Consider the following 231,098-nt stretch of genomic DNA (forward strand, 5'->3'; position numbering starts at 1 on the left):
GAGCTAACAAATTTTTTATATTTTTTGCTCTCCTGTAAATAAACCGTGGTTTGACGTCAAGATGTGATCCCAAAATGGGATCATTGCACAATACACCCCAGTATTTGTTAAAAACCTTTTCAATGTCTCTATGAACCGAATTAAAGTCTGTAATGAAAGCCACATTAAGAGTGTCCTTTTTTGTGTTTTGACCTTCTTTATTTTTAATCGTGGATCTATTTTGAACTAACATATCCTTACGATCCATATTACGTACCCTTATGATCTCTCTTTCTAGAAGTTCCTTAGGATATCCCCTCTCTCTAAATCTCCAAAATAATTTGTTAGCCTGTTGGTTGAAAACCTCTAAACTACTACAGTTACGTCTGAGTCTCACAAATTGCCCCCCTGGTATGTTGTTTATCCATGTCTTTTTGTGATTACTATTCGCCATCAGCACATTGCTGGTATCCACCTCCTTAAAGAAGGTCTCAGTCTCCACGGTGCCATCCATTTTGGAAGTTAATCTTAAATCCAAAAAATCTATCTGGGTGGCATCCACCTTGTGTGTGAACTCAAGGTTGTAGTCATTCCTATTAAGGTTGGCTACAAATGCACTGGCTGAATCGTAATCACCATCCCACACACACAGGATGTCGTCTATGTAGCGTCTCCACACAACGACATTCCTGTGGTATGGTTGATCGGGCATGATAAACTGAGACTCCCACCTTCCCACATACAGGTTTGCGAAGCTGGGGGCAAACCTAGTACCCATTGCAGTTCCGCAAACCTGTAGGTAGAAAGTGGAGAGAAACAGAAAATAATTATGTTTCAATATGAAACTGATAGACTCTAGAATAAATTCCCTATTTAATGGATGCAGATCAGAGTCTGATTCCAGAAAGGAATTAACAGCATCCAACCCTTTCTGGTGAGGTATATTAGTATACAGGGATTTTATGTCACATGTAATCCATACATATGAACTTTTCCATTCAAAATCTTTAAATAAGTTTAGAACTGTTGTTGAGTCCTTCAGATAAGAGGTTAATTTTCCAACATACGGTTGGAGAAAAAAATCCACATATTGACTAAGGTTGGCTGACATTGATTGTATACCTGACACAATTGGGCGTCCAGGTGGGTCAACCAGAGCCTTATGAATTTTCGGCAGGTGGTAGAATATGGGTATCCTAGGAAATTCAGAAAATAAAAAAGCAAAGTCTGTTGTGTTGATGACGGACAGGGCTACTGCGTTGTCTAATAGTGCTTTAAGCACCCTTAGATATTCAGCTGTAGGGTCCTTAGGTAATTTTACATAGGACGTTGTATCGTTGAGAAGCCTTAGAGCTTCTTTTTCGTAGTCACACCTATTTTGGACTACTACGCCCCCACCTTTATCTGCCTGTCTTATAATGAGGCTTTCGTCATCACGCAAAGTTTTAAGGGCTAAGGACTCACTTGCACTGAGGTTGTGTTTAATATCACCTGACTTAAAATTACTAGATAAAATGTTAAAATCATTGATGACCATATTAAAAAATGTATCAATATGATGACCCTTGGAATGTGCGGGATAAAACTTGGATTGGGTTTTAAAATCAGTATGTTTGATTTTAACTTCCGTATCTATATTAATCACAGAAACCATTGCAGCCTTGTCAGAAACAAGATCCCTATCGTGTTTCAGAAAATGTCTCTTTAGGGTAATATTGCGAGTGAACTTATGTAGATCTTTGAACAGCTGGAAGGAGCTGGGTCCACAAGTTTTGGAGAAACTCAAACCCCTTCCAAGTACGTTCAATTGATCCTTGTTCAAAGCTGTTGAGGAGAGATTAAAGACCCCTTGGTTTACTACGGTGTTCTTTCCCAAGAGTACTCTCTTCTTTTGTGCTCTGGTCCCTCCTCGTGTTCCTCGTCTGATGTAACCCTTTTCTTTCTTTTCTCTTGAGGGGTATTCTGTATATCTTTTACTGTGTTCACCTTCCTTTCTAGTCTGGTTCTTACCAAATCTAAAAAAGAAGGTGAATCTGTAGTGGGTTCCGGTCTAGCAGGGCGTTTAGGTGAATATCTAGGGGAGATCCTGGGTGAGTATTTAGTTGTTCTTGGATGAGGGTCTTTATGCTCATATTCAAAATTCCTATGTTGGCCCTGTGGCCTTGAGCTATATCTAAAGCCCTCAATGTAATTTTTCCCTTTATAGTTGGGATTACGATACCCATTACCATGATTAGAGCGTGAGCGATCTCTGTCTGATCGGTCATTTTTCCTGGTTCTGCTCTCTCTCCTTTGTTCATAGGTGTGGTAATTTTGTTGTCTGCTCTTTGAGTGTGCAGATCCCCCTCTTCCTTTTTTATGGGGGATATATTCATCACCTACTACTCTTCCTCTATCCTTTTTAGCCCAGTCCCTTTGTCTCCCTTGCTGATAATCTAGTTTGTCTCTTAAAAATTTATTGTGTTTCGTTTTTAAAAGTTCATCTTCCTCATACTCTAATTTGACTTTTAAATCATGCTCAATCTCTGAGCAATCAGTATCTATCACTATCGGTTCTAGTGCCTTAATCGCTTTCAAAATCTCCTTTTCTAGATCTTTGATCTCACGATTCCTTTCGTAAATTATTAGCCTGATGAGGTCATTAGAACACTCATCCTGTATTCTATTCCACTCCTGCATGAACTTGGGGTTATCCTCACCGAAGGTTGGGCTTTTTGAGAACCTAAGTCCTCTTGGTATTCTACCCACATCCAGATAACTCTGTAGGGTCTTAGTCTCAAGCCAATGTTTACCTTCTGTAAGCAATAACCGTTCTAATGTTTTAAAATGATCCTTAACTGTGAGCTCTGATGGTTCCTTATGCTGACCATGTAGCACTTCCTCAGTAAAGAGGAGTTTAAAACGTTCCTCCCTTTTCTCCCTACAGTTAATCAAGCTCCAAACCATATTGTAAAACTACTAATGTACGCAGACCAAATAAATATATAAATTAGAGTAACAGTGATTAGTGATAATTAGATGTGCAGCAGCAGTGAAGAGCAGAGACAGTAAACACAAAAAACAAAACTGTGCGCTACTACCTAACTACCTATAAAGTTTAAATGTATATATATGTAGCCATGTGTAAGATTGGTGTACATATCTCTTTCTCATGCTGGCAGTAAACCTGGTAAGTATGCAGGAATGCCAGTAGTTATCATGGAGGTTTGCCCTCACACCCTGGTGAGGTGTCATATGTACCCAAAGGAAGTGACAACATGCATTGTGCCCCCACTTAGTGGTACAGAGCAGGTTTGTTCTCTGGGGGGTGATATAAGACACAGCACTGCCTAAAGTTAGGAGTTCAGTTCCTGTTGTTGTGCTGCCTGTTAACTGAGAGGCACGTGAAGGTTGCAACAGTGTTGCAGTGTCTCCTGCTAGCTGTGAGCAGAGTAAGCAGACGCAGCAGTATTAGAGGAGCTGGCAGAGTTAGAGGAGCTGACAGACAGAGCAGCTCAAGAGAGAGACAAAGCAGCTCAGGAGAGGAGATTACAGCAGCCAGAGAAGCTGGGCAATCTCTCTCTGAGAGTAAAGGTGGAAAGCAGCTCTATTAGGGACAAGGGACCTTCCTAAGAGAGTGCTGCAAAGAGATGAGTGGCTGAGCTGTTATCTGTGAGGGGCAGCTTGCCCATACCACCATGCAAATAAAGATGCCCTTGTTAAAGATACCTCCACTGGGTGAGTGTGAAGTTACTCAGCAGTGGATGGCACCACCAAGAAGGAGTTCCTCACCAGGACCATCTCCCTGCGGAAGCACAGATCCTGATGAGGTGGAGGCGCTGCACATGAAGTAAGTTGGACTCGCACCCACTACCTCAGCTACCTGTCCTGATGACATCCCCTAATAACACCAAGCGGGAGACTCAAGAGTCCTGTTACTTGCAGGTGCACCACCACACACGCCTTGTAATGGGAGACTGGTTAGACTACACGGGCCAATATGAGATTGGGTGGGTCAGGCCAGAGGGAACACCCGTTACAATTGGAGGCGCTGCTGAGAGGCCTGTTAACAGGACAGGCTTTTGCTAGGCACACAATAGGAAACAGGGAAAGTGTCTGCTGCCACTTTGTGCTGCGTGGGACGGGGCCAGGGGTAGTCAGGGAGATGCTGGAGATGCATGCCGCAAAGACGCCTTTGGATCCGTTAGGGGTTAGTGAGTCTGGAGCCGGGGGCTATTGCTGTTCTAGTCGCCTTGAGGTAGCGCTAGCGGGGGACGCCTGAAGGGGTAAACTGGTAACTGAGAGCAGGAATTCTGGAAGGGTCCGCACTAGGCTAGCCAAAAGTAGGTCGACGCCCAAAGTACTGCATGGAAGAGCCAGAGTACTCTAGTCTCCATTCCAGATCACTTACCAAGGAGCACAGACTGGAGGAAAGCGTTACAGTAGACACAGAAAGAGTGAGCCTAGCCTGAGGTAGTGCAAACACGAGTCAGATCTACATTAGGTACACAAGGTGGTGCACAAGGCATTTTATTGCATCGGTGTGGCAGCTGCCCCGCAGAGAGGAGCTCCATGTGCGATAACAGAAATTATAACAGAGAAAAGAATGGCGACCGCAAGAATGGAGGCTCTCTCAAGCAGTGAGTCACACCAAAGATGGCGGCTCCCGCCAAGTCGGGAGAGCACCAGGACTGTGCAAGAAATTGTTGCAGAGTATTGTCCGGGTTGGGTGTGGGTGCGAAAACCAGAGCCCCGCCCCTGCACTGTGTGTAGTTCAGCACAGAGTCAGAACCACTCCTTGGTAGAAAGTGTCCCTTCTCGAGAGAGCCCCATCAGAATGGAGGATCTGCAGAGCGCAGAAGGTCCAGGATGGCAGGGGGCAGAGAGAACCGTCAGAATGGAGGATCTGCACAGAGTAGAAGGTCCAGGATGGCAGGGGGCAGAGAGAACCGTCAGAATGGAGGATCTGCAGAGCGCAGAAGGTCCAGGAAGGCGGGTAAACGAGGAACATGCATATGACCTGTGCGTGGAAGAAGAACAAGCTACAGAAGAGACTTCTGTGAGCCTGTTGGAGACTGGCGTGACAGCCGTGGCTGCGCCGGGTTTGTCCTGTCTATGCTCTCGGGAAAGTAACCTCGAGACTAGTGAGGATGACAGTGTTGCTAGTTGGGAGGAACGAAATGGACTTTGTTATCATTCAATATACAAACAGCCAAACGCTACCTCAAATGTGATGCAGAAAGATAATACAAACCAAAATGGCGGTTCCCGCGTTCCCGGGACACCGCGTGGGCCAGCTGCAGAAAGTCTTGCAACTTTGCAGCTTGCTAATCGTTGGCCAGGATTGGTGCCAACGAGAAAACTCCACCCCGTTGGGGAGTTTGGCGCGAAAGCTGGAGCCGCGCCCTCATGGACTATGACTGACTCCGCCCCTGTGCTGGGTCAGCCTACAAGTCTATGAGACCCTCCTCTAGAGTCCACCAGGGGGAGTGAGCACAGTGAACTGCCAGTAGCAACTTCTGTTCCCCCTAAGAAAGAAACAGAATGCAGCGAACCACATCCGCAGTTGTATGGTGTGTGGCCAGCAGAGGGACTGTATGTGACATTTCTTTTGTGCCCGTGCTTACAGAAAGACCTTAAACTCTCTGGTGGTATGAACTTTGATCCCTATCAGCGACCACGAGGGGTTCAGGTAGTGAAAGTCGAAGGAAAAAGGTACGTCCGGTGCCTATGCCCCAAGTGTGCTTTTCCTGATGGCGAATTGAGCTGGGGACCCAAGTGTGCCTGCTGCGAGGCACAGTTCCTAAAACCAGTGCTGCTGTGTGCTACGGAACCCGTAGCGGAAGATGCGGCTAACCAGCCTACCTCAACTACAGAGGGCCCGTGCGCCCTAACCGCGGCTCCAGATCCGGTTCCAATACCGGAACCCCAGATGATGGAACCATTCCTGACGGAATCAACGAAGGGTAAGGTGACTGCCCAGGGAGAAGGGGGATCGCTACCACTGGTATCGCCGGAGCAGGACCGCTTCAGGCCGATGGCCACCAGCGAATGCGAAGCGCCCCGACGCTGTTCCCCTGCGGAGATGTCCCTACCCCCATCCTGTACTACTGAAGACAGTAGTCAACCAGCTGTGGTGATGCGCCAGCCGGCGGACCACACAAGTGAAGCTGAAGATAAAGAGACATTTATCCCATCGGCTGTGGACCATGATGTAGGCCCGTGTGCTCTACAACAGCCAGTCCGGCCTACCACAGAGGAACACATCGCAAGCCAGCGGAGTGGTGAGGAACCTCCTAACCCCCCACAGGCGCCGGTGGTGGCAATGGCGGATGTCGTTCTGGAGGAAGAGGTTCCGGTTGGGAACCCAACGCAAGATGGCGGCGAGTCCAGCGAGATGGCCGTGTCCTCTCGGTCAAGCAGCTGTAACCGGTTGCCTGGGTCCGAGAAGAGCCAGCAGGCCCTGCGGAAGCCTGGGAGTAAGGAGGCGAGTGAACCGGAGTGCCAGTCCGATGGTACCGGGCAAGGTAGCGAGAAGTTGCGGGTCGTAGCCCCGCGTATGCCGGAGGTGTTTCCCTATGCCCAACCCCAGGCCATAGTTAAAACCCCTGCACCTGTCACGTTTTCCTACGGGTCCCAGTCTAGCCAAGGGTTGTCTGGGGAGTCCCGAGCCACTTTTGAAGAATGGACTGGGGAAAATCTGGACTGGGGTGACTGTTTTACCTCCGATGAGGGATCGGGGAGGAAGATGTCTATGCAACGAATGTTATACTGCACTAATGATGACAATCGTACTGTTATGGTGGGATGTGATTCTAAGAGCCTTGGGTCAAACTTTGGGTCCCCAGGAACATTGGGAGTTTCATCTGGGGATTTGGGTAATGTTGCTCATATGGTGCCTATTGCCCGGAGAGCCCCCTATGTGCCTTCACTGTCAGGAAGAGTTATTAGGGATCGCCAAAAGTTGGTACGTAATTTTCATCGTCCCTGGGAGAACGAACTTATGTTTGAAATGGGTTCCCTTGATTCAGAAAATTGGGATCCTGGCGGGTTAGATGAGACGTGGTGTAGTCAAGAGGGGGTAGTCTACATCTCCCAGAGATTCCTTAGGGAGGTGTATGGGCATGATCCTCTCAGTCCACTAGCATCCAAGCCAGAGTTATGGGCTGATGGTGGGTGTCCAGTATGTCCCCTAGAGTGTTACAGCATTGATGCTCTAAGCCCAGTGGACCATGCTGTGCGCAAGCCACCTTGAGAGGGTAGAGTAGTCCCAGTAATGGATACTCCAGCATGGGGTAATCCTAGTTGTTATACATCTAAAGTTAGGATGTATCTGTTATTGTATGATGAAAAGATATGTACTGTAATGTGTTGTTATGTTTTGCAGTGCTACCTGAAGGAAGGTTCCGCAAATTTAGATCCCAGCCGGGACGTTGGGGTTCCACCAGGGGGAGAATGTAGCCATGTGTAAGATTGGTGTACATATCTCTTTCTCATGCTGGCAGTAAACCTGGTAAGTATGCAGGAATGCCAGTAGTTATCATGGAGGTTTGCCCTCACACCCTGGTGAGGTGTCATATGTACCCAAAGGAAGTGACAACATGCATTGTGCCCCCACTTAGTGGTACAGAGCAGGTTTGTTCTCTGGGGGGTGATATAAGACACAGCACTGCCTAAAGTTAGGAGTTCAGTTCCTGTTGTTGTGCTGCCTGTTAACTGAGAGGCACGTGAAGGTTGCAACAGTGTTGCAGTGTCTCCTGCTAGCTGTGAGCAGAGTAAGCAGACGCAGCAGTATTAGAGGAGCTGGCAGAGTTAGAGGAGCTGACAGACAGAGCAGCTCAAGAGAGAGACAAAGCAGCTCAGGAGAGGAGATTACAGCAGCCAGAGAAGCTGGGCAATCTCTCTCTGAGAGTAAAGGTGGAAAGCAGCTCTATTAGGGACAAGGGACCTTCCTAAGAGAGTGCTGCAAAGAGATGAGTGGCTGAGCTGTTATCTGTGAGGGGCAGCTTGCCCATACCACCATGCAAATAAAGATGCCCTTGTTAAAGATACCTCCACTGGGTGAGTGTGAAGTTACTCAGCAGTGGATGGCACCACCAAGAAGGAGTTCCTCACCAGGACCATCTCCCTGCGGAAGCACAGATCCTGATGAGGTGGAGGCGCTGCACATGAAGTAAGTTGGACTCGCACCCACTACCTCAGCTACCTGTCCTGATGACATCCCCTAATAACACCAAGCGGGAGACTCAAGAGTCCTGTTACTTGCAGGTGCACCACCACACACGCCTTGTAATGGGAGACTGGTTAGACTACACGGGCCAATATGAGATTGGGTGGGTCAGGCCAGAGGGAACACCCGTTACATATATATACAGTGCAGTGACTATACCATCAATTTAGTGATAAAAAATTTATAAAAAATTAAACCACAACTCCCACAGTGAGATAATTATACATTAAATAATAAGTGCCACATAACCGTGTTGGGGATAATGGCGTCTGCAGCTGTAAACGCATGGGTGGCTCAGCACCCCACACACACTAAGAGAATGGAAACAAAAGAAAACAGCGCACAACGCCAAATAGTGAAGCAAATTCAACAATATATTATAGAATTAAAAAGGGGGTAATTTTTAATTCTATAATATATTGTTGAATTTGCTTCACTATTTGGCGTTGTGCGCTGTTTTCTTTTGTTTCCATTCTCTTAGTGTGTGTGGGGTGCTGAGCCACCCCTGCGTTTACAGCTGCAGACGCCATTATCCCCAACACGGTTATGTGGCACTTATTATTTAATGTATAATTATCTCACTGTGGGAGTTGTGGTTTAATTTTTTATACATTTTTTATCACTAAATTGATGGTATAGTCACTGCACTGTATATATATATACATTTAAACTTTATAGGTAGTTAGGTAGTAGCGCACAGTTCTGTTTTTTGTGAATACCAGGCTACGCCTGATGACATTTGCTGATTTTTAGCAAGCTTTGCAAATATACAAATTTACATTCACCAAACATTTAAAGTCAATGTGCATGTCACATGGTCCATTTACTGCCATTTCTGCTAAATTTGTAGCAAAAATCTAGTGACATTGGTGAACTTATGATACTTCTCACACACTTTCTTGAAATTGTTATAAAAATGTGATATTTGTGAAACAAAAGTAAAAGATGTTGCTAAGTTTTTTTTTTTAAGACATTGGCATGCCTCTACTAAAATCTTTCACCATATAAATAAATGAAAATAATCCAATTAAATATCATAAGTTTACTATGGAAAAAAAAATGTGCAATTACTGTACTTCATTGATGTTAGAAATATAATCATGCTAATATTTTAAGGGAAAAATAAATACAAATATATGAATTCTTCATATTTTCAAATGTTCCCTCAACTTTAAAACTAAAATAAAAATTCCCAGCCTTAAAAGCCCAATCAAATAGTAAACGCACAAAACGGTTGCATTGGATATGGTTTTATCAATCCAGGTGAATTTGCAAATACCTGAGCAGCTATTGCAGTTGTAATATGATGATGAATTCTGATCAGTGCCAAGTAGTAAAAAAAAAACCCACAGATAACAATAATTGTATCCAATTCCAGTGAAAGCAGAAAAACATCATTGTAGAGAGATGAAATCCTAATGAACATATCCAGGCTTTTAACCGATTCTTTGTGGCAGGAGCTGGAATGTCAGAAAAGGTTAATATGAGAATGAGGAAAATAACTAACCTGCACACATGATCAATGGCAGCATTAGCAGAAGTTTTGTTTCCCACATGTTGAATCTGGCAGATCTGAAAGAGATGTTGTCTGGATGTTGTACACCATTAACTAAAGAGATGTGCTTCTTAGGCTGCGCGTATAGTCCCCGTGACCGGCAACGCGACGGGACTGGTGACGTCACCCGTCGCTGATAGCGAAAGTTATATTTCGCTTTGCGGCGGCGGCGCAGGCGTACTGGCATTTGATTTGTTCAGGGGCTGTCACATTGAAAAATCAAATGTTGCCAGCTTCCAAAGTTGGCGACGCTCCGTCGCTCTGTTGCTCCATTGCTCCGTCGCTGTCGAGCTTATTATAAGCGCACGTGACGGCGGCAATGTATTTGTTTTTGGGCAACGTCGCTTCGCCGTCGCCCGTCGCGGGCACTATACACACGGCCTTAGCTGCTGCATTATGGTACTATGACTCCAATGAAATAGCTCCAATTGGATTGGTGGATGTACTACGTGTCTGTCAAATAGGATGTCACAGGGCTTATATAAGTATGCTTAAAAATGGCGGCAGCATGTCCCAGCAGCAACGTGGAGACAGTGAAAAACAAGAAAAACAAAAGCGCAAACGCACATAGTGAAGTAAATAAAATCAAATGATTATTTGTTTATAGGGTAATAAATCTGCGTACATCAGATTAGTAATAAGACAGCATTTCATATACATAGACATGTGTTACCAGGCATCACAGGGTAAGTACTGCATCGAGGGACATCCACCTCACTGCCAGGAACTTTTCCTCCACTTACTGAACGGACCGTCTGGGCACTTCAGGACGCAGCTTCTGCTTGGGGCTGTGTTGGTACAGTTTGAGTCTTACTTGTCAGTAAGCTCTCCCGATCACCTCTCCGTCCAGCTGGTTACCAGTATAAACGCTGGTAGGAATCAGAGAGGTTCCAGCCTCCAGTTAGCTTTGGAGATGTTAGTCCATGTGTCCCATAGAGTTTCACAACGGCCGCAAAGTGCGGATGGCCGTAAGTGAAGATTTTACGGCACTTAAAGGTAAACACCACACGATCGAAATATGCCACAGAAATACAAGTTTTGGGTATAAAATCACCAATTGGACTTATTAAAAGCAAATAATCTACTTCATCAGGGAGACAGTGAGATGGCTCTGGAGGGAGTAGTGTCTGCGGCAACTTGCATGGCGGCTGAGTGCCGGCGGTGATTTAATTGCGGCCAAACTTCAGATTCTGCTCCAGAGCCACTGGTTCCATCCAGATTGAGGCGTGGCAGGCCTCACACCAGGGGACCTAGTGAGCCTGGCAGTTCTGCCACAAAATAGAGGAGGAGATGATTTTCTGTATGTAACTGGTGGACCCCCTTGTCTGACCCCCCCAATCTCACATTGGCCCGTGTGGTCTAACCGGTCCCCATTACGTGTATGGTGGTGCACCTGCAAGTAACAGGACTCCTGAGTCTCCCACTTGATGGTATTAGGGGATGTCACCAGGACAGGTAGCTGAGGTAGTGGGTGCGAGTCCAACTTACATCATGTGCAGCGCCTCCACCTCATCAGGATCTATGCTTCTGCAGGGAGATGGTCCTGGTGAGGAACTCCTTCGTGGTGGTCTCAGCCTCTGTCGAGTAATCTTACACTCACACAGTGGGGGTATCTTTAACAAGGGCATCTTTATTGATGATCTGATTGTTGTAGACTGGCCCATGCAGCTCTCGGCTTTAGCCACACATTCCTCCGTGCTGTCCCTTTGCCAGGTACTGCCCTCCTAATCGGAGTGGGATCCCCTCTCCCCATAGGGAGATCACCCCTGCGCCAGGTCCCTGGACACAGTGTGGCCTTGACAGGCTTGATCGGTTCACTCTGGCCCTTAGTTATGGCACTAGGGTCACAAAGCTGTCCCACAATCCCTTTTACAGGAGCCAACTCTTTAGCAACAACAACTTTAACTGACAGTGTTGTGCCTTATATACCTCAGGGGGCAGACACATCTCTGATGTCACTATCCAGGGACTCAGAGAATGCAGCCACTCCCATCCATACATAGGGCACATCACCAGGGTGTGAGGGAAAACCTCCATAACTACTGCTGGCAAGCCTGTACTTACCAGGGCTTACTGCCAACAGGGAAGATGTCTGCAGTCCATTATTATGCATGGCTACATGTAAATAAATATTGTTCTTGTTATTTGACCTGCAAATTTTTCTCTCCCCAGTAAGTGTGTGGGAATAAATGTTTTGTTCACTACTTCTGTCTCTTGGTAATTATTGTTATAATATGTAAACACATTATTCTACACTCATATTAGGTCAGGCAAACATATTCTACATTCACTTTAATCACTCAAAAACCATAGTATAGTTTATTACATTAACTTTATCACACATTATCAGAGGCATCTCCTGATGTGTTTCAGACATTTATATTATCTGTAATATATATATTTGTATGGCACATGTACCTTTTTGTAATGAAAGGGTTAAGTCTTATACTCAGTACAATCATTTGGGTAGCACTTTAGACCTGCCCTTTTCCTTGTAGGCTATTCCCAGAAATCACGCTATGATAGTCATGGTCTGGATGTGACTAACGGCAGGTTTGGGTGTGACCTAGTTATCATAGCGTTATTTCCATGTGCTAACATGAACGGAGGTTTGTGGATATGCAATGTTAGGTTAGCGGCTCATTAGCATATGATTTGCATATGAATAAGCCACATCTGGTAAAAGTTAACGATCCGATATTTCTCTGTTAACGTGAGGGCATTGTAACGCTAATCACCTTTGTGGATATGTGTTATGACTATCGATACATTAGATGGGGGTAACAGCACGATAAAAGATTTAATGGAGCTTTGAGGACCTTCCCCTAAGAGTGTTTTCTCCCCCTTTATCTCAAGGAACCTTGCACCTTTCTGCCCTTCGTGCCTCAGCATCAAATCTGTGTTAAATGTATTATATATTCAATTATTTAAATGTTTGGTGAATCTATTTACTCCCTATATTTAATGCAGTTATAAGCAGAGATTTAAAAATGTAGTGTGCCAACTCTACAATTGGGCATTGATATTTAGACATCCTGTTCTTTGTTGTTGGTTGATGTAAGCATTTCATTTATTCTAAAATGCTGCAATTGATAAGTGGACGATGTGCTGAATCATAATCATATGAATATACTATTTGTAGTCTTTATCCTCAGGTTACAGATATCATTTTAGTACTATGGATACACACATACAGTAAGCTGCAGTACCAGTGATGCAGCCTTTAGGGGCTGCTGCTACTAAGCGAATATCCAAATCATCTATTACATGCAAATCCCTATAACAACTAACATTGTTTGTAACCTAGAAGCAACTTTAACCACTGCTGGGAAAAAAGAAATGATTCTTATGCTTGCAATAGGAAAGAAGAGGAGGAGCTATTTCATTGGAGTCATAGTACCATAAAGCAGCAGCTAAGAAGCACATCTCTTTAGTTAATGGTATACAACAGCCAGAGAACATCTCTTTCAGATCTGCCAGATTCAACATGTGGGCAACAAAACTTCTGCTAATGCTACCATTGATCATGTGTGCAGGTTAGTTATTTTCCTCATTTTCATATTAACCTTTTCTGACATTCCAGCTCCTGCCACAAAGAATCGGTTAAAAGCCTGGATATGTTCATTAGGATTTCATCTCTCTACAATGATGTTTTGCTGCTTTCACTGGAATTGGATACAATTATTGTTTTCTGTGGGGTTTTTTTTGTTACTACTTTGCACTGATCAGAATTCATCATCATATTACAACTGCAATAACTGCTCAGGTATTTGCAAATTCACCTGGATTGATAAAACCACATCCAATGCAACCGTTTGGTGCGTTTACTGTTTGATTGGGCTTTTAAGGCTGGGAATTTTTATTTTCGTTTTTAGGTTGAGGGAACATTTGAAAATATGAAGAATTCCTATATTTGTATTTATTATGCTGATGTTTTTCCCTTAAAATATTGGTATGCTTATATTTCTAGCATCAATGAAGTAATTGCACATTTTCTATATTTTTTTTTCATAGTAAACTTTTATGATATTTAATTGGATCCTTTCATTTATTTATATGCTGCTAGATTTTAGTAGAAATGTGTCAATGTCTAAAAAAAACCAAAAAAAAAACTTAGCAACATTTTTTACTTTTATTTCTCAAATATCTAATTTTTATAACAATTTCAAGAACGTGTGTGAGAAGTGTATCAGAAGTTCACCAATGTCACAAGATTTTTGCTACAAATTTAGCAGAAATGGCAGTAAATGGACCAAGTGACCTTGCACATTGACTTTAAATGTTTGGTGAATGTATTTTTGCAAAGCTTGCTAAAAATCAGCAAATTTCACCTGGTTCGTAAACTGTAATCACACTTTTGCATATATCTAGATTGTAAAAATTCAGAATTACTGTTACTATAAATAATTTTTAAAAAATCAGAAAAATACATATTGACATATCTCAAACTTTGTCGTCCCTAGTTAGCATAGATGTAAGGAACTCGTTGTGTGTACCTAGCAAGCCTCTGTAAGCCAGAAAGATGTATGTAGATATTTTTGATGCATACAATAGGGGTTATGTACTAAAGTTGCCCAGGTTGCAAAACCTGTGCAAAAGAATTGTACCAGATGTATTAAAGAAAAGACTCTCACTTATTTAAACAAAATGCCTTAACTTTGATTCATTGGTGCAGTTTTTTGCACTGGTTGTGCTCCTGTTTTCCAGACAGTAAATCTGCCTTCTACTGTAACTCTACTGCTATTTGCTAAATCCTCAAATTGCTCATTGATGGAAAGGGCAAAATAATTGGATACACTGATGCTAAGAGATGCGTGATTTCCCCCCCTAAAGCCTTATCTTGTGTTTTATGGACATTTAGTTATATTGTGTTACTACAGTTTGTTTAGTGCAACTACCACTGTTCTATCAAGTGTCAATGTAACCGCAAGATTGGCATTTTTGAGCTTGCTACTAATCACATTGTTTCAGAAGTGACAGGCATGGGTTATTTGTTTAAAATAGATATCCTAAATGATGATATTTGTATATTTATGTACATATCTGTTTCAAATGTGTGCAGTGTAGGGAGATGCAAATAGAAAGGGGAGATGCAAAACCTGTCGTTTTATTTCATTTGTAGAGTTTGCATTTTACAGTAGAATCTGAGGTTTTGTATTTTCATTTAACTACAAATTTGTATTACGGAAATGGAAGTACTTGCAGACTACACTCCCTATCATACATTTCTACCAGTGAATGTAATGCTGCAATAAAAGGAAGGTGCCATCTCAGCAAGCATTGCTCTCCTCTGGCTTAATTCAGCCACCCTATACATATGTAGCAAGACTTGGTGTCTCGGGAGCTGCACCCGAAAATGCAAAACCCCACAGTTTCTGGGTCGAGGTCCCACAGCGTTCATCCTCCGGTGCCGGGACATGGATTTCACCCGGTGCCAGAAACAATAAGCTTTGCTACATCTGTACTATTACTTCCATTTCTTCAAATTGAAGGCTGATTGTACCAGATACAATTATTATGAAATATTACAAACAAATGTTTATTTTGTTTCACACATTTACAATACAGGAATGAACAATATATATGTAATTCTTCACATTCTTGTTGTACTATACATTGCATAGGGTTAGCCAAAAAAAATAATTATTTGAGTAACACCCTAATTGAATGTGTTTGTAATCTAGATCTTGAGGTGAATTAGTAGGAATTTTATTTTGGATCACATAGACCTAATCATTATTTTTTTTATTATCAGTGCTGAAGGTAGATAGTTACAGTTAATGTACAATACTATTTAGCTTCAAATAATTGCACAATATAGATCATTCTGTTTGCATAAATCATATTGAATATTAACATCTTTGCTAAATTTACTTTTCGTTCATTACATAATTATACTTTGTAGACATGTGAAGAATTGAATGCAATTCGTTAGAGTTATTTGGCAGAAAGAGCAACATTTCATTCTCATTAAAATTATTTTTCTAACATAAGTATTCAGAAATTAGAACAAGAGACAGAACACATTAAGTAGTATAATTAGTACCAATCATGTGAACTCCAATTACTGCAGATGGCTTCCTTTTGATGATTTAAATAGTATTGCACGTAAACATATTAAAATAATACAAATTTGATAAATGGAATATAACACACAATGAAATAGCATTGTTTTAAAGTATAATATTACATTATTACATAGATATTATTAATATTACATTTAGTAACTTGGGTCTGTTCTTTGCAATGCATTTTGTTTAGTGGCAGTATGCAAAAAAAAAAAAACCCCATGTGGCAGCTTTTTATGCAGTGTCTGATTTGTATTGCTCTGAGATATGATGCAGCAACATCCAGCAGCAAAAGTGTTAAGTATCCCGTTCTTTCATCCGGTCTTTCTTCCGAGCTCCATGTAATCAGTACATAATGCCCAGCAGGCAGTGTGTAAGCTGACAGTTTGATCGTGGTGTGTTTCTAATTGGTGAGACTAAGTTAGGCATGATGCCAATGGCTAGGCTTTGGACTGTCTTGTGTTGTTATCTGTTGAACATTTGAACTGCAGTATTGCTATTTATATATTTTTTGAAGCAACAGAAATATAGCTCGGAGCATCGAAAACAGAAAAATTCCCATAAAATTAGATCACATTGCAATGAAATTAAAGAATGATAAAGTAAAGTGACGTATGGAAAGGCATAATGTCAAGAGATATCTGTTTAGAAATCATCACATATGTATTTGATATTGGAAAATTTTAATAGCGTAAAGTATATAAATATATATATAAAAAAATATATATATTTATATATATATTTTTTTTTTTAATCATGTCCGAATCCCATCTTATAAAAAAAATTTGGGTTTATTCAAAGATATAATCTGCAGAAACAAAATAAAACTACAAGTTGTGACATTATTGTAAAAGGTGTAATTAATTTCATACAATTTCCTAAACATTTACATGGTGTACTATATTATAAAAGTTTGTTACAGTCTGATGGATGGTTTACATCTCAAAACTTATTGAGAGAAGAAATGAAGAATAAGGGCGTACGATGGGCATTTTCAAATACATCAAGGTAACAAAGTAAAGGATGGTCACATTGTCTCACAGAAAGAGGAATCTTCGAATAGGAGTTTATGATCTGAAGCTAATGGGTGGCAGACTCGAAATCTCAGGATATTTTCTTTCCCTTGAGTGCCAGAGGTTCTGCGGTACAGCGCGCCAACATCCTCTCTGGAAACTTTTGATAGCTTCTTGACGTTAACTTATAGGGAGGGTCCTTCTTAGGAGTGCTGAACGTGATCTATAGTACCGTAGAAAATAGTAGAAAAGGTATCCCAGCAGAAAGTTAAGTGTATTACTATTTAAAAAGTCTCGGTTGCTGTTATTTCTAAAATAGAAAAACAAGTCAAATTATAAAGGAGGCCTGTATATATTTACAGTAGATGCTAATAAAGTCAATATTCAAGATGGGCCTAACAGGCCAGAAAATGAGAATATAAAAATTAAACTGGATTATTATCACACAGATAACCTGGTGATTTGAATATACTGTAAACCTTATCTGCTGACAATGTATGTCATTGTTTCTTTATTTCTATTAGCCCTTTAATTCCCATGTTGGAACAAATGTAATTCTTTTTACTTGCATGTTTACCTGATGGTACAGTCATTCAAATGTGGTTATTACTGTGGTTATTACTGTAGGTTTTCTTTTAAGTTTGCGCATCAGAAAACTAATAACCTACTGCAGATTTAAATATTCATGGTATAAAGATGGAAAATAATTCAATTTCACTAAACTTAATATCACAACAACTACCATCCAACACACTACTAGATACCATGGGTGTAGAATCCCTGTAGAGTAACATCCCCCACAACGATGGCACTGAGGCATGCTTACCATTCCTTGCAAAATCTCCCCTGGATCAGAAATACAGTGCTGCAGTAATTTCCAAACTGATAGAATACATCCTCACACAGAACAACTTCAGCTTCAGCAAGGAAATGCACCTAAAATTAATGGGGACAGCAATGGGCACCAGGATGATATCTCAATATGCCAATCTTTTTATGGCCAATCATGAAAACAGAGATGCACATGCCTGCACAAATCTTACTAATATTACAGATACTGTACATTGATGATCTGTTTATAATATAGACCGAGGGTGAAGACAATCTTAAACAATTTCACGAGTCCTTCAATTCATTCCACCATCAATGAAGCTCACAATTAAATTATTCTGCAAACTTGGTGAACTTTCTGGATAGAAAGGTAAAACTGAAGAACGGCAAACTTCTTTATACAAGAAACCCACAGACAGATGTTGCTACCTCCATAACTCCAGCTTCCATGCGACACATACAAAATGAGCCATCATACACAGCCAGACTATAAGATATCACTGCATATGCACTAAACATCCCACGATCACACCTGCTGCTCCAATACAAAAAAAGAAAGAAACAACTACAAACATACCACTATTGGCCACATACAACCCGGCGCTAGAGGGAATGCAAAAAATAATCAAAGATCTGCAATGCATGCTGACAGAGGATGACTCATTAAAAGACATTCCACAAACCTCCTATCCTTGCATTCCAACAACCACCAAACCTCAGACAGAAGCTAATCCACAGAAATCTTCATAACAAACTCTTGGGCGCTCAAAATGGCACAAGACCATCATTTGCTGAAAATTTTGAAAACATATACAGTATGCTACGATCACAGCCACTCACATAGAATATTCAATGTTAAAGGATCATACTGCTGTACATACTGCACCGACACACTTTATTCGAGCAAATACCCAGTTTGTACCTGGCAGATACCTGGAATGCGCCGCTCCTCACCTCTGACAAGCCCCGTTGCGTTTGCCTTCCCAGCCTGGGTTCATGCCTGGCTGACGGGCGGCTGATCTGTTAAATGATAATGATTAGGATTTAATAGGCTGCAATGCTTCGCGTGTCTACCAGATGGCATAAATTCATGAATTGTAATGCAGTATATATATATATATATATACTGTGCAGTATTGCAGCCAGCGGGAATAAAATGCTTCAATCCCTGCCTGGAAAATACCTCAATGCACTCGGGCAGAAAACAGTCACAAACCTCAATACACCCGGGTATACCCGAATTCGTGGGACTAGCCGAGCTCGAATAAAGTGTGTCGCCAGTGTACAGGAATGTGGTATACTGTATATGATTCAATGTAGAAATGGTGCCCAAGGATGCTACATTGGTGAAACTAGCCCAAAGAATCAAACCAGACCGAACCTACACGGACACAATAAAACATCATGAAGAATGTTTTATGCACTCCAGTGGGACACCACTTCTCACAGCCAGATCACTCCATAAATGAATTAAAAATCAAATTCCTCAAAGGAAGGGTTAAAAGCACTCAACTACAGAAAACATTTGAACTCAAAATGATAAAGCTGCTGGACAGTAAAAATAGAGGGCTTAATGCTGATATGGGGTTTCTTATACACAATCAGAGTTTTTTGTAATGGTGCTCCCTGCCTCTCTGTTCATTTTAAAATTCATCCCATTCTACCCCCCTGCACCCCCACCCTCCTTCACACTTCTCATGGATGTATGGTTACATGATTGTGTCATTTGTTTGATCGAGTTATCTTTATCTATTATTAGGACTTAGATTAAGATCTAATAACATTTTAGGTTTGAAATATATAAAAATCTGAAGCGTTTCATAAACCTTTTCTCGCCACTTTGTATATATGAATGTTTAGGATCATTGTCTGGCTGCCTAACCCACTTTTACTTCAGCTTCAGATCACGGACATATGGTCTGATCTTCTCCTCTAGTATCCTCTGATACAATGCAGAATTCAGAGAAAGAGTGGCTCAGTGAGTAAAGACACTGACTGGCACTGAGGGGCCTATGCAGAGAGCAGCGGTAAAGTGAATAGCGGCATTTTTTGGAGAGAAATGCCTTTAGAAAGGCAGGTACTGGCAAGTTTTAAAAAAAGCGCCAATTTTTTATTTTATTTGTGATTCTCGCCGCGCGACCGGCGAGAACCTAATTTTCCCCTGTTGTAAAAATGTCCCTATTCACAAAGGCGCGATCGCCATCTAGTGGCCGTTTGCGCCAATAACATGGAGAGAAATTATACAATTTTCTCCGCCAACTAAAGTTGGCAAGAAGCAGGAGGTTGCCGGCTATAGGGAAAAAAAAAAAAAAAATTGCGCGTTTTTTTTTCTTCCCTTTCAGCAGCGCGCATCTCCTTATTTAAAATTCTCCACATGCAGTAATGGTATAAATAGCTGATTTCGCCCATTTCTGCATATGGAGAATAAAACTCTCAATTAAACCAACCTTTTACTCCCCTCTCCAATTTTAAAAAGCGCTGCTCTCTGCATGAGGCCCTGAGTTTGAAGCAGGGGAACATGGTTAAATTCCCGGTGTTGGCTCCTTGTGATCTTGGGCTAGTCACTTTATCTCCCTGTGCCTCAGGCACCAAAACATAGATTGTAAGCTCCAAAGGGCAGGGACCTGGGCCTGCAAAATGTCTCTGTAAAGCATTATGTAAAACTAGCAGCGCTATACAAGAACATATTATTATTAATAATTCATGCATGCTGTCCAGGTCCTTAGGCAGGTAAGCAGCCCCAAAACCATCACCCAAAACTGCATAAGAAAATATCAGATGAGACAAAGCAGTCACTGTAGAAACAACAAGAAAGTAAGCAATTCAAGACACAAAACAAAAATGAAATATACAGAGCTGTGCAAGGCAATCCACAAGTGTATAACTGACAGTCTAAGAAATTGTTTACCACGATATGGTAAAGAAGATAAAAGAAGATGAAGCAGCTGCTTATGATTAAGAAGAAACAAATTATCTCACTCCAACAAGAGTGGATCAACAATAGAGGATTGTGCGTTGATCGTAAAGAGAATTCAGGACTTCTACAAGTAATGGTACAAGAACACAGATAACACAGGGCATAATCCATCAGAGAAAGTGTGAGAAAAAACAATTAATTAGGTACCATGCAGTCTTCCAGGAGAAGTGGCAAGGCCACTAATAAAAATGTGAATGCAACCTGGGAAGATGGAATTACAAGCTTGGAAACTGAAAAAAATCATTGTTTAACTCTTTAAAGGCTACTTGAAGAATAGGATAGTTAACCATAGTTATCCTCATCCAAAAAAGACCTCAAGAACTACATAAAATGATTTACAAGATTATTACAAAGATACTCACTAATAGGCTGCAACAGACCCTGCAATTTGCCAAGCATAGAGAACAAGCAAGATTTTGCCGTGGATCACATCTAAACACAACACAATGGATCACATCTAAATTGCAAAAGAAGGGATTTCTTGAAGTAATAAATATAATCTACCACTCAGTTTAGGGTGAATGGATTATGGAAAAGCATTTTATTATGTGTACACCTCAGCAATTTTAAATGCATTAAGAAGACAAAGTGTTGAAGATGCATACATTGATATTATAAGGAACCAAGAATTACAAGAATGCCACAATCAACAATTAGATTACATGAAGATAAAAGCAAGATTAGGATCAGCAAGGGAGTCTGACAGCAAAACACCGTACAGTATAACAAAAGCTTTTCATTGCAGCACTTGAAGAATTATTCAAGACATTAAATTGAGAAGAAAAAGGAATACAAATGAACAGTAAATACTTGTTACCTAAAATTTGAAGATGACTTTGTGTTTTTTGACACAAGTCCAGAAGACATCCAGAAAGAACTCAGCAAAGCAAGTAAGACGGTGGGCCTCCATATGAATTTTAGCAAGACTAAAGTGGTGTTTAATAAACATGTGAACTCTACATACAGTGGCGGCCGCCTTTAACCTAATGCGGCTGCCACCGCGGGAATTTTAAAACTGCGGTGGCGTGCGGCTTCTTTTCAGCCGGTTTCCCGCGCCTCGGGCGCTTTCAATGATAAGCGCCATTAGCGCTTATCTGTTGAAGCGGCCGCCGCGCAGGAAACTCCGTTCAAATCGGAAAAAAGCCCCGCATTTAACCCGGCAAGCTTTAGAATAAAGCTGGCCGGGACAGTATATCAAAATAAATGCAATAGAACTAGAAGAAGATAAGAAAGATGTCCACCTACCTTGGGACACAAGTCATGTATGGGATTGGAGCACAAATAGAAGAAACAAGACAATCGTTCAAGGGAACCTTCCATAGTGCCTCAAAGGAAAGTTTTCAACCACTGTATTCCGCTTGTGCTCACATATGGATATGAAACTTGGACACCAAACGTGAAGATCATTTAGAAGCTGCAGACAACTCAAAGAAGTATGAGGAGATGTATGCTAAGTTAGGCTGCTGCCACGCTGCTGCGACGGGCGCTCATGCTTGAGAGGTGACGTCACCAACTCTCTAAGCATGAACGTAACGCTGTCCTGCTGAATTTTGTGAGCGGGGGAGGGTGGGGGCATGCCGCATAGGGGAGGGGTGTGTCGTTGGCTGGATCGGGCTATGTCTGTGTGTGTGGCTGTGTGTGTGGGACAGGCTGTGTGCTATGTGAATTGACTGGTGCTGATTGGTTGCTGAAGGGTCATGTGACACTTCAGCACGCTTGAAAATCAATTTTCCCTGTCACCCCAAGTGCCTAGCTTTGCTAAGCGTACGTGCACGAGCGCGCGCGCACAGCGTCAGCGAGGCCATGATAATTTGTCAACATTAAATTGAGTTATGCCAAGCGCCAAGCACAAAGCGCGTGTTGCGGCAGCATGGCCGCAGCCTTAGGCAGTGGCGGACGCTGCACGGACGAGAGCCCTCCCCTCAATGGCGCTGGGCCCACTGCGAGTGGGGGCCGCAGCGCTGGGGCGAGAGTTGCTCCTGCTCTCAATAGAATTGAGAGCAGGACTTGCATCGAGCGATACGGCACGCCCCCTGGCGGTTCAGCCAATGAGGGCGAACTTGCCGGGTGATGTCATGGCCGCGTCCCCGTCACTCCCCTGCCACGCCCCCCCGGTCTCTCTTCCTGCAGTGAGCTGCAGACCAGGGAATCGGCTGCACGCGCCGCCAATCTCGCGGGCGCGCGTTGCAGCGGAGATACCGGGGCCTTAGCCTTATACCTGAAGAGACAGGAAAAATAATGAATGGGTTTGAAAGAAAACAAAAGTCAGGCATCACAAGGGGGAGCAAAATTAAAATGGCAGTGGGCCGGACGTATTCCTGGGATATCAAAAGACAAAGATGGCAACCAGAAGTAAACTGGGAGGATGAAATCAAACAATTGGTTGGAGAAACATGAAAGAGAGAGGCTTTAACAAGCAGTGCCTGGAAGATTATTGGGGACATTTTCATCCAGCAGTGGATCGACAAGGGCTGAAGATGAGATATACATATACTGTATGAGTTACAAATGAAATTGAAACAATAAGAGCAATCTGCCTATTACAGTATGAATATTAATTAGTAAGCCAAAACTACAAATAACAATGTTGCTTTGCAAACTAAACATTATTAAAATGATAGAATCATATACAGTTATGGTGAAGTTTCCAAAATACATGAACATTTTTGTGTATTTTTGCGATGGGAATTTAGAGTTATTAAGAAGCATATAATAATAATTATTACTATTAAAATGATACATATTCTTAAAAAAAGACTCATATCATTAAGATTAGAATTCCTAATGAATTTACCAACAACCAGATGGATTTTAAAAATGTATGATCCTAAGTATATCTGTGCTGCTAATTTTTTCACCATTTGTTTTTTTCGCCATTATATGAAAAAAAATTCAAACTTGGTCTTGATATATGCAAAAATAAAGAAAAAGAAGCACAAAATCCCATAGCGTGATCCAGGTTTTAATATAACAATTAGTTCAAGTGACAAACGGTCTCACGGAAATATAGATCGTGTGGTATAAAAAAAATATATAAATCAAACATATAACAAATAATATGAGAGGGGAAGAACACAGAAGTGGCCAAAAAATTGTCAAATTAACAAATAGAGACACAATGGTAGGTCAAGCAGTCGGAGCGAGATCGATGTAAAGTATGCAGGTGCCATTTCAGGATAAATATGAAATATCAGCTTTGGTACTCTGGCATTATAACCGATAATGTTGTCTCCTTCCCACCGCATGATGGTGTCAGTTAAACAACCAAGGGAAAGGGAGTTCTGACTCAGCTCTGCAGATAACCTCTATCCCAAACAGGCCATGCTTTCACAGCACACAGGTGTGCTGGCATGCTGGAGGCAAGAAGCAAACCGGAATTCCAAACGTGATGAAACAACGGTTCTCAGGCTGTGTAGTTAGGCTGCGTTTATAGTGCCGGCGAAAGCGACATCGCGTCAAAACAAATGTATTGACGTTGTTGCGTGCAACAACACGACGGCGCAACAGCTTAGTCACGATCGCCGGCACTATAAGCGTAGCCTTAGTTAGCTGACAAGCAGAGGTTTGACTCAATTTTTTTTTATTTATAGAATGATTGTGCCTTTCCTAGAGGAGCAGGGTAACTTGTGTACTGATGTCTGTGTAAAATGTCGTAAACATAGTGTTCAAAAAATTATTCTTTTTAGTTTTATAGGTAGGATTGAAATGTTCACTAAACTCCATCCTATAGCAAATAAGGCTTACAAAATTTCTAGATAACATTACAAAATGATTATATATAATATATATTATATATATATATATAAAATTAAAAATGAATAGACAATACTATTCTGTGGCTAACGAAATGCTTTTATTTGTACGAGCTTTCGAGATACACTGATCTCTTCTTCCGGCGGTGTTACAATAAATAAAGCAAAAGAGGTTTACTGTAACTTAAAAACAGTGCATCTTGGAATATTATCTGTGACTGAAACCTATCCCTCCCCCCTGTACTGTATGCAATTTATGACTTGAGGTGTTAAATGGTCCCTGAATATTAGTGATGTAAGAGTGTGTGTGTATATATGTATGTAAATATAAATATATAAAGCATCCACAGTGTATACAGCGCTTTGCAAAAGGTGTGTGGAGTGGGAGTGTATAACAATGGTGTGGGTAGGTGTAGAAATATAAGAGGGTGTTGCAATACTATAAGTGTGTGGATACTATCAGGTCCCTATTGGTATATAGGGATGGAATTACATTGTGTATTTGTATGTGCAGGAGACAGTTGTGTGTGCATTCATATAGTGCAATATGTATAGACATGGCCTTTAGCACTCATGGGAGGAGAGTTCTCTTGTGTCAGTAGTGACTTGTGAAACTTTGGCCAACGCTAAGTGTCCCGAACAGTTGCATATATTTTAATTCATGCAGCAGTCTCTCTTTCTGTGTTCTAAGATTACCTTTGAGTATGGCCACCTTCAGGTCGTTCATCTTATGGCCAGAGTCAGAGAAATGTTCGCCGACAGGACTGTCTTTTGCTCCCCGTGTGATGCTGTGGCGATCACATATATATTATATACTGTATAAATATATTATATGTAGCCCCTTTACTCCCACCCTAAGTGAGATCTGGTTTGCTACCAGATATGTTAGTTAGATACGTGCTACCAGTTAGGTATGTTGTCATAACCTTTTTTTAATCAAATTTGGACAGTATAATCTCACATTGATTTTCAAAAGCTGTTTCAGATGAACAATTTAGTCTAATGTGGGTAAATTGGCTCGCTGAAATATTTTTTAGCTTTCTGAGGTCATAGTTACTAGATGCATCAATATAATTATTGCATGCTACTGATATATGATGACCGTTTCGACCTTAGGCAGGTCGTTGTGTATGGCGCAATAAATTTGATACTTTTGCAAATCCGTGGAGCGCTGGATCTTTCCTTTTCACAGTTCAAGCTTGGATATTTGTGACAGGTATCCCTTTGAACCAGCAGCACCGGTAATACTGTTTTGTTTTTTGACTAATGGTGTGCAGCATATCACTGTTCATTTGACTGATATATGATAAACATCTATTTCTATATTGTTGATCTGATCTACCGACAGAATAATATCTAAAATAATATATGGAAGATGGATGATATTTATAATTGAAAATTAAACCTACTGAATTATTATTAAAATAATTAAACTGTTCTGTAAGGGGGCTCTCATTACCCCTTCAAATAACAATAATATCGTCAATGTAGCGGTCATAGAGGACCACATTTGCCCCATATGGGTTGTTATTTTAAACGGTGGTATGTTCCCAATAACCATAGAGATTGGCATAACTCTGGGTGAATCTGGTCCCCATGGCCATCCCATATATCTGTAAATAAAAGGATTTATCAAAAACAAAATAATTATGTGTAAGAATTACATTTTTTTTCTAGATAATAAAAATTCTTGTTGTATAGGTGCACACTTGGAGTCTGATTCTAAAAAATATGACTGCTTCCAAACCCTTTTTATGGTCTATACCAGTGCCAGATTAAGGGGCCGGGCATCTGCCAAAACAAGGGCCAGGACAGTGTGTTCCTTGCTGCGTAGTAGTGTCGGCGGCGTGCAGAACAGTCAGTACTGCACTACACACCAACACTACGATGAGGCAGGGGCGGGGCACCTCACATATGAGAGCATTCTGGCCAAGTAGGCCAGCCAGCCCACTATCATACATGAGGCGCCCCACCATGTAGTAGTGTTGGCGGTACTGCCAGTCCTGCATGCCGGCGACATTACTACGCAGTGTGGGCAGGGTGCCTCACATGATGAGTGTGCGCTGGCCTTGTAGGCTCACAAATGGTATGTCCAAGAAGCTGAGGTTAAAGCAGCTCGGAGAGGAAGCTGAGATGGAGGAGCACACCTTCAGTAACCTCTACTCACCACTGCCATTTGGGAGTCTACTGTCATGGGAGACCAGTTTATTTACACCTTTTTACCGGGATCATTCATTGAGCAAAACAGAGGTAGAGAAATAAATTGTAATTTATTCGGCATAAATTCACTTACAGCCAATGAAACACAAAATATAAACGAAAAGACACACTTAATTTGGGGCAGGGGTTGAAAACAAGACTTTCCTATGTGCAGAGAACTCTTTGGTAGAGTTTTACCCTGACCGGGACTTAGACCTGAATCTCCTGGAACTAAAATTGGCATAAAATCCCAGCCGTGATCGCTACGTTCGATTCTGAGAACTTGGGCACAAAATGCTGGACTTAGTCTCTGGCGGGCAGGCTTTTCAGGCTTCAAATCGAAGCCAGTTGCTTTGCTATTACAAACAAAGCATCTTTGAAAAGCCCGCCCACGCTCTTTCAGCTCAGACTCAAAGGGAATACACCATCTGATTGGCTCATGGTTTCTTATAGTATTCCCTGCTTCATTCATAAAATAGAAGCAAACCGGACAGCCAATCAGTGTGTGGGAACTTTCTCAAGCAGCCAATCAGAATCAAGCTGTGTAGAAAAGCCGGGTCAGTGGGAAATTTGAAATAACCAAGAGATATGTGCAAGCCTGCCATATCTCCACCATCCAACCCAATGCCACCCATGGGGCAGGCGCCCCTAGGTCCGGCAGAACAAGTGGCATCCCAGAGGACTGCCATTGATCTCCAGACCTAGTACTCCGCCTTTCACTGCTGACCAAATGCCGTTCACACCTCTGGGCATCCTCCTGTTGCTTTGAACTCCGATGTTCAGCAGACCTACCGGCGCCTATGGGTTTGCATGGGTTGCTTGTTTGGACATCGGTTCTGAATGTAAAATACACTGAAATACATTTTAATAAACACTGAGTCTCGGGGAACCCCATCAGTTATGTGGGACACTAGGTGAGGATCTGGGGGTTTGAAAACTAGGGTCTGGGAGACACTGTATGGCCCTAGTGCAACTCACTCCAGGTACACAAAAATAGTGCGAGTTAGCTGGGAGATTTATAGGGCAACCGGAAACTTTGTCCCCAAACCTCTGCAATCAAAATGACTTGCTTTTCACCCCAAAGGCCTACCTATGACTTAGACTCCCAAAGTTTGGAGTCTCTAGGGTACAGGGAATAGAAAAGGAAAAATGTTGTCTCTTTATTTCTGCCTGTCTTATTTCCCCACACACTTTCCCTGTGACTCGCAGAGCCCCTCCAACCTTATATACGGTTGGGCACCCACAAACCTTATACTGGTGGTGGGTCACCTTGGCACTAGCTGGGGTACCTCCCCATTAACCTAGGGATTCCCTCAGCTTTAGGAATACATATTTATCCCTGGGCCTCATTCTCCTTTCTGGGCTGTGCTGAAGCAGGGTACCCTAGTGGTGAGTCACGCTTGCGTTTTCAAGGAGAGGTATTGCTGGGACAATGTGCCTACATGTGTCCGAGAATCAGGCATGATTCCTGGGTACATTTGTTGGGGACCCGGTAACTCCGGACTCCAACTTCCTAGGCAGATTCTGTCAATGGTTCCTCCGCAACCCCCCCTTGAAACTCATACACTAGCACTCCCGGCTTGATGGCATGCCCGGAAAGGGAAAAACACAAAAAAATGGTTTTATTACACAAAGTACAATGTGATCATACAATGTTACTGGGTCAAAGAGCTAGCTCTCTGGGACCCTTATACATGGAGCAGGGGTAACCAGCCAGGCTTGACCATTTTTATATAGCCTGGTTACCCCCTCCCGTCACCTCTACATCATGTGAGGTACCCCGCCCTGCCGCATAGTAGTGTCGCCAAATTTTATGTCTGCCCAGGGCTCAATAAAGTTTTGGTCCGGCTCTGGTCTATACACGTATAGAGGATTGGACATCAAAAGTGGCCCAGATTAAGTCACGCTGCTAAAGTGAGAGTGTGATATTGAGAATCATTGTCAGACAGTAAGTAAATAAGGTGTCTCCTCAGAGTCTTGATAGTTTCTGAATGGTGAAAAGGGGTTCTTAGAGAGAACATCTCTATTAGATTAATGTCTCTCATTTTCTGTCCTATGTGGTTTACACTGTCTATTGTTTCCTTTAGTAGAGAAACTGATATGTTCCTTTAATTATAATGAATGATGTAATTATTTCTATTGCGGTGAGAACTATCATGATTGCTGATGTCATGATTATTTCTATTGGATTTAGGGCCTTTGCATTTTACAGACACCCAATCAGTGTCTTTTTGTTGGTATGTATCTTTTTTCCAATTTCTTGACCGATTGGTAACATAATCAGACTAATGTCTATTACATTTTGATTTCTTTCTTTAAATTAGTTCTCTTTTGAAGTTTACAACTTTCTTGTTAATAATTTGTCCTAATTCTGTAAATTGTTGTCTCATTCTTGTAGTTTTTCAATATCATCTTCAATGCTTTTAAGTTTATTGCTTCAAAATTATATTAAAAGTCTCATATGAGAGAAGGGGCATACTGTAGATGACTGCATTCCAGTTGGTCATGAATTCTTCATTATCATTGAATGTGGGCTGTTTAAGAATTCTTAATCCTCTTGGGATCCCACTTTTGTCTAGATAATGTTGAAGGGAAATCATATCCCACCACTGTGTCATTTCATTTATTCAAAAGGTTTTCCAGTTTGAAAAATTCCCACGTGATATCAAAATCATTGGTTTACAATAGTTCCAGTTAAAGTATTCTGGAATTGTGTCCTCCTGCGTAACCTCTCTGAACATCACTTTAAAGTAGCCATGCTTAAATAATCGAATGAATAAATGGGAATCTATACTATGCATTAATAGAGCCCTAAAATGTATGTGTATGTGAACACTCAAAAAATATAATTTAGTGTTATACTAGCTGTATAAATGAGAAGCTGCGATCTGACAGTCGAAATGTGCAAGAAGGACAGGAAAGAAAATGCCAAAGATCGCAGTAGCTCAGGTTCATGAGTGTGCTCACATTGCTAAAACAAATATATCATTTAAAAAATGAAACATTGTTAAATGCAAAGAATGTCAATCCCCATTTGAAAAAAAAGTCTTAAAACAGTCCATGCAATATCCTTCATGTGTGTTTTTTTTTATAAATAAATCAGTTCTGTACTATGAGAAAATACTTGTAGCATTTTTTTTAAAAACAACTCTGAATTACATTTTAAATGTATTATAACGTAACAAGCGGTTTTTGTTTCTATAGCAACCATTCACAAAGTCACATTCCTTTCCTCTTTTGAAACAGACTCTGGCACACCCATTTTGGAGCCCTGCCCTCTCTCTAGCAGTGCACCAATTGTATCTAGTGACTACCTGGTCACATGATTTCCCCACAAAACTTTGCATCTTTGGTCCTCTTCTGCTGCACTTACAACAATTTAGTGAACCCCCAAGCCGAATCTTTGCCGATCGATGACAGGAGAATAGATAGATCGATCGGCAACTTAGCTAATTACTCATCATTGTGTGGATTGTATTGTATCCCCTCAACAATCAATACTGGAAGACTTCCGGGCGGGCCCAAATTCAGACACTGACTATCGCTGTGGGGGGGAACTGGGGTGATGGCAGCAGATGAGGAAAGCTGGTGGCTGGCAGCCAACAGAAGCCTGGCAGCCAGACGTGGAAGTTGGATCTGACCTCTGTCCGGGCCTCCCGCATCCGGGACAGTTGTCCCACCTCTCCCACCTGTCTGCGGCCCTGTATGTGTACTGTATACAGTTGTGTGGGGAAAAAAAGTACACACTCTTTGAATTCTATGGTTTTATATATCAGGACATAATAACAATCATCTGTTCCTTAGCAGGTCTTAAAATTAGATAAATACAACCTGAGATGAACAACAACACGTGACATATTACACTGTGTCATGATTTATTTAACAAAAATAAAGCCAAAACGGAGACGCTATTTGTGAAAAACTAAGTACACCCTTACTGCTTCCATAGGAATTAAGTTGCTAAGTAGCAGACAGGTGCTGTTAAACAAATGCCCTTGATTAATTGATCATCAGCAAGTGTGACCACCTCTATAAAAGCCAAAGTTTTAACAGTTTGCTGGTCTGGAGCATTCAGGTGTGTGTTAACACAATGCCAAGGAGGAAAGACATCAGCAATGATCTCAGATAAGCAATTGTTGCTGCCCATCAATCTGGGAAGGGTTATAAGGCCATTTCCAAACAATTTAAAGTCCATCATTCTACAGTGAGAAAGATTATTCAAAAGTGGAAAACATTCAAGACAGTTGCCAATCTTCCCAGGAGTGGACGTCCCAGAAAATTTACCCCAAGGTGCAATGCTCAGAGAAATTGCAAAAAAAAAAAAAAAAGTTACATCTCAGACTCCACAGGCCTCAGTTAGCATGTTAAATGTTAAAGTTCATAACAGTACAATTAGAAAAAGACTGAGCAAGTATGGTTTGTTTGGAAGGGTTGCCAGGAGAAAGCCTCTATCCTCTTAAAAGAACATGGCAGCATGGCTTAGGTTTGCAAAGTTGCATCTCAACAAACCACAAGAGTTCTGGAACAATGTCCTTTGGACAGACGAGACCAAAGTGGAGATGTTTGGCCATAATAAACAGCGCCATGTTTGGCAAAAACCAAACACAGCATATCAGCACAAACACCTCATAACAACTGTCAAGCACGGTGGTGGAGGGGTGATGATTTGGGCTTATTTTGCAGCCACAGGGCCTGGGAACCTTGTAGTCATTGAGTCGACTATGAACTCCTCTGTATAGCAAAGTATTCTAGAGTCAAATGTGAGGCCATCTGTCTGACAGCTAAAGCTTGGCCGAAATTGGGTCATGCAACAGGACAATGATCCCAAGCACACCAGCACATCTATAATAGAATGGCTGAAAAAGAAAAGAATCAAGGTGTTGCAATGGACCAGTCAAAATCCAGACCTCAACCCGATTGAAATGCTGAGGCTGGACCTTAAGAGAGCTGTGCATAAACAAATGCCCACAGACTTCAATGAACTGAAACAACGTTGTAAAGAAGAGTGGGCCAAAATTCCTCCACAACGATGTGAGAGACTGAAAAAGTCATACAGAAAACAATTACTTCAAGTTATTGCTGCTAAAGGTAGTTCTACAAGCTATTGAATCATAAAGTATACTTAGTTTTTCACACATGGTGTAATATGTCATGTGTTGTTGTTCATCCGAGGTTGTAATTTTAAGAGCTGCTAAGGAACAGATGAATGTTATTATGTCCTGATATGTAAAACCATAGAATTCAAAGAGGGTGTACTTTCTTTTTCACACCACTATATATATATAGGTTCCTTACCGAGTAAATCCAGGATCCCAAGATCACAAGGCAAGAAGGAGACAGCACACTCAGGAGGTACAAAAAAAGCATGTATTCAGTAGAAAAACTGGCACATAACCCCGACGTTTCGGTCCTTGGCACAGGATATATATATCTTGGTTTCTGTTGCTACTCCTTCTGTGTCTCCTCACTTGTTAAGCTACTGCATGTATGTGATTTTGAAGTGCAGGGACAGAATGCACAATATAGTGTAGTAAATGTATTCAATATCCGGCATAAAGATGATAAAAAATGCACTTCCAAACAAGTGTCTTTACATTTTTGCTTATCTACTTCAAGAAGTTGTGTGGCAAGGTTATTATGGGAATTAGGGAGGGAACCAGTTTGAGGAATGGGTCATGAATGCCAACACTCCAAGGGAATAAAGGCATATATCAATGCAAATTGTAATACTAAATGGCTAATACTGACAACAGGGTGTAGCAGATTTAACTTTTTTTTTTTTTTTTATCACAGTAGCACTTTACAAAAGGGGAATTATAATACAGGGTATTAGAAAATAACACAAGGTTTAAGTGTACTAGATATAGATAATATAGAGGAGAAATTAGTGTACAGTACAGTATGCATCAATCAAGTTTGGAGGAGAATGAGGACAATTTATTTATTGTATTTATAAAATGTTTTACCAGGAAGTTTGCTCAAGGATGTCTTCTCTCTACCCCTTTTGTATCTACTGTAAATCCCTCTCTCACCTTAAACCCTTCTCACTGACTGCCCCACACCTCTGGAATGTCCTTCCCCTCAATACCCGACTGGCACCCTCTCTATCCACATTTAAGACCCACCTTAAAACATTGCTTAAGGAAGCATATGAGTAGCACCGTGGCTGATAATTAAAACCTCATACATAAACCTTGGCCCCCTGCAGATACACTTACCAGAACACCCTCCTACTGTCTCTGTACGATCTTCCAAACAACCAATTAGATTGTAAGCTCTTTGGAGCAGGGACTCCTTTTCCTAAATGTTACTTTTATGTCTGAAACACTTCTCCCATTTATGTATTATTTATATTATTTGTTATTTATATGATTGTTACGTATATTACTGCTGTGAAGCGCTATGCACATTAATGGCGCTATATAAATAAAGACATACATACAAGTAATACTTTGAGATTTACAGCTCGTTTTCAGGTATGTCCTAGGCACCGAGTCATGATGACAAGTGGTTATATGAAATGAACAGAGGCTATACATTCAATTTACAGACATTTCAGCACAGTTAGAGATAATAGATGATTATGGATGTATGTTAACTGTTACAGATGAGACGAAAATGTGAGACAGCAGAAGTCTTGAAATTACTTAAACTGGAGGCGGTTTGAGAGTCTCTGTATTCATCCTTCATTGATTTGCATAGGTGTGAGAGATCTTTTATGAAGACGAAAGTATAGAAATGAAACATGATTTAAACATTCTAATAGATAGCTTTGATTTCTCTATCATTTTTATCATGTAACATTTATAAATAACATTTAAACAGGGCTGACTATTTTTTTGCAGAGACTGATTAAACAATTGATATAGTAGTCAGCTAAGTTTAAAGATATGGAAAAGAGCAACCAGATGTATAGCAGAGCATCACAGCCGTTGCCTTGCCAGCGTATGCACCACATGCAAGAAATTAATTCAAGACGTATCATACACACAAGAAGAGAAAGTGCACACCCCATAGCGTAAAATCGTACAACCCTTTAATAAAAGAAGGGAGAGGGAAACAAGTGCACTCACAAGGGTCTGGGTATTAAAAGCAGTTTGTGATATAATCACCAGCCAGCAATCCTACAGATGTAGTCACAAGGTCCAATCAATCTTCTCATAGTCAATGCGGATAAAAGACAATCTCATAGTGGGTCGCCGAGAACTCAATCCAACAGAGTTCAAAGTAGAAGGAAACTTCTTCACATCAGGAGAGTTCCAATCCAGCAGCTGTTTCTCCCGTTTGCCTGTGTGTGTTTGTGAGTTTGACACACCTGGCTGCGAGATTGTGACATTTGACATAGTTCCATATGTTAGGGTTCATCCAGTTCTGCAAAGGAACCAGTTCAGAAAACATTTAGGAGTAGACGGGCCAAAAGCTTTTTATACTAGTTGCTTGGGGAGCTGAGAGTCCACGGGTCACATCAAGGCCCTCATGTGGGATGCATTTGTCCTGCATGCCTCCAGTTGAAGAGCCCTGGTTTATAATCTAGAAGAAACTCAAAGTATATTAATGGTTAAAGTTTGCTGGTTTTGAAGTTCAATGGCTCTCGTTATAAGTCTAATAACTAACAAGCTCTTGTTTATACATTGGATAATAGGTGCCATCATAGAAAAGGAGTGAAAATATCAAGAAGATGCTGAATGAAGTTTCTTAAAGCAATTTCTTTTTAGGGAAACTTTAAATGTGTGAATGATGGAGAAGAGTCTGTTAAAGGTCAGGGAATTCTATACTAACAATCTTACAGTAGTAGAACAGTGCAAATGTGTATTGCTCAACAATACTTTATAATTGAAAGTAGAACGTACCCAATCAACATTTATATAAAAATAGATAATCGTTATCAAATATCTTAGACACGTTTTGGTGACATATAATAAGAGACTTTTGTTTATCTATTTGTCTTAAGCTGTTGCCGGTCTTTAACTTGGGCCCAACACTTTTGCTGATGTTGTTCAAATCTATTTTGTGTTAATATTTTCACAGAGAGCAAGGGGAGAAAACGCAACACCCTCCATGACTACAAAAAGACACCAGACACTACTTTAATTAGAATTAACAAAGCATTGGAGGTGAAAACTAAATTTTTGAACAACACTGAAAACTGTGCCAAGAGATGCAGCCGGAATAAAGGACTTTCTTTTACTTGCAAGTAAGTCAGAAACTATTATTTGATGGTCCGATGTAAGTTAACATTTTCAGTGTGGACGGTGCCTTGACTGCATTCTTTTCTAAGTGCTATGTTGAAAGATGACAATTTAGTGTAAAAGTGCAAACGAATGTTTGCATTTACTAGTGGTACTTTCATCTTCTGTTGATGCCGATCTGCTGAACACATGTATAATTCTGCTTATAACGTATCCCATGTGTTTCAGTGCAACATCTTTAACAAAATGTCTTTCAGATAAAATGAGAAAAATAGTCTTAGATTTAAGCTGTTCCCCCCTGCCACGGAAGATCTGGCACTATATGGGTGATTCCCTGGTACTGTAGGGACCCTACTTGTTACAGGATGTCTGAGTTGCTCCACAGATGCTGTGTGGGAGCAGCAACAGGGCAGGTTTTCTCCTTCTCATGGTGCAGCACCTCCATCCGTGAGGATCCTGCTGAAAGCAAGATGGTCCCCACAGGCAATTCTCTTTCATAATGACCACACATTACATGCAACGACATCTTTATTATACAGGCAGCATGGCATCTTCTCCATTCCCCGGATTCCCTGGAGCAGACCCAAGGGCTTGAGGCCCCACGAGTCCCTCCTAAGCTCCTTTACCCTCTTGCAGGGGAAAGGCTATACTACCATACCACACAGCTTAATCATAGCACCCTAATTTGATGTAGTGTCAGCTTTTATAACCGGGGGGGGGGGAGGGCTTGTAACACCGCCCCATGACAGGGCAGGTCTAGGTACTCACAGGCATCACACCATATACATGTGACCCAGTCAGAACCCTCCCCAGGTATGATACTCCAACTGCCGGTTTAGGCTTGCCCCTGGATAAGGTAACATATTACCGATCCAGGCTACAACTGCAGGCTAGGCCCTGCGCAGGAGTTTAACCCCAACACTGCCTGTTCCTATCAGGACTTACAGTGTTGAGGCCAGTTGAAGGCTATAGCTAGGGACACTTGGTTACATAAGGGAATTGAGTAGTTGTAGGAGTGCAATACTGTATATCAGAGGTTCTTAACTCCAGTCCTCAAGACCCCCAAACAGGTCAGGTTTTAAGGATATCCCTGATTCAGCACAGTTGAAGACCGAGCCACCTGTGCTGAAGCAGGGATATCCTTAAAACCTGACCTGTTGGGGGGTCTTGAGTAACTGGTGTTGAAAACCCCTGATATACAGTATTGCACTCCTACAACTACTCAATTGCAGATTCGATTTACTGCACAGAAGAGTGCTACCGTACATGCTAGTAGCCATTTTAGTCACAGAAAAAGTAAGATACTTCATAGGCTCTAATCCCTTTTAATGGACCAACATATCAGTCATACAAGGTTTTTATGTGCATAAGCTTTCTAGACTGCAGACGTCTCCACCAGATGAGATCTCTAAACCGGAGATGGGATGCTTAAATATAGGCAAAATGGAGTAATCTGCTGCACAGCATAATAATGTCAAAAAATATACAGTTACCGGTGCTCCTGCAATGAGGGATAGCCTGTAGGTGATCCAAGGTACATGAAGTAGAGAAAGACAAAAAATGGGGGAGCACAGAATTAAAAAATGAATATAGTGAGTGCAGATAATCAATACACAATGGTGGGTTGGCTGCTATTTGTAACCGGCCCACCTCATTCACACATAAGTGCACAAGGGTTCACCACCACAGTCAATGCACTTACTTTATGTTCCAATGGGAGGAGGGTGGTGTAGGGAGTAAAATATATAACAACTTACACGGCCCTGTGTAAGTGATACACACATCTGAAGTTTCTTTACTCCTTCTCCTCCTGCTCAGTCCAGGCCTTCTGTGTAGTTTTCACTGGAATCCCCGATGGATATGAATAGTGGGGTGAGCCCCCACAATCAATTGCGATGCCAGAGAGGTGTGTTAGGTAAAAATGTAAAAGTTCTAGGCTGCGACCGTAACGTCTTTGCCCGCTGTGGCACCACAGTGTCCCTGCTCCCGCATCCGGTACACAGCTCTGGGGCACAGCTGATACGCAATCCGGATGGACTACTACTGTGGCCTCCTTCGGACAAGAAACAGAGAAACGCGTTTCATCGTTGGTTCAGCTTCATCAGGCTCAAATATTTATTAGCCAATTTTTAAAGCGACGTTTCGACCTGCAACGGTCTTTATCAAGTGAAAAAGTGCAACTGTCTCACTTAATAAAGACCATTGCAGGTCGAAACGTCGCTTTAAAAATTGGCTAATAAATAGCTATAAAAATCTGCAGTGCCCTGTGATGCTTTTTTACTTCATGCCTAAATACATGAGCATGAGGTTAATCAAAGCACAGATTTTCATCTGTGAATGAGGTGTTTAGAAGACTAGTACAGTATACTATAGTTGCTGTTTGACTCATCCATGGATGAGATGTTAAGAGGATGTGTACAGTATACAGAAGCTGGATATTGTCCTCAGGTATCAGTGTGGGGTGTGAACATATGGAGGCTGATTCTATATGTTCATAAGCGGCCGATTGGGTCGTTAGCTGCCAACATTTTCCATTTGCTTCAATGGAGAATTTTGTGCCTAAAATGGCCTGATTGGTTGCTTTGGAACATATACTGTAGAATCAGATCAATTTGAGTAGAGCTATATACACCTTCCTGTAGCATTTGCTGTAGGTGTTAAAAGTTTCTGTAGTGAGTCATGAATCCACAGTCCTCATTCAAGCCATTTTTTCTGGAGTCCAAAATACTGATGTACAGTAGTTCCATTCATGTCTTTCTTTCCTTACTATTGCTGAAATTACCTCTTAGAATGAATGCAGTACCAATAAATTATTAGTAGAATGTAGAATGAAGACCCTTGCATTGATTAACCTCCCGGGCTATGTATTTAAGCCTCCTGAAATCTCCAGTTTTGAGATCACAGCTGATCAAGAGACCACTGCAGTTTCAGAAGTAAAACATTGTAAGATTGATATATTGGTCCATTTAAACATATCCCAAATTACAATGTAATGTACTTCATACAATCATATTTTAGAAGAGACCTGACATTAATTTTACATTCTGCCTATTCCCTTATACCCAACTACTTACATGTGTCTGACAAATTCTTGAGATTCCCACAGTCTATCAAGTCTTACTTTATTTTTCCCACAAAAAGAGCAAACTATCTTTGTGTATTTTAGTAGGGTACTACTGAAAATTAGCTCAACTCTTCCATGTACCCATTTATTTACATAAACCAACCATATTTAGATATCCATTGATATCAATCTAATAAAAAAAGTGTGTGATTATTTTCCCTTTTACATTTACTATTACAATATATAATATGAATTAGACATGCAGTTTCTACGTAAATATAGAACATGCACTTCTAAGTTAGTGGTGGCAACTTGTGTCCACAGCATGCAGTGAGAAAGGAGGTACTGTTTTTATTCTCATGAATTAGTGAACTTCAATATAAAGGGTGTGCTTCTTGTGGTATTTTCAAGTTGAGAATAGCTAACGTCACTAATTGGGAAAAATGGTATTAATAGAATATTAATGATCTATATATGATATTTAGACTGTAATGGTAAAAGGCTCTTCAGTGATGTCAAAATGTAATGTTATATCTTTTATCTGTTTCATTATTATGGTTGTTTATGTTTCAATAGGAAATAGGAAAAACTTGCAAGTCTAGTTTTGATTATAACGGTTTCTTTGTTTTTTGTTTTACTTATTTTGATGTGACCACTTGAGCATTTTATTGTAACCACTTTGAAATCCACAAGCTTATAAAATAAGTCAAGGTAATTTTCTTTAGCTTTATGTTATAGTTACAGTAGCTCCAGCAACAAAAAGCAGTTGTTTTGATGAGTAATGTAACATTAGGATTCAGGTTTTCTTTGACAGGCAATGTATTTTTTGGCAAATTAATGTTTTCAATTGATTGTTATATTTTCTATTTCTGTTTATTGTTTGGATTAAATTGTTTGGAATTTGGATGGCTCTTTTTTAGTACATTTTAGGATTGGTTAGCGTTTTAAATTAATTCATTGTTTTGTTGGCTAGTGGTTTTATTTATTTAATTGATTTGTTGGCTAGTGGTTTTATTTCTTGAATTTGTTGGATAGGTGTTTATTTAATTTAATTGTTATATTTTTGAATAACATAATATTTATTATTTTGCTGTTTTGGTGATAGATAATTTCTATTCATGTTTTCTATTAGGCTTTTTAATTATTTTATTGTTAGGGTGTTTAGGTGCTTGTGTATTTATTTTATTCTTATGTATTTTGGGATTTAATGATTTGTATTAGAGTGACCATTGAGTGCTATAGTGGCTTATCATGACCATATTATATGGGTATGATGAACCACTGTGCCAATCAATGGGAAGAGGGTGGGTTTGGTGGGCCCGGGGTTGGTGGTTAGGCCTCCTGGGTGGGTAGCGGGGAAGGGTGGGTTAACCGCTTAATTACTATAGCAGTTATTAATCGCTAAAGTGATTTAAGGGGTTGGGGGCCATTAGATTGTATTTTTTCATGTACATACGAGACACCGAGTATTCTAAAGCTTGCCTTAAACTAGCCCGGTTACATTTTCAAGGCTACTAGAATTGCACGAGATTCAAAACCTGCCAATAAGGGGCTTATCGCTGCTCATTCGGCAATGTGTTTTGGACAGCAGAAAAAATTGGCGATTCCTCCTTTATTGCCCATTTATCGGTGCTTACTGAATAGTAGTGGCATTTTGGCCAAAAAGGCCTCGATAAGTAGCTTATCGAAGCTTATAGAACAGGCCCTGTAATATCTAAAATCCTTACACATTAAATCTATACATCACTATACAGGTATATATAACCAAACACACACATCTTTAATACATATTATAAAATCAGTCCAACACTCACTATACTCTTAAAATAAATGCATCAAAATATAAAAATATTTGATAAAACTATTATAACTTAGGAGTGTACCATATATCTTCACAGCTCTTAAAATGTAGATGTACTGTAAGAGTCTCTCCTTAATAAACTTTACAGACAACAACCTAGATCAATTTCAATATTCATGCCACAAGGGACCAGGGTTTTTTCTTCTATAGATCCTCTGGGATTCTTTTTGAGATAGATTAACTAGTCTATTTCCACCTCTCTAGTTAGGATCTACAGAATCAATGCCTACAACTATTAAACCATCAGGACTCTGTTTGTGTTTATCTTTAAAATATTTAGAAACACTATGTCACTCAAGTCCTTTATTTAATATTTCTCACATTTTCTTGAATTCTGACTTCCAGCATTCTACCAGTCCTCCATATATACTACAACCCGCAATTAATGAGAAAACTATGCTGAACAACCTATGTCATATGACGGACAAATGTCAGGTCGGTAGTATAAACAGTCCCTCTGGGTTATCTCGCATGGGACTGCGCACATAGTAAGTCGCCAAACTGTACCTTAGCATCGGTGATATAGCTGTCAATTACAACAGGAGCTCCCAAATTCACTCACCACAATGCTTTGCATCCACAGCGGCAAGGCATTGTGGGGCGTGACTTCGGAAGCTCCCGCTGTAATTGGCAGCTGTACCACCCATGCTGTTTGCACACACTAAGGTGCAATTTCGGGCCTTATTAAACATGTGTTTCTCCCACATGTTCAGAACACTATACTCACATGAAAGGAAGAGTACTTCCTATAGTAGAGCTCTGAAGGAGTGGAAAGCACCACAGCAGAAGGCAATAAAGTGTAGTATAATCAAGTCCACAACATAACAATCCAGAACAATGATCCTATGTTAACTCCTATGTCGGGTAAATATCCAATTATAATGGGGGATGTCGGGAATGACCATGTGATAGATCAACCTGACCCCCACTGGCAAAATAAGCAATACCCTGGAGTTGGATCCCACAATATATGAAGCAGAGTAATCGTAATACTCACTGAGACTTGATTGAAGAGACCTGGATGGGAGTGCAACGGCACAAAGGAAGGTATAAGCAACAAACGCTCCCAGCACTCTTTGACAAAGTGCTGGTAGCGCACGAAACGTGTCAGAGTGATCCTCCATGAGGAATTTGTGACTATTTTTTCTATGCCCAGATGATTTAATAGAGTTACTTTTTAGCGACCCAGCAGTTCCAGCTACGTTCTTGGCAGTTCCACGATAGTAGTGCATGACACCTGTCTCCCGGCAGGGAGCGTTTGTTGCTCAGAACACTATACAGGTACTGACTGGTATCAGATAAAGAGTTTTGTTCTCAATAGTCTAATGAGTAGGCAATAATATTTAATAATTAGGGATGCGTGGAACAAATATTTTTTTAGCGTGCGGTGCCCAATTTTCAAAAGTTTGGGGACCAATAGGCTAAGCTGTTTATATAGTTAGGGGGTATTGTTTTATGATGTTTCAATGCTTTAACTTTCTACATAAATTTCAATGTAACGTAAGAAAAAGAAAATCATAACAGTATCAAGTTTCAAATTGTTTGACAGGTTACCTGTTCAGCCTTCAGAGTTTTAGGTCAGTATTTAACAAATAATCTGTATAATATCCGAATACCATGACCTGGCCTACATTTGTATAAATTGTTACCTGCATAGCCATTATGTTTTTACAATGTAAAGAGTCACACTACATGCTCTCTCAGTTGATGTTCTTATGTGGTTGATACTGTACATAAAAGGCTAAAGTAGTATTGCACTGCTTAATGAGTATTACATAGAAATCAGTGTCTTATGTGACTGTTCTTTTTCGTTCCAGGACGTTTGCTTTTGATAAAAGCACAAAGAGATGCCACTGGCTTTCTTTCAATAGCATGTCAACAGGAGTAAAGAAGAAATCTGATGTTGCATTTGATCTTTACGAAAAGAAAGGTAACATTCATTATACAGATGACATCAGCAAATGAAAAGCCTTAACAACTACTGTATTATAATTTATATTGCCTTGTGTGACGTACAGACCCTCCAACATTTTACACATACAGTAAAAATAGGTACCACTGTAGTTCCTCTGCTAGCAGGGCCGGCTGGGAATATTGCGGGGCTCAGTGCAGACATGTGGTGCCGGGCCTCTTACCTTCTCCTTCGCCATCTCTTCCTGCAGGGTCCCTCATCATGGCACCACAACATCAAATGGCATCACGTTGCCATGACAACGGAACGTCATGTGACGTCTCGGCAACGCAGCGCCATGATGAGGGACCCTGCAGGAAGAGAAGGAGAAGTTAAGAGTTACAGAGGCCCCGTGCTCTCCGCCCCGGCAATCAGTTTAATTGTTATGCGGGAGAGCGTGGGGTTCTCTGTAACCCTGGGGCTCGGCGCAGTGGCACTGCATGCTCGGTGGAGGTACTTCAAAGCAATTCCTATGGCAATTCCTATGGCAATTCCCTAACCTATGCAGCTTACCACACCCAAAAAACATTCAATTTTATACTGTAGATAAAGATGGTCCTACAGTGCCCAAAACATTGACTTGTATAGCATCGTAAAGCATTTTATTTCTGTGTCCTTTAAATATATGTACATTAATGGTACTTTTATTTTGGTTTTGATTCTAAAAAAGAAAAAAAATTGTGTTTTGGTTTTTGAAATATTTTTGGTGTTTCAAAATATTTTCGTGTTTTGGTTCTGGGTTTTTTTTTCTTCAAAACTTGATTTGTGTGGTATTGGTTTTTGATTTTTAACCAATCGTGGAAAAATAAGCAGGACAATGCTAAAATAGCATACTAACATATGAAAAATAAGTATATAATCAAGAAAGCAGAGTTTTCTATTTGGTTTCGGAATATGCCGTAAGCTTCTGAAGGTTCTGATTTCAGACACCAAATGTTGCCAATATTTGGTATACATTATACTGTAAATAGATTAATAAGAGCCATTGAATTTAAGTAATGATGATTCTTTAATAATCATTTATGTTCATCATAACTTAGGGACTAAAATACATTTATTGAAAAAAACACTTTGTACTTTTAACTTTTGTTACCCTCAAAACATGCCTGTTTTTTTCTTTAATAATGGTGCATAATGTTACAAAGTTCTAAAAATAAAATTGAGGTGTTTTTTTTACATACAGTAGTATTTGTATTTAAAAAAAAACCAACAACTTACATCTTGATTTTTATCTATGCAAACATTACTGGTATAGAATAGAAAAACAGAAAATCAGACATTTCCTTCCAGTGACTAAGAAGATGTTGTATATTCTATACCACGTATCTTATATTAATCCTTAGGTGGGTAATAAATACTGTACAGTACAGTATGTAGTTCTGGCTGTAACTAACATATTTTAACAAACTGTGGCTGGTATGGGCATTTAATGGTTCACGCAATGGTAACTCAAACATCAAATACTATTTAATATAATTATAGCAACATCACAATATTTTCTTGTTTGCAGAAATCAGTTGTTTATGAATTCATTTTTCTTAACTACAGATTATATAAGAGATTGCATCCATGGAAAAGGGAGCAGTTACAAAGGAACAAGGAATGTTACCAAGCGAGGTCTTGCCTGCCAGCCCTGGAATTCAAGAATACCGCACGATCATAGGTAAGACGAGAATGTAAACATAATGTGGCTAATTATAAGAACACTGCAAACTAAGAGCATAAATAAGCCCTTGGCTCTGATCTGGTCAGATACTGTGTAACAGAGGAATTGGTACACGTATGTACTGTAGAATGTGGAAATCATTTGCAAATGAATTTGGCCAAGTTCAAACTGCAAAAGATGTACAGGCATACCCCACATTAACGTACGCAATGGGTCCAGAGCATGTATGTGAAGCGAAAATGTACTTAAAGTGAAGCACTATCTTTTTTCCACTTATCGATGCTTCGGTACAGGTAGGGAGCCGATATTGCTGTTCAGGACGTGCTGACAGGCGCATGCGCAAGCTGCCGTTTGCCTATTGGGCGAAGGGAATCAGCGAGTCACTACTACGGCGGTCTGTAGGGCAGAATAAGTGTCCGTACTCAAGAAGCGAACGTACAGACACAGAGGTATGGTGCTATTGAAAATGTGTCCTTACTCGCGAGTGTACTTAAAGTGAGTGTCCTTAAACCGGGGTATGCCTGTATGTGTAAATTTCAAGATTTCTGTAGGTATCCAACTGTTCAGGTAAAGCGTTATCCCCTCTACTGACCAAAAATACATATTTTCTTTCTATTTTCATTTTGATAAAAAATGTGACTAACTATCCAAAATGCAGTCTCATTATGTTTCTTCTTCCCCCTCCCCCGAAATTAAATTCCTCGCGAAATATTTCGATAAACGTGAAAAGGGTACAAATTTCTCAGAAATCACCCATTTTCTCCATCAATTCGCAATTTCATACAACATATTGCAGCTGTCACAATTCGCAAAGGGATTCACCATGCATTTCAATGTTGTTTCATACAGCATGCTACGTAGCTCCATCCAAACCCTGAAATAGTGATTTTGCTGGAGAGCAGAGTGAGACCGAGTCCTATTTTAGTACACATGAATTTAAGAAGTCCGAGGCAGGGATTTCCTTTCCTATTGTATAACTTTATTGTACTTATTGTATTATTATAATTCCCTGTACTTTGTCTTTTTGTAAAGCGCTGAGTTCTCTGTGTGTGCTATATAAGTAAAGATATACACACATATATACATTGATTTATATACCTCACCAAACACTCCTCTATGCAATATGTGTAGAGATACCTGGGAAATATATTAGTCTAGTCTAGTGTAGTCTAGTCTAGTCTAGTCTAGTCTAGTCTAGTCTAGTCTTCCTCTCTGACACTATGGCTCAGATCCACAAAGCTCCATTATCAACTTGAAGAGTCCCCTAAAACACACCTTTAAACAAGATGTGGAGAGAAACGTGAGACACAGGTGCACCTGGAGTATATGCTAACAGGGTACACATAGTACCGTATGCTAAATTATTCCTATTATCATATATCCCAGGTGTGCTCCTTTTTGTGCACAGATGTCTCTCCACATGTTGTTTGAAGGTTCTCCCCCTTCCGCCCCCCATTGTTTTTGCCTATAATTAGATTTGTGGATTGGCGTTAACCTCAGGGAACATAATGTAAAGGAGGGATTTTGATAACAGGACGTTATGAGCCTTGAGTTTACTGACCTTTGTGGTTCTGGGCCTATGTGTCTCTCTCTAGCAAAAGCGCTACTTCATGGTCGGGATTTGAGTTACCACATTTGAAAGAGAATTGAAATGTACATTCTTAGTGAATCGCTTGCCAACTTTGACTAATTTACAATATTGTTTTTGCTCTGAAAATACACATTTTGCCCATCTCTACTTTTTATGCTGTCTTTAGCAATGCCGTCCTGCTTACGTTTTGTACGGTACAGTAGTTGCATTCTGGAGATGTCCTTTACTGCTGCATCATAGGGAAATATAAATTAGTGCTACCATGCACACCATATAGAAACAACAGAGGTTACCATGGTAGCAAATGAATAATAAACAGGTGAAAACTCATCAAAAAAAATTCTTCAGGAAATTTTTGAAAAATGAAAATCAAGAAATAGGTTTAGCTGAATTGTGCGATTTATAGTTATGGGGACCAGGCTTATTTCCGAGATACTTATGGTTTTACTTGCTAGTTGTAAACTATTTACAGCCTAGATTTTCAAAGATGGTGCCTGCAGTTAACTAATAGGAAGCACAAGGTCATCTGTTGTGACTTTCTATTTTAATTTCCCAAATTGGTGCTGAAACACTGCCAACTCAATCAGTAAGAATCAGGGGAACAGGAAGGTCTGAGATGGACCATTTTATTTCTTGTTTACTTTTCTCTTCCCGTTTAAGTACCATATGTCTAATAATACATCAACATATTTTTAATTTATATTACATGAGTGTGCATAATATGAATCCAAGTTTCATAAATGTACAGATTGTGTATGTGTGTGTGTATACAGATGCAGTCCCCGGTTCTCGCTTGCCCTCCTCACGGCTCCCACACGACAGCCACCCCAGAGACCCCTTCTGTGTATATATGTATATATATAAAGAACATTTATGAGAATGACACATCAACTATCAGATTACATGCAGAGTTGATACGTTTGTTGAACACCACTTTGGTCTTGTTGAGATACATATGGAGGCCCACCTTCTCACTTACTTTGGCTAGTTCTCTGATTTGTTGCTTGAGGTTTCTGGATTTGTGGCAAAAATAACAATGTCATGCGCAAATCATTGATGACTCAATTATTCACCATTAAATGTTATTCCTTTTTCTTCCCAATTCAATGTTTTAAACAAGTTTTCAAGTATTGCTGGGAAAAGCTTTGGTGACATGGTATCTCCCTGCCACGCTCCCTTGCTCAACGTTATCTTGCTTGTATCTTCATGTAATCTAATGGTTGATGTGCCATTTGTTATATAAGATGAGGTGATAAGAAGTGCAGGGTGCAGACACTAGCCACTGGGCTACCAGACACTGGAGTAACTCAGTAGAACTGCTGACATGTGGTCACTAACAGGCAGACAGTACTTGAGGTTTTGGACAGTACCGCACAAGGAAGGATGTCCCATTCTTAGAAGATAAAGCAACATTAGGCTAGAATAATGTGACGTTAAGACTAAGCTAATGAGATGTAGAACAGCCATTGTTTTTACATACAATTAGCACTAAGGGTATGCGTTCACCTTAGGGAACACAACATCCGTTCCTGTTTTATGTAATGTCTCGGTATCCCTAAGTTGCAAAGCCACAAAAAAAACTTACATTATGTGCATCTCTCACACAAAGAAATAAATAATAATGGTATGCTGAGTAGTAACTACATTTATTGATGCCTAAGAAAGCATGTCCAGTTCACAGTAAGATGTCCAAAAGGCTTCAATAAATACAGCCACAGCTTGAAATCATAGCAAATTACATACCTATAATTTGTGTGCATACGACTGGGGTTGTTATTGTTTTTATTTCATGCTGTACAGTCAAAATGTAGAAAGGTCACATGACAAATGAAGTAGCTGCACGCTACTTTGTTTAGTAACCTCTGGAAAAAAGGATGATATCACCACCAAAGGCCGATGTGCAAATAAATTATAGGAAAGAATTAAACATATGAACATTTGCTGCTTGTTAACGAGTGGGCTTGAATTCATAGAACAACTTCGTCACAACATCTGTTTTTGTGAAGGTGGTTTCCACGTTTATTTAACGGAATGTCCTCTGCAAGAATTGTAACTTGGGTTATTTTCTTTCTTTACGAGATTGGTTTGTGGGGAGTGTAATGTTCTGGTTTATCTCTTACTCGTTTTTCATTTGAGTAGTATCTGTTTGTTATACAATGTAAATGTAGGAAATTAATCATGGTAATTCCCCTTTTCCTTGCTGCGGTAGGGGTACCACTCAATAAGTGATCCAGTTTTGTCCTATTTGTACATTTCTTCTCACCTTCCCTCCCTCACCTCACCATCACTACTAGAACATTTGGGGCCTTGCAGAAGAAGATTTATTTATGTATTAAATATTTAACCACGAGAAAATACATTGAAAGTGACACCTCATTTTCACGTACATCCTGGGAATAATGAAGAACATTGTTTTGCTATGTTCATTTTGAAACGAGCAGAGAGACAATGATGTCCAATCAGCTTTTAAATAGGAAATTGAACAAGCAAATGGAGTGCCCCATTTGTTTCTCTTTGCCTCCCCCCCATTACCTCACCGTCTCTAGTACTACATTTGGTGCAGAAATAGTTTGCAATAACAAAGCACATGTGTTTGCTTTGTTTACTTTTAAATGAGTGGAGAGGTTATGATGTCCAATGAGCTTAAAATAGGACATTGGACAAACAAATGGAGTGTGTTTATAAGGTAGGGTAAATAATACATCCTTAGCTTTGCTCTGAGGTGTATTTCTAAATAATTTTCTGCCTACTCTTTAAATTTAGTGTGTTGGTGCAGTTGTTCATTTGTTGGGGTGAAATATACACGCATCACAGTTTCTAAAAATATTTATTGTTGCAGCATAAAAATGTTCGTACATTTTGCATGTACAGGAGTTTGAGATTTCACTAATATCTTTTAGGATGTCATCTGTATTCTGGATTAACTTAACGTGATTTGTAACCGGCGCTAACCACACCCAATCAGTGAATAATAGTGCACAAAATTAATAACTGTGTGTAAAGGTGATCTCTAATAAATTTCTCAACCTTCTAGGAATGTGTACAGATTCCTTTCAATGATAACTTGTCCAGGGTGGGAAGGGAGCGAAGATAGCAGGGATACACCATAAAAAATAGAAAACATATAATAGTGCAGCAAATCAAAACAATCTGGATAGAGCAAACAAATCTTGGCTCTGTAGCAGTGCCTACTTACAGCAGGTCAGATAATAAACCGCATTGATCTACACAACTGGTAGAAAGGAGTCAGGATCTTCTATAACAGCAGTGTTTTTTCTATAACAGCAGTGGTTTTCAGCATGGAATACAGGCACATCAGCTCAACCGTCGGGAGATGTAGTGGGATCAATATCATGCAAAACAAGGGCAGACCATGGTGCAGATCGCAAATAAAATTTTATATTAAAAACAGCAATATAACTTTAAGAATCGTACTCACAATAAGTACATATTCTATGTTCACGTAAGGTTTTACTTGAGGCAAATAGAGTGCCCAGTGTGGAACAACTAGCAGCTGATCTTCTCCTTGACTCGCATCAGACCGGATGGTAGATGGCGTCTGACGTCACGTCCGCTGTGTGAGTGACGGTGTCCGGTCTTGGAGCTTTGGAGAGGAGCAGTGAGGGAACTCGGCAGCTCAGGAGCCTTCAGTTGAAAGGGCAGCTGCAGCAACTGTGAATGGCTCTACGCGTTTCGTTGTCAATGACAACTTCCTCAGGAGCACAGTTGCTGCAGCTGCCCTTGATGCGAGTCAAGAAGATCAGCTGCTAGTTGTTCCACACTGGGCCGGCACTCTATTTGCCTCAAGTAAAACCTTACGGGAACATAGAATATGTACTTATTGTGAGTACGATTCTTAAAGTTATATTGTTATTTTTAATATAAAATTTTATTTGCGATCTGCACCATGGTCTGCCCTTGTTTTGCATGATATTGATCCCACTACATCTCCCGACGGTTGAGCTGATCTGCCTGTATTCCATGCTGAAAACCACTGCTGTTATAGAAAAACCACTGCTGTTATAGAAGATCCTGACTCCTTTCTTCCAGTTGTGTAGATCAATGCGGTTTATTATCTGACCTGCTGTAAGTAGGCACTGCTACAGAGCCAAGATTTGTTTGCTCTATCCAGATTGTTTTGATTTGCTGCACTATTATATGTTTTCTATTTTTTTATGGTGTATCCCTGCTATCTTCGCTCCCTTCCCACCCTGGACAAGTTATCTGAATTCTGGAGACATGGGCCCCTGCTTAATATGCCGTGAAGCTGTCTTTTTTTTTTTTAAGCTTTAAGTTCCATTTACTTGAAGGGCATTTAAATCTTGTCTAGCGAAGGGAAGAAAGTCACACGGCATATTGAATAGGTGACATAGTCGTGTGAAGTCTTGAAACTTCTGTTCAGTCACATTTATCAGAAGCTCCTATTCGGGACCAATAAAAAGTATCACAACTTGCCAGGCATCCTATTTACTGAATAAAATGTAGTAAATAAATGTACTTAACATTTTTGTTGGCATGTTTCTTTCTGCTTGCAACAATACAGATACAGTATATAGTAATCAGTGTACACATTTCCTACTTTTACCATTATTTAGATCATTTGAGTACAAGCAATTAACATACCTTGCCTAATTATATACTTCAAGCTGTTGCAAAAAGAAGGCTGCTACTTAATTTTCTAATTGTGGCACATGTTAATTAATGTTATGTATTCTCACAGCACAAATGTGGCTAAAGTTACTATTGAGATACAGTATCGGACACACATGGTTTGCAGTAATACCAGCTTTTTAACGGTGTAAATTGAATTGAAGTTACATCATTAAAAGAATAAGGCCAACATGTGACCAACAGCAGATCTCACTGCACGCTTTGCAAACACTCTTATTCTGTAATGTCATTTTAAAACTAGCTTTTTACCTTCGAGCTATCGAGGTAAAGACCTGAAGGAGAACTATTGTCGGAATCCCAGAGGAGAAGAAGGAGGACCCTGGTGTTTCACAAAGAGTACGGCGGTTCGGCATGAAGTCTGCGACATCCCATTCTGTTCTGAAGGTACTCTACTGAATTCTTGACACAAAAAGTTTTCTGTAGTATGTGTACGCTTGTACTGTAATAGTAAGGGGTCATTCTATATCCACAAGTGGCTGCTTTGGTGGATATAGAATAGGGCAGGGGAGCGCAAACGTTTCCAGCTGCCCCTCTCTTCCTTGTCCCGCTCTCACGCCCCTCCCTTACCTGGTATCCGCGTCAAATTATGCTGTGGGGTCATGTAACGTTATGTCACATGACCCACAGCGTAATTTGACACGCGTGACGTCCTGTCACATGGCACCGCGGCGTCATTTGATGCCGCGTTGCCACGGCGATGCGTCACGGCCGGCTGAATCCTGGTAAGTGAAGTGTTGCAGGCGCCTCACACTATCCCACTGCATTTAGTTTAAATGCCGTGGGCAAGAGCATGGGGCCTCTGAAACCGCCTGCACCCCCCCCCCCCCCAGCAAAATCTCCCACCCCCCAGGGGCACGGCCCCCAAGTTTGCCCACCCCTGAAATAAGGCATCAAAGAGTTTGACAGTAAATTGAGCCTCTTAATGTGAATGAGAGTACAAAGTGCCATGTCATTGGAAAAGCCTCCTGTAGGTTTCTATGTTGAAGAAATATTTCTATACTCTGTGTAACAGCCCTTTTGCAGGGAGAATAGACATATTTTCTTTGTTTTTCTTTGTTTTTTTGTGTGTTCCTAATTAGCCGCTAATTAAATCATTATGTATAGTAACAAATATTTAACTTTTGGCCCAAATTTATAGATGTATTAACCCTCTGGATGCCGCACGACGTTGTGACCACGTCACAGGGTCTGGCACTCCTGGGGCCCCATGGGCTTTCTACCAATTCTCTAAGGGAGATTATGAATATTTCCTTCAAATGTGAAGCAAATATTGCAAAGGTTAAAGCTGCAGACTAAGCAATATCCTACATGTGTTTTTTATTTTTATTTAAATCAGTAAATCAGTTCTGTGCTATGAGAAGATACGTGTAGCATAATTTTTTTTTAAAAACACTGAACGACATTTTTAATGTATTATAATCTAACAAGCTTTTTTTATTTCTATAGCAATCATTTACTACGTCACATCCCCTTCCTCTTCTGAAACAGACTCTGGCACGTCCCTTTTTGAGCCCTGCCCTCTCTCTTGCAGTGCACCAATTGTATATAGTGGCTGCCTGGTCACATGATCTTCGCCACAGAACTTTGTCATATTAATATGCAGTGTTCGACAAACCTATACATTTGCTCGCCCCGGGCGAGTGGATTTAACCCCCGGGCGAGTAAATATTGGCCCAAGCAGCACACGTTTGGTACTAGGTGGCGAGTAGATTTTTTGGTGATTTGTCAACCACTGTTAATATGCATATACATTCCACAGACTGTAGGATACTTCTCTGCAGTCACATAGTGAAGCCATGAGCCGAATCTTCGCTGATCGATCACAGGAGAATGGATGGATCAGCAACTTTGCTAATTACTTATCATTGTGTGGATTGTATTGATGCATATATTAAAGGGAACATTTCTTTTTTTTTTAAATGGCAGCTTGGACTATTGCTTTAAATAAAGTATTTCCTAAACAGTTTACAATACTGTATGGTCAATTTAAGTTTCACCTGTACAGTCCGTGTAAAAGTCAGATTGGCCACTACCTTTGGTACAGTCAGATTGGCCACTACCTTTGGTACGTGGATTTCAGCGGATCAAACTCAAAAAGGGCGATTTGCGGTTTGCGGATTTTAAAATTATTATTACCAATACCGTCCATGGATGGATTAGCAGAATACAATCCGCGGATTCAGCAATCCGTTGGGGAAGTTTTAAGAATCTGCAATGCCCCCCGCGCCAGTCAGGTCACTATGTCCAGAGAGGTAATACTGGTATACACATACACACCCAGAGAGGTATTACCGGACACATACTGTACATGTCCAGTATTATCTCTAATCTTTTACTGGACAGTGTCCTAATACAGGTCAGTCCGGTACAATACTGGACACCTCGCTAACTTTGCTCCAGTTTTGCAACTTTGGGTGTTCACCAAGGATCTTGATAGAGTGGTATAAAACATGCAAGAACCTGGGCACTCTATATACAAAAATTAAAGCACAACCATTTCTTAGTTAGTCGTGATTGGTCATTTTGAGCCATATATGATGTGCTCAGCATTCTTCTGGTTTGATACTCCTCTTTTCAGTCGGCCGATGGCAGTGACACATGGCTGTATTAAATATTAAATAAGCCATATAAGCACATTGAAGTGAATAGCAAGAACACAAGCAAAACTGATTGTGCTACTTATTACTACAGTATTTCTCAAAAGGTATTTCATATACTGTTTGTTTCATCGTCCTTTAAAGCATCAATCTTCTCTGCTGTTTCAGTAGATTCCCCCCCCCCCAAAAAAAAATACAAACCAGGTGGTATTGCAAATATCACTAGTTCCAGACACATACATGTTCTTTTTTTTCTTACCAAAACTAGCCAGTCTTTAATAGTGACATCATTCAACAGCGGAGCAGGCACACAATCTAAAGACTAGTGCATTGCCGTGATGTCATCATTTTCATTCATTGACAAGGAATGTGTCAGTGGCCAAGAGAGGGGAAAATGTTAAAATGTAAGATTTGAAACTGTATAGTCGCGCAGCTCAGGACTTCCCTGTTTCACATTCAACAATAAAATGAATTTGAGACATTTTGGGGATTACAGTTCTAAATGAAATGTAATAACATCCATGGTCTGCAATCTGTTTGTTAATGTGCTCTGTCTTTGCTGATATGCAGATGTACTAGCAGGAGTAATAGCCCCATGGTCCCTGCCTCTTTCATGCACCCATAATGTCATTATAATGGGGTCTGCTCCCGCTGCAACACACCAGTGGGAGCAATAACGCCTGCTACACCTGTAACAAAATAAAGAATAAATATTCTGTATCGTGGCACCTGAAAAAGTGTAAAGATCAAACTGTTTTTCAATAATAATTTAGATTCTTTAATGAAGATACTACAAGACCTTTTTTTCCATAGGATTAAAAAAAGAAAGAATGACCAGAGGAAAGTTATTATAAAATTAAAAAGGGCTGAACCATAACATTGCACATTTTTTGTATTATTAAATCAAAGATTTTTCTATAACAATCTTATGGACAAATTACCCTTAATATATAAAAAGAAAAGTAAATCAACATAATATTATATGATACAGTACCAAATATCCTTTGTGATATGATTTGTAACGCTGGCCATCATCAAACGTTTGGTGCCCTATTTAACTTGTGCGTAAAAAGCAACTGCCATCAGCAAATCAGGTTTTTAATAAAATGCTATAATATAATGATCTGATGAAATTGCTTTTAAAGATCAAGATAGATTTCTAAATTATTTGACATGTAGAAAGCAATGTGTGTTCCTGTCTGTGTTTTGTGTAAATGTGTCCATTATGTTTTTCATTGTGTGTTAAGAGAAAGCATGTTTACATAGAAATGTTTCCTTTTTTTATAGTGGAATGTGTGGCCTGTAATGGAGAACATTACAGAGGTCCAATGGATTATACAGAGTCAGGAAAAGAATGTCAACGCTGGGATCTGCAAAGACCACATAAGCACAAGTTTCATCCGGAGAGGTAAAAATGATATGCAAACTTTCCCAGACCCTTAAAAGGAACCAATTGAATGAATGATTATTGTTTCTTAAGAAGTCCAGTGATTTTAGTTAAATTCATGCAAATTAAGTTGGTTTATCTGCATATAACAATAATAACATACTGAACCTCAGGACATTTCTTCTTCAGTTGTAATCATACAGAGAGCATGGTTTTCGTCTGGCTTGGCCGTGTATAGAGAACACAAGATCTCATATCCTATTCTTTTTCAACTGTAATTGGACCCAGACAATTGGGTTTTCACAGTCAAAGCAACTCATAGAAACAAAATCTGAGAAAGTAATACATAACGACTTGAAGCCATTACAAGTGTCACCTTCTCTTCAAAAATAATATTGAAATCTTAGTTGATGGTGGTTTGCATTTCGTGACAGTGCTGAATTTAATATGAACTTTCAAGTTGTCATGCAAGCTGACCAGGAAATGTAGTATTCGCATAAACATCAATAAAACGGCATCTGAAATTGTGACATCAAAATATGCTGTATTTACACTTTACAATTAATTTATTTTTCAAATGAGGGGTCAGCTGCAAAGATACTGTAGTAGCTTCAAAAGTTTATACAATTTATATTATCACTGGTAGTTGTGACGTTGCGTGCTATAAGCATATACAAATGTTTGTGCTTTTGTATTTGAACTTGTGTAACTGAAACATTGGAGAATACAATTTGTTCAGGATTCAGAGAAAGGCTAAGAATGCAGAGAATGAAAACAAACCATGGTTACCCAAATCTGACTTTGATCCTTCTCTGTATGTTAGCAATCACTTGATGCTCCTTACAAGGGATGCAGATGGCAACTCGTCATGTGTCCATATTGATCTCAGGGCTGTAATAATAATACTGGATCTATATTTTCTGAATGGGGGGTGGGGAATATTATTTTTCATTGATACAATGTTGGATATTATGTTACTTATCTGTCAGTGTAACTCTAGAATCTGAGATTTTGCTTGTAGGCGAGACGCATTTTTTTTTTTTGTTAACCAAAAGTTTTTATTAGGTGTTTGTTACAGGCATAAAATAATCTAACAACCCATTGACTTTCTGTACCGTAGACATAACACCATTTTTTTCCAAACAGATAGACTAACGTGACTCACAGGGGGAACAGACCGATGAACAAGACAACTTACATTACCAACACACAGACAAGGGGAGGGGAGAGGAGGAGAGAAACAAAAAAAGGGGGATGGGGAACTGCAGCCTACTGAGTCCTGCTTTGAAAAACCTCTTCGGGGCCCTGCATATGACGCTCTGAAGCCTGTGTCAAGTAAATGTGAAGTTATTGGAGCCAGTCAACCCTACCTGTCCCCCCCTAATTGTAGTCTGTGCCGACCCATCAAAGGAGAACGCATTTCCAACTATCAGAGCAATATGTTGGTAGCCTTCACCCTGGGGATGTCTGATTGGGCCAACCACGGTGCCCAGACTTTAAAAAAAAATTCGCCGGTGTCGTTGACCAGACTCGTCAACTACTCCATCCGGCAGACGTACCAGATTATATTTCTGATTTTTGGGATTATGGGTTGTTCGGGTTGCTTCCACAATGCTGCGATTTCGCATCTCAGGGCTGTTGCAAAATGTGCAACTAATTTGTGCTCAGATCTACTGAGCCCCCGGATGCGCCTACCTAATAGGAACAGCCAGGGGTCCAGAGGAACCGTGAGACCGAGAATGCTCTGTAGCCAATTTCTGACGGACTCCCAGATCAGGGCCACTTTGGTGCAACTCCACAGCATATGCAGTAAGTCTGCCTGTTCTCCACAATGTTTCGGGCACAGTGGGGATTAACCCTTGACAAACTTTGCCAATCTAGTTGGGGTGAGGTACCACCTCATCAGGACCTTATATCCATTCTCCTTTAATGTGACACACATCAAACTTTTTGCTGTGGCTGTTAAAATAGTATCCCATTCTTCGTCTTCTAGCGTCTCCCCTAAGTCAGCCTCCCATTTACTCCTGTAGCTAAGTTTATTGTCTCCGTCCACAGCAGGACATATCACCTCCCGGTAAATCCTAGAAGTAAGTCCCTTTGTTTCTGTTCCTCTGGAACATAGCTGCTCAAAATTTGTTCGCCTTGGGCGTTTTGGAATTTTAATATAGAACGCTCGTATCTGGAGGTATCTGAAGAATTCTGAGTTTGACAACTCTTTTTCAGATTTCAATTGCTCAAAGAATTTTATAGACTTTCTCCCCTCCAGATGCAAGAGCTTCGTGAGGCTCTTTTGTTTCCAGATTGTGAAATCTTTACTACGCTGGCCCGGAGCGAAATCAGGGATGCCCACAAACGGGGTCATAAAGGAGTGCCTCACTGTGAGGGCAAACCTATATTTAGTATTCTCCCAAATTGACAGGTCGCTGTTCATTTGCAGCGAGCGGTTCACCGACCAATTTAGAAACCTTTTTTGGAAGCCAAATTAGATCTTGTATCTCTATGGGGGTGCAGCACTCTTTTTGCAACTCGACCCAACATCTGAAGTGAGGGTGCGAGTGCCATTGAATAATTTGAGTTAGTTGGCCGCTCTGAAATATGACAACAAGCAAGGTACCGCTAATCCTCCTCTTATAACTGGTCGAATTAGTGTGCTAGATTTAATACGAGGCTTTTTGTTACCCCAGACAAATTTCATCATAGAGGACTGCAGCCGGAGGATGTCTTCCTTTATAACTTGTACCGGAAGGGTCTGGAACAAGTATAAAATTCTGGGTAATACTGTAGGTTCATTTTTTAGGCACTGGATCCTGCCGATCCACGAGATATTATAGTTCGCCCATCTTTTGAGATCCTCCTTCAGAGTCCTTATCAGTCTGGGGTAATTTGCCTTATATAAGGCACTATACTCTTTGGTGATGTTAATCCTTAGGTTTTTTATGTAGGAGGCTTGCCATTTGAAATTGAAAGTTACCTCAATTAGTTTTTCTGTGATCTTTGGCAGGTTTATATTTAGGGCTTCCGACTTTGCCTGATTCATTTTAAATCCCGAGATCTTATTAAATTTCCCTAACAAGCTAAACACATTCGGCAGAAAGGTGAGGGGTTTTGATAATGTTAGAATAACATCGTCTGCATACAGGGCCACTTTATGTGACTGCTTCTGGACTTTTATCCCTGTTATGTCTGGGTTAAGGCAGATGTGTGCTGCCAGCGGCTCAATGCATATTGCAAAGAGCAGGGGGGATAGAGGGCAGCCCTGCCTGGTGCCGCTCTTTATCTGGAAATCTTCCGATGGGAAGCCTTGATGTCTGACCTTCACCGTCGGACCCTGATATAGAGCTAGAATGGTGTTTATCAATCTTCCCCCCCATGCCAAATTCCTTCAGCGTCTCTCTCAGGTAGGGCCAATCAATCCGATCAAACGCTTTCTCGGCGTCCAGACTTAATGCCATCGACGGGATATTTTTTCTCTTTGCCAAATCGATTAGATCTATGATCCATCTGGTGTTGTCTGTCGCCTGCCTTCCGCATATAAAGCCCACTTGATCGGGATGGACCTGCTTTGGCATTGCCTGATTAAGGCGATTGGCCAATAATTTGGAGAAAATTTTGGTGTCTGAATTAATTAAAGAAATAGGTCTGTAGCTTTTGCAATCCGCTGGGTCCTTCCCCTGTTTATGTATCACTGAGATGGACGCTTGAAGCATTGGGCTTGGGATGGGGGCACCCGCCAGTAAAGAATTGAATAGTTTTAGTAAATGAGGAGCTAAAATGTTCCGAAATTTTTGTAGTTTAAATTTGAGAAGCCATCTGGGCCCGAGGCCTTATATGGTTTTAGTGCCTTCATTACCTCCATTAGTTCCTCTAATGTGAAGTCTCCCTGCAGCGCCTCCCTTTCCTGTCTGCTTAATTTGGACAAACTTGCCTCTGATAGGAATGCTCTTAGCTGTTTACGAGTGGTCTCGCAATGGGAGACCTTTGCCCAATCATATAGGGCCTCGTAGTAGGCTTTGAATTCTTCAACAATTAGTTTGGGGTCAGAAGTAAGGTTACCGTTCCTTGTCCGAATTGCCTGAATGTGGAAGTTTTTTTTTTTTTTTTTTCATTTATTGACAAGTAGGGTATCTGGCTTGTTTGCTTTTTCAAAAAATTTCCGCTTGGACCAAGACAACTCCTTTTAAGCTCGGGAGGCCAAAAGTAAATTTAGCTTTGTTTTAGTATCTAGCAAGGCTTCCAAAGTCGGAGCCTGCTTGTTTTTTTTGTGAAGGACAGAGAGAACCGCCAATTCTGATTGAAGCTTTTTAATTTTTGTGTCCCTCTCCCTTTTACGTCTACTTGCCATCCCAATGAGTTCTCCTCTCAGAGTTGCCTTATGGCCTTCCCATAGGGAGGCTTGTGATGTCACACTGCCTACATTTATCTGGAAATACTCCCTGATTTTATCCCCTATTTTTTGTTCAAATTCGGGGATTTTCAACAATAGCTCGTTGATTTTCCAGTTCGCTCCTGGTCTGTTCAACCTAAAGTCAGTGCGCCGCAGCTCGATAGGTGCATGATCTGACCATGAAATATCATGGATTCCCATATGGGAGATCTGAGAAGCCATTCTATTAGAAACAAAGAGGTAATCTATTCTGCTGTATCTGTCATGTGGGTGTGAGTAAAAGGTGTACCCTCTGTCCCCCTGGTGTTGTTCCCTCCATACGTCCACTAGGTTATTGATTTTCAGCCCTGAGGACCAAGCAAGCCGAGTTTTTGGTCGGAGGTTGACTCCTGGTGTACATCTGTCAAATGATGGGTTTAATGTCTGATTAAAGTCAACCGTACAATCACGCAGCCCTGAGCTACTCTGAGAATTGTGGAGAAAAATTTGGTCATGAAAGATTCCGCCTGCTCACCTGGAGCATAAACATTCGCTAACGTGATACTTTGACCTCTAATTTCTCCCACTATAATTAGGAACCGTCCATTTTTATCTCTCTTAGTAAAGGTACATTCAGCGGCACACGATTATGGACAAGGATTGCTACTCCTTTCTTTTTTTTTTTTGCTGAGGCTGAAAACCAGTTCCTAAATCTGCCATCAATGTATTTTGGGGAGCTCTTGTCGGAGAAGTGGGTCTCTTTTAAAAGAATGATGTCAGTGTCATATCTCTTATAATCAGACATAGCCATCTGCCGTTTCTGGGGGCTATTAAAACCTTTAACATTGTGGGATATAATTACAAAGTCCTTACCCATTTGGATATTTTATAGAGTGTGTTTTGACAAGGGCTACCTGTTCTTGTGTTGGATTCGGGTTCCAGGAGCTCTGCTTTGAGATGAACCCTTTCCGATTCATGTACTCTGGCTGCCGGGGAGAAAAAAAACAATGGGACAAACACGAGGAAAACATTGAGGAAGACACAAGGCAACATTTCAAAACAAATAATAAAAAACTTGTGGCAGCTTTGGAACGAGCCTCGGCTCCCACAGTAACTGCCTCTCCTGGATGTCCAGCTTGGCCAATTCCCTGGGAGTTCTTCTGTCCCGTGTTGGCCCTCTCATCCGCTGGTCCAGGCAGGAATTTTATGAGCCACCCTGGCTTAGGCCTGCTGCTGCTCATATGGAGACCCATACCGTTAGTGGGAATGGATTCAGCCACCCACCCCTCCCCCCCTTACATAAGCATGTATTGAATATCCACTCTTGTAACTCTATACTTTTCTATTCTCCCTCCCTCCCGGGGGGATAATCATTCAATCTGCAACCTGATTTTTGAACTATAACTATCAACTCTAACCCTCTACCTCACTCCCCTCCCTCCTTTCCTCTGACCACCTTGTGGGGATTCTGAATCATTATGCTCCGTAGGGCCCACCCCCTCCTGCCCCTCTCTGCCTCCTTTCCCCTATTAATCTACGGGCCGCTCCCCCTTAACCCTCTGCGGGCATTCGCTACCCCCTGGCATGGTTCCCCGGTACTCCTTTTCCCTCCGGAGCACTTTCCCCTACTCCCATTAATGCCGGTCTCCCTCTCATGAGATATCAGCAGTTCTGGCGCCTCATGATGACGTTCGCGGCTGGGGGTGCGTTTCAGCCCCAACCAAGATGGCCGCTGGGCTATATCCTATGACGTATATCCGGTGAGCGTCACTCCTCCAAAGCCCGCGCCAGAAGATGGTTGGTTTCCTGCGTCTTCTTCCCGCCACTGGAACTCCGCTGTTGTGCAGATCCCACGATGGCGTCCATGATCCTCCCAAGCGCTATCTTGGAGGGATGCATGTCACCGTTGGAAGCCGCCATCATCGCCTGGATTTTGCACCGGGCCTCGAGGTAAACTAAGTCTTGCAAATAAGTTTTTTATTTCTGAAGTATGCTTTTTACCTCCGTCGCCTCTTCTTATTACTGGCTGTCTCGGGACCCGCTTTCCTGATTTTTTTTGTGGGGGGTAATAGTTAAAGGAAGAGGAAGTTAACGAATCACTTGGTTTGCAAAGAACTTTAATATACCGGAACAGCAGGTATTTTGTGTAACTATCAACCGTTCATAACTTAGAAATTGCTTGGGTTTTTGTTTGTTTTGATGGCCCTCACTCCTCTTCGGGGGCGGTGGATCCCCGGTTTGGTTTGGCCTTCCCAGCTTTCTGCCACTCCTGTTCTGCTGAACCCTGGCGGGGCTTACTCTCAATTCCTCCATTAGCCCAATTTTGCGCAGGAATTCATCCCCTTCCTCAAGTTCTTTAATGTAAATGGCTTGACCGTTTTTGATTACAAGGAGGCCAAACGGGAAGGTCCACCTGTAGCGTATGGCCCTCTGACGCAGGACCCTTGTCACCGGCTGGAGCTTCCTCCTTCTGGCTAAGGCCACTGGGACCAGGTCTTGGAAAATTTGTAATGAGGCCTCTTCAAATTGGCTTGCTCCGTCCGCTTTTGATCTCTGGATCACTGCATCTCGGGTGCGATAGTAATGGTGCCTGGCGATAACATCCCTGTGTTGCTCCGTGGCTAGCGGTTTACTTCTTAAGGCACGGTGGCACTGATCCATCATTAGGGTATTAGCGGGCTGGTCTGGTAACAGCGCTTCCATCCACCTGGAGACAAAGCCTTCCCCATCCGTGACCGATTCGGGGACCCCGTGGATCCGGATGTTATTCCGGCGTTCCCGGTTTTCCGCGTCCTCCCTTCGGTCCACTATCTCCGCCACTTGTGCCTGAAGGAGAGAGGCTTTCTTGTCTGTTTTCTTCAACGATTTAGAGACGGTCGCCATTTTGTCCTCCAGGGCCCCGGTACGTTCTCCTACGTGTTGAACCTCTTTGCGGAGCTCTTGGATCTCCGCCTGCAGAAGGGTCTTTAGGTCCCGATACAGATGATCAAAGTCACAGTGGCGGACCGGTAACTGCTCCGGCCCTTCCGCTGTATCTTCCTCTCGCTCTGAATCTGAACCGCCATTTGAATTCGCCACCATTTCTGTCTTTGCCGCCCGCGAGTTTGACCTGCTAAGATATTTCCGCAGTTCTCTGGAATTTTTCTTCCAATTGTTTTGCGGTGCCATCACAATGTATTCCCCGATTGGAGGGGATTATTTTCAGGTGGTATAACGTGGGTATTTTATTGAACGCTGCTCGGTGGGGGACGGAGCTTACGGCTTATGCTGCCATCCATATCACCTTCGCGCATGCGCCTCAGGCGAGACACATTTTAAAAACATACTTAGGATATAAGAAATGACCTGCTCTAAACAGTATGGCCCGTAAAGAATCATGTAACATTAACATGTAGTATTTCTTACTTTTTTTGCCTCTGAATATCATCTGAATTTCAAGGTCTCCTTGAGGTTAGAGTGGCTATTTACTAAGCCAGGGGTGTGCAAACTGGGGGGCGCAAAGTTTCTGAGGGGGGTGGGAGGGGGGGCACGGTGCTTACAGAGACCCCTGCGCTCTTCCCGAAGGCATTTCAATTAAAGTCTCTTACCTTGGCTCAGGCTGGTTCTAGCGACGTGTTGCCATGGATTGGACACCACAGGGTCACGTGGCGTCGCGTTGCCATGGCAATGTGACAACAGAACTCCGGAGCCAAGTTAAGGAGGGGGTGCAAGTAGTGGGGAGGGGAGAGCCGACAGGGGGGCACAGGGGAGAAAGGTTGTGCACCCTTGAACTAAGCCATGCTAAGCCTTAAAACACCAGCAAGTAAATTGGCCATAAAGTGTCTTCCAATGTCGGAAGGACTCTTATTGAGTAGTACCGCTTTGTAATTCTGACCCCTGCTTTTTTCTTTGGTGGAGTATTGTATTTTGCTTTACATGCTCTTACTGTATCTAACAACTTACATTCATCAGTAACCCTAAGAAAATGAGTCAGCCTGAAGAAATGTTGTCAATAGATGTTATCAGAACATATTTTTCCTCATTTTGCGATCGCCTTACTACATGCCCCTCACCTGACTCCTAACAATATTGAACACATAACACAAACCATCCATATTTATTGTGAGAAACCCCTCTTGAAAACTTTGATCTTATACAATAATAATTATGACATCCCCTCTTCATTTCTACTATCCTAAAAGTAATTTGAAACCAAGTACAGTATGTTATGGAAATATTCTAATTACAATTGAATGGGATTACATTTTCTACAATGCAAATGTTTGTAAGACTCCTTGGCTGGAAGATCCAAAAAAGAGGTATCACTGCTCGATTCCACATTAACGGCAATTCAAGTCAATTGCTGTTAACGTGGAATGAACTGCGATATCTCTAATTGGAGCGAAGTGAATCTCCCTGTTTTTGTCTTGTCTATAAAGTAGTCTTAAAAAAAGTGTGTGTGCCGAGCAGGCGCATTTTAAGTAAAACTTCTTTGTCTTATGTCAATGTTTTGTCACCGAAATTGTATTTGTAATGGTGATGTTTTTTTTTTTTTTATAACTTAAATTTTATTGAATATTTCAAACAGGAAATACAATACACAATACACAATACAGGCAATTCTGAAAGTGTTCTCAGCCGTAAACAGTAATATAACTCATAAGATAATTCCTGACCTTTCGGGCCCTACTTAGCCAGGTTATTCCGGATGTAATAGAAATAATAATAATAACGGAAATAAAAAAAAATAAAAAAAAAAAAAAGGGGGGAGGAGGGAGAGAGCGGTAGGGTGGGGACTGGATATGGAGAGGACATCAATCCGGGCAGCAGATCGCCGCTTGTCTCGCATATTTCTGGACAGATCGCCTCTGTTGTATTCCTATCCGTGTATACGTATACTCAACCTACTTTGTGTTCCCGCTCCCAAAGGAGAACGCATCAATATCTATCATAGCCAGATTGTGTTACTCTCAACCCCGGGGATATCTGTCTGTGCTAACCCCAGGTGTCCAGACTTTTAGGAAATTGGTGCCAGTGTCGTTAACTAAACTCGTCAACTTTTCCATCTGGCAGATAAACCACATTCGATTCCAAATCTTTGGGATGCTTGGAATATCGGGGTGTTTCCATAATGCTGTGATCTCGCTCCGCGTTGCTATTGCAAAATGTGCTATTAATTTATTGTGTGCTTTGGACAGACCCGTTAATGATGATGTTTTTAATTAAAAATCAAAACACAATTTCAGTGCCAAAACGCAAGGAAGTTTGACTTAGAACGTGTGTTTTAGCTATTTGCACTTCTATATTTATAGTAACTGTGAATTCCTTGTGTTTTTTTATGTGCGTGTTAGTCAGTGTGTGTGCATGTGGGAGTCAGTGTGTGCGGGTGTCACTGTGTGTCAGTCAGTGTGTGTGTGTCAGTCAGTGTGTGTGTCGGCGCATCACTCTGTGGGGGAGGGGGGTGCTGGTGATGATGATGATGGGGGTGGTGGTTGTGGTGGTGGTGATGATGATCATGGTGGTGGTGGTGTTTAACAGTTGGATTTTTCTATTTTTTATTATTTATTATTATTATTATTATTTTCAACAAAATAGAGAAAAGAACATTGTCAATTTCACCTTCTGTGTCCTAATAACTCCACCAATTCTGAGTCTGAATCACTGTTATTATTTTGCTTGGCATGCCAGCATTTTAAAGAAAATCTACGTACAATATTTGAACACGTTTATAAATAAGTAGATGTCATTTTAAGACATTTTTCTGGATTAATGGTTATTCTTCATGGTTACGTTTTGACGTTTTGGTTGAAAACATATTTATTCTTCATACAAGTAGCTATATATGTACTGTATAGACTTAATAATTTTCTTACCCAAACTTGCTGTCATTAAAGAGTTACGTGAACAAGGAGACAAAGAACCTGGTAAATGAAAGCACTCTAGTACCCTAGTATATTGTGTATAGTTGAATGCTTTAAAAATAATTTTATTACCGTAAAATAAGGGGGTATCGATAGAAACATTACGAATGCTAAGTACCCTCATCAGTATTGCTAATACTTACTAAGTAAAGTAAATAATATTACACCTAAATTGTTGTCTTTAGGCAAGTATTAAATGTAATAAGCCATTGTCCTCTTGACTTTAAATGTCTTTATTTCTGTTCAGAGGACTACTGCGCTTACGCAATACAACTAGATGTTTATAATCCTTTATATTGTGGTGATGAAAGTGGCATATTCACAATCATAGTTCTGCCCATACATTGCTGCAATACAGCTAGGGCAGCTTACTCTTTGTAATGTATCATTGACCTTTGGACCTGTACTACATTTAATTTAAAGAGAGGTGGTGTGACTTCAGATAATATTCACTGTAGTCAGCTTGTAATGTTACCAAGAAGTTTAACAGAGTAAAATTAGTGGTGTCTCAGATCACATTAAACTCATTCTCAGTAAGGTATGCTAACTCCCTAGTGTCTGATTAGGACATTCAGGTGAAAGCCACTATATTGATGATATAGGCTGAAGTAGCTGGATGTTAGACTCTTAGGCTGCGCTTACAGTGCCGGTAATGGCGTCGCGACGTCGCTTCAAAACAATTGTATTGATGCCGTTGGGTGCGCTTATAGTGGACGCGATGGTGATGGAGCGACGGCGCTACCAAAATCCTTGAACTCACTAGAATTTAATTTTGCAGAGACAGTCTCCCCATGTGACTGCCTATAAGCCAATCACATAGCCCCTCTGCCTTCCCCGTTGCTGACGTCACTCCCCTTGTAGCCAGCGACATGTCCAAACCTGATTACAACTTTCGCAATGTTGACAGTGACAGGGGATGTCATCGGTTGCGTCGCCGTCTCCGGCACTATAAGCATGGCCTTAGGCAGAGTTTGCAATATACATAATTGCTATCGGAGGGTCTATAAGGTACTGCGTGGATGAAAGTTCTCCTGGTCTAGATCCTTATTCAGTCCCCATATTTGCTTCCTTTATAGGATTATAATGTGGTTGTTACCATTGCATTATATATTATTAAGCATCAGCAGCTGATACTGTAAGTAGCAATCTAACCTCCAAAGCGGAAGGTGTATATATGCCATGATATATTGGCATGCTGTTAGTAGCTTGATACAAAGTATACTTAAAGAGTTATGTAATATAATTTTAATATTGTAGCTATTCTTCTAATGTATTTTGTCTGCATAAAACTGAGTAATGTTCAACAGTGTCCATTCATCAAACAAGCTTATAATGTATACGTCACTGATTTTCACCTGACATGGCTTAACTGTGACCATTCCGTGTGGCACACTGATTGAAATGTATTGATTGGCTATGTATTGAAGTCAGAACTATTGCATGGAGAAGAGATGTGTGAAAAAGATGTGTGAAAAAGATGTGTGAAAAAATTGTGCTAAGAAGCTACCTGTATTTGTTTGCAAAACAGTAACAGAAATGCTCCAAAGTCATTAAAAACATATTTTGTTCCATTTTTACAGCTCAGAGCTTTTTAATAGCAAAATGCAATTTGTTAACAATGCTGCCATTTATTGATTGTAAGAAATATATTAAAAGTGTTTGGGAAAATAAGAGAATTGGCATATTGCACTTCATGGTTTATTTTAAAAGAACTATTAATACATTAAATACAACTCCACTACTTTGTATTACTGTACATTCATTCAATCTTTCCATTAGGTTTTGCAGATACAGTAATGTAAAGCATCTGTCCCTTCTGGGGGCTGTGCTTGACACACTTTCCAGTTTGCCTGCAGCTGCACCGTTTCCTGGTAAAGACTTCCTACATTTTCTTAAATCAGTAAAAAATTAGACTGTAAAATAATAAGTTGTCTGCTGTATCTCACAATAAGTGGCTTAATTCATTTTTAAAAGAAATTATGTACTGAAAAATCTAGCCTTCTACCAATTACATTTGTGCAGCTGTTTGCTCGCAGGTAAGTGTGTCAGTCACGCTCTGCAGGGCGTGTTACGAACATTCTGCTAGAACATTGTAAATATTCTTATGCTAGCATTTGGTATACTACACTACATTTTTATTAAGGGAATACATGTATACATGTCACTTAGCATCAATAGTGGCCCCTATATTGCATTAGATTGTAATTTGGAGAGAGTTTATCTGGAAGAATAGCAGGAGATAACGAAGGGTTCTAATACCGTGTACACATCTTCCAAGGGAATGCATTACTTTGTGTGTCTTGGACCATCATTTTTCCCCATTGTATTAGCATAAAACACTTCTCCAAATATAAACTTTGTCTGCCTAAGAGATTTGTGTCACATAAATGTAATGTAGTTACCAAGTGTGCTACATTTGACACATACATAAGGGGCATTTTTTAGTTTATGTGCATCTATATAGAGTAGAAAGTGTAGATGTGCTGTCCTGAAGTTTGATACATACTGTAGCCCCAAAATGTTACTTTACTTTGCAACTATCTTGCACCATGTGCATCAAATTATAATTGGGCTAATAGTTCATCGAAGGCGTGAGGGATTATAATTAACATACAGTCTAAAAGGGTTTACATTATATTCTGGATTTTGGGCTATTATTTACTCTCCTTTTATAGCAACTACACAAAGTAGGATTATGTGTAAACTTCTCTCACTTGTGGCCTCCATTCAGTGTAAGAAATGTGATTATCACAAATATTTTTGCTGTATACCTATGCACACTATTTGGGAGTTTGACACATAACGGCCAATGCATTTCTGCAGGAAAGGAATGAATGTGGCATACAGAAGTTATGTTCTTTATGGCTCCATTAAATCACTTTGAGTATTTGAGTCAAGGGATTTCAAAAAGATAAACGGTAGCCTTTGAACTCGTCTTACAACACTTTATGCTAAATCACAGGTGATAGCAATTAAAATGGAATGAGAACAACATGAGAAATCCCACATTTAAACTACACTCAGTTTTGAAATAGTCATGTTGTTTTTATTTTTCAAAACAGGGAGAAAGGGGAACCCTCGCTCAGCTTACAGTTGAAATCTAATGGGGGAAGGTGCTCCTCTGGTAGAAATTTGTAGGCTATACTGTGTAGAGGAAAGTAAACCCAGTTGTGGGCCCTCATTCCCATTAGTGGGTGTAATGTGACATTATTAAAAACGTATTTTAATACTGTTACATTACACCCACTAAGGCTGCATCCATAGACACAGCAGCCGTGTGGAGGAGTGCGGAGGCGCGCGAAGGCTGAGGGAAAGAGGGTGCTTTCCCTGGCCTTCGTTCGCGTGCCATCCGGGGGGGTGTCTATGGGCGGGCCAGTGACGTCACGGAGCCGGTTCGTCCTCATTGGGCGAACCACTCACGTGACCGACCGATCGCGCGAAAAATCAGTTTTGACTGATTTTACGCGCATCGCGCACACCCTCCCGCTTCCGCGTGCACGCGTCCGCATGCTGTATAGACGCGATCACTGCCTTTAGGCAGTATGAACGCGCAGCGTGCGAACGCGTCAGCGCGGTCTGCCCTTCTATTGACGCAGCCTAAGGGGAATGAGTGCCCACAACTGGGTTTACTTGTCTCTACACAGTATATCCGTTGGGGGTTTTTTTTCAAAGAAAATAGATTTTTTTCTGCTTTGGTTTTTATATTTTCAACATCTTCTTTCAGAAACTTTATGTGAGCTCAGTAAAGCAATTTTTAACACAGGAATTTTTCTAAATGTTCCAACACGTGTCACATTGTATCTGTTTTATTTTACAGTGAATTAAAATGGTTACCCCAAAAAAAAGGTTCAGTGCTGGAGGAACCTGCAACATAGCATAGAAATAGGCGATTTAATGTTGAACCCTCACGCAGTAAAAGTGTTATTGAGTTTGAGTGATTGTAGCTGTCTGAGCTTAATCCATTGTCTCTGACAAAAAAAACCTCCTGTATATATAAAAAGATAGAAGTGTAAAGGGGGAACATCTACAGTTAAGTACATTTTATTATAGAATAAAATAAATCATAGTCTCTAGTAATGCACTTGTAAAGGTAGGATACACATACAGTATGCTCCCAATGATGTTGCAACTCTCAAAAGAGGGGTCTCATATCCGCTCAGATAATGCATCCTTGCTCCCACCATGGAATTTAGCACTGTATACTCATTTTATTGTCATGAATTACTCCTGCTGTATCTGTCCATCTGTGTACGTGAGAAAAAGTCTTCACGTTTTCTTGCATTAACATGGACAATGAGTGGCTCAGTGAGTAAAGACACTGACTGACACTGAGTTTGAGTAAAGACACTGACTGACACTGAGTTTGAGTAAAGACACTGACACACTGAGTTTGAAGCCAGGAAACCTGGTTCTATTCCCGGTGTCGGCTCCTGTTGACCTTGGGCAAATCACTGTGCCTCAGGCATCAAAAACATAGATTGTAAGCTCTACAGGGCAGGGACTGTGTCTGCAAAATATCTCTGTAAAGTGCTACGTAAAACTAGCAGTGCTATATAAGAACAAATTATTAACATTATAAATATTCTTTAGAATAGAGTCTTTTAAAGCAGAAGTCCAAGCTGCTGTTTTTATTTGTTTTCCTTTAATACTGTATGTGCATCAATACAATCCACACAATGATAAGTAATTAGCTAAGTTGCCGATCGATCTGTTCCCTTGTGATCGATCGGTGAAGATTTGGCTTGGGGGTTCACTAAATGGCTGCAGAGTAATATTCTGTTTAAGATGAGGAAGGGGATGTGACTTTGTAAATGATTGCTATAGAAACAAAAAAGGCTTGTTACATTATAATACATAAAAAATGTAATTCAGAGTTGTTTAAACGAGACTCGCTGCGGGTGGCACGGGGTTTACAGAAGGCATTTAAATTAATGCCGGGGGAGCTGCAGGGCCGCTGTTAACCTTGCTTACCTTGATTCAGACGCTCCTGGTGACGCAGCGCCATGGCAACGCGGTGTCAAATGACGCTGCGGGATCATGTGAAGGCACGTTGCCATGACAATGTGACGTCATGATGCCAGGACATCAGAATCAAGGTAAGAGGGGGCACGAGGAGAGGGGGACAGATGGCAGGGGGGCACTGGGGAATAAGATTGCGCCCCCCTGCCGTAGGAGACACTAATAGACACTTTAATAGTTATTTACTAGACACCCGTTGCCATCATCCAAGATGGTAAGCAATACTGTATACCTTATTAGGAACAATTTTATTGGCTTTGAAGAAATTGCACAAAGGAAGTAGACTCTGAATCAGGCACAGGATTTAAAAGAAAAAAGGTTTACAAAGAGGATATAAAAAATATAAAGTAGAAGTACCCCCAGAGAAAGTAAACAGAGCGGGATAGAAAAGATCTTACTCTGATGAGAAATAAGAAAAGAAATACACGTATTAACTTTATCGCTCGTTATAATGAGGCTGCTTCTAAGATTTCAGATAGGCAACACTGGCATGTTTTTTTTTAAATAACCATATTCTAAATAATGTTTTAGATGTTAATCCAATAACTGCCTTTAAACAATCTAGAAGTGGAAACAGTTATCTCTCTCCTAACATGTTTAAACAAACAATAACTAGGACACGACAAAACTGGTTGTCCACTAGGCCACATTGATGCTTTAGATGTGGTAATTGTAAGGGCTCGGGCACTGAGGCGCGCTGGTGCTTACCAGTGAGCCCCTGCAGCTGCAATAAGAGCGGCTTTAGTTGGGGCTCGCCTACACTTCCGCAAGGGAGCGCATGGCCGGTCACGTGAGCGGTTCGCCCAATGAGGGCGAACCAGCTCTGTGACGTCACTGGCCCGCCCCCCGACACGCCCACGGACGGCGCGCTAACCATGGTCAGGGAAAGCACCCGCTTTCCCTCAGCCTCAGCGCGCCTCCGTACAGCTGCTGCAACCCTGGACGCAGCCTTAAGGCATGTGATTTTATGGATATTTGTACCAAATCATTCATGTCCAATGTAATCCAGAAGTTTAAAGTGAAACAATGTATGAATTGTAAAAACATCTTTGTGGTTTGTTTGAATGTAGCTCTAAGCTAAAACATGTAGGAAGAATAAAAAAAAGGTTTCTAAAAGTAAAAATTATGAAACACATTAATATTATTATGAAAGGATATTTATTACAGTGTATCGAGACACTTTGTTGAAACCCATAACAAAAATCATGTTAACTTGAAATGTAAAGGTATTTATTTGGTTGGAGTAGACAAGCGAGCAGGAGACAGACAGAAAAAAATAATTTAGGCAAGAGAATTACTGGAATTACAAACTTGGTATTCTGGCACCAAATGATTTAAGCAAAGGGATAGACCTTATATGTTTAATGTAATGAATTTTACAGTATGTGTCCTCCCTTTCGAAATTTTTATGCTCTTTGTATTTTTTTATTTGAGGTTTATAAATCATTTTTTTAAAGACATATATACACACACACACACACACACACACACACACACACACACACACACACACACACACACACACACACACACACACACACACACACACACACACACACACACACACACACACACGCCACACATATTATACATTATTAAATATATAAACCTATCTGTCCTGTCTGTCTATCTAGATGTACAGTATATATGTGCTGTATATACAGTGGTGTACAAATTACACCCTCTTTGAATTATATTGTTTTACATATCAGGACATAATAACAATCATCTGTTCCTTAGCAGGTCTAAAAATTAGATAAATACAACTTCAGATGAACAACAACACATGACATATTTCACTGTGTCATGATTTATTTAATAAAAATAAAGCCAAAATGGAGAAGCTATGTGTGAAAACTAAGTATACCTTATGATTCAATTGCCTTTAGCAGCAATAACTTGAAGTAATCGTTTTCTGTATTACTTTATCAGTCTCTCACATTATTGTTGAGGAATGTTGGCCCACTCTTCTTCACAACGTTGCTTCAGTTCATTGAGGTTTGTTGGCATTTGTTTATGCACAGCTCTCTTAAGGTCCAGCCACAGCATTTCAATTGGGTTGAGGTCTGGACTTTGACTTGGCCATTGCAACACCTTGATAATTTTATTTTTCAGCCATTCTTTGTAGATTTGCTGGTGTGCTTGAGATCATAGTCCTGTTGAATGACCCAATTTCAGACAAGCTTTAGCTGTTGGACAGATGGCCTCACATTTGACTCTAGAATACTTTGGTATACAGAGGAGTTCATGGTTGACCTGGCGAGAAAAAGTTTGTAAACCCCAATGGTAATTCCGGAGAATGCCATATTTTTTCTATTATAACCTTCTTTAATCAGGACCAGTCTTTTATTAAATATCCAATAAGGGTTATATGAACTAATTCCATGTCTTATGAAACAAAATGATGTATGAATTAGAAAAACAATGAGTAATTATGAGTCAGGCTATGTGCAAAAGTAAGTAAAACCCTGGTTTATTGAGCAAAATTAAAGGGGATAATTATAATCAGGTGTATAAATAGTTAGTTAGAACTTCAGGAGAAGGGTTTGGGAGGCACCACCCTATATAAAGATCAGAAACTTTGTGAGTTTGGAAAAACGTCATGCCACGATCAAAAGAAGTCTCTGAGGACCACAGAAATGGTTTCAAAACCATTTCTAAGGATGTGGGCTCTAACAATCCACTGTCAGACAGTCTACCAATGGAGAAAGTTCAAGACCACAGTCACTCAACGCTGGAGCAGTCATCCTAACAAAATCTCTCCAAGAACAAACCAGCAAATCATCCAGGAAGTCACAAAGAACTTCAGAGTAACATCCAGGGATATGCTGGCCACTTTACCTTGGCTAATGTGAGTGTTCATGGCTCAACTATCAGCAAAAGACTGAACAAGAATGGTGTTCATTAGTGTTGGACCGGGTCCTTAATTATAAAAAAAACGGGTAACGGGTATCCGGCCAAAATTAAAGGTTCTACCCGGTCGGGTACCCAGCTACCCTGTTTGGCACTTAACTGCAGGGTGGCGGCAACATCTAGAATCAGCAGCAGCAGTCCTGCAGATGGCTGTCCAATAGGAACGCTCCGTCTCCTGCTCCGGTCACGTGGTTCCCCAGCGGCTCACACCAGACACTGTTTACCTTCTCTGGTGCTGTGGAAGTGATTCCTGCAGCTCCCCTGCCGGCTGAAGACACCTTTGATGCTGCCACCATCGCAGGACTGCTGCTGCTGGTCCTAGATGTCTTCGGAAAGGTAAGTAATTAGATTATTTACAGCTGCCCTGACATTACCCGACGCCGGGTATTACCCAGCGCCGAGCCCACTTCTCAGTTGCCGGGTCAGGGTAATGTCCGGGTAGCTGAAAATGTGCCGGTAATTCCGGGTACTCGGTACACCACTAGTTTTCATGGAAAGATGACCAGGAGGAAACTACTGCTCCCTAAAAAGAACACTGCTGCCTGTCTGAAGTTCGCCAAAGAGCAAATATATGATGTACAAGACTAATGGAACAATATTCTCTCAGCAGATGAGTCAAATGTACAGTAGATCTTTTTGGCCTCAATGGGAAACGTTATTTTTGGCAAAAACCAAACACTGTATTTGAACAGAAGAACCTGATCCCAAATGTCAAGCATGGTGGTGGGAGCGTGATGGTTTGGGCAGCTTTGCTGCCTCAGGACCTGGACAGCTCGCCATCATTGATACACGCATGACATCTTCTGTTTTGGAAGATTCTAGAGGAGAATGTCAAGCCATATGTCCGTGAGATGAAGCTGAGCCAACAGTGCGTTATGAATTGAAGCAGTTCCGTAAGGAGAATGGGCCAAAATTCCTCAAAAACGATGTGAGAGACTGACCAGCAGTTACAGGAAATGCTTAATTGAAGTCATTGCTGCTCTAGGAGGTGCCACCAGGTTCTGAATCTAAAGGTTTGCAAACTTTTTCACACGTGGATATTAAATGTTGAATCATGTGTTGAAAGATAAATGTTGAAAAAGTATCATGTTTTTGTGTAATTTGTTTGATCAGGTTATCTTTATCTATTATTAGGACTTATATTAAGATCTAATAAAATTTTTGGTTTGTGAAATACAGTACAGTATGTGAAAATCTCAAGGGGTTCACAAACTTTTCCTTGCCACTGTATATATACAGTATATCGTGATTTTAGTTTATTGCTTAATTCTTATAGATACATAAGGTATTTATTGAGATAATAAATTAATTGATGATCAGCAGCAGATGCCTATATAAGGTAATAAACGTCAGTTAGAATATCCCCATTTGAAATTGAACTCATGAAACACGTAGGGCATGTACAGGTGGATGGATACAGCCGGAGTAATGCATGGATACAGTGGATGTGTTGCAAGGGGGTTACAGAAGGGACCCTTTAACAGTTGGGCCATTGTGAGGAGCCTATGTATATCCTACCTTTGGGAGTGCATCACTGGTGGCCAAGATTTATTTTATTCTGTAATCAAACATACTACACTATGTAGTATCTCTCTCTGCACTTCTATCTTTTTATATAAACCGGAGGTGGTTAAGGGCTGAAGTGAAAGCCTTACTAAGGAGCAGCAGAAATAGTCATAAAGAAAAATCTGGACCGAAGTGGAACAGGATCGTTTCCATTCCCCTATATTAGGATAAATACATCTTTTTATGTCATTTTATTGTATGTTATTTATAGTTTAATTTATTTTGCTGCACAGATTTAACGTGCAGTTTTCTATTCGCTCTAACAAAAGAAGTCTGTAGTTTGACTAAGAGATACGTTGTTTGATCTGTACTTATTTTGCCTATGCTTGAGTGTACAAGCTTCTTAAGACGATATGATGATGTTGTACGGAAATTCCCTTTTTTAAAGCTAAAAAATGACTTGTTCAATTGGACTTTGGTTTATTTTTAAATAACCTTATTCTGGATCCAGGGTCATGTCTAGGGTATGAATGAATCAAGCTAGCTTCAACTCAGCCCTCTTTCCAAAGCACAACAAGTCCTGTATATTTTCTTCACTTTATTTAGGAAAGCAGCAATAAAAACAGGCACTTGTGGATAAGATGTTTGTGTTGGAAATGTGTATCTCTGTGGGTGCTTTGTAGTAAGGGCAGGTGAAAAGAATTGGCCTTGCCATAGGGGTGTAACGTGAATGTACTCACTCTGCCAATGTCAGGAAGTAAAAGACAGTGGGTACTGCTTGTGACACAGGGATAGGGGTCAGGCCATACTAACTGTCAGCAGGGACAGGGGGGAATGGGAAAGCCCATTAACTTGGAGGACTGGGGATGTTGCCAGGGCAACCAGGGGTGTGACAGACTGGAAGGAAAAAAGGCAACATAATGTATCCATTCCATCTGCACTGGGAGTGAAATGCAAGAAAGTAACATCCAAATACAGCTTGCAGGCAGAACTGCCAACGAAAGGGGGTGGGGGGAGGGGGTGGGGGGGGGGGGGGGTACAGAGAAGGCAGACATGGGTATTTCTGTTCCATGACAAACCTTCCATTTGTTTTTCCATTAAATAACCTTCCATTTGCATTGGCACAAACGCAACAAATATTTTTAACAACATTTTTATGCAACTGAAGAGGTATTAAATTATATCCTATTCAAATTGTATATGAATAGAAGATTATACCTTTTTTATTTGGACTGGCAGAATATATTGTATAAAGAAGCTTTTAAGAGCATCAATCCCATCTAGAGCATTATTTTTCAAAGCTTGTCTTTAAAATATATTCTGTCAGTCCAACTAAAAAACACACCACCTACTGTCGAAGCACTCATTCATTTTGTGCACAATTGCAACAGGTCTGACACAGCTACGAGAACCTATTTAAATTACAGTTACGATTACGAAATGTTTGGGCTGTAATAAGGGTTATTTACATTTGTTTTACATTTTTACACAGACAGGCAAAGTATGTGAACTGTCTCTTAAATGTGGTGAAAAAATAGGTGCAAAACCAGCGCTCATGCAAACAAATGATATGAAAACGACCTGAGATACAATGTCCAATTGGTAGTCCTGGAGCTGCCTGAAGAGATTGTTCTGGTATCTTTCAACCAGACTGGGAAATGTGGAAGAAAGCAACCTCCTCTGGCGCTGAGGCAAAGATGTGGAGTGGATAGGGAACAAGATTCTTCTTTTAACCGATAACCTCAGGAGAAAAGAAAAAGACAAAACATGCAGAGAGCCTGCAATAGTGCATTACCCAGGGAAAAATAAGATTATAAATGAAAAGAGCAATTTATTACACAATATTAAAAATAAACAGTAAAATACAATGCATTACATTAAAATATGCAAGTGCCTCTGCACTAGACCAAATGATCTTTGAGCTTGCTCCCTGACGAAGAAACCCATCATTTGAGGTTTCGAAATGCGTTGGAAGGTTTTCTGGCACCGCAGGGACACCGTAGCAGTGGACATTCAGTGGTGAAGTCAGCGGAGGAGTTGATCGAGTGTTCTCCGGCAGCAAATTTCCACGGAGCATAGAAGTTGATCCTCCCTCAGCAGCAGATGTATTGCAACCCATGGCGATCGGTTGATCCGGCGGAAAAGACCTTTAAACCATTGCACATGTCCTATTCACTTTTGGTGAGTAGGATTCCAATTTTTACCAAGGCGGAGCAAGCTCAAAGATCATTTGGTATTTTACTGTTTATTTTTAATATTGTGTAATAAATTGCTTTTTTCATTTATAATCTTATTTTTCCCTGGGTATTGCAGGCTCTCTGCATGTTTTGTCTTTTTCTTTTCTCCTGAGGTTATCGGTTAAAAGAAGAATCTTGTTCCCTATCCACTCCACATCCTTGCCTCAGCGCCAGAGGAGGTTGCTTTCTTCCACATGTCTCTTAAATGTGTCTGAAAATATGTGAAAAAATATTACGTATGAAAGTGTATAAATTAAATAGATCATTGAATACTTGACCTGCCCTATCTTGGTTTTACTGCATATTTTGTCTGGTTCACAGCTTCCCTGAAAACTCTCCTTTTCAAGGAAACCTTTCTGGTATATTCGAAAGGGGGGGGGGGAGACGGGGAAATTGTCCTGGCCCCGGAGGCTGTGGGGAGCTTTGCCGGCTGGCGCTGGCAGTTAGGCCTGACCTCTGACTGGGCCCCAGCTGCTCTTGGACCGGCAGGTCCGCGTCCAGCTGCTGGGTCCCAGCTTTCCCCCACTGCAGCAGGCCTCTCTCCGCTGCTCTTGCAGCCTCCTGTGTAGGCCCCGCCCCTATGCCGGAAGTTCGGTGGCTGGACTACGTGGCTTTGAAGGTGCGCGCACGTGTGGAGGGGAGGGGGTGATGTGCAGGGGAGTATTATATGTGATGTGCAGGGGGGTGATGTGCAGCAGGGGGATGTGATGTGCGGGGGGAGGTTGTGATGTGCAAGGGTGGGATGTGATGTGCAGGGGAGTATTATGGATGTGATATGCAGGGAGGTATGTGATGCAGAGGGGGGTTATGTGATGTGCAGGGGGAGAGGATGTGATATGCAGGAGGGTATGTGATGCGCAGGGGGGAGGATGTGATGTGCAGGGGAGGAGGATGTATTCTGCAGGGGGGTTTTATGCAGGGGTGTATTATGGACATGATGTGCAGGGGTTGGTGATGTGCAGGGGGGATGTGATGCGGAGGGGGGGGTATGTGATATGCAAGGGGAAGGATGTGATGTGCAGGGGGGATGTGATGTGCAGGGGAGTATTATGGATGTGCAGTGCAGAGGGCGGTGATGTGCGGGGGGGATGGGATTTGCAGGGGAGTATTATGGATGTGATATGCATGAGGGGGTGATGTGTGTGATGTGCAGGGGGGGTGATGTGTGTAATGTGCAGGGGGGTCATGTGTGTGATGTGGAGGAGGGGGTATTATGTTTATGGGAGAGGAGTGTGGGAAAGAGGTGGCGAGTGAGGGAGAGAGGGGTGGGGTGTGTGGAGAGAGAGGTGGGTGGGAGAGATAGAGGGGGGTCTCGCTAGGCCACCAACACTGCGGGTGGGTGGGGTCCAGTGGAAACTGCAGTACTGCGCCCCAGGAAAGCTATCGGTGGCCCTGGGTATACCCCTAAGATCCACCCCCACCCCAAATCTATTGTTACCAACTGTGTGACTGGGACAAACTCCACACTATCACACCCTAACATCCACACCCCCAAACCTTAATGGGTTCGGCTGTGCGGTTGGACCTTATGCCACCCTGAGTCATACTGCAGCCCACAATTAACAGCCACTTTAACTTTTGTTGCAACATTGTCCCTCATTCCCTCAAGAGTGTAAGTTCTTATGAGCAGGGACCTCATTACCTTTTCTATCTGTTTGAACTTGTTTGTCCTTATTTAGTATGTCATTCTATTTATGTACTATACACAACTCTGTACCCCATTGTACCACGCTGCGGAATACGTTGGCACTTTTGCAAATAGACTATAGACTATAATAATAATAACTTGTTTCTAGCCTCCCAGTGTAGGTGCATAGCAACTAAATAAAGCTGGTGCATTCCAACCTAAATACAGAGGCCCATATTTATTAGGAGGTGCTATTACATAATAATAATAATCTTTATTTCATACAGCACTTTTCTTCCAATGTGACTCAAAGCACTTTACAATTACAGTATAGTGTGCAGTACCCTGCACATAGGATTGTTACATTGTTACAGACACAGTCCCTGTCCAGATGAGCTTATGTTTTTGGTTCTCGAGGCACAGGGAGATTAAGTGATTTACCCAATGTCACAAGGAGCTGACACCAGGAACTGAACCAGGTTCCCCTTATTTAAACTCAACATTGGCAGAATCAGTGTCGACTCATTGAGCCACTACTTCTCTCTTAGACACACAAGAAACATTCTTGCACTAGCCTATTCAAGCGATTATTTTTTAGAATAGCACTGCTTAGTCATCATGGCTCCAGACCCCAAGATGCCTAATGCAGTTGTTTCAGCATTTGGGGAGTCTGTCGTGAATGAGACATGGAGATATACTATCTTTTTATTCTGCCAGCAATATTCTCTAAGCTTCTAAGCTTCTCTATTCTCTAAGCTTCGAGACCTGCCTTCCCGTCCATCAGGCCACACGGATTGGCGATCTGGGAGCTTATAGAATATGCCTCTGTGATTTTACACTACATGTTCTTCTAACATGAGGCAACAGGGAACAAACAAGATAAAACAAATAATATAAAAACAATAATCATAATCCCTTTATTACTCAAGTAACCAGCAGAACATTGCAGATCTCATTAGCAGGAAAAATAATGGGCTTTCCTCCTGTTAATACTATTTCTGCTAATGAGCTTGGAATGCCATACTGTGTTCCGTGAAACCAACACTTAATTGGGTTGTTTAAAGATGAACTGAAGATCTGTGGCTGTCAGTCATGCTTGGATGACACTTGTGAGTTTTTTTTCACTGCTGTTTCTAGATATCCTAACAAGGGCCTGAATGATAATTACTGTCGCAACCCTGATGGCAAGAGCCGACCTTGGTGTTACTCGCTTGACCCTGGAACCCCCTGGGAGTTCTGTGCAATTAAACCCTGTGGTGAGTTGAAACAAAATGTAATGCTTCCTTTTCCCCTTTCCTTATCTTAAGCAGGATGCCAAGCTGTAAACAGATTGGAAATGAAGCTGTTGCTGTCAATCTTCACCTCTAAGATTCTTTTTAATACATTCAGCCCGTGTGGGTTCAAACACATTTTACCAGAGAAAGTCTATCTTTTTGCTATTGACGTTCTTGGTCAGTGAGCATGCTATTGATCACAAGAATGATATCTTCCTTTACGTAAATGCATGCTTCAATAGTGCAACATTTCTACACTATTAAGCTAATTAGAGTATTTTTGTCATGCAAGAAATACTAGTATTGTTAGGATTTGCCCCATGCATTTTGATCTGTGGAAAATAATCTTTGTCAAGGAGATAGAGATTTGTGCATGTCTTGAAATGAGATTCGTAATTTTTTTTCAAACTTCTCTACAAGGGAGAATTATAATAATAATAGCATGTTCTTGTATAGCGCTGCTAATTGTACGCAGCGCTTTACAGAGACATTTTGCAGGCACAGGTCCCTGCCCCGTAGAGCTTACAATCTATGTTTTTGGTGTCTGAGGCACAGGGAGATAAAGTGACTTGCCCAAGGTCACAAGGAACCGACACCGGAAATTGAACCAGGCTCCCCTGCAGCAATCTCAGTGTCAGTCAGTGTCTTTACTCACTGAGCCACTCCTAAGCATTAATCTGTCCAGAATTTGAAATATATGATAATGGGGTGATGGTGACTTATTAAATAACAAAACATATACTGTAAGGTTTCATATATAATCATATATAGGTTTCGAGCCCTTGGATGGAAGGTTTCTTTGCATTTAAGAATTTTAAGCTTGCAAATTGGAAGTACAGGCAGTCCTCGGTTATCCGACACAATGCGTTATTCAAAATGAAGTTGGATAGCGAAACGTTGTAAAGCGAAACACGTTTTCCCATAGGAACACTGCTTAAATGAAAGGTTCCATTCCTGAAGGCATTTTTAATGCTAAAATACACAAAATATTTTACGCAGACAATAAGATATGCAGCACACACATAAATTATATAGTGTATATACTGTATTATATATATAATATAACATAATATATAACATAATATAAAAATATAATATTTATATAGTATAATATATATATTATATACACATAAACAACTTTGCAAAGCGTCGTAAGAGCGTTGGATAAGCCGTTTTGGCGTTGTAAAAATGAACATAGGTATGCATTGCATAGCGTTGGATAAGCCATTCGTTGTAAAACGAAGCGTTGTAAAACGAGGACTGCCTGTAATAGTGAATGCTCACAGTATAGAAAATCCTACATGTGCTAAAAGGATAAAAACAGTCCTAACATCAGATTATACAACCACATGGAAGAGCAAAAAGCTACAAATAACGCCAAAAAGCTAAATTAAAACAAGCTTTTAGAAATTTAGTTTTGTGGGGGATATTTCTAATATTGGATACTGCTACATCCATTATCTCCTATGTTTTCAAATACATCTCCTGTAAGTTTGATGCAACATGATTTGTGCCTAACAGCATCATCTTCATCCCCTGTCGACCCCTTGATGGATGAAGGCCTCCTCAATGATCTTCCAGGTATTGCGGTTCCATGCATCTCTTCCATGTCTTGCTACAACACATTTTCGGATTTCATCCTCCCATTTCACTTTTGGTCTTGGTCTTTTGATATTCCTTGGAATCCAGTCAAGTACCATCTTTTTCCTATTTCTTCTTGGGATATGTCCAGCCCACTGACACTTTAATTTATACACCCTTATAAGTTATGGTGGGTAAAAAAAGTGACAAAAACCCTGTACGTATAGCATACAGCACACAGCTCATAAGTGATTATTTTCATCTGCTGTATGCTACTGTATACGGTGGAGGGTTTTTGTCACTTTTTTGACCCACCATAACTTATCTAAGATGTGGTTGAGACCTATCCCAGCTTTAATTTGCAAAGCCAGTATAACCAGCCTCACACTGATGAGACCCAAAAGGTCAAGAAAGCTGTCTGTGAGCAGGTTTACAGGCTTTGCACTTAACCCAGGCTGTGCTGAAAGGCTGTTTAATGCAGCAGGCATGAGCTCATAGGGGATCATGTCAATATGGACTTGAAGCAAAAGGTGACCCTTTGTGCTCATTTACATATAATTTCCCAGAAGCGCTGGGAGCGCTGTATACTAGGAGATAACGGTGAAAAGCAGAGTTGCAGACCTATCTGAGACATGTGAATGTGCTCATAACTGATTCTTTTCATTTGCTGTATGCTATACGGTTGAGGATTTATGACAGTTTTTTTTACCCACCCTGAGGCACAGGGAGATAAAGTGACGTGTCCAGCGGAATTAAACCAGGTTTGTTTACAGAGTCAGTGTCTTGAGAAAGAAAGAGAGACCTATGCACGAGAAATGGGCACACCTGCGATACCTGAGAAATATGCTAATTGTATATGCTAATGATTGCTTAGCATAATTCCCAGGTATCTGAGGTATGCTAAGTGATTGGAAGTAGACCGATTGGTCTATAATTGTTAGGTCTTCATTGTCTCCTTTTTTTATAGATGAGGATAACTACAGTATGGTATTACAGTATTATTCTGGAATGTTCCTGTTTTTTAAGCAGCATGTAAAGAGTTTTGGAAGGATTTTCTCTACTTCATCCCCAGCTTCTTTCAATTCTTCAGTTGTAATTCCATCTTTCCTCCCCATTCTTCATGGATATTATTGCCTTTCCTAGAGCTGGAACGAAATACCGTATGGTACATCATTGGTTGCCCCTCTCATTGTCTGCTTGATTATGCCTTGTGTGCTTGTACAATTTCTTATAGAAGTCCTCAATTCTCTTTCAGATAAGTGCAGTCTATTATTGTTGATCAACCTCTTTGCTTGAGTGTGATGATTTTCCTCTTCCAAACATAAGTCTACTTCTTACTCTTCTTTAAACTGTTGTTATCTTTGCTAGTCTTCTTCACCATATCGCAGTAACATTTTCCTACTGTACATCTTCCGTTATATGCTTGCAAATTATCTTACACTGCTCTCAATTTTTATTCTTGAATCTTCTGATTGCTTAATTTCATGGTGTTTCCTCAGTAACTACTTTGTCTAATCTCATATTTTTCTTTGGTTAGTAGTTTCCCCAGTTTCTTTTGTGATTTTAACTATAATCTTCATAAGTGTTAAATGATTGTTGAAGTATCCCCATAAATCTGGAGCAAAGTAAAGCAATTTTTTAGTTTAGTTCTTGCTGTTATTGTTGAGGTACTTACTGTTTGTTTTTGTCTACTTTTTAATCCGTTTTCTTCCTTCTATCTTTGCATTGGGATGCAATTTGCAACGAACCAATTGGTGATAACTTATTATGTTATATATATATATATATATATATATATATATATATATATATATATATATTATTCTTATATATTATTATATTAGACTGTATATATATATATATATATATATATATATATTTATTTATATATATATATATATAAAATTATTATTATTGTTATATATATTATTACATATAATAATATTATAATAATAGAATAAAATATAGTCAATTTCATTTTTAATTCTATTGGGTCAACTCCATGTTAATTTTCTATTTGGAGTATTCTTGAAGAATGAATTCTATGTATTCTACCAAGCAGTCTCCATGTTCATTCCTGTTGCATATACAGTACTTATCAACCTATTCTTTATCTTTCTGCTGGGCACCAATCTTTGCATTGATATTCCCTATAGTGATTGTATTGTATTGTATGTCTTTATTTATATAGCGCCAAAAGTGTACTCAGCGCTTCACAAAGAATACAGTACAGGGAATTTTAAAAATACAATAAGTGCAGCAAAAATCAGACAATGGGAAAGGAAATCTCTGCCCCGAAGAGTGATCTTGCAGTATCAATTTCCTTTATTGTTAAGTGGATTCATTGATTTCGTCATAGAAGTCTACACCTTCATTGTCTGTGACTTTTGACGTTGGGGAGTTTTAAAGCTTGTATCTCTTTATAAACTGAATGATGACTCTTAGCTCTTTTTCAGATGGACTTTCATGCTCCATTACATTTCTCTCTTCCTAGTTTTTCTCTCCTGGCTGTCTAACACTATCCTTTGATTCTCCATGGCTTGTTTATGATGAAGCCTACTTAATTGACTCTTCCATTTTCTGTACTTCTTTTAATATAATAGGTGTCTGCTTTTGAGCTCAGTGAGGCCTTCATATTATCTTCTTACTTTACTTAGGCCAACAATATCCCATTTTATGCTTTCACGCTATCTTCCAGTTCTTGCAGTACTGCATTACTAGAGAGATTCAAGCAGTTGTTGTTAGCCCGATTAAGGTTTGACTGACAACTGGGGATTCTTACCTCCATCTCCCTATAAATAATTATCTTCAGATCTTGACTGGACAACTACTGGATCATTTTTCTTGTGGTGTATTGTATTAGTCAGTTTAATGTTTATAGTTAACCAAGAAGAGCAAACTCATAATGAAACAATATCAGAGATACAGTATATTGGGGCCATGCGATTTCTAAATTATTAACTATGTTTTTACATAATGTTGCATAAAGATTACAACATTAAAAGCTATTAAAAGAATTGCAGCTTGGTGATTGCAGTATCTCACACAGCATCCAGCCAACAAGTATCAAACATTTAATTATAGGGAAAACATTTTTTTTTTATGAAATCAGTAGTCAGCTGGAGGACCAGAAACTGGATACATTGATTGTTTTTCTTAATAAAAACGTATTTCTTATCAATAAAGGTAAAAATAGCACAATAGAAAACAAGATAGAAAATTTAGCAAAGTGCATGCAATACAAAATACCTGCTCTGAATTAATTAAGCATTTACTATTACATCTTATACTTTTACAAACAGCATTGTTTAGAAATTGCAACATGCAGAGGCTATTTTCATCATAAAAGTTATAAAGACAAGTTTCAGTAAATGTCAGCAATTTCCTAAACTACAGCAAAGATCTACTGAATACTGTTATGATTCATTTCTGTCACAATTAGTCACACATGTTATTGTAGATCTGAGTTATTTGACCTTTATAATAAACAACTTCTCTTGGGGTTTCTTAACAACTCAAGAGGTTTACAATACTGTATTTGCTAATAGATAGTGATATTGTAATGTGCAGAAATTACTTTATTGATTCACTTAGTATTCACTCACTTACCCAGTTCTTTAACTGCACAAAATGAATGCCAGAAGTTTTACATTTGTGTATAGACCAGTTAAGACATACTGTATATTGAAATCAATGAATTAAAGAAACAAACATTCAGATAACATTTGGGCCAATAATTGTAGAAGTTCCACAATTGAGAAAGCAATGTGTGATTGAATATGTTCACCTGGTAATACATTTCAAAAATGATTACAGTATAGTGTTTTGAGTTTCCAGGGAAAATGTCCCTCAGCATAATGTCCAGTAAATGTTTATCATTATTATATGTATTGCAATATAAAAGTCTGGCATATCCCAAAATTAGATACTGGAGGGATTGCCAAATAAAATCTTGGAATACAACAGTGTACAACGTGAATGATGTATGTGTGGTCCAGATGTTGTTGTATGAAGGATTTAAATGACAATTAAAATCATAGCTCTTTCATTTACTTACTTTCTAATTGTTATCACCCAATTGCCGGTAGAGCTGACAAGTTTTCTTACAAGCATCCAATAGTTTGGGCCATTCAACACTTTTACTCCATAGACTGTACTACTGTAGCTGTAGTCAAGTCAGCGGTGCGCAAACTGGGGGGCGCTAGACATTATTGGGGGAGGGGGCGCGGTTACAGAGGCCCTGCATGAAGAGCGTGAGGCCTCTGTAAATTTACTTACTGGTTCTTGTCCATGCGTCTCCATGGCAACGCAGCGTCAAATAATGCCTTTACCATGGGACGTGACATCACATGACCCCGCATCGTCATTTAATGCTCCATTGAAGGTAAGGGGGCGTACGATCGTTTAAGCAGCAGGCAGGGGGGGGTGCAGCGCAGGAAGTTTGCGCCCCCTGAGTTAAGTAACAATAAATGAATAATAGATACTTAAAAACATATTTTTAATAGATGATTTAACTCCTAATGCATTATACTGTATTGTCTGCCCTATGGTTACATAGTTACATAGTAATACTGGTAATACTGGAGCTAATAAATGCACATTTTAGCAATGGAAGTACTTCCATCCAACACTACAATAGACCAGGCTATCTTTCCCATTGACAAAGCTCATTTCAAATAAACTATAAATATGATTTACAACTAATGAGAATGTTTTCCATCTTAGATCACAGCAGTATGAACAACACTGACATGACAGTAGACTGCATTAAAGGGCAAGGTGAGGGATATCGTGGATCTATGACAACTACATACAATGGAATTCAGTGTCAGCGGTGGGATTCTCAGTTTCCACATAAGCACAATTTCACTCCAGAAAACTACAAATGCAAGTAAGTATTGAGCTTTATATAGTACTGTAAATTAGTTTTTAATCATGAATGCTATGTTACTGTTAACACGCTGAGTGCTTTTTGTTTAGGATATAAAAATCAGAGATGGCCCATCTGTTCAAATTAAATTTGCGTACTTATTTATTCATTAAATTCACAAATTCTCAAATATTTTAAATACACAAATATTTTTCTTGAATTTTCAAAAATTCTCCAATTTTGTAATATTGTTTAATACATTCGGAATTTTTCATTGTTATCCATTTTCTCATAATAGTAAAGGGAAAGGTAGGAGGATGGGGAAGTGGACTCTCGCTACAGCTCAATTTAACAGTATAAATGCATGGTGACAAAGGTGCATAGGGGGAATGAATAGACAATAGAAAATCAGGGAAAGGAAACACCCTTTAACTTGTACTCAGTGTCTCAGTAGATATGATTATTAGAGTTAATACTTATTATCCATTTTCTCCCTTTTTTATATTTTCTAATATTCTCTCATAATTTCAATTATTCTTTCTATTTTCTCTTATTTTAAAATATTCACTATTTTCTAGTTTTTGAATTTTAGAGTATTTTTTCAATATTATTTTTTTTCTTGTTTATTTTGTGCATTTTAAAATATTCTTCAATTTTTTTTTCAAATTTCCATAAATTTGTGAATATTCCCCCCCCCCCAAAAAAAATAATTTGGCAGCAAATTTGAATTTGCCCATCTCTAATAAAAACTAGTGACAAAAACTATTTTCATGTCCCTGAAAATATTAAAATTGTAAATTTGCTTAACATGCTAGTTTAATCAGATACTGTACGTTGTGCAATCTCTGTCTATACATACCGAATATACATACAGTATATATTTTGTATTAGATAGTATGATCCTATTTTACATTTTTTTATATATCAGCAGGGCTACTTTTTTTCTATTTTAATCTGTGTTGTATATATGTATATTTTTATAGCACCATCTAGGTATGCAGCGCTTTACAATTTTTACAAGACTTACTGTACGATACAATTACAATACAGGGAATACAATAATACAGATAGGAGAAGTGCATCAATACATAAATATAACATTGGGAGAAAGGAGTATTTGCCCAAAAGAGCTCACAATGTAATCAACATGTGGGAATACTTATAGAAATATATTAGGAATACATTTGAGGGCATTGATTAGATTCTCTAAATAATAATTTACTGTAGTGATTAGTGGCCATTTAGGACTATTTCCTGCAAATGCTTTCTTAAATGTCATGAATTTTCAGATGAAAATATAGAGGGAGTGCAGCAAGTGAGAAGAGTTGGAGGTGGAAGAGAGCCATAGTAACATAGGGGACAGAGAATAATAATAATAATAGCAAGTTCTTGTATAGCACTGCTAATTGTATGCAGCGCTTTACGGAGACATTTAGGCGGGCACAGGTCCCTGCCCCGTGGAACTTACAATCTATGATTTTGGTGCCTGAGGCACAGGGAGATAAAGTGACTTGCCAAGGTCACAAGGAGCTGACTCCGGGAATTGAACCAGGCTCCCCTGCAACAATCTCTGTGTCAGTCAGTGTCTTTACTCACTGAGCTGCTCCTGTACAGAGAGCATACTGTACAGAGAGCATACTGTACAGGCCTGAGCAGAGCATAGAGAGTAGGGGAATGATGAGAGATTAACGCTGATTTATACGGAGGAGCAGAGGAGGAGAGAGCCTTGAAAGAACAGATAATAATTTTGTAGTTAATACAGTATTTAATAGGGAGCCAACAAAGAGTTTTCAGCGGAGAGAAGCAGATACTGATCAAGGGGAGAGTAAGGTTAACTTTACTGCAGCATTTTTAATAGATTGAAGGGTAAAGATCTGCAAGTTCAGGGAAGCCAGTGAAGACAACGTTGCAGTAGCCCAGATGGGAGAGAATGAGGACATGCATTGACCTTTTAGTACTGTAGTAGAAAAATAAAAGTTAAATATGACACAAACAGACATGGGTAACTGGATGGATTGTACTGTAGTATTACTGGTTGTGATGAAAAAGGGCAAAATGGCACTTGATTTAGGTGGAATTATAAGCACCTCAGTCTTTTGACACATAGGGGCCTATGCTATAAGCCTCGATAAGACACTTATCAAGGCCTTTTCACCAAAAAGGCCTACTGCTATTCAGTAAGCCTTTATCTGCATTTTTTTTCTCCAAAAAATAAAAAAAGTCAGGCGAGCCACGAAAAGCCACTTATCGTCAGGTTCTCGTATTTGTGCAATTCTAGTAGCCTTGAGTAGGTTATAGGGGCTAATCGAGGCAATAGAATGGCGATTTCCTTGGAAAATCCACCCGCCAGGAAAAGTTTGCGTGACAGTGGTGAGAACCTGCCGATAAGGTGGTGAGAGAGGACTTAGAAAAATAAATGCATTTTTCCTGCATCAGATTCATGCCGGGAGTCCCCAGAGCTGATACCCATTAATATAAGTACCCTCTGGTGCTTATATTAATGGGTATCAGTTCTGGAGACACCCATGAACTCCCATGAATCCCATGCAATAAAAATGCTTTTACAGGCAACTTCATTACCTTAGCGGCAAACCCCATTGGCTGTAATACCATGTGATATAGCCGTGTGGTTTTAGGATGTAACGTACGTCCCTTGGATATGACATCACATCCTTAAAAAAAAAAGAGACAGGCACATGATACAGCGTCCAACCGGATTGGAGCTGTACCTTGTGACCCTAAAATGTAAAGAAGTTGACAAGTCAACATCCGTTGAGGATTTAACATGGGGCACTTTGGATTGACAGATGAAGAAAGAACATTAAAGAAAAGATGAAAAGAAGAAAATAATTACAGATGAAGATAGAAGACAGTGATAGAAGATAAAAGAAAGAAGATTTTTTTTACCTGATGCTGATCTTCAAGGTGGATGGCGTTGGGTTGCGGGTGATGACGTTGCAGTACGAGAGCTTCCAGATACGCCAGGATACGGAGGGTGAAGACTTCTAAAGGTAAAAAAAATATTGAATGTATAAATGTCTTTTTGCAGGTTTTTTATTGTATTTATTTATTTTTATGTTTGTGATTGTCCATTGACTGATACTATATTACTTGGGTACAGATAAATACGGTGACAGCAATGCATTTTTTGGCAAATGCTTGTTTTCTATTGATAGTTGTTTTTTTTATTTCTGTTTATTGTTTGGATTACATTGTTTTGAATTTGGATGGCTTGTTTTTAGAACTGTTTAGGATTGGTTAGCGTTTTAAATTATTTGTTTTGTTGGCTACTGGTTTAAATGAATTATTTGTTTTGTTGGCTACTGGTTTTATTTATTTAATTTATTGGTTGGCTACTGGTTTAAATTAATTATTTGTTTACTACTAGTTTTATTTATTTGATTGATTGGTTGGATAGATGTTTATTTATTTGTATTCTTATGTTTTGGAATAACATAACTGTAATTATTTTGCTATTTTAGTGATAGATTAATGTAATTGATGTGTAGTTGAGGTTTTTTAGTTCTTTTAGTTTGTTGGGGTGTTTAGGTGCTTGTGTATTTCTTTGATTATTGTGTATTTTTTGCCTTAATTATTTTTATTAGGTTGACCATTGAGTGATATAGTGACTTATCATGCCCATATTATATGGGTATGATATACCACTGTGCCAATCAATGGGTGCAGGGTGGGTATAGTGGTCCCAGGATGGGTGGTTAGGCCTCCTGGGTGGGTAGCAGGTTAGGGTGGGTTAACCCCTTAATTACTATAGCAGTTATTAACCGCTAAGGTGATTAAGGGGTTAGGAACCATTAGATTGTATTTTTTCTTGTATTCTTGCTGGCATCGAAGGATATGGACCTGCAGTATGTTGACGAGGACACCCTTCATCGTGGCAGGGATAAGTTGAATGTTTTATTTACTTTATTAATGCTGGCTGGCTAATGTTTGATTTTATAATGGGCAAATGCATTATTATCCATATCTGGATAGTAGTCATTTTGCCCATTACTGTACTGCATGTGTTTGGGGTGGGGGGGTTATTGCGGGTAGAGAAGGTGGGTAGTAGAGTTGTTGTGTTTATTTTTGTTTCTTGGGGGTAGAGATGAAGGGGGTAGTAGCCCCAAGGATGGATGTTTAGGCCTTCTGGGGGTAAGGGGACTGGTTAACCCCTTCATTACCATAGCAGTTCCAACTGGGTTGGGGTTAACTGCTCCCGCAACCTGCCAGACAGGCCTAACCACCCACCCTGGGACTACTACCCCCTTCATCTACCCCCTCTGCCCCAAGAAACAGGCTTTTAAGGTTTAACCCCTCCATTGCCTTAGCGACTGGGCGCTAAGGTAATGAAGCTGTTTTAATATAAATGTTAATACTAGTGTAGATGAGCAGGGGGTCTCCGGAGCAGAACCGCATTGATTTGAGGTCCGGTGACCCCTTGCTTCCCGAGATACAGGCCCCGTTACGGGGTGCCAGTATCTCCTATGCATTTAAATGTCTTGCGTGACGTGACCGCAGGAATAAAATGCATAGTGGAGCCTGTATCTCGGGAAGCTGAAATCAACACGGTTCTGCTCTAGAGACCCCCTGCTCATCTACACTAGTATTACAATTTATACTAAACTCTTGATCGCTGGTGAGATATGAACAGAGAGTGGCAGCTCTCGCTGTGCAGCTCTCTGCAGCTGAAAGAAATCGCCGGGTGAGCTCGTTTGAGAGAGGCAAACATCACGTCGCTGGCTACTTGCCCGTTTTGGGAATTTTGCTATCACAGGTAATCAAGGCATTCTGAATACAGTGATAGCAATGCTAGAAAAACTGGTGGCGTAAACGGCCCAGCGATTTTTTTTATGAAGGCTACTAGCATAGGCCCCATAAGGTTTAAGGTGTTTACTTGTCATTCCACGATGAGATTCTCATGAGATTGTTTAAAACTTGGAACTGTATTGCAGATGTAAGGTTCAGTATTGTTGGATACAGTTGTTTGTCATTTGCATATGTAGCAGAGTACACTTCCTTACCGCCGGTGACTGCTGGGTTGCCCGCCGGAGCTCCGCGTGAGTGGGGAGAGGTGGCGCCAGCAGACGCTTCGGACTGCTGAGCATGCGCAGTTGTGATCGGAGCGGTGGCCATCTTGGAATGGCTTCAAAAGCCATAAGAGACTACAAGCCCCATAAGGCATTGTGGGAAAATAGTGTGGCGGCCATCTTGGACTAGTTTGGGACTACATGTCTCATAATCTCTAGATGGAGGGACTGCTCACGTGGGGTTTCCCCAGCCAATGGGATGTGTGCAGGAGGGAAAGAGAGGATATCCTTTGGAACAAGGAGCCAGCGTGGTCAGTTGAGAAGGAGGCAGCAACCTGAAAGGCAGCATCCAGAGAGCAGTGCTCCCATGGATTAGACTTAGATAGTGCCCCTTAGGCTCCAGCTAGGCCCTGAGCCACCCCAGCGGAGTGTTGCAGGGAAGGCCCCAGATAGGGACCCTTCCCCTTTAGTACTATAGTAATACTGTTGCACTGGTGACTGATCGGCCAAAACGGGACACTGTGGCCTGGGACCACTCTGGCTGGAGCTCACACTGAGAGGAGGATCAGGACCCTTAGGAGAGATGGGATTTGTTTTGGAGTCCTCGCTACGACGTGGGAACCGCTCCAACTCACCATGCCAAGCAGCACCTGGGTACTGGAGTACCCAGGCAGGTACCCAACGTCCACCTACATCTACAGGGGTAGCGCTACCTCACACTTGGGTGGGATTGCTGGGACAGGACACCTGGGGTTATTGGTTCCACGGCACCCTCAGTACTTTTGGGGGAACCACCACGTGTTGGGTCACTGTGTTATATTGTGGGCACCGTTTATTGTGTTATCTGTGTTTCGAGTGTGTACAGTAAAGCTTAGTTATATACATACGTGTGGTATACTACTCATTACTGTATATTGGTTCCTGTGAGGGATTATCCCGCCAACGCTGAGATCCCTTATAGGTGGAGGTGCTGCACGCAAGTAGAAAGAGTTCACCTCAGGCTCCCAGAGGCTTACGCCTCCTATGAGCAACAGGTACAGCAGCACACGTAGTTCTCTGCGTAGTTCCCTTAGGCATAGGGAAAGGGGGCTACACATAACTGATACTTGAAGCCGAATTAATTAATAAGGTCACCAAGGGAGAGTGCATAGAGAGAAATGAGGAGAGGTCCCAGAATTAAGCCTACACCAGCATAGATCAACATATGAAGAAGAGAAGTTAGCAATAGATACACCAAGGGAATGATGAATGAGGTAGCAAGAAACATAGATTTTAAGCTCTACGGGGCAGGGACGGTGTCTGTAAAATGTCTGTAAAGTGCTACTTAAAACTAGCAGCGCTATACAAGAACAAACTATTATTATTATAATTATTTCAACAGTATCAAAGGCAGTATCAGGTCATGTAGAATGAGAAGGAAGTAATGTCCTTGGGATTTAGCATTATGGAGGTATTTGCTACTTATCTAAAATGACACTCTTTCATTCAGAGACCTGTTGTTGCAGTCTCAATGTGCATTCATTTGTAGTGACATTACTAGTTTGTAGCTTGTCACTAGTAACAGGCCATTTGTAACAGGGGATTTGTCCCTGTTCAAAAAGGTGCCTCTAATCCAGCAGTGTGGTGGTTAACTGCTGGTTGTCAATTAACCAACACCACCTGGCTGATTAGAGGTTGGTTAGAAAAGCCTGCCTTTGAGACAGGAAGAGAGATTCCTTAGTCCACAACTGGGCTGACCAAGGAAACAGACAGAGCAGAGGTTCCTGAGTCTCACAGATGAGACTGATAGAGGGATCACAGATGTCTGGAGCGCATAAGACTTCTACACCTGAATGCTGAGATAACCTGAGGAAAAGGCAGCAACCCAGGAAAGAGATAAGCCTTCCCCCTACAACTACGAGACAGATAAGACTTTACTTATAAGACTGATTATCTATGTCTGTCTATATATATATATTTTGCTTTTTATTTAAACAAGCAAAACTACTCTTTATTACACATTTTGGTCTACTGTATATATATACAAAATGTTTATATATATATATAAAAATGTCTCTATGATTTGGGCTAGTGAATCGCTGGACTACAAGTGTAAATATACTCCAACGTGGAGCAGATTTTGTTTGTGGATTTTCACATGTTTGCTGTGTTTAAAGCAACAGGCGCAATAAAGCCTTATTTAATTTCACCTTAAAACCAGTCTCCATTACGTACCTCTGCACACATCTCTTACACCATTGTTAACTCATATTCACATTTTTCGCGGTAGCAAAAGAAATTATTTTAGTGGTAAGTGTACTTTTTTAAGTTCATTCCTTGATGAAATCCCATAGCGTATGGACTAAGGCAGGGGGTCGCAAACTTTTTTCCCTGCGCCCCCATGCCAGCGGTCCCCCTCATCTCTGCGCCCCCCTCACCCCCGCTCCGGCACGGCTCCGGCGTCATGACGTCACGTTGCCAGTGATGTCACATGACCTCATGGCGTCATTTGACGCCAAATTGCCATGGCGACGCATGTGAGAAGCCGCCGGAGCCAAGGTAAGTCAGGTTTACAGAGGCCCTGCAGCTCGCCCGGCACTTAATTTAAGTGCCTTCGGGAAGTGCGCGGGGCCTCTGTAAACCCTGCGCCCCCCCGCACTCAGTCTCGCGCCCCCCAGTTTGCGCACTGCTGGACAAAGGCAAATATGGAGGACAAGTTTGGCAAGGAAAAATATTTTCAGTTTGTATCTCTTCCCTCCCAATGTATCAAGGCACTTTACTCCAATGTTTCTCTGCGTGCTGTAGTTTGCAGGTTGAGCAGTGTCAATAGTAGGAGTTAATATTCTGCTTTACACTCTGTTCTTAATGTGGAGAGTTTCACAAACTGATTTTGGAGCAGTTGCGACAAAACACATTATCTTTTGCGGTGATAAATTAGTTCTGACTTTGTCTAAATAATTACAGTACTCAAGTAAATAATGTAATGACCAAGTTATTTGAATTAATTATTTGATTGCCTACGAGTTAATTATTGGATACATACCCATTGTTACCCTTTTACAACCGACATCCTTTTTATCCTCAGTAGTGAGTGTTCTTTAAAATGATGACTGTATATACTAAAGTTTATTGGTTAAATTGCTACTCCTGCTATAGTATGTTATTAGAAAGAGATGGAATAAGCTTATCTTAAGATATGGGTCAATTATTTACTGTAATCTTGAAAGGGTCAAACTGTGGGAAATCAACTATATAATACTCCTTTTATTGGTTCACTCATGTGTAACATTTTTCATTTTAGTCGTGTGATCCAACTGAGGCCAAAGATGTGAATATGATTCTTGCAAATTATACATTCAACAAAACAGAAAGCACAAATCTTGTAATCATTGTAACTAAACACTGAGTGGAATAATGCCAATTAATCTTTGGGATTCTGTATGAAGTAGTTCATTTCTGCGTGCAGCACAAGCAGTGAATTAGATAAAATATGTCGGAGGCCAGATGTTAGCGCTTAACATTCACCTAAAAAAAGAAGGAATGGTCATAGCTCGGTTTAAGACTGCCAAATAACCAGTCTCGTGCATTTATGATAGTTTCTAGCCTTTTATACATAGCCAGGTCAGACAGGAAAGGCACACATACGTTTTGTGTCAGAACACCCGCGTAACAAGAACATCTTTCCAGGCACATCAATCATTCAGATACATTAAGAAAAAAAACAGTTTAGCACATAATTATGGGCCATATTATTCTATAGGACCCCGTCTGGCACCATTTACTTTAAGGATAGTTATCTATTATAAAAATATAAAGGCCTTCTGGTACTTTTAAGCCTACTCACTTGAATATGGCCCGCTATATAGTTATCATAGAAAAAACGATATTTTGGCCAAAATAAGAGCATAGAATTCCAACTAGAGCTTAAAGAACATCCCTGCTTGGTAAAGATTTGCAGGGATACTTTGACCAACAATTATGAAAAACGTATGAAGATTATATTTTATGGTATTTTAATCACTAACAAAAAAAACGGATAAGAGAATGGCAGATGAGACAAAACAGGTACTGAGGAAATTACATGAAATGAAGCAATGCCAGGACACAAGAACAAAAAAGCAATATACAGTACAGAGCTGTGCAAGACGATCCGAAAACATAACTGTGGATATAAGAAGATTTAATAGCAAGATGAAGAAGAAGACAATCAACGATAACGAAAGTCTTAAGAAGATAATGCAGGAAATCAAGGCACTCAAACATTATAATGGAAGAGCAATACATGACTGTGCACTTATAAAGTGTGATGAAGAGTTCTACAAGAAATTGTATGAAGACACGGGAAACACAGGGCATACAGAAGCAGATGTGAGAGAGAAGAAACCACCACAATGTGTCCTCCCAGAAGAAGTATAAAGGCAGTGACATCCACGAAGAATGGAATGGCCTCAGGGAAGATGGAACATGCTAACTACTGACACCTTAAAGGAAACTTGGGAAGAAATAGAGAGAACCTGTGCAATACTCTTTACATGTTGCTTGAAGAACAGGAAAATTCCATAATAATGGAGCGATTTCATGACTATCCCTCATCCATAAGAGAGGAGAGACAACCTCAAGAACTGCAGACCAATGAATCTACCTCCAATCACTTACATGATTTTTACAGAGATACTCAATAATCACTGCAACTTCGTCCAGCCTAGAGAACTAGCAGCCTTTCACAGTGGATACAACGTAATGTACCACAGCCAAATTGTACAAGAAGTGTGTGCCATAACCAAAGGGTTAACATTTGGTGGCCCTATCTTCCCCTTGTTTGAGAAGATTCCAACTCTATTTATTTAAATGACTGTTAGATCTCGGTACTCCACGAATTTCAACCACGAGTTTTGTTGTAATGGTTTAATTAGAATATGATAGCTGCCGTTCAATGATTAGATGTCTGTAGGAGTTGCTGCATGTAATTGATGGATAATCTGTCAGATCAAAACATTCCTCTTGTAAAGTAAATTTTAGTCTACAAGGTATTCATTGATGTTGAACCCTTTGATGTTGCTCTTTAAAACCATCAGCATATTGTTTAATCTCCAGATTTCATGTAATGTCAGAAGAATAATTAAGTTCTGAAGAGACATTTTTTAAATGATTTTGTTAACTGGAAATAGAACATTTTTAGAAAAATAAATGTCTGAGGCTAAAAATGATTTATTAATTTTTAAGGTAGTTTAATTGACGTAGCAGATGGAATGAATTAATTGACATCACATCAATGAATTAATTGATGTGCTGTGTGATGAAATTCATAATCACACATCTTTCACGATGTTTTGATTTTCTTGACGTTTTTTTTATTTATTAGTCTTTCGTCACCTAATGCATCATCTAAATCAGTACAAGCAGTGATCAGTTGAAACGTGGTAAATGGTGTTTTCCCCCTAATTCATTAATAGTTTTTATGATAAGGTCTGTTTAGCTATATAATCTAATCATTTCAAGGCATTCTGCCTACTGTAAATGCTAGGATATAGATGCATTACCTATGTAGAGGCAAATATAATACAAACCAAAACAGCGGTTTGGCCATTTTCAGCAGAAAATTCCAAATTCCGTCAAGGAATTTTCATCCAAAAATGGCCTGAATGGCTGGTTTTGGTATTTATTGAATTAGCCCCTTACAATGGGAGCAGCTTGTATTTTAATTCTCTAGCTATTTATTGTTTATTTATTTTTTAATTTTTATTTGAATTTTTACTTTTGAACACATAAATAAAAGCTCAGTGCTATGTACTAACAATACAGTTACATTTATGTTTGAAGGAACACCCTTTGTTTATAATTATACGTAAATTGTAAGTTGTCTCCAACTCTCAATAATGATAGTGGCGTTTTCCTCTCAGCCCATTGGTTTAATCTAACACCAATACTATGTTGAATGATACAATAAAGAAGATTTGCGAGTACTTGTATATGGAAAATGGCCGCAAGCCAAATTATAATATAAAAATGTTAACATTTAGAATTCAAAGTATAAAATGTATAATTTAAGGTGGTGTAATTCCAAATTAATTGGTACAGTCTGCTTTTTATTCGTTCCAATGCCTCACGGGGGAAAGCTAACCTTGTTAGCAACCTAATACCTTTAAGAGATAAAGTGGCCCCTACCACAGCATTGCTCGGTAGCCTTAGGCTGAGGCTCCGCTGCCTCAGTCAGCGCGCCCGCACTGCATGCAGGCGGCGAGTTGAGAGGCAATTGACCGCTGCCTTCGGTCCATAGGGAGCGGGAGATGGAGCGGGAGGGGGCGTGGTTTGAGGAGGGGCGTGGTTTAAGCGGAGGGCTTCAGCGGGGGTCTCCCGGGCTGCAAGAGGGTTCAGCGAGCCCCCACACATGCCTTCTGCTGCTTGCTCTCCGTGCTGCTCACCCCCCTCCGGTCGGTCCCCCCCGTCCCGCCCCACACACAACACACACACACACATATATACACATATACACAAATACATACATATATACACACACTTCCCCCTCCCCTACGATTTGGAGGTGGAGAAAGCTCTGACACTCCAGCCCCCGGCGCTGATAGGCTCACCAGCACACCCCGTGATGCGTCACCACTCGGGATCGCAATCCTCTTACATCTCCTGCCGGCTGACGCGTCACAGCGCGTAGTGAGCCTCATCGGAAGGAGGCAGTGGGGACAGCCAGGCACAAGGTAAGGGGCTGGTGGCCCACGCGCACGCAGCCATGCATGCGGCCGTCCACAGCGGGTCCTCAGCCCTAGGGTCATCTTTTACCCCTGTCATATATTTAAATGATAATAATCGTTTAATACACTTTTTCCATATATAATGTTTTTACAATCTGATCCTTCCTAAATCACGAGGACAACGTCATTGTGTTCATTTTTAGCAAGCTGTACATGTTAGATTCAATCAAAATAAATAAAATAAAAAATAAAATACATACTCTATATAGGGTTGCCAGGTGACAATACTGGACACAATGGTGAAAAATGCGGCGTGTGCGAAAAGTCGGTCGGGGGGGGGGGGGTGTATGTTATTTATAAATTCTCAGATCATTACGTAATTTTTTCTAAATTTCACTCCACGTATGCACCAATTTGCACCATTTCATATTCTATTTTGTTAAAAAAATTCTGGGGAAGGCTTTGGGGATTGAGCGCCCTTCCAGTATTTTAAAAAAAATAGAATATGAAATAGTGCAAATTGGTGCACACGTGGAGTGAAATGTAGAAAAAATTACATAATGGTCAGATCATTTATAAATAACATACCTGCAGTCATACAGTACATGGTCAGTTATACTGATCTTAATGCTTCTCTCACACTACTTCCCCCTTCATCCTCCTCTCAAAAAAAGTTTGTGAACCACATATTTCAAACCTAAAATGTTATTAGATCTTAATTTAAGTCCTAATAATAGATAAAGATAACCTGATCAAACAAATAACAAAAACATCATACTTTTTCAGCATTTATTTATCCACAAATGCTTAAACATTCAATATGCTTTGGTGAAAAAATACGTGAACCTTTAGTTTCAGTACCTGGTGGCACTCCCTTGAGCAGCAATAACTTCAACTAAGCATTAGAGTAGTGGTCAGCCTATCACATCGGTTTTGAGGAATTTTGGCCCATTACTCCTTCCAGAACTGCTTCAACTCAGCGACACTTGAGGACTTCCTTGAATGAAAAGCTCACAATAGGTTCTGCCACAACATTTCGATGGACTTTAGGTCTGGACTTTGACTAGACCATTTTAAAATGCGGAATGTCTTCTTCTGCAGCCATTCTTTTGTAGACCTGCTTGTATGTTTAGGATCATTGTCTTGCTGTATGATCCACTTTCGCTTCAGGTCACAGATGCATGGCCTGACATTCGCCTCTAGAATCCTCTGATACAATGCAGAATTCATGGTTGTGTCAGTGATAGCAAGCCATCCAGGTCCTGACGCAGCATAGCAGCCCCACTACCACCACCATGCTTGATGTTTGGGATAAGATTATTCTGTTCAAACACACTTTTGTTCTTTGCCAAACATAACATTTCTCTTTGAGGCCATGAAGTTCTACCTTTTACTCGTTTGTCCAGAGAACATTGTTCCAGAAGTCTTGTGGATCTTCTATGATCTCTTTGGCAGCAACTTTTTTTTTTTAGAGGGAAATTATTTTCTCCTGGCTATCCTTCTATGAATACTATTGTTGTTCAGTGGTTTTCCAATTCATACATCATTTGGTTTCAAAATACATGCAATTGGTTAATATAAACCCTATTGGATATTTAAGAAAATTCTCTGTGTGATTTAAGAAGGTTATCATGCAATAACGATGGGATTTCTGTAATTATCATTGTGGTCACAAACTTTTTCTCGCCACTGTATATGATGTTAGTATTCTCCATTATTAAAATAATAGTGGCAACAATAATATCAACAGTGACTTTAACAATTACGTCACTTAGAATGTAAGCTCTTTGGGGCAGGGAATGGCAGTGGAATCATGCAATACAAAGTCGCAACATAATCGCCCAATGATGTAACTAATTTAATATTGGACCATGGTTAAAAGTAGAATTACACAAATAATGTGGGCTTCCTGTAGCTCAGGGTAGTAACATTCAACTGCTGGCAACCCCCTGTATTTAGTTTAGTTACAGAAGATGCAAAAATATTGTCATGGGGATGGGTGATTGCTTCTAGAGAAAATACAATTCTTCCAAGGCTCATCTTGTTTAAATACTTTAAAATGAGTTAAACTTCGGGTCAGGTTTGGGTTAAAAATCATCAATCACCCAGATTTAACCCCTTAAATATCTTACTGGCATTAGTTCAACTTGGTCCAAGGCCCAGGTCCAAAAAAAGTTCTATCAAATTACTTAACTTGACGTTAACCTAACTTAACATCATGTTAAGCATTACTGCAGATCTTCAAAGTGAATGTTTTGTTATGTAAAAAGCCTTGCGTTAACTATAATGGCTGTTTACATGATCAGCTGCAAAAGAGGCTTTTACCCTTACAGCTTATATCCACTCAAGTCCATTAAGTTTAACGCAGGGACTTAGCGTTAAATTATTTACTGTAAGTCATATTGTACCTAAACCTTTAACTCCCTACAGACTCTAAAATAGGGCTTTTTGAGGAGAGACAGAGACCAGGGCAAAGAGATGTAATAATTTTGCAGAGACCCTATTAAACTCTCTTATATGCAACAGACTCAACATACCTAAGATACCTGAGAAATTTGGTAATTTGAATATACTTTGCATATTCAAATTCATATATTTCCCAGACTCTCTCCATGTGCCCCAATTTCCTCCTCCTTCCTCTCCTTTCCTCTTCCTCTCCAGCAAAACCCCTTTTCAGACTCAGCATTTGAAATGAATAGCAAAGCACATTGAATTAATGCTTGGCGAATAGCTTGCAAATAGATATGTGTTCAATTGCAAAAGTTTGAATTGAAAGAAACGTTTACCCTAAATATTCGGTTGAAATTCACAAAGTTGAAGCAAAAAGGAGAGAGAGAGAGAGAGAGAGAGGAAGGTTTGAATATGCAAAGTATATTTAAATAATTGAAATTGGCATATATATCCCTGGTATGTTCAGTTTTGTGCACAAGTATCTCTCCACATGTTGTATAAAGGTTTGTTTGGTTGGGTATATAAGTAACTTGGGACGCTTGTAAAATAAGTCTCCTTCCTACCAACTCTCCTCTCACTCTATTTTCTCCTCTTTTCATGTGGTGAATTTCAAAGTTTGATTGGAGTTTTCATTTTAGACTTCACAGAAAAATGTTGGCAAACTGCTCTCAATCTTTTGTATAAGTTTCAAGTTTCCAAAAAGGGGCCACGTTTGCATGAGGTGGGAAACCATGCAAACATTTAGCATGGTTCGCAACCTCATTCAAAAGTTTTGCACATCTGTAAGTATTGCCACACAATGTCATTGTGATAATATCATCATTGTGATGTACCTCAGCAGATAATGAATGTCAGGTTTTCCTCCCAACCTTCCAAAAGGAATAAGAATTACTTGATTATAAGATGCTCAGAAGGACAGAAAAGTGTAATCAACGCAGTAATCCCATTGAGCATTGTTTTGTACATTTATTTTAAATGGGTAGTTCTTTCTATTCAATGTTTGCAGTGATGCAGCTGGAAAATCCAGTGTTTCTAAGATTACACAATTTTTGTTTATAATTTAAGGTAACTAAAATGGCTTGCCAGCAATACTTTCTTTCCTTAAGTGCCAGTAGTTGGTGGTTTTTAGATAGGCCCTGTTGAATGTGCACTAGAACCTGCTGGCATGCCCAATAATGTCATCAACATTGATAACCGTGATGGCACCTCATACCAGTAAATTAAATTGGAAATGAGGAAGGTGTCTTCTGTGTGGGAGAGGGGTAAGGGGAGAGACTACTTTACTAGAGTCCCACGTGCTATCCCCTCAAACTAACCTTCAAACAAGTGGATAGACACGTGCTCAAAAAGGAGCACACCTGAGAGGTATGCTGATAGGATATGCAAAAAATCCGATGTCGGATTCGATAGAAACACGTCCTGCGTACCGGATTTACGTTAAATCCAACGTTGGATTTTTACAATCTGAGCAACATGGAGGGATTCTAAAGAATCCGCCACAGGCTCAAGTTACTGAAATTGACTTTGGTTTTCAGCGTGTGGCCTGGATTTGGTTTTAAAAGCCTGAAAAAATCCACAGATCAGATTCAGCCAGGTTTGCCTCTAGTGGAATCAGCCATGTGCTCAGAGATACAAGCAGACATATTTAAATACTGCAAACAAACACACCCAATACCTTGATAAAAGCCCAGACATAAAAGTAATTCCCTCCTTAAAGATTTTACAGTCTGAGTGTTTCTTTTTTTTATCATAAGAAAATAGTTTTTGCCATAATCATATATTTAATTTGAAAGCATTAGACAGATGAATAGACCCAGGCATGCAGACACATTTATGGATTGGCATATCATTTTATTACATTATCAGTTTTCAGTGGCTTGCAACTTTTTGGCCCAAAAACCTGCAAGTTTCGTGACTGTATCATGCTGAGCCAACATGCCAAATTTGGTGAAAAATAACAATGGATTTGGATGATGGACATCTTTAAAAATGCGTCTTTTAACAAAAATGGGTCTTAGCAAATGGTATATTACATTTGGAACGGCATGGCCATGGGGTGTAATGCAAAGCCATACAAAATAAATCGCAGTTTCAATAGACAGTTAAATGTAATGGATCTGCACATCTGAAGAGTAATCATTGAGCTTGTCCTTGTCAGTAAATCTGTGTCTTGGCTTATTTGTGCACCTTTGGATGATGCCCCTAATTTATTGTGGGCGCTTGTGACACATTTTTTGCTTATATCAAATTACAACTGGCAATACTGTACATTTGAAGTAAGTGCTTATATAATATGCATGGTCTTGGGGTTACAAAGCCTCATATGAGGATTTTAAGGAAATGTAGGAAATACAATAAAATATGCTTTGACTAAAGCTTAAAAACGCACCAATGTGGGTCTCTGACAAAATCAATACGTTTATTAATAAACCACAAATGAAAACACAAATGGGTATATTTTACTTCATATTTCACATGTTAAAATCATACATAGTACATAGTTACATAGTAGATGAGGTTGAAAAAAGACGTAGGTCCATCAAGTTCAAGCTATGCTAAATTTAGACAACAGATACTTTAACCTATATCTATACTGACATATTGATCCAGAGGAAGGCAAACAAAAAAACCCATTAAGGGGAAAAATTAATTCCTTCCTGACTCCAAGAATTGGCAATCGGATTAATCCCTGGATCAACATCTTTCCCATGTATACTTATTTGGTATACCTTTCCCATCTAAAAAGATGTCCAACCTTTTTCTCAGGCACATATTCAGCATATACAGCATAATGTTTTGTACATGATGTAACTTTTTACTCTGTGTGTGTGTGTGTATATATATATATATATATATATATATATATATATATATATATATATATATATATATATATAATACTGAGTTAAGTTATGGTGCGTAAAAAAAAGTGACAAAAACCCTCCACAGAAAGAAAATATGCAAATATAACTGTATGCTCATCTGCATGTCTTAGGCAGGTCTGCATCCCCACCTTTCCCCATTATCACCCAGCATACAGCACTTCCACTGCAGCAAGGGATTCTGGGAAATGACATGCAAATGAGCACACATTGTCACTTTTTCCCTCAATAACCATTTTTAACATGGTTCCCTATAGGCTTAAGCTTGCTGCATGGTCACAGCTTTGAGCACAGCCAGGGTTAAGGTGCATACCCAGAAAACCACCCACAGACAGCTGTTTCGACCTTGATGGGTCTCATCAGTGTGGGGTTGATATAGGGAACCATGTTAAAAATGGTTATTGAGGCAAAAAGTGACACTGTGTGCTCATTTGCATGTAATTTCCCAGAATCCCTTGCTGCAGTGGAAGTGCTGTATGCTGGGTGATAATGGGGAAAGGCGGGGTTGCAGACCTGCCTAAGACATGCAGATGAGCACACAGTTATATTTGCATATATATATGTGCACTTATGTGTATGTGAAAGAGTGAATAAGTGAAATAGTACACTTGTAAACAAAAAATATATATAAGACAATAATAGTCATTAGTGATACATGTGTTAATGAAAAAATGCATATACCATATATACAAAATGAGAACTATACATATATCCACTTAATATGTATAAAACAAAATGAAATGTGTAATAAACCAAACCAGTGAAAGTTCAAAGTGATTGGTTAGAGTAAAAAACAAGATGATAATGGATCTTGATGGAGCGGGCGACTGCTTTGGGGTGATGTTGCCACATCATAAAATACAGTAGAGGCAACGTTTATTCTAACATTTGCCGTAAACTAGCCGGGTTACATTCTGGGTATGTGCTGGGTATGTGCTGGGTATGTGCTGGGCTAGTTTGAGGCACGTTTAAGGCATTTCTGCATTGACTAACGACCCATAGGATTAACACAGCAGGGATCCCTGGCATTCCAATTCAGTTTGAATGGGACTGCCAGGGACCCCCGCTGTTAATCTGATAGGCCATTAATCAATGAAGAAATGCTGGGGCTAGTTTAAGGAAAGTTTAAGGCATGTATTCAGAATGTACCTGGGTGTTTCCTGGGTTTTTTGGGGAATTGCCACTGGTTTTTGTTCGAATAAGAGTTGCCTCTACTGTATCTAAAAGAAAAAAGAAGCCCAAGCTCCATAGCATGATACCGTTACAAATAGTTTAATAAAAGAAACAAGAGAAACACTCTCTTGGACAAGCACTCACAAGAGAACAAGATAAAAAAGCATTTGAGAGCTAAATCTCTGTCGTTGTGACATCACCGTTCGGAGTATATGGCGGGTCCGGTTACCGGTTCACGAGAAGTCCACACACATAATCTGCTGGATTATGAGTAGGTATCCTCTCTGTCCCCCTAAGTGACGTTGCGATGGATGTGCTGACGTCACCTGAGCGAGTCCATGGGTCCGTGAGGAAGTGAACAAGCGCTGCGACCCGGCTACCTCTATCATTGTGTTGGGCCTGGCAGTCTCCGTTTGTGTGCTGCCTGCATGTTGTGTGGGATTCCTTCAGCATGGACTGTTTTGGCGGTCCTCTCAAGAAGTTCAGCACTGACTCCACAGTACCCAGGACGTTCCTACCGAGGGGATACCTACCCGTAATCCAGCAGATTCTATCTGGGGACTTCTCCCCGGGTAACCAGACCCACCATATACTCCGAATACTGACGTCACAACGACAGAGATTTAGCTCTCAAATGCCTTTTTATCCTGTTCTCTTGGGAGTGCATGTCCAAGAGTGTTTCTCTTTTTTGTTTTATTAAACTATTTGTAACGGTATCACGCTATGGAGCTTGCGCTTCTTTTTCTTTTTTTTCTTATATATATAGAAAGTGAATAAATTATATATTCTATTTGATCTATATGATTTATATATGTTTTCTATTTTCATATAGAGACTTGAGTGAAAACTATTGTCGAAATCCTAATGGTACAGAGTCACCATGGTGTTTCACTACAGACCCAAATATCCGAATTGGACATTGCTCACAAATACCAACGTGCAAAGTCTCCAATCATAAAGGTAAACGATGAATAAAAAACATTGCTCTTTTACATTAACACCCTGTTAAAGAAAACTGCATTAATCTCTGAAGACTAATTGGGTTACAAAATACATTCTTTGTGATGCTTTCAAAACCTTTATCTCTGTTCACTTCTAAGCAACCACCATATCTTAATAAAAAACATAAAACCACCAAAGTGGTTGGGAATTGCCACATTTTTAATTAATATGACCATATGTACGTAAAAGGCATGTGTATGTAAGTGTACACCCACAAAGGGCTCTTTCTTATTGTGCAGGGGTAAAATAACAATGTGACAGCTTTATCTATAGCCCTTCACTGCTGCCAATTCCTAACACTTTACTAGTGAGTTCAGGAGTTTACTTAGAATGGAACATTTGGAAATACACATGTTGGAAGCTATTAGAAATCTTGATAAAGTATGTATGACCTATTCAAATTGGGTACAAAGAAACAAATGGCAGTTTAGTGAATGGGCAAACCTCCAGCTTACCATGTCATTGAATTGTAGGCAGATGTTCAAACAGAATTAAAATAATAAAACAGTACCTTCAAGGAGAAACGTATTTTGTTCAGATGGCTTTATAAAAATACACTTTCATGTTTTTTGTGTATTTATTCAACCTTTTTGTCTTCTTTTGCAATCAAATGGTTTGGATTTAGTTTGCAAATCCTGTGTCTTCCTTTGTACGATGTTCAAACCTCTTGGACAGCTGCTGTACAGTTTCTCTCCTGTCTGCTCTGACAAGGTTATTTTGTCAATCTGGGCTGCACATGGCTTCTTTAGAGCTTGTATTTGCTATTTTTAGAGTGTTATCATGGAAATGGCATCACCTACAGAGGGACGTTATCTAGAACAAGATTTAGGCTACCATGTACTATGTGGAATAAGAATATGGAAGACTTAAAAAGGTATGTACAGTATGATTTGACATTTGATTATATTTTATCATCATGACCAAATTATATCTGTAATGTTTGTTTTTTAAACTAATGTAAAAAAAATTGTCACTTTTTATTTTAATTAAGGGAAAATGTAAAAAAATGTGAAATGCCAAAGCAACTAGACGTAAAGAACCATATTTACTAAGCGCTGTTACAAAGCAAGGTACCATTAGGCCAATTTACTTGAATGTGCTTTGGGGTACCCTATGACCTAGAACACATAAAATATGGCCTACTGTATAATTACATATACAAATAAGAAAAACATAAATAAATACCTTAATACCTAACTTTAATATTTAGTAACTTCCATTTCTTATTTGCAGTAAATATCTTCAGCCAAATTCTCTACTACATATGTGTAACCACAGCACAGATTTTTAATATGCACACTATAAGAGAACTTTTGATAAAAATGAATATTAGTGTAGCTATATATATATATATACAGTGCTTGACAAATCACCCAAAAATCTACTCGCCGAACCAAAAAATCTACTCGCCACTAGTCCCGCCACACAGGCACACACACACAGGCACACTCACTCACGCAGAGACACACACGCAGAGACACTCATGCAGAGACACACTCAGAGACACACTCACTCAGAGACACACTCACTCAGAACACTCAGAGACACACACTCGCTCTGACACACACACACACACACAGATACACACACAGACACACACACACAGACACACACACACAGGCACGCACACACAGGCACGCACACACACACAGGCACGCACACACACACAGGCACACACACACAGGCACACACACAGACACACTCACTCAGACACACTCACTCAGAGACACTCACTCAGACACACACACTCAGACACACTCACTCACAGACACTCACTCTGTCACTCACACACACACTCACCGGGTCGCACGCGGCAGCAGGCCCATCCGCACGGCAGCAGGCCCATCCGCACGGCAGCAGGCCCCTCCTTAAGGCAGCAGGCCCCTCCGCACGGCAGCAGGCCCCTCCTTAAGGCAGCAGGCCCCTCCGCACGGCAGCAGGCCCCTCCTTAAGGCAGCAGGCCCCTCCGCACGGCAGCAGGCCCCTCCCCCCCGAAGCACGCTCCCCGAACACCAAGCGTGGATCGGGGGCAGGTGATTAGGGGGAGATCATGCGCAGGAGGTGCGCACGGGGGAAGCTGGGTTAGCGCTTCCCCCTTCGTCCCACGTGGGTTGCGCGCGGGGCTTGCTTTGGGCTTCCCCTTCCGTCCCACGTGGGTTGCGCGCGAGGCTTGCTTTGGGCTTCCCCCTCCGTCCCACGTGGGTTGCGCGCGGGGCTTGCTTTGCGCTTCCCCCTCCGTCCCACGTAGGGAGCGGGGGGGGTGGTGAGGGTGCGGGGGATTCTGGGTTTCTGGGGGGGGGGCAGGCAGCGGGCCCACAGGCAGCACAGAGGGCCCACAGGCAGCACAGAGGGCAGGACACCCTGCTTGCCCTGTGCATGCGCGCCGGGACCAAGGAAATCGCCGCCATTTTTTTTTAACTTTTTTTTAAAATGTAATGAACAGGCACCCGGCCGGGCTCCCCCTGACTCACGGGAGGAGATCAGGAGGGGGAGGAGATCAGGGGAAGGAGCTCTTCCCCGCGTTAACCCAATCAGGGAGGGAGATTATTTATTTATTAAAAAAAAAAAAAAAAAAAATTTGGCAGGAGCAGGGGAATTTATAGAGCTGCAGCACGGCTCACCAGCGGCCTAAATCCACTCGCAACGGGCGAATGGTTATCATTATTTGTCGAGCACTGTATATATATATATATATATATATATATTGTCAGGAACAAGAAGAGGTCAGGGATCGCAGCAGGCATAGGATGTTCAGGAACAAGCAGAGGTCAGGGTTAGGACAGGCAAAGGATGGTCAAGAACAAGCAGAGGTCAGGGCTGGTGGCAGGCATAGGATGGTCAGGAACAAGCAGAGGTCAGGGCTGGAGAGAAGTAAGTGAAGTCAGGTCCGAGCAGGTTCTTGTAAACGAAATTTGACATAACATGCAACAATGTAGCAGCAAACTTAAGTACTGGGAAGAACCACAATACACAGGCACAAGAAATGGGCAGCAGAGTTCTTAAATAGGGCTGGGTGCAGGAAAGGTGCCGGTGATTAAGTCATTAGACACAACAAACTGTAGTGCCTGCTTGACTTCAGTAAGTATGTGAGGCAGTGCACTAGGGGGGCACAAACTGGGGGGCGTGATATTTTCTGTGGGAGCGCAAACTGGGGGGCGTGATATTTTCTGTAGGGGTAGGGGGGGGAGGCGGTGGTAACAGAGGCCCCATGCTTCCCCAAAGGCATTTGAATTAAATGAGGATTTTGATTTTTAAACCATTTATGGAATGATCTGGTTGTGAGAAGTGATCACGAAGAAGGAAGATACTGCTCACTTGTGGGACATCACTTCTCACAACCAGATCATTCCATAAATGATTTAAAAATCAAAATCCTCAATGGAATGTTTAAAAGCACCCAAGAACGGAAAACATTTGAACTTAGAATGATAAGACTCTTTGACACCAAAACCAAAGGACTTAATGCGGACATGGGTTTTCTCACACCCTATCAAAATTGTTTGTAATTATCCTGCTTGCCTCAATTCTTATCCACACTTTCTCTCCCCTCCAGCATCCCTTTCCCTCCCCACCTTTCTTTGACACTGTCCCATGGCTTCAAACACTTAACACCCTACCTTATCTACAGTAAATATCTGTTGTTTTTTTTTTTCTCCTCTCTCTACACTGCTTTAGCCATTGAATCCTTTGTATATCAGTATTGCTTGACCTGAAGAAGAGAGGAGAACTCTCGAAAGCTTGTCCTATGACATAAATTGTTAGTCCAATAAAAAAGGTATCACCTAATACTGGAGAACTCATTTATTCTGCACTATATATATATATATTAGTAATATTTACATACTGTACATACATTGCAAAGGAAATACACTGTATCGATCTGTATTAGCTTTAACAACTGTAGAAGTAATAGTAACAACAGTTGTTTATGTATTTGAGATGAAACCGAAGAAGTTGTAATATATCTGTTCTAATACACACTGTTATGTTGTTAGTAGTATGTACAAAGTAGCAGCGCATTGCACAGTGATGTTTTGACCACAAACAGTCATGATGAGGAGACTGACCAGGTGTAACTGCCTAGTGGCAGCACTGAATTGGCTGTGTTAAGTCTCTGCAGACTCTAAATTAGTTACTGGGCAGTTTATATGATATATACATGTTTATATGGCCTGTACAGTGTGAGGTATAAGTTAAGGCAGTCTTAGAGGGTCTATAGCCCTGTAAACTCTGTTGTTTCTCATGTATGGCTACTAGAATCCAAAAGTTATGAATAATTATTGTCACAGAGTCTCTGTATACTGTACCAGCTCTGTGGGAAATAACAGGTAGAGGTAGGCACTGATACTGAACTCTAGCTATTATGGAGATATCTATCTGGTGACAGTGTTACACAGTCTGGGTTGAGTCACTGTCTGAGTAGTTTAAATAAACTCGAATTAGATGTTTTAAGTTGACATTCTACATGGTCAGTATTGTGGCATAAGGAGTGGCTCAGTGTGCAATCAGGACAATTGCCAAGTCTGGGGCTGTGTTCCTGAGGATAAATGGGGAAGAAAAATCCCTGTTATCAGTAGATGGAAGCAAATGAGAAGATGCTTGTTTGCTAAGTGTACAGTACATGTATCAGAGAGCAATGATTGCTAACATGGTGGCACTACTATAAACAGCACGTAGCATGTCTGTGTTTTGCCTGTGTGTCAGCTGATTGTCGCTGCCCTGTCTAAGATATCTGTAAAGAGCGATCAATAAGTCTGGGGCACTATAGTGAAGATAGTGTTAGGAAATGAAAATCCCTGCTATAGATTAATAATATAATATATAGATCTTTATTATAGCTCGGTGTAAATGTAACTAACTAGTGGCAGAGATTACTGGCTTGGTTGATCCTCCGCATATGGCGGAGCGTTTCTCCAAGTCTCTCCTTTGATGAAGCAAGCACACGCGAATCACGCATGTGGGGAACTTTGACTGACGTCACTACGTCAGCGACAAACAGCTGAGCCACAGGGTGGTTTCCCATTTGATACTAACTACCGATTACAGGGATTTCCTCTTCCCCATTTATCCTCGAGAACAGAGGTCCAGACTTGGAAACTGTCCTGAATACAGACTGAGCAACTCCCTACGCCCCAATTCTGACCAGGTAGAATATCAACTTAAAACATCTACTAAGAGTTTGTAGAAACTACTCAGGCGGTGGCTCAACCCAGACTATGTAACACTGTCAGAAACAAGAAAAACAAAGGTGGCGCTCTACGCTAACAATATCAGGGCACACACAAAATAAGATTAGGTGCTTAATAACTACCTAAACAGGTGCAATGCAAGTGTATATAAAAATTAAAGTGCACAATATAATTAAGGTATACTCCGCCACTCTAATCCTTGAACAGCTGTCTCTTCCAGGCGCGTGCACAAGCGCGACGGGGAGACCGATGCTTCACGTGACAAGCAAGTTTGAATTTCCCGCGCGACTGTTGGGTCACGTCAGTGGTTCGCCCAATGAGGGCATCACGGCCGCAGTCCCGACAAGCCTCCCTGTTGCCTCTGCCTGCAGGACAGGAAATCTCTCCTGCTACAGGAGAGGCGCGCACACACCCACTTCCACTATAGCCGAGGCCTTACACTGTCACAAGATAGATACGCATCTCCAAAATAGCTAGAGTTCAGTATCAGTACCTATCTCTACCTGTTATTTCCCACAGAGCAGGTATACAGCGACTGTGACAATAAGTATCCATAACTTTAGGATTCCAGTAGCCATACATGGGAAACAACAGTGCTTACCAGGGCTACTGCTGCGGCACAGTTTATTCGAGCATTTGCCCGTTCTGTGCCGCAGCAGTAGCCTGGCGCGCGCCCGAGTGTGACGGGCGCACGCCGAAGCAGCGGAAGAGCGCCCTCCGATCGGGGCGCTCTCCCTACCGCTGCCGGGTCCGCCGGGTCCCCCGGAACCCCCTGCCGCTGTCCCGCGATCGCGGGACACCAGGGCTCCCTCGGGGAGCCCCTGGACACGCGTGCAGGGGGCGCACGCTCCCGATGACGCGTGACCGCGCGTCTATGACGCGCGGCACGCCGAGGGGCGGCCACTAGCAAGCCGGGAGATTTCCCGGCTTGCGGTACCGACCACACTTCAATAAAGTGTGTCGGTAGTGTATAGACCCTGCCTTATATCTCACACTGTAAAGGGCATAGAAACTGCCCAGTCACTAAACTGGAGCCTGCAGAGACTAAACACAACCAATTCAGTGCTGCCACTAGGCAGTTATACCTGATCAGTCTCCCCACCGTGAATGTTTGTAGTCAAAACACCACTTTGCAACGCGCTGCATCTTTGTAGATACTACAGTACTAACAACATAACAGTGATCTGTGTGTATAATAAGAATAGATATGTTAAAAATTCTGTTTCATCATGAATACATAAACAACTGTTAACACTATTACTGCTACAGTTGTTTAAACTAATTCAGCTCAATACTGTACAGTGTTTCCTCGGCCATATATGCACATATATAGTACAGTATATATATTATTGCCAATAGCACAGACTCTGCAAGATAGCATTGTGGAATAATTTTCAGCTATCAGAGATCAATTATTTTAATGAAGTGTACCAATTAAAAATATGTTATTTATGCATATCCCATGATCCTTAACGATCGCTATAATTGTAATTTTCACTGTTTACTCTTCACTGAAGATCATAATATATAACTTGATTAATATACTCCATCGGATATCTATCAGAGCAAGCATTATCATCTATCACGAGAACATTATAGTGAAGGATTTGAGTGCATACAATTAGGGCCTTTCTTCGACTATTATTCCCTTAATTTTTTAATATAGGTTTAAAGCAGGGGGTCTCCGGAGCTGAACCCCATTAATTTCAGCTCTGGGGACCCCCTGATTCTGGCGATACTTACCTCCAAAAGGGCTGCCTGTATCTCTGCAGTTTTCAGCTTCCTTGTCACATGGGCCAATAGGAAGTCACACCGGATGATGTCACGGCTTCCTATTGGCCCGCAGGGCCAGGAAGATTTGAAAAGCAGCCATATAGTGAACCCTGGAGTGGCTACCAGCACCTCCAATGTAGGTAAGTCTAAGTTTACATCACATTAAGACACTTAACAGCTTTGTAGATCTGGCCCATAGCAACCGTTTGATAAATAGCCACAATAATGTTATGCTACCATATTATGTTTTATACCCATAGACTCCATAGTACTCTAGCAGTATCTAAAAAAACAAAAATAAGATCTTTATATTGCAGGCATACATTCAAGGAACCAGATGTATCTATACTCGAGAAGAACTACTGTCGAAATCCTGATAATGATGCTCATGGACCTTGGTGCTATACAGATAATCCTTTAATACCTTGGGACTATTGCCCTATATCTCGATGTAAGCATTTTTAAGTCTGAGGCACGCATCATAATACATTTACTAATGAATGGCTGAATTATATAGCTTTGAAAATGAAAGCTTGTAAAATGAAATGGGCTTGTAAAAGCAGCAATCCTGCTCACTGAAACCGCATGCTGAATGTTACCCGATGAAGATCCCTGAGAGGTTTGAAAACTTGTAACATGTCAACTACTTGTTGGTCCAATAAAAGGTATCATACTACCTACTTCCTCTCCCTACTTTGCTACTAGATGCTTTATGAGGCATATACTGTAGTACATGGCTATTACTTATTCTTCAAAACAAGATTTAGGGCCTTATGCAGAGAGCATAGAATTTTAAAATTGGCGAATTTCATAAAAAGTAGCTTTTTTGGAGAGTTTTATTCTCCATATGCAGAAAAGTGCGAATTCTGCTATGTTTAACATGGATGCGTGTGGCGAGTTTAAATTGGCGAGATGCGCGCTTCAGAAACGTGTAAAAACAAATTTGCGCCTTTTTTCCCCTTTACTATAGGCGGCGAGCGCCATCTTGCCATCTTTTCCTGGCGCGGCAAAAATGCGAGAATCGCGGCATTTTTTGGCGCGAACAGCCGCTTTATGCCGTTCGCACCTCTCTGCATTCGGAGAGTTTTAAAAATGGCGAGATCGAGGTTTTCGCCAGCCGCGAGGCGAGTTTTAGCAATTGAAAAAACAAAATGGCGCGTTTTTCGGAACTCGCCATTTTCTGCCGGTTTCTGCGCGAAATTGTACAAAAAATGGCGAATTTCGAAATAACGATGCTCTCTGCATAAGGCCCTCACTTTTAAAAATATAAAGAAATTGAAATTCTCTAAAACAATGCCCTGACCGTGTAACTCCAATTCCCTCTGGTAAAACTCATATGTTGAGGTATTACAAGCCTTTCTTCCCTTTAGAATGAGCAAAACACAAGATGCATAAACCTATGTATTCCACAAAGGAGAGTTTAATACCAGGAAGTGCATTTTAATTTGAAAAAGTACTGTATTGCCATCCCTAGACATTGATTTATTATAAAGTTCAAAACATAATGGGGGGCTGCCTTAAAGAAAATGAATCTGTCGTTTAACGTTTAAAGTTTTTTTTTTTGTTACTGAACATTATGGTAATTTAATTACAAGGAATAGCTTAACCATTGTGAACCCGATTGTTTTTTCCTTTATGTATAGTCATTTTTGGCTGGTAAATGAGTATCCAAAATATTTGATATCAATATAAATATTTTCTATGAGACAAAGGGAAAGTGTTACAGAGGTACAGTATTGTATGGTTAAGGAAGGGTTACTAATTGTAATTCATTAACACTTTCCCTTACAGGGGGGAAATAGTCAAAACAGCATTCTTGACCAATCGTTTTTTTTACCTATATATTTTTTTAAAGGATTATAATCAGGTGGTTTACTCTATGGACAACCCTGTCCCAGGGATACTTACAGCTCTTGATACTGGAGCTAAAACTCATAAAGGGGAAACAAAATGGCCACCAAATCCCACAGTTCCTATGGGCCAATAGGAAGCCACCTCACCAGTATCTCTGTTTGCCTACTTTCATAAAATAAAATATACATTATTGGGGAGATGTATGAAAGTAAAAAAAAGTGAAAATAAAAGTTTGTTTTGACGCATTGGTCCATTTTCTGTTCGCATTTGCGTCAAATGTAAAAGTGTTTCTTACATTTGATGAAAAATTTTAAGAAGCGTATGATGCGTGGTGCTAAGAACTGTGTACAGCTATGATGATAATAGTATGAAGATGATGAATCCTATATGAGGTCTGGGCTGTATTCTTGATTGTGGAGGGGTACTGGGGGTCCTAGTTGTAAACCACCATAGATGGCACTCAAATTGTCCAGGAACCCAAAGGCTAATGATCACCCCAATAAACACTACCCTAATCCCTTTGTAGAATAATATGACCATGTAGCAAACAAGAAAACTCACAAATCCGCTGCAGGGTCCATGTTGATCCGATCAGACCTTCAGGTGTGCCTCTGTCCTTGGAGATAGATAGCAGTAGAAGAGAGAAATGGCAGAGCACAACCGGAATCATCCAAAAAAGAGATTTAGGAGGAAAGTGCGTTATCCATAAAAAGATTTAATAGTCATGGAAGGAAAAAAGGGCAAGGCATTACCCTACCAACATGTTTCGTGCTACACAGAGCACTTTATCAAGGCATCTTTTATCTTTATCTTTTATCAAGGCCTTGATAAAGTGCTCTGGTAAGCACAAAACATGTTGGTAGGGTAATGCCTTGCCTTTTTTCCTTCCATGACTATTAAATTTTTTTATGGATAACGCAATTTCCTCCTAAATCTCTTTTTGGATGATTTCTCTCTTCTGATGAATATTATTAGCCAGAAAAGTTAACACCACCTCAGGCCTAGTGGATTATTTTGATGCACATACTGTACAATATACAAAAGTGATGCAGGGAGATAGTGTTTGCTACATCTCTGTGTGTCATGTAACACCTCCCAAACATCTCCTACTGTCACTCCCCAAAGTTACAAGATGGAGCAAAACTTGGAGCAAATACCTTGATACATTGACACGAAGAGACACAAGATCAAAATGACATTGTTTGCATAAATGTTGCTCCAACTGTGCTTGCAAAGTTTAAAAGATTGATCCCTTGGGACAGAGAGAAAAAAGACCCTCCAATATCATGCACTCTATGATGTTATCAACTGACTGTTACCGGTGAGTATTGGAGATCACTATGGCTCTTTTCAGTTGAACTAGGATCTTATTACTGATAAAAACAAAAACAATAAAATTTTATTACATCAAATAATGTGTGACATTTGTGAAAAAAATGGTTTAAAAGTCCCCGTAGAGGAGTAGTAGCACTGGTATATTTGGGAGAAGGAGCGGCTCAGTGAGTTAAGACACTTACTGGCACTGACAGTTTGAAGCAGGGGAATCTGGTTCAATTCCTGGAGTTGGCTCCTTGTGACCTTGGCCAAGTCACTTTATCTCCCTGTGCCTCAGGCACCAAAAACTAAGATTGTAAGCTCCACGGGGCAGGGATTGTGTCTGCCAAACGTCTCTGTAAAGTGTTACGTAAAACTAGCAGCGCTATACAAGAACATGCTATTACCAAATATACCATACTACTACTCCTCTACGGGGACTTTTAAACCAGTTATGTCACACATATTATTTGATGTAATAAAATTTTATTGTTTTTATCAGTAATAAGATCCTAGTTCAACTGAAAAGAGCCATAGTGATCTCCAATACTCACCGGTAACAGTCAGTTGATAACTAACATCATAGAGTGCATGATATTGGAGGGTCTTTTTTTCTCTCGGTCCCAAGGGATCAATCTGTTAAACTTTGCAACATTTTTCCTCCATTGCACCATGATTTATACTCAATCTAAGTAATAGGAGAGCAGATTTGAATATTTTCTTTTGTATCCAACTGTGCTTGGAAAGTTCTGCACGAGTTAGTTGGTATTTTTGATGGATCTTAACACAGTTTCTTCTTAATGTGTATTTTTTTATCCAGGTGAAGGAGATACAACTCCTCTAATGGCAAATATAGATCGTAAGTATTATCAATCTATGGGTTGTACAAATGTCTTTTCTTAAGCCTTTGTAGATAAGTTGAACAATACACATCAACAATGCTATGGTTACATTTGTAATTAGAATAGATTTTTTTTAGCTCTACTACCTGTTGCTAAGATTTTTATTTGTATTTGATAACGAGCAGTTGCACAAATTAATCATAATGTTTTAATTACACATACAAGTTTTCTTGTAAGTCACCTCTCACCATTCCTTCAGGGTCTCTTATGCCAACTCCTCCTCTACCTCTATGGAACCCTCTATGGAACTCAAGGCTCAGTTTTAGACCCTTACTCTTCTCTCTACTGTATATACCCTTTTGCTAAGTGACCTCATTGATTCCTTTAATTTCCCCTACCATCTCTATGCTGATGATACTCACCTATATTTAAATAACCCTGACCTTACACCCGCAATCCAGTCAAACACTACAGAATACCTAAAACAGAATTTATTGTATTTCCTCCCAAACCTGCTCCCATTGTGTTCTTCTCCATTACAGTCAATAACACTACCATCCACCCAGTCTTGGCAGCATGCTGCTTTGGGGTTACATTCAACTCCTCCCTTTCTTTCTCCCCACATATAAACGCTGTTGCTAAATCTTGCCGCTTTTTCCTTTGCAACATTTTTATGATACGCTCCTTTGTATGTGCCACTACCACTTAAACACTAATGTATACCCTCATTCCCCTGTAATTCACTTACTTTGTGCGCTCTATTTCCCCAAGTAAAGGTGAATAGTATACTGTTCATTGTTAATAGATAGAACACTGTTTATCAATGATTAGAAAACGTGCAAATAATCTGTAAATGTGATACATACACACACTTCTCCCCACCCCCCAAAAATGACAAATGTTGAATAATTATTTGAATATCATCAAAATAGTAATCAGTGCCTCTTTATTTTCACATAGCCATAGTGGAGCAAAAAGTTAAAACGTCCTTACAATCCTAAAAACCCAAACCAACATCACAAACCAATGTACTGTACTATTAAAATGTTACTTATTATCCCTGAAGAATAAAGATTTGTCAGTTATCTCTGACTTCCAAAAATCCATCTAAAATTTAAACCAATGGGCAAATGAGTTGGAATATAAATGTGCTTAGGAAAATTTACAACACAAAAAGCACAAGTGACTGTTTACAGTATCATTGGGTTCCTATAGTTCAAAACTTTTAATGTTTTCAATTATTTATATTAAACTTCCTAATTACTTTTATATGCTATTTGCTTCTGATGTGTTTGTTTAGCTATTAAACAAAAATATAATTTGTGAGCACATTAACATGCCTCAGACAGGTCTGCAACCCTGTTTCTCACCATTAGCTCTTAGAATACAAAGCTTCTACTGCAGCTAGGGATTCTGGGAAATGACATGCAAATGAGCACACCATGTCACCTTTTGCTAGTAATAAAACGTTGCATATGGAAACAGAATTGTTATGGAAGACATATTCATTTATTACAGTAAGCATAGAAATGATCTTTGCAAAGCTAATCCATGAGAGCTTTTTGTGAAAAAAATAAAAAAACAAGCTTTACATTTAAAAAAAATCCCATTTTATTAAAACATATGTTTGAACTTTTATCCAATTTATTGCAGGTTTTAAATGATGTTAAGATGTACCCTTTGTAGAACTGATATGTGAAAATATAGGTTAATTTTCCTAAATTGTATTAAATCATACAGTAAGTATACATTTGTTTTTAGATTCAGTAAATGAAAATTCCACTTGTGGTGCATTTGCATGTCTCAGACAGGTCCGAACTTTCCCTATAATCGCTTAGCAAACAGTGCTTCCACTGCAGCCAGGGATTCTGGATAATGACATACAAATGAGCCCAATGTGTCACTCTTTACTTCTTGTCCATTTTAACATAGACCCCAATGTCTTTTTAGATCCAGTCACTTGTGCATCAACAAAACAATTAAGAGTTGTTAATGGGATTCCAACACAAAACAGAAAGGGTTGGATGGTCAGTTTAAGACACAGGTAACTATTATTCATTGGAAAGCAATATATTATCATATAGACATTAGCCACATGAAGTGAACCAACTTATTGTCAAACAATATAGAGTGGATACATAGTATTGCACTCTGAATGTACTCTTATATCCAATCACTTTGTCCTATTTTATCCTTTTTTTTTGTAAACAGGTAAAACATGTCAAAACACATTCATTGACAATATTAGAAAGGGTGCCTGTTCATTAAATAGTATGCATATGTATCTATTTAAAGCTGCTATAATAACACCTTTTTAATCTTGCACAATGAGAATACTCCTGTACTTCCAAATAGGGCATAATAAAGCGATTAACTATATAAGAACGCAACATTAAAGCAGCAATCCCACCCGTTTTCACAGACATATTTTTATTTTATTTTTTAAGAATTCTTACCAAGGGGTCTACTGAACTGCACTATTTTCAGCTCTGGTAACCCCCTGGTTCCTGAGATACTTGGAGGGTAATTCATTAAGGGGCAATAGTGCCAATTCAGCACTACCACAAGGGATCTCCCATCCAAGTCAACTAGAATGTTTCAGTGGTAATGCCGAATCTGAACTTTAATGAATGATCCTCAGTTGCCAGGGTTCTGCCTGCAAATTCCAAGATGATCTCAGCTATCTTGTGTTATAACTAGTTATAGCAGATAGAACCTGCTAGATTTGTATTTCATGTGTAGAGATAATATTTTACATAACCTCTCATTATCAGAGAGTGTTGTCAATGCAATCAAACGTTTTACATTGGGTCTTTCTTTTAAACCATGTGAGTCAGATTTCACGAGCATTGTGGTGCATTGCGTTGTGTTTTGGATATGATAACAGTATGTAGTGTCCTTAGTCACTACAATATATTATGCAGAGCAAACTACTGTTTATGTTATGAGCCATGTTATAAGTTAGGCCGCGCTTATAGTGCTGGCGACGGCGACGTGACCGATGACGTCACCATTCGCTGTCCCACCAGCGAAAGTAATAATTTGATTTTTAGCGACTCTCGCCAGTGACGTCACTAAAGGGGGCGGGCCGTGCAATTTGATTGGTTTAGAGACAGTCACATGTGGCGACTGTCACAAAATCAAATTAGCCGGCTTCCAAATTTTCAGTTGCGACATCGCTCCGTCGTGCTTACTATAAGCGCTTGTGACGTAGTCAATTGATTTGTTTTGGTGCAACGTCGTGTCGCCGTCGCAAGGCACTACAAGTGCAGCCTTAGTATTTTGTTAGTAGCAACATTTGTAGAAAATTGGCAAATGGGGCTGCTGAATAATACATAGGGGCCGATTCACAAAGCAGTAATAAGTGGTTTTAAGTGAAATAAATGCCTTTATAGCACGATATTGCCTGCTATGCGATTCACTAAGCAGTGATAACAGTGCAATATCACGCTATAATGGCTTTTTATCACCAATGTACAGTCAGTGAAAAAAAAAGTCACCCGATAGGCCAAAAAATGCAAACCCGCCTTTTTCTTGCCAGTAACTGCTATTCACAAAGCAGTGATAACTGATTCGCTCACCATTTATTTTCACCAGATAAAGACTGGCGCAAAAGAGATGGAGAAATGCATAAAAGCCGGCGGGGGTCTCCGGGTGGTCCCCGCAGGTGTCCAGGGGCCCTCGATGTTCCCCACAAGGGTCTGGGAGCCCTCAGGTTGTCCACGCAGGTGTTTGGGGGCTCTCAGGTGTCTGGGGGCTCTCAGGTGGTCCCCGTGGGTGTCTGGGGGCCCTCAGGTGTTCCTCGCAGGTGTCTGGGGGCCCTTGGGTGTTCCCATGGGTGTCCAGGGGTCCTCAGGTGGTTCCTGCAGGTGTCCGTGGGGCCCTCGGGTGGTCCCCGTGGTTGTCTGGGGTCCTTGGTACTCCCCACGGTTGTCCGGGGGTCCTCGGGTGATCCCCACTGGTGTCTGGGGGCCCTCAGTTGGTCCCGCAGGTGTCTGGGGCCACTCGAATGGTGACCACGGGTGTCCAGGGGTCCCCGCTGGCCTGCGGTAACAATCCTGTGCATAAAAATAAATATATGAATACATTCAAATAAATACACCACCCCAATACATACAGTACAAAATTGCTGTTATCCAGATATGGATAATAGCTCATTTGCCCATTATAAAATAAAACATTAGCCAGCCAGCATAAATAAAGTAAATAAACCTTTCTACTTACCCCTGCCATCATGAAGGGCATCCTAGTTAGCATACTCCAGGTCCATGTCCTCCGATGCCAGCAAGAATATATGAAAAAATACAATCTAATGGCCCCTAACCCTCTAACCGGTTTATAACCACTATAGTAATTAAGGGGTTAACTTGCCCTCACCCGCTACCCACACTGGAGACCTAACCACCCACCCAGGGACCACTATACCCTCCCTGTACCCATAAATTGCCATAGCAGTACATCACAACATATAATATGGGCATGATAAGCCACTATGTTATTCAATGGTCACCCTAAAAAAAGCATGAAGGTCAAAAATACACAATAACAAAAGATATACACAAGCACCTAAACACCCCAATTCAATAAATAAAAGCAATAGCCAACCAATAAAATACGTCGGCCTCTGGCATCAATCCTGTGCAGAACAAATGTTAATGTTTTTATGTGGGGGCACAGGGGGTGGGTGGGTTGTGTATTGGTGGTTAGTACATATTAAAATGTTTATTGGGGGCAGAGGGGGTGAGTGAAGGTCCAAGTACCTGCTTCACTCACCGGCTCTGCCCTCAATAAACCTGCTATTGTGTCTTAACCCCTTCATTGCCTTAGCGGCTATCCTCTAAGGTAATTAAGCTGCTTTAATGCCATTTTTATTAATAGTGTGCGGGAGCAGGGGGTCTCCTGAGCTGAACCGATTTGATTTCTGCCTCAGGGACCCCTTGCTTCCCAAGTTACAGACATGGGGCATCGAGTGCCGGTATTGCCGTGATTTTTATATTGTCCATGTCATGTGACTGTGGGATTTAAATACTGGAGGAGATACCGGCACCCCATACCAGGGCCTGTAACTCGGGAAGCAGGGGGTCCCTGAGGCTGAAAGCAATGCAGTTCATCTCAGGAGACCCCCTGCTCCCGCACACTATTAATAAAAATTACATTAAAGCAGCTTCATTACCTTAGCGATAGCCGCTAAGGCAATGAAGGGGTTAAGACACAATAGCAGATTTATTGAGGGCAGAGGGGGTGAGTGAAGCAGGCACTTGGCCCTTCGCTTCATTATTATAGCAGATAGCCGCTACCAAAATGAATTAGTTCAATTTTTATTTGGGTTTTAATACTAGCGTATTTTTTTAGCAGGGGGTCTTCGGAGCAGAACCTCGTTGATTTGAGGTCCGGGGATCCCTTGCTTCCCGAGATACAGGCCCTGTTATGGGGTGCCGGTATCCCCTACGCATTTAAATGTCCCACGTCACATGACCGTGGGAATAAAATGCATAGGAGATACCAGAACCCCATAACGGGGCCTGTATCTCGGGAAACAGGGGGTCCCTGGATCTCAAATCAATGAGGATCTGCTTCGGAGTCTCCCTGCTACAATACACTAGTATTACATTTTATATTAAAATTTATTTGATCTCTGGCGAGATTTGCGCATGGGGAGGCGACTCTCTCTCTGCAGCAGAAAGAAATCGCCAGGTGAGCCCTTTTCAGAGGGGCGATCCTCACGTTGCCGGTTACTTGCCAGTTTTGCAAATGCTGCTATCACAGGAATTCTGGGCTTTATGCATACCGTGATAGCAACGCTGTAAAAACTGGCCATTTAAACAGCCTGGCAATTTGTTTTTTCTGCGCGTAGTGCATAGGCCCCTTAGTCGGGCGCAAATACACTGATTTTATCACTGCTTTGTGAATCGGCCCCATCGTATGCTTTGAGCTATTAAACATTACAACGGGGCATAAGTGGATCAGATTTGCTTAGTTTAACCAGATGCTTGATCCCCAGTTGAAACAGACCTACAGGAAACTAAAAAAAAGAAAAGACACAAGAAAAACAAACAAGCATTTATATTATCCTGCTGTCTTTCCCTTGCAATAAAGATCAGTGGTAAATTGGTCTGGGATTTATCCAGTACTGCTCTCTGAAATTTTTGAACATCTGGGTGATTTGGATTAACTGTGTAAAGCTAACCCCCTTTCCTTTAATTGCTGCCCTTTTGGACTCGTGTACCGGACTAAGAGAAACAAATCTTAAGTTAGACAGAGGTGAAGTGAAACAAAATGCCTTTGTGCTCTCAATAAATAACATTTAGATTCTTGGAAAGCTTCTGCTTATCACAAATTTGATAATCTCTCAACCAATCCCATATATCTGAATGTCAGTGCACACGCAGGAATAAATGCACACGCAGGAATAAATGCACACGCAGTAATAAATGCACACGCAGGAATAAATGCACACGCAGGAATAAATACACACACGCACATTTTTAGTAACGTAATTATTTTAAATACTAAATACATTTCAGATTTGAATTGTTTTTTTTTTTCCTCTTCAGGGATGCTCATAAATGTGGAGGATCGCTTATAAAAGAAAACTGGATTTTAACAGCGGGTCAATGCTTCATTTCAGAGTACTGTCTTTATACTTTCTCTGTCTCTTATACTATAACTGTATTGCTGCATTACTGATGTCTGCTAAGATATGCACTGAACAATAATTTGTACACGTTGTGGTAGAGAGGAAATCATGACATGACACAAATCTAAAAACTATTTAGAACAAAACATTAAAAGGGGTTGAGATGTCCAGTCCAGTGTTAGTCCAGCACCCCCCCATGGTTGAAATTCATGTAAATAATGCTGAATAAATTCTCTGTGTGGGTAATTTTTAAGACATTGAGGTCAGAAGCACTTGTAGCCGCTAAAGTGCAACTGTTTGGAATGTTGATTTCGCATTTGCCTAAATATTATACTTTTATTACAATGTGCAACGTCATAGGTTGTGCGATGCTGCTCTCTGGAATTGTCATGCTAATTATGTGCAAGTCCTCCAAAATTATTGCATTCCCCTTCTTCATAACCAGTGCACAATACAGCACCAGATTTATCAAAGAACAAAAATCACTGTTTTTAGTGCACTAGTTTCGTAACAAATTGTTTCAGCCATTCCCAGGCTCATCTTTTGCAACTTTGTAGGGTCTGACAAGTAATATTGGTCATTGTGCTATTCAATAATAAAAAATCTGGCGTTTGGTGCCTAAGGCACAGGGAGATAAGTTTACTTACCTTAGGTTTCTAGGAAAAAACACCTGTATTTAAACTCAGTATTGTTGTTATTGGAATCACTTCTTTACCCACTGAGCCACTACTTCAGCCCTTATTGGATTACTTTACGTTGTTGGTTTAGCAGTACATATTTTGGCAAACAGATGGGTTAGTACTATAAATAAGTTTTATCATACTGCTCTGGCTTTGTAATGGAAGGGTAAAATAAATAATAATACGTTGATGTCTAGGAGCCTTGTTAACCATGTGTAATTATCTACAATTAATAGCATGGAGCCCAATCATACTTAGCAATTTATCTTTTGGGGTCCGTGGAATGTCTGTTGTGTATGATCTTCATTTCAAATCTTTTTTGAAAAGTAGGCATGCAGAGTAATTAGGGGTTATTCGTCATGCTCTGTAATGGTTTAATGCCCCTTAAAGGGCGTTACCGCCCATTCAAGTCAATGAGTCAACACCGGTTCTGGTACGTTAACCTGTAACTGAATTAGTTGGAAATAATGTTTCTTATATTGTTGACTTGGTTTAAAGTTCTATAAATCAGTGGTGATCAAATCCAGTCCTCAAGTCCCCCCAACAGCTCAGGTGTTAAGGATAGTCAAAATCTTGTTTTTTTGATAAGTTTGTTTCAGTTGAATAAACTGTAAAAAAAAATGTATTTATAAAAACATATAAATGATATCTAAAGAAGTCATTTTTAATAGCATGAAGTAATTTGCAGGTAATGACAATTTCTGCAATTCGTTATGCAAAAGAAAATAATTTAGATTTTTTGTGTGTAGATCTGTTGATTTAAAAGATTATGAAGCATGGCTGGGAGTCCATAATATTTACAGCAAGACCGAGAAACATAAACAAGTTCTGAATATTTCCCAGTTGGTATATGGGCCCAAAGGATCAAATCTAGTTTTGCTGAAACTTTCCAGGTGAGTTCACTATAATTGTTACTACAGTACTGTATGTAGACCATAGTGTTGATGCATACAGTAGGTACTGTACTTGTTAAGTACCACTTAAAGTTAAATATTATTATAAAAATGTGTTCATGTTGCTTACAGTAGTCTCTGACTTGTATGTGGGCAAATCTAGGTAGAAATTGCCATACTCTTTATGGAATCAAGTAATTCAATATAAATGCTCCACTAATAAGATGCCTAAATTAAATAACATATATATACTGTACAGTATATAGAGATTCTGTTTTTCAGTGTTTATTTTTTTTTGTAGGATCTGTGTTTATTTGTTAATGTTTTTGCAGTGGTTTCCTTTTATTCAAAAATCGGCGTTAAAGCTGCAGTTCAGACTTTAAAAGGCTTTTTTTACTTCAATAGTTTCATGTGGTCAATCTCTACTTACCTAAAGAACTGCATAGCTGCCGGTCAATTCGTTCTCCGTCTATTGATCAGCAAAGTTTGGCAACATCTTTAAATATGGGGAATGTATTTCCTCTGTTTCTGTCACTCAGTGGAAGCTCATGAATATTCATGAGCACTCCTGCACTGACATGTGCAAGAGGGAGGGCAGGGCCCACAAAGGGGTGTGCCAGGGCTTGTGACAGGACATGAAGGGGCAGTGCCTTAGCAAATGGTTGTTAAAATAGAATACAAGAAAATTGGTCTTTCAAAGTTGTTTTTTTAAAAACAGAAAATGCTAAAAGTATTTTTTCTTACTACAGAACTGATTTATTAAAAAAAAACCACACATGCAGGATATTGCCTGAACTGCAGCTTTAATCACTGTTAACAATGTGGAATTTTTTTTACACACATCTTAATCTGGTGTTAATCGTGCATGTATTTTTAGTTTCCATTCTCCCTTTCTGTTGTCTTTGTCTCCCCCCGGGGGCTGGGTTACTATAAGAAGTGGAATTCATATAGTTTACGGTTTTATTGGTTTGAACCGTAAGTTCAAGATGATCAATCGGTGGGTGTTTTTCGGTTATGGTGGGGGAATAAGGCGACAAAAAAGCTCCACAGTTAGCATATAGTCAATAAAGAATATCACTTGTGAGCACATTCACATATCTTAGTCAGGTATACAACCCTGCCTTTCATCATTATCCCCAGCATACAGTGCTTCCACTGCAGCAAGGAATTTTGGGAAATTACATGCAAATTGGCACACAATGTGTCACCTTTTGCCTGAAATGCATTTTTACATGGGACCCTCATAAGGAAATGCTCTGCTGTTCACACAGCTTTTAAACACAGCATGGGATTAGATGCAAAGCCTGCAAAACCAGTCAAACCAGTTAAACACAGCTGCTTCAACCTTTAATGGGACTCATCAGTGTGAGGTTGGTTGTACTGGCTTTGCCATTTTCAAGGCTGGGTAGGTCTACCATATACATTTTAAGTTATGGTGGGTGAAAAAGGTGACACAAAACCTCCACCGTTAGCATATAGCCAATTAAGAATATCACTTGTGAGCACATGCACATGTCTTAGACAGGTCTGCAACCCTGCCATTCACCATTATCACTGCAGCAAGGGATTCTAGGAAATTACATGCAAATGGAAACACAATGTGTCACCTTTTGCCTGAAATTCATCCATAAAAGGATGCTAAGCTTTAGCACGACTTTTCTCCCCCCATTCATTTATTCATATGAATAGGAGCTGAGACGTGTTTAAGATTAACACCCTTTTTTGGATCTGGAATGAAATAGCATTCAACCACAATGGACATTTCATGTGCAATTAAGCCCACCTGACAGCTACTGTATTCCATAATCTCATCAATATCAACAGACTCTACCCTAGACCTAGATGAAAATGTAACTTCCTTGTACCTGTCTGTCCGATTATTATTGACTGAGCAGTGAGCAAATTTTCCAGATGGGCGATTAAAATTGTATGGAATTACATGCAGTGGGATGCAATATGGGCTAAAACAATTACAGGGAAACCGTTAGTAAATAGAGGAAATGTCATCAATTTTTAAGATTAGTCTTAAACCCCTAGGATGAATTTAACTAGAGCTGTGCACATTTTGTGCCCAAGTTTGTGAAACAGGAACAATTTGCCCCTTTTGTTAAGAATTTTGTCAAAGCAAATTTGTCACATGGCGTTTATAAACTGTCGTTTTTGCAAAAATGTGGCAAAAGTTGTAAAATGTAATGAAAAACAGTAAATTGGAAATTTAAAAAATTAAGAAAAAATATGCAAAGTATATTTGAAGGCATTCACACACCTCTACATTTAACAAAGTACGGCTTAATTAAATAATTAACATACAAAGATTTGTATGCACAGTATTTTAATGTCTCTAATGCCCTCTCTGGCTTGAGTAATGAATTGTTATAATCACATTTTTAACTTTGTTATAATTGTAATGGAAACTATAGTTCAAAGATCAATGGCAATTTTCTCTATTTTACACAAAAGCAAAAAAAAAAAAAGGATTAAACTAAAACTATTGTTTTGGTAATTTTTATTTTCATTTGGACCTACTGTAGATAGGGTGGCCAGGTGGCTTCTCCAAAAATACTGGACACAATGGTGAAAGGTGTGACATGTTCAAGGCACACACACACCCTTCTTGCCCCTCCATGCTGTTTCCTCCTCTCCTTGACCTCACCCCCAGGCTCCTGGCGCCTCCTCCTCATTGGCTGCATTAGGCTGCGGCCATAGTGTGCGCGTGACGGAGCGCAAGTAGGCATGCGGCTGTCACCTGAACGATCTGTGGACTCAGATCACTTGCGCGACTGGTAGGCATGGCTGTGTCATCACCAATCTGGTTCGCAGTGATTGGCTCATACGCGGCCATAACACAGCTGTTGTGTGAAAAATCAAAAATATTTGTCTGCTCAAAATCCCTTTGCTCTAACGCGTACATCACATCGTGCATAGCATGGCCGGACTTGTGCACTTACATGCATTTGTTCGTGCCGCTCGTGCCATAGGCTGCACAATGTCCAATGCCTTACCCAGCAGCAGCCAATCAGGTTGGAGGAAGCTGCCCAGCCCCTAGAAGCAGCCCTGCTTGGGAAAATTCTGTGGCCCCCCAAGCCTGTCAAGCCACTATGTCCAGAGAGTTAATACCAGACACATACATGTCCAGTATTACCTCTAATTTTACTGGACAATGTGTCCAAATGTATACAACAAAAGACAGAAATGCCCAATGCTACATCAAATATGACAAAAATACACAGTGAAATGCCTATATATTCTCTTGAAAAAGGGTCATTTAGTTAAACCCTTTGGCCAAAGCGTTATAAGCCTGCAAGCTACATCAAGGCATGACCATTAGCAGGTCCTAACACTACCTGATTAAAAATCTCATTTACCTCTATATTTGGAGGGAGAATGATCACATTAAATCTGTCCAAACCCAGTAACGTGAAAAAGTCCTGCTAACTTGGAAAGTAGGGAGGGGTGAGCATAAACCCTGGGGAGGGGGGAGGCGCCACTAACCTCGAAACAGCTGAGACCAGCTGGAAAAGTTCTGTGTGTTTATCAATGTGATTCTGTGTGTTTATCAATGTGTCCAAATACAGGACAGTCCAGTTCAATACTGGACACCTGGTTACGCTAACTGTAGATACATTGTGAAATGTGTAAACTGAAGCAAGCATACACTTCAATGAATGGTGGTGTTTGAAATCTACAAGAAATAGCAATAAATCGATAAGCGTGGAACAAATCGTGGCCGACATTTAAATGGTCTCTTGTTCTAAAGAATGAACCGCATTGGTTTAACCCCTTGACCACATAATAAACCACAATGCCTTCAGCTTCATTGCACAGTAAAGAAAAATGACAATAAAGACAATTTCATCAGCTGGATACTGTTGATCTGAAGAAAAACTAATACAATACATGTGTGAGAAAGTTTACTTATTTTAAAACAGGAATATTCATGATAGCAAAGTAAATCTTATGACTTTGGTAAAATATTTGGAATGTATACAGTATTTGTTTATCGTAGCACACATGGGCCATACCTTTTATTTGGGAAAACTCCCTCAAATAGCTACATAAAATAACAAATAACTGGTGACATAACTCATTCACCCCTTGATAATTTAGTGCATAATGTACTGTATGTTGCATGAGTTTTTTAGTTACAAATGTTTATTTGAAGTCATTCCATTCCGTTTAGGGCAGGTTGTATTTATCATAAACGTTTAATATGAGTAGTTGTTCTATTCCAATGTATGTACAGTATGCAGAAGAGGATGAATAACACATTTTTACCTTTGTAATATATAGGGTCAAACCACACAGTAGAAGCATACTGGCAGTTTAAAATAAAGGGAATTACATATACAGCCAGTGTTAAAAGCATAAAGAATGGGTGAAAACTAAAGAGGGAATTACTGCCAAAGGGGTTGTCATCTAAAAAGTAGATCCTCACAGCTCCGTTATTGACTTAACGAGACGTTAACGTCAATTAACATCTCATTAAGTGCTAAAGAGAATCTTCAAATCTCAGCTTAGTGCTGTTTTCAGCCATAACGAGCACCCTGGTTACTATAACGGATATTAGTACTAATGATATGCAGAAAAGGTGTTCCTTCTAGCATCACCTGTCCACAGAGCTGCATTCTAGTAAGCACAGGAATTTAACGACATGTTGCCTAGGTCATACTGTAGCTAAACTCAGCAGTACTCACATCGGGACCCTGAAATTGTAATGTTAGGTAACGTCACGTTAGTTTCCCAGATTTACTGGAGTTCTGTGTATCTACCCCTATGGGTATGATTGGAGACCTACAGAAACAGTAAGTAAACATTTAAGGGCATTAGGTCCCATGTGTATGGTGTGGGATGTGGATGTGTTTGTTGAGAGGAAGTCATTTATTGGTATTTCAATACTACTTAAATGGTTCCTTTAAAGGGTAGCTTTTTAACTAAACCTTGAAGATGAGAACAGAATGAGGGTTTTAATTGTTAAACAGCAGTGAAATCATGTCAGAGAGAGTAGATAACTTTGAGCAGAGAGCAAGAGGCGAGCAGAGGGTCCAGAAGGAATTATAGTTGCAATTTAAAAGTGCGGAGAGCTTTAAAAGAGAGCAACTACACTTTCCATATCATTCAGAAAGGGATGATTCAGAGATTGATCTGTGTGATATTTATATTTTAGCAGCAGAATGCAGAATGAAGTGCAGGAGTAAAATTTGGGAGGCAAGGAAACCAGTTACAGAGGTGTTACAATCAGGCCTGAAGATGTTGAGTCAGGGGACCTCACATGACCAGGACAGCAGGCCCATTTAGTCAGCAGGGAGGGGGAAGTCATCGGATGGGTCCCCCAACAGCTGCTTGGTTACAGTAATCAGTGTTAGAATCAACAGTTCAAAAGCAATAAAGGTCCTGTTGCACTAACCCTTTTTGTTTATATAAGTCCTTATATACAGTGCTGGTCAGAAGAGAGAGTAGGACTCACTGCTGCAAAATCCATATAGAAAGGCCAAAAATTCTTCTCCGCATTAGTTTAAATCACTGATTCAGTCTGTAATAATCTTTATCCACATTTAATGTAAAGTAGGCAATAGCAGAACATGAAACAGGCAGCACAATATTTTGCGGTATTCTCTTCGTCAGCTAAACCTGTCATAGAAAATAACAAGAAATATTGTGCTGTCTATTTCCTGTTCTGTTTTTGGCTACTTTATAAAAAATGTGGATAAAGATTATCAGAGACTGAATCAGTGATTTAAACGAGTGCGGGGAAGATATATTTGCCAAAGTGTTAGAAATAAAAGGAGTAAATATTATAAGCATCCAAGCACAAAGAAGCAACATTTATATCACATCATCAGTTAAAGCTGCAATTCAAGCAATATCCTACTGTATGTGTGTTTAGAAAAAAAAAAGACATTTTAATGTATTCTAATGTAGCAAACATTTTTGTTTCAATAGAAACCATTTACAAAGTCACACCCCCTTCCTCTTCTGAGACTGGCTCTAGTTAAATAACCCCTAATTCGGCGATTGATTACAGGAGAACAGATCGATCGACAACTTAGCTAATCACTAGTCAGTGTGCAGATTGTATTGATGCACATATTGAATGGAATTTTTTTTTTAAACGGCAGCTTGAACTGCAGCTTTAAAAAGGGAAAAGACAGATGTACTATGTGTACACAAACTTCACAAATCGCAAGTCTACAAAAAAAGTTTCAAAGTACAGTAACATAATTTCTCTCATACCATAATGCTTACTGCAAACTTGCCAGTTTACTTGTTGGTTATGTGGATCCCTGTGTGTTTAGTGATATTAGAAGAAAATAAAAAAAACATTTGTCTCCTCAGTCTCCTTTTGCTCAATCATTCAACCTCTTTGAAAAGCTCTGTGCATTTTCCTCCCGACTATTGCTAAAATCTGCCCTCTCTATCAATCTTCAAGTAGAATAACACACTCTCATATCCTCTCCCTTGTGAGTTTTGTTATGTATTGTGAACAGGGGCTGGTGTGATGGTACTGAGGGGCAAACTAAGGAGTATTACTACCTTTTTTATATACAACCTCAGAGTGCCACTATGTTTTCATTGACAAGCATATTTCTGCTTTCTATTAACAAAAATGTGATTTCTTTTGGGAAGTCTCTCCCCTTTCTGCTCTTGTTTAAGCATAAATATTGTATAAACCTTTCTAATCTAGATGACCAAATAAGATTTTTCTCAATGTTAAATACATGTAACAAAATTTGAAAGTCAACACTGTACCACTACTTTTTAAAGTCACTTCAATCAGTGATTTTAAGCATAAAAAGTCTACGGGATTTGTCTCATAATCTCAACAAATATAAGACTTTTGATTTAATATTACATTTGGCACAGCTGACAGAAGAACATTTTATTAAACTGCCGTGCCTCTTAACATAGAGAGATGTTCTTGATACAGTACATTGAAAATTCCGATATCAACACAAAGTAGTGAGGTTGGGATATAACAGGAAGATTGAGGCAAGCATAACACAATAAGCAACATCATTGAGCGAATGTAGCTAGTCTCTAATAAATAGTGACAATACCAGTAATGCTTACTTGTTACAATATGTCATAAGTAAATATGGGGTACAGTAGGTGCTGAAAAATGGGTGGTACTTTTCACAGAGCCAGGTACTGATAAATATGGGGGGTTGATGACTTGTATCAAATTGAGTAAATTTGCGGTTTCTACTCATTTTGTTGCTGGTCCTGATATTTTTAGCGCCTGTCATAAAAAGTGTGTTTTCTTTTTGCGGCAGCATGTTAATGACTTGCGTGTTAAAGATAAAGAATGTTTTATTTGCGATATTACCTCCCAATTGGTATATTGCAGATTGGCGTATCCAGGCCATAGTGCGTAGTGACAGGGTATAATAGGAATGTGTTAACTGCGGCAGAAAAGGGAGAGGTGTTGGGTAGCAGAGGGTAACTTCTCACCTCCCACATGTATATGATTATCCCAGTTATCCTGGTATCTTTTGGAAATAGTAGTTGGTCTGTATACTGTTACTGGTTGGTCTGTATAAGTTAGAGGGTTACAGTTTCCAAGGGGAGGTTTCATTAAGCACACTCGCCTAGAAACTCTCATTGGTGGTAATGGGAGTTTACGTGTGATAGTGCCCTGATCGGCAATGAATAAAAACCTAAGACGTATGACTTAAATAGCAGCTGGGTAAGAATCAGAGGATACATAGCTTATTATGCCTGTCAAGATGGGCTACTAGCCACTAAATTAATGCTGTGGGGACAGGTTTGCAGTTTTACCATTATTCTGTTACTGTGATTTATTAGTGACAATTGTAATTAGTTATTTTAGTATTTTGAGTACTAATACTTTATGATGCATTACTTCTGCACTATATTTTAATTACCTTGTGTGCTTATATTATAACATATTGAATGCGTTCTTAATATTGAATAATATGTTCGATGTTCTCCCAACAGACCTGCTATACTAAATGCCAATGTAAACATAATCAAGCTACCAAATTATGGATGCACCATTCCAGAAAAAACAACTTGCGTTGTATACGGATGGGGACACACTGGGAGTAAGATATTTTATATACAATAAATATTTTTCAGGAATAAAATAGTATTTATAACTAGGAGAGAATCTCGTAAATCTACCATTGTATGAAAATGCATTCCACTTTTATGTTAACAATGTTGTTGAGATCCAAATTATAAGGGGTAACATTTAAATAAGAGTTATAACTCAGCACATACAGTACCAATTGAGAATATACATGCTCCTGCCAATAGATTACAAACTAACTGATAACGCTCTCTATCAGCGCTTGATCCAATTGGCGATTGTGATAATTGACATCAAACAAAATGTGCGTGATATAACAATAAATGAAATAACAGCTGCCAAGGGGACAGCAAACAATAGACAGTTCCAAATCTAACATAACATACTCAAATACAAAAAGCTAAGTCCCCGGCGCTAATGAGTTAAAGTCCATAGTACCATGATCCAAAAGACAGTCCTTAATGGAAAAGACAGTCCTGGCAATGGGTGGATTAACCAATACAGTTCAGAGTGGCTTTGATGGTCTTCAGAATGTGCTCCAGATGGTCTCTGTAATGAATAAAAAAGACACACCAATTGCGCAGTATATAAAGAACTGTCTTTTGGATCATGGTACTGTGGACTTTAACTCATTAGCGCCGGGGACTTAGCTTTTTGTATATGAGTATGCTCTTGCCAGTGATGCACTGTAATATGTTATAGAGAAAGATAAGGTGAACACTTAAATAGCATACAGTATTATTGTAACATGTGACACAGTATTTTTAATGGATGAAAGATGCAATAATATGTACAGAAAGACAGGATTGCAGACCTGTCTGAGACATGCAAATGTATCCACACGTGGTATTTTTTGGGGTATAGATTGGTTGAAAACTCGCTAGTTTCACAAACTGGTAGAGGTGATATAATCTCCGTCTCCCTTTGTGAGAATTCCTTGCGTGTCTCTTCTGTGCTCTGCTTCCTCTTCCCCTCCTTTCCTCGGCTCCCGAAAAATAGCAGCAGAGGATTGCATTACACAATCTTGTTTGAGGAGTTGGGTAACATAATCTGGTGCAAATTAAGAAATACTTTTGTGAGGATGAAAGCCAATCTTTTGGCACATCGAGCTGAGTGTGGTGTTGCTTTGGACGGGTCGTGCAGGAGCGACCTGAAGTTAGGATGTCGAGGGCATTCAGCTTTTGTCCCTAGGTTCTGTCCACGCTAGGAAAGTACTGATACATTTAAAATCCTTGTTTAAGATACACAGATGCAGAAGAAATTATTGGCAACTGTACATATTGCAACATAATTAACTGTGGAGCTTAAAAAAAGATTTTCAGTGTATCCATAGAAAAAGTCATTTTTTAATTGTATATAAGAAAACATGCACCTGCAACAATTGTTAGATAGAGAGAACTCTGCTAACCTCAGTCTTCTGCCCTTGGTGCTCCATATATTTTTGTATCCTAAATTATAATACTAGGAAAGATAGCTCCCAAAATACTCTAGGTAGGCATAACTAGTAAACTTGTGCAAAGGGTTTTAATTTATTTCTAAATATTCAGTTTCGGCTCCCACACAGGTCTTTGTCAAGAACAACACATTGCCCATCTCGAAAATGTCAAATATTTAGAAATGAATGATCACCTTATGCACAAGTCCACTGGTTGTGCCTATGTTGAGAGTTACACTATCTCTCCTAATATTAGCACTCAGAAAACATGCACTAACAGCTACAACTTGTATTTTCTAGCAAACAATTACGATGGCCAGCTTCAACAAGCAAACCTTTTAATTGTCGAAAATGAAAAGTGTAATGAGCATCACAAGGGGAAGATTAACATCAATGAATCTGAAATCTGTGCCAGGGGTGAGACTGCACACACAGGACCCTGTGAGGTAAGGTTTATATGCAGAGGATTAAAGATCTTACAACTGAATTTTATATTAGAATAACTTGATGTAACATTTAAATATTTAAAAACTAGAAATTTGCCATAGGCAACTCCAGAAGTTTTGTTCTTAAATTCATTTTCATAAAAAAAAAAAAATCAAATAGTTATCAAATGTTAATGTTTTTACATCAGCCCAGTGACAAAATGTTTGATTAATATTTTCATAGTGATAGCACATCTCAGTTAATGCAGCAATCTGTGCTGCTTGTTTTTATAACTTCTATGAACCGACATCCAAGGACCACCGGGTTCCAATGACATGGGCACTGGGTAAAAATATGTTCCCACCGGACACAAAATGGCCACAGGGTCATGTCTCACCCTGATGAACAATAGAAAGGTATAATGTCATTGGGAGATTTTGGCCCTTTCCATTTCTGACCCAGCAGCCATACTGTATTTGCAGTTTTTTTGAGGGTGTCAAAACAGATGTAAGAATGTCTCCAAAAGCTCTTTGCTAAATTCTTGACAAGGTATTGTGCCTGGAAAAAACACATATGTACAGTTCTGCATACACTGTCCACACTATATAAGAATAAACATTATTATTATTTATTTTTTAAATGACGAAAATATCACTTTGCTTTAAACTGAGCAAAAATGTTATGAATAGGGTTACAATTTGCCTCTGATTCATGCATAGGGCTAAATAGTAAAGGGTATCCCAGGGGGCAGTGAACCATGGATAAGTTCCAATGGACTTCCTGTTCAGCGATTTAAAAAAAATCTAATTCCCTATTGGAAGATCGAGCTGATCACTTTATCTTAGCAGTTGGCCCGATCTTAACATAAGTGGAGGCCCCGCCCCTTCTGTTAACATCCACTAAGAGTAGTGATCACGTGGCTAGAAAGGGAGGAAGCCCAGTGGCACGCAGGTAGTGCAGAACTTCCGTCACTGTATTGTATTGCATGTCTTTATTTATATAGCGCCAAAAGTGTACTCAGCGCTTCACAAAGAATACAGTACAGAGAATTTTAAAAATACAATAAGTGCAGCAATTATCAGACCATGGGTAAGGAAATCCCTGCCCCGATAGCTTACAATCTAATAGGTTTGAGGGGAAATTTACAGAGACAGTAGGTGAGGGAATAAGTGCTGTAGATGGGTGTGCTTGGCCACAATGGGTGGTACAAGTCACTGTGGGACAATAGCCATGAGTGCAGGCTATTGGGATGCTTGATTTGTGGGGCAAGTTTTAAGGTTAGTCAGTGTTAAATGAAAAGGTTAACACCATTTACAGGCGAAGAGATGGCAGGGAGCCGTGGGTGAGATCAGGTGTGTATGTCTGGCTTCAGGCTTAGGGATGATCCCCAGCAGCAGGAAGGAGTAGATAGAGGGTGTGAGTAGAGGATTTGTGTGGGTGTTTTTTATTGAGGGGTAAAGAAGAAGTTGTTGGGAGAGAGGAAGTTGGAGAGGTGAGGTGTAGTGCTTGCAGTGCAGTTACTAACACACACTATTAGATTTACAATTTTGATTTGTTACAATTAGTTTAATTTCAACTATTTGGTAAAGGGCAAAGGCTTCTCTAAAATTGTAACTGTAGTTATTTGGACACTAACTATTGTACTTATCTAATGATATGGCACCGAAACAAGGTGGATAACATCAATACTAATGTATTTGACACCTTACAAAAAAATTAAAAAAGTTAAATAAGAAACGACAAATGATAACGTGGACATCTTTCTATATACTGTAATATGTGTTTTATAGTTCAAAATACACTTTTTAAGAAGCACCTACTTTGTCATTATAGAATAAGCAAACCTAGGTGCTTTTTGTTCATAAGAAGAAAATCAAATTATTATTGGTTTTGTCATATTAAATATATGAATACAGTAAAATAGTTAAACTAGTAACTAGTCTAGGAATGTTCAGAATTAAGGACAAAACAATGGTTTTTTTTATGAATGGTAATACAGTGGCAGAAATAATACAGAAATGTCTTTCACGAAAAGCTGCAAGCTTTTTTGGTGTGACAACTTCAGACATAGGTGCAGATCTACAGAAGGGCCGAAGGAGCAGCTCAGTGAGTAAAGAAGTCACTGCCTCTGACAGTAATCACACTGAGCTTGGTTCAAATCAGTGTCAGCTCCTTGTTTCACTTCATCTCCCTGTGCCTTAGGCAGAGGTGCTCACCTCCAGTTCTCAAGCCGCCACAACAGGTCAGGTTTTCAGGATATCCCAGCTTCAGCACAAGTGACTCAATCGGAGGCTCAGTCAAAGACCGAGCCTCAGATTGAGCCAACTGGGCTGAAGTAGGGACTAATTGAGCCACCTGTGCTGAAACAGGGATATTCTGAAAACCTGACCTGTTGGGAGGGGGGGCTTGAGGACTGGAGTTGAGCACCACTGGCCTAAGGCACCAAAAGCATAAATTGTAAGCTCATCTGGGCAGGGACAGTGTCTTAAAAAATCCTATGTACAATGCTGCGTACTATAAAGTACTTGTGAAGCATCTATTGTGGGAGAAGTGCTGCTATATGAAATAACATTATTATCAAAAGGGTGTTAAGCTTAGCACGCCTTTACTCCCAATCATGTGAATAGGAGTAAATGAGTGCTAAAGCTCAGCACCCATATATGGATCTGGGACACAGGGCGTTACAAATGCTCTTGCAGTTCCTGATGGCCAAAGCTAAATTACTGTTCATTATTCATTTCCAAATACTTTTAATACAGCACATTTGACTTTGATGACATTTGTAATGTTTTCTTTTTTTTTTATTCTTCTTTTTAATAGCAAGATTATGGTGGCCCTTTAGTATGCGAAGAAAACAAGACCAACCTAGTCCAAGGAGTCATCATCCCAGGACGTGGCTGTGCCCTCCAAAATCGCCCAAACATTTTCGTGAGAGTGGCTTTCTATGCAAAGTGGATACACAAAATTATGTTGACATACAAATTATAACAGGATGAAGATCTCGGAGGATGATAATGAACATAGTGATTATGTATGACTAAGAAACCCTTACTTGATTGTCAAGTTTCTTTGTTTCACAATATTTTTTATTTTATTTATGGGCATGTTGTCTCAGTTTTTCGCCTGTTCATGTGGGATGAACTGCGTTATCTAAATGTATGGTGACATATTTCCTGAGTATACTTGAATAAGTAAGTTGAAGACTATTACTGTCCTAAAATCGTAAAGCAAAAAGACACTGACAGTACATAGGTTATTTTATGCTGCTTCGGTGGTTTATCTTGTTGAATGAACCAAAAAAAGTTACACCGTTTTGTTCTTGTTTCTATCAGTTTCACAAAAAAAAAAAAAAAAAAAACAATGTACAAAAAATGCCCTCTAGTAAAATATCCAAACATGATAAAGTTACCCATTTATGGAAGTTTAGCAAGAATTTAAAAGTTCACAAACAAAAGAATGGTATGTTAATGCAAACCATATTACATGCAGTACGTGAACAAAATCAAGTCCACAGTTCTTATTTGATATGCTGTGAAGTGCGGCATCGTACATTTGGTTGCAGCCGTCTCGCCGCAATCAAGTCGCCGCCGACAGAATCTTTGCCGCGGCCGTGCTGCCGCTGGACACTTAGCCACCGACTGTTTCGCTAAATAGTTACGTTAACTTAAGCAGTTTTAGCAGTTATGGTAAGGGGTTAAGGATAGGGGTTTTAGGCTAAGTGGTTAGGTTTTTAGGGTAGAAAATTTGGTGAGCGGTTACGATTTTTAGGGTAGGGGATTAAAGTAATAGGTTAAAGATTTTAGGGTAAGGGCTTAGTGTATGGGATTTTAGGGTAAGGGGTTAAGGTTTTTATGGTAGAGGGTAGCATTTGTATTAAGGGTTATAGTTAGGGGTTTAAGGTTAAGGGGTAAGGTTAGGGGCTTACCTCGGTGGCGAAACGGCAGGCGGCAGGATGTCCCCGCAGCGAGGTGAGAGGCGGCTAAACGCGAGTGACGGCTAAATGCCTGAGGCGACATGGCCGCGACCAAATGTCCTAGACCAGTGAAGCGGTTTGCCGTTTTCTCAAGTGAATGCAGATGAAAACTTCCCAAGCAATGTTCACTTGATCGGAGCTGTAATTATCTTGAACGAGGGGAAGACAAATTCACTGCATATTGAATAAGAGCCATCATAGGATTACTTAGGTCCTTTGCATAGAATATCAATGCATCAGAGCATTTTTACTTGTAAAGATCTCTAGGGGTAAATTCTATGTATAGTCTGAAGTTGCCATTCTGATTGTTTTTCGGATGAAAACCCCCACATCAATGTCCACCAATTTAAATCCTTTATTCAATAAAGGACAATGTGGCCATTTCACTCAATGACAATTGGCAGCCATTCAAACTTTCTGATATGGGCCTCGATGTTCTGCTTGTAGGTTTCTGAGTACTTGTCGATCTTTCAAGCACTGTATGATATGAAACAATGATCTGTTTTCGTTACTAGTATGAAATCTTTATGGGGCTTTCTGCTTTTTGGTCTTATTTTAAGGATATGCTTTAGACAGTTTCAAAGTTTCCATTTGAAATGGACACTTACTTTTTTAAATCTCTTTATTAATAAGATGTGAAGTGAATGGGTTCCTAGATTACACTGTTCCCCGAACCCCCCTCCCCCCCCCAGGCCCTCCTCATGTTAACTCCTCAATATATTGGAAACAATAAGTCATTATATTACTAGAACTGCTTTTACTTCTCTAGCACAAACAAAATGCTAAGCATCAATTACTTTCCTGCCACGACTATCATTAATCTCATATGCATTCCACAGGCATAATAACATCAGCTTTATTGATTAATCAGCAAGGCTGTTTTTTTTACATTTTTTACAAGTGGGACATCTTATAACACAATGGAGTGGTCTTCATTAGTGGTTCTCAACTACAGCCCTCAAGACTCTAAAAGAGGTCAGGTTTTCAGGACATCCCTGCATCAGCACATTTGGTTCAATCAGTGGCTGAATCTTTGATCCTATGATTGAGCCACCTGTGCTGTAGCAGACTCTTTGTCTGAGCCACTTGTGCTGAAGCTGAGATATTCTTAAAATTTGATCTGTAGGGAGGGTGAGGGGGACGGGGGAGGTCTTGAGGGTCATTTGCTCTGTCTCAGAGACAGACAGAGGTGGGGAGTATAGACCAAAAGCTGCAGGCAAGGGTTCTGACAGGAGAAAGGTAGAGAGTACCAAGAAAACAGGAACAGACAGGGTTCGGGGAGCAGGAACACAAGAACAGATAGGGTCCGGGGAGCAGGAACACAAGAACAGATAGGGTCCGGGGGAGCAGGAACACAGGAAAAGAGAGGGTCCTGGGTGCAGGAAAAGACAGGGTCCGGGGGAGCAGGAACACAGGAATAGATTGGTTTCGGGTAGCAGGAACCCAGAAATAGATGGGTTCTGGGGAGCAGGAACACATGAATGGAAAGGGTCCGGGGAGCAGGAATACAGGAACAAACAGGGTCCTGAGAGCAGGAACATAGGAATAAACAGTGTCCTGACAGCAGGAACACAGGGGCATGAGGAGCAGGAACGCGGTAGGAACACAGGGGTACGTGGAGCAGGGACAAGGCAGAAATATAGGGGTACAGGGAGCAGAAAAACAGGGTTATGGGGAACAGGAACAAGGATATGATTTGAGAAATTAAGACTGGATCTTGCCCAGGCAGCGAGTGAGTGTGAATGACATACTTATAAAGGGTAAGGAGAGGTGAGAACAATTCCACCTCAAAAAGAGGCTGACTTCATGTTTTGAGAATAAGAGTAAGAATTGCCAGGAAGCACAATAGCCATGGCTGGTTTAGTATGGGAGTGAGGTCACTTCCTGTAGGCAGCCATCTAGCTAGAGACGAAGGGAAGCATCAGACTTTCAGGGATGCACTGGTGCCGAATGAGAGTGACTAAAGTGGCGCAACCTGACAGAGATGGAGTATTCTTTTTAGGTTTTTTTTTAAATTGTGCTCATTTGCATGTCCTTACCCAGAATCACTGGCTGCAGTAGGAGCACTGTATGCTAAGAAATAATGGGGAAAAGCAGGGCTGCTGACCTGTCTGAGATGTGAATATGCTCACAAGCGGTATTTTTTTATAAGATTTGGTAAAATTCTGTTCAGAAGTTTTGTTATCTAGCGATATGAAAAAACCCAGCTTTTAAATTGGCTGAATTTGACCAATACAGTATTAGCATTGTCATTATGTACATACAGTATAAGCAAGACGGGGATTCCACTTTGGTTTTGATGCCAGCAATTCAATTTGTGCATGAGAAGGAACCTGTTCAGTGGATAATGACCTATATTTACTAAGTGCTATGCAATAAGACACCAACCAACACCAGAATCTTACAGCCCATGCATTTTAAAGGGGCTACAAAGCATCGTCTGGCACCTGAAAATGTCTTATGGCAGAGTACCGCTTTTGCGCCATGGTGCCACTATAACTATGTTATGTTGAAATTGTTATGAAACTTAATCATGACCAAAAACATCAAGAAATACATTCCCTTGAGTTTACAACATGTTAATTCTGAATAATAAATGCAAAATCGCATGGGCAACAGAGGAAATTACAACATGGTTTGTTACTACATATGATTAGCACAAAAAAATCAGATTGAATGAAATCTTATGCATTACTATTTTATCTGTACACACAATGTATGACATTTGCATTTTTTATTTAGCTTTCAAACAATTCAATATACAACATTTATTATGTTTCATTTCTGCAAATGTTTACATGGTCCAAGTACAGTAGATTGTAATTTTTAATTCTCCGTTTTGGAATGTAGGAATTTCCTGTTAAGTTACTAACCAGGTTCCATCTTTAGCTGGGCTACAGTATGTGTGAGAATTGCCTCGTTTCCTTAGTTGCAGGAGTTTATTAACTACAAGATGAATATTTTATTCATGAGATTCTAGCATCACAATGATTAGTTCTGAGACCATAAACATTAAATTGCACATTTTAATGTATGTGCTAAAAGGGTATCAACTTCTAGTCAACTTAGATCATACAATACTTTCATTTTCCATATTGACAACCAAAATCAAAGTATCTTTACACCAGTATAGACAATCTTTTATGTGGTATGCATTAAATTCAATATATGGGGTAACTGCAATCCGTTGCAAACCCCTAATGTCGTGAATGGGGGTTTGCCTCAGTGTATATCCCATGGGGCAGATTCACTAAGCTCTGATATGGTTATCGGAGCATGATACTGCATTTATTAGAATGAAAGTAAACGTGTGATCGAATTCTGATACCCCTTATTTGCAGCTTAGTGAATCCCAGACAAAATTCAATGTTTATGCAACAGGTGTAGACATGACATTGTAGAAGATGATACAAAGATGTACATTTCACCAATCAACTTTATATTCCGCTGAATACCTTGAGGATAAAACATGTTGCATAAATATTATTGTGAAAATATGTGGGGTAATCTTATCCATAGGTACCAGAGAATAAGGCACTTCTACTTGTAAAAACATATTGAAGTGAGGAAAGCAAAGTTCTCCTCCATAATGCATTAGTAGCTAATGACATGTTTTAATGTAAATTTGGTCTCCATACATTCCCCCCCTCCCCCCCGCCTGCCCCCTGCAAATTCTTAAGGATGAAACAAAAAATCCACCTAGGTGGTTTCTTATACAATCTTTTACAGACACTACTCTACATCTTAGATGTATGTATCTTGAGACTATGCAAAGTTATGATGAGTTAAAAAGAATACTTGTGTTTTGGCCCATTTGCTCCATTTTTTGCTTTCTGTTGTATGATATGTAAGCAGCTTCTTTGTCAAATATCTTATGTCTAGAACAGAATTTAACCAGTGAGCTTTATGCCAACTCCAACTTGGCAGATTTTATACACAGATAGGAATAGAACAAGTAAAGCAAGACAGGTGCCGAAAATGACACATCCTATTGTAATGTGTGTAGTATGTGCTGTAACTCTTCCAATAAACACACTCCAAACTGATGCACAGAGGGCGAAATTAGAGCAAGGTGCCTTAGTATATTGAATCAAAGACTCACAAAAGGCCCCAGTTGTGTCTAAAAAAAACCTTGCCACAGCCAGCCATGTATGTTAACACTGTAGATGGCACAAAGATATAAAAAAGCAGGTTTATGAGAAGAGCAGTTTCAAAGGATACCAGAAATTAAATAGTTGTTTTCGGTTGATATGTCCATATTGCCCCATTAACACTGAAGCTGAAAAGGTTGTTGCCTGCATCTCATATTCACTTCGATAAATATACTATGCAAATTTAGGTAGCACATGGCTGGCTACCAAAACATTACTTAAGCACAAGGGGCAAATGCACAAAGTAAGAATTTGAATGCAGTACAAAATTATAAGTCACTAAAAAAAGAAAAACATATCACCCATGAGATTATAATTTTGAACACTGGTTAATATAATTTAAAGGAAGAAAAAAAACCATGCATCTACTAAAATAAAAATGAAGTGGTATTTTAAACTGTTGAACTATTGCCCCAAACTGTCACACTTTATTAAATTGAATCAATAAGCAATACATAGCAGTTTAAAATGAAAAAGTACATTTTTTTTCTAGTTAGCAAGTAAGCAGAACAAAATGCAACATCATTGAGTTCATTTCAATATTTGAGGGCTTTGGCAGTATTATTGTGTATGATAAAGCACAGTGTAGATCCTTACATATTTTATCTGATGTCTTCTGCTGTGCAGGAGACACACTACTGTTGATTGATACTGTTTTGTGTAGTGAAAACTGTAAATATTTTTACTTTGGGTCTTTTTTGGGCTGCGCCTCAGTGAAATGCTTCTACATGGAGTCAAATAATCTCTTGGATGTGAATGAAGTTTAATAGTTCCTGCCTGTTACATTTTTACAATATGTAGGACATTATGGTGCAGGAACAGAAAGTCAATGAATTGAATAAGGATGTAGTAGAAATGCCTCTCTTTTTTTGTTTTTTATTCCTGTGGATGTCACTTGTTGGTACCAATGGTACCAGGTAATAATTTTTAAACTACACTCTTACTTTTCAATGGTTTTCTTTTATTAATGGGTATTATTATGGATACATTAAGCAATATAAGACCGTGGAGGGAAAACAAAAGTTTATTTTTTATTTTTGTTGCTTAAAAACTGTTGTACTGTGGTAAGATGTGTATCATATAAATGTGTAATAAGTTGTTGTATCATCATTTAATACTATTTGTATTTTTGTAATCATGTTTATTCTCCTTTTAATAAAATATTTGATCTAATATGTTACGTGTATTCTAATGCATAATTAGTTGATCAATTTAGCTAAAGTCAAAGGGGTAAGTCTAAGATCACGCTATTAGAAAAAAGAACAGAAGGAAGCAATCTTTTAGGATCTGTTAATGTTAAATGTGTTCTCTTTTGGAGGCATGTTATCAATCTTAAAAAGAAACAGTCAGTTCTACACAGATTGCTATAGATAAACCAAGATTATCCTATTAATTATGTCTAGAAGTTGGCTTTAGTGAACATACAGTATAATTTGAACCAGAACAGTAAAGTAGTTCACAATCTCATTCCAACAAATGCAGTTGAAAGAAAAACAAATGTTTAGATAATAGAATACTTTCTCAATAGGAATATTAAAATAACCACCTTTCACCCTGAGGCATGTAGTATCTAAATACATGTATGTACAGTACTATGGGGTCATCCATTAAGCAACAGTAACAGTTACGGCAACAGACAGTTCTTTCTGAAGTAGTTTGGAGAGATTAGCCATCCATAACCAGAGTAAGAAGACATGTTGTTGGTGGGAGTCAGTTGGAAGCACCTGTCCCTGAATATACCCGCTCAGTAGAAGCACCAGTTATTTACAGTCAGGCTGATTGTCATGTACGGCACCCTGTGAGCACGCGATACGGGACATACTTGAAAACGAGAGGTAACTCTCAATGTATTACTTCCTGGTAAAATATTTTATAAATAAATAATAAATAATACTGACACTCGCAAGTGCGCCCACTTTTCACCTCCGCAGAGGTCCGTCAAATGGACAATATCTCCTCTACACGACAAGGGTTAATACTCACGCTCACAAGCTGCCCAACTGTTTACCTTTGCAAAGGTCCCTCAGTTAACATCTCCCCTAAATCCGTCCCAATATATCATCGTCACGAACAGCACACATGTGAGCACGTGACTTCGATTTTCAACCAGGGTTAATACACATGGCTACTCTAGCCAACTCACCTTTCACCTGCGCTAGCTACCTCCAGTGAGTTAATATTAATGGCGCTATATAAATAAAGACATACAATACAATACAACCCCTACTCAATTACAAATCATGTCTATCCACTGCCACCACCTAAGGTAGTTATGCAAACAAAAGATGTCAAATTAAAATTTGCGAGCACCCCAGGTCACTAATTATTATAGAAAAAATTATGCACTTTAACACACAAATATCAGTTGTGGTAAAATGTGTCTGAAAATGTAAATAATCTCCCCAGGGTATGCAACAGTTCATTCAGAGTCCAAAACATTACTTATTAAATGTTTTAATATATGTATATATATATAAATATATATATATATATATATATATATATATATATATATATATATATATATATATACAGTGCATAGGTTACAAAAAAAAGGATTGCACGAAACATACAGTTACAAATAAATGCAGAATAGCTTCTTAAACGAAAAGGATAAAAACATTAAAGAAAACGCTATACATAACTCTATGACATATGTTTTCCTCCAGAGAGGTCACTGGTAAGAGACAATGGGATATCCCGTATCTGGTCCCAGATACACCTCTGTAGACATCGTAATCCTAAATTTAATAGACAATTAATATCTGTCTCTTAGTACCTACTAGACCTGATGTGTCTGTAATCATTCTGTATGACTCGGTTCCATGTTACACACGTCATTTTTAGCATGTTAAGCAGAGGTTGTCACATAATAATCACATTTTTAATAAAGTTCCTCTCATGTGGAATACTTTCTTAGCCATGCCTCTTGAACCTTGCAGAACCATCTAGAGAATGTCTTTGATTCTTGCTCTAAAAAAATAATGTTTAGAAACTTGGCACAGGGGCCATATTTTATTCCCACGTCTGGCAAGACAACTGTCCTTATCTCGAGACTACATCAGCACTTGCAATCCATCTGCCACTTTTAGTGGCCCATACAGGATAGGCACCCCCCATTAAGCTCTCTTTGAAGACAAGCACACACCCATGACATGTCTGGATCAGTCACAACCCAATATATGGCATTTTTAAGCCCGAGTTGTACTTTTTTTTAAGCCCCGAAGTACTAGATGGACTAAAATACATAGGGGGCTATGCACTAAGCTCAATGGCTTTGCGTTCTGATTTGGCCAAAAAGCAGGTTTGTTAAAAAGTGAAGCCGGGTACGCGATGTACTAAGGCCTTGAGGCCATTTTTTAACGTACCTGCTCAAAATAGCTCAGAACAGCCACAGCGTACGTGATGCTTTTTTCCCCCCTGCTAGCATTCTGAACCTTTCCGTTCGCTAGCTGATAGAAAAAAAAGCCGCTTGTAACATTTGCATGGAGATTTGCCATCTCCATGCAAGACTGTTAGAGGCGATAAAACACTAAATAAATACATTTTAATAATAGTGTACATGAGCAGGGGGTCTCCTGAGCTGAACCGTATTTGTTTCAGGTCCGAAGACCACCTACTTCAGGAGATATAGGCCCCTTTATGGGGTGGCGGTATCCCCTGCAGTTTAAAGCTCCCGCGTCACGTGACCGGGTTATTTATGTTCTGCAGGGGATACCGGCACCCCATAAAGGGGCCTGTATCTCCTGAAGTAGGGGGTCCTCGGGCCTGAAACCAATGCGGTTCAGCTCAGGAGACCCCCTGCACATCTACACTAGTATTAAAACACACATAACAATAAACAATATTTCATTACCGTAGCGGCTATACGCTATGGTAATGAAGCAGCATTAATGTATTTTTAATATTAGTGTGCGGGAGCAGGGGGTCCCCTGAGCTGAACCGCATTGATTTCTGCCTCAGAGACCCCCTGCTTCCCGAGTTACAGGCCCCGGTATGGGGCATCGGGTGCCAGTGCCGCCGCCATCTTTATAGCGTCCAAGACGCGACGTGGGCTCTATAAAGATGGCATCCGCACTGGCACCGATGCCCCAAACCGGGGCCTTTAACTCGGGAAGCAGGGGGTCTCTGAGGCAGAAATCAATGCGGTTCAGCTCAGGGGACCGCACACTATTAATAAAAATACATTAATGCAGCTTCATTACCTTAGCAGATAGCCGCTAAGGCAATGAAGGGGTTAAGGCACATTAGCATGTTTATTGGGGACAATTGCCCCCAATAAACAACACGCATCCCCCCGGCCCCCTAACACATACAGTACTGTAATGGGCAAAATTACTATTATCCACATATGGATAATAATGCATTTGCCCATTTAAAATACATATAAATGACAATAAGTACAATAAAGACATTTTACACTTACATTTTATAGGCACCCACGATGAAGGCCGTCTTCATCCTCATCTTCATTCTGCCCATGCCCCTCCAGTGCTGCAAATCATGCACGACAATCACAATAGCCAATGTAATGTCCCCTAACCCCTTAATCACCATAGCGGTTATTAACCGCTACAGTCATTAAGGGGTTAACCCACCCTCACCCACCACTCAGGAGGCCTACATACCCTCCCACACTAACCCCCCCACCCCGTGAGGCCTAACCACCCTCACCCAATACCCACAAGGGAGGCCTACCCACATACCCTTGGGGCCAATACACCCCCCCCCCAACACATACAGTACAATAATGTGCAAAATAACTATTATTCAGATATGGATAATATATTATTTGGCCATTAAGAAACACATAAAACATGCATATTCACATACAATACACCCATTCAGTGTCCGTGAATGTATGTATATACATAGATACATTAACGGGCATTAAATGGGACTACAAAAATAAAAGACATGAATCAAAAATCAAAAAAATCTGTAAAAGTAAAAATAATATACTTTTCTTTTGTTTACTCACCATTAGATGTCCACTCACCGAAATCCAAGCGACCCGGAAGCACAGGAACCAATCCACAGGTAACCATAAAATAAAAAACCATAACAAATCCACGTCTGTGTCTTCTTTCTTCTTTGGGGTCTTTTGGGGTCTTCTGGGGTCTTCTTCCGTCTTCTTCCATCTTCTTACGCCACGCCCTTCTTCTCTTCTTAGGAGGGGAGTTGTTCTGTCCTCGGTGACTAGCTTCAAAATGAGGCGACATAGGCTTTTATAGGCCTATGACGTCACATTTTGGTCAAATGTTTCCCACGGTCCTGATTGGGCCGTGATAAACATGTGATTTGGCCAAGCAAAAAACAAATGATGACGTCATTTAAAGGTAATGAAAGCACAGCCAATCAGAATGGCTTTGCTTCAATTGCCTTTAAGATGACGTCATTAAAAGAAACATGGCCGGTCTCACGTGGTACGGTAGCCAATCAGAGCGTGGGAACTCCATCCCATCTCTGATTGGCTCTAGTAGACCATGTGACAGAGGCTTGGGGGAGAACGGATGTGACATCAATGAAAACCTGTCACATGGTACGGTAGCCAATCAGAGTAGGGGTGGAGTTCCCACGCTCTGATTGGCTCTAGTACCATGTGTGCACGGCCATGTGTCTTTTAATGACGTCATCTTAAAGGCAATTGAAGCAAAGCCATTCTGATTGGCTGTACTTTCATTACCTTTAAATGACGTCATCATTTTTTTTTGCTTGGCCAAATCACATGTTTATCACGGCCCAATCAGGACCGTGGGAAACATTTGACCAAAATGTGACGTCATAGGCCTATAAAAGCCTATGTCGCCTCATTTTGAAGCTAGTTGCCGAGGAGGGAACATCTCCCCTCCTAAGAAGAGAAGAAGGGCGTGGCGTAAGAAGACGGAAGAAGCCGGAGAAGACCCCAAAGAAGAAAAGAAGACCCCAAGAAAGATGGGAAGGATTACAAATAGAAGAAAAAGACACAGACGTGGATTTGTTATGGTTTTTTATTTTATGGTTACCTGTGGATTGGTTCCTGTGCTTCCGGGTCGCCTGGATTTCGGTGAGTGGGCATCTAATGGTGAGTAAACAAAAGAAAAGTTTATTATTTTTACTTTAACAGGTTTTTATGATTTTTCATTCATGTCTTTTATTTTTTCAGTCCCATTTAATGCCCGTTAATGTATATATGTATATACATACATTCACAGACACTGAATGGGTGTATTCTATGTGACTTTTGTATGTAAATGCATTGCTTTTTATGCTGTATTATTGCCCCTGTATTTTATGTATATCTATCTATATGGATAGACATACAGGGATAATAATTGATTGGTTTGCTAATGTTTATGTTCTTTTCATGTATGGCTAATGTGTTTATAAGCTTTATTTTGTCATTGTTGTGAATAATGTAATTTGTATTTAGTTAATGGCTAGTTTATGGTACTTATCTGGATAATAGTTATTTGGCACATTATTGTACTGTAGGTGTTGGGGGGTGGGGGGATGTATGTATTGAATGTATAGGCCAGGTTTACTTATTTTACATTCAGGGTTGGTTCCTTGGTTCTGCGTGAGACCTCTGGAGACCACCTGCGGTATCCTCGGGTATCTCACGGGTATCAGGCTGGTGGTTCCACGGGTGACACCTGCGGGGAAGAACCGGTGGCCTCACATCTGTGGGGGCACCGCGGACCCGTAGTGTGCCGGGAAGAACCGGTGGTCCCACATCCAGGTGGGGCTGGGGTATGAACCCTGTATGTAAAAGGATAAATCATGTATTTATGGGGGGGCACAGGGGGTGGGTTATGTATTTAATAAATAGAATGATGTTTATTGTGGGGCAGTGTGTTGTTTTTATTGTGGGTACTGGGGGTGGGGGGAGGGTGTATTGGCCCCAAGGGTATGTGGGTAGGCCTCCCTTGTGGGTAGTGGGTGAGGGTGGTTAGGCCTCACGGGGTGGGGGGTTAGTGTGGGAGGGTATGTAGGCCTCCCGAGTGGTGGGTGAGGGTGGGCTAACCCCTTAATGACTGTAGCGGTTAATAACCGCTATGGTGATTAAGGGGTTAGGGGACATTACATTGGCTATTGTAATTGTTGTGCATGTTTTGCAGCACCGGGGGGGCATGGGCAGAATGAAGATGAGGATGAAGACGGCCTTCATCGTGGGTGCCTGTAAAAGGTAAGTGTAATATGTTTTGACTGTATTTATTGTAATTTATATGTATTTAAAATGGCCAAATGCATTATTATCCATATTTGGATAATAGTAATTTTGGCTATTACTGTATTGTATGTGTTCGGGGGGTGTATTTAGTTATAATTATTGTTTATTATTTTTGGAGGTGCAACATTGGTACCGCGGGGACCCCGGGACGGCCGCGGGGACCCCGGGACGTCCACGGGGACCCCCGAACTCCCGCAGGGACCCTCGCACTCCCGTGGGGACCCCCACGCTCCCTCTGTGACCCGCGCGGGGTCAGCCGGGGACACCCGCCGGCCTGCTATATGGGTTTTGCGCATGCAAAAATAAGAAGCAAGAATTTTCTCTAAGTCCAGATTTCTTTGCGTCTACTTTGACCTGGCGTGTTCTGATCAACGCAACTTTCTCGTTTACTAAGGTTGCTAAGGTTGCGTTGCTTAGTGCATCCCGCTTAAGGGCAGAATTTCACGCAAACAAGGTTGCGAACGAGCAAATTTGGACTTAGAAAAAATTCATTTTTAGATCGCAAAGTGCCTGTTTGCGTTGCTTAGTGCATCGGGTTGAGCAAAAAATCACGTTCGAAGAGCACTTTGCGGTCTAAAAGTGACTTAACGGAGCTTAGTGCATAGCCCCCTTAAGATTTAATGACATTATCATGACACTGATATAGAGTTTACTGACCAAAGAGGTGGAGATTGTTCTGAATCTGGTCAGGCCTCAAACTCTAGGTGTGGAATGACACACCAGAACTATTTATAAGAAAACAGGCAGGGTCAGAGACATATTCTTCAGCAAAACATGCAGTGATGGATGTGGAACTGGCCCTAGCACTCATACAGAAAGACTCTGCAGAAAAAAGGGTTTTTGAGGCAGGAATAGAGATAGAGATAAAGGAGGTACAGTAAATGATTAGCGTAGCATTAGTAGTGTACTGTATGTGGTTGTGGGAGATACATCTGAAGACAAGAGACTTGCTTTGAGAAAATAAATTTTGGATTTTATTTTGCCAGCGGTGCAATAAACAAAAACACAGGCTTTTCCTCAGCCAAGGTGCAGCAAAATGCAGATCAGTAATATAAAGGATAAGGTTTTCCTTGGCCAAACTTCAGTTTCCCCAGTGTATGAAAGTCCATATATGTCTATAGACATCTATATAGAGTTGATGTCTCTTATTTGTTAGTTGCTAGGGCTACTCGTGACAGAAGCCTGTCCCTCCACTCCCTCTAGAGACATAATTGCAGGTTGTAGGTTTCCTCTCTCTGACCATCACCTCATCTCATTTTCTCTCTATCTTCTGTTTCTCTACCTCCATCTAACACTTGTTTCTGCAGAGGCCTGCACTCTATTAACCTAACAGCTTTTGAGTACACTTTACGCTCCTCCGTCTTCTCTCTTTGCTCTGCTCCAGACCCTGTGTAAAGATTCTGCTCGATCTGTGACGGGTTTTGCTGCCAGTTTGTATTTTCCAGGCTGCCTGCCCTTTCTGTTCAATTTAGCCATTTTGGTTATTGGCAGCCTGCTATATAAGGCTGCACTTCCTGGTGGGAGTCACCGAGCAAAATTCTGTGTTTTTGCAGCTCCTGCATGTCTTTGCTGTCGCCTGTTACCTGTTGGATTCCCTGTTGCTGACTTGAACCATGACCCTGGCCTTGCTGACTTCTGCATGTCCTGCCCTTTTGCCTGTAGCCTGGACTTTTCACCCCTGCCGCCTGCCCTGACCTTTTGCCTGTACCCTGTATTCTGCACCATTGCCGGCAGCCCTGACCCCTGCTTCCATACTTACTACAGATACTTTTACAGGACTCTGTCCCTGGGCTGTGGTTGGTTTATTTGCATCTCTTCCTCAGCCCTGCGGGTCCGATTCCTGATTTGAGTCGAGCACCGTCACACCCTGATAACCTGGTCAGGAACAACAATTTTGCCCTATCCACCTCTCTTAATGTACATGCTCCTCTTTCTCTCTGCCATTCTCACCCTTCTAACCCAGACCCTGGCTAAATTCCCATGTTGCGTTCCTACACTAGTTCCTCTGAACGCCTCTGGAGGAAATCTCACAATCTCGCAGACTTCCTTTACTACAAATGTATGCTATCCTGTTTCAACTTTGCCCTCTCTCAGGCTAAACAAACCTACTTTTCAGCACTAATCAACACACAAAAGTCTAACCCACGCTGACTCTTCTCTGTCTTTGACTCCCTACTCAGGCCACCCTCTGCTGCCTGTTTTTCTTCCTCCATCTCACCTCAGGACTTTGCTTACTATTTTATGGAAAAGGTGGAATCCATACGTCATGACATCCCCTCTGTATCCTCCTCCTATCCTACACCTCTTACTAACACGTCTCCTGCCTTCCTCAACTATTTTTACACTGTCACAGAGGAGTATGTATCGTTGCTGAGCTCCTCTTCTCCCTCTACCACCTACCCTCTTGACCCCATTCCCTCTATCGTCTAAAACCTCTTGGTCCTACTATAATCCCTACCCTCACACACATTTTTAACTCCTCCCTCTACTCTGGTACCTTTCCACTTCCTCAAACATGCAATAGTTATACCATTACTCAAAAGCAGCAAACTTGACCCTACCTGTCTTTCTAACTATCATCCTGTCCCCTCCTGCCGTTTGCCTCTAAATCCCTTGAACATCTTGTACTCTCGCTTGCTCCATTTTCTCCCCACCTATTCTCTCTAGACCCTCTACAATCTGGCTTCTGCACTGCTCACTCCACTGAAACAGCCCTCACTAAAATAACTAATGACCTCCATCCTGCCAAAGAAAGAGGTCACAACACTGCTCATATCACTTGACCTCTCTGCAGTATTTGATACTGTGGACGACCCTCTTCTTCTTCGCATTCTCCATACTCTTGGTATTCATTACAAAGCTCTATCCTGGATCTCCTCTTACCTCTCCCATCATACTGTTGTGGCTGAGCTTATTCTAAAGCTTACCCGCAATTGTTCGGGCTGTTTTTTTTATCAGCCGAACTTGGCCGCACGCCAGCCACATTTCGCGGCTGCGCGCCAGCCGCATCCCCATTCAGCGCTAATGGCGCTGAACAATGAAAGCGCCGCAGGTGCCGAAACTTTAAAAAAAAGCCCGCGTCTGCTCGCGGTTTAAAAATCCCCGCGGTGGCGGCCGATTTAGACTCAGGGCGGCCACCACTGTTCTTTCAGTGTCTCTTTTGCTAACACCTCCTCTATCGTTTTCTCTGTGGGGTACCACAGGGCTATGTCTGGGACCTCTTCTCTTTTCTCTTTAAACACTTTCTCTAGGTGACCTAATCACATCTCTTGGGTTCAAATATAACCTCTAAGCTGATAACACAAACATGTATTTTAAATCCTTGACCTTACACATGCTGTACAGACCAAAGTTTCTGAATGTCTCTCTGCGATATCATCCTGGATAGCCCTCTGCCGGCAAACTTAACATGGCAAAAAGGAGCTCCTCATACTTCCTCCCAAACCTGGCCCTACTACCTCCTTCCACATTACTGTTGGAAGCAATATCATATACCCAGTAGCACAAGCATGCTGCCCAGGGGTCAAGCGACTCCTCTCACATTCAAAAGGTAGCTAAAACCTGTCATTTTTTCCTCCCCCATATTACAAAGATATGCCCTTTCCTCTGTTGCTCGACTACTAAAACTCTGATACTGGCCCTTATTCTCTCCTGTCTTGATTACTATATCCTTCTGCTGTCTGGCCTTCTTGCCTCTCACCTGTCTCCCTTCCAATCTATCCTAAACGCTGTTGCCAGAATCACTCTACTCTTTCCTAAATCTGTCTCAGCATCTCCCCTGCTGAAATCCCTTTCCTGGATTTCTATGAAATCCTGTATCACACACTCAATTCTCCTCCTCACTTTTAAAGCTTTAGAATCTTCTGCTCCTCCTTACATCTGAGTCCTAATTTTTCGCTAAAAATTATCCCGACTCAAGGATGTCTTCTCTCTACCCCTTTTGTATCTATAGCCCTCTCCTACCTTAAACCTTTTACACCATCTCTATCCACCTTTAAAACCCACCTTAAAACGAAGCATGAGTAGCTCCGTGGCTAATACGTTATACCTCATACATAAACCTTAGCCCATTGCAGATGCACTTACCAGAACGCCCTACTACTGTCTCTCTACATTCTTCCTACCTACCAATTAGATTGTAAGCTCTTCGGACCAGGGACTCCTTTTTCTAAATATTACTTTTTTTTCTGAAGCACTTTTTCCCATCATGTGCTATCTGTATTATTTGTTATTTATTTGATTGTCACGTGTATTATTGCTGTGAAACGCTATGTACATTAAAGGTGCTATATAAATAAAGACATATATACAGAACATACACATAGGTACTGTAGAAACCCTGTTAGCCTGGGGTTTTATTCTTCCCTTTTTCTTTTTTGACTTCCAGTTTATCAAAGACCCACTCATCTCTTCAGTATTTTCTGTGGTTCCCACTCTTTCTGACTTCCAATGGGATCTATTGATATAGTCTTCCTTAGTGTGAGGTCTTTCCCTAAGACCTCTCACTCCTACCAGAAACTTTGGTTATCCACTTTGGGGGAATTATCTGGGACTCAGGACATGAAGCCCAAATAGTTTGCAACCACAATGTGTAGTCATGGTTGAAGAGAACACTGGTGACAAAAATCCTTGTATGCTGTGTACTTGAACAATGTCTCTTCAGGTACTCGCTCTATCTTGGCACTCTTAAGTTGTTCACAGAGGACTTCTTGCTCAAGCTTATCTTTCCATTTCTCTATCTCTTCTTTTACTCACTTGGCAACGAGTTCTTCATGCGATCTGCTGTTTCCTGTCAATAGCGCGACCATCTGCGCAGTTCTCCTCAATTCTGACAGTACGCCTTGGCATCTGTCTTTTGCAGTCAGCAGACATGTAGTTTTGGGTCTCTCTTCCTCAATGTACTAATTTATTCAGACGGAAGTACTGCTAGAACACCAGTGACGTCTTACTCAGCAGTCAACAGAGGATACATTTCTGTCTCAGTCTAATCATAGATTGGATCTTTATAGCAGCTGTTCTCATAGTAAGGAATCTGGTTTGGACCACATGGGCACAGTAGTATGATTGGATTTGAATTTCACGTCTCAGTCATGATTCGATTCTTCTTTCCTGTAATTTGTGAAAGTAGATTGTAGTACTGAGATGGTATTGTAGAGCCACTTGTAGGAATGTTGAGTCACACAAGCAGCTTACTTCACCTTCTTGTAGCATCTGCACTGTCATACTTTCTAACATTTAACTGGACCTAATCGTTTGCCATTTCTTTTGAGTTTAGCAGATCCTTGAGTCCTGGCAGAGCTGGAGTCAAAGATGACCTACATGGTCCATCCATCAATCATGAAGCAGGAGCGGACTGTGCCCCTCTTTCAAGTGGGCTATGGTTGCTGTCCTGGCTAAGGAGCAAAAAATTTCAGGGCAGCCAGCAGTATGCCAAAGTATACTGGCTGTACAGCTGAAAGGCTGCGGTTTATACAGTAGTCCTTCTGTGATGCCCCTGGTTGGGATGTAGGCCTTCGAAACGTGGTAAAAGAGAATCTTATGGCGGTGGAGGGGAGAGAAGAGGGGAAAAAGGAGGGACAGGAAAAGAGAAAAAGAAAAATGGTGTGATATTGTAAACAAATAGATAATTATATGCACATGGTGAGTATCTTACTCTTAATAATTAGTATTATTTGTCAATTATGTTTGTGACATTAGGACATATTATAAATATACACATATATTCATGAAGCCTGCAACATAATTTGAAACATGATGATTATATACATTTAATATTGTAACAAGCTATGTCCAGCGTACAGTATATCTGCGTTTGAATAGCAGATACTGTACATGTGGACAGGGTAAGGCTTTTTGTTTGATGTCTCACAATATATTTCCTCCATATATATGAGGATTTCTCTCTATAAGAGAGATATTTTTCTTATGTACATTTGGTTTAAATATTGTGAGAGATCAAACAAGAAGCTTAACACTGTCCATATGTATCTGCTATTCAAGAGCAGATATATTTTGGCATAGCTTGTCACAATATTAAATGTATATAATTGCATTATGTTTCAAATTATGTTGCGTATCTTATGAATATACGTGTATAATTTTCAAATGTGTCCTAATGTCTCAAACTTAATAGGCAAATAATACAGTACTAACCATATCGCAATAGGTTAGATCAAGGGTGCGCAAACTGGGGGGCAGGGTGGTGATAGAGGCAGACAAAGGGAGAAAATGGAAGTGATGGGCCGCCAGAGGGAAGCAGCTGACAGAGAAGTTAGGAGTTGCACAGAGGCAGAGCAGGTCGGCCGGGGAGGAGCACGCCCCAGCAGTCCGACCCGGAACTCTTTCTTACTTCCGGTGTCTATATTGCTACAGCGCTTTCCTCCCCGGCCATCCTGCTCTGTCTCTGTGCAACTCCTAACTCCTCTGCTGTCTGCTCCTCTGCTTAACTCTGGTGGCCCGCTGTCGCCATTATCATCTCCCGCCGCCACCTCTATCACCACCATGTTCCACAGGTAAGCATGGAGGAGGAGAGCTGGAGGAGGAGAGAGAGCTGATGAGGTGTGGGGGGGGGGGGAGAGAGCTGAGGAGGGGATTAGAGCTAAGGAGGGGATTAGAGCTCAGGAGGGGATGAGAGCTGAGGTGTTGATGAGAGTTGAGGAGGGTGAGAAATGGGATGAGAGATGAGGAGGAGGAAAATGGGATGAGATGAGGAGGGGGTAACCTAGTTTGGGCACTCTTACATCACCTGGGTGATATGATGAATATAAAACAAAATATCTTTAATGAAATCCAATTAAAATATAGGTAGTTAAAATGATGATTAAACAAAGTGTTGATCCTTTTGATCCTGTTGTGTAAACACTGGTTGTGTGTCCAGGATCCGAAAGGATCTATACAAAGAAAAATAGATCTATACAAAATCTATCACTTGCCTGGCTGTAGAACAAATAATCTACAGTTTAGCAGTGTGGAGTCAAGATCCTCTGTCCTGCAATGAGAACAAGACCATAGGGTAAGTAAATCGTGCTGATGCAGTGTTCATTCAAGGGACTGGTATACTGTCAAAATAAAGTCCAGACCCCGAGAGGTGTGACTAATGATGGCACAGTGATGCTGTCAGTATCTACTCACTGAGGGGACAAACAAATAGTGTCCTGATACAATAAGATGCCTGCTATAAATACGTAGTGTGCACTTCACTGGCAGACATAGTATTATGATTGCCAGAATATATGTAAATTCTGGTTATACCCTAAGTACTGTGACTGTAAATGCCACAGATGAGACCCAGTATGTTGTTGTACACTACTATGTCACAATCAGCGGAGATTAAGCAGCCGGCATACAGTAGATATGTTAAACCGCTGCTGGGTATCAAGACACTTTGTAGCATGTGGATATGACTCCTAGATATAGTCATTAACAAAGAACACTGTGGTTAGTGGTTGAAAACCGTGCTGTAATCTCCGCACGCTGTCTTCCCAGAAAATAGCAGTATACAGTATGCTGTCCTGTGAGTATGGCAGCAGCAACCGATAATAAACTACTGATAGTAAATGTGTGTCGCGTGTCGCTCAGGAATAAACACTACAGTATGAATGTAAGCTACAGCTGTACTGATGAATATCGCACTCATCTACCTCGGGAGTAGGTAGTATATACTGTCAGATAGAATGTACTTGCCAATAGACTATCAGTAAATCTATTGGCCAGAAGTAGCCTGCCGTATTGACACTAAGCCACTGCTGCTAATAAAACTGACTAGTATAACGAGTCCTATAATTGCAACAATGTAGATGTGAGCTGCTGTATTGGACAGTGTATACGTCTCACAGAAAAACCAGCAATGTATGCTGATGATAGATGTACCAGCGGCAGCGGTGCAGTAAACCCCTAATGACCTGGAGTAACCAACTGTGATAGATGAGCATGCTGAACGCAGAACGATGTATACTGCTGGGGTGTCCTGGTTCTAAAACACCGGAGTATGTCCGGAAAATCTAATGAACCAAGCGCAGTGAATCTTAGAAGAGTCAGCACAGATTAAAATACCCTGAATGCGCCCTTAGACCGACATCTAGTGTAAAGGGGCAGATAGGTAGCACGTACGCTGGTGCCGGCAACTATATTGCAAGCCTGTTCCGTGCTGTAACTCTATATACAAGTTAGATCAGGATTTTGCTTATTAACAATACACTTTAACAATGATACAAGTATCTAATAGTTGATTGTTAACTAAGTTACTTTATTGCCATTCATCAATTCGGGCAGACTCTGCGCCCTATTAAGCCATTGACACAATCAGACACTGCTGGAATCAATTATGCTGGCAGCATTGGCATATAGGCTTTTTTGCAGTTGTTCACTCATTTACACCCTCATGGTTACTATTAGCAATGATTTCCAATTACACCTACTAGGTTGCTACAAGAAATTTATTCAGATTGCCTAAATGCACACCATTGGAAGTTTATACATTCATATGCCCTCACATTGTTTTAACCACGTCTGCTCACTGCAGCTGATTTTATTCTTTAGTTCACGTTAATAGTTTTACCCTATGGATCATTAAAATTGTTTTTATAGCTTGTGTCACGGGAGACCAGACCCTTTTAGCACCTTTTAACCTTCTGGGATCAATTCACTAGGCAAAACAAGGTAGTAGATTAAAATGTAGTTTAGTCGGGTAAACCAGCATACACAAAATGACTATCCAAAATACAGAAGAAATACACACTTACTGGGGGTCTGGGGTCGAAAACTATACTCAAATATGTGCATGGTGCCTACTTCGAAAGGCTAACCCTGACTGGGACCTTGTGCAGAGCGTCGTGGTACTCTTTTCGGGTAGAATACCCAACCACGACCGATATGCTCTATTCTGAGAACTTGGTCCTCGCGTCTGACCTAGCCTCAGCTAGGCAGACTTTCCTAGCTCCAAAAATAAAGCCGGTTGCTCTGCTATTCACAAAAGAGCAACTTTGAAAAGCCCGTCTTTGTATCACCGACTTAAGCCACTAGATGGTCTGGTTCTCTGATCGAGCAGCCTCCTTACATACTCTCTGCTGATTTATCTCCAGGATGGAAGTCAGGCTGGTGACCAATCAGAGCGTGGGAATTTCTTCCACCTGCCAATCAGAATGGGGGATTGTCTGTCTGCTGACGTCAGAATAGGGGTCGTGCCAACCCGGCTTGAAAAGCAAGGCGAGCGGGAAATATGAATTGGCCAATGGGAAAGCAGCATAATTCACCTCCCTTACCCACAAATCATGCCTGCATGTCGGAGAGAAGTACAGGGCTACCGGTAACTTTGTTCCCTGAACTCCAGCAAACAAGATAAACAGATTTTGACCCAAATATTCCACCTAAAACTCCCACTCCTAAAGTTTCATGTTTATTGGCTAGACCAGTCACTCTTTGACAGAGTCCTATTGGTGGACGAAACGTGTCAGAGTTACCTTGTGGCAGAAGGATTTTTGTAATGCACTGAATAAACAACCTTTTTTTCTGATTGCGTCTGGATACACTTGATTGTACCCCTATGGCAAGCTGTGAACCGCCTGATCCTATTCTCTTTCACTTATTGGGAAAGGGGAACATGTGAAACACCAAAAAGGTCAGGTTTTTGATATGCATTATATTGTCCCTAGTTTATGGTGCTACATAGCTTCCAGGGACCCATGGTCTTAAGGGGTAACCAGCCAGGCTTCACCTTTATTATGAAGATGGGCTACCCTCACCGTCACAGATAGTTAATATTATAACAACAGCACCTATAATATAATAGCACATATAATATAATAGCAGCACCTATAATTCCAAGTGCCTGCTACCATTTCATCATCAGGTCTCACAATTTGGTACAAGCTCTTATTAGCTAAATTTTGCTACTGGTTAGGCTTCAACTCTAGACATTATCTGCCTCTATAGACCACCAATATGGTTTTCTTCTAATTTGATGTTGTTGGCCTACAGATATAGTCTGTCTGTATCCGGGATCTTCCTGACTCGAGCCTGTCCCTTACGTTAGAATTCCCAAGAAATTTACGCGAGTTATCCGCGATTTAACCCTGGGTGATGTGAGACCTGAAGGCGGGCAGAAATTCGATATGTGGCATTATATGCAATACCAGCCAGAAACTCAAGTCGGTAATTGCGAGTTATTGCGTCCCCTCCCCTCTAGCTGTAGGAAAAATGGAACTGCATGTGTACATGTGCTCTGCAACTAACTTAACACATTCACTTTGCCATCTGGCGGAGAGGCGCCGAATTACAAACAAACAGATCTGAAATCTGTCTAGCATATCCCTGTTTAATTCAGTTGTGAATAACAACACGAAGGGCTGTCTACAGCTAAATGGGATGTATATTGATTACATCTCCAAAACAATTGATGTCTGGACTTTAGTTAAGGAAAACTGAAGATACAGACAGGCTATATCTGTATATGATCACCTTCCTTATATTTTAGAGTGGGCACCAACAAAGAGGATTCATTTTCTCACTCTCTCCACCTATTCTCTAGCTAATTGTGTTTATAAATAGAACTGTTTTATCATTTGTTTGTGGCAATAAAATCATGATTAGTTTGTGATGAGAGCCAACTCAGTAATTAAATAAAGAAAAATCTGCACATTTAGATTGAGGGTCATAATCAGATTTCCCAGTCTCAATTACACAATTCAGAAAATTTGAAGTAGTTTCCAGAAAGACCAAATGATATGTTCCCCTTAACATGGAACAGAAATTAACACTAACTACTGTCCAAGGATAAAATCAGCAAGTACTCATCTGTCAAGACTACTGTACGAGTTGCAGCCTCGAACTGAAAAAAGATTGGATACATTGCTCATGCTTTTGTATCCAAGTTATACTTGGAAGCCAGACTCTCTCTCAAATGAGCTAATGACCAGATTACCTTTGTTTGACAATTTGTGGAGTGTCTGTTGGATAATCAAACAGTAGCCTTAAAGAAAAACTTCAAGGTTGTTTTAAAAGAATGCACAGAGTTGTGTTTGTTCATGGAAGGCACTATTGATAGGTGGTGGAAAAATGAAGTTTGACACACCTGTGAGCACATTACTTTTACATGTATAAAAGGGTATGTTCCATACATACCTGTTTGTCTCCACATAGTGTATCTGTTATGTACTGTCGCGGCCCCTTTTATTCTCCAACATCACCGCATTTTTCCGGATTTTGTTCCGAATGCTACGCACTTCACCGCATTCATGCCGCATTCATGCCGCATTCGTGTTGCATTCACATCCGCAGTTGAATGGTTCGGATTTAATAGGTTGCAATTCTACGCGTGTCCGCCAGATGGCAGATATTCATGAATTGTAATGCGCATGCACTTCAGTAATGTGTCGACTTGCAGGTGTTTCGTTTAAAAAAGATACCACAGTGGCCTATTGTAAATTGGCCTTGGGACTGAAGGAAGAGGTTTCAATAATGTATCAATTTAGGCTTTTCATATTAAAGAAAGTCAAACACCAGTTTCTGTTATTCTCCAGAGTCAGTCCCGCCGCCATAAGTGTACAAATGCAGCCCGTGTTCCAAAAACCCGACAGAACGTACGCTTATTTAATATGGGCCGCGATTAATGCAACAGATGATAAGATGGCAACAGTTGTTCAAATTTATCAGTATTTTATCGAAAACTATGACTTTTACAAATTTTCGCCAGCTCCTCATGTGTGGAAGCGTGCAATAAGGAAAAAGTTATGTAGCGATCCATGTTTTTTTTTCGTATTGATCCCGAATTTATTGGAGGGTATTGGTGTGTATCACCGGGTTTTTCCTGTATCTATGATCATGCAGACGGCAAAAGGCGAAAGGTCGTGTTAAAACCAACTAAGAAACGACAGTCGCTGGCAAGCAATGTACCAGCACCGGCTGCCAATAACAGTCCGATCGTCAGTGACAACCCTTGCTGTCTGTCCACGCACGGATACCTGCAGCCTGAGCCAGATTTCGCATACAGTTTCGAGCAAGCTTGCATGTACCTAAGCGATTTCCAGCCTCATCAGCTGACTACAGGTGTAGTAGTCCCACTGTCACCTGTCAACGACGTGTATGATCAAGAATACGGGACTGGCAGTGGCCCGGCGCCAGCTGATTGGGAAATTCTATGGTGAGTAATGTTGCCGTATTTTATTCTGTTTTTTTTATTTTGAAAATATCAATATCAGTGCGATTCAAAAGTCAAGCGATTGTCCTATAAGCAATATCATTGGCTGAGCGGCTTCTACAGTAGATATTGCACAATTGGTGAAAAGCTAGGCGCATGCGCATTGGAAACTTCTTGAAACGCATATGCGTGTCATCACATCGACGGTAGACGCATGCGCATGTGAACAGGAGACGCCCCCGAGAAAATTATTGGTGGGACTGACTGGGAACTTCTTTGGGGGACTGACCATCACAGTAAAACTTTTATTTATTTTTTCCTCAGAAAAGAAAACTTTGTCATCTCATGCGGAAAAGGGCAAATGGAGGGATTTCGATGGATAATATTGCTTCGTGTAACAATGCCTGCACATTGCAGAATCGGATTTAAAAAACCACGTACCGGAGTCTACAGTTTAGTGGCCGTTGTTATTGTTTAGGATATAATACCTGAAACAGTTTGCTGATGTTTTCAGACCGTACTGTATACAATGCTTTTTTTATATACCGTATACTGTATAATAAATCCGAGAAAATAAAAAGTATGCATTTATTCTACATGTATTCCAGTACATATGTGTCTTCTATACCAGTACATACAGTATGTGTACATTAAATAAAAACATTTATTTATTAATACAAGTTAAAACCCACAACATCTCCTTTATTTAAGTACAGCAGGTCAAAACATGTACAGTACAGCACAACATTATGGTGTTACCTGTTTTAAAAAAAAATCTTTATTCATAAAATACACAAAACGCAACATCTCCTTTATTAAAGTACAGCAAGTCAAAACATTTACAGTAGGATGGTGTGCAGAACAGTCAGTCAGGCCTGCACAACTCCAGTCCTCGAGGGCCGCAAACAGGCCTGGTTTTCAGGATAACCTTTGAAAACCGGGCCTGTTTGCTGCCCTCGGGGACTGGAATTGTGCAGGTCTTGTGTACAGTAAATAAAAACATTTATTTATTAATACAAGTTAAAACACACAACATCTCCTTTATTTAAGTACAGCAGGTCAAAACATGTACAGTACAGCACAACAGATGGTCTTACCTGTTTTAAAAAAAAATCTTTATTCATACAGTAAAATATACAAAACGCCTGTTTGCGGCCCTCGGGGACTGGAACAAAACATTTACAAAAAATAAACAACAGTTGAACACTCACGCAAATGCGTACCCCACCAGATTGTCCTTCCATGGCCGATGCCTTGTATGGCGCAAAATGCCATTAATGCAGTCTCGAACGCCTTTCATTAAAGGATCTGTAATTGAAAAAAAGCGCCGCAATTCCTCCAGAATAATCTTTCTTAAATTGTCAGGAAGCGCCTTTTTTTCACGATTTCCTTCATAGTTCACTTTGTAGGCCCACTCGCAGTACATCAAGTAGGACACGTGGTGCTTAAAAATTAACAAGGCATACTTGTGGGGTACACCAGCACTCATCACTCTATACTTCTCCCTGAGTGCCGGTGGCAGATCGCGCAGGATGATGTCGGGCACCGTATCGATGCAAGCGAATGTATGTTGGGTTCTGGAAGTGGGTGTTCTTCTGTGAGCGGGTGTGCTTGTGGCGTCGGGCGAGGGTAGGTTGTCTGGGAGGAAGCTTTCCTCCTGTCTTGGTCGCCGTGTTGTCTCCTGGCGTGGTCTTGATGGGGTTGTCATGTTATACTCCTCCTCAACGGCATACATGTACACAAAATCTTCTGGTGGGGGGGGTGCGCTTGGTGATGGAAGGTGGTCGAAGGTCCCATTCATCACATCCATGCCACCCTCCTGCTCTGGCGTCGGGGATACAGGGACATGAACACCGAGCAAATAATGTATCCCCGCTATGTCAGTCTCTATCTTCTCCATCCGTCGATCCATCTTCTCCATCCGTTGATCCATCTTGTGCATCCGTTGATCCATATTTAGCATCAGTTGATCCATATTTAGCATGGTCTCCAGAAGCGGATCTATCTTTGCCAGCACAATAGAGTTCTCGGGGATATCCACACTTATCCCATTCAGCATCCGGTCTAACGAGCTGCTTCTTGTGCATGGCGTGCTGTGGACATCTGGGTGGATGGGTGCTACGGAGGATGAGATGGGGGTTCCATGGAGAGAAGCGGCAGCGTCGCCGAAGAAGGGTGGAGGAGGTGACCTGTGGATTTCCGGGAGAGGAGAAGCGGCTGCGTTGTCGAAGAGGGATGGAGAAAGTGATCTGTGGATTTCCGGGCGAGAAGCGGCAGAGTTGTCTAAGCGCAAAGGAGAAAGTGACCCGTGGATTTCAGGGGCACCAGCGGCAGCGTCGTCGAAGAGCAGTGGCGAAGATGGCCTGTGGGTTTCCAGGAGGCAGCGTTGAGGATGAGTAGTGGAGAAGACGGGCTGAAAATATCCGGGAGAGCAGCGGCAGAATCGTCGAAGTGTATTGGAGGAAGTGGTCTGCGGGTTCGATGGGTTGGCTGCTATTTGTTTTGCGTTGAGTGTACATCACCGTATTTCTTCTTGACATAATAAGGCTTACGTCTATTAAAACCCTGAGCCTTTGGGGTCAGCAGAAGGTTTTCTTTATTGGCCTTAGCCTGTCGCTTTGGCCTTTGCGTGGAAACGGCTGCCGCCTTTCGCTTTTTCTGCATGACAGGCACGGCAGAGGCGAGTGGGTTCCTGCGTCCGTAGAATCGGGGTGATCCATGGAAGCAGATGGCACAATGCAGTATCTGGACAAGGGCAAGTTCAGATAAAGATCATCGAATGGTGGGCTATGCAAAGTGTGTAACCTTTTATGCATGGTGACGAGATACAAAATTATATTACTATATATATATTATATATTATTAATTAATATTATTATCAATGTTCATTATTCATGTTTATCCACCGGCCCTCAATTTCCATCTGACAGAAGAACTTAATAAAGACTGCATTATGTATTATTCATGATTATTTTTATATTTGTTTTTTTTGGTTCCTGATAAAATAAAATAAATATTTATTTACGTTCCTTATAATCATAATCATTGACAACAACATCCCCCACCCCCACACCTACAGTACACCAAAGAAAAAGAATGAATGACAAAACAACATGAATAAGTTAATGGTATTTTAACTCTCAATTCTCACAATGCTGTGCAAATCAGATTTACATATCAAATTCGAGAAGGGATTTTCCAAAGCGTTACCGTAAACAAAGCCTCAAAGGGTTGGGGGGGGGGGGTGTTGGGTGAGACATGCGCTGTAATCAGCTAGCTCCCATCTCAAAGAGGATTACACGCAGGCGCAGTGAGGTGACGCTCAGCTAGGGACGGATTAAGAACACAATGGCAAGCTTCAGAAAATGAATGACTCTGTAGAGGTGTCTGTCGATAAGAGTTTCAAATCCTTGAGCGAGCCTTGTGTGTGTTCGCGGGGGAGAGGGGTACAGGGTACAGCTGCATGAAGTTAAAGAAAATTACATACTGTAATTTCAAAAGGCAGTTCATCGTAATAATATGATCCCTACACCCCCAAATACAATACATAAAAAGCACACAAAGCAACAATTTTTGGTCACTCACTCAAGCAAACAGTGGTGGGTGAAGTTACAGGCACATGCACAGTAATCATCTGCTGTCAAGTAGGAATGTGATTGAAACCAGAAAGACACACGTTCAAAGGAATGGGAGAGATGTACTGCATTGTAGAGAAGTTGAAATACCCTGTAGTGCAGTAAATTAACCTGTGTGTGCGCGGGGGCGAGCGAGGGGAGAGCGCTGTATATGCCAAAATGTGACACTGTTACAGTACTGTACACGCCTATGCGTTTCAACAATTTTCAAATGAGACATACAGCACTGCAAATGCATGTATACAGTAAATATGCAAATTTACAATTACTGCGTGCGCACACGCAGACTGTGTACTGACGTAGGTTGAACTGCTAAGGTATTAGACTTCCAAGACAACAGCTCGCAAATGCCCCCCTGAGTTTTTAGACGGTATTGCATTATTGCAGACAGCGATAATAAAATGCTAATATCACGACGCTAAAATAACGCAATTCACTCCAGAAAAAAAAAAACGCATCTGCCCGAGATTATCAGAGCGCCGCGGATCCGGCCGCATTAGGATAAAGGCGGCTGCCACTGTGAGTCCTGTTAAGTTCCAGGCATTAGCAGGTTAATCTATGGGCCAGTGTACCCCCTTCTGCTTCCCTTGAAAGTGAAGGAAGGTAGGTGGTGACTCATGGCCTGTGTACAGCCCCCTTGTAGGTGGGTACAGTCCATGAGCTCGCCCCTTCCACAGTTTTCTAGGGGAGTAGCCAAAAGTTAGGAGTCTTTGGCTGTGGCTCCTCAAGGAGTCAGGACGGAGCTGTTAGAATTCCCCATTGTAGGGCAAGCATATTCACTCTAGGCCACTGGCCTAGCGACCACCAGGATCAGAGCCCTACTGACAGGTATGCACCCTCCAGAATTCCTGGGGCTAGTAGAGAAATGATCTGCTGCAAGTAAGAGCTGCTGCAGCATGCCCTACAATAAAATCAGTTCCAAGATACCTCTGTCTCTGGTGTCAGTTCCTGGGCAGTAGGGATATGATAGAGCGGTGTGGGCAGGAGGGGTATGATAGTGGGGTGATGGAGGCTGACACCCACGCCCCGTGGGTTCCATCACAGCTGGAGGTGCTGAGACCAACCCAGAAGAACCCAGAGACCTGTCCGAGCCAGTCCCGTTCCTGTCTCATTACCATCTAGCAGACCACTCAGTACTCCTGCAGCCTATAGGTAGAGCATCACACACACCTGGTAATATGCCTATTCCCCAGCCTGGGTCCCAAAGTGAGGTTGGGGGGGTGGGAGAAACCTAGTTACATATGTGACAAGGGTTAATACACACAGCTATCTAGCTGACACTAATCTCACCGCATGGCCCCAAAAAGAAATATTATCTCCCTTAAATCCATCACAAATATTACTGTCAATATAACCGTATAACCAAGGATTAAAACAAGTCTTACAGCTAGGGGTTCTTGGTCCCAGTTTTCTCAAGAAAGATATGTAATTAACAAACAAATATCTATTTGAGCAAAATGTGTCTGAAAATGCAGTTACTTCAAAATCATGGAAAGTTCAATTAGAGCTCAAAACAATGCTTATTACATTTTAAATTTAATATACAAAAGTCGTACAGTGCTTAGTTACAGAAGAAAGAAACATTACAAGAAACTAACCGTAAAATATGCAGACAGAAAAAGATTATAACAAGATCATACAGTATAAAATGCAGCGTTTCTTAAAATAATAAATATAAAATTAAGAATTCCTTTACATTAGCACAGAGCATGTAACAGATTTTTCCCAGAGATGTCACTGGAGTATGAAAGATGAGAATTCACGTATGTTGTTGACATCAGACACATCTCTGTTATAGTTTGATTTCAAAACTCAATTACAGGTCTAATATCCTAAAATCCTTTAATTCAAAATAACATACAGTATGACCCCCTTTTTGGTGTGTTCTCAACCCACTCCTTTCATCCATCACTCTGGATGACATTTTTACAACTTTAAACTTTTCTTTTGACTTTAACAATGGGTTGAATATATAAAAACATAACTTCCTTTCTATGATACTTAGGCGAACAGAAACTTCCCTGTTGTGTCTGTGTACTTAATATGCACTCCTGAATATAAAACATGACACCTTCATTTATTCTTTTTCATGAGAACAGATATCAGAGATTATTTATAGATCACCCTGTCATTCTAGGTATAATTTGATTCGTGTAATCACATCTGTTACAAATATCTATTTGTCATTTTTGCAAAATGCTGTCATACGCATGATTTCATATTTAGTAATTGTACACACTTTTTGGTATACCTTCTTAGCCCTCCCCCCCCCTCCTCTGCAATTTGCAGATCCCCTTCAGGAATCTATTTAAAGATACTGTACAAAAAATAGAGGGGTTTAGTTTATTTCTGCTGTCAGAGAAGAATTGTGATTCCAGATTTCCTAAAATCCAGGTTTTGACCCCAGATACCCTCAGTCCTATAAAACACATAAAACTAAGCCAAGTCAGTGGTGTGACCGGCAATAAAAACAATTATTGTATTTTTAAGACAATTTGCAAGTAAAATTAACTTCTGGTGTGTCAGATTAATTAACATACTTATGCTTTCGGCCATTTCCATTGTAGATAGGTAAAAAGATTGATTAATTAGGGGTTAATGGAACAAATATTTTCTAGCAGAGGGAGCACAATATTTAAAAGGTTGGGAACCACTGCTCTATCTGACATGGTTATGGATAAGTCAGATCTTTGTAAATCTAATGCTCCCACAGGTAAAAAAAAATACTTTCTCTGAAAATATATTTAGACAGCAACTTACTGTAGCTGGTACTCCATCTGAAAGAGAATGCACCGTCTATCTATATATTTGTTATGTCATATAATTTGTTGGTATTTTTTTTAGCATAGATCTTTTAAGATGAAAATGGAAAGCATGTAAACTGAAACAGCTGTTGAAATAAAGGGAAATGTGTTTTTACTAGGAAATGCCTAGACTGTTGTATAATTTAGCCTGTCTTCAACTAATCTGGGCACACAACATTTCTATAAAACAAACACAAAATGACCAACACCCAGAAGCCTTTTCATTCTTGAGTACTTTTGTTAAGATTACATTCTTTTAAAGCAAGTCTTTTTAAGTAAAACAAAAACCAAAGTTCAAATAAGGAAAAGCTAAATATGCATTATAAATCGCTATATTTGCAATAGCAAACACACACACACACACACACACACACACACACACACACACACACACACACACACACACACACACACACACACACACACACACACACACACACACACACACACACACACACACACACACACACACACACACACACACACACATTGTGATGCACACACCATGTTGCAGTCTCTTTTAATCCCAGGTTAAGGCCAGAAACACTGTATTTCTCTATGCGGGGGGTTTATTTACAGGGTTAAATTATACACCAACAGGCCCGCCGTCCCTTTAAGTCAAAACAACACATAGAAATAACACATATTCCCTTAAGGGAAAACTAACTACACCTTAGGTTTAGCCCTTACTAACTGGATGGCCAGCTAAGATGTTTCCTACCCCAAAACAGTAATAATATGGCTGAACATATAAAGTCTCTGTACACAGCAATAAAGTATTTTGCTTATCTGTTAGTCCAGGGTTTGGAGCAGACATCCCCGCTTCAGCATGGTCTCGCATCGTTCCTTCCTAGATGAGCTTGGCCCTATGAGAGCATAGAGAATTTCACCTCTGTAAGTCCAATGCCAATGACAGGACATACCCGCTTCAGCACAGTCTCTCGCCCTTCCTTCTTCTTTCAGGGATTAATGAACCAGGAAGCACCAGCAAACTCTGCGACCGCAGTCCAGCGGGTCTAAGGAACTGTGCCAGCCTCTTCTTTAGCTCGGGAGCACTTTCTATCTCTGTCCCCCTTCTCTGAAGAACAGCAGTTAGTTTCACTGCATGGCAGCATTCACTCTGGCAGCTTCCTATGTATTTTAAAACACTTCCCCATTCACTCAGGAGTTCAGACTGATTAATTAGTTTTCGGCTGCTGCTATTTTCTCTGGGGAGATTAACTCTCTGTGTTGGAAAGTCCCATAGCTGCCCTATTCCAGCATCTAGAGGACAGCGGTGGGATCACATATCCCTCCCCCCAGTGAAACATTGTCCTGAGAAGCAGCCTGTGCACTATTCCCATTCACCAGCCTCTGTGTCAGAGACATCTGACATCCATCTCTTTTTTATCCTTGCCTTCCAGTTGGAGACTTTTTCCTTCTTGGCCTGCAGACTTGTACTTCGCTACCTCGTTGTCTTGTGCCGGTTTGCGTTTAGGGTTGAAGCTCTGCTTTTGTTGTGTCACTTCTTGCAAAGGCTCCTGAGCATCCTTCTGTCTGTTAGCTTTCTCTGCTAGGACTCTATGCTGCTCTGTGACCTTAATCTGCTATCCTGAATATGCATCTCCATCTTCTTCCTCTTTTACTCAGAGTCTCCATACACTGCAGAAGAGCCTTGACCTCATTAGTCAGCTCACTGCGTTCACTCGCCAGTGACTGCTTGGCCTTCTCTTGTGAGGACAGTAACTCCGCTTTAGTGGTGATGGCTTTGGACCTTTCTTCATTAGTGTACTTTCAGTGTTTGAGACTAGAGACCGGTCATTCGCCACAAGTTCTGCGTTTGGTTCCACACCATTTATCTTCAGTACTTCCACTTCGGCGGGATTCACTTTAACCCCAAGTGCACCTCTCTATTATAGTCAGCAGACTCATAGGCTTGTGTCTTTCTTTCTTGACTCCTTAACTTACAACATTGGGAGTGTTTCTGGACCATCTGTGAGGTCATTCTCATCTTACGATCACGGACACACTTCTGTCCCATTCTCATCTTAGACTGTATCTTTACAGTGGCTGCCCTCGTGGCAAGGAATCCGCTTTGGGTCCCATGGGCACTGCAGTACAACTGGATTCTTACTGTGCTACTCCATCGCAACTTGGTCTTCCCATTCCATGCCTTGTGGAAAGTAGTACTGCAACGGTAATGCAGTTACGCTTCCTGGGGCGTCTCACTTGCTCAGGCGGTTCAAACTTTATAATCTTGTTTTGCAGTTGAGCAGTGTCCCCTGATCTCACTGTACCCTTGTCTTCACGGGCATTAGTTTCTGTGGGATATAGATTTTTGGGTCAGGCCAATACCTTTTCCTGTAGTGGAGACACCTGTGCATTACTGTTCCGTGGAGCCTCACTGTTTTAACTCTACTGCCATCTTTTCCATGGTCTGCTTCTGTGACCCAAGTGTCTGGTTTAGGTTTGTAACCTTTTTCTCCAATTTCATCTGAGAAACCTCCTGCTGGGCAGCAGTAGAGTTCAACGTAGCATCACGCTCAGTCTTCAGAGCCTCCAGCTCCTAGCCCAGGTCACGCTTTTGTTTCTCTGCCATCTTGCAGGCTGCATGCTCAGACTCCAGGTCCTTCCTATGGTCTTGAAGCTATCCTTCTGCATTTCTTTTTCCACTCAGTGCATCTGCTAGTTCAGCTTCTTTGGAGTTGAGTCACGATTCCACATCTATCAGCTGATTTAGCGCAAGGCTTAAACCGGTTTCCCATTTTCCATTTCTGGCCTGCAGCTGTCGGTACTCCTCTCGGACCTTATCCAGCTCTAGTTGCAGCCGGGCCCTCTCATTGGCCATGTGGTCCAGCAGCTTGCGGGTATCGGCCAACTCAGTCTCATAGCGCAGTGTCAGGCCGGTCACCTGACTGATGGACACCTCATCCCTCTTGGCGAGTTGTATCTTGTGCTCAGCAATCTGCATTTGCAGTTTTTCAGTATGGTCCTGCAAGTCCCCTCTCAGGGCCTTCACCTCTTCCCGGTGCTTGCTCTGGATTTGAATCAGAGGCTCCTTCATATTTTGGAGCTCTGCAGTTTTTGTCGCTAGGATCGCCTCTGCTTCTGTTTTCCAGGCCTCTTTCTCCTTGAAACAATGGCGGATTTCGGCGCAACTGCGCATGTCTGACTCAGAAAGGCTGCTGGGATCTTCAAAAAACTTTATTCGTAGAACACACAAGGGCTAGCACCGCATTCTCCCCCTCAACGCGTTTCACCCTTGGAATAGGGCTTCGTCTTGGAGTGGGGAGAAGCGGAAGCTGCCTGCTTATATACAGAAAAAGCCCGCGAAAACGGGAACATTTGAATTAAAAACATTAACCCCTCCATTGCTTTTGCCTGTTAACATATATTGTCAATAAAGTGACCAGTACTAAACACTTAGGTTCCTAATTAGATATATGACAATGTGATAGCAATATTTACAAAAAAATATATACTGCTTAAATTCAGGTCAATCAATGGATATATAAAATAAGTAAAAAGGTTGCTGCAAACAATATATCTAATTAGGAACCTAAGTGTTTAGTACTGGTCACTTTATTAACAATATATGTTAACAGGCAAAAGCAATGGAGGGGTTAATGTTTTTAATTCAAATGTTCCCGTTTTCGCGGGCTTTTTCTGTATATAAGCAGGCAGCTTCCGCTTCTCCCCACTCCAAGACGAAGCCCTATTCCAAGGGTGAAACGCGTTGAGGGGGAGAATGCGGTGCTAGCCCTTGTGTGTTCTACGAATAAAGTTTTTTGAAGATCCCAGCAGCCTTTCTGAGTCAGACATGCGCAGTTGCGCCGAAATCCGCCATTGTTTCCTGTAACTCTTCTAACGGTGGCACGCAGGAGCAGCCGAGGTGAGCAGGCCCCAGACCGGAGAAGCAGGTGAGGTAAGCTAACAACAGCCCCCTGCACCAGTCAACTCTGTGGCCAAGCGAAGCTCCCTCATGCGCTGCCCCAGTGTCTGACACATCTCAGACTGCCACTCTGCACACGGAAGCGCAGGACAGATTCCCACATTCCTCTTTCTCCTTGGCCTCTTGCAGACTCACATGCAGTTCTTGCAGCTGGCTCTGAAGTTTGTGTTATGCTTGCATAAGGAGTACCCCTCTGCCTATATGAGTGCGTGCTAAGATCTATGCGCCCAAACAGGGAGTACTTATCCAATAACGTGAGGTGAATATGCACACGATCACCAGACCAATATAGCGCATTTCCAACAATGAATGTATCAGTTTTTATTACGGACAGGAAACGCAACAGTTGTGTCTGTATATTAAAGCCTCACTGTATGCAGGACATGAGGCTGACCAAAACACTTCTCATTGCACAGTGTGCTGTCCATGAATGTGAGTTGGTTCATTAGAATACTCACCCGGTCACCGGATCCTATCTCGAACAGCGCATCTCAGACAACTGTGTAGGGAGAGGTAGTGGCTCAGTGATTAACGACACTGACTGGCACTGAGTTTGAAGCAGGGAAGCCTGGTTCAATTCCCGGTGTCGGCTCCTTGTGAACTTGGGCAAGTCACTTTATCTCCCTGTGCCCCAGGCACCAAAACATAGATTGTAAGCTCCACGGGGCAGGGACCTGCGCCTGTAAAATGTCTCTGTAAAGCAAGAACATGCTATTATTATTATTATTATTATAGCTCCTATTATGGCCATGATACACAGCAGTTTTGTTCAGATATTGTAGCTGTATCGCACTGTATCGCACAAGAGGCTACCAGTATACACCTAATTACACTGATCCATACTGCACATACTTTGAGTACCCCTCAGTTCGTGTGTATACATACCTTGTGCACAGGGCCGCCAACAGGGGGGGACTGAAGCCCTGGCCGTCCGAGCCCTGTGAGTCAAGGGGGTTTGGCCGACCAGGCCCCCTGTGCGGCCGTGCCCGTTATATTAAAAAAAAGGTTTTAAAAAAATGGCAGCGATTCCCCATGCGCATGCGCAGAGCCGAGGTTCCCGTGCACATGCCAGGGGAAGCAGGGTGTCTGGCCTGCTGCCTGTGGGCATGCTCCCCCTCACGACGAAGGGGAAGCGCCAATTAAGATTCCCTCGCGCGTGCGGCAACCCAGCTTCCCCTGTGCATGCGCCAACCCACCTTCCCCTATGTGTGCCAACCCAGCTTTCCCCGCAACCGTGCCAACCCAGCTTCCCTCACGCGCGCCTCCTGCCCCGGGCAGCAGCCGTGGAATTAGCCAGCCAGTCTCGCCCCCCCAGCCGCCCACCTCCCGCACACCCCCGAGCCCACCTCCTGTGTGCCTTCCGAGCCCGCCTCCCATGCCCCCACCCCCTTCCTGCACACCCTTCCCCCAAGCCCACCTCCCACCCTGGGCAGCTGCCGCGGGGATATCGGGGGCAGGGTGAGAAGTGTCTGGCGGGCACGGAAGAAGAAAGCAGCACCCAGTCACCCAGGTCAAGGTAAGTAACCCACCCAGTCACCCCACCCACCCAATCACACAGTCACTGTGAAGTCACTCTCACCCACCCAGTCACTCTCACCCACCCACCCACTGTCACCCACCCAGTCACTCAACTCACCCAGTCACTGTCACCAGCCATTGCCACCCACCCATTCACTCAACCCACCCAGTCACTGTCACCAGCCATTGCCACCCACCCAGTCACTCTCAACCACCCAGTCACACTCACCCAGTCACCCAGTCACTATCACCCACCCAGTCACTCTCACCCACCCAGTCACTCTCACCCACCCAGTCACTCTCACCTACAAAGTCACTGTCACCCACCCACCCACCCAGTCACTGTCACTCACCCAGTCACTGTCACCCAGTCACTTAGTCACCCACCCAGTCTCTCAGTCACCCACCCAGTCACTCAGTCACCCACCCAGTTACCCACCCACCCAGTCACTCATTATCATTCATTGAACTGGGTGAAGTGAAGATTAGCAATTAATCAATTAACATGGACTATATGAGTCATGAAGACTCCACTACTCTCTAACCTCTGATGAAGTCGCCTAGCGACGAAACGCGTAAGGGCGTTAATGCTCTTGGCTCAGCCTGAAACCTGATTCTAATTCCTGCTATATATCACGGAAGAAAGAAGTGTTGTGGAGAATGGAACCGAAGGTGCAGTTACTATTGTGCCGGGTGACCAGAGTGTGGACGCACATCTTCTGTGCTTCCCGACAGCGCATACTGAAGAGCTGATCACGCTCTCAAACCGCAAACTGCAAGCTCCCAATCGGCAGATGAACCACAGGATTAGAGAGCTTCTGTCCAAGATGTTTGTTTTATTGAGATTCTGTGAGTGAACTGATTTTAGCAGTATGAAAATAAACCGTTTACTATTTACACTATGGAGTCCGCGCTGTCCACTTTTGTGTATATATATATATACATATAACATACACAGAAAACGAATACCGCATACACTACCAATAAATATTGCAATGTCAAAACCTACCTAAATCAGAAAAATATATCTGAAAAAGTTGTAACAGAAAAAATAAAAACTGTAGGTGGTGCTAGAGGAAAAAATGAATATGGAAACACAAAAAAAGAAAACCTCTAAAGGAGCACTCAGACAAATGTTTGCAAAAATAGAAAAGGTACTTTAATTAAATCAAAAAAATAACAGACATACAAACAACTACTGTAACTGAAGAGCCTGCCTGACTGAAAAATAAGAAAAATAAGTGGACAAAAAACAAAGAAATATACTAAGACACAATATAATAGATCCAAAAATATGGAAGATAATATCCTCAAAATACTAGCTCACTGAGGGAACCGAAATTCCCGCAATGAAGCAAAACAGACCGGCCGGTCACCATATGTATAATAGGCTTAAAGATATCATACTGTAGGTCTACAAAAATAAACATGCAAAAATACACAAAAAACAACATAAGTGCACTTGTTTTTTGTCCACTTATTTTTCTTATTTTTTAGTCAGGCAGGCTCTTCAGTTAGTTGTTTGTATGTCTGTTATATTTTTTATTTAATTAAAGTACCTTTTCTATTTTTGCAAACATTTGTCTGAGTGCTCCTTTAGAGGTTTTCTTTTTTTGTGTTTCCATATATATACATATACACATACAATATATATGTAACAGGTATTCCCTCTATCCCAATCACAGATACCGTGTGTGGGTGGAAACCTATGTGTTACCAGGTGTGGTGCGTTATACCTGTCAGGCTCACAGGAGGTCTGAGCCTCCGCCAGTGAGAGCCTGGGGTGAATCCTCTGGAACGTTCTCGGTTTCAGCGCCTCCACCTGTGTAGGGTTCTAGGGATGTAGAAGGTTGCCTACACAGGACCCACACATATAATAAGTACATACACAAGGATGTATATAACCAATTTATATATATGCAGGCAATAACAACTCTTATAGCATACACTATTAATACTCCCCCGAGGGGGTAACTTCACCATGTAACTCAGTCCTCACAGTGTCTCTCACTCCACTAGGAGTGTACCTGCCCACCACTATGTATCCCCACACCATGTTCACAGCCTAACCCCTTTGTCCCGTGGTCAGCGCTGCCACTATGTGTAATTATAATGAGTATGGTATACGTTGGTGCACTTATGGGGGTACCTGCCGAGCGCTCCTGCACTCGGGCCTGCAAGCAACTTCGCAAAGGATCGGCCGCTTGGTGATTCCGTTTGATCCCGTGTTTCCTCGCACGGGGTCTGTCAGGGGCGATCCCACCCTGGAGATAGTCTCTGTCTCTGGGGCACAGACTTTGAGCCCAAGTCTCCTTTCAGGAAGCGCAGCATCCGCTGTGTCCCTATCTATCACTGGCACTAATTTGACAAGTCCCTAACCTATTGCCTGTCCCTATAGCACCACAAGCTGGGGAGTTCAGGACCTATCTGGGGCCTAGGGGGGTTTCTGGCCTAATGCAGTGGGTAACAGACCCCTGCACTCACCTCCTTCCCCTAGCTCTCCTGGTCCAGCACTGACTAGCGTGGGCTCAGCGCGCGAAATGTATCAAAAACCCTCTCTGCAGTGAGATCCTAAGCTCTATTGGCTCCCTGGCGTCACGTGGGGTCCCCTAAGGCTCATGGGACTCGTAGTCCCTGCTTAAAGCCTTCCCTGGTAGGCTAGGGTTTTGCGGGCTGCCACTGCGCATGCGCAACTCATCGGGGCCGCCGTGAACCTCCGGAGCGTCGAAGCACTCCCTGCATGGCCCCCACCCTCCAGAAGTGCCGGCGGGTCTGCCGAGTGAACCGCAGCAGTGGAGGTAATGAGGAGGGGGTCGCGGGACAGGTGGGACCTGGCTACATATATATACACATACAAACACAATATATATATTATGTACTGTACCTAACATTTTTGAAGTGAAACTTCCTTAGTGGCACCTCATTCGAACTGGGGCAAAAATGAAACGGATGTGACGTCAGTGCTGGCAGTTGAGGCCGGGCTGTGTTCTGGCTCAGCCCGACCCCAACACTGACATCACACCCGCTCCACAAATCAGATGCGGCGGCGGCGGCGATAGCCGCCGGCGCCGCTCCTAATGGCCCCCGCTCCCCCCACATGGCTGATGACATGCGGCGGCGGTGGCGATAGCCGCCGGCGCCGCTCCTAACGGCCGCCATTCCCCCCGCACATCCGCTGCCAAGCCGCGCATGCTCAGTAATCGTGGGGACTGGAGGAAAGCCACGCATGCGCAGAAGCGGTTGGCAGCGGCGCCGTTCCCCGCCCGCTGCCACGGCTGTTGACATGTGTCCCTGTCTGCTGCCCGGGACAGCAGAGACCGCCTGACCGGGACAGCCCCCCACCCACCCTTTCCTTACCCGAATGGGACCTCCCTCCCAGCCCACACATGGGCCCGCCTAACTTCCACTACCGCTGCCATGCCGCGCATGCGCAGAAGCGGCTGGCAGCGGCGCCATTCAGCCCTCCAGTGACGCGGGCGTTTGCGGGCCCCCCAGGAAGCGGTGGTACAAAAACCCGGGCGCAACCCGCGCGGACCCCCCCCGGACCCCCCACTCACTGATGGACCCCCCGGACCCCCCACACACTGACGGACCCCCCCACACACTGACTGACCCCCCCCGGACCCCCCCACACACTGACAGACCCCCCCAGACCCCCACACACACTGACTGACCCCCCCAGACCCCCACACACTGACTGACCCCCCCCCCCCGGACCCCCCCCACACACTGACAGACCCCCCCAGACCCCCACACACACTGACTGACCCCCCCAGACCCCCACACACACTGACTGACCCCCCCAGACCCCCACACACACTGACTGACCCCCCCAGACCCCCACACACACTGACTGACCACCCCAGACCCCCACACACACTGACTGACCCCCCAGAGACCCACACACACTGACTGACCCCCCCAGACCCCCACACACACTGACTGACCCCCCCAGACCCCCACACACACTGACTGACCCCCCCAGACCCCCAAACACACTGACTGACCACCCCAGACCCCCACACACACTGACTGACCCCCCAGAGACCCACACACTCTGACTGACCCCCCCAGACACTGACTGACCCCCCCAGACCCCCACACACACTGACTGAACCCCCCAGACCCCCACACACATTGACTGAACCCCCCAGACCCCCACACACACTGACTGAACCCCCCAGACCCCCACACACACTGACAGACCCCCACACACACTGCCTGACCCCCCCAGACCCCCACACACACTGCCTGACCCCCCCAGACCCCCACACACACTGCGTGACCCCCCCAGACCCCCACACACACTGACCCCCCAGAGCCCCACACACACACACACTCACACGCACACTCAGTCACACACTCAGTCACACACTCAGTCACACTCACACGCACACGTACACTCACGCACACTCACAGTCAGATGCACACTCACAGTCAGACGCACACTCACAGTCAGACGCACACTCAGTCACATGCGCACTCAGTCACACGTGCACTCAGTCACACGCGCACTCTGTCACACGCGCACTCTGTCACACGTGCACTCTGTCACACGCGCACTCTGTCACACGCGCACTCTGTCACACGCGCACTCTGTCACACGCGCACTCTGTCACACGCGCACTCTGTCACACGCGCACTCTGTCACACGCGCACACTCAGTCACACGCGCACACTCAGTCACACGCGCACTCTCAGTCACACACGCACTCTCAGTCACACGCGCACTCTCAGTCACACGCGCACTCTCAGTCACACGCGCACTCTCAGTCACACGCGCACTCTCAGTCACACGCACACTCTCAGTCACACACACACTATCAGTCACACGCACACTATCAGTCTCACGCACACTATCAGTCACACGCACACTCTCACGCACACGCACACTCTGTCACACACACACTCTCAGTCACACGCACACTGTCACACGCGGAATTCACACTGCCTGACCCCCCCAGACCCCCACACACACTGACCCCCCCAGAGCCCCACACACACTGACTGACCCCCCAGGCCCCCACACACTGACCCCCCCAGACCCCCACACACACTCACAGTCACACGTACACTCAGTCACACTCAGTCACACGCACACTCAGTCACACTCACAGTCAGACGCACACTCAGTCACACTCACAGTCAGACGCACACGCAGTCACACTCACAGTCAGACGCACACGCAGTCACACGCACAGTCAAACGCACACGCTCAGTCACACGCACACTCAGTCACACGCACACTCTCAGTCACACGCACACTCTCAGTCACACGCACACTCTCAGTCACACGCACACTCTCAGTCACACGCACACTCTCAGTCACACGCACACTCTCAGTCACACGCACACTCTCAGTCACACGCGGAATTCACACTTAGTGCAAATAGCTAATACAGGGGATGTGTGCCGAGCACGCGCATTCTAAGTCAAATTTATTTGCGTTTTGTCATTGAGATTGTATTTTGATTTTTAATTAAAACATCACCAACACCAACACAAATACAATTTCTGTGACAAAAGTCAAAGAAGTTTCACTTACTATGCGCGTGCACAGCACACACAGCTTTTTTTTATTTGCCTTTAATACTCAAGTGAATTCTCAAATGAATATTTGTAACAGTTTTGTTACAGTTTTATACAGTGCTACCACATCTCATCAACATACTGTAGTACAGTAATTAGTGATGTTCCAAAAAAAAATCTGAAGGAGGTAAAATGTGGCAATTTTTTTAATAAACAAATTCTCGAAAATCAGCTAGCTTTGCACATTTTGTTTGCCAGGTATTCAAAATAATAATAATACATATATTTCTATATAGCCACGTTCTCTGAATTCTGATGAAAAGTGCCCAAAATCAGGTGAAATTGTAACAGCATTTATGTAATTTGGTCGAAATTGTCAACATTTTAGAAAAATGGATAATATTGGTGATAGCCTAATCAATGGGAATTTTCACATAAGTGTAAACATGTATGTCCCATATTCTGTGGGTTTTTTCCCTACATTTACTAATATGACTGAGCTATTAGATTTCACCACCAATTTTTTATCCAGTTTGGATAATAGAAATAACAGAGGTGCTTTATTGGGACAAATGTTTTGTGAGAATATTAATCTAGAAGATGTCACGGTAGATTTACCGTCAAAGATTTTTGCTCTGACTAAATTATTAGAGCAGGAAACTAAAGCTTTTTGGGAGCTTGTATCATTTGAGGAATACCTGAAACAAAAAGGGTTCCTAGAGGCCTAAGATTGCTACTCAAACCCACCTGTGGCAATGACAATCCAGCCTTTCTAGCTATTTGGGAGGAGATCGAAAAGATAAGTTCAATAAACCTTATTAAACTCCTTATGGGAGAGAGGAAAAAAGAACTACAGGAACTCTCTGTTAAAATTGACAAAGTCAAATTGGACATTATCGGTTTACCAACATTAGAAGGGTTGCCCAAATTAGTTGAAGATATGGTGGGAAAATTGAGAAAACATGAGAAAGGCATAATGATAAGGAAAAATAAAAAGTTCCTTAGAGATAAGATTGACTATTTGGAAAATAGGCAAAAGGACTGGAAAGACAAAAAGTCAGATCAAGTTGTCAAAACAGACAGAAATGTCTGTGAGCAGATTTCACAGAAATCTGCAAGTTTAGAGCAATCCAAAAAAGAGGTCCAAAAAAATAATAAAAAGCCTATGTCAGCGGGTGCAATACCTAAAAACCCCCAAAATTTTAAGAAATCTCATTATGTAGAGAATATTCAAAGATCAAACAAAGATCTACATAGACCAGTAAATGAAAATATCAAAAGAGATCACTCTAATAATAGACCCTCTAATCAACATAAATATAGAGAGAGGAGTCAAAGTGACAACTGGTCAATGGTAGGCAAAAATGGTAAATCCAAGGATGTAAAACATAAATATAAACATCAAAGGAAAAACCAATATGCCAGTAGAGGGGACAAAAGTATTGCATTTGAATTACCAGTTTCAAATAAGTTTCATCAATTAAAAGATAGAGCTGACGGTAATGAAAGTGATATAAATGAAGATAATAATGATTGTTTTTTTCAGAAATCGATCAAAAACAAGCCCAACAGACCAAGTTGGGACCTAGACAATCCCCCCTCAAAACCCCTGCAAAAAAACAGGCCAAGGCATAGTTATACTTTTTTTTTTTTTTAAATACAACATAATAAATAATTATTATTTAAGCCCATTGGTTGAAAGAAAAAAAAAATCTATAAGGAATTTCTTAGAAGCAAAACATGTATATACCGTAGTCACCTCTATTGCAGAGAGCCTGACCTTCTAAATTCCAAATCTAAGTGAATTGATGACTGAACTTCTTAAGATGTTGTACATATGGATTTATCATAAATAGCAGACGTGTTCAATTAGTCGGTTTTACAATGTTGTAGAGGGCTGTGAAGTATATGATAATCCACATGGGCCTTTTAACATAGTTATGTACTGTGGCATGTGTTAAATATCCTTTGAGGATTGTGAAAAACACATTCCCACTCTGAGAAAATTAATTAATAAAACACATACCTGAATAACCATCCCTTCACTTATCCTAATTTTAGTTTTAATAGTTTACATTTTTTAATGTAATTTATTGTTCGTTTTATGGTGTATGATGGTAAGGTTCAAATATCTCTAAGAATGAGGTTACTCTGTATGATTCGACAATATTTATGGATAAGTGATTTGATCAGAGTATTCATCATTTGCATTGTGTTGAGTGTATAGATGGGGTTATTTTGGTATGAGTGAGAAGAGATGATCTCTCTTTATAAAAATATATCTGTAGTCTGGGCCCTGGGGTGCAGTTACTTTCCGTGGGAGGCTACTGACTCTGCGACAGTCGTAAAGAAGAACTGGTGATGTGTGGGCAGGGCAGTACAAGGAAGTAATGCAAGCACCAAGTTCAACTTAAATAAAAACAAAACCTTTTCTTTTTACCAGGTCAGTCACTCCTGGGTGTTGCGAACTAGTGGCACAGACATTAGGATGTTTAATGAGTTAACAAGTGGAGGCTTAACCCGACTTAGATTTTAAAATGCAGCCTTGTAATGAGCCCGAATGACAGGGCAAAACGCAGCTCCCTGTTGGCGTCTCTCCGATTGTAGAATTCAAGAAAAAATATAGTAGATCAGTGTGACTGCCGCCCCTCGTTGAATCCCTAGTTGAATTAGAACTCAAAGATACACAGGGGGCACGTCGCTTCACCAAACAAACAACCATAGAACATAAACTACCTGGTGCAAGGGAGAAAATCACAGCATAAACACACAAATAATCAGCAAGGATTATATAAAGCCCCCTATAATTGCACTCTTGATAGGTGACATTGTTAGGAAAATGTCATCTCATAGGAGGCCACTAAATAGCCTTTTCCCTAGATAGGGTAAGCCGCAAAGGTCACACTCAAATGAAAATAAAAAATATTTTAATAAAAAATGTAAAAACTGACGAGACACCATAAAAATGCATAAAAATGCATAAAAATGCATGGACTAAAATCCCCAAATGTGTGGAGGCACGAGACCGGGCTGAGAACTGACAATGTCCAACGCCACAAATATGCATATAAATAAATACTATATGGTACACAGCAATCAGGATGGTACGAGTGACGTCATTACGCTGACGTCCACGCGGCTTGTGGTAGGAGGCACGAACAGCTCCGGATACTTTTCAGGGCTTCAGCTGTCGGCACGTTAGACACAGGATACCAAATATCAGGTCGTATATTACCTCATTGAGGTTACTAAGTATACAGTACAAACTATACTGAGTTCATTCTTACCACTTACCATCCTGATTGCTGTGTACCATATAGTATTTATTTATTTGGTATATAATCACACACATTTTGTGTGGGATCACGCAGCTTTTGTCAGTGTATATTTGTGGCGTTGGACATTGTCAGTTCTCAGCCCGGTCTCGTGCCTCCACACATTTGGGGATTTTAGTCCATGCATTTTTATGCATTTTTATGGTGCCTCGTCAGTTTTTACATTGTTTATTAAAATATTTTTTATTTTCATTTGAGTGTGACCTTTGCGGCTTACCCTATCTAGGGAATAGGCTATTTAGTGGCCTCATATGAGATGACATTTTCCTTAAAATGTCACCTGTCAAGAGTGCAATTATAGGGGTCTTTATATAATCCTTGCTGATTATTTGTGTATTTATGTTGAATCAGAACTCACAAGCAGCGGAAATTAAAAACGGTTTATTCAAACTACATAAATCTGATAGAAGTATTTATTTTTTGGTAACTTTTTTTATTTTAATTTTTATACACATAAGGGAAAGTGGTACAGAATAGAGAAAAAAATGGGGAGAGGGGTATGTACCACAAAATTAACACAGGAGTCAAAAAGCATAAATATAACAATGCTGGACAACGAGCCCTCTAACCACCGTATCACAAAAATTCACCTATTCCCCCTTGACAGCCAGGGCTCCCATACTTTTTGGAATTTTCTTAAATTGTGTCTCACATAAATTGTTAATCTTTCCATAGATTCGTGGTCGTTGGATAAATCTGCCTCAACCTCTAAGGCGTCAAATACCATCTGGACATAACTTTATAAATATTCTCTTTAGCTATTGTGAAAAGTGAGGTATTTGTTTCATTGAGCCAAATATCTTGACAATCTTCCCAGGGAATCTCTACCTGGAAATCATGGGCCCATTGGTCCATATAGTGGTGTTTGCAGGGGGCCTTAAATTCCTGAGAAATAAAACTTGATAGAGTATTGATATGAGACCCCACTGATAACTTATTTTCTACATAGTTCTTCGAATACAGAACACTCTGGGAAAGACTCACTCGGGGACAGCTGTCTAAGATAGTGGGAGACCTGTAAAAATCTGAACACCTCAGCCCCTGTGAAAGAAAATTTCTGGCAAAAATCGCTAACATTTTATAATTTACCGTTCAGAAGCATATCCTCCACATCTCTAATGTTATTACCTTTCCATAGATCAAAAGTATCAGTGAACAAACCCGGCCCAAAATCTGGGTTGTCAAATATAGGGATACATCTAGAGGGAGCTGAAGATAATTGATATAGATGTTGACCCTATGCCAAATTTTAAGAGAAAATGTTATTACTGCCAAATAAAAGAGGTCTGGTCTAGAGCATCTTGCAGGCGTATTATTCCACAGATGGGCCGGGAGCACTGCGGACCTATTACAAATATTTTCTAAATCTACCCATTGATATTGACTTTCTTGGGAATGCCAACAGGTTATCTGTTTCAAGTGGGAGGCTAAATAGTATTTCCTAATATCAATGTAAGGATCCGTGAGTCCCGCTACCCTCGGCGCGCTTCTCTCTTACCTTGGCCCGCTATCGGGTGCTCCGCTTCCCCCGCCTCCTGCAGCGCGTCACCTGGGCCATCCACCAGCTGCCGGACTATGCGCAAGTGTTTATACGGACTCCTCTGGCTCCGCCTCTGGGTTGCACCCGCGCGGCAGCGTCATTGGCATGTCACGCACTCTCGGGGCGCGCTCTCTACGTGTGCAGGTACTGCTTCACCAGTCTCCGCCTGTAAGCCCTCCCACATCTGTCTCCTGCACTTCATCAACCAATCTCAGCAGCTGCTCCTGATGCGCTCCCTCTCGCCTTGTCCTCATTGGTCCTAGTATGCCTTATATGCTCAGCTGATCCTCTGGTTCATTGGCTTAGCATAAACCTTCCTACTAGCAAAGTGTTCACTGCTGTCTTGCCTCCACAGTCTTGTCATGCTTCCAGATCCTTGCTCCTAACCTTAGCTTTTCCTCCAGACACCGCTCTTCTGTTCTCCTGACCCCGGCTAGGTCCTCGACGATTTGCTCCTCTCCAATACTGACCTCGACAAAGTACCACGACTATTTGCCTCTCTCCAATCCAGACCACGGCTAAGTATCTCCTATGATCCGCTACTCTCCAACACCGACCTCGGCAAGTATTACCCACCATCCAGACCTCTCCTACCCCGACCCGGCTGCCTCGACCAATCTACAGTAGAATCCAAATGCACCCACATGGCTGTGGGTTGGTGTAATATCAAATCCGCACCTCGGCCTCGCGGTCACGCCTTGTTTACGGTGAGCACTCCATTATAATTAGGGACCGCCAGACCCCTTCTACCTCTTGATAGTTTTTTGTGAGGAAGATCCCAAAATATTTGAGTCTTACTTTATTCCAGTGATAATTGAAGTTTAATTTGATTAGTTTTAACTCAAAATCTGATAAGGTTAAATTTAAAGCCTCTGACTTGGCCGAGTTAATTTTATAACCTGAAAACAAGCCGAACCTAGAAAGCTCATCTTTTAAATTTGGAAGAGAAGCCAGAGGATTAGAGATTGTCAAAATAATATCGTCGGCAAACAAAGATAATTTAAAATTTTCCTGACTGATCTTGATGCCCTGGATGTTAGGGTTTTTCCTGATTTTAATTGCAAGCGGATCAATTGTTAGCGCAAAAAGCAGGGGGGAGAATGGGCAACCCTGCCTGGTGCATTAGAAATCTTAATTTGGTTTAGCTCCCCCGCTGGCATTTAAAAAAAAGCTATAGGTGCGTCATATAGAGCTTGGACCCCCTTTAAAAATGGCTCTGAAAAAACAAATCCCTGCATAGTTCTATCCAGAAAATCCCACTTAATTATGTTGAATGCTTTTTCGGCGTCTAAATTCAATAACATCGGTTTAGGTTTAGAGAACTGTACATAATCAATTATATTGATACAGTAATCTTACGTGTATTGTCCGAGGCTTGTCGCATGCTTATAAAACATACCTGATCGTTATGAATTAGTCGGGGCAGAGTTGGATTTAGTCTATTAGCCAGGATTTTACTATATATTTTTAGGTCTGTATTAAGAAGTGAAATTGGCCTGTAGCTAGCGCAACTCATTGGATCTTTTCCTTCCTTAGCTTTTGACATTTGCGGGGGGATCTGGGACCCTGACAGGACGCTGTTGAACATATTCAAAAGAAATGGTGCTAAAATTCCTCAGTATTTTTTTATAGTATAGATTTGGAAATCCATCCGGGCCTGGAGCTTTTGAAGGTTCAGTCCCTTAATAAACGCTTTTAACTCTGTGATGTTTATTTTGGCGTTAAGTCCTACAAAATCTTCTGCCGACAATTTTGGTAGTTCGCAAGCCTCTAGATAGCTATCTATTTGTTCCGTGGAAGTTTTATTAAAATTGGGGTCTGATGTGTGCAGGTTATACAGATTATTATAATATTTAGAGAATTCCTGGGCGATTTTCAAAGGATTATGTGTAATGTCCCTGATATCCCGTTTTAGCGCTGAGACTTGCGATTTAGTTTTAACGTGCTAGCAAGCAGCCAAGGTTCCCCTAGAAAAGGTTAGGGGAACAAAAACATATAAAAACAACAACAAAGGATATACAACAACAAATGTCATTTTCTAAGAACCGCTGTGACTGGGCGGAGACCTCTCCTTCTTGAGATTGTAAATCTAGAAAGATCCTGCTAGATCTGGATCCTAGAGTCTTCAAAGTCCCCATATTCCTGCTTCCTACAGCCTTGTATTATTTTCTCCTTGGTGGTGTAATAGTGTAGTTTGACTATTACGTCTCTACAATTCTGTGGGTCCGCGAATCTTGGACCTAAAGCTCGGTGTGCATTGTCCATATGCAGGTCACTTGTTTGAAGCGTCAGGTCTATTTGGGTAAACAAGTTCGCCAGATAAGGTTGCAACTCACCCGGGTCGACTGTTTCGGGAACGTTTCTTACGCTGAGGTTTTGCCTCCTTTCCTGGTTCTCCAGATCATCTACGGTGTCATTCAGGTTCCTGATCTCGTCTTTGAGTCTAAAAAGTTTGTCTTCCATTGAGCCATGACTCTGCAAGGATTCTTCAAGTTTATTTTCCATCTGGACTGTTTGTTCGGTCAGAGAATTCAGACCTGCCTTGAATTCAGCAACAGCCTTATCGAAAGAATTTTGAAACACCTTGCATCTCTTTAAATAAATCTTTTAAAACTTTTGTAGTGATTTGAGTATTTTCTTCTATATCTTGTTCAGTATCTGTAAAGTTTCCTCCTTGTTGTTGTTGGAGCTCCTGTTCCTGTGGATGTGTGCGCACACGCGTACCAGCATGGGCGCCATCTTGGTGTAACACCCCTATCCCCCCGGCTGCAGAGAATAGGGTGTACATGTGTGAACAGGGTTCTGCCCCGCTCCCGATGGGATTAGAGTGTTAGCTCCTCAGTCAGTTGCCTTTGATCTCAGGGTTCCCTCTGGCAGGTTCAGGTCTTGGCTGTAATGGGGGATAGTTGGTGGTTGGGAGGACAGGATAAGAAATGGGGCGCCAGGATCTTTTGCAACTCAAACGTGTTTTATTGACAGGCACGTCTCACAGCTACAGCTTAGTCACCCTGGGTATCAATTATTGTCATATAGAACACAATACCTCATTAGACAGGTTCCCTGTATAATTCTCTCTTTAGGGCAAGTTCCCTCAATGCCCCTTCCCATTCAGGTAAGTACTTCTAGTCAGTCTTTGGCCTCTTATCCACCACAAATCTTTTGGGCTTCCTAGCTCCAAGCACCCTGCATCCCAGAATACTGCTTCAGAATGAATATCACTTAGGAAGGGCTTGCTTCTGTTCACTTGATCTCGACTGTTCATCCCAGGAGCTGAAGGCTCCCAGGCAGCTTCACTGAGCATTCCCTCACCCCAAGGGGAGGAATGAAACTGCACTTCCCTAGGTAAGGGATAAACTCACTGCTTTTTGCAGAACACACTTAAACATACAGCAGGAGGGGCCAAACTATTCATCCCTCCCTGCTTGCTACTCCACAAGCCCAGACTTGTGCCTGTAAATTGCTACACTTAGCAACTGAGGGGATGTGATATCACAGCTAACTATTAACTCTAGCACTGCCTGCTCTTACCAGGACTTATGTGCCAGGCTGGGGGGGGGGGTGGTGGAATTATTAAGGGGGCTACATTGGATTTCGGGAATAGGAAATGCAGCTTTCTGGAGGTAACAGGAGACAGAGTGGGTTGCTGGATTATGTTCTTTCTTGGGGGAGGCATCCCTGCAGGTTCCGACGCCGGAGAAAGTTGTTTTGTGCACTTTTCAGCGGTTTGGGAGGCTAATTATACCACAATCTCGGCAGAATCCCCGGAGCTGATTTAGGCAGCTACCATCCTCCCTGACGCTGCGTGCACGCCCTCTGTATTTTTCTATGGCTGGTGAGTTCTGTTTCAAGTAGGGGTGGCAGTCACACTGATATACTACATTTTTTTTTTCATTACCTTAGTGGCTAACCGCTAAGGCAATGAAGGGGTTAAGACAGACTACCAGGTTTATTGGGGGCAGAGGGAGTGTGTGAAGGGGGTAATTGCCCCATGGTGGGTGTTTAGACCTATCGGTAAGATTGCGGGAGGGGTTAACCCCTTCATTACCTTAGCGGTATTGACAGCTATGTTTATGAAAGGTATAACCCCTCCCACTGCCCACCTGAGAGGCCTAACTACCCACCCAGGGGCAACTACCCCCTTTACTCATAACTACTGTCCACTAACCCCTTAATCACCTTAGCGGTTATTAACCACCAAGGTAATTAAGGGGTTAACCCCCCTCCCACTACCCACCCAGGAGACCTGACCACCCTCTCCAGGGCACCTACCCCCACCTACTCTACCCATTGACTGGCACAGTGAAACACCATGCCAGTCAATATGAAGCCTGCCTGCAAATCCCCGAAACAAGCGTCAAATTTCAAAGTTTCAATTTTAAACAAAAAAAGCCAATATACCAATTGATTGGCATAGTGGCACACCCATGCCCAATGGGCATGAGCTGCCACTATGCTAGTCAATATGCAACCTGCCATCTAAAAAACCAACCTCAAATTAAAAACACATTCAATTTAAAAAAAATATATCAATAAACCATTTGATTGGCACATTGGCAAACCCATACCCTATTGGCATGAGCTACCACTGTGCAAAGTCAATATGCAACCTGCAAATACAAAAACTAAGAAAATAAGACATTTAATTTCAACTTTTTATTAAACAAACAGCAAATTAAAGACATTGCATTTCAATAAAAAAAACCTGCAAATAAAAGAAATAGCAAATAAAAGACATTGCATTTAAATTAAAAAATAATGCCAATGAAAATGCCAACCTCAAATACGCCAATGCAAATCACAAAACAAGCACCAAATAAAAGACATTTACATTGACATAAAAAAAATTAGGCCAATGCAAACGCCAATCTCAAAAAACCCCAGCAAATTAAAAAACAAGCACCAAACAAAAGACATTTACATTGGAATAAAAAAATGATGCCAATGCAAATGTCAACCTAAAACATATTACACAATTAAATAAAATACAATCCATGTTTTTCTTACTTTTCATGTCTTCACCCACCAAATCTGCTCTAGAATCAAATTGAAAACCCTATATCTTAATTACAAAGTCCTCAATAATGCTACCCCCCCTTACATCACAGCCCTCATCCAGACATACAGTGGCGACACACTTTATTCTCGCTCGGCTAGTCCCGCGAATTTGGGTATACTCGGGTGTATTGAGGTTTGTGATCGTTTTCTGCCGGAGTGTATAGCGTTATTTTCCCGGCAGGGATTGAAGCATTTTATTCCGGCTGGCTGCAATACTGCAATGCCGTGTAAAAACACATGGGGGCGCTTGCGAGCTGTTCTCTTTGAAGCCGTCCCCTATAATGAATTGTAATGCAGTATATATACTGTATATATATATATACTGTATAACAACAGCCCCTATAACCTCTAACATAAAGTACTGTACACATACAGTACTGTATATGCACCTAACCCTTACAATACCAAGGATTACATCTATCTAATTGTAAAAAACATTATACATTATACACACATTGAAGCATTGCAATAAACAACATACAGTACAGTACATCCCCTGTATCTCCCTGCCTTCAGTGTAATCTGTTTAAAGCCCCCTCCCCCCTAATGTTTCTGTTAAACAGATTACACTGAAGGCAGAGAGATTTAAAGCCCCCTCCCCCCTAATGTTTCTGTTAAACAGATTACACTGAAGGCAGAGAGATTTAACAGAAACATTAGGGGGGAGGGGGCTGTAAACAGATTACACTGAAGGCAGAGAGATTTAACAGAAACATTAGGGGGGAGGGGGCTTTAAACAGATTACACTGAAGGCAGAGAGATTTAAAGCCCCCTCCCCCCTAATGTTTCTGTTAAATCTCCCTCCCTGCCTGCATTGCTGTGAGTGCAGTGTATGTAAATGTGGGGTGGGGAGGGGGGGGACCCAATGTGCATACTGTGAGGTCTAACCACCCTCACCCCCTACCCACATACCGTTACGGCACCTCATAAAGGGGGCTGTATCTCGGGGAGCAGGGGGTCCCCCGACCTGAAACCAACACGGTTCAGCTCCCGAGACCCCCTGCACATCTACACTATAAATAAAAATGTATTGAAAATAATTTTTAATGTGCCGATGTTTGCGCAGAGAGAGAGCAGCGGATCTCTCTCTGCTGCAAACACATCTCGCCCCCGCCGGCCCATAGTATCATTTATGTATGTACATATACAGTACTGTATATATATATACTGCATTACAATTCATGAATTTATGCCATCTGGTGGACACGCGAAGCATTGCAGCCTATTAAATCCTGATCATTATCATTTAACAGATCAGCCGCCCGTCAGCCAGGCATGAACCCAGGCTGGGAAGGCAAACGCAACGCGGCTTGTCAGAGGTGAGGAGCGGCGCATTCCAGGTATCTGCCAGGTACAAACTGGTTATTTGCTCGAATAAAGTGTGTCGCAGCAGTATATCCCTTAATGCCCCCTATGTTCTGCCCATGACCTCCGCCTTTCATCCTGCTTTATTACATCATCTATCCTAAAAAACTTCTCCCATGTTACATCTTCTCTGTCAGACATTTAAAAACTCCAAGAAAGGCTATCTTGAAAAGGTGAGTTCTCACATACCTCTAACATCCAACTCCCCACCTCAAACCCTATTGGGACATGCGGTGTGACTGGACCAATCTCCATGCTATCTAACACCCTTGACCATCCTGAGGCATACTCTGACCCACAATGAGGAGCCATTTTACCTTTTGTTTCAACTTTGTCCCTCATTCCCACTAGATTGTAATCTCTGACGACCAGGGCCCTCATTACTTTCTGTATCTGTTTGTGTTTTTTTGTCCTTATTTGGGCAAATAGGGGATACCACAACATTTAACCCAGCAGAACATACTTTTCTTTTCTAATGGGTGTCTATAGCCCTTTTGTACAGACAAGGCCTGCTGTGAATCTGTTGACTGTATGACAAGAAGAAGTTGTAATGACTTAAATTAGGCAGAAACCCCATGTTATTGGCTAGTAAAAAGACAGGAATCCTTTGCATAAATTAACTTAAATATATCTGGAAGTTGGTCATTTTACTAACTCCACCATTTCACACGCTCATACAACTACAGCTGAGGTGATGTTTTTCTTCTGCTTTGTATCTCTCCACTATATTCAAGGCATCCACTCTCTTGGCATCTGACTCTAATGTCAGATCTAAAATTAAAGCCATCCTCATAAAGGAAGCATCCAGTAGTTTTCCACACTATTAACCTTCTCCTAATTTCATGTTTTCATTGACTTCAACTTCATCCCATGTACCTCCGACTGTCTGTTTCCCATTATGTAATTATTGTATTTCACAATGTGCACTTATTGCATCTGTTTGTTTTCCAGTAAATTGCTTGACTTGCAAAGTCTCTGGTTTAGAGTATAGCTTCTCATAGTTTTATTTAGACTTGCATTGGAAGCAATTCAGAATCACAGAGGACTTTTATAGTCTACTGATAATGTCCTCATAATGTTAAATGGGCAAAACTTTAGCACAGGTTTGTAAAACTTGTACATTTTGAGATTTTGCGCATTTGCAAATTTTTCACAAAGATATCATCGCTAGCAAAAATTCGCCAGGCTTTGAAAAAAATTATTTAATTATTTAATGTCAAGAAAACTGCCCACTTCAGCAAATTTTGTTTGAAATTTTTTACTGCAAATACCATAAATAGGTCGCAGTCACACACAAAATGTGATAATGTAGTGTTGCATGAGTCTATGGATTAGAAAAGGGTCTACTGGGCTGCCTACTTGAAATGGTTCTAGCAATGCACTGTTTTTAAGTTAAACCCTTTCCAAAACAAATTCAAGTTACAGTTAAATAATGAATATGGGAATAATGTGCAGTCTATCAGCTTTAATGTGATGGTATTCACATCCAAATTGGAAAGGGTTTAGGAATTACATCTCTTTAATATGTAGCCCCCTCTTTTTCAAGAGACCAAAAGTAATTGTACAATTGACTCAAAAGCTGTTGCATGGACAGGTCTGGGCTATTCCTTCGTTACTTCATCATCATCAATTAAGCAGCTAAAAGGTCTGGAGTTGATCCCAGGTGTGGCATTCACATTTGGAAGCTGTTGCTGTGAACCCACAACATGCGGTCCAAAGAGCTCTCAATGCTAGTGAAACAGGGCATCCTTAGGCTGCAAAAAACAAGAAAATCCATCAGAGAGATAGCCGGAACATAAGGAGTTGCCAAATCAACAGTTTGGTACATTCTGAGAAAAAAAAGAACGCACTGGTGAGATCTGCAACACAAAAAGGCCTGGACGTCCATGGAAGACAACACTGGTGGATGATCGTAGGATTTTTTCCATGGTAAAGAAAACCCCCTTCACAACATCCAGCCAAGTGAAGAACACTCTCCAGGAGGTAGGCATATCATTATCCAAGTCTACCATAAAGAGAGGACTTCACGAGAGCAAATACAGAGGATTCACCACAAGGTGCAAACCATTCGTAACCCTCAAGAATAGAACGGCCAGATTAGACTTTGCCAAACAATATCTTAAAAAGCCAGCCCAGTTCTGGAACAGCATTCTTTAGACAGATGAAACTAAGATCAACCTGTACCAGAATGATGGGAAGAAAAAAGTATGGAGAAGGCTTGGAACGGTTCATGATCCGAAGCATACCACATCATCTGTAAAACACGGTGCAGGCAGTGTTATGGCATGGGCATGCATGGCTTACAATGGCACTGGGTCACTAGTGTTTATTGACGATGTGTCAGAAGACAGAAGCAGCCGGATTAATTCTGAAGTGTATAGGGATATATTGCCTGCTCAGATTCAGTCAAATTCAGCGAAGTTGATTGGACGGCACTTCACTTTACAGATGATCAATAACCCAAAACATAATGCGAAAGCAACCCAGGGGTTTTTTTTTAAGGCAAAGAAGTGGAATATTCTGCAATGGCCGAGTCAATCACCTGATCTCAACCCAATCAAGCGTGCATTAACTTGCTGAAGATAAAACTTAAGGCAGAAGTGAGGGTAAGTGAATTGCCCCATGGGTGTCGGCTGTGGGCCCTCGCATGACCGCGGAGCCTGGTAGCTCCTTAAGTTTGGTCATCCAGGCGATTAGATCGCCCTGTCATTGCGTCCTGGTGGAGGTGTCCCCATAGAAGAAGAATTGTATGCTGCGGGACTTGTGGAAGAAGGACCCCACTTACCTGTACAGCCCAGATGAGTTTCGGTCCAGATGTACCCGTTCCAGCAGATGCGGGGGTTCCAGAGCCTTCAGAGAGATCCACAGCTTCAGACGACATCGGAGTTGTCCGTCGACTGCCTGCGGTGACAACACTGGACGTCACCTACCTTGCTGTGGGTGAGCAGTCCCGTTCTTCTGTTGCAGCAGAGCCTGTTGCGGCCTACTCGCTGGTAGCACCGGTTGCGGCCTCGTCCGTTACGCAGCCTGGTGATGAACTTCCGGTCTCACCGGAAGTGACGTCATCAATGGTGCCGGGCGGTGGTAGCACCGGAAGTCTTGTCAGAATGGCGGCCGGGAGTGTCATCACCAAGATGGCGTCCATGGAGCTGGTAACACTACCGCTGGGCACTGAAGCAGTGTATGTGGACCTGGCCCCACAAAGTGTCGCCAACAGAGAAGAAAGTCCCTGTGCGAAGGGAAAGAAGAGTGTTCCTGCCTTGATGCTGCCCCTGCTGGACTTGGTAGGGGACATCGCTTGGCAGCAGCCAAGGCATCCCTCCCAGTTGAAAGAGAGGTGAAACCCAGGACAGTGTACCCTAATAAAGAGGTATTTGAGTCCCAGTCCATGGCCCTAGCTTTAAGTATACTTTCTGCTATTGCCCCAGTACTAGACTTAAAGGACTTTGCCCAGAGTCACTCAGCCCCTACCACTGCCCCGTCATCCACGTGCAGTTCCCAGGGTGTGAGATCCATTGATCCTGCTGTTCAAGGGTTTGTACTAAACAAATTCCCTGAAGAGGAAATAGATGTTAACAAGTGGTTAAGTGATGGTAAAGATTCAGATGACAACACATCTGTGTCCAGGTCTATTAAAAGGCCGGGAAGTAGAGGCTCCTTCCAGTCATTCAGGAGGTCCTCAGGGGCCTCTCTAGTGTCATCACATCGGGGTCAGCAAGTGCCTCGTCCCCTGTCCCGGCCAGATCTGTAAATACTGGATCTGAGTCCACCTCTCCAGAACCATGTCCCTGGTGATGCCCCTTATTCCAGGGTTATGCCCCTGAGCTGAGATACACCTGGTTCATACTTTGCAGTGGTCCCCTTGTGGATCATTGGTGGGAAGAGGGAGTGTTTAATATCGATGAGAAAGCAGAGATTCTCTTTAAAAGAGAGAACAAAATTAAGATGAGTGTCCGTCTCCCTAAGGGTTCTCCCAGCCTGGATAGGAAAGCTAATCCGAAAGACCCAGAGTTTTGGGTATTCCCAGGCAAGGGAAGGGGCAGGAAAATTGTTAAGCTAAGCAGAGCTGATCGGGCAATGCGAACCAAGTTTAGGCAGTCCCATGGGTACTACTTCCCGTATGTTCCTGAGCCTATCATGCAGGACATAGATGACAACCGGCGGGAATGGTTGAGGTTGGCTGTTATTGATTATTTGCAGCGAAAGACCAGCCACAAAGAGTTTATCACTGAAACCCTGATATGTTCCATCATGGGGGAGTGGATGATAGGGACGTGCATATTTAAAGACCGAGTTAGAGGTACGCCAAGAAGCAGGGGTACCCAAAGTTTATTCAGTTTGGGTTGAAGAGTTTGATGGGTGGTCTGTTAAGAAGCTGGACCCAAGATATTATCTTTGAATAAGAGAATATTGTTATGTGTTCCTACCATCACTGATGTCAGTGGATAGTACATTATTAATTATGTGATGTAATTTTCTGTCATTCTGCAGGTCTCCAGGATGACAGACGGTACTCCAAATTCGGACCCAAGCGGGGTCGTTGGGGTTTTTCACCCAGGGGAGGATGTAACACGGTATGTCCAGCCGTACCTGTTTCCCCCCCACATAGTGTATCTGCTATGTAAGTCCTCTTAAGATCCAGGCATTTGCAGGTTAATCTGTGGGCCGTTGACCCCCCTTCCTGCTTCACCAGAAAGTGAAGGAAGGTAGGTGGTGTCTCATGGCCTGTGTACAGCCCCTTGTAGGTGGGTACAGTCCATGAGCTTGCCCCTTCCAGAAGTTTCTAAGGGGGAGTAGGCAAAAATGAGAGCAGTCTTCCTCTCCCCCTGGGAGAGAGGGGATGTAGGAGTCTCCCTCTCCACCTTGCAGAAAAGGATGCAGGAGTGTGTCCGTCCCTGATCCCTCCTGCGAACCAACAGGTGAAGCACTAAACAGCGTGGTAATGCGCTCCTTTCCCATACACTGGCCTCTAAGTGAGGTTGGAGGGTTGGGGGGGAACACGTGTTACACATATATTGGTGTAACTCTGTTCCCAGGACAAACTTGAAAACGTGAGGTAATTTTCAATGCATTACTTCCTGGTAAAACATTTTTAAAAATAAATAAATAAAATTGAAGCTGACACTGAAAGAGCAAAAAATTAAAACATTTTATGTTGTCGCTTAGAGACGCATGCTCAAAATAACTTTGTAATACAGTGCCTAAAAAATGCATTGCATCCTATTATACAGTAAGTAGCTATCATCATGTTACTAAAAAAAACTACTGATATAAAAATATGATTATAAAATAGATTTGTGTTCTGTTTAGATTCATGTTATGTGCCATTACAAGGTTCACTGCATATATAATGTATTCATATTTCAATACTAGTGTTTTTGGTGTCGACAAATCCACAGTTGATAAGTGACAATGTTAGTACATGTTCAGGGTTCTTCGTGGGAAACTCACACATTACTAAATATCGAAGTTATTTGTGTTAAAATGCCATCATCAAAGCCTGAGTTTTCCCATTTTGCTCAAAGTCATACTGTGCACAAAACTATAAGTACATATTTATATTATAATCAATCATGCTACTTTTCCATACTGTTGTGCAGAGATTTTAATAACAGAAAACGCAGTCTTGCAACAGAACTGAACTTTGCAGTGAGAGCATAAACTTGCTCATATTGCATGATTTACTGCAAATATTTGTTTGAGAGATTTACTAGTCAGAAGGCTCTGGAAGCCACTAGAAAATTTCCAGATGTCTAATTATTACTGGAAACGAGGGTCAAAATAGTGAATTCACTTGATGTGACCGTTTTCAGCAATCAATTACCAGAAGTGTCCCAATTAGACGGGTTAGAAAGTTAACTATTGCCACTATTAAGGATGCTACATATGGGCAGGGCTTTCCTTTCCTACTGTCTGAGATTATTTTTGTTTATTGTGTTAATATTCCCTGGATTGTATTCTCTTTTGCAAACCTCTGCCTACATTGTTGGCGCTAAATAAATAGAAAATATACATATTGAAATACTTGGATCCCGTTGTTATGGGCCGACTAACATCTGTCACGAAATACAGACAGTTGTAAAACAAAGTTCTAATGCCCTAAGGCTCCCTCTATGAGACATTCTAAAGGGGAGAGAAATAGACATTAAACTGAGATTAGTTGAAATAAGGGCCACTTATTATTGGATTAGGTAAAGATACTCATATTGCCTCATTTTTATTTTTAAGTACTTGTAGGCAAACGTCCAAGGTGAAATATACATGGTTGGTTCAGACACCATGGTTACTGAAACAGATGACAGATTGAAAGTTCCAAGTACATATGGATTTGTTGAGGTGCCAATTTAGCACTCAATGATCTGGTAATTTCTTTATTTATTTTAACTGTGGATTGTCAGATGGGGTATCTGCCAAACTTGCTGATGTTGCATGGATAATCCAAATTTAAATTGTATTATGGAAAGTGTGTTTTGAATTTTAGAATTGACCAATGAAAAATAATTATATTAACTGGCTCAGTGCTTGAGAGATCTGCTGCTTGTACATGAGTTTTGCATTCAAAGTATGTATGTACAGTATACAGTATCTTCAATTATATAGCACCCACACTATACTCAGCACCTTACAAAAGAGACAATACAGTACAGAGAATTATAATAAGTGCAACACTTAGGAGAGGGGCAATACTGGATTTGGTAAAATCAAACAATGTACAGTAGAAGTGATAACAAATACTCAAGTCTGGGAACATTTGGGTAACAGGGATCACACAATAACATGGATTCATTTGAAATTAATTATCAAAAAACAGATTACTTGGGTTCATCAAAGAACTTAAACTTTAGAAAAGCAGATTTTAATAAACTGAGGACTAATCTACAAGGAATACATTGGGATGATGTTTTTGCAAGGAAAAATGTAGAAGATAAATGGGCAGTCTTTAAAACACATTGTTAGAAAAGCACATTTACAGTATCAGTGTATACCCTTGGGTAATAAATATAAAAGAAATACATCAAACCAATGTGGCTAAATAAACAGGTAGGGGAGGAAATGGACAAGAGGAAGGCGTTTAGATTCCTGAAGTCAGAAGGGACAGAGACATCGTATCAGAATTATAAGGAATGTAACAAAAATTGCAAAAGGGCAATCAAATTTGAAAAAATGGATTATGAAAAAAGGATTGGAATAGAAAGTAAGATCAACCCTAAAAAGTTCTTTAAATACCTTAATAACAAAAAAAAGTAGAAAAGAAAATATAGGACCCTTTCAGTGTAAGATGGGCAGGCAGATTATTGCCTCTGTATTTACCAGGGAAGAATTATTTTCAATAGAAGTGCCGCAGGAGGAAGCCACAACCTCTATATTAATTGGTTTACTGAGGTAGAAGTTCATAGGCGGCTTGATAAAATTAAAGTAAATAAGGCACCTGACCCGATGAAATACGTCCTTGAGTTCTCAAGGACTTAAGCTCAGTAATAGCCAAACCATTACATGTACAGTAATATTCAAGGACTCCATTTCCACAGGCTAAGTACCAAAAGATTGGTGTAAAGCAGATGTGGTACCTATATTTAAAAAGAGAGCTAGATCACAACTGGGGAATTACAGACCTGTTAGCCTGACATAAATAGTGGGGAAGCTACTTGAAGGTTTAATACGGGATAATATTCAGGAATACCTAATGGAAAACAAGATTATTAGTAATTGTCAGCATGGATTTATGAAGGATAGATCATGCCAAACTAAGCTTATTATTTCTTTGAGGAGGTAAGTAGGAATTTAGACCAAGGTAATGCAGTTGATGTGGTCTACTTAGATTTTGCAAAGGCTTTTAATACAGTTCCATACAAGAGGTTAGTTTACAAAATAAAGCAAATTGGACTCAGTAAAAATATTTTCACCTGGATTGAAAACTGGTTGAAGGATAGACAACAGATGGTTGTCATAAATGGAACTTTTTCATGTTGGGATAAAGTTGTGAGTGGAGTACCTCAGGGATCGGTACTGGTACCCCTGCTTTTTAACGTGTTAATTAATGACCTTGAGGTTGGCATAGAGAGCAAAGTCTCCATCTTTGCTGATCACACTAAATTGTGTAAGGAAATAGGATCAGTGCAAGATGTAATGTCCCTCCAGTTAGACTTGGATAGACTGTAAGCTTGGGCAGGTAAATGGCAGCTGAGGTTTAATACAGATAAATGTATAGTAAGGTTATGCATTTGGAAAACAAGAATAAACAGGTGACTTACAAATTAAATGGGGATAAATTAAGGGAATCCTTGATGGAGAAGGAATTACGAGTGCTTGTAGACAGCAGGCTTAGAAATAATGCCCAAAGTCAAACAAGGTCTTATCTTGCATTAAACAGGCAATGGATGGATGGGGAGTAACCATAATGATGCCCCTTTATAAAGCATTACTAAAACCACACCTTGAATATGGAGTACAATTTTGGGCAAAAGTAAGGATGTTTGCTGCACACCAAAGAAAAATAACAAGGATTTGTGATACATTTACCGGTGCTCCTTAGTCCCAGGGAAGACCAGCATTTCATCATATATATCCAATGTAATTGATGGACAAGGGCACACGAATTCCAATCATAAAGAATTTATTGTGTAATAGAACACACAATGATTCGGCCTGCTGGCCTTTCTCAAGTGCCACTCCACTGCGCTGAAGCCCCTGGTGACTGTCTCTGTGATCGTGCGTAATTACACATTTCTAGTGCTTTATCGTTAAGACAGTTGTTTATTGCTGCATGCCTTTTCCTTCCCGGTTTTGGCTCGGTACAGTGGTGCTTTCATTATTGCTTTTTCCACCCCCCTACCCCATCAGTGGTTATAGGGGTCTTTACAGTGACTTTATTTTCACACGATTCCGAGAAAGCACCACTATTATATTTATATCTTTAAAAATCACAGCATTCCAATTATATCTATACCTATAGCAAAAGGTTTTTGGAGCACCGGATTTGTGGACTATTTTCAGCCCACTTCTATCTGGATTGCTTACATAGGGGAGACTTCTCGCATGATCACTCGACGAATAAGAGGACATAAAATCCTTATTAGACACCATTTAGGCATTTCACCAGTAGCAAGTCACCTTTAGGAATATAAACATACAATTATTCAGCTCAGATATCAAATTATTGATCCGCTTTTTTTTTGCCAAAACATGGTGGTGCTGGACATAAATTACTTAAACAACGAGAATTATTCTGGATAGAAAAATTGGCAACTATGTCCCCAAATGGACTAAATGAGGAAACAGATTTCCCATGTTTTCTGTAGACTGATATTCTTCTGGTTAATCTATGGTTAAATTATCCTTAATAAGATATTTAACATTACTGTCATTCGTAGGAGAGAAAAAATAGAAAAATTCACTATTTAGACTTATTTTATATGCCCTTCTTTTGATCTACACCTGCCCAATATGGTATGGCATATGTGTCATTTATATCCTTAGAATGAAAGAACAATTTTTTAACCAAATTGTATTGTTACTTTTGATATTTGATAGCTTATATTTGTTTTTTTATAGATACAAAAATCATAGAGATTCATGGGGAGATTGCTGTATATCTGTATAGCACATGGTACAGTCAAGATTTCGAATACCTGGGTTATAAGAAGGAATACATTCTTTTTGAATATATAAACTATTGTACTGCATCTTTATTAATAAAGAGTTGTGAAATGCAATCATTGTTATATTGTTTATTATGAGTTTATTATTTGTTTTACTGACAATGTTTCATTATTGACGTCATGACATTTGATGCTAAGATCGGCGGCCACCTCTGATCACCCCAAAATTCCCTTGTGTACATAAAGAAACATTTCTTCATACCACTCCAGGCTCTTGATATACAGTAGGGCAGTTTTCAGCCCAAAACATAGCATGCTGGATTAGTAAAGTCAGCAATTCTGAGTTTGCATCTTGGGTTTGTGACTCCTGCTGAACATTGATGGTAATTTGGCTATGTGTGCTATTTTGTTGTCTTAACAGTGTATTAAACTCGTTTGTTTTGGTTAATAGCTTATTCTATATGACAAACCTTTTCTTTTGTAGCTGAATGTGTAAGAAGCAATGTCCCAAGTAGCACATGGAGTGTGCTGAGTGTCCTCATCAGTGCCCTGCAATGCAGCAACTGCACACAATGTCTGTCTTCTGATCGGCTTAGAGCTGCTGTTGATCTTTGTGCTTGCTGTGGCCTCCTGCCTGTGCCAGTCTCTGGCCACCTGAATGGCCTTGCCTCTGGACTCCAAGATAGTCTTGCCTCTGGCCTCCTTAATGCACCTGCCTCTGGTCTCATGGATGGCCCTCTCTCTGGCTGCTCTGCAATAGCCAATTCTGGTTCTATGACTACAGTCAGTTGTGTCTCATGTGAAGGAACAGGCGTCAAGGTGAGGATTACCATCTCATCACTAGATGGTTGTATTTGCTGGCTTACAGATATCAATTTTCCCTCCACCAAAGCTACTGTTTGAAGAGGATAGCCATGTTGACTCCATTTTTACACTGGCGACACACTTTATTCGAGCTCGGCTAGTCCCACGAATTCGGGTATACCCGGGTGTATTGAGGTTTGTGACTGTTTTCTGCCCGAGTGCATTGAGGTATTTTCCAGGCAGGGATTGAAGCATTTTATTCCCGCTGGCTGCAATACTGCACAGTATATATATATATATATACTGCATTACAATTCATGAATTTATGCCATCTGGTAGACATGCGAAGCATTGCAGCCTATTAAATCCTAATCATTATCATTTAACAGATCAGCCGCCCGTCAGCCAGGCATGAACCCAGGCTGGGAAGGCAAACGCAACGGGGCTTGTCAGAGGTGAGGAGCGGCGCATTCCAGGTATCTGCCAGGTACATACTGGGTATTTGCTCGAATAAAGTGTGTCGGTGCAGTAACATTGAAAATATAATATATATTTTAGAAATGGCAACTATATTAAAGTTTTCTTGTCATATTCTAAAAATGTTTTAACATAAAATATAACTATGATGTTTCACTGTTAAATTGTGTGGCCAGTGTTCCCCTTGGTCTCTGTTTAACCCCTTACATCCAGGTCTAGCAGCAGAGTCTGGGGAGAGTGAGTGGAAGGGTGTGGGGGGGCGGCGGTCGATGAAGAGGTGACCGAGTCGCCGGTGGCTCCCGTTGCAGGGCGCCACCATTTTTAGAGTACACACGCATGCACGTTGTGATTGCGCATGCACGGTATGGCCCAAGTTGCGGTGGCCATTAGGAAAAGGTGCATGCATGCACAGGACATGGTGGGCATTGCAGTAGATGGCTCCACAGGGAACTACAAGCAGCATCAGGCATAGGGGCAGCGAGCCAGGTGATGTTAGGCAGACAATAGGGCTAGGAGAATCTCGGCAGCAGGAGATTGATACATTTGGAATTTCCAAGAATTTCATTGTTCTATTTTATTCCCAAGATTTTCAAAAGTTTGTAAAAAACCCCGGAAGTTCAATAATTTCGGGAATTAAATCCCTAACATCTAACCTTTCCCAATTCCTGGACCATTTACTACAGAAATACGTGGTACAAGTTCATTCTTATCTCAGAGACACGAGCCGTGTGTTAAATGAGATACAACATTTAGAGTGGAAGGAGGAATTTTTATAGGTAACATGCGACATGGTGTCTCTGTACACCACAATAGACCACGCTTTAGGCCTCAAGGCCATCAAAAGGGTTTTAGAGAAGGACTTGAATGTCAACAATAATTTGAGCTTGTGATATATTGAGTGCAATATAGCGCTTATGTGACAAAAGAAATCAATTTAATACATGTGACAATTAAAAACCTGTGATACAAGAGTCCAAAAGATAGTCCTGGAGCTGCCCAAAGGTTGTTCTGGTCTCTCCCAACCAGAAGTGGATATATGGATGGAAAAAACCTCCTGTGGCGCTGAGGTAAGGATATGAATGTGGTCGTGGATAAAGTTCTTTTCTTTGATAGTTACCTCAAGAAAAAAAGACAAAACATACAAAAAAACACTGCAATAGTGCATTACCCAGGGACAGAAATGAATAAATTAAATAGAGCAATTTGATAAAATTGAACAAAACATAATAATATAATAATATGACAAACATATATCAATGGATGCCAATGTAAAATTTTCATGTGCTGCTGCACTATGAGGAATTAACTTGCTCCGCCTTGATAACATTGAAATCCTACTACTACGCGTTGGAGGTTTTTTGGCATCGCAGGGACACCGTAGCAGTGAGATACAGGAGGTGACATCAGCGGAGGAGCCGATCGACCAGACTCTGGCAGAAGCTGGCTCTGAGTATTGAAGGCGATTTTCCCTCAGCGTCTGGCTTATTTCACCCCACGACGAGCGGTTTACCTGGCGAGAAAGACCTTAAAACAAATGTGCATGTCCTAGTCACCTCTGGTAAGTAGGATTTCAATTTTATCAAGGCAGAGCAAGTTCATTCCTCATAGTGCAGCAGCACATGAACATTTTACATTGGCATCCATTGATATATGTTTGTCATATTATTATATTATTATGTTTTGTTCAATTGTTTAATTGTTTTATTAAATTGCTCTATTTAATTTATCCATTTTTGTCCTTGGGTAATGCACTATTGCAGTGTTTTTTTGTATGTTTTGACTTTATTTCTTGAGGTAACTGTCTAAGAAAAGAACTTTATCCACGACCACATCCATATCCTTACCTCAGCGCCACAGGATGTTTTTACCATCCAATAATTTGAGCTCGTTTATATTGGAGGGGATCCACTATATCTTAACCCACAATTACGATAACAATTTTTTTCCTCCAGAAATGTGGCAACGCAATGGGACCAGGTTCGCCCCAAGCTAAGACAATTTATTCATGAGCGTGTGGGAAGAGGACCACATACTGTATGGGTGACAACCCGTTTTGGGCAAACCTTGTCCTGTGGAAAAGATATATCGATGATGTGCTGTGTGTCTGGATAGGTACATCAGAAGAATTGGAAAACTTTAAGATCTATCGTAATACAAAAAATTACAATTTGAATTTTGATAGTGATCAAGTTGGAATTAATTTTCTGGTTCTGTCTCTGTTTGTTGAAAATGATTGTGTGCATACAAAAACATTTTATAAGAATGTTGATGCCAACACTTATGTGTTGACATCAAGCCATCACAATCAGAGGTGGTTAAGAAATATACCACAGGGCCAATTCTTACAAATAAAAAGAAATTGTTCCCAAAAATAAGTATATAAAAAGCAGGTGGAAGATATGAAAGAAAAATTTATCGAAAGAGATTTATCGAAAGAGATGACTGGACCGCGGGGCTGAGGTGGGAAGATATATAACCACCGCCCTAAACCACAGGGATGGGTCCAGATTGCAGGGTCGTGAACGTGTAGCTGGGTCAGGGTAGGAGAGTGGAGAGGGTAGCGGGTATTTGCCTATGGTCCGGGTTTGGAGAGTGTCGAATGGTCGAAATCCGTAAGCCATTGTAAGCCTAGGAAGTTCTAGGCTCAGCAACAACCAGAGGGCAGAGTGACCCTAAATACCAGAGGGAGCCAATGAGAGGGAGGAGAGGAGGAGTGATCAGGCATACGTGGACCGGTGATAGGCCGAGGCAGGGTGTAGCTTAAGTGTAGCCCACCTGAGATTAGTGTAGGCATTAGAGCAGGTGTTGATCCCTTTAAATGGTGCACACGTGTGCCGAGATTGGAGTGTGACACACCGAGATGCATGTGCGGACGGGACCCGTTGCGCGCCCCCGGAAGGCAGCGGTGAGACGCCGACTGAGCTTGACCCGGCGGAGTAGCGGGAGACGCGGGCGTGTGGGCCGCCATGGCGGGACGCGGATGCCGGTAAGTGGGACGGCACGGGGTCCGGAGGTACGGTCCTGACAGAAGGGACCCTCAATGGCTATAAAGACACTGTGGTACCGAAGCACCTTTTTGAAGAACAGGCCTGAAACAGGTTCAGCACAACATGAGCGCACACGTGTGCTGGCACGCTCATAAGCCAACATACCTAGGATTGTGTGGCTACTACACACTGACACTGACTCAAACTCGTGCAGTACTATTTGGGGATTGTGTGGTATATGCATATAATGCGCAGTGATCCTCTGCTGTGGATCCCAAGGTGCCTGATTTTAATAAGTGTATAGTAAGTAAGTGAATTACTCATACAGACTCAGGCCCCATCCTCAGTGAATGTTATAAGTCTGAGACCTAAAAGTAGAGGGGTTATAATAAGTGTTGATGGGAGTAATGCCACAACCTAAAAACATCACGTTATTTGAAGATTTGCAGCGCTATCTTGAAATAATATGACATTAACTCTGTGCTAATTAGCACAATGATGGTAGTGTTTGTGCATATGATCATGTTAGTTAATAAGACCATAATGGTGTAGCACATGTACCCTACCCTCTGGAAGATACTGTTGCGGCTATAGGTGTCAGTGGTGTGCATACCTGTGAGGATCCAGGAGAGCTGAGTTGTCTGCGTTGCAGTGGAGACCAGGACAGGCTTTTGGTGTCATCCGATGTTCTGTATCTGGTGATCAGCGCCTCCAGCTTCAGTGGACTCCAGGGTTTCTGGAGGCTGTCCCCACCGAAGCAATTATATACACCCCTGCCCAACAGACTGGAACTCAGGCAGGAGTATGTAGAATAGAAAGGATGTATTAAGCAGTCACTGCAGATGGTTCAAAAACGTGGATGCAGGGTTGCAGAGGATTCCAGGCCTCTGGATGGTACAGGCTCTTCTGTAATGCAAGGCCTATGATCATCCTGTATCCAGCCAGCCATGAGTGCCTGGCCGGCCTCTCTCTCCCAGCAGGGAGGAGACGGCCCACACACCTCCACTCTCTTGGAAGGGTGGGGGACAACTCACTAAATTTGGCACTACTTCCCTGAGGAACTAGAAGGGGAGGGCTCAAAGTCTGTACCCTGATAGGTTACACCCAGACCATACGTCACCATCACCTCTGCCATCACTCAGGGAGGAGCATGAGGGGGGTTAATTACCCACAGAATAGCCTGTCACAGCCTAGACTGCTAAGGACTTATGTGACAGGGGGTGATAGAGAGGCTGGGTGGACTAACCATGTTACACCGGTTTTAGGTAACGTCAAGTTAGTTTCTCTGATTTAACAGAGCTTTGAGAATCTAGCCCAAACAGCTGCATTTGCTCTTGAGAACAAGAGCACTTCCTGCTCCACATTTTAGAGAAGGTGTGAGTATAACAGTCTGACACCTCTTTACACCTTTGCTTTTCACCCCCCTTTGACACCTACAATAGGATAAAGATATTGACAGGCTAAGGTTTCCTGCAGCTGGAGAATACAGTGGAAAACCAACTGCAGCATTCCCCAGTCAGCTGGAAAGCGGACATTGAGCTGTTTCAACTGGCAATGGCATTCACATTGTTCACTTGGCTACATCCACCTAGCTCCTGCTAATGTATACTAATCATCTCCACTCATACTCATGCCTTATGGATACTGTATACGTGTCCTTCTAACTGTGCTGTGACTGTACACTTAAAGCCAAACCTTCTGACGTTTTGAAAGCTCTGTACACTATAGTACAGAAGAGTCACTCCGCGCTGGTGCTGCCAATTGAAAAGGTTCCTCTTGCTGCCGTCTGACTAAGGGGCTCCACACCCCCTATAAACGTGAGCTCCCGAGGGGGCTCACAGACAAGACAAGAAAAATAGGCAGAGAGGCGCACTGAGGGACATAAACTAGTTTATTAATAACCCCAAAAGTGGGATCAATATATACACATAAGCAATACACAATATAACACTCAAATAGTACAAAAACTGAAGGGTTGGTAGGGGAACAGGAGCACAGCGCATCAACACTATGCGGCCAATTAAGAGAGGGTCCGAACCCAATCTAATTACGTACCAGGTAGCAAGGAGACACGAGTGATCCTGCTCAGCCTCCACCGGAAGAACTCCACGGGAACAGTCTCACGTGACCTCTACGCATTTCGCACATAGTGCTTCGTCAGGAGATCACGTGATGACTCTGTCCCTGGAGTAATATAACACACGTCAGCCAATGGATGCCTAGATGAGTGGCAATAATTTACCACCAGCTGCAATGCTCATGCTAATCATACGGCTGTCATCAAACCAAGACCACCAACACACAACATTTTAACTCTATCAGGGTTTGGTGACCTTTATCAGTGCAAATAGCAGCAGGATAATACAATTCTTATTTAGCACATATTAAAACCCCTGCATGGGGAATAATAACACACAAAAAGTAACACACTAAAATACACTCTAAATGTTAAAAACTTGAGTGCTTAAAAACATGATATTTAAAATATGATATTTATTTTAAAAAAATCTATATGTAAAAACCGATTATTAAAAAGGGGGAGGGCAGTTGTATAAAGACTCAATCAATAATATATAGAGGGATCACTATTTATAAGAAAGCACCCAAAAGAATGTTCTACACTTTAAGAAAGAGAACTAACTCTATGTAATCATTCAATCCCTGAGGATGAAGAGAAAAAAAAGGGGGAGCAAAGGATTAGAGGAGATTGACCTATATTAACAGTACTAAGATGACTTCATAGCATATCTAGCTGTTTAATAAAGGTGTGGTGATGAAATGACAGTAGTTTGTAGTCAAATACTCACACGGCCCTGTGTGAGCACATATGTGTAAAGGTATCTTGCTTCTGGTAGCTACTTCTTAGCCCAAAAGACTGATAATGTTCAGATGGAAATGGAGGGGGGGGGGGGGGTTAGAATAATACTCATAAATAACTTACACGGCCATGTGTAAGCTCAATCCTGGGAGAGAATAATATGGGGTTGCCTCTGATGGACCCGTCCGTGGTGCTTCCCGTGGCAACGTGTAATCAGCTGCTGGCGGGCAGAGTATTGGCTGGCGGTTCCCCTTCCCTCACACGTTCCAATCCTCCCCCCCCTCCCCGATTCAGGAAACGAGGATGTGTGGGGTGAAAGGATAGCAGGGCGTCAGTGACAGTCTTCAGTCAAGATGAAAGTTTTATTGAACATATAAACAGAAAAAAACTCACAAAATGAAGTTTAAAACACCCCGTGGCACTCCTATCAGCGTGGCTGCAGGTCGCCTTCCAGCTACGCTGTCTTCCGTCCTCTTTTTTCTCTTCGTTCTCCTATACCCTGAGGGTTTGGATACCCCTCTCTGGGGTCGAGCAGAGGAACTCATCGCAAGTTACGGATCCCACTGTGAAAGACTACATCATTGGTTTTGGGATAAGTATTTTACTGTATTCTCTACCCTGTACTAATATCCTAAGGTAAGCGCCCGGTTTTTTGTCTGCAATCCCTGAGGATGTCTGGATTGCATAGTATAAATCCAGTATTGTTCCCTTCTACTTAACCGGAGCTCTCTATTACCCAGTCTTTTGTCTGGTGTGATAACCTCAATCCCCATAAAGGATATGCCACTAGGATCACACCGATGAGTATCCTTAAAGTGTTTTAAAAAGTGGGTTAAAGGCAAGTTTTTATCAATTAATTTTTGAACATTTCTAATATTTCTCATATGTTCCATTATTCGTATTTTCAGGTCTCTTTACACTCAAGGCACTTTCATGCCTATTTTTCTTGTCTCTGTACACTATAGTTTCATTTATAAATAACTTGAATGTTGGTCTGCTAAAAGGTATCACAACCTACAGTGAATCTGCTAATGTATATAAAAAATAAAAATCACTTGAAGTATTCATAAATTTTGGCTCTATGGCCACCGAGGTAACTATAACTATCACTGTTTGTTTCAAAATGTATTAAACCATAAGATCATGAAGTTCTCCTTAACAAAGAAAATTGCTGTATTAATTTATACAAATGTATTTAGATTGTAGCCTTTATTCACATAGCAAAAGTCTAAAACAATTGTTTACAGTATTTTTAAAGTTAATTGCTAGACCTACTGCATGCTACCGAATGTGCTTCATTCCATAGTGGGGATATTTATGTTTTTTTTGTGCTTAGCTCTCACAGAACATTATTAGCTATGCCTCAAACTTTAATCCAAATTTAACTGAAATACAAACAGACCCAGATAATTAAACGTTATTTTAGAAGATGTCTTAGAGAGAATAATATGTGAGTTTGTCTGCCATCTAGCGCCCAAATGGAATATAGCATACAGTAACCAGTCCATAACAAATATTTGACAATTAATTGTTAACTGAACAGAACATATTTAATTGCAGGAAGATTATAGTAGCAGCAGAATTGCATTTTAACATACAGATTTAGCATACTTCATTGCTCCATAATGGTTGTGGGGGAGTGAACCCCGTGTTGTCCGGTGCTTCATTTATCTACTTTATCTATAACACACTGCACTTTTTTATTAGAATCAATTTCATTCTTACTTACGCACAATTATTTTTTATTTGATTCACATTTTTATTTACAGACACTAGGCACCGCTATGGGCACGAGTTTTGCACCATCATATGCTAATTTGTTTATGGGTTTTTGGGAGTCACAATTTATTTATCACAGTCACAATTTATTTCGTCAAAATATCGTTTATTTTGGGCGATATATTGATGACCTGATTTTCATTTGGAAGGGGGACGACCATTCACTTTTTTCTTTTATTGATCACCTTAGTATAAATAATTATAACCTTAAATTTACATATGAACACAACATTCATCATATTCACTTTCTTGATTTACTCCTGTATGTTGGCAATGACATGTCCATTAAAACAGATATATACAGAAAAGAAAACTCTAGAAATACACTTCTAAAGGCTCAGAGTTGCCACCCACGATCTTTGATAAAAAACATTCCAGGGGCCCAATTTTTGAGGTTAAAGCGAATTTGCTCTGATCATGAGATTTTTCTATTGAGGGCCAGAGAAATGTCCGATAGATTCATAGAAAGGGGTTATTCCATTCAAGACATCACTGCTGCATTCAATAGGGCCGATTCTGTAGACAGAAGTACATTAATACACAAAAGGGCAAGGAATTGCAAAACTCAAACTATGAAAAACAAATCAAAACTTTCCAAAAATGTGAATGATCCAATGTTTATTAGTACATTTAACAGTCAGTCACAAAAGATTTGTAACATCATTGCCAAACATTGGCACACGTTATCACTGGATAATGATATCCGTGATATTGTAAAAAATGGCCCTAAGTTTGCTTATCGCAAAGGCAAAACACTGTCCTTTCACTTGTCTCCGAGTATGGTTCAATCTGGTTCCAATGTTACCAATGTTAAAAGCATACCAAAAGGCTTTTTTAAGTGCGGTCATTGCTCCATGTGCAAATATGCAGCACAGACAAGATACATCTTATACAATGAAGAACGTAATAAATATTACATCCAAACGTTTCTCAATTGCAATATTACCCATGTAGTATATGTTCTACAATGTGCCTGTGGTCTTAAATATGTGGGGCGCACTATTAGACCCCTTAAAACCAGGATTGCAGAGCATGTCAGATTAATTAGAAAAAGAGATCTGAATCACCCGGTATCCAGACATTTTTCTACATGTTCTGCAGGCAATCTTAATTATTTTACATTCAGGGCCATAGAGCATATACCATGTCATCCCAGAGGTGGTAACAGGGAAAATGCACTCAACAAAAAAGAGATGTATTGGATATACACTCTCAGAACTCTCCATCCCCATGGTATAAACGTGGACTGGGAGTTAAAACACTTCCTTATGGGTTAACCAGATGGGGAGTTTTGGGAGTGTGTGTCTATATGCATCTCATGCATATCTTTTCTATGCATTTTTTCTATGCATCACAATATAATGCATAATTGGATACATAAATGTATATATTCCTCCATGAGTTATGAATATTGCATAGTTGCATTTATCTTCACAATTGGCATCGTTTTGTTGCCACTTTATGCTTCTGTTTTCATAAATATTATGTCATTCTCCACAGAGTTATAATGACTCAATGATTTTTTGAAACTTTATCTATTTTATGTTATATATGATATATACTTTTATATCATAGATGCTGCAACTCACTGTTTGTGATTTTAAGTTATATGTAACTGTGTATTGTTTACTTGATATATTTTTAATTCTGTTGTTGTTCTATCATACACACTGTTGTCTGTATAGGGTGTTTCCAATACCAATTACACAAATCACTGATTACTATTACCTGTTTACAATTATATGCTAACCAATCAGGATACGAATCTGTGTGTATATATTTGACCTCAGTGTGAGAGACCATTACTCTTTGATAAAGTTCCACACAGGAACGAAACGCGTCAGAGTGGCTCTCTGTGATGCGCAGCACTCTAGTTTAATAAAGCTGTTTTTAACTACTCATGTTTCCGGTTGAATTCCTGCTGCAGTGACCATCTATACACTACGAACTACTTTTCTACTTCATTGCTCCCACTGATAACACAATATTGGTATTGTAACGCAAAATAGTTCTCATAGGTTTTAATGTCAGTAATAACACAGAAAATAAAAATGACTCAAATCAGAATGCAAAATGGTCTCAAGTATATATTAAAAAAGAGAACAAAAATATACTGCAACATAGTATTGAAATGAGCAGTGAATAATAAAGCGGATTAAGCATACACCAATGATGAACGTAGGATTCACATGTGTATTAGATCCTAAGAGCAAAGTGACTGATCTTCAAATAATGGTAATGAAGAGGTCTCAATGGTAGTGTTCTCATTTGGAGAGGAAACACATAGAAAACATAGTGTGATACTGTTCAAATATTAAAAAATTAACAAAGAATAAAATCGTACGTGCAATATTGCAAAACGCAAAGCACAGACGGACCACAACATTTTCTCAAATGAAAAAAGCTCAGTTTCCCCTCTTCGTTCCAGATCATGTTGTCGCTCTGGGGGCATAGATGGAATCCTCCGGTACTGCTGTAGACGCAGGATGTCGGGGCGGGCAGATCTCCTTTTGAGCACAGATCGCCTTTTGCGTTTCGCTATTCGAAGATTAGTTAGAGGCTGTAATTGTCTGTGCATAGACTCCCCTTGCATTTATAGTCCATGCTGACATCATGGAGCGTGTATACAATATATACTAAATTAAACTAACTACCTGTCTCTGCTAGCTTTTGGGGCTTCCAATAGCACAATGAAAAATACAATTTATATAATAAAAAATACAATACCCTATGTAATAAAGTATATCACAGTAGAATATATAGTTCCACCTAACTAAAATAATTATCGAAACAGTACCTACCTGTACATAAAATAGCATACACAAATTGAAAACGCAATAGGACAAGAGATATATGTATTAGGCTGCGCTTATAGTGCCTGGCAACGACGTGACTCCTTACCAAAACAAATACATTGAATCCATCGCATGCGCTTATAGTAGGTGTGACAGCGACGTAGCGACAAAAAATTTGGAAGCCAGTGAAATGTTATTTTGGGAGAGACAGTCGCCACTTGTGACTGTCTTTACACCAATCACAGAGCACCTACTGCACTCTGCCCTGCCCCTTCGTAACATCACTAGCCTTGTCGCCAGCGACGTCGCTCAAAACTAAAGTTTAACTTTCGGCAATGGCGACAGTGACGGGTGACGTCATCGGTTGCATTACCGGCACTGTAAATGTGGCCTTAGTCATCAGCAATATTTGGCTACTACGGCTTTTGACCATTCCTGTGTGGTGGTGGTGGTAGAAGGGGTGGGTAAAGGGGGTAGTTACCTCGGGACAGGTGGTTAGGCCTTGTGGGAGTGGTTAACCCTTTCATTGCCTCCGCAGTTGTAACCGCTACGATAAGGGCGGGGTTAATACCTCCCAGGAGGCCTAACAAATCTCTCTGGGGCAACTATGAAGGTGGTTTTGGCTCCGAGGTGGATGTTTAGGTCTCCCGGGTGGGTAGCGGGAGGAGCTAATCCCTTCACTACCTTAGTGGTATTAACCGTTAAGGTAATGGATGGGTTAACTCTTCCCAAAACTCCCCCCTTGAGGCCTAAACGCAACACAGGGAAAACTACAAGCTTCACTCAACCTCTCACCCCCAACAAACCAGTTCCTGCTATTTAACCATTTCATTACCTTCTGAAAGTCGTCTATTATTTTATTATTACCTAGGATTGAAGCAGGTGCTCTCCCGAGCTGAAATAAATGCGGGTCAGCTCCGGAGACCCCGGCTTCTATCCTATTTAGTAAAAATAAAAGAAACTCCATGTGATGCAAATCGCGATTCCGATCTTGCCACCCTTTAGGTGATGATAAAAAAAAGTGAGTATTTAACTTGCGATTTGCATATCCGAGCTTTGGGAATAGCAGTTACTAGCAAAAAGTGTGCGCATTTTTGGAGCTTGTCATTGTCATTGCTTGTCAAGCATTGGCTTGTCATAGCAAGAGTGCTAACAATCGTTAAAAAGCCTTTTACACACAATTTTGCCATGTTATCGAAGCTTTGTGAATAGTCACACATGCAAAATCACTTGCAAAGTGCACTTAACAAGCTTTAAGTCACTTATCAAAGATTAATGAATAGGCCCCTTAATCTGCAAAGAGATACCGGCATTTCCCCGGAGCTGAAATCAATGGGGTTCAGTGCCAGAGACCCCTGCTTGAAACCTAATAATATATAGGCTGGCATTAGCCTACCTAGACCTAGACCAGGCTGGCATTAGCCTGTCTTTCTTATGTATATAATGGCCAATATATTGGCCATTATATAATTACCACCGCCCATACAGTATATATTTTTCGTCCGGTGAGTGGGCAATTCACCTGGTGTTGCAGAGTGTCAGGCCTATATTAATGTCCTTACCACATGTTATACTATTCTTTATTTTTTATTTTTCTAATGTCCAGTGTTTTTAATAATTTTTATTAAATGTTTTTTAATGCCACTTCACCCATGATCTCAGCTGATATTTATTAATTTAGTAGGTGTGTATAGTATATGTTGTTTGTCCATTGCATTTACAATATTACACTATGTTTTGTGTTTCTTTTTTATTTCTTTCAAGCACATCCCTTCGGTCTGGAATCCATTTCCTGGTCTTCCTATTGGTGTGATTATATCCTTTACCTATTGGCGCCTTATTAATACTATATTCTTTTCTATGTTCTTATCTGACCAGGGGGTCAGTTTTAGTATTTAGGCAGCCGCCTATGTGAGGGCCATTTCTCATATAAGGGTTTATATTTTGTATATTTAGTTAGCGCTACCTGTCCTGTGTTTTCACTCATTATATAATTAGGCAATATAAGCAAAACCAACTTGAAATAGATGATGAAATAGTAATTAAAATACAAGGGTAAAAGGGGACGATAGACAGCACTCTGATAGTGTTAAATTTATGCAATTGCAGGGTGCACGGAACAAAAGGGGACCCTTATTCCCCTGTAGAGTACTAACAAATCTACGTAAGTACCAGCACTCACTGTCTAATTGCTAAATAGCTATTAGACAGCGAGTGCTGGTACTTACGTAGATTTGTTAGTAATTAAAATACATTACAGTAGATATTAACTCCTTAGTAGCCCATGGATCAACTAGGCATGGGTTTCCATGACTAGCTGACTCAAATGGGGTACAAAGCCTTTAATATAAGCAGAAAACGACACTACCTATCCCCCTTGGCCACCTTAGTGGGTTGCAAAGCATGCTATGCCATGCTTCACTAATCATTTATGTAACCTAGAGCTGGCACTTCTTCTTTTCTTTTTCTTTTAGATAGCTTTGATCTGGCTAGATCATCAGAGAAGCCTTGCCTACTCCATACTGTGACTGGAATATTCATATCTGGACTCGTTTTGCATCAAGTATACACTCATTGGACTGGCTTGTTCTAATTTTTGCACTGGACACTGAACAACCTACAGGGGGTTGATTACCTCCCCCCTCTTTTGTTTGATATTCAAATTGTGTATTTATCTTACATTTTAATTACTATTGCACATATCACAATTTGATTTATTATTTTACACCATTGAACTCACCCACACACTGGTAGCGCTACTTTCTGTTTTCTGTATGATATATATATATATGGAGTAGGCATAGTATGGAGTAGGCAAGGCTTCTCTGATATATATATATATATATCTGAAACTAACATGCAAGCCTGCAACTAACTAGATATATATCCCCTCAAACGTCATGAGTTATTCCTGTGCTGAAAAAGGCACACCCCTGAGTGACATGCAAATGAATATGCAAAGTAAAATGAAATAAGTCCTGTCCCACACTTTCTAAAAGGATTTCCCTACCAACTATATAGATTTGATAATAAGCCTAAGCCTAAACTGTCCATGCAAATGTAACGGGTTTTCCACCCCACTCAATCGCAGATATAGTGTGGGTGCGGGGAACTTAGTGTTACCAGGTGTGGTGCTTTACTCACAGGAGGGCTGAGCTTCCGCCACGGGGAACATGGGGCAATTATATTATGAGTAACCCTGTACTCGGTGCAGTGCCTCCACCTGCAATGGTTCCTAGCAGAGCAGGAATTGTTCCTCGCAGGACACATACAAATACTCGCACATCTTAAGTATGATAACCAATACCGTTTACTTAGGAACATAAGACACATATACCATAAACGTACTTGCATATCATAACCATCAACATGCACATATATCAACAGGTGTCCCTCCCTAGAGGAGACACTAATAACCGTGTCACGCAGAACGCTACCTTCAACACCAAACCCCACCAGATGATCCCACCCAGTGTCCAGTAGCCCCACACAATATTACCCCACCCTTCAAGTGAGATGTGTATGTGTGACTGCGCAGCCACAATGTCCCGTGTGAATATGAGTGAGCTTGTTGGTGCACTTGTGGATTACCTGTCGGACACTCTGGTGCCCGGACCTGCCAAGGAACTTCACAAAGGATCCGAAGGCTGATGTCGGCTGAATGCAGGAGCTACCCTCCGGGGTGATCCCACCCGGATGGCTACTGCAACGACCACGAAGGTCTGAGCCCAAACCTCTGGATGGACGCGCAGCTTCTGCTGTGTCCCTGACTGGCTCTAGAAAGTAAGTGACAGGGTCCCTAACCTGAGGGCTGTCCCTGGCAACACTCACTCTACTGGGTGACACAGGGCTATCTCGGGCCTTGGGGGCTGCTGGCCTAGTGCAGAGAGTCACTGACTCCTGCACCCTACCTCCTTCCCTCGGCTGCTCCTGGATCTGACTGAACTGCGTGCTCCAAGCCCGCGAAATGTATCTATCTGCTGCTGCAGGGTCATCCTCTAGCCCTATTGGCTCCCTGGTGTCACGTGGGGTGCTGCAGAGGCTCATGGAACTTATAGTCCCTTCCAAGAGCCTTCCCTGGTAGGCTAGGATTCGCGCGCGCGACCTATCTGTAGGCCTCCCAGCGCCCGTAGCCCCTGCGCATGCGCAACACAACCCGCAATGGCGGCGCCCTGCTCCGTAAGCCACCGGGACCCTAGCGACGCGACCGCGGCCCTAGCAACGGCCCGATCGTGTCCCCGGCAACCGCCCGCATGTCGGAGGTAGCGCGCTGCTCCCTGCTCCGGCCCCACCTTTGGAAGCAGCCGTCGGGTCCGTCGCTGGCTCCGGCGGCACCCGCGACCGCGCTGCTCCAAAGGAGGGGGGTCTCTAGGAGCCGCTGGAGACCAGGGCTAACTCTCCCCCTGGTGAAAAATCCAACGTCCCCGCTTGGGGAACAACATAACCAGGTACAAATGTTATATAATCAAAATGCAGTGCATAGAAAATACAACTTATCATATGGTCTGTATTGCTACATCATATAACACCCACAGTATTTACCGAGGCCAGCTGAGTGCTTGCTGCTTGCTGAGACCATTTGTGGGGTGCCCTCAACTGATCAGGTGGGGGTACCTCACTTTTGCATTTGTGAGCCTCCCCCTGGGGAATCTCTTGACAATCATGCTCAGGGGTAACAGTCACAAGCTCCTCTATACTTCCTCCCCCTGGTGGAAGGAATAGTGCAATGTCTCTTGGCCAGACTTTTACCCAGCCATCCGCCTCGCACATGCGGCATACCGGGAGGTCCTGACCTTTTCCTCTGTCCACGACATGATGAATGGAACCCTCCTTTTTGGGCTTGAAGGAGGCAATGTTCACTAAATCCCTCGCCACACAGTCCTTGTCCCTGAGTACTTGTGAGGCTACCACTGGGAAGCTAGGAATGGGCAATGTCTCTTTACTCAAAGTCTCTGTTTCACCCTGCCAGCGGCAAAGGGTAGCTACCTTACCACTGCGGGGTTTCACGGTGGCCAACAGGTCCTTGGGGATGCTGTCAGTTCCCACCAAGGCTGTTGTGGGACCTGTCCCCACCACATCTGGGGCAGTCCACTTACTTTCTGGAAACTCGGGAGCGTTGGATCCCAGTCCTGGGACCATTTGGGTGCGGAGCGCACGGGCTCACACTCAGGTCAGGAGCCTTAGTTCGGGCCTTCTCCACGGCCACCTCCATCGGAGACTGTGGGGAGTTAGGAGTTCCTTACCACTCCGCTGGCTTGCGATGGGTTCCTCTTCATCTGGAACACTGTCAGGAACCATCTGTGTTTCGCTGGATATCACGATGGGGCTGACTTTTCTCTTCACCTGTATGATAGGCGGTAGGTACTGCTCCTCTCGCACAACTGGGCAGCTGGCTGCTAAGGGAGACACCTCCGCCAGGACATGATGTCGAGTGGAGCCATTCGCCCTGTTGTCCAGACTTAAGAAGCTATCGTGCTCCGCGGTCACCTGGAGGCTCACACTCAACACCCCTGGGGCAGTCAACTCACCCTTGTCATCGTCAGCAGGTACTGATCCCAAGCTTGGGATCGATGGTACCATGGGAGTAGGCTGGACTGGCCATCGTAGGGCACACGGGCCCATATCAGGATTCACTGCAACTGAGGTAGTTGGCTCGGTGTCTTCACTAGAGTGGTCCGCCGGAAGGCGCATCACCACCGATGGGACTTCAACCTCTTTCTCGGAGGATATCATGATTGGATCCTCCGCAAGGGAGTCACCGTGTTCTTCTGCGATACAACCAGGGGGTATAGGTGCGAAGCTGGCGTGCTCCGGTACCTCCACTGCGGTCGCGCTCTTCTCCGCCGACGGTTCGCTCGGCCCCGTAGCTGGCGGGGCCTGTGATTGCTGCTCGGGAACCGGGTCTGGAACCAACATCTGGGGTTCCAACATCTGTAGCTCGGCCTTCAGTGGCTCTGGCTCCGGACCTGAATCTAGAATGTCTATTTGGGCACACAGGCCCTCCACAACCTCCACAGCTGAGGTAGGTGGACTAACAGCGGCATTTACCACTGGAGTAGATACATCAGATGCCTCTTTCTCCACGGGTTCCGTCATCAGAGGTTCCTGCTGTACCACTAGGACGTACCCTTTGAGAGGGTCTGGAACCGTGGGTAGAATGCTCAAGTCCTCCGAAATTTCTGTGAGAGGGGTAGATTGGTTAGCTATACTAACCGGCTCCGTATTAAAGTTGACCGCTTCTTCCCCAGCGGATTCGGCAGGCTGGGGCATAATAGGCTTCAAGAAACAGGTCCTGCAGCGGGCACATTCGGGCTCCCACGCTAGTTCACCTCTAGAACAGTCACAGGTGGTACAAAAACATTGGATACACTTTTCTCCTTCCACCTCGGTTGTCTTGAAGCCTAGCGAAGACTCGGATAGGCCGACTCCTTTTTTACAGGCTTCCTGAAGGCAGGGGCACAATAGCGCGAGTGCATCTATTCCAGGCAATTACCAGCCCTTAAACTCGTTAGAGTGTAACTCCTTGCAGTCTATTTCACTCCCAGGGGGAAAATAATCTGTTTCTGCGACAGTGTCTGGAACATCACTTTTGACACACAGGCCCCGGGGAGTCTTGGGGATTAAGGCAGACTGAGTAGCATTGTAACTCACTTCAGTAGAGAGGTCAGGCTCCTCTTCCTCTGCTGGTTCTGCAGCCCACAACCGCACGGGTTTCAGGAGCTGTATCCCGCAGCAGGCACACTTGAGTCCCCAGGCCAATCCACAAAATGAGCAGTCACATTTGTTACAGATACATTTTATGCACCCCTCCCCGCTCATGATTTCCAACTGATCTTCTATTATTTCCTTCAAGGTGTTAAAGTTCATACTACCCGACGAACTCAATGATTTTGTTAAGCACTGACACAAAAGAAAGGATACGCTCCCTGCCTTAGTCTGCCAGACTCCATACGACGGAGAGCGGGTTTCTCCGCATCCAGTACTTTCTTTGGTGGAGACAGCAGTTACTGGTGGAAACTCACTGTGCTTGCTCCCCCTGGTGGAATTTAAAGGAGAGGTTGCACACTCTCTCAAGGAGCGTTTCTGGCTTTGCCCGGTGCCACTCAGTTGGCGGGGTTGGGGCTTAGGTTTTCCCGCCAATCCCGGACAGTTTTCTGCAAAGTCATTCTGCGCCGGCTTGAGCGCAGCACCACGTGCACGCTGCCAACTTGGGGAAAGTTGCCATGGCGCTTGGTCAGAGTAGACTAAAGGGTAACCCTCAGGGGGACACCCAGGCATAAAAACATAGATGGTGCCTCTGACAGGCATATATCCCACGTGGGGATCACCACAAAAAGTATCGATCTCCACCGGGATGTGGGGTCTTGATCTACATCTAACATACAGGCGCACGACCACCCGGGGATTTTCCGCATATGATTACAGACCTCCATATCTGATATACTGCACCGACACACTTTATTCGAGCAAATACCCAGTATGTACCTGGCAGACACCTGGAATGCGCCGCTCCTCACCTCTGACAAGCCCCGTTGCGTTTGCCTTCCCAGCCTGGGTTCATGCCTGGCTGACGGGCGGCTGATCTGTTAAATGATAATGATTAGGATTTAATAGGCTGCAATGCTTCGTGTGTCTACCAGATGGCATAAATTCATGAATTGTAATGCAGTATATATATATATATACTGTGCAGTATTGCAGCCAGCGGGAATAAAATGCTTCAATCCCTGCCTGGAAAATAACGCAATGCACTCGGGCAGAAAACAGTCACAAACCTCAATACACCCGGGTATACCCGAATTCGTGGGACTAGCCGAGCTAGAATAAAGTGTGTCGCCAGTGTATGTGCGGGAAGGCCTCCTACGGCCACCACACGGCGGGGGCTAAAATCTTGCCTCAAAGCCCAGGCAAGGACATCGCAAACATGGTGAAAAATATGAATTGGACAATTTGGAAAAAAATGGAACAGGGCACCCCAGGTCTATCTCAGCAGCGCCTCCAAATGTAACGGGTTTTCCACCCCACCCAATCACAGATATAGTGTGGGTGTGGGGAACTTAGTGTTCCAGGTGTGGTGCTTTACCTGCTTGGCTCACAGGAGGGCTGAGCTTCCGCCACGGGGAACCTGGGGCAATTATATTATGAGTAACCCTGTTCTCGGTGCTGCGCCTCCACCTGCGATGGTTCCTAGCAGAGCAGGAATTGTTCCTCGCAGGACACATACAAATTCTCGCACACCTTTTGTATGATAACCAATACCATTTACTTAGGAACATAAGACACATATACCATAAACGTACTTGCATATCATAACCATCAACATGCATGTATATCAACAGGTGTCCCTCCCTAGAGGAGACACTAATAACCGTGTCGCGCAGGATGCTACCTTCAACACCAAACCCCACCAGATGATCCCACCCAGTGTCCAGTAGCCCCACACAATATTACCCCACCCTTCAAGTGAGATGTTTATGTGTGACTGCGCAGCCACTATGTCCCGTGTGAATAGGAGTGAGCTCGTTGGTGCACTTGTGGATTACCTACCGGACACTCTGGTGCCCGGACCTGCCAAGGAACTTCACAAAGGATCCGAAGGTTGGTGTCGGCTGAATGCAGGAGCTACCCTCCGGGGTGATCCCACCCGGATGGCTACTGCAACGACCACGAAGGTCTGAGCCCCAACCTCTGGACGGACGCGCAGCTTCTGCTGTGTCCCTGACTGGCTCTAGAAAGTAAGTGACAGGGCCCCTACCCTGAGGGCTGTCCCTGGCAACACTCACTCTACTGGGTGACTCAAGGCTATCTCGGGCCTTGGGGGCTGCTGGCCTAGTGCAGAGAGTCACTGACTCCTGCACCCTACCTCCTTCCCTCGGCTGCTCCTGGATCTGACTGAACTGCGTGCTCCAAGCCCGCGAAATGTATCTATCTGCTGCTGCAGGGTCATCCTCTAGCCCTATTGGCTCCCTGGTGTCACGTGGGGTGCTGCAGAGGCTCATGGGACTTATAGTCCCTTCCAAGAGCCTTCCCTGGTAGGCTAGGATTCGCGCGCTTCTAACTGCGCATGCGCGACCTATCTGTAGGCCTCCCAGCGCCGGTAGCCCCTGCACATGCGCAACGCAACCCGCAATGGCGGCGCCCTGCTCCGTGAGCCACCGGGACCCTAGCGATGCGACCGCGGCCCTAGCAACGGCCCGATTGCATCCCCGGGAACCGCCCGCATCTCGGAGGTAGCGCGCTGTTCCCTGCTCCGGCCCCCACCTTTGGAAGCAGCCGTCGGGTCCGTCGCTGGCTCCGGTGGCACCCGCGACCGCGCTGCTCCAAACGAGGGGGTCTCTAGGAGCCGCTGGAGACCAGGGCTAACTCTCCCCCTGGTGAAAAATCCAACGTCCCCGCTTGGGGAACAACATAACCAGGTACAAATGTTATATAATCAAAATGCAGTGCATAGAAAATACAACTTATCATATGGTCTGTATTGCTACACCACATAACACCCACAGTATTTACCGAGGCCAGCTGAGTGCTTGCTGCTTGCTGAGACCATTTGTGGGGTGCCCTCAACTGATCAGGTGGGGGTACCTCACTTTTGCATTTGTGAGCCTCCCCCTGGGGAATCTCTTGACAATCATGCTCAGGGGTAACAGTCACAAGCTCCTCTATACTTCCTCCCCCTGGTGGAAGGAATAGTGCAATGTCTCTTGGCCAGACTTTTACCCAGCCATCCGCCTCGCACATGCGGCATACCGGGAGGTCCTGACCTTTTCCTCTGTCCATGACATGATGAATGGAACCCTCCTTTTTGGGCTTGAAGGAGGCATTGTTCACTAAATCCCTCGCCACACAGTCCTTGTCCCTGAGTACTTGCGTGGCTACCACTGGGAAGCTAGAAATGGGCAATGTCTCTTTACTCAAAGTCTCTGTTTCACCCTGCCAGCGGCAAAGGGTAGCTACCTTACCACTGCGGGGTTTCACGGTGGCCAACAGGTCCTTGGGGATGCTGTCAGTTCCCACCAAGGCTGTTGTGGGACCTGTCCCCACCACATCTGGGGCAGTCCACTTACTTTCTGGAAACTCGGGAGCGTTGGATCCCAGTCCTGGGACCATTTGGGTTTGGAGCGCACGGGCTCACACTCAGGTCAGGAGCCTTAGTTCTGGCCTTCTCCACGGCCACCTCCATCGGAGACTGTGTGGAGTTAGGAGTTCCTTACCACTCCGCTGGCTTGCGATGGGTTCCTCTTCATCTGGAACACTGTCAGGTACCATCTGTGTTTCGCTGGACATCACGATGGGGCTGACTTTTCTCTTCACCTGGATGATAGGCAGTAGGTTCTGCTCCTCTCGCACAACTGGGCAGCTGGCTGCTAAGGGAGACACCTCCGCCAGGACATGATGTCGAGTGGAGCCATTCGCCCTGGTGTCCAGACTTAAGAAGCTATCGTGCTCCGCGGTCACCTGGAGGCTCACACTCAACACCCCTGGGGCAGTCAACTCACCCTTGTCATCGTCAGCAGGTACTGATCCCAAGCTTGGGATCGATGGTACCATGGGAGTAGGCTGGACTGGCCATCGTAGGGCACACGGGCCCATATCAGGATTCACTGCAACTGAGGTAGTTGGCTCGGTGTCTTCACTAGAGTGGTCCGCCGGAAGGCGCATCACCACCGATGGGACTTCAACCTCTTTCTCGAAGGATATCATGATCGGATCCTCCGCAAGGGAGTCACCGTGTTCTTCTGCGATACAACCAGGGGGTATAGGTGCGAAGCTGGCGTGCTCCGGTACCTCCACTGCGGTCGCGCTCTTCACCGCCGACGGTTCGCTCGGCCCCGTAGCTGGCGGGGCCTGTGATTGCTGCTCGGGAACCGGGTCTGAAACCAACATCTGGGGTTCCAACATCTGTAGCTCGGCCTTCAGTGGCTCTGGCTCCGGACCTGAATCTAGAATGTCCATTTGGGCACACAGGCCCTCCACAACCTCCACAGCTGAGGTAGGTGGACTAACAGCGGCATTTACCACTGGAGTAGATACATCAGATGCCTCTTTCTCCGCGGCTTCCGTCATCAGATGTTCCTGCTGTACCACTAGGACGTCCCCTTTGAGAGGGTCTGGAACCGTGGGTAGAATGCTCAAGTCCTCCGAAATTTCTGTGAGAGGGGTAGATTGGTTAGCTATACTAACCGGCTCCGTATTAAAGTTGACCGCTTCTTCCCCAGCGGATTCGGCAGGCTGGGGCATAATAGGCTTCAAGAAACAGGTCCTGCAGCGGGCACATTCGGGCTCCCACGCTAGTTCACCTCTAGAACAGTCACAGGTGGTACAAAAACATTGGATACACTTTTCTCCTTCCACCTCGGTTGTCTTGAAGCCTAGCGAAGACTCGGATAGGCCGACTCCTTTTTTACAGGCTTCCTGAAGGCAGGGGCACAATAGCGCGAGTGCATCTATTCCGGGCAATTACCAGCCCTTATACGCGTTAGAGTGTAACTCCTTGCAGTCTATTTCACTCCCAGGGGGAAAATAATCTGTTTCTGCGACAGTGTCTGGAACATCACTTTTGACACACAGGCCCCGGAGAGTCTTGGGGATTAAGGCAGACTGAGTAGCATTGTAACTCACTTCAGTAGAGAGGTCAGGCTCCTCTTCCTCTGCTGGTTCTGCAGCCCACAACCGCACGGGTTTCAGGAGCTGTATCCCGCAGCAGGCACACTTGAGTCCCCAGGCCAATCCACAAAATGAGCAGTCACATTTGTTACAGATACACTGGCGACACACTTTATTCGAGCTCGGCTAGTCCCACGAATTCGGGTATACCCGGGTGTATTGAGGTTTGTGACTGTTTTCTGCCCGAGTGCATTGCGTTATTTTCCAGGCAGGGATTGAAGCATTTTATTCCCGCTGGCTGCAATACTGCACAGTATATATATATATACTGCATTACAATTCATGAATTTATGCCATCTGGTAGACACGCGAAGCATTGCAGCCTATTAAATCCTAATCATTATCATTTAACAGATCAGCCGCCCATCAGCCAGGCATGAACCCAGGCTGGGAAGGCAAACGCAACGGGGCATGTCAGAGGTGAGGAGCGGCGCATTCCAGGTATCTGCCAGGTACATACTGGGTATTTGCTCGAATAAAGTGTGTCGCAGCAGTACATTTTATGCACCCCTCCCCGCTCGTGATTTCCAACTGATCTTCTATTATTTCCTTCAAGGTGTTAAAGTTCATACTACCCGACGAACTCAATGATTTTGTTAAGCACTGACACAAAAGAAAGGATACGCTCCCTGCCTTAGTCTGCCAGACTCCATACGACGGAGAGCGGGTTTCTCCGCATCCAGTACTTTCTTTGGTGGAGACAGCAGTTACTGGTGGAAACTCACTGTGCTTGCTCCCCCTGGTGCAATTTAAAGGAGAGGCGGCACACTCTTTCAAGGAGCATTTCTGGCTTTGCCTGGTGCCACTCAGTTGGCGGGGTTGGGGCTTAGGTTTTCCTGCCAATCCCGGACAGTTTTCTGCAAAGTCATTCTGCGCCGCCTTGAGCGCAGCACCACGTGCACGCTGCCAACTTGGGGAAAGTTGCCATGGCGCTTGGTCAGAGTAGACTAAAGGGTAACCCTCAGGGGGACACCCAGGCATAAAAACATAGATGGTGCCTCTGACAGGCATATATCCCACGTGGGGATCACCACAAAAAGTATCGATCTCCACCGGGATGTGGGGTCTTGATCTTCATCTAATATACAGGTGCACGACCACCTGGGGATTTTCCGCATATGATTACAGACCTCCATATCTGATATATGTGCGGGAAGGCCTCCTACGGCCACCACACGGCGGGGGCTAAAATCTTGCCTCAAAGCCCAGGCAAGGACATCGCAAACATGGTGAAAAATATGAATTGGACAATTTGGAAAAAAATAGAACAGGGCACCCCAGGTCTATCTCAGCAGCGCCTCCAAATGTAATGGGTTTTCCACCCCACCCAATCACAGATATAGTGTGGGTGTGGGGAACTTAGTGTTCCAGGTGTGGTGCTTTACCTGCTTGGCTCACAGGAGGGCTGAGCTTCCGCCACGGGGAACCCTGTTCTCGGTGCTGCGCCTCCACCTGCGATGGTTCCTAGCAGAGCAGGAATTGTTCCTCGCAGGACACATACAAATACTCGCACACCTTAAGTATGATAACCAATACCGTTTACTTAGGAACATAAGACACATATACCATAAACGTACTTGCATATCATAACCATCAACATGCACGTATATCAACAGGTGTCCCTCCCTAGAGGAGACACTAATAACCGTGTCGCGCAGGACGCTACCTTCAACACCAAACCCCACCAGATGATCCCACCCAGTGTCCAGTAGCCCCACACAATATTACCCCACCCTTCAAGTGAGATGTGTATGTGTGACTGCGCAACCACTGTGTCCCGTGTGAATATGAGTGAGCTCGTTGAGGCACTTGTGGATTACCTGCCGGACACTCTGGTGCCCGGACCTGCCAAGGAACTTCACAAAGGATCCGAAGGCTGATGTCGTCTGAATGCAGGAGCTACCCTCCGGGGTGATCCCACCCGGATGGCTACTGCAATGAACACGAAGGTCTGAGCCCAAACCTCTGGATGGACGCGCAGCTTCTGCTGTGTCCCTGACTGGCTCTAGAAAGTAAGTGACAGGGTCCCTAACCTGAGGGCTGTCCCTGGCAACACTCACTCTACTGGGTGACTCAGGGCTATTTCGGGCCTTGGGGGCTGCTGGCCTAGTGCAGAGAGTCAGGGAATCTGACGAAGTACGGAAGTACGAAACGTGTAGGAGAGGGCGCGTTCCTTCATTCTTTTAATTTGTACCCCCATTGCGGTTTTTATTCGAACATTTGTTCTGCTACGGGACGTGTTTGGGACTCTGTGTGCCGCTGGATTGCTGAGTGTGAGGCAGTGACGCATCAAAGACGCGACCGGCCTAGAGACGCCGCCTGATGACGTCACACACCGGCGTGGAGTAACCCGGAAGTAGCGTGGCGACCAACCCTTAAGAAATTACTGCTGAGAGCCCCGTGACGGCGTGGGAAGGTTCCCCTAAGCTGAGCTGTCTATTCTGGGATCCTATACCAGCATTCTGAGGGTGAACATCCTGCAACCGGTGTCTGTATCCTGCTGAGCCTACCGAGTGGTAACATGTCCCTAACATGTCATGCTATTAACCCTTATTGTTGATGTACGTGCAATACTCACCTTTATACTATAAATAATTTTTTAAATATACTACACAATGGTTTTTTTGCGCTGTTCTTTTTTGTTTAAATGTTGAAAAAAGTATCATGTTTGTGTCATTTATCTGATCAGGTTATCTTTATCTATTCTTAGGATTTAGACTAAAATCTAACAACATTTTAGGTTTGAAATATGTGAAAATCCAAAGTGGTTCACAAAATTTTTCTCACCACTGCTTGTTGCTTTTTGAGGTATGCTTGTTATTGCAAACAGTGCAGGTTTATATAACCCAGTCCAGACCAAAGATATGTCGACAGTTTTAAGGTATAGTACCAGTGTCTATAAGACTGGAGCATCTACGCAGTATAAATGCACAAAGTACACAAAGTAGATAAGTGGTGCTGACAAAGATGGGAGAATTTGTTTTTGAGAATTCGGATCAGGGTTGGGTCGTCTGGTTACTTTGGTCCACAGATTTCCACGAATCAGTCTTCAAAAGTGCCACCCACATTTTCAGGAAAAAAAAAAAAACATCTATCACTGACAACCCAAGCAACAGATTAATAATTAATACCAAAAACCATAAGCCGCTGAGGAGAAGCCGAGGAGGAGTATAAATAGGGGTGTATTTAATTATTAGTTACGTGTTTCTTTGCTCAATGTAGGAATATGCATGCAATTCATTTGATTGTTGACAGAAAAAAAATGTATGGCTCTGAGGGGGCTATTCGATTTAGTGAATATTTAGCAAGATCAAAATACATCTGTTGGTCCAGAGCTTCGGCAGCAGTGGGGAGCAAGAGCTGCGAAAATAATCAGTGACGGGAAGCCTGGCAGGGTCATCTTATAGTTGATATATGTCAAACGTAATATCCCATATTTACTGGAATGAGCTGTAAGTTGTCTCCCGATGCCATAATGTGTCTCATAGCCCAGCACCGCTTAGTAAAATCTTTGTACTATGCATTCCACATTCGTGGAAATACACTGATTTCCTTTCCAAAATCTATCTTTTATACACTAACATTTTTTTCTATTCTTAGCAGGGAAATCTCTCAAATAAGTAGTTTATTTATCTACTGTAATTAAAATATTAGAACCATTAAGGTGTTTAATTTAATTAATAAAAACTAAATGGTGTACACATAGCTTTAACCAATTAACCTTAAGAGTACCATTATGACAACCCAGGTATGGCATGGGCACAGACACATGGCTCCAAATAGAAAGCCTATATCTGGCCGATGAGTCCAGCAGGGAGCTGGTTAATTGCAGCTACAGCCAGTCTCCACCTGGCTCATCAGTCAGGTCTAAAAGCCTCTTTCTTAAACTGCAGAGGGATCTCTCTAGCACTAAGAAAGTGGATGCTGTAAGAGAGAGAGATCCCAGGGAATCTATTCAATGATGCAGCGGGTACTGGAACCTGTCAGAGGAATCACCCCTGGAACACCAACCCAGACCCTGAACTGCGGGAAAGAGCACCCTGATACCAGGTACCTCTTTTGAGGTCAGAGGTTGGCAAGAGGCCTAGCCTTCAGCCCTGCAGATAGGGACTGGGAAGTGTGTTAGCCCTTACAAAGGGATATGCCTGTTTTATTTGTTAATGTGTATGCTGTATTGCTTGAAGCTATAGGCTGAATAAAAACCAAGGTTTATATCCCCCAATATATGTCTCCCTGGTTATACCTCTGTACTTATCTCCTACAGACCTTTATGGCATAGGTTTTGCTCATTTTCTAGGGGAAGATCAGGCTGGAGTGGAGCTCCTTCCACTTCAATGTATGCCATCCTGGCATAAAACATGCCATCTTAGGCCTCGACCAGGGTGGCGCTGAGTGGGCGGGCGCGCTCATGCTGGCCGCGATGAAACACATTGCGGCAATGTGTGTGGACAGCGTGAGCAAGTGCCTGAGCATGCGAGTCGCTTAGCTGCTTGTCAAGCATGCAAATTTGAATTTGCCACTTGCTTGCGCCTACGCGCATGAGTGCCTGAAGGCTCAGCACCACCCTGGCCGCAGCCTTAGGCTTGTATTATACTAAGCAAGTGTGCACCAGTGTGCGCGTGCATGGCAATGAAAAATACCTGTCTCTCCAAGACAGTTTATCCAGTGCCGACGCGCACACACATGGCAGATAGCGTTGGTGCAGCAGCTGTTGGAAATACAAAGAAATTTGTATTTTCGAGCGGCTGCCGTGCCACGTGACACTGTGAGCAAAGCAAAGTGAGGCCTACCCTTGTGACGCCATGGCAACGCCTCCTAGTCGTGCACGTCATTGTTTGCACTATACACACAACACGCTTGCGCCACGTGCACGCGCAACGTCATACGCGCGTAAGCGCTTTCTATAATACATACCTTATAGCTTCAAGAGCAATCACATGATGCAGATGTGGTGGGGGCCTGCTGGCACTCTGGTGCTGCTGGGTCCCTGGCACTGTAAAGGGTAATCTTGTGGAAAATATAGATTTGTTATATTTTAACCAATATTTAATCAATAAAAAGAAAAAAATGTGAACAGAGGTACTAAACAGAAACTAGAATTTATTTTGAAATCCATGTCCATCCACTTTTAAATGCAACATTTAGTACTGTACCATATGTAATGGTTTGATGAGCGATGAGGATAAACTATTCCTTCATCAATTCCTAGCTGGCCAAAACATTAGATGAATTCCTTCGCTGTATTTTACTGGCTCATCAATTGGTGTAATACAGTATGTAGGCATGAACAAGGAAAATGGTTTGCAGGAAGTAAGCATATTGTATGTGACTGTGACTAAAGTAAAAGATTTTGTTAACAACTTTGAGAAACTATAAGTTCATAAAGGAAAAACAAGATTCAGTGTCAATAAGGAGAGACCAAAACACTGTGACCAGCCCCAAAACCAAGCAATCACCAATAAACTAAGCCAAGCTAAGCCAAATACCTACAATAAACAACCATAAAATAATACCAACGTCAGGAAAGTGTGCTAATATGATACAGTAATTGGGTCAGACATGATACTTGAAATGCTGGATTGCCCTACAGATGTAGCAACCATTATTGCTCCCACTGGCACGTTGCCACAGGACACATAAAGTGGCAGCAGGAGCACATACCCTTTAATAACATAAAACTTGTGTGAAGAATGGACGGGGCTACCGAGCTATTGCAGCCACTGGCGTGCGCCAATAGTTGCAATACCATTGGCTACATCTATATGCGTCCTGTGATCATTACCCTACAATTATATCTGCAAAGTGCAGAATGTGGATGTTGAGATAAATGCTCTTGTCTATTAGCAATAATCAATCAATTGAAAATCTGGATAATTACACAATCTGTCCACTAATAGTTTGTTGAAGGAGTCATAAAGATTCAATGTAATACAATTATAATATAAGCACAGGACAAAACAGGGGTTTAAAAATGGTATATTTGATATGATTTTTTATTTCACATTGAATGACTGAAAGCACCTGTATACAACAGTTTTGAGAGTCTGGGGAAATCGTTGCTTTATGTTAGGACTACATCAGTACAATTCAGATACTCAAAGTTTTTAAGTTACATGAAACTTGGCTCTGCTTCATGCTTCATGCTTCATGCTTCATTCAGAATAGAAAGATTTGATGATGTGATTGTAACTCAACCTTAATCACACTGTAATTTTAGTACCGGTTTAAACACTTATTATTGTACAATATATTTGGCTTCTCAGCGTGTTTTTCTGATAAATGTACTCTATTAAATGCCCCCTATTGCTTTCATTATTGCCATTAATTGCAAACCACAATGTTGCTGAATGGGCTAAGAAGAATATAATGGGGTCTTGCACAAAGTAATTAAAAAAGGATTGTACAATGTACAGTCGGAGGCATCAAACCAGTATTAGAAGGGCAACCTTCTGGGTTTAACAATATTATGTTGAGCTGTTATTACTCCATTTTATTTCCATCTCCACGCTAAAAAAAGTATTGGCCAGTTTTGTAACGTGGTACCCTTAGCACATTCCAACCGCAAAATAAAATAATGATTCTCCTACCTGGCTAGTGATAAGAAACGGGATCTCGGTAATCTCCTGTCCTTGTGCACCTGAGAAGAGATAGGCGAAGCTGTTGTTTGTGGCTAGTACTCAGCTTCTGCCAAAACACGAGACATTAAATGAAGTCTGTGATACTGTGAAATTATATCATGCAGGCAATATGTTTCATTCTAGATAGACTGTGTGGAAGGATACATAGAAAGGTAAACTTGCTATAGTAAATATTTGGGTGTTTAATAAGGGAAAAATAACATCAATAAAAACAGCCCTTTTTGGCTATAAGGATGGTACACAGATTTTACCCTGCTCTTTTGGTCTCCCAAAGGCTATAATACCAGGTGGTAACCAAATCCCCAACATGCCTTAAAGCCTACAGGTAACCTGAAACCCCTCAGTTGTATGTTTTAAAGACTTCAAAATACCATTTGCTAATTAAGTCTAGTCTTTTCATATAACATACGAAAGCTGACTCAACTGTGTTGACTTGTTTACTAAATGTACACAGCTTAAATACTGTTAATTCTATAAAAATACAGTACAGTACGACTGCCGTCCGCAACCTGCTTCCGACCAGACAGGAACGGAGACCCACACAATCACACGCAACTCGCCGATTGATGACGTCAGCGGCGTGGGTCACTTCTCCAGCGTCAGTTAGGATCAGCAGTTGGTCGGCACGCACGCACAATACTGAGCTCCTAAGCTCCTCCTATGGACGCTGGAGAAGTGACCCGCGCCGCTGACGTAATCAATCAGCGAGTCGCGTGTGATTGTGTGGGTCTCCGTTCCTGTCTGGTCGGAAGCAGGTTGCGGACGGCAGTCGTGAGTGGCACCACTTTCCCATACTTATTGTAAGTGTGGGTAGTGTGTTATTTTAAAGGTTATTAAAGTGTAGTTGCGTATTACACTAGGCTGTGTTTTATTTTTCCTTCTACATCGGCTGTTGCGGTTCATGCTGTGTTCGTTAGCACACCATCCATTACAAGGAGAATCATCCCGTTCAACCACGTGGGGTCCGTGGATATCGAGGTGAAGACGTGGCCTAATACAGATTCTCTCCCCTGAACAAACAAGAATTCATCTTCTAAGTTGGGGTTTTTCCTGTTCTAGATAGGGTTTTGTTGTTATTCATACTGCGCAATTGGTGTGTCTTTGTTTTGGTTTGATTACAGAAACAACCTGGAATTATTTTCTGAGGACTACTTAATCCATCTAGAACTTTGTTGGTGAATCCATCCATCTGCCAGGACTGTCTTTCAACCAAGGACTGTCATTGGAATATGGTATTGTGGACATTAACCCACTAGCGCCGGGGACACTGCTTTTGTATATGTATTTTGTTTAGTAGATTTGGAACCATCTGTTGTTTGTTGTACCCTTGGCAGCTGATTTTTGCACTTACACTTATTTAGTTTTGTGTATATTATCACTCATCACATTATTGTCAGTTGGATCTAGCGCTGATAGAGAGTGTAATTAGTTAGTTAGTTTGTTGTTCATTTTGTCCAAGTAACTGAAATTATCGTGAAGTTCTATTAAACAATATTGCCACATGGGTCTTTAATAAGGTTATAGCCTAGAGTCAACAGACTTTGTTAAGGGCAAAAATGCGGTATTATAGGTAAAAAAGGTATGTTTTTTTAAGGTGCCAGTCATCAACTTATTAGTTAAAAAGAAAATTACTGTAACAAACAAAAACCATTATTTTATCGCAGCCGATAAAAATATCTAGACCGACACCAAAATGTGTAAATGCCACCAATGTACTAATCTTGATGTCAACCATCAAGTCCAGATACTTATCAGAACCTGATTAATGCCAAAAAGTATGCGGAAAGGAGGCAGGCACACAGACTTAAGCATGAGAGATTTTAATGTGCCATATATCTGGCGTTTCGGCAGTACAAGTCTTTTTCTAATAGTTGGGTAATGTACACTCACATTAGTCAAGGCGAGAGTGGCCAACAGATCCTTGGATGTTACTCTTGGGTTTCTTTGTGACTTCCTAAATGATTTGTCGGTTTGTTCTTAGGGAGATTTTGGAAGGGTGGCCACTTCTGGGCAGAGTGACTGTAGTCTAGAACTTTCTCCGTTTGTAGACTATCTGTCTGAAAGTGGATTGGTGGAGCCCCAAATCCTTAGTCATGGTTTTGTAACCCTTTCAAGACTGATGAGCATCAATGAGCTTTTCTGAGGTCCTCAGAGATTTATTTTGATCATGTCATGACGTGTTTCCACACACTGG

General features: G+C 41.7%; 1 protein-coding gene across 3 annotated transcripts; it reads left to right on the top strand.

Annotated features, from left to right (window-relative positions):
* The first annotated feature begins 13,152 nt into the window (after window positions 1-13,152).
* On the top strand, window positions 13,153-142,429 carry HGF (hepatocyte growth factor). 3 transcript variants are annotated; one of them, XM_075599581.1, is made up of 18 exons: window positions 13,153-13,279; window positions 34,612-34,777; window positions 41,515-41,627; window positions 43,197-43,311; window positions 49,818-49,960; window positions 53,461-53,581; window positions 78,263-78,381; window positions 84,706-84,871; window positions 103,899-104,026; window positions 104,840-104,942; window positions 111,348-111,481; window positions 115,019-115,057; window positions 116,991-117,084; window positions 121,595-121,669; window positions 123,107-123,250; window positions 131,207-131,313; window positions 133,036-133,181; window positions 135,982-142,429. In XM_075599581.1, the coding sequence occupies exons 1-18, from the start codon at window positions 13,231-13,233 to the stop codon at window positions 136,147-136,149; spliced, it is 2,130 nt and encodes a 709-aa protein (XP_075455696.1). In that variant the 5' UTR covers window positions 13,153-13,230; the 3' UTR covers window positions 136,150-142,429. The 3 variants fall into 3 exon arrangements, 2 of the variants coding, with proteins under 2 accessions (XP_075455696.1, XP_075455697.1); XM_075599582.1 differs by having other exon boundaries at window positions 49,833-49,960; XR_012801604.1 differs by lacking the exon at window positions 131,207-131,313 and having other exon boundaries at window positions 135,982-136,119.
* The last annotated feature ends 88,669 nt before the right edge of the window (window positions 142,430-231,098 follow it).

This window comes from Ascaphus truei, chromosome 5, assembly GCF_040206685.1.
Source record: "Ascaphus truei isolate aAscTru1 chromosome 5, aAscTru1.hap1, whole genome shotgun sequence".
In the NCBI taxonomy this organism is placed as follows: Eukaryota; Metazoa; Chordata; class Amphibia; order Anura; family Ascaphidae; genus Ascaphus; species Ascaphus truei.

Bases quoted from the DNA above. Each gene is read 5' to 3' on its own strand.
- HGF (XM_075599581.1), top strand. From the start codon at position 13,231: ATGTGGGCAACAAAACTTCTGCTAATGCTACCATTGATCATGTGTGCA. The intron at 43,312-49,817 runs GTAAGACGAGAA...TTTTAAAACTAG, and splicing joins AGAATACCGCACGATCATAG to CTTTTTACCTTCGAGCTATC. The intron at 111,482-115,018 runs GTAAGCATTTTT...TTTTTTATCCAG, and splicing joins CTATTGCCCTATATCTCGAT to GTGAAGGAGATACAACTCCT.